Below are 288358 nucleotides of genomic sequence, written 5' to 3' on the forward strand. Positions count from 1 at the left end.
GCTTTAGGCCTGGTCCTGATTATTAAGATACAGACTTTAATGAAAGAACTACTTGAAATTTTGGTTTTTTAAAAGCTTTTTTTAAAGTTTTGGTGACAACCAACATGATCTTGAATTTATATTTATACACAGCTTCTTCGAAACAGACTTGTGGGGCAATATGATTGCAGTGTATTCTGGTTTGCAAACCAACATGTTTGATTGTCATATAACATTAGTACTTAAAGATCATTTGACCTTTAAGCATCTGATCCAATGCTTTTTTTTTTTTTTTCAAGATTTTATTTATTCATTTGGGACAGAGAGCTACAGAGAGAGAGAGAGAGAGAGAGAGAGAGAAAGTACGAGTGGAAGGAGCTGCAGAGGGATAGGAAGAAGCGGACTCTCCACTGAGCTGGGAGCCAGATTGGGAGCTCGATCCCAGGACATCGAGATCATGACCTGAACCAAAGTCAGACGCCACCATCTGAGCCACCCAGGTGCTCCTGATCCAATGTTTTCACTCTAGAGACAAGGACATGGAAATCCCTAGAAGCTAAGAAATACCCTAAAAAAGCTCTTCTGGTCAACAACAAAGGCCCAGGGCAGTATGATGTGATGGAAGGAGCCCTTGATAAGGGATAAAGAGAGCTAGGCTCAGACAGTGCCTGACCCTTGCACTAACTACTTTAAATTAAACTCTTACCCTCTTTGGATCAATTCCTTCAAGCATAAACCAATGAATCTGACTTAGAACTGTCTAGTAATATAGCTACTAGCTGCACGTGTGACTGGTGGGCCCTTGAAACAGGGCTAGTCTAAATTAAGATGTTCTGTAAGTGTAAAATACCTACACAGTTTCAAAGACTTAGTACTACAAAAACAATGTGAAATATCTCATTACGTAGTGATTTTTATATTAATGACCTATTGAAATGATAACATTTTGAGTATATTGAATTAAATAAAGCACATTACTAAATTTTTTTATCTCTTTTCCTTGTTTGTTTTTTTAAAAAAGATTTTCTTTATTTAGGGGGCCTGGATGGCTCAGTGGGTTAAGCCTATGCCTTTGGCTCAGGTCATGATCTCAGGGTCCTGGGATCAAGTCCTGCATCTGGCTCTCTGTTCAGCAGGGAGCCTGCTTCTCCCCTGCCCCGCCCCCCCCCCCCCCCCCCAGCCTGCCTCTCGGCCTAGTTGTGATCTCTCTCCGTCAAATAAATAAATAAAATCTTCTAAAATTTTATTTATTTATTTATTTGTCAGAGAGGGAGGGAGAGCAAGAGAGAGGATGTACAAGCTGAGGAGAGGCAGGTAGCGGGAGAAGGACACCCTCTGCTGAGCAGGGATTCCCAAAGTGGGACTCCATCCCAGGACCCATCCTCTGCCTTCAGTCTAAACGGGGAGCCAGGAGCATGAAAACATAAGCCATCACGATATAGTGTGTGAATAACACCATAATTAAGGGGGAGGGAGAAGGCTTTGCAGGGGAGCAGCCATTGAGTTAGAGGCCTGAAGAATGAGCCAGGAAGTTTCCAGACGTAAACCATATACGTTTATCTTTAGAAACGTGATAAGACACGTGTGTGTGGGAATGTGGGAGAACTGTGATAGTGACAGTGAGAAGTGAGGTCGAAGGAGGAAAGGGGCCAGATAATGAAATGCCTTACACGTTACACTGAGAGCACACGCAGATGAGATGACAGGACATACTCATGAATAAAAGTGGGGAATCCTGAGGGGGGAACAAGCCACCTGGGGGGCTGGCCCTGAGGGTAGCACCTGCTGTGGGGGGTAACCAGGTTGGCAGGTGTGGAGAAGCCCCAGAGACGGACAGAAGCAGCTGCTGAAGCAATGAGTGGGCAAACTCCAGGTAAGTAGAGCTGCGTGTTTTGCATTAGTGGGGGAAAAAACCTAGCCAAAGTACCACCAATAGGGTCAGACAGCCTTAGCAGGTACTGTTGGCAGGCCTAAGGCAGACCCCCACAGAAGAAGACAAGACATAAAGGAAAGGGAGGGAGTAGATGAAAGAAGAGGGAATAAGGTGAGCGCTGAGGTTTCTATAGATTGCTCTACATATTCTATACATTGCTAATTACCTTAGGAGCCCCTCAGAAAGGGGCGCCTGTGTGGCTCAGTGGGTTAAGCATTGGATTCTTGGTTTCAGCTCAGATCCTGATCTCAGGGTTGTGAGATCCAGTCCCATGGTGGGCTCTGCTCAGATCGGGGAGTGGGCTTGAGATTGTCTGCTTCTCCCTCTTGTTTCCCCTTCCCCACCCCCTACCCCCTCCAACGCTTTCTCTTTCTTAAAAAAAAGAAAAGAAAAGAAAAGAAAAAGAAGACCCTCAGAGAGGCTGAGTTGGGGCTGAAAGGCTAAGCCCAAAGGTTCTTGGTCCCAGCTACACACTAGAATTTTTTGTGCAATTGGATTTTTTTTTTTTTTTTTTTTTACATGAAGGAAGTCCTGGCCCCACCCCTCCAGAGACTCCGATTTAATTGGAATCAGGAGCCCATGTGTTAGCAACTTAAAAAGATGACTCCGGTGCTCACCTCCGGGAATGAGGTGAGCACTGAGGTTTCTCACAGCCAGGGTTGAGAACTGCTGGTTTGGCTGACAGGAAGCTGGTGTGATGCCCTGTGATTATTTGTCTGGTACAAAGATACTCAAGAGAAGGCAGGCCGATAGATAGAGATAGAGAGTCTAAACCCGTGCTCATATTTGGGAAAACAATGGCAACTACCCATTCTACTAACCCATAAATATTTACAGTTGGTTAGTCCTATTATGTACTGTATACGAAATGTAGCTGTGTGCAGGAAATCTCTGCATCTGTTGAAGATAACTAAAGTCAGATGGCTTCACCAGAGGTGTTTGATCCCAGATTTTCTAGGGTACTCTGTTTCTGTGGGGGGACATGTCTCCTGATCCCCAAATTGCCAGTCACTTGCAAGTGGAACATTGGTGTAAAGCAATCAATTAAAACAGCTACAGAAAACCAGCAAACCCTAAGCTCTGATTTAGGATTTTTTTTTTCTTGGCAGAACATAGAGTGACACAAAAATATTTCATCAAGGGTATATGAGTTTAAAAGCAATTAAAAATAGTATTTCAGCTTTTTGCAGTGGAAGGATTATCAATAGACATCTCTTTGCCTTTTTTTTTTTTTTTTAAGATTTCATTTATTTGTTTGACAGAGAGACACAGCAAGAGAGGGAACGCAAGTAGGGGGAGTGGGAGAGGGAGAAACAGGCTTCCTGCTGAGTAGGGATTCCCAAAGCGAGGCTCTATCCCAAGACCCTGGGACCATGACCTGAGTAAAAAGCAGTTACTTAAGGGCTGAGCCACCCGGGTGCCCTATCTCTTTGCTTTTTAAGTCAAGAATAGGAAATAGGGGTGCTTGGGTGGCTCAGTGGGTTAAACCTCTGCCTTCGGCTCAGGTCATGGTCTTAGGGTCCTGGGATAGAGTCCCACACCTGGCTCTCTGCTCAGCAGGGAGCCTGCTTCCCCTCTCTCTGTCTCTGTCTGCCTCTCTGCTTACTTGTGATCTGTCAAATAAATAAATAAAATCTTTTTTTAAAAAAAGAATAGGAAATAGGAAATTATTTCAAGAGACTAAGCCAGCTTGGCTGACTGCCTTATTTAATATTGCAATCCCTGCTCCCTATCTGTCTGCCTTAATTTTCCCCCACAGCTCTTCACCTTTTTTCCTACTGCAGAACTGTTTCCACTAGAATGTAAACTACTTGGAGGCAGGGATTGTTTGCTTTATTCAGCTGTCTTCCCAGGACCCGGCCCTAGCAGGGGTTCAATAATTGTTGAAAAATTGAATGAATTCCTTAAAAACACTTGTTACTTTAACATGTTGCCAAGATGTTTGAGAACAAATGAGGGGATGTCTGATATCATTTTAAGAGTGAGTTTCTTTAAGAAGCAGGTTTTTTAAAAAATGGAATTCTACCAAAGCTGTTTGAGACGAGTCAATAGTATATAGATTGCAAGAGTAGGTGCAAAGACTGGGAGAGATTGGATGAAATTAGTCAGCAGTTGTAGAATTGCCTGTTGACGCAGAGTATCGCTTTAAGGTTTTCATTGGGGTCTAGGTCAGTCTTTCTCTCTTTTGCTATGAGGCAAAAGGTGAGGTATGAAAGAAGGGGACTTAAAGTAGCTGCTTTCTTTCTCTAGGTTATAAGTAGTTATAGATAACCAGAGTAGAATGAAAAGTTGCTCTCAGGGCACCTGGGTGGCTGAATCTATTAAGCACCTGCCTTTGGCTCACATTACGATCATAGCGTCCTGGGATCAAGCCCCGCATCCCCACTCTCTGCTCAGCAGGGAGCCTTCTTCTTCCTCTCCCTCCACCATTCCCCCTGCTTATTCTTTACCTTGCAAATAAATAAATAAAATATATTTTAAAAAATTTTTCTCTGAAGGCCCTTAGTCTTCGATCAATGGAATGCCTGCAGATTTATGATTATAAGATTTACGGCAAATTAAATCGGCATGGACCCAAGTAAGCCTGAGCTAGTTTAACCAGGGGATTGTTGGGTAGGGTACTTCACTTTAGTTATAACACAGGCTAATGAGCAAGGTTCTTGATTGTAGAAGGCTATTAGATTTTCTTGCATTATTATACATTGTCATCACTTTTTTTTTTTAAAGGATTTTATTTATTTGAGAGAGAGAGAGAGAGAGTGAGTGAGTGGGAGGAGGCACAAAGGGAGAGGGAGAGAGAATCGCCGCCCACTACAGAGTTCAGTGAAGAGCTGGACATGGGGCTTAATCTCATGCCCTTGAGATCATGACCTGAGCCAAAACCAGGAATCTGATGCTTAACCCACTGAGCCACCCAGGCACCCAGGAATCTGATGCTTAACTGACTGAACCACTCAGGTGCCTTCATTGTGATCGTTTTCTAATAAAAATGACATCCATTGTCATTTCGCATTTCGCATAATGCATTATACATTACTGTAACTAGGTTTTACATGAAAAGTTGTCACTAAGTGGTGGTTACTCACTTCTGTGAGAAGCCTTCCAGCCCTGGCTCCTGGTTGAGCCATTACTTCCTGACTGTTGACAGCTAACTAAATTTTAGGCCTGCTACCACATGGTAAACTGGTCCTGGGGTACTCATCTCCAATCTCAGCCTAATGAAGTAGTGGCACTGATAATAAAACATTTGGGGGGGAGGGCGTGCCTGGCTGGCTCAGTCAGTAGAGCATGGGACTCTTAATCTCCGGGTTGTCAGTTCCAGCCTCACGTTCGGCGTAGAGATTACTTAAAAATAAAATCTTGAAACCAAACAAAAGAAACATTGACTTCAGTTCTATATCTTTGTTAGTTAAGGGAGACAAACAGATTCAGCGGCTATGAGAAGAGGAAGGAGAACAAGATGGAGAGGCAGGAGGAGAAGAAAGAGTAACAGCAAAGAATTCGAGATGGTGCTGTCCAGGGACAGTGAAAACAACACACTACATAGATTATTTTTTTATTTTTTAGAAATTTTAAAATATTTTGAAAAAATATTTATTTACTTGAAAGAGAGAGAGTGAGACAGAGAGCCTGAGAGGGGAGAGGGTCAGAGGGAGAAGCAGACCCCCCACTGGGCAGAGAGCCTGAAGAGGGACTCGATCCCAGGACTCCAGGATCATGACCTGAGCAGAAGGTAGTCGCTTAACCAACTGAGCCACCCAGGCGCCTGCCACATAGATTCTTGTGCACAAATATACATGCCTATGCATGTGCACACAGAGATCCCAGAAAGACAAGGAGAATCACACTGAAAGGCAGACTTTAATGGAGCTTAGGGCTTATTACTAAAGTCTTCTAAAGTATTTTCCCCCAACTGTGGATATATAGGGGTATTATAACATCCAGTACTTGCAACGTGAGGCAATACACATAAATCAAAAGTAAACATTTATCTTTCCTGTCTTGGGATATACTCTTTAGGCATTAAAAACCATTACAAACCCTAGATTTTCTTCAAGGTAAAATTTTTCCAAATTACTTCCGAGATTACACATGGCTTAGAAGATACAAGAATATGTTAAAATATCATAGTGGCTTTGAATGGACCAAAGAAGAAACAATTAGAAGAATGTTTTTTAAACCCTAAGGGAGGCATATAGGAAGTGAAAGAGAATCAAGCCTGTGATGGCAGCCATCTTTGTCTGTTTCTTTCACTGCTTTTATGCCAGATTCTAGAAGAATGCCTGGCATATACTATGTGTTCCTTAAATATCTGATGAATGAATGTGGATTGACAAGCTGTGTCAGTTAGAGTCCCTTTCTGTGGATCTGAAATTTGAGAGAAAAGAGGAAGTATTAAGGCCAAAAGTAAAAGGATGTTGGAAGTTTGAATTGTAACCCAAGTTCATGCATAAATTATCAGGAGACTGAAAACAAATGGGGCTGGGGAAGAAGGAATAGAAGGATGCAAAAATGTCATAAGAGACCATGAAGCTACTCTGTACCCCATGTGTACTCATATCCCATGAGGGCTTCAAGCCCCTAACTATCTCCCTCAGTGTCTTAAAAACAGCTCCCTCTCCCATCCCTTGAGATAGCTTGACTAATTCTCTCCTCCTTGTGATTAGAAAAGCTCCGACTTCAGCTATAATGTTGTATTTGATGCAGTAATGATAGCCCCAAACAAGGTTATTAGAACTACTTACACGATACTGAAAGAGGGATGCTAACCTGGTATACAGAAATGATGAAAACTTGTGAAAATAGCAGAATAAGATTTATAAAATGAAATCAGCCCGGTGGCTAAGCGTACTTGTGAAACATTCATGCAACAAACATTAAGTGTTCACCAGATGCCAGCATTGACCTAGGCCCTCCCCACCCACCCTTGGCAACAGCAGACCTGCACAACCCTCGTTAGGAATCAATGGTCTTAAAAAAAAAAAAAAAAAAAAAAAAGTGCAGCAAGCACAGTGAAAACCAGAAAGATCCAAACAAAACAGAAAGGGAGCATATGAGATGGAGACATTTTGAACTCAGACATGAAGAGTCAATAGAACCTTGCCAGCCAGAAATGAGAAGATTCTGCAGAAAAACTGTACTGGAGTTGCCAAGTGGGAGGAGGAAGACATTTTAAGCAGGAGGAAAAAATGTGCAAATGCACGGAGGCAGGAAAAAACATTCGCGGAATTATGATTCTGGGAAGTACAAGAAAAGACAGCAAAAGATGAAGTCGAACAGGTAGGCAGAGAGAGACAGTGAAGGAAATGAGATTTTATTCTGTACGTCACTAGAAGCCATAGAGAACACTGAGCTCTAGCAAGACATGACTCCATTTGCACATGGGAGATTTCATTCTGGCAGGGGAGTAGTTTGAAGGGAGCCCAAGGAGATTGGGGGTGGGGTGGTAGTTAGTGGGTGGTGAGGGGGTGAATGGAGTCCCTGGGAGAAGAGGTGGGAATACAGAGGAAGATCTGGATATGAGAGTTTTGGGGTAAAATCGTCAAGACTTAATAGTTGAGAAAGACAAGTTTGATAGGTCTGTTTAGACAAAAACATAAAAAAAAATAATAATAAAGATGAGAAACAATCATTAGCACTTGGAAATAACTTTGCAATCTCCAAAAAGGATGTATACATTCTTACTAAATCATCAGAACAGCAGTGTGGAAGAGCTACTGTTATTACCAAAACTCATTTTGTGGAAAAGAATAAGTCTTTGAAAGCTGAAGTGGCTCACGCAAGGTCACTTACACTTTAAAAGGCAGAGACAGAGCTAAAATTTACTTTCTCTGACTTCAAGGCCCTGCTTTCCCTCCTCCCGGAGCCGTTTCTATGAAAATTAGGTGAACAGATAAGAGAGCACAGGAATGCCTTTCTCAAGGTAGCTCTACTGTTGAAAAAGCAACAACAACAAGAACAAGACACCATGTTAAATGTCTGTCAAAGAATTTTTATAGAATGGAACTTCTTTTTCATTTACTCATTAAAATGCTCAAAGAACCAAAACCTTCAGGACTCAGGTTTGATTCTTTTCTTTTATATATTGATTTTGTGTTTGAATTCAGAAGCCGGAGGCTTCATTTTTCTTATTTTGCTCTCCTTGAAGAAAAATGACATTTTATAGTTTTGTGAGCAGGGTTATTTTTCCTGTCGTGATTTTGTACTCTATTTCAAAAATGGCACGTGGCAGATTTCACAGTGCCGGAGTAGCCAGCTTCTGATGATACTGCACGAATTTTACGTAACACTGTTCTTCTAAGGAGCACAATATTCTCTACTAACATTAAACTCACTAATCTTTGGGATGTCCTTGTCATTTCAAAAGGCATCAAAAATTTTATTCCTTCCTTATAAATAGAGAAACTCAGTCTTAAAGCAGTTAAGTGTCTTCATGAGTTTTCCAAAGTAGATCGATGCCATTCTCTTTTATTTTCAACCCTGTAGACACATCAGGCTCCAGCCTGAAAAAAAAAATGTGTTTATTTTTGGATTCATGTTCACACTCACATGACCTGTTGCGATACATTCAATCGGTTACTATGGGTGAGGGTACTGTGTAAGTTATTTTGTTCAATTCTTAGGAATTCTCCAGGCTTTAACCTCCTTAGGTAATGATTAATGACATTAATTTAGTAGATGAGAAATGAATTTTTTTTCCAAACTTGAGGGAAGAAAACAGAACTTTTTTTTTCTCACTTTGTATCTAAAGTGAGTTGCTTTCACAGAAAATAGGTGCAAAAATTATAAGGGTACAACTCAAGAACATGATTAGTAAAACCAAGTATCAATTCTTGTCAGTGAGGAAAATAGCTTTTTACTTAAGTATGTGTTTTCAAAAATTTTAGTAACTTCACAAAATGGCTCCTTTAATTTTCACACATTTTAATTATAAGCCCTAAAATATATTAAGCAGGGAAGTTGTTGAGAGGCCCTAACAACCATTAAAAGCTGGCTTTCTCCATTGAGAATGATATTTGCGGTGGGTTTTTCATAGATGGCTTTGATGATATTGAGGTATGTGCCCTCTATCCCTACACTTTGAAGAGTTTTGATCAGGAAGGGATGTTGTACTTTGTCAAATGCTTTTTCAGCATCTATTGAGAGTATCATATGGTTCTTGTTCTTTCTTTTATTGATGTGTTGTATCACATTGACTGATTTGCGGATGTTGAACCAACCTTGCAGCCCTGGAATAAATCCCACTTGGTCGTGGTGAATAATCTTTTTAATGTACTGTTGAATCCTATTGGCTAGTATTTTGTTGAGTATTTTCGCATCTGTGTTCATCAAGGATATCGGTCTATAGCTCTCAATGGAGAAAAACTGAAAGCTTTTCCGCTAAGGTCAGGAACACGGCAGGGATGTCCATTATCACCACTGCTATTCAACATCGTACTAGAGGTCCTAGCCTCAGCAATCAGACAACAAAAGGAAATTAAAGGCATCCAAATCGGCAAAGAAGAAGTCAAATTATCACTCTTCGCAGATGATATGATACTATATGTGGAAAACCCAAAAGACTCCACTCCAAAACTGCTAGAACTTATACAGGAATTCAGTAAAGTGTCAGGATATAAAATCAATGCACAGAAATCAGTTGCATTTCTCTACACCAACAGCAAGACAGAAGAAAGAGATATTAAGGAGTCAATCCCATTTACAATTGCATCCAAAACCATAAGATACCTAGGAATAAACCTAACCAAAGAGACACAGAATCTATACTCAGAAAACTATAAAGTACTCATGAAAGAAATTGAGGAAGACACAAAGAAATGGAAAAATGTTCCATGCTCCTGGATTGGAAGAATAAATATTGTCAAAATGTCTATGCTACCTAAAGCAATCTACACATTTAATGCAATTCCTATCAAAGTACCATCCATCTTTTTCAAAGAAATGGAACAAATAATTCTAAAATTTATATGGAACCAGAAAAGACCTCGAATAGCCAAAGGGATATTGAAAAAGAAAGCCAACGTTGGTGGCATCACAATTCCGGACTTCAAGCTCTATTACAAAGCTGTCACCATCAAGACAGCATGGTACTGGCACAAAAACAGACACATAGATCAATGGAACAGAATAGAGAGCCCAGAAATAGACCCTCAACTCTATGGTCAACTAATCTTCGACAAAGCAGGAAAGAATGTCCAATGGAAAAAAGACAGCCTTTTCAATAAATGGTGCTGGGAAAATTGGACAGCCACATGCAGAAAAATGAAATTGGACCATTTCCTTACACCACACACAAAAATAGACTCAAAATGGATGAAGGACCTCAATGTACGAAAGGAATCCATCAAAATCCTTGAGGAGAACACGGGCAGCAACCTCTTCGACCTCTGCCGCAGCAACATCTTCCTAGGAACAACACAAAAGGCAAGGGAAGCAAGGGAAAAAATGAACTACTGGGATTTCATCAAGATCAAAAGCTTTTGCACAGCAAAGGAAACAGTTAATAAAATCAAAAGACAACTGACAGAATGGGAGAAGATATTTGCAAACGACATATCAGATAAAGGACTAGTGTCCAGAATCTATAAAGAACTTAGCAAACTCAACACCCAAAGAACAAATAATCCAATCAAGAAATGGGCAGAAGACATGAACAGACATTTCTGCAAAGAAGACATCCAGATGGCGAACAGACACATGAAAAAGTGCTCCATATCACTCGGCATCAGGGAAATACAAATCAAAACCACAATGAGATATCACCTCACACCAGTCAGAATGGCTAAAATCAACAAGTCAGGAAATGACAGATGCTGGCGAGGATGCGGAGAAAGGGGAACCCTCCTACACTGTTGGTGGGAATGCAAGCTGGTGCAGCCACTCTGGAAAACAGCATGGAGGTTCCTCAAAATGTTGAAAATAGAACTGCCCTATGACCCAGCAATTGCACTATTGGGTATTTACCCTAAAGATACAAATGTAGTGATCCAAAGGGACACATGCACCCGAATGTTTATAGCAGCAATGTCCACAATAGCCAAACTATGGAAAGAACCTAGATGTCCATCAACAGATGAATGGATCAAGAAGATGTGGTATATATACACAATGGAATACTATGCAGCCATCAAAAGAAATGAAATCTTGCCATTTGCAACAACATGGATGGAACTAGAGCGTATCATGCTTAGCGAAATAAGTCAAGCAGAGAAAGACAACTATCATATGATCTCCCTGATATGAGGAAGTGGTGATGCAACATGGAGGCTTAAGTGGGTAGAAGAATAAATGAAACAAGATGGGATTGGGAGGGAGACAAACCATAAGTGACTCTTAATCTCACAAAACAAACTGAGGGTTGCTGGGGGGAGGGGGTTTGGGAGAAGGGGGTGGGATTATGGACATTGGGGAGGGTATGTGATTTGGTGAGTGCTGTGAAGTGTGTAAACCTGGTGATTCACAGACCTGTACCCCTGGGGATAAAAATATATGTTTATAAAAAATAAAAAAATAAAAATAAAAATAAAAAAAAGGGTTAAAAAAAAAAAAAAAAAAGCTGGCTTTTCCAGTTGCAAGGCCAGAAGGAACCACTAGGGGGCGAACAAAGCTGTGATTTCCGAAAGTATTTGGAAATCACTGAATCAAGAGTTTTGGAGCTGGAAGCGACCCAAAGGTCATTAAATCCAAAATTCATATTAAATGGACATGAAAACTGAGTCCCAGAGAAATTATCTGGCTTTTCCAAGATCACGCAGACATCTATAAATAGAGTAGAAGTCAAGATTTCTTGCTCCTGTCCAACTCATATTTTTCCTAGAAGTATCCAGATTTTGGTTCTTCTTTCTGTATCACTCTGCAAACATTTACCATCACTTTATGAACCACTTCATTGAATCTTCCATCCTCTTAGCTCTTGTTTCCTACCTGGAAAAACCTGGAGACTTGTATTAGGTTTCTTGGAACATTTTTTTTCAATTTATTTTAAAAATTAACATAATGTATTATTTGTTTCAGGGGTACAGGTCTGTGATTCATCAGTCTTACACAATTCATAGCACTCACCATAGCACATACCCTCCTCTATGTCCATCAACCAGCCACCCCATTCCTTCCACCTCCTTCCCCTCCAGCAACTCTCAGTTAGTTTCCCAAGATTAAAAGTCTCTTATGTTTTGTCTCCCTCTCTGGTTTTGTCTTGTTTCATTTTTCCCTCCCTTCCCCTATGATCTCTGGCTTGTTTCTCAAATTCCTCATATCAGTGAGAACATATGATAATTGTCTTTCTCTGATTCACTTATTTTGCTTAGCATAATAGCCTCTAGTTCGGTTTCTTAGAACTTCTTCCTGTGAGACTGATGATATTAAGTAATGTTTTGAATCCAGAACTAGTGAACAAAGCATGAGCTCTCCTGTTGTATCATTATTCAGCAAGAAAATCATCATCAACATCAAATATACGTTCTGTGAAATTGTGGCTTGGCATTACTTTGATTTCTTTTTTTTTTTTTTTTTAAGATTTATTTATTGATTTGACAGGCAGAGACCACAAGCAGGCAGAGAGGCAGACAGAGAGAGGTGGAGGAAGGCTCCCCGCTGAGCAGAGAGCCCAATACAGGGCTCGATCCCAGGACTCTGGGATCATGACCTGAATTAAAGGCAGAGGCTTTAACCCATTGAGCCACCCAGGCACCCCATTACTTTGATTTCTTAATTTAACTATTTTGATAAATACTAAAGCTCTCTACTTCTAGACTTATATCCTAGGGAAATTTCTGCACATGTATACCAGGAAATGTAAATAAAAATATTCACAGTAGTATTGTTCATGAAGAGACAATAAAAGGGAAACAGCCCAAATACCAATTAGTGGTAAAATGGATAACAAAATTGTAGTCTATTCATACAGTGGAATACTACAGAGTAGCAAAACTAAGTGAATTACAACTTCATATATCAATGAGTGATAAATCTCAAAAACACTTTGAACAGGAAAGCAAATCACACAAGCCTAAACACGTATACTGTTTCCATAAATTGCAAGAGCAGGCAAAGTTAAACCATACGTGACTTAGGGACTGATAGGACAATTAACAGAAGCAAGGGATGGTTAACAAAGTATTACCATGCGAATACCTACAGGGTGGACTGGGAGGGGGACATCATCGGGGAGAGGTACAAAGGAAACTTCTAGGGTACTGGTAATGTTCTATTTCTTAAGATGAATGGTAGGTGCACAGTTATATTTTACTATTATTCTTTCAAAGCATATACAAATATATACATACTCTTGTGGAGGTGTGATATATTTCACAATAAAAAAGTTTAAGCAATAAAAAGATAATATTTTCTTTTGTAAAATTTTATTCAAATTCAATTAATTAACATATAGTGTATTGCTAGTTTCAGAGGTAGAGGTTAGTGATTCATCAGTTGCATAGAACACTCAGTGCTCATTCCATCATGGGCCCTCCTTAATGTCCATCACCCAGTTACCCCAGCCCTCACCTATCTCCCCTCCAGCAGCCCTCAGTTTGTTTCCTAGAGTTAGGAACCTCTTACGGAAAAAGCTAATATTTTCTGAATTAACTTGGAAATTCTAAATTGCAGTTACAAAGGCACATCTCAAAAACTGTTTTCTTTTTCATTTAGAATTAAAGCTTGGTTTTAACTTATATCTCAGAACATATTGAGAATTAAACATAGTACAAAATATTGCAATAAGGACCATGTTTTAAGAAATGCACTTATACTAAGCATGGGTATGCTAAATATGGCTAGGTCTGATGTTGTTGGATATAGCTATATTTATGTTGGGCCAACACATTCGAAAAACCAAACATCCTCTTTTCATTGATGTTTCCAAAAATATGACATATCTGGTGAGCCTTACATTGAAAACCAAACTTGGTAATTTTTCCCTTTTGTTTTAGAGGTGATATTACAAAAGCTGAAGTTGCCAAAGAGAACAGCAGATATGTTCTATTATCTGCTTTAATGTATCTTCTGCTATTTGAGTAACTGAAATGTGTTTTTGTTGAAATAAACATGGTCTTGCACAGCTATATTTGTATTTTAGAAATGTTACAAGGAAATTATTCCCTATTACCATGCGTAGATTACTGTAGTATATGAATACCTAATTGTATTGTTAAGTTCTGCAAAAGCAAAGACTCTTGGCTGATGAACAGAGCAATTCTTTGTTCAATTCTTAGGAGAAGAGGTGAGACCTTCCATGGGAAATCAGACTGAGAGGGCAGTGGAGATGTGGGGTGATAAACAAGGGAGCTAGATCTTTCTTCCTCTTGATCTAGAATCTGAATATTCTAGATGTCAGTCAGGATCTCTATGGCTTATATGATACACATGCACAAAGTGAGAAAAGTCACCAACTCCCTAAGTCTTTCCCAAGACTTTCTACTTTCAGTGATTATAAAATTATAATGTACTGACTATGTAACAAGGCACTGAGCTGCCATTTGCCAGAAAATTAGTTTGATGAAAATTATATGATGTCTACAATGTGGATGGTACCTCCTCAGATGTGATATCTTTGTGCAGTGCCCAACATGTGTAACTGTATTAGTTCTATGACTGGGATTGTACACCTACATGGTGGGTACTCATCTATGGCATGTACCATGATGAAGGAGATTGGAAGCTAGAAGGAGTGCAAGCAAAATTTCTTTTTCCTAAGACCTCACATGGAATAGGGAGATATCTGTGAGAAAGCAGACTTTGCCTTGGATATACTTCGAGACACTTTGCCTTGGATATATACTTTGATTTCCTTCTTTCTTTCTTTTTAAATTTTCTCCTACATTTTAGATTCCCCCCCGCCCCAGTCCAGTTTGGTCTCAGCAAAGAGCAGCAATTCCCTCTCAGCTAATGAGAATTCCCTCAGCTGGTGAGCAGCAATTCCCTCTCAATTCCCTCTCAGCTAGTGGCAAGGCAATCCACCGGGAATGGAACTTTGGTGGGGGAGTCTGGGTCCAACTGTCTCTCCTCACCGGGAAATTCGCCATGGTTCCAGATTTGGAATTTCTGGATTTTATTCCCTCACAGCTAATCCTTACATTTCCTTCCAGCTGTTCCCTGGAATTTTATGTTGCGAGGAACCATGGATTGTGAGTTTTGAAAAGGCAAACACAAGGGCAGAATTCAGATACTTCAGATTTTAGTAGAGGCTGATAATAGTAATACTTATTAAGCACCAAGTATGAGCTATGCTAAAATGTTTTACATTCTTGTGTATTTTAATCTTTGCAACTAGCATATGAAATAGTCTACTAAGAGAGGAAATTAAAGGTTTAGGAAGTTTAAGTCACTTTTCCCAAAATATACAGGAAGTATCTGGTAGAGGCTAACTTAAATATAGGTCTGTCTGTATGACTGTAAAAGCCAAATTTACCATTATACAATCTAGAGTAGTCCTTAAAGGTCTAATACTTTAATAAGAAGTGGGCTGAGGCCAGGGTCACCTGGCTGGCTCAGTCAGTAGAGCGTGTGACTCTGGATTTCAGGGTCGTGCGTTCAAGCCCCACTGGGCATGGAACCTACTTAAAAAAATAAAGAAAAAAAATGGACTGAGACAGAGACAGATTTTACATGAGGCTAATGAAACTTTAGCTTTCTTTTTTTCTTTTCTCTTTTTTTCTTAGAGAGGGGTGGGAAGCAGAGGGAGAGACAGAATCTAAAAGCAGGCTCCATGCCCAACAGAGAGCCCAGTGCAGGACTCTGTCTCACAGCCCTAACTAAGATCATGACCTGAGCTGAAACCAAAGTCTGACACTTAACTTGCTGAGACACCAGGCACCCAGAAATTGTAGCTTCAGGCCCCTACATTTGCATGGGTCCCTTCCAAGTCCCATGGAAAGGCCTTGGGAATGCGCCTTATACGGTCTTCTGATTTTGTAAAACGTGAAAGCATAAACTTTGTATTCATTTTCTTAAAGTAGGCTCCCCAAATTGGGTAAGCTTATGGCCTCGCAAAACCCGATCAATCCCTGGCTGTCCCAGTCTCAAAGGTCAGTTGTTCCACATTCAAGGGCTTTCGCAGAAAAGTCCTGGCCATTTGGAACTTACGTTCCTACCCCCTGAACACTTGCCTGATCATCTGTGTAACTCACTAGAACACAACTCCTTAAAGGCAGACAACATAGTTCTTTAACCTGTATTAACCTGACACTGAACACATGAAGTTCTTAGTAAATATTTGTTAAATGAATGAATGAATGAACATAAGATTCATAAGGAATAAAAATCCATTTCCTTCCCATAGCACTAAGGACTAAAAATCCACAGAGAGTTAGGTTTTGTGTAGAGCAGTAAGATTCTGGAGCTGTTTTCATTTAGCAGACCTATAGGTTCAGATGTGAACTTAAGAGGGTCCGTTTCTAAAGATTTTTTTTTTTTTTTTGACAGACAGAGATCACAAGTAGGCAGAGAGGCAGGCAGAGAGAGAGAGAGGAGGAAGCAGGCTCCCGGCTCAACAGAGCCTGATATGGGGCTCGATCCCAGGACCCTGGGATCATGACTTGAGCCAAAGGGAGAGGCTTTAACCCACTAAGCCACCCAGGTGCCAAGAGGGTCTGTTTCTGACAGCAGGACTGGAGGGAGGGAGGGGAGCAGAAGAGGTTCTGGGGGAACCTGGGTTCATACTTGGATATATAACGTCAAAGAGATTGGGTTGATCCCCAATGTTACTTAGGCATTCTGGCTGCCCTACCATGGATTTGGGGTTTTACACTGATATAAGGTTAAACTACGTTCTCCATGGGGTCATCTTATACCTGTCTCCTGTGAGGTGGGATAGTAGGGGGATGTTTTGTGTAGGGGAGAGCTTGGTGTGGAAGCATTAGTACCTGTCCCTCATCTGAAATCATCTAAGTGGGAAGAGGCATGGCGAAGGGAACTATGGTGGTGGGGTGACTAGAGTTGGTATGATGGTTGGTCTTATGTGTCAACTGACGGGGCCACAGGATACTCAGACATCTGGTCACATAGTATTCTGGGTGTGTCTATGAGGGTGTTTCTGGGTGAGATTAACATTTCTTTTTGTTTGTTTATTTGTTTGTTTATATAATCTCTATACCTAACGAGGGGCTCAAACTCAGAACCCCAAAATCAAGAGTCACAGGCTCCAGCAACTGAGCCAGATAGGCACCCCTGAGATGAACAGTTCTCATTGGAGACTGAGTAAAGCAGATTGCCCTCTCTAAAGTGGGTGGGCCCTGATCAATCAGCAGAGGGCCTGAAATGCGCAAAAGGGCTGAGCTCCCCACAGTTAAGGGGGGATATTCTCCTGCCTGACTGCCTTTGCAGCTGGAAAGTTGGTTTTTTACTGCTTTCAGACTCTGAATTGAAACACTATATTGAAGCATTGATTCTTCCCGGATCTCCAGCCTACTGACTTTCAGAACAGAACTACCCATCAGCTCTCCTTGGACTCTGGCTTGTTGGCTGCCAATCTTGGGATTTATCAGCCTCTATAATCACGTGAGCCAATTCCTCATAATGGATTTCTTTGTGTATCTACATCGGTCTGTCTCGCTATCTCTGTATCCTGTAAGTTCTGTTCCTCTGGAGACCTCTGGTTAATACAGCTGGAAGTTAAGTGTCTGAGGGGACAAACATACAGGTTTCCTATGGTCTGCATGTGGATTACAGAAACAGGAGCTTGATTTTGGTCATCTTATTAAAGAGACTCCACCGAAACAGTGAAGAAGGTTTACAGAAGCATGTAAAGCTTCAAGCTGAGATGTAATACCTACAGTGGGAAGTGGTGGAGAAACCAATAGCCTGAAATTCTGTTTCAAAAGGAAATTGGAGTTTGGAGGTCCTTAGTAGTGAGAACTCAAACAGTCCACTGCACCAGCAGGGGAACACTACTCTTGTCCTCTAATCCACCTCCTCCACTGATAGAACCATAGAATAGACAGAGAAAGTGGTTAGAAAGTGGAGAAGGAGATAGATATAGAAAGAAAGACAACCCCTCCATCACTCCCCACTCACACAGACTCACCCTTGCCTTTCCCATGTGGGACCTAGAAGCTGATTCAGGCCAGAGGATGAAGAAAGGGCAGGAGGTGGGGTCAGGAAGGGACACTGAATCAAATGGGAGTATAACATTTAATATTAGATAAACCTGAATTTTAACATCTGAATATGATCAAGAAAGCTAGGATCCCTGCAAAAGGCCTCATCCAAGGAATGGAGGAGAATAACTTGACAGAGGGGCTTTGAAAGAGCAGTGGAGAAAGAGTAAAGCTGTTTTATCTTGCTCTTGACTGAGTCTGGCTTATTCAATTAACCGGTTTTATGCAGTTAGCCAAATAAAATAAAATAAAATAAAATAAATAAAATAAAATAAAGTAAAATAAAATATTGGTGTGCCAATTTGTAAAAATTCCCATGACCACCGTTACTATTTTATTCCAAAAAGTTTAATGGAGACTTAACTAAGAGTGCCCTTGCTTTAAGCCCCAGGAGATATGCTTTCTCTTCTTCTTTCCTCCAATGACTCTGCCAAAGGCCAGCAAACTCATTTCCTGAATCAATTGGATGATTCAAAATCTCTCATCTCCAAAGTAGAGCCTTAACATCCTTTAAGCAGAAATTGAATATTGTAGCTTTGTACGTATCATTGTAATAAGGTAAGCATCAAAGTGGCACCAAGACTTAATGAGCCAACAAGGTCTGCGATTAATTCAGGAAGGTAGGAGTCTGTTGAAGAGGAGGGGGTGGTTCCTGCCAGGAATCTAAATGCTTTTTGTCAAGGAAAGATCTATCCTCCTGAGATTCAGATCATGAGAGTTGCAGGGCTTTAGCTCTCAAACACTGCCCCTATTTCCAGGAAACAATACATTTGCCTGAAGTATTCATAACAATCTCTCCCTATTTAGCAACTCGCTGCTTTTTGCCAGGCAGCAAAGTTCTCTGCTAAAATGTTGTCAGATCATCAACCCACAAGCTATAAACCACCTACCCACTAGCTCTGTTCTTCAACACTAATTTTCTTTTAATGCCTGTTTGTTTGTCCGGGAGGTAGGGGAAAAGAGAACTATTTTGATGATTTATAGCATCTGCTTGATCTCTGATTTGATTTGTTTAAATATGGAGTCTGGTATTCACAAGGCACTTGAAAAGTTTGCAAAGAAATGAATAGCTTTTCTTGAAATTGAACCAAAGGAATGATTAATCCCCTTGGTTTCTCCTTGTTTGCCTGAAAGTGGGGGATCAGAAAGCATCAAAATAGAAGGTACCATTGTGTCGGCCTTGACTCCAACACTCAAACAGAGCATAGAATCTCCTGGATTAGTAGTAATAGTTGTAGTTTTCTGAAGCAGCCTCTGCATTCTCAGGATTTTCTGCATGTGGCTACTTTTAAATGTCCACATCCTAAGTCTCTGTCCTTTAAATTTTAATTTTTGAAAAATATTTTGTTTATTTATTTGACAGAGAGGAAGAGCACAAGCCGGGGGAGTGGCAGGCAGAGGGAGAAGCAGACTCCCCACTGAGCAGGGAATCCAGAGGGGCTGGGGCTCCATCCCAGGACTCTGGGATCATGACCTGAGACAAAGGCACCACTCAACCTCCTGAGCCACCCAGGCGCCCCTATGTCTCTGTTCTTCAAAGGAAGATTTCTTTCTTCTGAATCCGTTCTTTTTTTTTTTTTTTTTTTTTTTTTAATTGTCTGAAGTATATGAAGGAATATATCTGAAGGAATAGTAATAGCTCACAGAATCTCTAAGAAACGGGACAACCAGGTATGCAAACAAGGAGGAATAGGAAAGGCCAATCTAATAGAACCACAGACAAAGCCACACTCTGGCATTGTCTGGGAAGGGTACTACTGCCCCTGCTGAGTGAGAAGCCCTGTAACTTTGCAGAGGTGACACTCCTGCCCCTCGACACTAGACACTGCCAATGGCTCCATGTCTCTGGCTGCCCCTGGACAGTGTGACATTAAGGATTTATTTTTTTTAAGATTTATTTGTTTATTTTTGGGGGGAGGCAAAGGGAGAGAGAGAATCTCAAGCAGACTCCCTGCTGAGCATGGAGCCTGATGCAGGACTTGACCTAGTGACCCTGAATTCATGACTTGAGCAGAAATCAAGAGTTGGATACCTAACCTACTGAGCCCTCCAGGTGTCCCAAGGATTTTTTTTTTTAAGATTTTATTTATTTTTTTTGAAATAGAGAGAGAACACAAGCAGGGTGTGGCAGGCAGAGGGAGAAGCAAGCTCCCTGCTGAGCAGGGAGCCCAATATGGGACTCAATCCCAGGACCCCAGGATCATTACTTGAGCTGAAGGCAGATGCCCAACCTACTGAGCCACCCAGGGGTCCCTAAAGTATAGTTGATATATAATGTTATATTATTTTCAGGTATACAGCATAGCGATTCAGCTCAGTTATGTAATGTTCACCACTATATGTGTAGTCACCATCTGTCATCATATGGTGTTATTATGATATTATTGACTGTATCTCCTAGGCTGTACTTTTCATCTCCACAACTTATTTATTTCATTTTTAAAAAAGATTTTATTTTTAAGCAATCTCTACACCCAGTGTGGGGCTCAAACTCATACCCTCCCGAGATCAACAATTGCATGTTCTACTGACTTAGCCAGCCAGGTACCCCTCCATGTCTTATTTATTTTATAACTGGAAGCTTACACCTCTTAATTCCCTTTACCTATTTCACCCATCCCCATCCCCTCTCCTCCGGCAACCCCCAGTTAGTTCTTACTTCCATTCCTACTTTCCAGATCTCAGGTCACTTCTCATGTGCTGATAAAATGCTAACGTCTTGCTGTTATTTATATAACAGCATATTTATATATTTATACTTATATAATATAAATAAATATATAATTTATATAATCGTGATGATTTTTTTTTTCCAAAATGGAAAGCCGAGAACCTCACTGTTATCCGTGATGATTGGGAACCTCACAAAAAGCTCAGTGGCACCTTTCCCCTGTGTATTAGAAGCAGAAAGCTGGCTATAGCATACAACTATCTCTTTGGGTCATGTGTTGTTCTGCAACATCATTATTTTTTATTGTCATTCTAGCCCAGGAATTTAAAAAATCCTTTCTTTCTGTTTGCTCTCACCTCAGCGGAGACAAGAGGTCAATAACCATTTTGACTTAAAAGGCAACTGTGTGGGTATTTATCCTAAAGATACAAATGTAGTGATCTGAAGGGGCACGTGCACCCGAATGTTTATAGTAGCAACGTCCACAATAGCCAAACTATGGAAAGAACCTAGATGTCCATCAACAGATGAATGGATCAAGAAGATGCAGCCATCAAAAGAAATGAAATCTTGCCATTTGGGATGACGTGGATGGAACTAGAAGGTATTATGCTTAGTGAAATAAGTCAATTGGAGAAAGACAACTATCATATGATCTCCCTGATATGAGGAAGTGGAGATGCAACATGGGAGGTTTGGGGGGTAGGAAGGGATGGAGACAAACCATAAGAGACTCTCAATCTCACAAAACAAACTGAGGTTTAGTGTGGGGAGGGGAGTAGGGAGAGGGTAGTTGGGTTATGGACATTGGGGAGGGTGTGTACTATGGTGAGTGCTGTGAAGTGTGTAAACTTGGCGATTCACAGACCTGTAGCCCTAAGGCTAATAATACATTATATGTTTATTAAAAAATAAGAAAATTTAAGAAAAAGGCAACAGTGCAGCTGTTGATGGGCATAGGCGGTGGGCAGAAAGATGGAAAAAATAGAAAATAATGGAATTAAGCGAGAGCAAGGGAAAGCAAAGGAAGCCGAGAGGAAGAGGAGAGCGAGAGAAGGAAGACAGACACGGGAGTATCACATAAGCCAGAGATGACCCGTGATCTAATATTAACAATAAAAAGCATATATATCATACAGGCCTTTTGTACTTTCTTACAACGTGGAAATCACCAGAATGTTTCTTTTTCTTTGTGGTGTTTGATACTTCTGGCCTTGGTCATTTAATTTTTGAAAGGCAAGATGATACATACTTTGGATTTTGAATAGAGACGAAACAATATGTAAATGTTTCATCATCAAAGGAAAGAGACGAAGAAAAACAAAAACAGAAACAACAGGATGAAATGTACAAATAATGACATAACCACCTTTATCTGTGAATTCTAAACTCTTCTTCCTCCGCGACTTCTTTTAGTCTGTCAGCTAATAATAACATCAGCGGATTTGAGTTTTTCCTGTTCTGCTTCCTCCATGAGAAGAGATGGCATTTGTTTTGCTTTCAGGGGAGGGGAGAGCTGTTTTCACAGAGACATAAGACACTGTGTTAAAGAGGGGACTATACCCTTCATGCTGAGATGTCGGCAGCATTTTTCAAGTTGGGGAGGGATGCAACGGACTTTTCATTTTGAAATATCAGTCTGGTATGGGAACGGACACGGGAAGGGTGAGGCTGTAAGCTAGAAATTATTTGTTTACTCAACAAATACACACTCAGTGCCCACTTTTATGTTAGGTGCCTGACCCCTTGGAGCTGACCACATAGTAGGGAGGCAGACCCTCACATAGGTATATAAATACATACTTGGGTAAAGATGATGAAGGGAAAGGAAGGATAGGCACTATGGGTGAAAGGAAATGCTTCTCCGATGTGATGCTTGGGCTTAGGATAAATAAAAGTAAGTCGGACAAAACTTACTTACAAAAGTAGGAGGGGAACAAGCGAGGATCTTACTCAGGAAGAGGAGACTTGAATGTGCTTATGCACCGAAGAGAAGGATGAGGTTGTGGGGGGAAGTTGAAGAGAGGGGCAAATGAGGGGACCACTTATAAAGCAAGAGTCTTTAGAGGATGTGCTCAGGGCTGGGGTATAGAAGAATTAGCCTTGGCTAGGAAGAAGGTTACCATTTGCTCTGAGATAGGATAGAAGGAGAGGGGATGGAAACATGCATGTATTGATAAGTTTATAGATGGAGGAGAGGATATGGTAGTTTTCCTGGCATGGTGTTGCCTTCTTCGTGCAGTAGGAAAAATGGGTGGTAAAGATCAGGAAAGGCTTACAGAGTAGAGGGTTTGGTGAAAGTGGGTTGGAATGGCTTCCTTAGAAAACCAGAGGGAGTCATGGCAGATGGAATTATCTTGTCCCAGAGGCTCCCTGTCATTCTTCTGTGGAATGCCCCCATAGTCTCTTTTTCTCCCTTTAATTGATATATTTTCCAAGGAACTCAGTAATGATGTACAGTAACCATGAGGACAAGCATTGGAGAATTCTCCCATTATACATGTAGGTCCTAAACCAAAAAATGATGTATTTATGGAGGTCTGCTTTCATCCCACTCTTCAAGGAGACCCAATAATGATACTGGCAGAAATTAGAAATCTGATAATACTGAGTGTGGATATCAATATGGGCAAAAAGGAATTCTTAGACACTGCTGGGAGGGGAGGGGTTCTGGTGGTGGTGGTGTACATTGTTACAACAACCAGGAAGAGCAAGGTTGTGCAGTCTTGTAAAACGGAAACTGCCATGCACTGTGTATGCCTAACAGCTAGATACAGACTTGGAAGATCGTTTCTCAGACTGCACATGGAGGGCCTGTAGTGGGTCTGGAAATCAAGTGGCTCTCAGCTAACAAGTTAAAACAGCAGAGACTAAAGATAGGTAATATCAGAGGCTATTAGTCATAGAAATGATAAGTACTGTTTCTCATGAAACCGATTTCAGCTACATATAGGCAACTGGTTACAAGGAGACATGGGCTATTCATGGTAAGACACTTCCCATCATGGGATGGGGTCAAAATATGTAGAAACACTGTTCTAGAGAGACACATGCATATACACGCAAGGAAACATGATTATAGCTATTTCCTGCAGCATTGATTATAATAGTGATTTATGACAAAGGAAATAATCTCCGCCAGTAGATGAATTAGAAGTGGTCTGCTTATACAATGCAAAATTGAACTAAGTCGAACTCTGTCAGTTTACCTAAATCTAAAAAGTGAAAAAAAAGCAACCTGAAGAATATGTAAGGATGACACCAATTATGAAAAAACTTAAAAACCCACAAGACAGCTAGCTGTATACATTGTTTTCACTATATTTATGTTTACATAAAAGAATAAAAAAGACTGGAAAGAAACACCATGGGCATGGAGACAAAGAAGATTCTAATTCAAATTTTTTTTATTGAAAATGTTTTTGAGAAAAATATTGATAAGGTAATAATCGTCATTTGGGGCAATGAGTACACCACCGTCTGTTATATTTTTCTTTGTACTCATTGTAGTTTTAAAGATACGTTTATACATTCTTTGATATTCCTCCCCTCAAGAGAGCTTCATTTCCCTCTCCTTGAGTTTGGGCTGGACTTGGTGACTTGCTTCTAATGGAAAATGGCAGAAGGCATGGAATGCCATCTTTAAGAAAAGGCCAGTAGCTAGGACAGAAGACTTGGCTTGTATCCTGGGTTCTCTCTCTCCCTCTCTTCATTCCTCCCAGCCCCCCCTCTCAGATTTCTCACGCTGGGGGACCAGCTGCTAAGTTACATGAACAGCCTCATGGAGAGGCCTGCATGGTCAGGAACTAAATCTGCTACCAGTGGTTGTATGAGTGAGCTCAGAAGTCGATTCTCAGCCCCTTCAGATAACTGCGGTCCCGGCCAACAACACAACCAAAAGCGTGCAAGAGACCCTTACCAGGAACCACCCACTTAAGCCATTCTCAGATTTCTGACCCTCAGAAATTGTGTGAGGTGATAAATGATTATTGTTCAAAGCCACTAAGTTGTGGGGTTATTTGTCACATCACAGTAGCTAACTAATATAAGTTCTCTGTATTTATATTTTTTCTCAAAAAAGGAAAAAGCTCCCCTAAATACCTTTATATGTAAACAAATCTTTGAAATAAAAGAGAACAGGAAGAAACTATTAGGAATTTCCTTCAAATATCAACCCAAAGCAGAGAAGTTGAGGGATATCAGAGTCACAGAATGAAGCTTAAGAGGATGAACTCTGGAACCAGATAGCCTAGGCTTAAAGCCCTGCCCATGTCCCTCACTAGCTCACTACCTCACTAAACCTCTCTGACCTTCGGTTTCCTTTTCTGTAAAATGGGAATAATAGTAGTTCCAGCCTCATAGGTTTCCTGTGAAGATAAAATGAATGTTTTCTGTATTTGTGAGTTTGTTTCTGGTTTTTGTCTTTTATGCTTTTTAGATGCCACATATAAATGAAGTCTTATGTTATTTGTCTTTCTCTGACTTATTTCATTTAGCATTATCTAGTGTTGTGACTAATGGTGACCGCACTTACGGTGAGCATTGCACAATTCTGAACCAGTTGTGTACCGAATTGTTGAATCACTCTGTTGTGCACCGGAAACTAATATAACATTGTGTGTCAACGAAGCTTAAATAAGAAAGATGGAATGAATCAACAAATATGAGGCAATTAGAAGTCCCTGACAAATACTATGTACTTTATACATGTAACTTACAATTTTATTCTTGTTTAAAGGAAAGGGACCTTAAAGATGATCTAAATCCAATCTCTTCATTTTGCAAGTGTGGAAAATGGAGGTTCTTGGTTCTGGGCTTAGAGCTATTTCTTCCTGGAAAGGTCATTTCCATGAGAATTTTTTTTTTCCTCCCTTTATGTCAGTTATACCTACTGAATGTCTCAGTTTGCAAGGCTCTTTGTTGGGCTTCTTTACATACAATACCCATCTAATCCTTAAAAGCATGCCGTATTTTTGTTACCTCCATTTTGCAAAAACACCCAAACTGAGAGCTTCTTGCTTGTTCACAGGCTGCTCAGTGGTAAAGTCAGAATTCAAACTCAGGTCTTCTGATAGTAAGATTAGTGGCACAAGTACTTTCTTAACAAGTTTAAGGCATTTCACAGTAGACTGTTTTGATTATAAAGGTCTTATAGACTTCTCTGCTTATGACCTCCTAGGACACTAGAGCAGATGTTTTCTTTGTACTCTTTTTGGAGGTTATTATGGGTGACTTTCATGTATTTCAAGGGATGATCTAATCTGGAATCTTGAATTCCTCTTTCCACAGAGCAAGACCTATTTCTACAGAATGCATTGGTTGTTCTCTTTCATTTCCATAATATTCTTCCACTTGATTCTCTATTCTATATTCAAAAGAGGAACATTTCAGCCTACTGTTAAAAATTGGCAGAGCATCTAATGAGATTTAACAGATTATGAAGAGGCTCAGGAAATTCTCCTATCCTATGAAAACGAAACTGAAACCTAATATTAATCAACCATGAAACTTTAGTTCTGTTATTTGATTTTCACAATAATCCTATGAAACAAACTGAGATTTTTGCTTATCTTACAGATGAACTACAATCTCAGGGAGCTGAAGTGACATACTCAGAGTAACATATTAGAAGTGGCAGTTCTGAGTGTCCTTTTCAAACCGTCTCTAACTTTACCCTGTAATTCCGTATCTGAGTCTTTAGCCAAAAGAAATACTCTCAACGTGTGCAAGAATATATGTGCAAGCATTCCTTATAGCATTATTCGTAGTAATAAAAATCTGAAGAAAACCTAATTATTCAGCCATAGGTCATTTAAAAAAATATGACATATCCATAATATGAGAGGGACACTTAGCAGTCATCTAAAACAATGAGGCGCACGCGCACACACACACACAGTGCCATGAGGGATAGACACAAAAATTGTTTAATTAAAAAAAGCAAGTTGCAGGGGTGGCTCAATTACATTGTTTACATTTTTATAATGGTTATACGTTACCTTATAGTTAAATGGTTTAGGTTGATTATTCACAGTTTTTTTTTTTTTTTTTAAAGTTACTCAGTCTCACAAATATTTATTGAATTTCTGTTATGTGTGTTCAGCACTGTGCCAGGGGTTAAAGACCTCACAAGGAAGCTCTCTTGAGGAAGTCTGCATCTGATTGGAGAGAAAAGCAGAACTTGGGAGATGACACAAGCCAGTTTTTATACTGAACTGCAGGGGAAATGAGCAATTAAGGGTGCCAGTCAGATACCTTTGGTGAAGAGTCACACAGATTTCATTTTCTGTTGGAGGTTTTATACAAGGGAAGTGGCCTCCTGTCCCAAATTTGCCTGCGATGGGGTTTTTGCAGCTTTGGGTATCACTAAAAATCCTGAATTTCTTAGTATTCCTCAGGCTTGTTAAACTGGATTAACTTGTCCTTCCTTTATTGATCTATTACTTATAGTTCTGAAAGAGAGAATTTGGTTGGCTTGCTGGTGTTACCTGGTATCATGAGAAATTGGGCTCCTGGACAGAAACTGGATGATACCAGCTCTGGCACCTGGTGTCCCTCATGTGTAACCCAGAGAAGGTCAATTCCAGCTTGGGCAGCAGTTCTCAGTCTATGCCAAGCCAAACACTTAGGGCCATGATATCTGAGTTCATTTTACTGACAAAGCATGCTCTTTGAGCCACTGAACTTACATTTAAAAGAGCTGATGGGTGCCACTTGTCTTCACAGCCAATATTTTCTGCATGGCAAATATTGTGGATTCTTCTGACAGCTGTTTAGTTTAAAAGGTAAAAGTGAGACAAGAACAGGGTGCCTGGGTGGCTCAGTTGGTTAAGCGTCTGCCTTTGGCTCAGGTGGTCCTGGGATCGAATTCCCCATGGGGCTCCCTGCTCAGCAGGGAGTCTGTGTCTCTCTGCCCTCCCCCACCCCCGCTCATTCTCCCTCTCTCCCCTCTCTTGCAATAAAATAAATAAAATCTAAAAAAAAGTGAGAATAGCAGAGGTAAAGGAAAAATACTTTTGAGTGTAGCCAAGTTAAAAAAAATTAAAGAGAAGTTGGCATCTATTTACTAGTTTTCTGGGGGTGGGGCTGCTCTGTAGACTCAAACAGGCTGTACCTGCATAGGAATGTTCACTGAGGGAGTGAAGGGCTGAAATTCAAGCTGAGCAGTGCCCACTGCGTGGCCCTGGTGTGTGACCGGGTTCTGTGGGAGGAGCAAGCCCTTTCCCAAACAGCATCAAAGCAGCTCCTGGACTAGCAAGAGCCCTATTTTGGGGATAACATCAGCTTGTAAACTACCAAACTGTAGAGTCAGAACGGAGGGCCATGCTAAAAGATATGGAGGGAAGGGACTTCAGAGGAAAACTAGAGTAGGTATTTCCAACTTTGAGCCTGGTCCATAGTTGATATTTAACAAATACTTGTTAAGTGAACGAATAGTGCTGGGGATGGAGTAGTGAGAAAAACAGACAAAATCTTCAAGGTTATATAATGAGTTGAAGTAAAATACAGAGGAAGTGGTACTATATGACACCATTCACATGGACAGCACAAGGAAATAAACTAAGATTGAGATGTGAAACTGGAAAGTGGAAAGAACCCAAGTGTCCGCTGACAGGAGAATGGCTACATTGCACTATATTCATCCAGTGGAATTCCTTATGGTGGTAAAATGTAATCAACTACAGCTACACACTAATTTGTAGTCAAAGATGCCATACATGAAGTTGCTCAGCCATCTTGACATCATGAGGGAAAGTCTTTGTTATCACTGAATCACTGAACCAGTGCTAGCAGCTGCCTCTGAAGTAAACTCCATTTAGTGTAGATCATTGATGATCAGGTTTTTTTGTTACTTGTTCATGTAAATATTTCTTTTTTTTTTTTTTTTTTAAAGATTTTATTTATTTATCAGAGAGACAGGGGGGGAGAGAGAGAGCACAGGCAGACAGAATGGCAGGCAGAGGCAGAGGGAGAAGCAGGCTCCCTGCTGAGCAAGGAGCCCGATGTGGGACTCGATCCCAGGACGCTGGGATCATGACCCGAGCCGAAGGCAGCTGCTTAACCAACTGAGCCACCCAGGCGTCCCTCATGTAAATATTTCTAATAAATAATAGTTAAATAAATGAGAGGGATTATTAAGGATGATAAGTCAGGGGGACTTTTCAGTTCATATTGTTGAAAATGTTTGCATTAAGAAGACGTTCATAAGTTACTTGCTTAATTTAAATTTAATGAATTTAAGTACAAGAAACCAAGAAGTAGTGATATATTGCAGGTTACACGGACCAGCTTTTCAATCTTCCTCAACTAAACTTTTGTAATATTTACATCACTTGCCTTCTATCATATATCCCCCCAGAATTACTGCTTCTTAGCACAGTCATACTGCAACTTCCTTTCTATAATGCATTCATCCTTCATTCTGGAGGGCTGTATCTTGGCATCTTCTGAAATCTTCAAATTACAAATTTCACGATAGTATTTATTTTTGATAAAACTTCTATTAGGAATCACTTTTAAATTAGGCTGTTTCTCTTTTTCTAACTAACCAACTAACATTAGCACCAAACGCTGGCTTTCTTGTAGACATCATTTCCAAAAAAAAAAAAAAGAATTTGGGGCACCTGTGTGGCTCAGTCAGTTGAGCAAGTGCTTCTTGATTTCAGATCAGGTCAGATTCTCAGGGTGGTAAAATCAAGCTGCACCTCTGCTTCTGCTCTGTGTGGAGCCTGCTGAAGATTCTCTCTCCCTCTCCCGCAGCCCCTCCCTCTGCTCACATGTGCGTGTGCTTTCTCTCTAAATAAATAAAATATTTAAAAAAAGAATTCATAAGTATTCCTATGTATATAAAGATAAGAAGTGAACAATAAATTCAAAATTTTAGGTGTTATTGTAAGCAATCAGGTAGTCTCATTCAGTAGCCAGAAATTCTGTAAAACTAGAATTTATGTATGTAAAATTCAAATTCTCTTACCACAAAAGAATGACAAATCATTCCAAGACCAAGGATCTACTGAACAATTGATTATACTCGTAACATAATCGGTTAAACAGGTTCTCCCTGAGGTTACATTCAGATTACTTTGACTAGATTTCTGATTTCCGTAAAACTTTCAAATCTCACACTAGTCAAAAACTGCTTATAATGTATGATTTTTATTATTAAAAATTATATTTTATTCTTATGCATAACATAAAGTACAAATAACAACCACAATAATAGTAAGTGAACACCCAGATTCTCCCTACCCAGTTTAAGAAACAGAACATTACCACTCTATATCCTACTTTCTGTCCCTCCACTATCTCATCCTTCTCCTTTTCTCCCTTTCCTCTTAGCTCTCTTCCACCCCGAGTTTTGTATTTATCATTTCTTTGCTTTCCTTTCCAGTTTTACCACATAGGAATGTGTTCTTAAATAACAGACTGTTTAGTTTTGCATGTTTTTGAACTTCATATGAATGGAAGCCTGTAGTTCTTTTGTTCTGAACCATGTTCTTTTTATTTTTCCTCAATAAACAGGTGCGTGAAGTTCATCTATGTTGACATATGTAGTTCCAACTTATTTTTGCATCTATATTGTGCTTCATTTCGTGAATGTGTATTCATTCAGTTTCTTACTACTTGAGTCACTGGTTTTCTGCTATTTGAAACAAAGCCAGTGTTAACACATCTCTTGGGTAAGAATTTCCTTGGGGTATATGTAGGTGCAGAATTGTTGGTTTGCAAGTTTTAGAAATACTTTATTTGAAACATCATAATGTTTTCTAAAGTGGTTTTAAACAACGTTTTATTATTATTATTATTGAAGTACAGTTGTCATATAGTATTATTTTAAGGAAAGTGGGTTTATTAATTTTTAAATATTTATTTATTTATTTAAGAGAGTGAGAGCACGAGGGAAGGACAGCACAAGTGGGATGGGGAAGGTTCCCTACTGAGCAGGGAACCTGATATGGGACTCAATCCCAGGACCCTGAGATCATGAACAGAGCCGAAGGCAGATGCTTAACCAACTGAGCCATCCAGGTACCTGAACAAAGTGGTTTTAAATACCAGACGTATTCAAGATTTCTCATTGTTTGATATCCTTATCAATAATAGTTGCTGTTGGCATACTTTAAAATTTTTGCCAGTGATACTAACTATAGATGGCTAAACATATCTTTTTATTTTTATCTTTATAGTTTTCATTTTTGAATTCAACTTTGAACCTCTATTTGAAGGTATCTTTCATCATCTCCCTGTATCACATACTTCTTAGTGATCATTTTAAATAATTTTACTTTTCGGATGCCAAGAAAAGAGCTGGACGATATTCAGATTGATTTGAAGACTAATATTGATTATTTATCCAAGTGGCACCATCTGGGTAGTGTACTGCCACGAAGTGATACATTCATAATGTCTTCTAGCTCCTTTTCCTCAATTCCATCCATCCATCCCCAAAACATCATGTTGTTGCCTGGGGACTGGGGCTCATGTGACTTCCATGCTACAATACCCAAAAGAAGCTGGCCTCTAAAGTTCACAAGTGTAATTTTTAATGCCCAGATGTATACCTCTGTTATCTGTTTAGAATTTGGAGCCACCTGCTGAATTCTATGACCATTAAAACTAAAATATAAAAATTCTATGCAAGGGGTGCCTGGATGGCCTGGGTAGCTCAGTGTGTTAAGAATCTGCATTTGGCTCAGGTCATAGGCATCCTATGCCAGGGTCCTGGAATCGTGTCCCTGCTCAGTGAGAAGCTTGCTTCTCCCTCTCCCTCTGTCCCTTCCCCTGATGGTGTGCACATGCTCTCTCTCTTACAAATAAATAAATAAAATTAAAAAAAAATAAGATAAAAATTCAATGCAGTATTTCTTATAGACCAACTTTATTAAATCATAATACTAATTACTAATTATAATCAAATACATAATACTGAAGTTCAGCTTAGAGTTGTTTCCTTATGGTGGCAACAAAGGTGATCAATGTACGTTGCAGGGTGAACCGGAGAATACTTCTTACTCAGTTGTCCTATGCCTATTCTCAGTTTCAACTAAAACCAAAGTTTCTGGTGACTTTTTTGGGGGGGCAGGTGATGGTGGGAGGAAAGGAGTCCAAGCTTTTAATAATGCTGAAGGCTATGCATGAGAATACTCAGGACAGGATGAAATGGGTAGATATCAAAACTGAAGTTTAGCCATTCTTCATAAATACCAAGAATTTAATCCTCACAACAAAGAAGTAGCTGCTGTAATATCCCTATGCAGGTAAAGAAACTGAGATGCAGAGATGTTAAAGTAAGTTGGCCAAGGATCTCATATGACTGGAAAGATGTAGCTAATCCAGAGACAAAAATACAGAGACAAATAGACTTTTTGTTTTTGAAGGATGCCAAGACTTTGAAGTTATCTTTCTTTCTTACTTTATTTTAACCACATTTCTATTTTCTGTAAACCAAAAGCCACACTCCAAAGTCTTATTCTTAGATTTCTCTCAGCTTGGACATCTAGCCGGATGATTGGAATTTCAGTCACTTTTTCCAAAGTACTTACTTGTAGGTGGCAGTGTTACTTTCAAACCCTACTTTGCATTTTTTTCTGGGGAAGATTAGAAAAAGCCATCTGGTTAACATTACCCAGAAAATGTTTTTCTCTGTGTGGAGCTTCCTAAGAAGAAATTATAAGAGAAGAGTGCTGTAGGAAGCTAGGCAGAATACAAATAGAAACATTTAGAAATTGAAGCACTACATTCTGATACTTATGAGAATTATCTTTCTCTACCATAAATTCACTATTCCTCCAGTCTTTTTCTTCACTTTTCCTTTTGAGGAAAGATTTTTTTTTTTTTTTGAATGAAACTCTTTCTTGATAACACTTTTCTAGTTCTGTTGAGGTTTAATCTTGTTCACATACTGCTTGTTTGATTTTGAACTTTGGGTTCCTTTACTACTGGCTGTCTCTTCTATAGGTTTTTATTACCACCATCTTCCCCCTTCCTAATAGGGACATTCTTGTTGTTACTCTTTAACTAGAAGAGAATCTGGCAAATAATAGGTGCCCAGTAAATATTTGTGGATTAACTGAATGACTGCTTACATGAAAGAACAAATGAATTAGTGAGTGAAGACCTTTCCAGGAAAGAAAGAAACAAGATCGAAGAGAGTAAAAGTAAACTCGAAATAAATCATTACTGATGAACTTCATAAAGAAGAGTTGATGATATTGACTTTATTCTTTCATATTTCCCTAGCATGTGTTAATCTTGAGAAGTCTACATACCCATATAATTTCAGGACTCCACCTAGAAAAATCAAATGCTATGCTAAAAATGACTTTTGGATTAATTTAAAAGATTAGTTGTTTGTTTGTTTGTTTTGTCTAATTGATTCATTTAATTGCAGTTATTCTATCCAGTTATTTGGAACCTTCCACTAATATGTTTTAAATCTGATCTGCATTCCCTAGTAAATGACTCTCTCATTCACAGAATTTATCTTTTACTTTGAATCTTTTTTTTTTAAAGATTTTATTTATTTATTTGAGAGAGAGACAGTGAGAGAGAACATGAGAGGCGAGAAGATCAGAGGGAGAAGCAGACTCCTCATGGAGCTAGGAGCCCGATGCTGGATTCGATCCCGGGACTCCGGGACCGTGACCTGAGCCGAAGGCAGTTGCCTAACCAACTGAGCCACCCAGGCGCCCTTACTTTGAATCTTTAAGAATATTATCTCATATTGTATCATACCTGTTTAAAAAAAATCATGATGACAAAAGTTGAGATATTGACTACCAGTTGTAATTCTTATTTTTGTCTTCATAAAATTAAACTTTTAAGAGGCAACATTCAGGCTCACTGTTTTTAGTTATATCAAATCCTATGAATTAAAATTTTTTATTTTCTTCTTAATACATTTTTGTATTATTTCTAAAACAATTTCTCTGACAAAACTTCATTACTTTTATAATCATAGAAAGCAATAGATTCCATTAACACTTCTGCCCTCCAAATCAGCCACTTATCACTCTGAGCAAATTGCTTCTCAAATTTATGGATTTTTTGGGTAGTAATTTCTGAAGGTGTGTGAACCTATGGCAGTAATTTCAACTTGAAATTCTAAGGGCTCTCTCCAAGAGAACGAATAGAGAACTACATTCACAGTGTATTCATGAAGAATTTGCAGTTGCCGTCTTGGATCGCACTGTCTGTTCTCAGGCAATATCCAAGTTGAAATTGTATGCCAATATACATAAAATGATTTAGAACATATGAATTTATTTCCTTTTCTATCTTTATTACATCCATTGTTTTCTTACATGTAAAACGGGAAAGAGGAATAATTGCTAAGTGTTGTTTTAGTTCTGATACTTTCTAACCATTCACTAAGATTGCTCTACAATAAATTCATTAAAGATAGAATTATGGAGGATTGTACCTTGAATTCCCAAGAACAGGTCATTTCAGTAGGCAGTTTATATTCTGAAATTGTAAACAGAAGAATGCACTTTGTATATGCACAAAGTAATGCACAAAGTATACCCATGACCTGTAAAGAATCACATTGGGTATCAGGAAGTTGGTAAGTTTGAAGAGTTTTAATACTATAATAATCATCTAACTCTATACTATACCTGTGGTTACAGTCACTCCTTCCTAATTAGAAAGACATCTCTGTATCTCTATGTAACATTACCTAATGAAGAGGAACTTTCTGGAATTTCGTTCAATATTTTATTTTTCTAATTTATAGAACCCTGTTTATAACATAGTCTCCATTAATAAAATTTTATCCAGTTACCGCATGACTTTCATACCCATTACCAGGGTAATTCAGGATGTCTCTTCTCTGTTTTTAGGAGAGGTAGTGGCCTTTGAATGGGTTATGAATTAAAAAGAAATTATATAGCAGGCATTTTCTTTTCAGATCCATTTTCAATTCTTCTGAAGGGAGCCAGTGTAACCTGGTGGTTAAGCAGTTAAAAGTAATGGCTTAGAAACAAACAAACCTGTTTTTATCCCAGCTGTACTTTCAACTTTTGCCTGACCTTGGACAAGTTACTTTATAACTTGAATCCTCGGTTCTGTCATTTGTAAAATAGAGATAATAATAGAACTCCTTTTGTAAAATTGTTTATGAGGAATAATTACATGCCCTACACAAAGCACTTTGCATTCCATTTAGTCAAGCAATACTTATTGAGCACTAAAAATGTGCCAGGCACTGCTCCAAGCTCCTAACTTAGGATTGTTCTTTTCTTCCCTCGAATTTTTATCTAAATTCTCTTCCATTAGGTCTCAGCTTAAATGGCACTTTCTCCCAGAAAATTTCTTTGCTAGTTCAGGTCCTCCAAGAAGCTAATGCCAGGGCAGGATTAGAGGAGATTCCTGCGGAAGATAAAGGGGAGGAAGCAAGAGTAAACAGGCAAAGACTCAGACTCCAATGCAAGTCTGACATCTCTTGAAGGAGAGGAAGAAAGAAGGAGACTTGGGTAGAAAAAAACTGCAGTACTGTCTAGGAAAATTTTGGCTAGGCCACTAGGGAGTTCCCATGCCAAAAGTGCCCATTAGAGAAGTCCCGTGTCCCGCAGGAATGGGCTGGCACTGGTACCTCTGTGCTCAGTCATTGGCTGGCTGAGGTTCGGGAGAGGTGGAGCCTCACTTGGAATGTGGTGGATCTAGAGAGGCTGCAGCTGGGGTTGTCAGTCAACTATGCTCCTCACACAGGAGATCTCAGTAGTGCATGTCCATAGCCCTCACACCTCCATAATAGGTAGGATCCCCCAGTCGTTTGCTGTTACAGAAACATGTATTTTCCTTTTCTCTGTTACCACCATAAAAATCAAATATTTGTTCTCTAAATTTGTGGAGGTTATTCTCTCTGGACTGTAAGTTACATGAGGGTAGGGACTGAGTCGCTCTTGTTTACTATTGCTTCCCCAAGATGCACCAGGTGAAATGGCAGATAATAGGTACAAAGTACAATAGTAACCATTATTTTTATCCCCTGGATTCTGCTTTGCCCATTACCACATCCGAATCAAAGCACTGCAGTCTCACACTGCAGTATAAACTGCACATCTCAGCTTGATGTTATTTCTCTGGAGCATCTTTATTTCATTTTGCCTTGGGAGAGGTTGCACCTTTACTTTTAACATATGTCAAAGTATAATCAAAAGTCGTGAAGCTTTGAAGATGGACTTTTGAATGTACTAAAGTATACTCATGCATAAGGAAAGTAGAGCTTCCGGCATCTAGTTGTAAAATTCTTTCCATTTCTTTAGTGGGTAGAATGTAAAGAATCTCTCTTCTGGGCTTAAAGAGCTATCTGTATAGATGGGTGATTGCCAGCTTTTCTCTACATGACTTATTTCCTCACCCCATCTCCTTTCTAGAAAGCAAAATTTTCTTCAGATATAGCTGAAAATGTTAGAAAGCTAAGAAGGGGGATGTAAGTTAATAATACAAAGATGAAGGAAGGTAGATGTTGTAGTAGACTCCATCTCATGGAAGAGTTCAAGATGCCCATCCTATGCAAATATAAAATTAACAATTACAAAACCACATCATCAAAATTTCCCAAGTCCCTTAGTCTTACACTTCTTCCCTGACTCCTTCCTCAAGCAGGGGGCTGAGTTGAGGAGGGGTCTGGGAGGAGGAGGCATAGGCTACTGGAGTGAAGCTGCCTATAGATTCAAAGCTTATCTTTGGCATTATTTGTGGGACATTGAACAAGTTGCTTGATTTTGCTGAGACTTAGTTTTTTCACCTGTACAGTGAAGATAATGAAAGTAGTAATCTTAGAAGATTATTATCTGATTATTATTATCAGAGTACAAGAGATAATTTTTGTTAAGTGCTTAGCAAGGTACCTGGCAGAGAGCAAGCTCACAATAAATCTCTACTATCAATTCTTACTAGGACTTCTGCCATACCCTGCTCCAGCCATTTTCAAAATGTGAGCAATATAGTTTTAGGAGCCATGAGGTCAAAATTATTTTCATAACAATAAGAAGTTATTTACCTTGTCATTGTTTTAAACTTCACTTTGATAGTTCAAAGGCAAATCACTGTAGACCACAAAATACTACTTCACACCCACTAAGATGGCTATAATAAAACAGACAGGCGATAACAAATGTTGGCAAGTATGTGGAAAAATTGGAATATTCATACACTGCTGATGGGGATGTAAATGGTGAAGTCACTTTGGAAAAGAGTTGGCAGTTCCTCAAAAAATTAAACACAGCGTTAACATAAGACCTAGCAGTTTCACTTCTAAGTATACACCTAAGATAATTGAAGACATATGTTTATTTATTTTTAAAGATTTTATTTAGTTATTTGATGGCGAAAGACACATCGGCAGAGGGAACACAACCAGGGGGAGTGAGAGAGGGAGAAGCAGGCTCCCTGCTCAATCCCTGGGGAGGTTGCGGGATTCAATCCCTGGGCCCCGGGATCATGACCTGAGCTGAAGGTAGACGTTTAACTAACTGAGCCACCCAGGTGCCCAAGACATATGTTTAAACAGAAACTTATCATGAATGTTTATAGTAACAGTATTCATGATAGCCAAAACCTCAAATGTCCATCATCTGATGAATGGATAAAGAAAATGTGGTATATCCACACAGTGGAATATTGGGCTGGATAATACTTTGAAAGGGTTGTCCTATGCACCAATTATTAGAATGGTTAACCACACCCCTCGGTTCTAGTCCTTAGATAGCTGTAGCAACCATCCCCAGTCCCGAGTTGTGAGGCAACTGGAATTGTCTTTTTCTGACTGACTTGTTTTGCTTAGTGTAACAGCCTCTAGTTCTGGAATATTACACAGCCATCAAAAAATGAAATCTTGGGATGCCTGTGTGCCTCAGTTGGTTAAGCAACTGCTTTCAGCTCAGGTCAAGATCCTGGAGTGCTAGAATCCTCTAGTTCTGGGGCAAAATCACCTTCAGTTGAACACCATTGGCACCATTGGCACCATTGGCACAAATCAGTAGTCCTTATATTCTTTACTGTTATTTTCTTGCTATTTAAAGAAACTTAAAATTTTACTTAAGAATGTTAATGAAGCAGTAAAAATGATAAATTCTAATAACTATTGACCCTTGAATTCACATATTTAAAAATATTCTGTTTAAAAAATAAGAAGTATTCATAGGTTACTTTTGCTACATACTAAAGAACTATAACTGTCTTGAGGAGAAGCACTTTGTGGGATTGAGTTGCAAGCTGAACTAACTTCTTTAAGTATTAGGGAACACCTTTTTAAAAAATTAACATATAATGTATTATTTGTATCAGGGGTACAGATCTGTGATTCATCAGTTTTACACAATTCACAGCACTCATTATAGCACATATCCTCCCCAATGTCCATCACCCAACCACCCCACCCCTCCCACCCTCTTCCACTCCAGCAACCCTCAGTTTGTTTCCTGAGATTAACAGTCTCTTTGGTTTGTCTCCCTCGCTGGTTTCATCTTGTTTCATTTTCCCCTCCCTTCCCCTATGATCCTCTGTCTTGTTTCTCAAATTCCTCATATCAGTGAGATCAGATGATAATTGTCTTTTTCTGACTGACTTGCTTTGCTTAGCATAATCGCCTCTAGTTCCATCCATGTCATTGAAAATGGCAAGATTTCATTTTTTTAAAAGATTTTATTTATTTATTTGAGAGAAAGAGAATGAGAGAGCATGAGAGGGGAAAGAGTCAGAGGGAGAAGCAGACTCCCCGCTGAGCTGGGAGCCCAATGTGGGACTCGATCCTAGCACTCCAGGATCTTCACCTGAGCTGAAGGCAGTTGCTTAACCAACTGAGGCACATACAGGCATCCCAAGGTTTCATTTTTTGATGGCTACATAATATTCCAGGGCGCGCACGTGTTTGTGTGTGTGTGTGTGTGTGTGTGTGTGTGTGTGTGTACACACCACCTCTTCTTTATCCATTCATCTGTTGATGGACATCTATTCTTTTCAAGGTTTGGCTATTGTGGACATTGCTGCTATAAACATTTGGGTGCACATGCCCCTTCGGATCACTACATTTGTATCTTTGGGTAAATACCCAGTAGTGCAGTTGCTGGGTCATAGGGTAACTCTATTTTCAACTTTTTGAGGAACCTCCGTGCTGTTTTCCAGAGTGGCTGTACGAGCTTGCATTCCCACCAACGGTGTAGGAGGGTTCCCCTTTCTCCACATCCTCACCAACATCTGTCATTTCCTGACTTGTTAATTTTAGCCATTCTGACTGGTGTGAGGTGGTTTCTCCTTGTGGTTTTGCTTTGTATTTCCCTGATGCTGAGTGATGTTGAACACTTTTTCTTGTGTCTGTTGACCAATTGGATGTCTTCTTTGCAGAAATGTCTCTTCATGTCTTCTGCCCATTTCTTGATTGGATTCTTTGTTTTTGGGGTGTTGAGTTTGATAAGTTCTTTATAGATTTTGGATCCTAGGCCTTTATCTGATATGTCATTTGCAAATATCTTCTCCCATTCTGTCAATTGTCTTTTGGTTTTGTTGACTGTTTCCTTTGTGTGCAAAAGCTTTTTATCTTGATGATGTCTTAGTAGTTCATTTTTCCCTTGTGTCCCTTGCCTTTGGTGATGTTTCTAGGAAGAAGTTGCTATGGCTGAGGTTGAAGAGGTTGCTGCCTGTGTTCTCCTAAGGGATTTTGATGGATTCTGTTTCACATTGAGGTCTTTCATCCATTTTGAGTCTATTTTTGTGTGTGCTGTAAGGAAATGGTCCAGTTTCACTCTTCTGTATGTGGCTGTCCAATGTTCCCAGCACCATTTGTTGAAGAAACTTTTTCCCACTGGACAGTCTTTCCTGCTTTGTTATGGAGTTGAGGGTCCATTTCTGTGCTCTCTATTCTGATGGAACACTATTTTTATTAAAATATCTCTTGACAGACAAACTGTTTATTTAGACTTGGGTATTTGACAAGTATTTTCTCAAAAATAAATGAAGTAGAACCATCAGTTCAGGGAAAACAAATGATAATATTGTTGTCATTGATATAATTGAGCTTTCAAGAAAGTAAATTGTAAAAGTTGCGTCATCACTATCATCTTGACAGCTTCCAAATACTTAGATTCTTTTGATGAGCTTGGAAGGGATATTAACAGATGTGATATTTTGATAGCATAGGATGAAGTATGCTCATATTTGGAAGATTTGTATAACTCAGTGAACAAGTATTTCCAATGACCACTGTGGGATGTTAAAATTGTGCATATTTTAAAAGATTCACTTAAAGTACAATATGTGCCAATAGATTTTTGTTTTAAAAAAAATTAATAGCTTATCTGAGGTTTAATTGACTCATGATAAGCCACGCATTTTTACACATGAATACACACATGAAACTATTACAACAATCAAGATAATTAACATGAGTATAGCTCCCAACAGTTTCCTCCTATTCCTTTGCAATCTCTCCCTTGGGCCCTTCTCAGCTCTTAGTCCCAACTTTCATTTTCCAGACTACCACTGACTTTTTTCTCCCTAAAGTTTAGTTTTCTTGTTCTAGAATTTCATATAAATGCAACCATATAGTATGTACTATTTTTTGCCCAATTTCTGTCACTGATTGTTAATTATTTTGAAATTAATCCATGTTTTGTAGTATCAATAGTTAATTTCTTTTTATCCTGAGTAATATTCCATTGTATGGATATATCATGAATTGTTTATTCATTTATTTGTTGACAGACATTTGTGTTGTTTCCAGGTTTTGCCTAGTATGAACACAATTGCTACCAACATTTGTATACATTTCTTTGGGAAAGCATATGCTTTCTTTCTTTCTTTTTTTTTTTTTTTAAGATTTTTATCTATACACTTGACAAAGAGAGGGAGAGAGAGCACAAGCAAGGGGAGCGGCAGACAGAGGGGGAGAAGCAGGCTCCCCACTGAGCAGGGAGCCCAGATGCGGGGCTCTATGATCCTGGGATCATGACCTGAGCTGAATACTGCACCAGCTGAGCCACCCTGGAGCCCCTATGGCTTACATTTCTTTTGGATAAATAAATAAATAAATAAATAAATAAATAAATAAATAGGAACATAATGTCTGGGTCACATGTAAATAATGTTTAACTGTTTAAGAAATGGCCAAAATGTTTTCCAAAGAGATTGTACCATTTCACATTCCCATCAGTGGTTATGAGAGTTCCTTTTTAAAAATTATTATTTTTTGAAGATTTTATTTGCCTGAGGAGAGAACGCACCTATGCACAAGCAGGGGGAGTGGCAGGCAGAGGAAGAAGCAGGATCCCTGCTGAGCAAGAAGCCTGATGAGGAAGTCGATCCCAGGACTCTGGGATCATGACCTAAACCAAAGGCAGATGCTTAACTGACTGAGCCATCCATGCATTCCATGGTTATGAGAATTCCAATCACTCCACATTCTCAACAACAGCTGGTATGGTTAGTCTTTTTAATTTTACCATTAAGTAGGTAGGTAGTGATATTTCATTGTGGTTTTAATTTGTATTTTCTCTAATGACCCATAATGTTGAGTATCTTTTCATGTGCTTATTTTCCATTCATATGACTTCTTTGGTGAAGTGTCTATTCAAACTTTATGCCCATTTGTCTACTGGGTTGCTTAATTTCTTCTTATTGAGGTATGAGTGTGTGTGTGTTTTGAGATATGAGAGAGAGAAAAAGTAATACATTTTGGGTATAAGTTCTTTATTAGATCTGTGATTTGCAAATACTTTCTTCAGTTTTTGGCTGTCTTTTCATTTTCTTAGTGACCTGAAAAGAAATACTTAATTTTGATTAAGTACAATTGATTACTTTTTGTCTTTTAGGGTAAATTTTGGTCTAGTTTAAGATCACAGATAGGTTTTTCTTTTCTTCTAGAAGTTTTATGTTTAGATCTATGACCCATTAATATTTTCACATATATTTTGTTCATTCATTCATTCATTTATGCCTTTGAATAACCAAATGTTTCAGCATTATTAGTGGAAAATCTTTCTTTTCTCCACTGAATTGTCTTTCTTTTTTGAAATAAACAACTTTGGCGCTTTAAAAAAAACTCTCTATTCAGCTTTGTCAATCTTTTATTCTCTCTTTACACCAATACTACACTACCTGGCTTAATGTGGCTTTATAGCAAATACTGAAATGAAGTAGTGTAGTGTTAAGTTCTCCAAGGCTCTTCTTCACTCTCAAAGTTGTTTCAGTTGTTCTAGGTCCTTTGCATCTCCATATAAATTTTAGAATCCTTTTGTCAATTACTAAAAAAAAACTCTGCTGGGATTTTGATTTGGATTGTGTTGAATCTATAGATTAATTAGGGGGAGAATTGACATTCTTGTAGTTTTGAGTCTTCTGAACCATGAACATGGCTTATTTTCTATTTGTGCCTTCTTTTTAAATTTTTATTTATTTATTTATTTTATTTGAGAAGATTCTATTTATTTATTTGACAGAAAGCAAGAGAGAGCACAGACGAGGGTGTTGGCAGAGGGAGAGGGAGAAGCAGGCTCCCCACTGAGCAGGGAGGCCAATGTGGGGCTCAATCCCAAGACACTAGAATCATGACCTGAGCTGAAGGCAGATGCTTAACAATCTGATCACCCAGGTGCCCCTGCGTCTTCTTTTTAAAAATGATTTATTTATTTATTTATTTATTTATTTTAGAAAGTGCTTGCACATTTGCCAGTGGGAGGAGGGGCAGAGGGAGAGACTTCTCAAGCAGACTCTCCTTAGAGCCCAAATCACTACCATCATCAAGACTACAGGATACACAAATCAATATACAGAAGTCAATTGTATTTGTCTTCCATTAAAAGATGCAGAGTCTGAAATTGAAATTTAAAATACCACTTAAAATAGCATCAAAAATATGAAATAGATCAGGTTAAGTTTGATAAAAGATATACAAATTGTACATTGAAAATATTAAATATGTTGAGATAAATTTAAGAAGACACAAATACGTGGGGAACCTGGATGACTCAGTTTAGTGTGTGACTCTTGGTTCTGACTGTCATGATCTCAGGGTCATAAGATCCAGTCTCCCCACCAACACCCCCCCCCCCCCCCCCCCCGTGGCTCCATGCTCATTGTGAAATTGGCTTGGGATTCTCTCCCTCTTCCTCTGGCCCTCACCCTGCTCCCATGCACGGGAGAGGGCACTCTGTCTCTCAAAGAATCTTTAAAAAAATATATATATATCTTGTCAACATTACAAAAAAGAAAGCTCAGTGGCTATACTGCCATCAGACAAAGTCCACTTTATTTTTTATTTTTTTCAAAGTACACTTTAAAGATATTTATTTATTTATTTGACAGAGAGACATCACAAGTAGGCAGAGAGGCAGGCAGAGAGAGAGAGGAGGAAGCAGGCTCCCTGCTGAGCAAAGAGCCCGATGCGGGACTCTATCCCAGCAAAAAATATTACCAGAGGAAAAGAGGTTTTATGAAGTGGATTATTTATAAAATGGATCATTTCATAATGATAAAATACTTTACATAGTGAATTTCACCCTGGACAAATTCATCTAAATAACAACAGTTATAAATGCAAAAAAAGTTTATGCAACTAATAGCAGAGTTCAAAATACATGAAGCAAAACTGATAGAACAAGCAGAATTAGAAGAAACCATAATTACAGTTAATTCAATACTCCTCTCTTAATACTTAATAGGATAAGAAGACAGAAAATCCTCCAGGATTTAGAAGATCTGAACAAAAATATCAGCAAACCTGACGTGAGTGACGTTTGTAGAACATTTCATTCAACAACTGTAGAATACACATTCATCTTAAATGCATATGAATATTTATCAAGACAGACCATATTCTGGGTCACAGAATAAGTCTCAATAAATTGAAAATGATTCAAATTATACAAAGTATATTATCTGGTTATAATGGAATTAAAGTGGAAATCAGCGACAGGAAGATGTCTGGAAAATTCAATTTTTGTAGACTACATAACACACTAATAACCCACGGGTCCAAAAAAAAATCTATGAGGAAATCTAAGAAAGTGTTTTGAAATGAAAAAAAAAAAAAAGAAAGAAAGAAAACATACTGAAATGTGTGAAAAGTGGTTAAAGCAATATTCCGAGGGACACATCCCACCAAATGCCTGTATTACAAAAGAAACATCTCTAATCAGTGATCTCGGTTTCTAAGTTAAAAAACTAGCAAATAATGAACAAAAAAACTTTAAAAAGTTAAGAAAAAAAGAAAGAAAGGAAATAAACTTAAGAGCAGAAATCCATGAAATAGGAAACAAAAACAAAGAAAACCTATGAAAACAAGAATGCTTTGGGACTTGAGATCCGTGAAGTTGATAAGCCTCTCACCAGAACCATCAGGAAAAAATAAAGATGACACAAACTACCAATTTCAGAAATGAGAAATTCTTCTGTAGGTACTAAAAGGAAACTAATGCTGTTAAAAGATTGACATTAACAAATCCCAACAACTTAGATACTTTCACAACCGTTAAAGCTCACTCCAGAACAAGAATGAAATATTTATTGAATTCGGGAATGCTATATATTATGAAAAGCGGAGGACTGAGTGCAGACTTCAGAGACAAGGCATTCTCAACTCCAAGCGATTTTCACTTCACTGGAAGGGTAAAAAACAAAGCCTATTACAGATTTGGTGCTGAGTGAGGGAAAGGGGTCAGGAAAAGCTTCTCGGGGGAGGAGTCATCCGGCTGAGACAAGAAGGAACAAGAAAACGTGCGTATCAGAGCAAGAGCTACTGGGCGTCAGCTCGGGTAGGTGGCCAGAAGGAGCCTTACACGACCGCGCCTCAGCCGAACTCCTAAAGTTCTGCGTCTCAGGGCTGTCCTCTCCCTTTCCCCACTCGCGCGCTCACTGTCTTTAAGTGTCCGCCTCCGGCCATACCCGGATTGCAGCAGTCGTGCGTCTGCGCACTCAAGCAAAGCGCTCGCTGGAAGCGGGGGCGGCTGCCGGAAGTGTGACCTCTAGTTCCCTGCTCGCGGTTCCCATCCGGGGTCGTGGCGGTCTTCCGGGTGTTCCTGACAGGGCTTTCTACGCCTTTTTTTTTCGGCGACTTTTTGGTCTTCCGCTTCTTGCTACCGCCCCGAACCTCCCACACGCTTGCTAGCCCTGTCTTTTCTTCTGTCGCTCCGCCCCGGCCGCCGCGCCTGGGGTTTAGGTTGCAATTTGGATCCGGAGCCAGGCCTAGCCCTTCCGCAGGCCACTACCTGCTTTTGGCTGGGGCGAAAGCTACTACCGTGCGCCGCCGGACCCTCGCTGCACGGGCCTTGGAGCTTCTGGGCGGGCAGTGCCTGTTGGCCCTGCTTAGCCTTCCCCAAGGACAGCTGTGAGTTAGTGGGTTTCGGAAAAGGACGCAACCGCGTAGGCCCAGGTCGGGGGGGCGGGGCTCGGGGAACTTTTCCTGAAACCGCACTTTTATGTTTGCGTGGGAAGTTCCGGTATTATTTCTTAGACGTCCCGGACATATGGGCGCCCCCCCAAGCTGTTGCACTTTTTGAAGAATCTTAGGACCGCTTTCTTTTTCCACTCGTTTCCCTTCCTCGCGCCCGGTTCTCAGTCTAGGACCATAAGAGGAAGACTGTCTTGGGACCTCTGCATGGTGTTTCAAAGGGTGGTGAAAAACTAAGGTAAATATCTGGATTAATATTTCAAAATTTAAGACTTTAATTAAATGGGCCTCAGTTCTTCATTTTGCAGGAAAGTGTACAGTTCTGAAGTCTATCAGATTGTTGCACTCTTCCCGTTAAGCCTCTGTGGTTAGACTCTTCATCTCTCTAGGCCAGAACACGATGGTGTTTGTGTCTCAATATCTGGATTATCCAAATAACCCTGTCTTGTTTTCTCTTAGTTCTTTGTTTAACATAGCAGTAGTTCTTTAGATAGCGGATACCAGTAGGGTGAGCAAAAAAGAAAGAAACTGAAACTGTAAAACTCAAGCTAAATCGAAACTTGTTAACAAATACGTGGTATGTGATTTTGTGAGGAAAGATTGTAACAGGGGCGCCTGGGTGGCTCAGTGGGTTAAGACCTCTGCCTTCGGCTCAGGTCATGATCCCAGGGTCCTGGGATCGAGCCCCACGTCGGGCTCTCTGCTTGGCAGGGAGCCTGCTTTTCTTCCTATCTCTCTGCCTGCCTTTCTGCCTACTTCTGATCTCTGTCTGTCAAATAAATAAATAAAATCTTAAAAAAAAATCATAACTGAACACTAAATCTATGTTTGTATTATCGGTAGCATACTATTTTTGTATATATTGCCTTGTATGGTTTATTAGTACAGATTTTTAACGTGGACAGCCAAAAGGCTCATAGTAGCTAGCCAGTGATGGTAATATGATTTTGTTGGTGTTAGCCCCAATTATGTCTGATCTGGAAATGCTCCATGATAAGGGCTTTATGTGAAACAGGCCATTTATCAATCATTTAGGAAACGTCCATTTCAAACTACATGACAACATTATTTTTTAACGCTTGGATGGAATCTAATTCTTAATGAAAAGGAATGTCCTTTTCAAAACCTTCAGGTAGTTTTGACAGTGGGTGAGCAGGATTTAGGAATTGGGCTTTTTGGTCTGTGAAGAAAAGAAGTGAGTTTAGGGTATCAAAGGTATTTGGCCAAAGTGGACAGATAACTTGATTTAGTTCCCACAGTCTGGTTTTTGGCTTTTATCCTAGGGAGATTCTGCTTTCTAGGAAATTCTGATGAAGGAATTATATAACCTAGAAAGTTCTCTAATTGATTGGAGGAGCGATCAAGTTTAGGACAGAAATTCCAGGTCGTGGGTTACAGGAGCAAATACCGTATCAGTAGGAATTACTCGGTAAGCTACTTTTAAACAGACTTGTCTCTCATGTATGATTATTTACAAATAAACCTGTGTAAATATCCCGTTGTGTCAACCTTAGTCAAGAAGCAACTTTAAGATTTTTTCCTTAAGACAAGAACCAATGCAGTGGTTTTAAAACACATCAAAAGTTTGTAGATTATCCTATTATAGTAATGTACGTATTGAGAAACTTAACTTTTAAGCTAAGAAAAATGGGATACCATCAATATCTGGATTTTATTTATTTATCATGGAATTTCCATACTTGCTACCACAGTTAATGTGGAAGAGTGTTTTATGTAGATCATCAAGTAGACTTAGTGAAGAAGCCTTTCATTCAGAATGTAAAGAAAAAGACTTAAAATTTTGTGGAGGTCTCCTTAATGCTACAGTGGTAATAGGTTTGCTGGATTTTATACTCTAAAAGTCTGTTCTGTTTAAAAGATGATCCCTTGTATTGTTTATGATAGATTATTATTTTTGGGTTATTTTAGATTATTCTTCATTAAAATCACAAGAAAAAATATTAGAAAGAGGAACTGAAATTCATAGACCTTTGTTTTACTTTCTCATGGTCATGCAGATGGGGCATTGAATGCCATTGGTTAATTCCCATAGGAATGTCCTACTGTGAGGGCTGGCCTAGTTATGAGCTAGACTTGAGGGCAAGATTCATAATGAGGAGAACCTGACAGGTATTTTGTTGTGGAGGGACTGTAAAAGTTTTGATGCTTATCTGGGAATTTGGGATAGGCTGAACAGGATATCTGCCCTAAGGTAAACTTTTGGCTAAGTAATCATTGTAAGCTCTTAAGCCTTGGATAATTTGGTCAGTCATTAGCTTTGTTGAGTGCTACTGGGCCACGAGACACCTTTTGACTGAATTCCCAATTTGGATCTTAACATATCATGGGATAGAAATAAGGTGAAGTCTGGGCTATCATGTCATTTGGGGTCTTCAAGTCTGAATGCATGTATATGGGACTTGATTCGGGTCTAGAGGAAAAACAAGCATATTATTCATAGATGTAAACAGAGTGTGTCAAATTTTAACTGTGAACTGATTTAAATAAATCTGAAAATGGAACATTTTAACTTTAGCTTTTCTGAATATAAATTCCTTCCCTTGTTTGAGCAGATCTATAGTATCTGTATTCCAATGAAATGAAATACCAAGAAAAATTCATTATTTGAATTTTGAACTAAATATAATGAATTTTACATATAATGAATTTGAATTAAATATAATAAGTTATATTTAATGTCATTTTCTCATGAATCTTAGGATAGGAATTATGTTTATGGGAGTTTGGGTCAGGGAAACAGAATAAAGAAAGCCAGAAAGGAAAGAGCATGATTCTGGGAAAATGATAGAGGAAGTCTTTAATTACTTGTCTTGAATCTTGCTTTCTGTGATTGAGTGTACTTTATTAATAAAGGATTGTCTGGAATCCTTCTTGATTCAAGATAATTTCCATTTCCTCTGAGCAGTGAAAATTAGTGAGTACAATTTAGCACTTAGGCTAGGATTGATTGTTTCTGAAAAATCTCCTCTAGTAAGAGGTACAGACCTGTTGAAGAGAGTTGATAAATTCTTGTTTTCTGGAAGTAACACCTTATCTCTTGTTCAAATTAGGGAGTTGGGTACTTGGGATGAGATCTGATGGTGGCCCAAGACTCTTGTTCACAATCCATTATGAAGCCTGGACTGGTGAATCTCATTATCTGTGTATCTGCCAGTATTGGGTATTTAAATTTCACAAAATTGAAAAAAAAGAAAAAAGACAAAATTTGTATGAGTGATTTATTAGTTTCTCTCTGGCTCTTTGTCTTTTACTCTCCTATTTTTCTCTTGCTCCAGCTTTTCCAGCCGTCTGGTCTCAATAGTCAAAGGCAGCTACATTTCTTTTAGCTACTTAAGTGTTATTTTCTTCTGTTCTTCTAAAAAAAGAAAAAGTGCTTAAAAAACTTCTATAGCTTGTTTTTAAATTTGACATCTGCTGAAAATGAGGGTTTAGCACCTTTGTGTACCCTCTCTTATCATTAAATTATAATGTATATGAACATGTAACTATATAACATACACATAATCCTTTAATATATAATAAATGATATATAATAAATTTATTACAGTTTTTGTCTAAGTCAGTATTTTTAATGTTTGTGTTATTGTGAGAACCAAATAGGTCATGATTGTATTTTCTTTTTTACATGATTTTTGTTTTTTTTTGTTGTTGTTTATTTAGTAATTTCTTTTCAACTTGCTACTCTTCTGTTTCTATGATTATTTCTTTTCTGTTAGCAGAACTCCTTTCTGTGGTCAGATCAGATAATCTGTCAGTAAAGTTTTAAGTTTTTTTCTTCTTGAAACCCTTTATCTTCTTGGCTCTAATTCAAACTGGTAGCTTCCCTTCACCATCATCCGAGGGAATTTGCTTTGTCTCTGCCCTAGAGCAGATCTCCCTTTTCCTAGATCCCAGGTTTTGTTTTGTTTTGTTTTGTTTTTTGATACCTTGCATGTCTGAACATGTTTTTGTTCGCCCTTGCCTTGTTATTATAGCTGGGTATGGAATTACTTCTTGAGAACATTTTCTTCAGAGGCTTGAAGGCACTGACTTCATTGTCTTATTGTTTCCTCTGTTGCTGTTAGGGAGTTTAAAGACATTTTGATTGTCAGCCCTTTTATAACATTTTTCTCTTTTGTAATATTTCGTAAGCTTCTTTTTCCTGATATTCTGAAATTCACCATACTTTGATGTGTATTTATTTTTTAATGTACTTTGTACTCATTAGGTCCTTTAATTCTCAGAATTGGTTTTCTTCAGCCCTGGACATTTTCTTGTTTTATTTATTTGATAATTTCCTTCTCTGTGTTTTCGCTTTTCTACAGGAACTTCTGTTATGTTTGACCATATAATTTGATTCTCTTATATTTTTCCTCTTACTGTCCTGCCTCCTTTCTACCCTCATCTGTTTTTCCTTTTTGTTCTAAGAGATTTCCTCAGTGTTATCTTTTAACTTTTTACTCAACAGTTCTGCTTTCAATTTTGTGATTTCCAAGAGATTTTTTTGATTTTTAAACAGTATAGTCTTTTTTTTGTTTCCCCTTAGGCAAAGAACTTTATTAACCTTGTTTCCAACTTTCTTCTCAGGCTTTTTCAGCTTAATTAGCTGCAGTGAATGAATTGTGTGTAAGCAAAAACTGAAAAGAGCTGCAGTATCTAAGGAGTTTGGGCATAAAAATATTAGAGATCTAGATTTTGTTAGATCCATGAACAGAATTTTAAAAAGCAGTCATACTTTAAAAGAGCAGCTCCCAGTAACTTCTTCAAGTTTTATCTTCTTCAGAAGTTGACTCAGTTCAGTTTGCTTTATTCTTGGAAGCTTCTTCTGAGTTCTCTGTAAGATCTGGAACTGCATCATCCTCCTCCTCTTCAGTAGCAAGTGGGGCTTTTCCATCCACAGATTATTTGGGCTGAGCTTCAGCCAGTCTTCTTGAACTGGTCAGAATCTCTGCACTGAGTTTGTTTAAGACCCTGGGTAGGATTTCTGTCAGCTGCTTTGTCTCAGCGTGGCCTTTAATGGTGAAAGTGTTTGCTGCTAGCGATTCCTGAACTTTGGAGTTGTTAAAGCGGATCAGTGTTCCTTGGTTTGTGAACATACTCACTTTTATACCAGAGATACTGTTTACCCCGAACTTTTTAAGTTGTAGCTGTTCTGTGAACCACCTTCTTCTTTCCGTGAGCAATTCCTTTCCCACTAATGCACACTAGTACTTGCAGTTTGGTGAGTTTCTTCTGGTTAGTGATAGCTTCTTTCATCTTGTTGGAGTGGGAATGGGACTGTGTGGGGGGAATAGGGTTGGTCCTGGGGTTCTTGGGTGGACCAGCTGAGATTCTTCTTCCTCTTTTTTTAAAGATTTATTTACTTACTGGAGAGAGAGAGAGAGAGAGAGAGAGAATGTATGAGCAGGGGATCCCTTGCTCCCCTCCCAGGTTCCCCTTGGGCAGAGGGAGAAGGAAGCAGACTCCATGCTGAGGACAGGAGGCCGATGCAGAGCTTGATCTCACAACCTGAGCTGAAATCAAGAGTTGGTTGCTCAACTGACTGAGCCACTCAGGTGTCCTGAAAACAGCATATTCTTGTTTTATGTATGGAGTGTTTTTATTTTATTATTTTATTTTATTTTTTGAGTTTTAACTTGTTCTTGGCATTGTTTTTGTTTATTCCTTGATCTTTTTATTTCTAATGGTGATCTGTGGATGTTTATTTTAAGTGAGAGTTACTGGAAATCTAATTGCAAGCTCTTTGTATATGGGTGGACGTCCAGTAGTAGGCTTCACTGTAGCTTCCTAGCAGGCTTAACTTTTCCTTGGAAAACTGTTACTATATTATAGGCTCTCTGGTTACTATAGTATATAGTTTTTTCTCAGTTACTCCATAGATGAGTTTTCTTGTTGCCTGTGTTGGGAGGTGGGCTGGGAATCCTATTTTCACTTTGTTGATTTTTCTTAGTATTTGCTTTCAGTTTGTTACCTATTCTTTGTAAGTTTCCAGCCTTTTGGGATGAGTCATTGCAAAGTATAAATATCTAGTCTCTTACCTGGTCACTGAATGATTCTGATTGCTTTGTACAGTAGGCCCCCTCTTCCCTATCCACAGTGGAGATAGTCCAAAACCCCTAGGGGATGCCTAAAACTGGGTACTGCTGACCCCTATATATACTATGGTTTTATCCTCTACACACATACTTATGATAAAGTATAATTTATAAACTCAGCACAATAACAACTAAGAAGAAAATGGAACAGTTTTAATAATCTACTGTGATAGAAGTTTTATGAATGTTGTCTCTCAAAATATCTTATACTGTATTCACCCTTTTTGTGATGATGCTATCGTTGATAAAATGCCTATGTGATGAGATGAAGTGAGGTGAATGATGTGTGTATTATGACATAGCGTTAGGCTGCTATTGACCTGAGTTTATGTCAAAGGAGGATCATTTGCTTTTGGGCTGCAGTTGACCACAGATAACTGAAACCACAGAAAATGAAGTCATGGATAAGCGGGGACTATTATATATAAATTTTTCCAATTGCTGTGGAACAAGCTCTCTCTTACTAGATGTCCTTTATAGAAGTTATTTAGACTTTGAAGGGAATCTCGGAATTTTAGAGTTATTAGGCAGTACAGATTCCTTCCCTTTTTTGAGGAGATCTCTAAGAAGATCTGTAAGATCTGTATCTTAGGAATTGGGTTATCTTATTATGGCTTATATCTTTGAATAAATTAGATTGGGTATAAATAAACACAAGAATTGTATGGCTTCATTAAATGTTTGTATTGGGTGTTTTTTTAAATTATCAGAGTAGGTGGTGATAAGTTTATTTCTGAAAGGTCTGTTGATATTAGGGGAAATTTTGAAGAAATTAGAAACTTGCATATATTTTACTATTATTTGAATAATAATTATCTTAATCTAGATTTAAAATTCATTAGCAAAAAAAAAAGTTAAAAAAATAAAATTCATTATTACCAAGTTTTTTGTTACATGTAGTGGGACATATTGATGTTTAAACTTTTGAAATAACTTTGCAAATGAAATTCATAACTTGGTAACTGATTGCTTTTAAATAGTAGATGTTAGTTAATAAAGAGTTCAATATTTTTAAGATATAATAATTTGTCTTTTAAAACTATTCTAGGTAGAAGAATACATGTTCACTTTTAGTGAACAAGAGCATGTTCCCAAACTCAATTTTGGGTCGCCCGCCTTTCACCCCAAACCATCAACAACATAACTTCTTTGCCCTCTCGCCAACTCTTTATTCACACCAGCAGCTTATAGATGCACAGTTTAACTTTCAGAATACAGAGTAAGTACAGTGATATTTTGGTCCATATCATTTATAAATTTTGTTTTCTACTTGACAGAAGCCCTTTTCATATGAAACATTTGAAGTTAAAATGTCATTGTCTTGTTTTCTTTTGGTCAGTGAAATATTTAGTTTTTATGAAATTGGTTCTTTGTTTTTAAGGTAAAAGTGTTTATTACTACTGTTTTTTATGTGTTTTTGGTAGCTTGTCAAGAGCTGTGTCTTTACAGCAGTTGACGTATGGAAATGTCAGTCCAATACAGACCTCAACATCTCCATTATTTCGAGGAAGGAAGTAAGTACTTCTTAATTTTAGAAGAAGAGTTGGGATTTCTCAGAACTGTAGATCAGTGTTTCTTATATTAAGATTGGATGGGTACTATGCCCTAAATTTTATTTTCTGGAACCTGTGTGATCAGTCCTATCAGAGAATTTTAAAACTTCTATTATATATTTAAGAAAATTTAGGGATGTTTTTGTTGATTTATTCCTGACACTGCAAATTTTAGATGGAATGAAGCTATATTTCTTCAGAATACTACTTTGAATTAAAATATTAACTAAATTAGGCAGTTTTCTGTATTAGTTTGCTGGGGCTACCATAACAAAGCACAACAACAGCAGAAATTTATTTTCTCACAATTCTGGAGGCCAGAGGTCTGAAAGATCAAGGTCCAGGCAGGTTTGGTTTCTATTGAGGCCTCACTCCTTGGTTTGTAGATGACTGCTTTCTCTGTGTCCTACATGGTCATTCCTCTGTGTTTTGTGTGTCCTAATTTCCTCTTCATCTGAGGACACGAGTCATACTGGATTAGGGCCCACTTGAATGACACCACTGTAATGTTTTTAAAGGCCAAATGTCCAAAACTACATTTTGAGGTACTGGGAATTAGGGCTAAACTGTAAGAATTTTGAGGGTACACAGCTCAGCCCATAATACCTTCTTTACAATAAAGTTTACTATTGATTTATCTCAATCTTACACAGGTAAGGTTCCATAATAACTATTGTTTTAGTAAAAATTTCTACATGACTTAAAGCTTTCTATAGAGAAATCAGAATCAGTTAATCTTAACCAATTAAAAGAAATGGATGTATCACAAAGTCATTGTAATAGAACTTTAGAGATGATTATTAAAATAAAATTTGGCAGTACTGGCAAGATACTACTGTTTAAAGCCTATGTAGTTATTCCATATCTTTATGTCCAATTTAAAATAACACTAGCTAAGAAATAATTGGTCACTAAATTGGCACTGTTGTTAGGACTTTACAAATAATTTAAGTTTCACAACACTCTATGAGGTATGTTACTTCTCTTCTTTTGAGAAAGATGAAGCATACAGAGGCTAAGCAACTAGTTATTCAGGTGGAAGCATACTGGGATTTGAACCCAGGTGGTCTGGCTCTAGATCCTCTGCTTAGAAGCACTGTGAGTTGTACATCAGAGTTGTTGTGGAAAGCTATATAATGATCCTAAAAGTATTGACTTTATTCAGATTTTAATATTTTTGAAGTTATCTGATAGCTAACTTGTGAATCACAAATGAAAGTTAATACCATTGGCTCATGGTTACACATATTTTAAAAACTAAAATTGGCATTCTCAGTAGAAGCTATCCAGTATATAGAGCTACATCACTTTTATGTTAAAATATCTTAAATATACTCTTATGTTGTTAGCACTGTATATTTTTACTAGAGTAGGAGTTCCACTTATTTCGTGGATCAAGGAGTGAGGAATTCGTGTAATCCTAAAGGAGTGTTATAATAAAAACCTTCAAGTGGCTACGGCCCATGGAATTTTAGAGCTTAAGGGAACCCAGACCATTTCCCGTTGCCTAAAGTGTTATCTGTATGAACAACTTAATGTATCAATGAAGTATTTTTTTAAACAAATAATTATTTTTTATTTCCTTTTGCTTTTTGATTTTGAAAATTTTATGCCTTCAGAAAAATTTGAAGAGTAGTACAATAAACCCCTGTATGGTATTTTCCTGGATTCATTAAAGTTGTGCTACATTTATTTATTTATTTATTGCCTCTTTTTCTCTCTACTCCTTCTTTTTTTCTGGACCATATGAAAAAGCTGTAGACATCACTTCATTCTACCCCAAAGCACATCAGTGTGTTCCTCCTAAGAACAAGGATATTCTCCTATATAACCAAAATGTGTTTTTCATGCCCAAGAAATTTAACATTAAGACTTTACTGTTATCTGAAATACAGTTAGTTTCCATATTTCTTTAGTTGTTCATTGTCTTCATAACTTTTTAATATGATCTTTCCAACTGATGAGCCAGAACACAGGTGGACTTAAAGATCTTTTAAATACACACAAACATAAACACACGAGATATTTTTTAAGATTTTATTTTTAAATAATCTCTACACCCATTATGGGGCTTGAACTCACAACCTAGAGATCAAGAGTTTCACACTTTCCTGACAGCCAGGTGCCTCTTTTTTTTTTTTTTTTTTTTTTTTAAAGATTTTATTTATTTATTTGACAGAGAGAAATCACAAGTAGATGGAGAGGCAGGCAGAGAGAGAGAGAGGGAAGCAGGCTCCCTGCTGAGCAGAGAGCCCGATGCGGGACTCGATCCCAGGACCCTGAGATCATGACCTGAGCCGAAGGCAGCGGCTTAACCCACTGAGCCACCCAGGCGCCCCAGCCAGGTGCCTCTTAAAGAGCATTTTAAAATATAGACACTCAGTTCACTTAATCTTACTCTCCCTTTGTTAGAATTTGGGTTTTTATTGTTAGTGATATGTGAAGAGAAGTTTTCCTACAAAGTTTTCACTTGTGAGGTAAAACATTGAGATAGTTCAAATGTAGGAGATTAATTTTTTTATATGCATTGTTACTATTCATTTTTCCTAAGGTATTTTTTAAGGGATCTTTTGTGCCTATAATAAATATTTAAAGATTCATAGAGAACTAATAATGTGGCCTTGCTGAAAAGAGTCGTTAATGGTGTTTGTTATTTATATATTTGTAATTGTTTTCTGTTTGTTATTAGACAGTTATAGCTTTAATCACTAAGGTATATTGCTTGTTTTCAGGAGATTAAGCGATGAAAAAAACCTTCCTCTTGACGGTAAACGGCAACGTTTCCATTCACCCCACCAAGAGCCAACTATAGTTAACCACATAGTGCCTTTATCAGGTGAAAGAAGATACTCAATGCCGCCATTGTTTCATACACACTATGTACCAGATATAGTCAGATGTGTTCCACCTTTTCGAGAAATACCATTTTTAGAACCTAGAGAAATCCCACTGCCCGAGGCCAAAGATAAGGTAATAATAATGTAGATTTTAGTTTTTTACCTTTTGGGAAGTTTATAATGCCATTAAAAACACCAGAAATACCTAATGTTTTGGATTAAGTTGAATATGCCTTTTTTGCTTTGTTTATTTAACACAGTTTTCTGTCTAAATTTGATTTTTTAAATTTTTTGTTAGCTGTTCTTTTATGGAAGTGCAGCTTTCATGTCAGGAAATCAGATTTTTTCTGATTCATAAAAGTCTGGATTAGGGCTCAGAACATTCAATTTCTTAGTTTAGAGTACTCTGTTTTTACTTATTTTTATTGTAGAAAAATACATTTTCATATGGTTATATAATAAAGTGTCAAAAAGAATTTTCTTTTGGGATATTTGTGTTAATGAGGTTTTTGAATGTCAAAAATCAGAGTTCAGAAGTCACTGAGAAATCAATACATTCAGAGTGATATGACAAAGAAAGATTTATCGGAAATATTATTTGTGAAGAGTATTTTAAATAAATGAAGCTATTTAATAATTATTTTAAAAATGACATTATCAGCACTGGGGAGCCATGTGTTATTTAAACACTAATATTAGAAGCAAATCCAGCCCCCCGACCAAAAAAAATCTACGTAATTTGTAAGAGTTTATAACATAAATGTCTGCATTCTCTTAGCTTGTCTATGGCTTATATTTGCTATTTTTGCATTTTCAAAGCTGCTCCATTTTTGAGAAATACGACATTTGTAGGCTGAGGAGAATGATCCTGAAAAGTATAGTGACTTTGTTTTACTCATCTTTGGGTTCCTAGCAACCAGCATAGGTCTGGAATATAGTAAGTGTGCAAAAAATGTTGGGTCAAAAAGGAATGCTTGCTTCATTCTTCATTTGTGCTGCTTTTTGTTCCTTTATCATTCTTTTTTTCTTTGAGAGAGAGCTGTCATGAAATTCGCTCTTCTTAGGTGTATGATTCAGTGATTTTTAGTATATTTGCAAATTTCTACAACCATCACCACTATCTAATTCTAGTATGTTTTCATCATCCCCAGAAGAAGTCTTGTACTTAGTAGCAATCCCTTCCCCATTCCTTACCTTCTCACCCTACCTGCCTGCCTCTGGCAACCACCAATTGATTTTTTTATTTCTGGATTTACTTATTCTGGACATTTCATGTAAATGGAATCATACATTATGTTGTCTTGCTTTTTTTTTTCACTTAGCATATTTTCAAGGTTCTGCATGTGGCACGTTTCAGTTCTTTGTCTCTTTTTATAGTTAAATAATACTCTATTGTATTGATATAGCCTATTTTGTTTATGCATTCATCAGTTGATCAACTTTGGGGCTGTTTTAGTCTTGGACTATTCTGAATAATGCCACTATGAAAATTTGTGTACAAGTTTTTGTGTGGACATATTTTCATTTCCCTTGGGTATACACCTAGAAGTGAAGTTGGGTTAATGTGGTAACTCTATGTTTAACTTTTTGAGGAACTGCCAAAGTGTTTTCTAAAGTGGCTACACCATTTTACTTTCTCACCAGCAGTGCATAAGTGTTCCAGTTTCTCTGCATCCTTGCCAGCATTCATTGTTGTCTTTTTGATTATAGCTATCCTGGTGGGTATGAAATGGTATCTCATTGGGATTTTGATTTCCATTTTGCTAATGACTAATGATGTTAGTCATCTTTTCATTTGCATATTGGCCATTTGTGTATATTCTTTGAGTAACTGTCTATTCAGATCTTTTGCCCATTTTTAATTGGGTTTTTTATATTTTATTGTTGAGTTGTAACGAGTCCTTTATATATTCTCAGTATTAGGCCTTTATCAGGTATATGATTTGCAGATATATTCTCCCATTCTGTTGTCTTTTTCCTTTCTTGTTGGTGTCCTTCAAAACACAAAAGCTTTTCATTTTAATGAAATCCAATTTATCTGTTTTTCTTTGGTTGCTGAGCATTTGGTGTTGTATATAAGAAACCATTGCCTGATCTAGTGTCACAAAGATTAATGTCTGTGTGTTATTCTAAGAGTTTTATAGTTTAGCTCTTAGATTTAGGTCTTCGGTCCATTTTGACTTAATTTTTATATGATATGAAGTAGGGGTCCAGCTTCATTCTTTTGCTTAGTCCATTTGTCCCAGCACTACTTATTAAAAAGGGTCTGTCATTCTTTTGTTATTATAAAGTAGGAAAGCAGTTAGGCAAAACCAGGAGGAGGGAGGAAGAGGCAAAATAAAATGGAAAAGACTACTTGAGAAGTTTTGGTACTGTTTCTCCCCCTACCCCCAGCCCCCCATTCTTTCTCCTTTCTTTGCTTTTTCATTTTAAAGAAACTCTTGTAATGCTATAATATGAAAGCCTGTGCTGTAAATCAAATCAGACCAATTCTTTGAGGGAATGTATAAGAATCTTTTACTATATGTGGGTTTTTAATGTATGTATGCAGGCTCATTTTTTATGGAATTTATAAGTATTGAAGCTTTCTGTATTTTTGCATGTATTTATATGTTTAATAGTTAACTGTTAGAACTAACTAAATAACTGCTAGTTCTGCATATAGACTAAATATATGTTGTTTTAGTAAATTTAATAACATATTAGTCAGTATATATCATCTAGTAAAGTATAGTTCCTTATCAGTTAACTTTTTCTTTGCTTGATAGCATAGGAAAAATTTCTCTTAAATCTTATGTTTTTGGAGTAAGTGTTTATTTCAGAAAGGTAAAGATACATTTCGTTGTTAAGCCAATTTCTTTGAGTGCTACTATCTACTTGCTTAGTTGTAGGAAAAAGAAGGCAAGCAATGGGTTCTGTGTTCATTCTTTAAGCGAACACTTGTAAAGAAAACTAACATTTATTGATGTCTTTTCTCTTCTAGGCATTCTACATATGTTATGTCATTTAGTCTTTTCAACAACCCTATGACATGGATATTATCCTAATTTTACTGAGGCTCAGAAAGCTAAATAACTTGCTCAAGGTCACAGCTAGTAAGTGACACAACCAAGATTTGACCCTTATCTCTGATAATACAAAGAGAAGGAACCTAAGGTGCTTAAAATCAGGGTTAGGGAGGTGACATTCTTAGAACTGACTGTAACACCAGGTAATCTGTTATGGTGATAGCTAATATTAATAAGTATCTTTTTTTGCCAGCAGTGTGCTCAATGATTTGTATTGTTTACCTCTGTTTACCTCTGCTACAGTGTGAAGTGGATGGGAGCTTCAGTGTGAGATAGAAATGGGGTAGTGATTTTGGGCCTTGAATGCACAGTAGAATGCCGTAGAAGTTTTTTGAGTAGAAGAATAACACAATCAGATTGGCATTTTGGAGAAGATAGTTCTTGTGGTATAGTGGAGTTGAGCTTGGAATAAGGAGGCCCTGGAAGATGGATGATTATTACCTTGAAGGCTATTAAATTCATTCAGATGAGATGTGCTGACGCTTTCAGTTATGGCATACGGTTGTGAGAAAGATGTGAGAGACCATGAATAAGGACAATTGGTAGAATGTGTGGAATCATTGAATATAGGGAAAAGAAAGCGGGACATTTGTGACTCCAGTGATTTGATTTTGGACTACTAACAGAGATAAGGAATAAGGATTTTGGGTATAAAATTAATTGAGGGACTAGTCAAGAACTATTTGGAATTGTGGTAAGCTTTGTAATTTTTGTGCTCTTGAGGAAGCTTGTATTCTGCATATTGCACACTAAGAATATAGGGCTATGGGAAAACAGAGCTGGAGTAGGCTACTCAAAACCTAAACAATTTTGTAACCAGAACACTATCAAGAGTAATAATTGGGGGCGCCTGGGTGGCTCAGTGGATTAAGCCACTGCCTTCGGCTCAGGTCATGATCTCAGTGTCCTGGGATCGAGTCCCGCATCGGGCTCTCTGCTCAGCAGGGAGCCTGCTTCCCCCTCTGTCTCTGCCTGCCTCTCTGCCTACTTGTGATCTCTCTCTCTGTCAAATAAAATAAATAAAATCTTTAAAAAAAGTCAATGTTTCCATCAAAATGTTGAGTCACATTTAAAAAAAAAAAAAAAAAAAAAAAAAAGAGTAATAATTGATACCTTGGGAAGTAACTTGGTCAGACCGGGTAGGCGGCTTAGTATGGCTGGATGCTGCTGCAGGGTATATTAAAAATGTGTGAAATAGAGTTGAGATATTGCCTTGTGATGGGCATTGAGACAAGGCAGTTAAAGGTGGAGCTCTGAGTCAGTGAGGCTGCTGTTAGTAGACACAGGAAATACATCAGCAGAGAGCTGTTTGAGGCTGACAGGATGCTTTATTGAGTGGGAACCGTCAATTTAGTGGGAACCCAAATAGGTGGGAACTTATTTTTAGTTGTGTTAGATCTGTAAGGATTCCTACCTGTGCAGCAGCCAAACTAAGGAATTCCTTTTTTTTCCTTCATGGTTATGATGTATAATTTCAGCTCCATGTACAAATTAACTCAACAAACATGTTGAATTGATACTGTTCACCTACTTACCAATTGTCTGTAAGCTAATTGGTATTGTAGAAAAATATGTTGTAGTTGAATTGGCAGTATATATTTCAGAAGCAAAGCGGGGACAGAGATGGGAATCCTGAAGTCACCTGTAATAAAAGTAACAATTGAAACACTTGGGAGTAGAGATTCTGTTTTTATTTATTATTCAGCAAATACTTGTGACTGCTGTTATCTATATGCTACAATGTTCTATCACAGTGTTGTGCTAAATATACATGATCACAGTCTCTTTACCATATACATACACTGTAGTGAAAGAATAGTCATTCAAGTATATTTGTAAGTGCAGTGAAGGAAAATTGCAATGCTGAGAGAATGTTTTTGAGGTCAGGGATGGTCATGTTTTGGCTGCTAACGTTTTAGCTGAGATCTGAAGGATGAGTAGGGGTTAATTAGTGAAAGTGTGGTGGGGTTGGAGAGAATGCTTCAGAGAGAAGGAACAGTATCTTCGAGGTTCCTCCTATAGAGGGGAACATGGAGTAAGCAAGGAACTGAAAGAAGGCCAAGGTGGCTGGAGTTTGGTTGATTAGGGGAAAGTGGCTGAAGTGTGGTAGGGGAAGTGGGAAGAGGGCCAAAAACTAATATGTTATTTTGGTGTTCAGCCCAAGAGCAGTGGTAAACTACAGAATTGCCTCTGGTTGAGAATAACTAGATTAGATAGAGAAGAGGGTACTGAGGATTACTTCTAAGTTTTAGGCTTCTATGTGGATTCATGGTAGGATCATTCACTGAGGTGGAGCAAAATGGAGGAGCAGCAGTATTTATGTGTGTTTGTGTTTAATAAGAATTGGAGGATAAGCAGGGGCCTCATGAAGTCTGGACATGTCTTTATTGTGCATTTGAAATATCAAATTAGATATTAGAGATGAAAGTTTTATATTATAGATCTGGAATTCACATCAAAGATACTGACCAGCAATGTATGTTTGGTCATCATTGGCATATAGATGGTAATTGAAGCCAGGAGGGTGGATATGATTGTTCAGGGAGAAAAAAGAGCCTGGATTCAAGACTAAAATAGTTTGTGGAAAGAATGGGAAAGCAGAAATGGAAATTAAAAGCATATATACAACTGTTTTTGGGAGGTTTTGCTGTAAAGGGGAGGGGCTAAAGATGTGAAATTAGAACAGAGATTTTTTTAAGTTTGAAGAAACTTCAACCACATATAAATGTTTATGGGAAAGATTTAGTGGAGAGAGAAGAGATTAACCACTCTGCAAACAGAAGAACAATCATAGTAAGATTCCTCAGAAGGTAGTAGGGGCATGGATCCTGCTTATAGGTAGAGTAATTGGCTTTAGGTAAGAGGAAAGCTTTTTGGAATTGGAGGATAGGAAGGGAAGACAGGTATAGATAATGAGGAAGTTTGTAGGTATGATACGGAGAAGTTAATGTGGAGTTCCCATAGTTGAGTGGCTTCCCCTGTTTTCTTTCGGAGTTATTGTGCAAGGTCATCTATTACGAGTGGGGAGAATGAAGTGGGATGTCCGAGGTTTGAGAATGGTGGAGGTTTGAAATAGCATTGGCTAAGTGCAGGAAATCAAGCTGTGACCAGAGAAATAGAATGGAGAACTTGAAACAGTACTTGCTATACGGTGTAGATGACTGACTGATCTAAGATTGGTAATAATAAATTTATTGTAATTAATATTATATCAGTCAACTGGTTCAGCCAACTCCAAGGAAAGATTTTGTTAGTAAAAGCTTTTTTGAAACTTTATATTCTTCCTTTTGAAACCTAAAGATTTAAGATTCATTTAAAATGAATACCCTCTGAGTTTACTTTTTTCTTCCATTTTAAAATCTTTTGTCTGTTTTTCAAGTTGCTGTTCTAACAAACAACTCTTTAAGTAAGATATCTGAATTACCTTTCTGAATTAACTTTTATTTCACTCTAGCTTTTAGGTGAATATATGGTTGCCTGGACAAAAAAGAGGCTGTAGAGGAATCAAGAGTTAATCAAGCTCCTGAATTCTATCTATTATAACTGTTCTTTGGAAATTCTGGTTAGTTTGAAGATACTATGTGAATTGAAATAATTGATTTTGAATTTTTAGTTGAGATGAGGTTAGGCTGAGGTATTCTTGGTATTGATTGTAAAATAAAAAGATGATTATGAATGAATTACTTAAGTTTCTTGTATAATGTTAAATTTTGGAAAGGAGAAAATTTTATGGATCCTCTTGGCACCCTTGGAGTAACAGCTTAGGGACAGTTACAGATCTCTTAGAGGTTCTATCTTTAAAAATTTTTTTAAAAATGTTTCATTATTTTACTTATTTAGAAACAAATTTAAAAAGGGGATAAAATGTTTGTAAAGTGCTAGCTCTCTGAATTTCAAATACAGTTGGCCCTTGAACATCACAGTGATGAGGGGATCCAGCCTCCTATTCAGTTGAAAATCTTTGTATAATTTTTGACACCCAAAAAACTTCTCTTAGCCTACTGTATGTATGTGTTTTAGGTACTGCATTCTTATCCAACTGAGTCACCCATAACCAGGCGCCCATATTAGGTACTGCATTCTTATATTAAAGTAAGCTGGACAACAAATGTTAAAATCATATGAAAGAAAATACACTTACAGTACTATACTGTATTCATTGAAAAAAGTCCAAGTGGACCTGTGCATTTCAAACCTGTGTTGTTCAAAGGTCAACTGTAGTTAAAATGTGTATGCCCACATCTACCTACCTCATTTTTTCCCAGCTTTTTTGAAGTGTGAATGACAAAAATTGTATATATTTAAGGTGTATACTATAATGTCTATAAATTGTGAAATGAATACCATAATCAAGCTAATGTCCTTCACCTCACTTAGTTACCATATTTTTTTGTGGTGAGAACAACTAAAATCTACTCTTTTAGCTAATTTCAGGTATATATAATACATTATTATTAGTTAAAGTCAACATATTATTATTATTTTTTTTTTATTTTTTATTTTTTATAAACATATATTTTTTATATACATATATTTTTATCCCCAGGTCTGTGAATCACCAGGTTTACACACTTCACAGCACTCACCAAATCACATACCCTCCCCAATGTCCATAATCCCACCCCCTTCTCCCCAACCCCCTCCCCCCGGCAACCCTCAGTTTGTTTTGTGAGATTAAGAGTCACTTATGGTTTGTCTCCCTCCCAATCCCATCTTGTTTCATTTATTCTTCTACCCACTTAAGCCTCCATGTTGCATCACCACTTCCTCATATCAGGGAGATCATATGATAGTTGTCTTTCTCTGCTTGACTTATTTCGCTAAGCATGATACGCTCTAGTTCCATCCATGTTGTCGCAAATGGCAAGATTTCATTTCTTTTGATGGCTGCATAGTATTCCATTGTGTATATATACCACATCTTCTTGATCCATTCATCTGTTGATGGACATCTAGGTTCTTTCCATAGTTTGGCTATTGTGGACATTGCTGCTATAAACATTCGGGTGCATGTGTCCCTTTGGATCACTACATTTGTATCTTTAGGGTAAATACCCAATAGTGCAATTGCTGGGTCATAGGGCAGTTCTATTTTCAACATTTTGAGGAACCTCCATGCTGTTTTCCAGAGTGGCTGCACCAGCTTGCATTCCCACCAACAGTGTAGGAGGGTTCCCCTTTCTCCGCATCCTCGCCAGCATCTGTCATTTCCTGACTTGTTGATTTTAGCCATTCTGACTGGTGTGAGGTGATATCTCATTGTGGTTTTGATTTGTATTTCCCTGATGCCAAGTGATATGGAGCACTTTTTCATGTGTCTGTTGGCCATCTGGATGTCTTCTTTGCAGAAATGTCTGTTCATGTCTTCTGCCCATTTCTTGATTGGATTATTTGTTCTTTGGGTGTTGAGTTTGCTAAGTTCTTTATAGATTCTGGACACTAGTCCTTTATCTGATATGTCGTTTACAAATATCTTCTCCCATTCTGTCAGTTGTTAAAGTCAACATATTATATATTGTATTTCTGGAACTATCTTAGAACTGCAAGTTTGTATGCTTTGACCAACATCACCCCATTTCCCCCTTACTTCCCAGCTCCTGATAATTACCATTCTACTCTCTACTTATTTATTTGACTTTTTAAGATTTAAGATAAGTGAGATCATGCAGTATTTCTATGTCTAGTTTATTTTATTTAGCTTAATGTCTTCCAGGTTTGTCCATGTTGCAAATGGCCGAATTTCCTTCTTTGTAGGGCCAAGTAATATTCCATTGTCTGTGTATATGTGTGGGTATGTATGTATATTGTATATGGGTATATGAATGTGTATGGGTGTTTATATGTATATATACCACATTTTCTTTATCCATTTATCCACTGACCTTTAGGATGTTTCCATATCTTGGCTACTATGTTTATTTTTTTATTTTTTAAAAAGATTTTATTTATTTATTTGCCAGAGAAAGAGCACAAGCAGATGGAGAGATAGGGAGAGGGAAAAGCAGGCTGTCCGCTTAGCAGGGAGCCCAATGTGGGACTTGATCCCAGGACCCCGGGATAATGACCCGAGCTGAAGGCAGACGCTTAACAGACTGAGCATCCCAGGTGTCCCTTGCTACTGTGTTTAATGCTGCAGTGAACATGGAAGTGCAGATACTGCTTTGAGATAGTGATCTTATTTCTTTTGAATATATACCCAGAAGTGGAATTGCTGGATCATATGGTAGTTCTATTTTTAATTTTTTGAGGAGCCTTCATATTACTGTTTTCCAATGTGATTGTAATATCACAGTGTGAATGTAAAATTTACATTTTCACCAACAGTGTAGAAGGGTTTCCTTTTCCTCCGTATTGTTGTCAATACTTGTTATCTTTAACTTTTTGATAATAGCATTTTAACAAGGGTATGATGATACCTCATTGTGGATTTTATTTGCATTTCCCTGATAATTAGTAATGTTAAACATCTTTTCAGGTGCTTGTTGGCATTTGTGATCTTCTTCAGAAGAATGTTTGTTCACGTCCTTCACACATTTTTAAATTGATTGCTGTTGAGTCATAGGAGTTTCTTAGATATTTTGGATTTTAACTCCTTATTGGATCTGTTGTTTGCGAATATATTCTCCAATTCTGTAGGTTCCTTTTTCAGTTTGTTGACTGTTTTTTAGCTGTGCAGAATTTTTTTACTTAGAGGTAGTCCCACTGGTTGATTTTAGCTTTTCTTGCCTGTGGTTTTAGTGTCAGGTCCAAAAAAATCATTGCAAGACCACGGTCAAGGAGCTTTTACCTTGTGCTTTCTAAAGAGTTCTACAGTTTCAGGTCTTACTTTTAAATATTTAAACCACCACTTTGGGTTGATTTTTTTGTATGATGTAAGATAAGGGTCCAGTTTCATTCTTCTACATGTAGATAACCCAGTTTGCCCAACATTGTTGAAGAATATCCTTTTTGTGTAGTCTCTCCATTGTGTAGTTTTGGCACCTTTGTCAAAGGTAAATTAACTGTGTATATATACGGGCTTATTTCTGGGCTCTGTAGTGGTTTGTATGTCTGTTTTTATGCCTGTACCGTACTATTTTGATTATCATAGTTTTGTAATAGAATTTGAAGTCAGGCGTGTGATGCTTCCTTTGTTGTTCTTGCTCAAGATTGCTGTAGCTTTTCTGGGTTATTTGTGATTCTATAGGACTTTTACCAATGCTGTTTCTGTGACAAATGCCATTGGCGTTCTCATAGGGATGCATTAAATCTGTAGATTGATTTGTACTTTTTAACAATTTTAACAATTTTAATTCTTCCAATCCAAGAATGTGGGATACCTTTCATTTTATTTGTTGTCCTGAATTTCTTTTTTTTGTCAATATTTTATAGTTTTCATTGTAGAGGTCTTTCACCTCCTTGTTTCACCTCCTTGTTTAAATTTATTCTTACGGCTCTATCTTTATAATGTATATGTCAGAAAAGTTTGAAAAGTACTAAGGTGTATTTTTCTGTAGAAAATCTAGGCCAGGACTCTGCAGAACAGGTCCTCAAGTGAAAGATTGTTTTGTTTTTCCATTCTCCTTTTATTTCTTGGTCAAGTTCTGTAATAATACATGCCTAAAAGCAATCAGACTTAAGGGAAAGAAATCAGTAATTCAAACGGCCTAATCAGTATGCCATTTTATAAATTAAGAAGACTCTGCTCTATACAAAAACATAATAATTTAACAAACTAATAAGGAGTGTGTTGTTTTTGGCATGGCATTTTCCTGATTCTGTTTTATTTTAGCTAATTTTAAGAGAAAGGGAATTTAGCATCAAAAATGAATTTAAACTTTTATTACATTTCTAGCTTTATTTTTCCAGAGTTATGTATATAACACAATCTTTGTTGCCTGAGGGGAGAGAGCAGGAGAGAGCCTGAGGAATTGCCAGTTTTTTTTGAAATGTTTATGAATTCATAACTAGTGTTTTTTGTACCATATTTAATTTTATTGGCTCTGGTCTTTGAAAGCTCACTACAGAGTTATGTTTGTTGTTTCAGGTAGCACTTACATTTAGTCAAAAACCTGTTACTGTTTTCATATAGTATGTAATCAGGTCTTGGTAATCCTAGGTGAAAGATTTTTTTCACTTTCTTTTACGTGGGTACACAGCTAGCACAGACAGATGTAGAAGCTGCTGGTGACATGTAAAAGTTATACCTTAAGCTTTATTTATTGACACATTTAAAAACTTTCCTGAATTTCAGTCTATACATGTCCTTAATGGCTCGTGTTGACCCAAGACAGAAACTTCATTGGTAATTTCTTTGAGCCTGACTTTGAAGACAGGTTACAATATTTTTTAGGAAAAATGAACGTTTATATTTGGAAGGAACACTTATTTTAGTATTTTATATGGAGGTGAGACTTTTGTACAGTTTTGAACAGATGCAACTTTTACTTATAGTGAGAAAGAGATACGTTCTGCAAGTACTTTTAAATTAAAGTAATAGACTTTGGGAGGTGGCCTAAACAGGTAGTATTGTAGACATTGAAACAACTATAAGAATAATCTATTTTATGAATACTTTGTTGGAGTAATTTTTTAAATCAACATGGGAAATATATACTTCTGAGTGAATCAAAAGCAATTAAAGAAAGTTCCTAAAGTGCTGTTACTCATAGTCACCTTTGTATTACATACATGATTTGAATATTTGATGACTGATACTTATTAGCCGAGGAGAATTCATATCATACATTCCGTCCCCCTCTGAATTAGAAGAACGTTGAGCCATCTTCTGAAATATTTCTCTAAACTTAAGTAGTAGAAGTCATATTTCAGCATGTATGTACATATATTTTGCGTTTTATTTCATTTGTACTCTATATTCTATATGGTGTCTGTTCTAGGATGCAGGAACACAATTTGATAATGTGAATCCCGAAGTAAATAGCTAGATAGTGAGGAGAATTCTTTTGTATAGAAACCTGTTAGTTCTCCATTATAGCAGTACTTGAAAGAGAAGAAATGTTTCCATGAATGTAAAAAAAGGGAAAGGAGTAAGTATATAGAATTTTATATTTTTCACATAATCATAAATTTTTTGTATAGGGATGTTTCTATATGGATATCATTTGGATGAAAGAACTTCCTAAATATGAGCACTATTATGAAGAAATTTCCTTTTGCTACCTAAGAAAAGTAGTCATATGTAGGATAGTATCTACTATTAGTTCTAGGATTGTATTGATCTGCCTAACTGATTCTCTAGATCATGGGATTGGCAAAACTTTTTCTATAAGGGCCAACTAGTAAATATTTTAGACATAATGGGGTATGTGGAGTTCTTCTGTTAAATATTCTTTTTTCTTTCTTTCTGAAACAATGCTTAAAAAATATAAAAATTATTTTGTTACTGCCTCTGCACAACAGTCCAGGGACAGTATTTGGCTTATAGGCTCTAGTTTGCTAGTTCTGCAAATGAATAAAACTCAGGTTCAAGTGTTATTTAAGATTTTATATTAACCACTTTACTGGCAACTTCTTTCAAATCTTTTATAAACTTGGATGCTTTTAAAAAGTTTATTTTTTTTTAAAGATTTTATTTATTTATTTGACAGAGATCACAGGTAGGCAGAGAGGCAGGCAGAGAGAGAGGAGGAAGCCGGCGCCCTGCTGAGCAGAGAGCCCGATGTGGGGCTCGATCCCAGGACTCTGATCATGACCCAAGCCCAAGGCAGAGGCTTTAACCCACTGAGCCACCCATGCGCCCCTTTTAAAAAGGTTTTTATGGAAAATATAGAATATAGTGACATAAATCTTCATATCACTGAGCTTTGAAAACTACCAACATAACTATGAATTTTGTTTCATCCATACCTGTCTCCCTCATTAGTGTGAAGGACATGAAAGGTATATTATATTCATGAATATTTCAGCATTTTTTGTTATCTTTTTAACCCACTGAGCCACCCAGGCACCCCATTTTTTGTTATCTTTTTAATCTATCCTTTTGCTTATGCTCTACTTTTCTTTCTTGTTTACTGTAACTGTTACGGTAAATAAGGCAAATTCTCCCAACTTTCTTCTTCCCTTTTTTTTTTTTTTTTTGCTATTCTTGGTCTTTTGCCTTTCAAATAAAATTTAAAATTACTTTCTCAACTTCTAGAAACAAACCTCCTGGGTATTTTAGTTTGTTTTGATGGCATTGACTCTAATTTCAGGAGCATTAACATCTTAACAATAGTTACCTGATCCATGAACATGGTATAGCTCTGCATTTATTTAGATTTTTAATTTCCCACATCAATACTTAGTAATAAGTATACAAGTTTTATATATCTTTTGTAAATATATTTCTAAATACTTACTGTTTTTTTGCTGCCTTTGATAAGTATTTAATATGTAGATTTCCAAATTTTTTTGTTAGTACTAGTATATATGCTTTATAGTCACTTATCTTTTTGGAAAATTAAAACATAAGAGAAAGAGCTCTGGCTTGATAATGCTATGTTTAAATTTCCAGTAGTTTTGTGGACAGGTCTTTATGGTGTGCTTTATTATCTGTAGGAGTGTTATTGTATTCTCAGTTTTCTTACAAAAACTTTGTGTGAAGGGTGCTTGGGTGGCTCAGATGGTTGGGCATCTGCCTTGAGTTCAGGTTATGATCTCCAGCTCCTGGGATTGAGCCTCATGTTGGGCTCCCAGCTTAGCAGGGAGTCTGCTGCTCGTTCTCAGCCTGCTTCTCCCCCTGGTCAAGCTCTCTCTCTGTCTCAAATGAATATATAAAATCTTTTAAAAATAAAGCAAGAGAAGAAAACAAACAAAAAAACAAAAACGCAAAACGACAAAAATGACAAAGAATGACCAGAGTCCTTTTTAGGCATTATTTTTTTCTATCCTCTCATTTTCACCTTTCTTTCTGAGATACCAAAATTTGCATTTAACAAATACGAATAAAAGTGAGGTGACTTTTCCTGTACTAGTTTTAAATTAGAATGCTTGGGCAGACTAGCTTTCCTAGATATTGGCTTTAGGAATCCTCTTGTCTAGTTATGTAGTATTCAGAAATACACTTTCTGAGACCTTTTTTCTCCTTTCTCTTAACTTTTATCTGGACTAGGATTTTTCAGCATTTTGGGTCAGATAAACTTTGCCATGAGGGATTGTCCTATTCATTGTAGGCTATTTAGTGGCATCCTGGCCTCTCACTTGTAGATTCCAGTGACCACCCTGTGGCACATGTCTTCCCTCCAGTTATAATAACTAAAAATGTTGCCAGATGTTGTCAGATACTCCTGGGAGTCAGAATCATTTTCATTCTGGACTGTGTTTTCTTTGCCCCTATGGCTCTCTACTGTTTAGTTTAGATTTCTCTTCCTGGTGGTTCCTGCTGGTGTGTTGCTCTAAGAAAGGAGCTTTCACTTTGTTTCGAGATTTCTGATCTTTCTGTGATCCTCTTGCATTTACCTGTGAACTCTTGGGTATAGTCTATGCAGCTCTCCCCCAGTTTTGGTTGCTGTTCTACTCTGAATTGGATTCCTCAATTTGAGGAGAGGGTCAGGAAGTAGTACTACCTATAGGCAGTTTGATTTCTGGATGGTCTGGCTTTGGGACTGTCCAAAATCTTTTTCCTTTTTTTCTTCTTAATGGGTCTTGCTGCTGTTTGGTCTTGCTATTGGTATTTGGTCCCAGTTGCTCATATTTTGGGGTTCATGAGTAATATGTAATCATTTGTATTTGTTAGCCCTGTTTTATTTTATTTTGGTTTGGTTTTATATGTTTGTTTTATTCTGGTTGCTCTATTTTTGGAGGGAGGGTTATTAAAAACTATTAAAATAATAATGTTAAGTATATTAATATTGTTGTCAAAGGAATATTAAGAAATGATGTCTCTTTCATTGCCTAATTGCCCAGACTGCCTCTGCCTTCTTAAAATGTGTATTCTAAACATGACAAAATGTTCTGTTTACTTATTTTTTGTCAGTCTATTTAAAAATTCATTTTTTTAATTAAAAAAACTGTTTCTAATGAAGTACAGTTGACATATAATAATATATTAGTTTTAGGTGTATAATATAGTGATTTGACAATTATGTATGTTCGGAAATGCTCATAACATTAAGTGTAATTATTCTGTCACAATGTAAAGTTATAAGTTACATTATTATTGATTATGTTCCCTATGTCCCACCTTCCAAATCTATAACATAGTTATTCTGTAACAAAATTTGTATCTCTTAATTGTTTACACCTATTTTGCCATTCCTCCACTCACTCCTTTTGACAACCACCACTTTGTTTATCATGTGTATGAGTCTGTTTCTTTGTTTTGTCTGTTTTAAGAAAACATTTTAAATGATGAGTGAGAGTTGTGCCTGGTCATGGGGAAGGCCTAGAGAGGGAGAGGTTGAAAATGCAAGAGAGATCAGGAAAAACTGATGGAAGTATTTGTGCCCTGGAAGGGACCAGGAGGCTTGGTACAAAAGTATTGGTAGAAGTATTAACTTTGAACAGGGAAAGAGAATAGTTTGTCTGACAGAAGGGGTAAAGAGATGAGATTCATTCAGATGTGTTAGTTTGCAAAAAGTTTGCAGTTAGCAAGCTGATGAATGTTATATCTGCTATTTTCAATTTTCTTAGTAAACTTTATTAAAGTTATTTGCTAAAGAGAATAAGGTAAGTATAGGGGACTTGAGGAAAGAAGTGAAGATTTTAGAATGATGATGATGAAAAATGAAACCATACCTCTAACCAGAGGTATGGAGGTCTCAATGATGCTAAGGACCAACCTTAGGCTAGGCTTTAAAATATTAAGTTGAAAGATACCAGTTTTGTGATTTAAAATTTTTTTTCAGTTTTATTTTCTGATGTAAGAGCTAAGGATTTTTCAGGACAGGTGTTAGACTGAGCATGACAAGGGAATAATGTTAAAGCATGATACAAGAGGGTGGTTCAAGGGATGGACTTTGTGATATAGACTGGACAGGGAAGCAAATTATACCATTCAGGTGCTAATGAGCTGGGGAAAAAAGGGAGGATTCAGAGGACTTCAGGTCTGTGTGGTTCTGGAGCAGGGGAGTAAAAGAGTAAGAATTGGATAAGAGATTGAAGCCAAGATAGTATATTGGAATTTAAAATATCAGTAGTCTGTTCTTTTTCATTGTAAAGGCCATGTTATGGCTGTGGGAGTTATGCTGATGAAAAATACTGAAGTAAGAGAAGTTCAGAAATGGTGGGAGTATGTTGAGATATCTAGCCCATTGTAGATGAGGAAATTAGCGTGATGAGGTTGAGAGTTGGGTTGTAGCGGAAAGTGTGAACCGGATAGGTAGATGAACAAGATCTCTATCTATAGATGGCAACAGGAAGACAGGGTTCAGGTCAGTACTCTAAAAATGGGGAAAAAGGGTGGTTTGCATGGGCAAGGACAATCAGGGGCTTTTCTTCTAAAAGTTTGTTAATATTTATTATTGGTGGTGTGAATATTGGGTTGGGCAAACTTCTTTTTTAAAGGGACAGATAGTAACTGTTTTAGACTTTGCCACTCATATGTTTCTGTTGCATACCTTTACTTGTTTTTTTTTATGACCTTTTAAAAATACAAAAACCATTCTTAGCTCATCTGCCTTCCCAAAACAGGCAGCAAGTGAAGATTATAGTTTGCTGTGCCATGGGTTATACTCATTAAGAATTTTCAGTGACCAACTGTACTTTTCTGTGATTTATCAATGATACTTTGGAAAAGTTAGGAACTATTTCAGTTTTTAAGTAACTATTGAGTGACAGTAGTTTGGAAGGTGTTAAGGAGATAATAAATACTAATTTTTAAAATACTGTTGGTAGTGTTGTTTTATACTTCTTAGTATGATAACTACTTTAAATTTCTGAACAAAATTTTTGCTTTTTTTGTGGTGGATTCAAGTTGAGTCAGCAGATACTGGAGTTATTTGAAGCATGTCAGCAGCAAGTAAGTGATTTAAAGAAGAAAGAACTTTGTCGAACACAGCTACAGAGAGAAATTCAGCTGTTATTTCCACGTATGTTTCCCTATTTTGCATGCCCTTTTTATATGCATTCCTACTTTAAATTTTAAATAATACCTTATAATTCCATTCTGTTTCTCTAGAAAGCAGACTTTTTTTGGTTGGGTCCTCTTTAAATGGATTTGGTACCCGGAGCAGTGATGGTGATTTATGCTTAGTTGTTAAAGAAGAACCAGTAAGTAATGAAACATTTATTGCAATTGTTCTTTTTTTTTTTCTTGTTCTATTTTTTTTTTTTTTTTAAGATTTTATGTATTTGTTTGACAGAGATCACAAGTAGGCAGAGAGGCAGGCAGAGAGAGAGAAGAGCGGAGGAAGCATGCTCCCTGCTGAGCAGAGGGCGCGATGCAGGGCTCGATCCCAGGACCCTGGGATCATGACCTGAGCCAAAGGCAGAGGCTTTAACCCACTGAGCCACCCAGGTGCCCCTGGAATCTATTTTTTAAAAAAAAGTCGTAGAAGGAAAAATTTTGTTTTGTTTTAATTAGTTCTTTGGATTCTCTGTTCATGGTAATTAAAGGAAAGCCAGGCAATGCTGCTTTTTCTTTTAAGGTGTGTGCATATACACAAATAAACATAACAGAGATTTAGCATTAATTTATTTTTAAGTTGTTGAAGCAAGGTGGCTTCACTGTGTTTGCTCCGCCTCTGTTTTGAAATGTCATTGGATTGGATATGTTGCCAGGATACAACAAGAAGAGTATGTGTCAGTATTGTTTTGATATATTTGCTTTACATTTGAATTATCAGTGATTCTATTTTTAATCTTTCTTTACCCTTTGAAAATGCTATAGGGTTTGGAGTTCTTGTTTTGGGAATACAAAAAGGGATTACACTGACTGACTTTTTAAAAAAAAGACTTGTGATTGAATATATTTTTCTGTGGTATTTGGGGTTTCTTTCTTTTTATTTTTGTTTAGCAACCAAATTTTGTTATTTAGTTTTATATTTGAATTTCCTATTAATCGATAACTCTTGTTTGTCCTTAGTACCACAGCAGTTGGTGTTCACTAAGCTAACTTGAAGCAATCTCTTTAATATGCTGAGGTTTCTTCTGAATTACTAAAGATTAATTTAACTATAGTTTTAATATGCCTTATTACATGCCACCTCTTTGAAAACAAGAAAAAATCTACTGAATCGTAGTATGTATCTTTATTATTTTTATTTCATTAACAAAATTGGCTTCTAGTTATTACAAATCAGAAAGAGATCTATTTATTCCAGGAAAGAAACTGACACGTTTCTAGGCTTTGAAATCATGTAAAGGAAAACTTTGGAAAAAAGCTTCAGAAATAATAAACATAGTGAAGAATCCTGGAGATTTATTTATTTATTTATTTATTTATTTGACACTCTCAGAGAGAAATCACAAGTAGGCATAGAGGCAGGCAGAGAGGGGTGGGGGGAAGCAGGCTCTCTGCTGAGCAGAGAGCTCGATGCGGGGCTCGATCCCAGGACCCCGAGATCATGACCTGAGCCGAAGGCAGAGGCTTAACCCACTGAGCCACCCAGGCGCTCGAATACTGGAGTTTTAATTAAATCTTTCTCTCAGAGTTAGACTCTACTCAGCACCATCTCACTAATACTCTTTTGTTCATATGTTTGAATCATGTTAGAACTTAGAGTGAGACACCATAGATTTGAACCTTATCCTTAAGAAGCTCACACTCTAGATAGGGAAATGTAACAAGTTATAGAAAGTTGAAATTCTGTTCTTTTTTTTATCTTTCTTTCTTTCCTTTTTTTTTTTTTTCCAGATTTGAGGATTTTATTTGAGAAAGAAAGAGAGAGAGGTATCAGGAGTAAGGGGCAGGGGTAAAGGGAGAAGGAGAAGCAAACTCTTTGTTGAGCATGGAGCCTGGTATGGGGCTTAGTCCCAGGAACCCAGGATCATGACCTGAGCTGAAGGCTGACACTTCACCAACTGAGGCACCCAGGTGCCCTCTCTTTTGCTAGGAGAAGACTGTTTTATGTACATTTATATTAAAGTTTAAAAAAATGACAAATAAGGCTGTTTTAATATTTTTAAAATTTTGCCTTAAGTTTATAATTGGGAATTGATATAGGAATGTTGATGGGAAAGACAGCATGTAAGTTGACATTTTCTATAATGTAATTAAATGTATATTAAAAAGAAAGGTCTACTCTGGTTTGTTTTTTTTTTTATGAGAAACATTTAGAAAATAAAACACTAAATTTAGAAAGATAATGAAAAAACACTTTATTTTTAACTTTTCAGTGTTTTTTTCAGGTAAATCAGAAGACTGAAGCACGGCACATACTCACCTTAGTCCATAAACACTTCTGTACTAGACTTTGTAAGTCTCATATGCCTCAAGTTCATATGTCATCTGACATAATTATTTAATATGTCTTTCACTTTATTTTCTGGTAAGAGTTGTTTATCTGGTCACGATAGGTATAATATGGATCCTTTTTTTCAAATGAATTCTTTTTAACTCTTGATTAGAAAGATAACAGTTCTTTATTGAGTTTACTTGTAAGATAATCCCACAGCATGCACTGGGAATTCAAGTATATATAAGCTTCAGTTCTTTTTCTATTCAACAGGGAAAGCCAAAACATGAATATGAATAGCTGTAGTGCAAAATACCTATGAAAAACCCAAAGAGTGATAGATAAAGTATTCATGTGGGGAAGTGAGAATTTCAACTGTTTTGCAGTGACGTGCAGTTTACGACGTCACATTTTAAAAATAGGATCACTGAGCATGAAGCCTATAAATGAATTACTCCAACAAAAAGAAAAATTATTGACATAGGCCATTTATTACAAGATTTTATTCTTGATGAAGTGAGCTAAGCGGATTTTAATCCACATGTTAAGCCATCTCAAATAATTTATTTTAAATTTCCATGGAATATTGTGGACAGTGGAAGTCATTGTACCTATGTGATGTCGGAAAGGGCTGTGTCCATTTATTCAACAGATACTACTATGTGTCAGGCTTTGACCTGGAAAATACAAAGTGACCAGTTATTGCCCTGGACAAGTTCTGTTTTTGGTGAAGAATCAAGTGATTTATTTTAGTGGACTGGTAAAATAAAGGAGTAATTCATACCTTAAATGGATTTTCCACAGCTATTATTAGAATAATCTAAAACATGTTAAAACATGTCTTATATCTAAATAATATAAATAATAATAATAAATATAAATCATATTATTTATGTATTTATTATATATTTATATAATATACTGTTTAAATATATCTGATAAAATATAAATATATTATATAATTTGTATATTTATATATAATTCATATTATTTACATATATTTTTATATTTAATATATAATTATTTATATATTAAATGATATTAATTAAATTAAAATTAAATTTTAAAATTAAATTAAATATAAATTAAATAATATGTATAATTTATATAATATAGAATATAAATGATATATAATATATAATTATATTAATGTATAATAATATAGTTTATGTTATAAATAAAAATATATAATATAAAATAAGTAATATAATCTAAATAATCTAAAATAATGTTAAAAACAGAAGGGACATTAGAAATCATCTAATTCATAGGTATTTTTGGTTGTTATTTTTTGTAGTTAAGGAGAATGATGATCAGTGGGTTTAGTAATTTGCCTGAGGAGCATAGTTGGTTTGTTGCTGTCAGAACCTGTACCTGGAACTTGGGACTTTTAACTCTTAATTTTATTTTTCATTGAACCTCATTGAATTCCTGCACACAAATTGTATTTGAAGCTTGACACATTTTATGATTTTGGTGGTAAAAGCATTGTAACAGTAAAGTTTTTCACTTTTAAGTCTGGTATTATGCTTTCTTTAATTATGGCATTAGGAAATTTTTCCTTTGGGAAAAGTTAGCTGTTTGTTTTTTTAAAAATAATTTTCTATAGTTTCTTAATTTCATATAGTAGATCTGTATTATTTAAAAAATTATGAAGTTTGATGGAATAAAAATATGAATACATGTGTTTTTCCACTTAGAGATTATACTTACTTAAATGTATCACTACTCCATGTATCATGTTGTAGGCCTTTCCCATTAAAGACTGTTTATAAATAGGATTTTTATGGCTGCCATAATATTTTGCCTTGTGCTGTACCAGAATTTATCACCTTGATGCTAGTCTAGATATTTTTCATGTTTATAGTGCTGTGATGAATTTCTTTATGAATATTATTAGATATTAGATGACATTTCTGAATTTAAATATAAATCCCTGTAAATAGTATTGGAAATTTCAGTCTTAGAAGAATGCTATAGTGTCCTTCCTTTGCTTTCTTATCAAAGACTTGTACATTGTTTTGGTTTAGTAAAATACCATTTTTTAAAAATGTGCATTGGAACACTATGAATTTGAAAAACATTTACAGGTACTCACATTATCTTTTATCCTTCAGCTGGCTACATTGAGAGACCTCAGCTGATTCGAGCAAAAGTGCCAATTGTGAAGTTCAGGGATAAAGTCAGGTAAATAATTACTGAATTTTTGTTTTTCAGTTGCTTTAAATCATTTTTAGATGTTCTTTTAATGTAAATAATTAAGAAATATATGCTACAGTGTAATAGCTTATTTTTATCAATTTTTAGAACTACTTGATTTGGTCTTTGAGATTTTTTTTTGGAATAGTCTGAGCAATTTTTTATGCTTAACTATACTTAGTTATTCTGCTTGACATTTCGAGTGTTTGAAACTATCTATTTAAAAAAATATATATTTAGTTATACATTTCACATTTATAAATGATCTCTTGCCTTTTGGAAATGTAGTCACTCTTCAGAATATATCTTAATTGATGAAATTTGTTGTGTATTTCAAAATTTGATGTGTATTTCTATCAAGGGGGTTGTTGTAAATGTAATTACATCTGTTGGTACATTCTACCAGCCTGGGTTCTGAAATTCTGATTGGATTTCTAATTGGCATTGAGATTGGAATCTTTTATATAAAATCTGAACATAAAATGTAAATAGGTGTTGACTATTTCATTGGTTAAACAAGATGTGTTGTTTTCTAAAGAATAGATGGAATTGTGAATATTAGGTTTTCTAGTCCAGTTTTGTAAAAGTAATACTGAAATTCTTTATGTAAATATAAGTGCAAATATACACATGCTTGAACCTCATTATTCATGGATTCTTTTACGAATTTGCCTACTTGATGAAATTTATTTTGTAACCCTCCAAATTAATACCTGGAGCACTATCATGGTTATTTGTAGACATGTTCTGAGTGGAGAAAATTCCGAGTCACTCAATGCACAGGTTCCTAACTGAGGTTAAAGAATGTGACTCTTTGCCTTCTTGTTTCACCTTTTGTATTGTTAAATAATTATTCTTTTCACAGTCCAGTTCAGTGCCATGTTTTTTACATTTTGATACTTTTTATGAGTGCCTTTGCTGTTTAAAATAGTCCCCTGGCATAGTGCTGAGTTACTGTCTATTGTTTATGTATATAAAGCTGTGATGTGCCTTATGGAGGAAGTACATGTATTAGATATGCTTTGTTCAGGCATGAGTTACAGTGGGTTTGGCTATGAGTTCATTGTCAGTGAACAAGTTGTCTTTAAATGGAAACACATAAAAAAGTTATGTTTTGATCAATTGATGAAAATGTTTTGACTGAAGACTTGTGGAAACCTAACCTCTTATTTCCCCTAGGAGCAGTGGTTTTGTATTCATTAATTCAGTGTTTACAGTGCTGTTGTAGAGCATACCTACTCAAATAGTTAGAATTGACTGAATATGTATTTTTAATTTAATTTAATTTTATTATTATTTTTTGAATATATATATTTTAAACAAATTCTTAGATTTGGCTCATACCTTCCCCTCCATTCATCCAAATATCCATCCAATGTATAAATATTTATTGAATTTTTGCCAAATAAATAATGGTAGACTTCTCTAAAGCACTTTATAGGGAGATAAACTAAACATAAATAAAACTATTAGCTTATTATAATTTTTAAAAAATATACGATTGTAGTAATCATATAAAAATTTTATTCCTTTCCTTTTTTTGTAGTTTAAAAAATTTTTTAATTAAAAACAAAATTTTTTTAAGTAGGCTCCATACCAATGTGGGGCTTGAACTCACAACCCTAACATCAAGATGTTAGGAGTTGAGATGGAGAGTCAGATGTTTAACTGACTGAATCAGCCAGGTGCCTTCCCCTTCTCTCTTTTATTTTAAGTTTTAAATTTTAATTCCAGTATTGTTGACATACAGCTGTATTAGTGATTCAACAATTCTGTGCATTTTTCAGTGCTGATCATAATAAATCTACTCTAATCCCCATCACCTATTTCACCCATTCCCCTACCCATCTACCCTCTGGTAACTATCTCTTTGTGCTCTATAGGTGAGACTCTTTTTCCTGGTTTGTCTTTCTCATTTGTTTTTCCTTTGTTCATTTTTTTTTTTTTATTCCACATGAGTGCAATTATATGGTATTTGTCTTTCTCTGATTGACTTAGTTCACTTGGTGTTATTATACTCTTGTAACTCCATCCATATTGTTGCAAATAAGATGTTTTTTTATGATTAATACTCCATTATGTATGTTTGTATATATATATATATATATATATATGTAGACACATATATGTGAGATCTATCTATGAATCTATGTAGATAGATAGGTATATCTCCAGTCATCTTTTGGTGAAAATTTTGTTTGCTTCCAAACTTGGCTATTATAAATTATGCTGTAAGTAGTATTGGGGTACATATATCCTTTCAAATTAGTGTTTTTGTATTCTTTGTATAAATGTCCAGTAATGTGATATGATGACTGGATTATGGGGTAGTCCTAGTTTTAATTTTTTGAGAAACTTCCATACTGTTTTCTACAGTGGCTGTTTTAGTTTGCATTCTCACCAACAGGACACAAGGGTTCTTTTTTCTCCACCTTCTTGCCAGCTTTTACTGTTTCTTATATGTTTTTGATTTTAGCCAGTCTGACAAGTGTGAGGTAATATCTGATTGTGATTTTGATTTGCATTTCCCTGATGATGAATGATGTTGAGCATCTTTTTACATGTCTGTTGGCCATCTGTATATCTTTGGAGAAATGTCTGTTCATGTCTTCTGCCCATTTTTTAAAAATTGGATTTTGTTTTTTGGGTATTGAGTTGTAGAAGTTGTTTGTAAATATCTTCCCCCATTTAGTAGGTTGTTTTAGTTTTGATGATTGTTTCCTTACTGCACAGAAGCTTTTTATTTTGATGTAGTTTATTTTTACCTTTATTTACCTTGTTTCAGAAGACACATGTAGAAAAATGTTGCTATGGCTGATGGGAGAGAAATTACTGCCTGTGCTCTCTTCTAGGATTTTTATGGTTCCAGGTCTCACATTTAGTGGCTAGAGTGAGCATCCTTTACTTGTTCTTAGGGGGAAAGCTCTCACTTTTTCCACTGTTGAGTATGATGTTAGTGTTGGGTTTTTCAGTATATGGCCTTTATTATGGTGAGGTATGTCCCCTTTAAACCTATTTTGTTGAGGGTTTTTAGTATATACAATTGGATGTTGTACTTTGTCATGTACTTTTGCTGCATCTATTGAAATGATGGTATGGTTTTTAGTCTTTCTCTAATGGATGTGATGTGTCACATTTATTGATTTGCAAATAGCACCACCTTTGCATCCCAGGAATATATTCCAATTGATTGTCATGAATGACTTTTTTAATGTATTGTTAAATTTGGCTGGGTAATATTTTGTTGAGGATTTTTACATCTGTATTATCAGAGATACTGGCCTGTAGTTCTCTATTTTTGTAGTGTTTTTATCTAGTTTTGGTATCAGGGTAATCGCAGGACTCATAGAATGAATTTGGAAGTTTTCCTTTTCTTCTCTTTTTTTGGAATAGCTTGAAAAGCTTACTTACTAACTGTTCTTTGAACATTTGATAGAATTCACCTGTAAAGACTTTTGGTCCTGGACTTTTATTTCTGTGGAGTTTTTTGATAACTAATTTAATTTCATTGCTGGTAATTGGCCTATTCAGATTTTCCATTTCCTTCTGATTCAGTTTTGGGAGGTTATAGGTTTCTGGGAATTTATCCATTTCTTTTAGATTGTCCAATTTGTTGTCACATAATTTTTCATAATATTCTCTTAAAATCCTTTGTATTTCTGCCGTGTTGGTTGTTATTTCTCCTTTTTCATTTGTGATTTTATTTGAGTGTGCTTTTTTTTTTTTTTTAAAGATTTCCTTTATTTATTTGTCAGAGAGAGAATACAAACAGGGGGAGTGGCAGGCAGAGGAAGAAGCAAGCTCCCAGCTGAGCAAGGAGCTAGATGCAGGACTCAGTCCTAGGACACTGGGATCATGACCTGAGCTGAAGGCAGATGCCCAACTCACTGAGCCACCCAGGCACCCTGCTCTTTTTTTTAATTTTTTATACTGTGGATTTTTTTTATTTTTGACGAGTCTGGCTGAAGGTTTGTCAAGTTTGTTGATCTTTTCAAAGAACCAACTCCTGGTTTTACTAATTTGTTCTATTGTTTTTTGTTTGAGTTTTTATTTAATTTATTTCTGCTCTAATCTTTATTGTTTCTTTCCTTCTTCTGGTTTGGGGTTTTGTTCTTTTTCTAGCTTGTTTAGGTGTAAGGTTAGGTTGTTTATTTGAGATTTTTATTACTTTTTGAGGTAGGCCTATGTTGCTATAAACTTCCCCTTTAGAACCACTTTTGATGCTTTACAGAGATTCTTGGTCATTGTGTTTTCATTTTCACTTGTCTCTGTGTATTTTTTGATTTCCTCTTTGGTTTTGTTTTGGTTGACCCATTCATTGTTTGGTAGCATGTTATTTAATCTCCATTTGTTTGTGCTTATTTATTTATTTGACAGATTTTTTTCTTGTGGTTGATTTTTGTTTTATAGCATTGTGGTCAGAAAAGATGCATGGAATGACTTAGGTCTTTTTTAATTTGTTGAGACTTGTTTTGTTGCCTAATATATGATCTGTTCTGGAAATTTCTGTGTGCACTTGAAAAGAATGTGTATTCTGCTGTTTTAGGGTGGAATGTTCTGAATATATCTGATAAATCCAGCTGGCCCAATATGTTGTTAAGAGCCACTGTTTCCTTGTTTATTTTCTGTTTGGATGCTCTGTCCATTGATGAAAATGGGGTTTTAAAGTCCCCCACTATTACTGTATTGCTGTTGATTATTTCCTTTATGTTTGTTATAAACTGCTTTAAGTATTTGGGTGGTCCTGTGTTGGTTGCATTTCTTTTTCTATTTAAAATTATTAAACAGGCTTTTTCCATTTTTAAGTATTTTTTATAAACACCATTTTATAGTCTCTATACAGACCATTTTAAAGATTTTATTTATTTATTTGACAGAGAGAGAGAGAGCACAAGTAGGCAAAGAGGCAGGCAGAGTGGGGGTAGGGAGGTGGGGGGGCGAGGGGAGGAAGCAGGCTCCCTGCAGAGCAGAGAGCTAGATGCTGGGCTTGATCCCAGGATCCTGAGATCATGACCTGAGCCAAAGGCAGAGGCTTAACCCACTGAGCCACTCAGGCACCCCATATACAGACCATTTTTTAAAAAAAGTCTACTTTTAACACTCAAAGATAAGTGATACTAACATTTTGGTATAAAACTTTTAGTCCCTCTTCTATGCATATGAATGCATAAGAGTTTTTAAAATTAAAATTGAGATTATCCTTTTTTATTTAATCATATGTCATGGATATTTGTTTATACCATTGATTATTTTCTGGCTTCATTTTAATGGCTTTACAGTAGTATTTCATTGAGTGAATAGGTTGTGATTAACTTACTTATTCCCCTGTTAGAATAAACATTTTGTACATAAACTTTTTGCCATATATATAGGATTACTTTAGTATTTCCAGAAGTAGAATTTGAAGCAAGTACTGTGGATATTTTTAAAGCTCTGAATTCCTATTTTTGGAAAAGTTTTTAATTGCAAACTGGTTTCGTTCTGGTTTTTTCCTCTGTATTGAGTTATATAGAGGAATTGCAGACTGGTTTCAATATTAGCCTTGCACAGACACAATTAGAGAATGTATCTTCATTGTTGCCGTAAGTTTCCCGAAGACAAATATATATGATATCTGAAGTAGTAATACTACTATGCATGTTTAGTTGAAAGATTATAGGGTTTCATTTCCCAAAACAAGAAAACCTGAATTGGTAAATTTCAGATTTTGTAATTAAAAGTTTGTAGAAAGGAATTTTGTTAAGTTTTTATTTTAAGCAGTCTTTCTATAGAAAAATTCAGTGTGCAGAAGAACTTGGACCTCATAATGTAATTTTCATTAATCTTTCCTTTTATTTTGGGTTTAGGCTTTCTTTTTAGATCCCATCATTAATGCCCTATTTTCTAAATTGCAAATTGCATGGTATCTTTGCTTTCAAAGAATTAACCCTTCTGTTATGTGTTTCACTGTTCTTTCCAGATTATCAGTAGCTAAATTTGGTATGATATTATAAATTATATCTTATTTATGTCTTACCCTATAATGTATAGCCTTCTATGTTTTTCATCTGTACTTTATGATTTTATTTCTATTGTTTTAAAGCAGTGTTGCTTTAATTCCAAATTAGTTGAGGGTATATAACTCAGTAGGATAATTTGGCCAGAAATGTTTTTTGGTCACATAATTTTGTTTATCTATAAAGGACTGCGAAATTTTGAAATTTGTTTTATTAAGGATAATTGGAGCCTGAGTAGTACATTATGGATCTTGCAACTGTAATCCTGTTTTATATTTTTAATATACACTTACTCATATGTACTGAGTATGTATTTTTTCTTATTCCTTTAGTGCCTCATTTTAAAGTATTTGGCCTTTGGGCTCATGCTGTTTTTGCATGATAGGATAGATGAATATTAATTTAGTTACAAGGGAGTTAGTTGGTTTAAAAACATTTGAGCTAATGTTTAAAAACACTTGAGCTAAGGTGTTTTTCTCTCTTCATAGTTGTGTGGAATTCGACTTGAATGTAAACAATATTGTTGGAATAAGAAACACATTCCTTCTCAGAACTTATGCATACCGTAAGTTTTTTATGTCCAAATAATTACCAGCTTCTCTATCCTTCATTCTTTATTCCTTTTTTTTATTTTTAATTTTTTAATTTTTAAATTAACGTATAATGTAGTATTAGCCCCAGGGGTATAGGTCTGTGAATCGCCAGGTTTACACACCTCACAGCACTCACCATAGCACATACCTTCCCCAATGCCCATAACCCTACCACCCTCTCCCTACTCCCCCTCCCCCCAGCAACCCTCAGTTTGTTTTGTGAGATTAAAGTCTTTTATGGTTTGTCTCCCTCCCGATCCCATCTTGTTTCATTTATTCTTTTCCTACTCCCCTAACCCCCTACTCTTTATTCCTTTTTAAAGATGTTTGTAATAAATACTGACATCTGTTTAATTATATTTATGTATAGTGTCTTTTATTATATTTATAAAAATTGCTACACTAAATTATATACTACTAAAGTTACAGGTCAATAAAATAAATTTTAATGATAATCTTTAAAAAGTGATTAAGATACCTTTTAAAAAAGCAAGACAGGTTTATGGTGAGCAAAGTGTTTAATAAATAGGGAGGCAATGTTCTTTTTGTTGTAGTTTGGAAATGATAGAAGCTTTCAAAGAAACCATAATATTTTCTTACCATTTTTAAGTTTTAATTTTACTTTCAGTTGAAAATCGAGTTCGTCCGTTAGTACTGGTGATTAAGAAGTGGGCGAGTCACCATGAAATAAATGATGCCAGTCGTGGTACTTTAAGCAGCTATAGTCTTGTATTGATGGTTTTGCACTATTTACAAAGTAAGTATTTTCGTCTTTTTTCCCAATTTTTAAAATGAAAATTGAATTTCATTGAATTTCATTATGATGTCTTCTCTGTTGGCTCTGTCTTCAAACAGCATTGTTTTAAAAAGTTCTTTCTAAAGCCCAGAAAACCATGTTTCCGAATTCGTTGCTTTGAATAGATGTTTTAGAAATATTATTCCTGGGGGTGCCTGGATGGCTCAGTCAGTTAAGTGTCCTATTCTTGGTCTTGGCTCAGGTCATGATGTCAGGGTTGTGAGATCAAGCCTCATGTCAAGCTGAAATACTTTTTGGAAAGTACTTATGGCTCAAGCTTAAGGATTTCGCTCTCCCTTTCTCTCTGCCCAACCCTTCCTCCCCCCACAAAAAAGGGAAGAAATGTTATTCCCTGGAAAACATTATAAAGGAAGTTTTACTGTGTTTTTTATTTTTTTTGACAGTTTTTCAGTATTTTATATTCAAAGAACTTCTACTGTGTTGTGGACCCATTATGTTGAGGCATGTTCATGTTCAGAAGGTCTATAAAAATAAGCTCAAGCACCATTCATCATGTTTTTTTATTTTTCACTTGAGACAGGATTTTCTTTTTGGTCAAAGAAGTTTTATTCATTGTGAGGTGGCATGGAAATTGGTTAAAAGACTTGATGTTACTGTAACAGAAGACCCTTTATCAGGATGTTTAGGGTCTGATCTAATGATATTTCCATAGTTTAGGAAGCAGTGTTGTAATATTTATGTTTTACCCTTTGACTCAGTGTTATTCAGTGATTGCATTTCTAGGAATTAATCCCAAGGTAATATCAGAGATACGTGTATGGATTTATATATCAGGCTGATTTTGATCGTGTTTATTGAGATAACAGAAGATTCAAAATAATCTTAAGTTTTTAGAAATGGATGCGTTATGATGGAATTAATTATAATGTTAGCCTAAAGTGATCCTTTTAGGATATTTAATGATATAAGAAAATACCCATGATATACCCTTATATGCAACATGATACCAATTTTATTTTAAAAATAGTATCTGTATTAGAGTTTGTATATATACATATATATAAATATTGAGAAGTTATGTGCCAAAAATTTATCAGAGTTGTTTAGGTTTAGTCAAGTGTACTTTTTAAGTTGTAACTGAAACTAAAAAATGAATAGACCCCTAGTTATGATTTAAAAATTAGATATGACTACAGCATTTAACATGTATGAACATCTATAATATGTGTCCTTTCCTTCTATTTTTATGGGTTACATTAGAAATTTTAGTTTAATTGCCTTCTTTAGAAAGATATACTTTTAGGGATGCCTGGGTGGCTCAGTCTGTTAGTTGTTGGACTCTTGATTTCAGCTCAGGTCCGTGATCTCAAGGTGGTGGGATTGAGCACTGAGTCAGGCTCTATGCTTGGCAGGGAATCTGCTTGAGATTTTTTCCCTCTCCCCTTTTCTCCTTTTCAAATAAATAAATCTTGGGGGAATAAAAAAGAAAAATATACTTTAATCACAGATTCCCCAAGGTGGTTTGGCAAGAGAGTTGAAAGTTCTGGTGTTAATATTTCACCAGTGTTAAGAAATCATGCTAAAATTTTGCTAATGTATTTTAAGCATATTTTATTTTTGACAAAGTCCCGTTTACTGAGATGATTTTTAACTAATGGCTTTCTCATGAACCGTTTCTGGATCTTTGTTAAAGAACCTTACCTATGCAGAGCTAAAGTATAACTCAGTTATTTGGCAAATTTAAGCTGCTCCTTACTAGAAAAAATTAGATTGACATAAGTAGGTGCATTTATCTATCTATCTATCTATCTATCTATTTATTTATTTTTGGGTCATACAGGAGTCTTCAGGATGTCTTGGGCAGTTCCAGTCATGCCATGGTTAAGTAGTGTTTATAATTTTGGCCAAATTACTCTACCTTTCTGATCTTAATATTCTTATCTATAACAGGAATAGCTGGATTAGATGGACCTTTAGGTTTTATTTAACTTCATACATACTTTTAATGTCTTTTTTGCCATGAATAGAGCAAAGGGAACAGTCTTCTGAATGTAGAAAGGTTGAAAAATTTCAACAGTCAGTAAGAGACTATGTATGCTTGAAAGGTGATTGATGAAAGTATGAGGGGTAAAAATCTGATGAGAAGAGCTTTTAATGGCAGTCTAAGATTAGTAATTAATAAAAAGGCAGAAGTATCAACTGGTTAGAAATAATGATACAAATGACTATTCATAGAATATTTACCATTTCCTAGGTACAGAACTATCTCAGGCATTTTAAATTGTGTCAGAATTGTTGCTTAGTGTTGTCGAAGATACGCTTTTTTTTTTTTAATTTTTGATGAATCAGAATGGAATGTTTATATATATATATATAAATCTGTGGGGGCTTGACTAGAAAACCCTCATCTGAAATGGAAGCAAAAATAAAATCTTAGCAGAATAGTTATTCTGAAAGTGTTATCAATTGATCAGATACTGCAATACTAAGTTTTATTTTATATAAAGCTTTCGAGAGAGAAATTTAAAAGATTGCAGTCCAGAATTTTGAAGTAAAAATAGATGTTATAGCCAGATTCTTTCTGAATGTGTTTTGCTTTGAGTAAAATAAACATTGAAAAATTACTCTGAAGGCTTTGAGATTACTATGAGGATAGTGTTAATAAATAACTGCCATAGTACATCACTTGCTCTTAATGTGTTGGCCTTGAAAAAACAAAAGAGCCAATTTTTTTTTTACTGACACAATGAGTTTATTCAAGAATAACAGAGGAATTGAAAGTTCATTACAATCAAAATGGTGACCCAACCATTGGCAAGTCCAGAGAATGGAGGCCAGGGACTTGCCTTTATAGAGGAAGGGGAAGAAGATGGATGGGGCTGTTTCTCATTGGCTGGGCTGCTGCTGGGCAAGGAAAAAATCTTTCTTCATTCTGCTGGGGTGTGTGAAGTAAACTTCTTTTTATTAGGGAATACAGGGTATACTGTATTCCCTTTCAGGACTTCCTCACTCCACTGTAAATGAGGTTTCTTCTATTTCTTTTCACAAGTGACTAGTGTTCTTAAATCTCTAAGGTTGTCAGACATGGGATTTATGAGTGATACCCCTGCTTACCAGAATTTCCAAATTGCTTAGTTCTTTTACTTACTTTTTATATTATTTGTTTATTTATTTTGAGACAGAGAGAGGGAAGGCACATCTGAGAGAAAGTGAGAGTGGGAGAGGAGTAGAGAGCTTGGGAGAGAGAATCTTAAGTAATCTCCACACTCAGTGTGGAGCCCCATGTGGTGCTTGATCCCATGACCTTGAGATTATGACTGAGCCGCAATCAAAAAGAGGTGCTTAACTGACTGAGCCACCCAGGTGCCCCTCAAAATGCTTATTTCTAAAGGCTCTTTGTCTAATAACAGACCCTAACCCAGGGGTTAGTACCTGTTTTTCTATTCTAGCATTCTAGTTACGATTCTAGAATGAGGTAAGGTTTTTTCTAATTCTCTATAACCTTCTTATCATTTTTTAAATTATAATTTTATTTTACTAGGAGTATTCAGTGAGAAAGGAATTCAGGTTTTTAATTAAGTAAACTAATTCTAGTAAGAGTTTCTAGTTTGACTTCTGTATTATAGCAAAAATTATTAGAAAGTCATTAAAATGTTACATGAATATAAAGACTTTTAGAATTAAAGTAACTGGGGCTTGAGTTTATTTGTAGGATCTTCTAGAATTTTGAGCACTTGAATGCCTCTGGGAATAAAATATTTTTACTTCCTAAGAGTGGTTCTGGTAAGTAATAAGTTTTCCCCTTCAGTTGCACACTGTGAACATTCCAGAATATCATGGAATTTTATTTTAATTTCCACTTCGGAATGAAGCATGATACAGAAGAAACATTTAAATACTATGCAATAGGAATTTATACATTTATAATCATAGCTGGAGGTTATGTAAGTTGGTAATAATGGTTGATTATATGTATATTAATGTATTCAGAAGTCATTTGAAAAGGTTTTTGCTAAATTGCAAATTAAAGGTAATGATAGTCACTGAATTTACTTACTACAATGTATTTCTAATTCTTCAAATACATAGCTTTTATAGTATTATATTTTGTCTTTAATCTTAAAGAAATCTTGAAAATACATTACTTGTGTCTTACCTTACTCAAGACATTGTATTTTATAGTTTTTTAAATTGTGAATATTAAGCACTTTACCTTTCATGTTCTTCCCTTTATACTATAATGTTGTGAAATTACAGTTAATGCATTTCATGAAGTTGGATTTCAGTTAAGCTATTGGAGAATGAAGAATGACAATTGAAAAGAAAATCACATATGCAATAATGAGTCTCTTATATGAAATTTTTATTTTTTATGGCAAATTGGTATAAATATCCTGATATATATTTCTAAACTTTGCTGAGGCCTTCTTTTTAAAAATTTGTGAAGTTGAAGAATTTTTTTCCAGCTTTTTGCCCCCAGCAAATCTATCTCCTGAAACTATTAAATTTTGATATTATTATTTATGAGAATTAAAAATAAAGGGACAGTTATGATATAGCTGTTGTTCTTTTATGATACAGTATCATTGGACTGTATTTAAAAATTTTCTTTTTGGTAGCTACATCCATTTTAACAATGTTCATTCAATATCTGTAGAACAATCAATCAATCCTTGTCTTGCTTATTTCATGTGTGTGTCTGATGTTGGACCAAATGATGTGTGTTCATTGATGGCCTGTTTTTCTAAAACCATGTAAGGAACATTGGTTTACATAGAAATATACATAATTTATTAATAAACCTTAAGTTATCAACTTAGGTATATTTGGAAGTGAAATTTTTAGGGATCAGAATTCACAAAATATATGGAAACTATTGAATTTAAGCAGAAACCCTTAAACCTGGGGTATAGCTGACAAATTATTGCTTTGTAAAATGAATTATGTGAATCACGGAAGCTTTAAACTTTTTTTTTTTATAGCCCTACCTGAACCCATCCTTCCATCCATCCAAAAAATTTACCCAGTAAGTGTTTCTTATAAATTATTACAATACATATTATGGCAAGTATATGTGGAACTATTATATGTAGCATTAATGTGACTATAAAAGGTGTAATAGTTACCTTCTAAGTATATGATAACATTTTCTTTATAGGCTGAGGAGTTGGCCACTAGCACATTAAAAATATTTCATAAACTTTTTTGAAAGACTGATATTTTATTTGGTTATTGGCAGATAGTCTGGTCATTTATGTAAATGGTAGAATTTTTCACGTGATGTTCATGATTATCACTAATAGCAATTAAATATACTCAGTTGGGAAGGCTCAGTTAGGCTTTAGTTAGGCTTATTCTAGTTTTCTTTATGGTATTTTCAAATATAGTTTTATAGCATTTCTTTAGTTACTAACTCAGAAGTTTTTAGGCCAATGTATGTATACTTTGAAAGCAGGAGGAAAAACCAAGAATTTGAACAATTGAATAATCGTTTTATCTTTCATTTGATTTTACCAATACACCAAGAGAAGTAATATCAGTTTACTATTTCTGTGCACAATATTAAGACTCCTGAAGTTAATTGGAAACATTAAAGAAGTAAAGGGTGCTTACTAGAAAAATTCTGGTATGTACTCAGTTTGAGTTTAGAAAAACCTAGGTTAGTATACATATTCACAATCTTTTATACTGTAGTTTCTTTTCCAGTTTTTTGTGTTCTTTTTTTCCAGAATTCTGTTCCCTTGTTTTATAGTCCTACTGTTTCTGTTTTCCTCCATAGTGATCCTTATTCCTGGTTTTATTTGGAATGATATTTAAGCTGTTTAGAATGTTTAACCTTCTGAAACTGTGTAATTTTTACCTGTTTTGTAAACTTATAAAAAGAACTGTTTTCTAAACTTACTAGTCAAATTGGAAAATGTAATTTCTAGCTTGAGTGATAAGTTTTCAAAAGATATACTTATTCTGCCTGTATCGTATAAAATATAAATCTACTTGATGTGGAATCTAAATTAAATATAACTTAATCTTTGATAATTGAGAAGAACTGATGTGTTTGTTTTTGAACATAGGTTCTCACTGTAATGCATACATTCAAGGTGTGCTGGATAATAAAGGTGTACTGTAATAGAGTTTTGCTGTAGTGGGGGCTTCTTAGTTTGTAGTGAGTTATCTGGTAAAGACAATATCTATAAGAATCTTTTGGAATCTGGATATCTTATCTTCCTCATTTTGAAAATTAATTTCTGCTCTTATGAACTGCTATAATGAATTTCAGTTATTTCTAAGGATCAGCATTTATGCTTTCATAAACACGAAAATGAAAGCATCAATAAGTGTAGAAATAAAAGTAACTTGAACTTTTGGCCTTATCCTTGAATGTTTTTCTCCTTTCAATAAAGTATTAATTCTTTAGCATATACTGAAAGGTCAAAGATGATAACTGGGTGTTTACAATTTCATTTTTTTGTCTCAACTTTTTGGTTAAGACCTAGGTTTCAGTATAGAAAGAACTGTATATTTTTTTTAGCATACAAAACAGCTAATAGTTAAACTTACCTTTAAAGAGTCTATTATTGTGTATGGAATAGACGTTTCTACAGATCCCACTTAAAACCCTCGCTGCATGAACTCTTCTTAGTAATATAAAATACTAAGGAAATCTCAATTTAATGTACTATGTTGGAGAACAGAACAGATATATTGCTTTTATTATAGGATATCCAGGTTCTTACTGGTATGTTCTAGTTTGAAGAGCCTCATTTTTTTTCACTTTTGTTTCATGTTTTTCATTATCTAGCTTTCCCCCATGTTGGAGTCCTGACTTCTCTTCACATACACCATCTCTTACCCTATACTCTCTACCCCTGTTTTGCTAATAATCATATTTCTGTACCTATAACAGGGAAATAGATTTAGTCCAGCCCCAAGGCCTTAAAAAATATTAATAGCAAGACTTGCTAGATTTAAGAATGTCTTAATTTGCTTTCAGGTGTGGTCACGTTGTCATAAATATTTAAAGTACATTATCTTTACTATAAGGTTGATGCTTACATGGGTAAGGACTTAATATCCACTCTAAAAGGATTTTAAATTGTATCTGAAACCTGTAGGTGATTGATCAGTAGAGGACTTTTCTCAGCAGTCCATCTAATAGAACAGACAAATCAGCTTATTTCTTACTATTAATAACTGTCACTTATTTAGTATCTATTTTATGTTAGCACTGTATGAATTTTATATACCTTATCCTTAATCCTAGTATTATCTAGTATAGTATTATTCTTGATTCACAGGTGAAGAAACTAAGTCTTAGGAAGGTTACATTATTAATTCAAGCTTTATAGTCACAAATTATGGATCCAGAAACTGTTATTTTTTTCTCTCATTCTGTGCTGCCTAAGACAAAATTATACTGTTTACTAATATATCATTTCATCTAATATTTGTTGCTTATTATATTTTGTTTGTATGTATCTGATTGTTCCTGTACAGATTTACCTTTCTTTAAGAACATGTTAGAATTTTAGCTTATATAAATTTGAGAATGACTTAAAACTTTATAGTGACCAAAAAAAAACTTTGTTATTTTACAAGGGAACAAGGTTCTTTTAAATTTTGAGCTTCTCTAATATAGTTAAATAGAATTAAGAAATAAGATAAAAACTTTGAATAGAATAACATTTATTCAGTGTATTATGCTTTTTAAAGTTATTTTCATATTTTCTCAAATTTATGGTAATATATTTTAAAAATGGGTATGGTGTTTGAGTTCAGTTAGAATACTAAATTAGGAAAGAAAAGAATGAAAGACTATACCCATATCTTTGTCTTTAAAAGCTTTATCATAATGTAGCATTATTATTACTACTTAATTCTTTTGACTTAAAAAAGCAACATGAGTGATAGAATATTAACTATTGAGTTAAAACAATGAAGTTGAGAGTGTTTAAATGTATATACTTAGGTTAAGCTTATAAAGGGATCTTTATTTTATTTTTTTAAAGATTTTATTTATTTATTTGACAGAGAGAGATCACAGCAGGCAGAGAGGCAGGCAGAGAGAGGAAGAGAAGCAGGCCCCCTGCTGAGCAGAGAGCCTCATGCGGGACTGGATCCCAGGGCCCTGAGATCATGACCCGAGCTGAAGGCAGCGGCCTAACCCACTGAGCCACCCAGGCGCCCAGGATCTTTATTTTAATGTGAGCATATTATGAGACTTACCTAGATTCATGCTAGGTGGCGATTATTGAGATAGCTTATATTTGTTTGTTTCCCTAACAGTATCTTCATATTCCAGAAAGCCATCTTTATGGTTGTGAGATTAGGAATTCTGAGAATGTAGAGTTACTCTGTGCAGCTATGTATTGAAAGTATATTAAATTTTACATATATACATATGTATATACATAGAGATACAGCAACTCTTTAGTTTTAAAATGCATATAACATGTTGAAGGATTTTAGTTATGTAAAACAAGGCTATAAATGAATATCTTTGAAAAGACAAATGTAAAAATTTTGGTGAAGTCGGTTTTAATGATAAAAAACATCTTTTAAAGTTGATATTACTTGGGGCACCTGGGTGGCTCACTGGGTTAAAGACTCTGCCTTCGGCTCAGGTCTTGATCTCAGGGTCCTGGGATTGAGCTCTATGTCTGGCTCTCTGCTCAGCAGGGAGCCTGCTTCCTCCTCTTTCTCTGCCTGCCTCTCTGCCTGCTTGTGATCTCTGTCAAATAAATAAATAAATTCCTTTTAAAAAAATAAAGTTGAGGGCGCCTGGGTGGCTCAGTTGGTTGGACGACTGCCTTTAGCTCAGGTCATGATCCTGGAGTCCCGGGATCGAGTCCCGCATCGGGCTCCCAGCTCCATGGCAGTCTGCTTCTCCCTCTGACCTCCTCGCTCATGTTCTCTCTCACTGTCTCTCTCTCAAATAAATAAATAAAATCTTTAAAAAAAAAATAAAGTTGATATTACTTAAATGTTAAAAGTTATAAGGAAGTTAATTTTGAAATAATACATTATTTCAGGAGGTAACCATACTGCATTATTATGTGAATGGTACAGTTATAATAATGATGCCTGGCATATACTAAATAATTAATATATAGGTAATATTCTTGCTGCTATGCTTTACATACAGTATATCATTTAATCCTTATTACAGTTCTATGAGTAGTTATTTTTTTATAGATGAAGAAGCCGAACATTAGGAAAGCTAAGTAACTTGACTAAGTTCATATAGCAGATAGGTTTCAAAGCTAGATCTGACTCCTAAGCCCATGCTCGTAACCACTTCATTATAGTACTTCTACTTTATGTTGATTTCAAAACTTTAGAAGCTTCCAAAAAAAGCTATCAAAAACTTTAAAAGCAAGTATAATTTAAAGAATTTAATGATCAGTCTTTAACATGTTATTACCAGATTAGTGGTAGTCTGCATACAGTTAAATCTTGGTAGAACTTCAATATATCATTTAGCCCTTTCTCTGTTCAGTCAGAGCTCTGCTTTAGTACTCCATATCAGGTATCTTTTTCTTTGAGACTTTCCTCAACACATTTATATCCAGGGCTTAATAATTCATATTGTTAGAATAGCGTGGAACTTTGCTTGGAGTTTAGGAAATAGTCATCCTTCATTTAAGGTGTGTATCTTTTTTTAAAAAAGAGTATTTATTTAGAGAGTTTGTACGTGTGTGCAAACAAAGGAGAAGGGGCAGACAGAGAGGGAGAGAATCACAAATAGACTCTGAGCTGAGTGTGGAGCTCAATGCAGGGAGTTGGCTTCCTTTCTCTCTCTATCCCTCTGCCTCTCATCCCACTTGCCCACTCCCTCTCTCTAAAATAAGGGGCACTTGGGTGGCTCTGTTTTAAGCGTCTGCCATCAGCTCAGGTCATGGTCCCAGGGTCCTGGGATCGAGCCCCACATTGGGCTTCCTGCTCAGTGGGAAACCTGTTTCTCCCTCTCCCACTCCACCTGCTTGTGTTCCCTCTCTTGCTGTGGCTCTCTTTGTCAAATAAATACATAAAACCTTAAAAAAAATCTTTAAAAAATTAGGTTGTAATTTCTTTGTCGTTTGGATTGGTCTTTATATGTTTTCTAATACGTTAGCTTAAGTTTTGCCCAGCCATATCCTATCCAAAGTAATGTATATTATTCTTAAATACATATGCAATAGGGGAACTGCCTTTTAAAAAATTTTTTTGATGAAATTTTTCTTAAAGCAGAAAATCTTTCTGAGATTAATGATTACCAAAAATGGGGATTTCTGATGGTTAGGTGGAATTTCTTTTAACTTGTAGCATCTTTTGGGGCCCCCCCCTTTTTTTTTCTTTTTTAAGTTTGGCTTTCTCCTTCAGTTTTCCTCTGGTATATATGACATGGCCCTTTCTGTATATGACCATGTAAAAGAATAGTGGCACTAAGAGGAGACTGGTCAAATTGTTGGTTCAGAGTCATTCACCATTTTAGTAGAGTAGGTCTCACAACTCTAAAATATTAATATACAATTGCTCATCTTTTTTCTTTAAATAATTTAACAAAATAAATTTTTTTAAAAGAGGTTTAAACAGTTTTAAGAAAATGACTCCTTTATTTTAGCATCAGTTAATAAAGTGAATACTTACTGTGGTATGTCATAGAAGTCAAAATTAGTAAGAAGCTTTCAGAGCAGAAGTTATTAAATAGTGACCCACTTCTCTTTTCCTTGTTATTTGAACTTAGGTTATACCTTTTTGTTTGATTAGCCAGAAAATAATATTGAAATTTTACATTTTAAAATGCTTTCCAACAAAGGGTGGTAGAAGCAGTACATTTGCTCTTCCTTCTGCTTCCACTCTTTATTATAAATTGAGACTTCTTTCCTAACTCCCTCTAGTCTTAGAGACAATTTAGATTTCTACTTAAGTCTCATTTTATAATACTAAATCTGCTAGAAGTGTAAGGGAAAGTCCGAAGTTTAGGAGTGTCAAATTTATGAACTGTGGTTGTCTTCTGAAAGAAAGGCAGTAACTTCTTGGTAGTTAAAAATTATGGATAGAATTGTAGATAATAGGACAGGGAGGGAATTTTTTATTTTCTTGCTCTTTTGTTTTTCCTGCTGATTTTTGAGGATTGCCTTTAACTAGATGCACTACCCTATTTCTCTGTTACAGTTTAGTTATTTGGGGAGCCTCTGTTTTTAAAAGTTGGATTACTAATTGAATTGATATCTGTATACCCAAGGTTGATTTATTAAGTATTTGGGAACCTTAAGCTATCACCCCTTAACCAGTTGCTTTAAAAAAAAAAAATTTGTTATTACTCTGGTGGTGAATGGTAATGTAGAAAGCTATCTTAGGGGCAACTGTGCAAATTACCTTAAAAAGAGTGTTTTCTAACATTTGGATATGTATTATTTGAGAATCTCTGTAGTCCATTTAGTATGTTTTAGAGCCAGAACGTACTGCTGGTAGAGGAAGGATTTATCTAAATGAATAGAGGAAGGATTTATCTAAATGAATATTTATGTAAATGAAAATGAATGGCATAGGTTAGGCAAAAAGAAAAAGTACCCATTAGTATTCTTTCTAAGTCTTGTTTAGGTGTGGATTACAACCAAACAGTACCTTTCCTTATGAATATTGTGGCAAAAGTTTGCTGAATATTGCTTGCTGCTCAGATTCCTTCTTTCTTCTTTTCCCTGCCCTCTGTCTTTTCAAGTTCAGTTCCTGTTGAATGTCTATCATCTCTTCCCATTAAGATACAAAATACAAAAATAAAATAAAACAAAATTTTAAAAATCTTAAAATTGGTGTAAGTGCTATTCACATATTAGTCACTTTTATGGCCTCTAGGAGAAATTTTAAGTGCCAGTTAGAAAATGCTTGTATCTTGCTCTTGATATTGCCTGCTGTTCCTTGTAGAGGCACTCAAGAAGGAGGAACATGTATAAAGAAATGTGTTATTTGATGAAATCTTGGTATGTACAGTGAAGGTTTGTTTATGAGTTTAAAAAATCTTTTGCTACTATAGGCTCTTGGTTAAATGAGTGATAGACCTCAGCCAAGGTTTAGAATGTCTTAGTTTTGTAGGTACTTTCTGGCATACTGCAAATCCCGGTGAAATCTTTAGTGGAAGAAAATCTTCAAATTTCCAAACTGCCAACATAAAGATTTCTTTTCTCTTCTTCAGAGAGCATTAAGTCAGGATTTGAAAGTTTTTAGTGTATGTTTAAATGGCTTTATATTTCCCCCCCTTTTCTTTTTGACAGGAATCTTTTAGTCCAGCTATACAGCTGCACCTTGTACATCAAGCTCCATGTAATGTTCCTCCTTACCTCTCAAAGAATGAATCAAATCTTGGGGACCTCTTACTGGGCTTTCTTAAATATTATGCTACAGAATTTGAGTAAGTGAAACATCAGATTGTGTTTTATTCATTTACATATGTGAATGCTACACTTTTGGTTAGAAACTATACTTGTTCATTTCAGTGCTACAAACTTGTCTAGAAATGTATAATTTATAAAATTAAAAATCTAATGATTAATTATTAGAAACTAAATAGATTTTTATATTCCTATCTAATGAAAAATGATAGTTCAGTAAGCCCAGTTTTAGTTGATTTCAGTAGTGATCCTGTCTTATGTTTAGCTCCCTCTTTTCATAGTAGGGCCTAAATAAATCTTTGTGTTGACCCTGGATCGGTGTTGGATAGTTTGAAGCACCTGCTTTTAGGAAGTTATAGTAAAAAACACAGCTAAGACAAACTTGGAAACACATCTATTTGATATCTGAATAGTTGTTAGTACATAAAAATCAAGGAATACTCTTTCCTTTTATTTTCCTTTCTTCTGAGTTATGTAAACTGGAAGGCTAAGTGTATAATTAGACTGGACTTAACTGAACGTTCCTAAGGGAGTTCTAGAAGTCCAGATAGAGTGGCTTTAGGAATTGCAGCTCTTCTGATCAATTTAGAAAAGCTTGAAGGGGAGGGGGGGAAGAGAAAGGACTTAGGAATTTTACAGAGTTAGAGGAGGAGGGTACAATAACCACAGGGTACCATTTTGAAAAGATTTGGAGGGGGGAATAATAATAACTTTTGTTATACATTGTAATTACTAGCTGGGAAAAACTGTTCCCAACAGATTATATGTATTTTCTCATTTACATAATAGCCATATGATACGATGTTATATCATGCCCATTTTACCAGTGAAGCATATATGGCGAGAGGTAAAGAGGTGCCCTAAGATCACACAGCTAGTCAGGGGGAGGATTTCTGATAGTTTTGACTGTAAAATTCATACTCATAACTATGGTACTTTACTGTAGGATTGGTATTGCCTTATTTGCTATGATGCAATAACTCTAAAGAAACTTGACTCATAAGAGACGATTTGAAACATACGGCATGAAGGAAGTAATGTTGCTTAAATTCTTCAATGCAAATCTTTCACCAGATTGTTTTGTTTACAGTTGTGTCTCCATTATCTAACCCAGTGCTATAGAGTGGGTACTGGAAAAATTCATGCTATAAATAAATAATTTTGAAGCAGAGGGTAAGATTATAGACATGTTGCAAAGATCCTTAAGATGACTTAAAAATTACTGAATCAGGTTAAGAAAAAAAGTAGGAAAAGTGCTGGTGGAAAATAGTTCAGTAAGAATGAAGTTATAATAATCATCGTTAAAGATGCTTAGGACCAGAGTTTAGATGCTTAGGACCAGAGTTTATATCCAGGCAACAAGGATAAAAAGGAAGGAGCCTTCATTTATAAGGTGAAAAGATTTCATGGAACAGAAGACTATAAAGGTTATTCTAGAGTCAAGATTTGTATGATGCTGCAGTAACAATAGCTGATGTTTCATGAATATTTACTTAGGGACCTACAGTATGCTAGTGATTCCTATGTATTATCTCATTTAATCCTCATAGTAACCCCTTGTGAGGCTTAGGCAATTGGTGTACTTGAAACTTACCCATGGCAGTACAGCTCGATAGTGAGAGAACTGAGGTTCAGTCTCAGGTCTAACTCCAAAACTACATTCTTTTTTTTTTTTTTAAGATTTTATTTATTTATTTGACAGAGGGAGATCACAAGTAGATGGAGAGGCAGGCAGAGAGAGAGAGAGAGAGAGGGAGGGGGAAGCAGGCTCCCTGCTGAACAGAGAACCCGATGCGGGACTCGATCCCAGGACTCTGAGATCATGACCTGAGTTGAAGGTAGATGCTTAACCCACTGAGCCACCCAGGTGCCCTCAAAGCTACATTCTTAATTGTTAGAATATATCTGCATTGTCTTTTCTATTGTAAATTAGGGAAGTTTGCAAATAGGGAAAAGGATTCATAGAAAAAGGTATATTTCTACCATGTATAGGTTAGGAATAGAGCATCTAGTTACCAGTGCCTTGAAAGTCAGCTGCTTTGTTAGACTGAAACAAAATGACAAGATGGACAGGTTTGTGTATTAGTTTAGTATTAGCAGAAACTAGCTAGTTGTGCCAGTGATACTGGCTAGGATGCTGAGACTTAAAAAGATGTTTTGAACTTTTGGATGCATTTGTTATCACAATGATAGATGATTTAGGAGACACCTTTTCTTTGATTATACAGTACATTTGTGAAGTGTACTGTTGTTTAATACCAGATTTTTTTCAGAAATTTGACTATAGGGAGCACTGCCAAGAATGTAGTCATGGCAGTGAACTCGGTGCTGTGCAAAGGAATTCTGGCAGCTGTTAGAAATGTTTGTAAGATTTTCTTCTGAACCTTGAGACATTCATTTTAAAAAATTCTCTTTACTCAAAGACAGAACCAAGTGCCTGTTAAAGGGATGCTTGAGTATATGGTATAAGTGTTGCAGAAATTTTGTATGGCCATTTAAAAATTACTAGGATTTTCTTACCTACTTCACTCACAGCTTTCTCCTAACTCTTGCTGCTGAAAATTCTTAAAATGAAGCCAGGCTTCTAGAACTGCCTGGAAGCAGGGAACTGATAAATAAAAAAAAGATCAGGTTGCTCACAGAAACTAGGAAAAAATAACATCAGAATGTAATAATTTTGTATTTTAACAAAACAAAATAAAATTTGAGTTTTAAATATCTTACAGACACCTAGGTACTACAGATTCTAGGAACCTTAAAAGGTTTCCTGTTTTGTAATCCTGTATATTCCCTGGATTCCTAATCACATGCCATTACTGCAGATCTTATCTCTTATGTTAAAAATGGATGCCTACATACTTAAATACATTTTTTAAGAAGGAAGTTACAAAGGCTCAATTTTTTTGACTATCTCCTTTCTTACTCTGATTTTTTTCCCTCTCATTTAATCAGTAAATCATTGAATGCCTACTATATATATCAAGCTTTTTTTTTCTCTGTACCAGGAATATGGCAATTAACAAAATAGGCAAAAGTCTCTGTCTTCATGGGGCTTACCTTGTAGTATGTATTGTAGCATGGAGAGATAGACAATAAACAAATTGTTTAGTATATACATGAGGTTAGGGATAAGAAGGAAGCAATTTATAGTCTAAAAAGGAAGGATCATTGAGATAGGAGGAAAGCCAATAGAATATGTTGTCTTGGAATCGGAAGGGAAAAAATGTTTCAAGGGGGAAGAAATGATTAGCTCTGTCACATTTTTTGATGGATCAAGTACAAGATGAAAACAAAAAGATGACCTTTGCAATGTCGTTCCATGTGGACGCCACTGGGCCCTGGTCAAGGGCAATTTCTGTGGAAAAACTGGGATAAATAGCATCATTGTTGTGGCTCAAGAGTGAACAGGGACAAATTAAATACAGATAGGGTAGTGTATAGACACTAGTAATATGTAGAGTTTATATACTTGTAAAAGGGAGCAGAAAAAATGGAGTAAAGATTGGAGAGTTAAGTGGGGTTGAGTTTTTGTTTTGAGAAAGGAGAAATAACCTATCTTGATGGCAAAATTGATGATACCAGAAAAAGTAAATTGTTGAATAGTGTGCTTCTTTGAATTAAGAAGGGTTGGAATCTAGAGCACAAGTGGAATGGAGAACAGATGATGTATTAATAATAATAAGAAAAAGCAGAGTATATGGATTCAAAGGAATGCCAATGAATTGATGTGGTGGGAGCTAGTGGAAACTTTTGGTTGCCTTAGGTTTTTTTAGTGAAACAGAGCATGGCCATCACCTGGGGATGATTGTGAGGGAGGAAATTTGAAAAGTGAGGCAAAGTATGAATTGTCCTGTAGGAGAGTAAAGGAGTGAGTTAACTATGGAAATACAGTATGTTTGGTGGGTGTAGCATTTAGGGTCCTTTTGAGCTAAGTCATCATGAATTTAAAGTGAATTTAAAGTTAACATGAATTTAAAGGTCAGTATGGTTGCTTATTTTTCTCCAGCCACGTTGAGCTGCAGGGGAAAGGACTGAAGTAAACCAGGATTTAATTATGGTTGTATCTCAGCCAACTAAGTTGAAGCATAAGAGAGTTGTGGGTGGGGGGTGGGTATGCAAGCAAGTGATTTTAATAACTGACCATGGACTGAACATATTAAATTCAGTTTTGAAAATGTGTACATAGGGATGCATGTAGGACATCCAGCGGCAGTTTCCAATTGTGAGTTGCAACAGTTGTTGTAGAGCTTAGTAGCAAGGTCAGAGCTGGAGAAAAGGATTTGGGAAAGAAAGAGATTGTTAAAGCCTAGGAGGGGTACTATAGCATTAGAAGAGGATTGAGAGAGGCAAGGCCCTGATGGACACCAGCATTTAAGGGGTTAGGTAGAAGAAAGGATCAGGCAGAAGAATAAAACAAAACTCTGGGATTAGAGCAGAATTTTCTGTTTGCTTATGAATTTTGAAAGCCCTGACAACATTTTCTTTTTGTTTGCTTCCCAGCCCTTAATAAAGCAAAACTGTATATATTTGTTCACTTAATTTGGCTACTCTTATTTAATATATGTAGTCACATATATTTCAGATTTTTCAGACCCATAATTTTTACTTTCTTTACAGGACTTCAATTTCTGTTTGTTATGTTCTAGTGTAAGTAAGCATAGTATTTTGAAATAAATACGTAGTCACAAAAAGAATGGCTAGAAGAGAGTTAATAGATCAGTAGCAATCCATTATTATTACTGAAGAAAAGAAGCAAATACCTTACCAACGTAGGGTTGGTAAACCCAGTTTTACATTCAAAAGAGTGTCATATATTATCAAATCTGTTTTAGATTAAATTAAACCCTGTATCTGCTCTTCTTTTCTGATACATTTCTCTTCTATAGACTGTATCTTATTTTACATTTTAGTTATTGAGTAATAATAACAGATTTTTACATGGCAAACAAATTATGGTAGAAAAATATGGTATGAATAAAAGGCTTGATTTGGGGCCTGTCTGTTTTAAAGAAAGAAATATATGGGGAAAATGTTTTTAAATTGCCATTTAGAAATTCTACATTTAAATTCACCTCGAAGAGTAAAAGTAGTATATATCAGTTATGTATATCAGGTTTTATGATTTCAGATACTAAGTAATTTAGAAATATTTAAAAGTGCTTTGAAAATGCAATAGATTGAATCAGCCCAAATAATAGTGATTTTAAAAATACATATTTTTTTCTCTGTAAAGTACTTCAGGTGATAGAGTCACTTAAGTAATTACATTATTTGGGTTGATTATAGGTTGAAGCTTAAATGATACCTGTTCAGGGATGATAAAGTGAATATTGGTATGTTACATGTTTCTGTGACCCAGTTTAGATCCAAGTATTGACATGTAATAAAAATTCAGGATTGGATTTCACATAGGTATGGTGGTGAGGAGAGTTCTTTGATTTAAGAGACTAAAAATTATAATTTAACAACAGGATTCTAAGCTTGTCTGAGGAAAAACCGGTCTATCCCTTTTTAACATAATCTTTCCAATTTTAATTTTATTGCAGATTTCAACTGTCCTATAAGTTCAGTGAGAAATAAGTGGTCTCAAGAAAAAAGTTAATTTTATTAGTGATACATCTCTTAAGTGGTATAAAGTAGTACAAAGCATAATTCTGCTATGATCATGTTTGGTTTGGGCATGTGGTTTTAAAACTCTCCCCTTGACATTGTTACTTTATTTTATTTTATTGTTAGTAGTTATTACTTTATTTAAGTAACCTCTGTACCCACTGTGGGGCCTGAACTCATGACCCCAATGTCAAGAGTTGCTTGTTCCTTTTTGACTGAGCCAGCCTGGTACCCTTACATTGTTATTTTTAAAAAATTTTGGAAACACACCTGCACCTACAGAGCAGTGTACTTCTTTTCTCTTTGGAGTTTATACTAATGGAGCTGCTCTACATGAGATAGCTAAAACATGTTACTGTAATTAAAAACTGTTTCTCCTTGATAACCCGCTTAATTTTTAAAAAGCATAAATTCTGATACGATTCTTAAAGAACTTAAGGTTGTCTTTGCAAAGTATTTCTAAGTTGTATTCCTCATAAGAAAAAATAGAAAATCATACTTTGAGGATCCTTTTCAATTATCAAATTTCACAAGATGCAGTGTGGGTTTTTTTTTTTTTTGCATATTTAAGATAGAGATTAATCAGTTTTTCAGAAAGAAATGCCATATTGGACCCTCAATTCTTCGGGATTCTGGGTTTTTTTTTGGGGGGGGGGGTTCTTTCATCTGATTATAGAGGAAGGGTAAGATAAGTGTTGGAGTTGGAAGGTCCCAAACCTTGGCCTTTCTATTCTTACTGCAATGGGGACAAAGGTAAATATGGCTGAAACAAACAAACAAAAAGGCCTTAACTATTTCCCAGACTCATTTGTCTCTTGCATACAAGCTGAATGGTCATATGTTTTATAGTGTTCCCTGAGAAAAAGATAATTGTACTTGTGCATAGCTATTATAATTGTAAAGAAAGTTTTAAAAAACAGAATGTAAGGTTAGTGCATACTAAAGACTGAACAGTTTACCTTCAGGCATGCTGAGAAAAAAATTGTTTACTTGAATATAACTTTACGGTTAATAGCTACATCTGATATAAAACAATAACAGTATGTTTTCATAGAGTATTAATTTTTCCTAAAACAGCATCTACTGGCTTCGCTTGGGTAATTGTAAAATTTTCTCCCAAACCATACGTGGACATGCAGTGAACAATTATTTAATGATACCAGAAAACAACGCAAGATTCCATCTCTCTTAACAAATAAAAAATCCTTACTGCGGTGCTAACAGTGAAAATAGTTTTTACATTTTTTGCTTATTTGTATTACTTCATTTATTCAATAAATATGTATTGAATGCCTACTTTATACTGAGCAGTTATTTGAACAGTGAAAAATACATAAATCAGCATCTTGGAACTCCCATTCTGCTTTGGGCAAGATAAATAATAAACAGTAACATACTAAATAAGCACATTGTTAGCATGTAAGTGCTGTAAAGAAAAAAGAAGGGGAATAAGGATTGTGGTGCTGAGGGTCAAGGCAAATTTCAGTATTCTGTGAGAAAATTAGAGTGGAACTTAGTAACATACAGTAAATACAATAAATAAATACAGTAAAAGGGAAAATTAAGAAAATAGTTAACACAATTATGTTTTCTTCTTGTAGCTGGAACAGTCAAATGATTTCAGTTCGTGAAGCCAAAGCCATTCCCAGGCCTGATGGTATTGAATGGAGAAATAAATATATCTGTGTAGAAGGTAGATTTTCCGCAGCTACTCATTTACTATCTTGTTACCACCGTGGTACTAAGAGAATTACTTGAACAAGTTCAGTTCGTATTTCAGTTAAAATTAATACATTTATATTCTGACTTACAAGTCTTTTAGTTACAAAATTTTTTTTTCTTCTGACTTTTTACTTAAAATTCCAGTTATAGTGTGTAGAAGTTAGTGTTTCAACACTTTTCATACAATACCTGATGCTCATTACAAGTGCCCTCCTTAATCCCCATCACCTATTTCACCCGTTCCTCTCTATCCACCTTCCCCTCTGGTAACCATCAGTTTGTTCTCTAGTTAGCAGTCTGTTCCTTGGTTGGTCTCTCCCCCCACCCCCGAATGTTGGTTTGTTTCTTAAATTCTACATACGAATAAAATCATATGGTATTTGTCTCTTTCTGATTAGCTCCATTCACATTGTTGCAGATGGCAAGATTTCATTCTTTTTGATGGCTGAGTATTTTCATTTAATTTTTAAAAGTAATTCTTTAGCTGTAAAAATAATCAATATGAATTTAGGCATTTAATCTTCTAGTTCATAATATTTGGGCAGTCTTTATGCATCCCTCCTGCTTGTAGTTGTTTGAAGCTTAATTTCATGACTTGAAGGTGGAAAAAAAATATCTTCATGTGATGGTTCTTACATTAAGATAAAGTGAGTTCTGGGGCGCCTGGGTGGCTTAGTAGGTTAAAGCATCTGCCTTCAGCTAAGGTCATGATCCCAGGATCCTGGTATCAAGCCCCACATCAGACTGTCTGCTCAGCAGGGAGCCTGCTTCCTCCTCTCTCTCTGCCTACTTGTCATCTTTGTCTGTCAAATAAATAAAATCTTGAAAAAATAAAAAAAGATAAATTGAGTTCTTAGGAGCACCTGGGTGGCTCAGCTTGGTAAGTGTCTGCCTTCGGCTCAAGTCATGATCTCAGGGTCCTGGGATGGAGCCCAACATAGGGCTCCCTGCTTGGTGGGGAGCCGGCTTCTCTCTCTGTCTCCTGCTCTCCTTGCTTGTGCTCATACTTGCTTGCTCTTTTTGACAAATAAATCAAATTTATAAAAAAAAAAAAAAGATAAAATGAGTTCTTTTAGGGGCGCCTGGGTGGCGCAGTGGGTTAAAGCCTCTTGCCTTCAACTCAGGTCATGATCCCAGGGTCCTGGGATCCAGCCCCGCATCGGGCTCTCTGCTCAGTGGGGAGCCTGCTTCCCTCTCTCTGCCTGCCTCTCTGCCTACTTGTGATCTCTCTCTCTCTGTCAAATAAGTAAATAAAATCTTAAAAAAAAAAAACGAGTTTTTTTAAAATTAAAATGTTGATATTTAATGCAAGTTAGATTTTTATGAATAGAAATTTATTTTACTTTAAAAATTAAATGCCCTGAAGATAATCTGTTTTCTAAAATTAATTTACATGTAGTTGAATATTTCTTTGAGTTGGTGCAAAATTGACTTCAATAAGTAAAATTATTCTTACAGATGCTAAATTGAAGACTTTTGTAAACCTTAAGGTAAAAAAGAATAAAGTGTTAAGTTCAGGGTTTGTAGGAAAACATCAAATTAAGAATATTTTAATCTTGGATTATATGCAACATCTTAAGAGTTTGTGAATATGAAATTAAATTTCCTGCTTTGGTGATTGGTTTGTTAAATTGCACAGTGGGTGTATATTATTTTAGTTACTTGCATTCTTTTGAATATTAAATACTTGTAAAGTGCTGTGTGTGATGTGATCCAGTAGCTTGGCATATGGCATTATGCTATTAAAAAACACAGGCATACCTTGGATATATTGTGAGTACTAATTTATTACTCACGTAATAAAGTGAGTCAAATGAATTTTTTTTTTGTTTCCTGGTGCATATAAAAGTTATGTTTACCCTATGTTGTAGTCTATTAAGTACACAATAGCTTTATACCTAAAATAATGTACATATCTTAATAAGGCTGTTGCTAAAAAATGCTACCCATTATCTAAATTTTCAACAAGTTGTATGGCTGATGGAGGTTCTTGCCTCAGTATTGATGGCTGCTGACTGATCAGGTTGATGGTTGCTGAAGGTTGAGTTGGCTGTGGCAGTTTCTTAAAATGAGGCAACAGTGAAGTTTGTTGCATCAATTGACTCTTCCTTTCACAAATGATTTCTCTGTAGCATGTGAGAGCATTTTACCCACAGTAGAACTTCTTTCACAATTGGAGTCAGTCCTCTTCAAACCCTGCCCCTGCTTTATCAACTAAGTTTATGTAGTATTCTTTTTTTTTAAGATTTTATTTATTTATTTGACAGAGAAAGAGAGAACACAAATAGGCAGAGAGGCAGGCAGAGGTGGGGAGGAGAGAAGCAGGCTTCCTGCTGAGTGGAAAGCCCAGTGCTGGGCTTGATCCAGAACCCTGAGATCATGACCTGAGCCAAAGGCAGAGGCTTAACCCATTGAGCCACCCAGGTGACCCAGTTTATGTAATATCCTTAATCCTTTGAATCCTTTGTTTTCTTTTCAGTATTGTCACCAAGAGCAGATTCTGTCTCAAGAAACCACTTTTTTTCCTCATCTCTAAGAAGCAGGTCCTGTCCACTCAAGTTTTATCATGTGATGATAGAAACTCAGCCACATCTTCAAACTCCCCTTCTAATTCTAGTTGTCTTTCTGTTTCTACCACATTTGTAGTTACTTCCTCCACTGGTGTCTTGAACCCCTCAGAGTCATCCATTAGGGATAGAATAAGCTTCTTCCAAACTACTGCTAATGCTGATATTTTGACCTCTTCCCATGAGTCACAGATGTTCTTGATGGCATTTAGAATGGTACGTCCTTTCTAGAAGGTTTTCAGTGGCCTTTACCCAGATCCATAGAGAAATCATGATCTGTGGCAGTTACAGCTTTACAACATATATTTCTTAAGTAATGAGACTTGAGGGGTGCCTGGGTGGCTCAGTGGGTTGAGCCTCTGCCTTTGGCTCAGGTTGTGATCTCAGGGTCCTGGGGTCAAGCCCCACATCGGGCTCTCTGCTCGGCAGGGGGCCTGCTTTCCCCTTCCCCTCTGGCTGCCTCTCTGCCTACTTGTGATCTCTCTCTGTCAGATAAATAAATAAAATCTTAAAAAAAAAGTAATGAGACTTGAAAATTACTCCTTTATCCATGGGGTGCAGAATGTAGAATGGATATTGTGTTAACAGGCATGAAAACAACAATCTCATTGTACATCTCCATCAGAGCTCTTGGATGACCAAGTACCTTGTCAAGGAGCGGTCATATTTTGAAAGGAATTTTTTTTCTGAATAGTAGGTTTTTTTTTTTTTTTAAAGATATTATTTATTTACTTGAGAGAGAGAATGAAAGAGAGCATGAGAAGAGAGAAGGTCAGAGGCAGAAGCAGACTCTTCCCTGAGCAGGGAGCCGGATGCGGGATTGATCCTGGGACTCTGGGATGATGACCTGAGCCAAAGGCAGTTGCTTAACTAACTGAGCCACTCAGGCGCCCCTGAATAGTAGGTCTTAAAATAATATGTTGTAAACAAACAGATGTGCTGTCATCAGGCTTTGTCGTTCCACTGATAGCACACAAGCATAATAGCTAAAGCAAAATTCTTAGGGTCCCTAAGGTGATTTTCAGAATGGTAAATGAACATTGACTTCAACTTAAAGTCATCAGCCGCATTAGTCCCTAATAAAAGAGTTCTCTTATCCTTTGAAACTTTGAAGCCAGGCATTGACTTCTCTCTAGTTATACAAATCTTAAACAGTATCTTCTAATATAAAGCTGTTTCATTTACATGGAAAGTTTGTTGTGTAATGTGGCCATCTTTGGGAATTATCTTAGCTAGATCTTCTGAATAAATTTCTGCAGCTTCTACATCAGCACTTGCTGCTTTACCTTGCACGTTTATGTTATAGAGACGGCTTCTCTCCTTAAGCCTCATAAGCTGGCCTCTGCTAGCTTCAGATTTCTCTTCTACAGCTTCCTTACCTCTCTCAGCCTTCAGAGAATTGAAGAGAGTTAGGGCCTTGCTCTAAATTAGGTTTTAGCTTAAGGGAGTGTTGTGGCTACTTGGTCTTCTATCCAGACCACTGAAACTTTCTCCATATTAGCAGTAAGACTGTTTCACTTTCATATTCATGTATTCACTGGAGTAGCTCTTTTCATTTTTTCATTTCCGTGAGGAACTTTTTCTTTGCATGCATAACTTAGCTAACTTGTCCAAGAGGCCTAGCTTTTGACCTGTCTTGGTGTTCAACATGTCTTCTTCACCAAGCTTAATCGTTTCTAGCTTCTGATTTAAAGTGAGAGATGTGCATCTCTTCCTTTCACTTCCCTTGGATACTTTGAGGGCATCATGGGATTATTAATTGGCCCAATTTCAATACTGATGTGTCTCAGAGAAAATAGGGAGGCCGGAGCAGAGGGAGCCAGATGGGGCAGTGGTCACTGGCTGGAGCAGTCAGAACACACACAGCATTTCCTAGCCCATGAACAATTATAATAATGAACAATTGATATTGTATAATAATGAACAATTATAATTAATGAACAATTATAATAATAAACAATTATAATAACAGCCTCAGAGATGGCTGATCACAAATCACTGTAACCGATAAAATAAGGATGAAAAGTTTGAAATATTATGAGAATTATCAAAATGTGATAGAGACAAAGAAGTGAGCAAATACTGTTGGAAAAATGGCACTGCTAGACTTGTGCAACATAGGGTTGCGATAGACCTTCAATTTGTTTAAAAAAAAAAAAAAAAGCCCACAGTATCTGTGAAGTGCAATAAAGTGCAGTAAAACAAAGTATCATATACTGTGACAATAAACTCCTTTAAAAATAGCCTTCTTAAGCAATCAAATACACACAGACACACACACACACACACACACACACACACACACACACACACGGTATTTTATGGGCCTGCTTAAATTACTTGACAAATCTGGAGTTAACCGCTTCATCAGATTTCCTATTCTTCCACACTTTTTCCAGGCCTTTCCCCTCCATTACATTTCATTTCCTTTCTCTCTAGTCATATTCTCTTTCATCTTTAGAGCACACATAGGTCATCCTTAAAAAATACTCTTGATTCTACTGGCTCTTGTACTTTTTTTTTCTCTTTTACAGTGCCAGAATTCTTTTTTTAATTTATTTTTATTTTTTAAGAAGGCTCCACACCGAACGTAGGGCTTGAATGCACGACCCTGAGATAAAGACCTGGCTGAGGTCAAGAATCAGATGCTTAACAGACAGAGCCACCCAGGTGCCCCCTGTGCCAAAATTCTTAAACTCGAGTCATTTTAACCTACTTTCGGCATGATTTCAGCCATCTTATCTCATTTTAATGTCTTTAGTTATCTTCCTTTTCTCACTAGCATCCTCAGTTTACCTGTCTTCTCATATAGATAGTTTCCTAATGTCTACATATGGGCTCTTCTCTCTTAACTTGTGGGTGAAGAGTTAGTGGGTTGGGGATGAAGATGTGGAAGGTAATGTTGAAGACACACACACATATAAATTTTTCCTTTGTTCTCTTTCTGTCTTCTGTGCTTGCTATCCTGTTTCTCTCTCTCCTTTTTCTGCCAAATTTCTCTTGCATGTTTTTGTACTAACTGTATCCTTTTCTAAACCACCTACTTACACCATAACTGCATTGTTTTCTATCCTCATGAATATTAAACCTGTACTTTCAGAGGTACCCCTTTCTCCTGCAGTACAAATCTGTGGTCTTTTTTTTTCCCTTTTATTTTATTTCTTTTCAGTGTTCCAGCATTCATTGTTTAGGCATGACACCCAAGGGCTCCACGCAATACATGCCCTCCATAATACCAATACCCACCACCAGGCTTACCCAACTCCCCCACCCCCTACCCTCCAAGACCCTCAGTTTGTTTCTCAAGGTTCCCAGTCTCTCATGGTTTGACTCCCCCAGATATCCCCCAACACTTCTCTGCTCCATCTCCCAGTGTCCTTCGTATTATTCCTTATGCTCCACAAGTAAGTGAAACCATATGATTATTGATTTTCTCTGATTGACTTACTTCACTCAGCATAATCTCCTCCAGTCCTGTCCATGTTGATAGAAACGTTGGGTATTCATCTTTGCCGATGGAGGCATAATACTCCGTTGTATATATGCACCATATCTTCTAAATTACTTTTCTATATTATTTGACATGACCACCTTTTTTGTGTACAGTGTCTAATTCTTTCTGATAATTCTTTATTCTTTATTTTCCTTAGCTTAAGGATAGGTCCTTGATCCCCTCTGATTCTTCAGAAATCTTACTCACTTTTGTGATTTAGACCTAACATATATATGCTGATGACTTTGTTTTTAGTTATCCTCTCACTTGAATTCCATCTACCTTATTAGATAGTTCATAATAAAATTATTTTTATATGCATATCATATATCTATTAAGAGATCAGGCTTCACAATATGCAGTTGCTATTAAAAACTATCAAATATTGGCAGTTTCATATAGTTCTACCTAATATAAAGACCTGATTTTAGTAATTTCTTGTTTATATGTACATTTAATATTGCAGAACCTTTTGATGGAACAAATACAGCCAGAGCTGTGCATGAAAAGCAGAAATTTGACATGATCAAGGATCAGTTTTTGAAGGTAAATTATGCTTCAGATTAACTCTAGAAACATTAGTGAATAGTATGGTTTGAAAATGAAAAAAATATTTATAATAGGACAGAGTAGCCTTGGTTTCTGTGTTAAGAAATCATTAGTGTGGCACAATAGGGAATTTATTACTTGATAGATAGGTATGCTTTTCCTTCAGAGAAATCTGTTTTCGTTCACATGGCTTTCGCTTTGATGGAAGTAAGCATTTCCTTAGTGAGCCAGTTAAGCTCCCAGAATGAGTGAGTGAAATCTGTTGGACTAATTTCTCTCCTTAAAATTTCAGGGAACTTAGTGTAGCTTTAGAAAAGAGCTGATGTTCCATGATTTTTCTTCTGCATACCCCACTGTAACAGTGAATTTGAGCATCTTTTTATCTTTGCTTATATTTTGAGAAAGTAAAAAAAAAAAAAAAAATCAATGTATGTATTTGTATACACACATTTTGTGTATATACACTTCAGCCATATGTATATAAACTGTTGTTTATTGCTTAGCTCTTTAGTCCATAGTGTGAATTGATTCCTCAGCAGTTTTGTTAGGTGTGGTTTCTGTCTTCAAGGAGTTCCACAGTACAGTGTAGAAACACATCGATGGAAATATACACTATGAGACATATAGGAAAGAATGCTTCATGAGGAAAAAGATCAGCGAACTATGAAGGTCATTTCAGAGGAATACTTTCTCATTAGACATACAAGTGGACTTTATTTTGGTGATAATTAAAAATGCAAGTGTATCATATTATAAGCTGTCCTTCCGTATTAGGCCCTCTTGGTTTGTCAGCCAGATTAGAAAATTTAAAATTAATGGAATTCTGCAGGGCAAAACAAATATCCAAGAGGGAATATTTTTGTCTATCATAACAAATTGAGAACTCAAAAATAGCACTGCTGTATTGTTGATGTGTAAGCTTTCATTATGATGGGTGAGCTTTCATTTAGGGTTGCTTAGCTATAAAACCAATACTTTCAGTCAGTTGAACAACTGAAGTGTGAATAAACTATGAAGATACGCAGTCAGCAAGTAGTGAGCCAGAGTTTTAGCCTGTGAATAAGAATTTCAGTTTTTTCTATTTTTCTTTTCCAAGTTACATTTACTCTTCTTTTTCAAAAGTATAAAGTGGTTTATTAGAGATTTACTCTTTCCATAATACTATTTTTGATTAGAAAAGCTTACTAGGTGCAAACTAGTCAACCAAATAATTAATTTTCTCACACCTTCTCAGACCCAGAGGTTTTGTCTAGATTACCTTGTTGTTATAGATGAAATAGTTTAAATCTGTGAATAAATGTTAAAATTGTCAGTTATATCTTTTTGTACCACCTCTCTGTCCATTTCTTCTTCAATGAATTGGAATCACACAGGTATAGCGTTTTAAAATGACATTTTCTTTTCTGATGACAGAAATAAACTTGGAAGATAAAAACACGAAGAAAAAAATTACCCCAATTTTACCCCCAAATTACCCCAATTTTACCACAGAACCACTGTTAACATTCTCTTTTCAGTCTTTTGTTCCACTTATATTTTATGTTTTAAGAATGAGGAAAAAGATCAGCGAACTATGAAGGTCATTTCAGAGGAATACTTTCTCATTAGACATACAAGTGGACTTTATTTTGGTGATAATTAAAAATGCAAGTGTATCATATTATAAGCTGTCCTTCCGTATTAGGCCCTCTTGGTTAACCACTGTTAACATTCTCTTTTCAGTCTTTTGTTCCACTTATATTTTATGTTTTAAGAATGATTTTTCTTTCTCTCAGTCTTGGCACAGATTGAAAAACAAGAGAGATTTGAACAGTATACTACCTTTAAGAGCTCCAGTCCTGAAAAGATAACTGGCCTCTATTTCTTAATAAAATCTTCTGAGAAATAAAGAACAATGGTAACATCATAATGCATTTTGTTTACCTCCATCATGGTTTCTTTTTAATTGTTCTTGTTTTCATGTTTTATTTTTAAGAGGACATACTTATATAAAGATTGCATATTTTATTATGACATTTCCTAATAAAACCCTTTGATTTAAAGATGTATTTTTGAAAATGTTTACATTGATTAGTAATATTATGGCATGACTTTTCAGGAGATCAGATAAAATATTTTTTTGGGGAATTATCTGAACAAATAAAAGTCTTTTGATAAAACTTCAATTAACATACCACATGCTAATACTGAAGAGATGTGTGGAATTTTGGAAAGGGACTGATTAATACATATTTAACCTATAACATACAATAGATAGTTTGTTGCCTGTCTGTTCTAGTAAAGTGAAGATTCAAGCCAGTTATTCAGTTACTTGAAGCAAAATGAAATCTCTTATTTCACTGAAATCATTGCAGAGGGGTGAAATACTGGACAATTGCCTTAAGTCTTCACTTGACTCACCAGGATAGACTGAGGCTTCGGGTGTGTCTGTATTAGCATTTCATTAGTACCTCACGTATTTTTGATGTACTCTTTACTTTAAAGTAAAGTAATAAGAGCACTAACTCTGTATTGTTCAGCAGTTAGTAAATTGTTTTAAAGAATTAGTTCATTGTAGACATCTTGAAAAGATTATAAGTCCCCTGTGCTTTATGATAGTTTAGTGCATTGTGCACTTTTACTTTATTTCATGTTTTCTTGCCTTTTATTTTCCCTGTGACATGAAGCAACAGAAACTGAAAGATCAAAGTTGAGATTATATCCTATTGACAGTATCAGACTTTTTCTGTATACAATTATAGGATTGTAATCTAAACTGGAATTTTTAGGCAGTAAGCCACTATGAAATGTTTTAGGTAAGACATAAAATTATTATAAATAAAAGCTTAATGTTTGTAAAGATGACTTTTTTAGTATTTTTTTCCCATATGAAGAAGTAGTGGTGGCTGGTAAAAGAAAAGCTACAGTGTTTATTAAGGTTTTTTTGGTTGATGTAAATATTTGTAAATTGGTCAGTGCCTGTACATTTAAATATGAAAAATAATCTTGAAAACAATTTTAACTTTTTCAGAAAGACTATGTACAACTTCTTTTACACCTGCTGTAGTACAATTTGTACCTCTAATGTATTTAGGTTTTTTGCAGACCAATTCAAATGCTAAGACTTTTGCTTTTCTTTGACTTGTAAAGGTGCATATTTTCATTTTCTTCTTTAAGTTTAAATTTTTGTACGATGTCATATGGAATAAAGTTTATATATAGAAATTGTTTTCATGGTTTTTTTTTTTTCTGTGCTAGTCTTTACTTTTGTGATGAGATTGAGGTTGTAGTTACCATCTAGAACTAAGTGAATCTGACTTTTATGCTTGTTGATATAGATTATACAGATAATCTTGGATTTGAGTTCATTCTTGGTTAAGCCAGCTAGCTGCATCAGTACCCTATTTCTCTGGCATTATTAGGAATGAAGCTTTCCACATAGGTGAATTTTTTAGATTACTCATGTTTAACATTTTTGAAGCAGTTGAGCTTTACATTACACATCAGTTCCTTTTGGGGGGAAATTTTCCTAAAATATACACTGTGCAACTTTATCAGAATTATTGAGTATAATTAATATTCTAGTGATGACTCGATATCATCATTAAAAGCAATAAAAAACACTCCTCATACTCTGGTAATACTGTGTAGCTCTCAGGGATATGTAAGCATGTAGGGTATTCTGCCTCTACAGTATTGGGACTTTTCCTAAGAAAGCCCTAACATTCATTTACAGTGGTATGGACTCTTATTGTCACTGTTTTTTCAGTGCTTAGTGGCATGCTTCCCCCCATCATCTTACTGCTGCTATTTTTTAGCTGTCTTGCTATAACACATAAAGAAGTTAATGTTAATAAATTTATACCCATTTCTAAATCAATAGACTGGAGCCTAAGATTATGTACCTTGTGGTAGACAAATATGTCAGATAAGTGGGCTATTAATATATGAGGAAATTTTTTAGACGCTTAAATTATTTTCAGTTTGAATTACTTATTTGTGCGGTGAATAATACATTTACTGTTTGTACTGATGTGGCCATTTCTATATATTTGCATGCATTGTTAAGAAGGTAGTGTTTAAAAAGTTAAAAATATGTAATCTGTACTACAGTTCTAAATTTTGGATTGGCTTGAACTAGGATCTTTGCAAATAAATCTCAACTTAAATTAGTGTTTCCAAGAAATTTTGAGTTAAATGGAAGGAATATACAGCAGCTTCCTGTAGTTTTGATTAGTGTTTAACAGGTTCCCACAACGATTGAATTCTTTTTGTCCTAGGTGAGCAGTCATTTGGGATTACTAGTGGGATAAGCCTAGCTCATGTTAAGATAACTTGTTGAGCCTGGTTTAATGAACTGGAAGACTGGACTCCTCTGTCTTCCCTTCTCATACACACCAGCCAATACTTTTGTACTGTATCTGAACTATCTGCAGTTCTTTGCTCACAGACTTAACGTACACATGCAAGCTAGTGTAACTGGTGAACTTATGTTCATCATATTTAGTAATTGTGAATAGGATTTACTATAATTAAAAATAAATGTTAGCTATTCTAGCCATGAAATCATTCTCATATAAATATATCTCTACCTGTTCTATGTACTGAGCAGGTCTGGTCCTGTTTTCTTGAGGCAACATTGTCTACTCTCTGCCAAGCACGTTGCTTGCTTCTGGGCTTGTAAGAGATGGGGATGGTGTGGAAAAAGATGAGTAACAAATTTATATAGTGTACTGAGGCAAAAAAACACAAACATGATTTGAATATAGGATAATGGAACCCAAAAGGGGTATTGAACCTAACCTGGGCTTTTTCAGAGAAAGGTGTGATCTTTGGATCAATGGAGAGTCACCAGGTAAATTAAGGTTGGAAAAACCTTTCAGGCAGAAGGAACTGTGTAAATAAAGGCACAATGGTGTGACTTGATAAATGTTGGGAATCCTGACTTCTAAAGAAGAAACCAGACTAATGTGGGCTGTTGTTACCCAGTGTTCATCTTTCTGAGGAGCTTGGGCTTTAGTCCTTGAGCATAGGGAAGCCATTGAGGGCTTTTAAGCACTGGGCAGGCTCTGATCCAACCCAAGGTCTGGGGCCTTTGAGTCAAGTTTCAGACAGAACTTAGACTTTGGCCAAAGTGAGGAAAATTATTTCTCTTGAAGGTTTTTGGGGGAGATTAAAAAAAAAAAAATGCCGTGGCTGCATAGTCTACAGTCCACTAAAGAAGAGAATATACAATTAATTGATTTGCAGACACAAAAGGAGACCAAAATAAGGAACAAAGGTTGAAAACTGCGCTTTGAAAATGGCAGACCTTGATTTGTTTCCCGTTGGACCACTTACACTAGGCAAGAGACCTTGAGCCAGTTGGCTTGTCAAGCTCTTCTGAGCCTCAGTTTTCTGATCTCGAAAACCAGGGTTGCAGTTAAACGTACCACAGCAGAATTGTGAGGGGGTCATGAAAGGGAGACCGTTAGCAGAGTGCCTGCACTAACAAGCGCTCTGCTCAGTAAGGAGTAGTTACTTGTTTGGGATGAAGGGGCCATCAAGTAGCTGGGCACCAAATACACAACCTAGCAAAGCCACATTGGAGGGAAGAGAGGCGGGGTCTGGGTGCCTTTCCTCCTTTCAGCTCCCTGGTGCCGCTGGAGCCTGCCGCCGCTTCTTGGTGAACAAGAGTTGCCCCAAGGGCCGCCGGGGATTAGCCTCAACTAGGGCGGGGAGGGCCGCGTGGGGGAAGTTGGCAGACGCGGGGGAAGAGGAGAACTCGCTGAGCCCGGGCCCCATAAGCTCGGTGGCGAAACTTTGACGCCTTCTATTTAAAGTCTCGGGGCTAGCCCGCCCCCGGGGACGGGAACCCGAGCCGCCCGCTGGGGCAGGGCAGGGCCGGGCCGGGGCTAGAGACGCAGTCAGAGGGAGAACACCAGGCGCGCGCGGGCGGCTCCGGCTCCAGCTCCAGCTCCGGCTCCGGCTCCGGCCCGGCAGAGGCACGATGGCGAGCACCGACAGCACCTACGCCGCGGAGAGCCCCCTCGGCTCCGACGGGGACGAGGAGGCCCCCCGAAGGCTGGAGAGCGACGAGGAGTCGGAGAGCGAAGAGGACGAGACGGCCGCGGAGTCGGAGGAGGAGCCGGACGCCAGGTAGCGTGCGCCACTCTCCTCAGGCCACGGCCCGAGCGCTCGACCTGCCGCCGGCCAGGAAAAGCGGCCTCTAGGGCAAGTGCTTCGCAGGGAGACGCCGCACGCCTTTTTCTTTTTTCAGCGCTAGCGAGCATTTCCTCCCGGCTAAGCACTTTCTCTCAAGCGGTGTTGCCTTGGTAAGAAACTTGAAGGTGAAGGTGCTTGCTGTCAGCTGGAGTGACAGGCCCGCCTGCAGCAGCAAAGTTCATTACCGCCCCCTTCCTCCTCTTCCCCCCTCCCCCCTCCGCCCAGCAACTTGTGACTTGGTGCTCTTGTTTATCACTGGGGATTTACTTAGGGTCCTGCCTAACTGCAAAAATGTGCTGAACCGCTTACACTGGGCCCAAGGTCTAGGAACAATCTTAAAAGTCTGAGCGGGAAGAGAAGGGGATATGAGGTGGGGGTGGAGAGGGAGAAGGCTGCTCTAGAGCCTTCAGATGACTGACTGGAGGTCTCTGGCAACCTGGACTGGGTCGCTTGTAAGAGGCCTTTAATTTGGTACAGAGGCTCGTAAATTACTTGGAGAAAAACACGAGTTTCAATAACCCCTCTTCTTAAAATCCTGCTTTTTTTTTGCTCCAAATATCAATGTTTCAATGAATGGGATTACAATTAGGCAATACTGTATAAAAATACGAGTCTCCTACCTCTTCCATCTCCCAGCCTTCATATAGGCCCTAAAATGAGAATAGTAGGACTCATCTCCTATTTGGATTTGTTTCTACTTTCCCACGTTCTCTTTGGGGTACATCTATTAATATCAGTAGAATGGCTTTGTAGGTGACAGAAGAATGTGCAACATTTCAGAATGCCCCTCTTACTCAAAAGTTCTGTGCAACCAAAGCCCGCAGAGCTGAAGTTGAAATAGCCCAAAGAGTACCTACCACTGATCAAGAGGAAGGTCAGTCAGTTTAGAACTCTGGAATGTTGGTCCCGTATCTTTATATATATATATTTAATTTTATTTATTTATTTGACAGGCAGAGATCACAAGTAGGCAGAGAGGCAGACAGAGAGAGAGGGAAGCAGGCTCCCCGCTGAGCAGAGAACCTGATGCGGGACTCGATTCCAGGATCCTGAGATCATGACCTGAGCCAAAGGCAGAGGCTCAACCCACTGAGCCACCCAGGCGCCCTTGTTGGTCCCATATTTACCTCATAACTGCCAAGTGGGAAGCAGGCACATACCTGCCCTAAAGGATTTTATGGAAGAAGTTAAGAGAGCAAATGGGGAGCATGAGTCTCTCTGCTACATAAATGAGAGCGGCGGAGGGAGGAAGATCGTGTATACCGCGGAAGCTCAGAGGAGAGTATGTAGATCTATGAGCGCTTCGGCCGTGGGCATGACCGGGCTTTAGGGAGTAGTCAGGAGATGCGGAAAGGAAAAGGGGAAGAGAAGATACCTGTGGGAAATGGAACAGGAAGTCATGACCTGTGATTCCTGGACAATACAGAGAAGGGAAATCTGTCAGTCCCAGCCTTTATAACCTTTCCCACTTAATGGTGTTCAGTATCCTTGTATCCTTGCCCAACCAAAATTTACCACCTAGAGAATTTGAAAACTCATTTACTCTAAAATGGGAGCAGCTGACAGTGATTCAAAGCACCAGGCTGAGGTTGCATTGCCCTTTGACAAAGGTCAGGATCTTCAGGTGAAAAATAGGATTTATCTGCAGTAAATTTCAGCTTGCTCTGACTACAGATGGTAAGGTGGATATCAGGGCAAGAGTCAGAATTAGTTGAGTGAGGGCAACCAGAGAGAATAGGGTTGGGAGTGGAGGTATTGTTAATTTTTTAAATTTTTTGGATTTGACGACATGGGTAACAAGAAATCAGTAAATTTGGGAGCAAGATTTAGGAATACAGACTGAAGTTATGGAAGGGTTACTGACAGCTGATTGAAAAGTTGGTTTTGGAAGGACTCAGATCAGGGAGACAGTAGCAAAGAGAAAGAAAGATGTATAGGGATTGAACCATGGTGAGGGCCAGAGGAAAGGAGATGGGAACCATAGCTAGAGATAAAGAGATGTCAGTGGGCAGGATGTCTCAGGGAATTTTTCCTACCTTGAAATGTTGTCAGAAATCAAACTATTTTGTTGTGTGTAAGTTTACAAATATGGCCTAAAGTTCTTTTTTTTCCCCCCTGAGGCTAGAGGTGTGAACTTAGAATATTCTCTAAAGGATGGGAGGTAAGAATGCTGTTCCATCATTCTTAACCCCTTCCTCTTGGCTATTCCACCAAAGTTGTACAGTTTTAAGAGAGTCCACTCATTCTGTGCCAGTCTTAGTGCTAAATGTTCACGGATGTTTTCTCATTTAAACCCTCCCAGCAACATTATTCGATGACTGTCCTTTTATAGATGAGGAAACTGAGGCTTTATATAATTTACTGATGGTATGAGACATATACTGATGGTGTAAGAACCTGAAGGTTAGGGGTGCCTGGGTGGCTTAGTTGGTTAAGCGTCTGCCTTTGGCTCAGGTCATGATCCCAGAGTTCTGGGATCGAGCCCCGCATCTAGCTCCTTCCTTAGTGGGAAGCCTGCTTCTCTGTCTCCCTCTGCCTGCTGCTCCCCCTGCTTGTGCTCACTCTCTCTGTGTCAAATAAATTAAAAAAAAAAAAAAAAAAAAAAAAAAAAGAACCTGGAGGTGAACTTGGGTTTGCTTCCTCCAGGCCACTGCTGGACTTTCATTACCTCCCTTCCTTTGCAGGAGAGAGACCCTTACTGTAGGTGAACCTAGAATAGTCTCAACTAGCTTCTACCTTGAAAAATTGGTAGACCTCATCTCTTTGAATAATAGTGGGAGATTTCCCCCATCTTGGATGGAAAAGTTGGTTGCATTTTCTTGAGGTTGGAACCATTCTCAGAAGTTAAATTACAAACTGTCTTTTTTTTTTTTTTTAACTAAGAGGCAGTTAATAGTAAATAAATAGAAATAGCCTAATAGTAACAGAATGATTGATTACTGTGTCAACTTTATGTGATATTACTAAGCCATTATTAAAATGCTGTTTATGAAGATTTCTAACAACGTGGGAAGTATGTATATTGAATATGAAAGAAGTCTTCATTTTATAATTTAGAATGATCTCACTATAAAATACGAATTAGAAAAAGGCCTAAAATGTTAGTAAAGTTTCATAAAAGGTTAATAAAGGTTAACATAATAAAGAACATAATAAAGGTTATGGTAAGTTTTATTAACCTTAAGTTTAAAAAAGGTTAATAGTAGCTGTCTCTGAGTGATGGGATAATGGTTGACTAAAATTTTTTTAAAAATCTGTATTTTTTGACTTTTCTATAATGAACAGGTAGTGCATTTTATTACCAGAAAAATGAACTTAAAAATTCAGAAGGCACAATGTAATCTTCTTGTAAACCTTTCTTTACACTTTCAGGAATGGTAGATGAAATTATCTGTAGTGACCTTTCTAAATCAAGGAAAAAAATTCTCTTTAATTATAACACCCTTACACATGCCATTGCTTGCATTGAATCAGGGAACTACCCTCCTGATGTATTATTTAGTGATACGAGTATGATATATCGCATGAAGAAGCCCGAGTGAACCTATCAGCCATTCTATCATGGGCAAATTCCCTTTTTTCTCAGAGCCTCAATTTTCTCATCTGTAAAACGGTAGTAATAATTCCTAATTTATAAGGTTGTCATAGGATTAAATGAACTGTGTGAATATGTGTAAGAGTACTTGCTTTTAGTAAGTTCCCGATGAGTTTTAGTTTCTTACCTCTCTTCAGATGAACCATTACTGGCAGCCAAGCTTTATCTTCTGCCCACCTTCATCAGTGAGGGGAGAGTAAAAGTCTCACATTTTAACATGAGTCATGATCCTGTTTCACTTTGGCTTTTCTATTTTCATTCATTTACTGAACATTCACAGAATGCCTACTAATTGCCATGGGCCATGCAAGGTTACTAAGGAAACAAAAATTACTAAGAATCCATTACTGTTACAGTTCACATTCTCATTGGAGAAACAGAAAAACACAATTATATCATTAACTGTTATAGGAGATTTAAGGGAAAAAGTTCTGTGGGAAGTACCTGAAAGTAGGGATCAAGTCTTGGGATCCATTGTCCCTGGAAGGATTGGAGAAGGCTTCCTCAGGGGTCTTTGGAGCAGGCTATCCAATCATAATGAGGTGCCTAGAAAGCTAATAGTTTGTGAATATTAGAGAAGGATTTTTGCGTTGCTAAATCTTTATACAAAAGCTAGATGTAGAGAGCAACTCTATAGAACCCACAGGATTTTTGAGCTGGGAGAAGCTTTAGAAGCATCCTTTCCTAGCCAGTCCTTTTGCATTTTCTGAAACTGAATGTCAGGGGACATTTGTTCAAAGTCACACAGGTTTTTAGTGGTAGAACTAGGACTAGATCCAGAGGCCTCAGCTCCAATCTGATGTTCATTAGTTTATTCATTCAACAAATATTTATTGAATAAAGTGCCCGACACTTTGCAGGCACAAAGGATATGGCAGTGAACAAAATGAACAAAGTTTCTTCCTACCTGCGAGTGACTTTCCAGTTCAGGGAAACAAACAAACAAATAAATATCTCCTATGCCAAGAGGCAATAAATAATAGGAGGACACATACAGCAGGATAAGGGTTATGCTGTTTTGGATACATTGGTGAAGAAGGCCTCTCTGAGAAGGTCACACATGAGCAGAAAAGGAAGGAACGAGTGTTCTAAGAAAAGGGAAGAGCGGTTCCAAGGGCACTGAGGCAGGAACACGTGGGGCTTGTTTGAGGACACGAGGAGGTCAGGTTGCTGGAGCAGAGTAAATAAGGGGGAGAGTGGTGGGAGGGGAACCCAAGAGGGAGTTGGGTTGCAGATCAGGTAGGGCTTTCTAGACCCTGGTAAGGACTTCACATTTCATTCTGAGTAGAATAGGAAGCTGTATTCAGTTTACCATATCACTCAAGCTTTAAAACAAACAAGAAAAACATGGTGATCGCAGTATTTCATTCAACAGTAAGGGCCTATATGTGCATGTATTCATTAGTAATTACTGGACGCAGACTGTGTGCCAAACACTGTGGTCTCCTATAATGGAGGGAGCTATGTAAATTGGCACTCATTATTTTTACATTTTTCTGACTGGAGACCAGTGAAGCCTGACCCTTTTAGTCTTTCTGACCAATCCCTTAGGAATTTTTCAGTATTTTTGCTTGCAATCATTTTCTGTTGTTCAGTTTTAATTTCTCTATTTAAGCACAGAGGATTTTTGCCATAGCACTACCCAAAACTTAAAATCATCTTGAATTGCAGTTTTACCAGTGCCTGTAGAAATAGGTCTGTCTGAGCTGATAGGAGTCAAATTATTAGTGACATTTACATTTACCTAATCATCATAAGAAACAAAACTTTTGGAAGGTGAAGGGAGCTTGTAAGGGGTTTTTGTTATTAGTAGGGAGCACTCTGTTTCCATATGTCTATTTATAGGCTGTCTCCCACTGCTGTGCTTATCCAGGTGTTTTGACAAGTGTGTTATTTGAGCCAGCCCTCTTTTGAGGTCAGTGGAAAGAGCTGAGGTGGGAGGGGTGACTGCTCAGGATGCCAGAGACTGAGGGAGGAGAGAGTATAAAACAGGCCCTTGGAGCCAGAAACTGAAGAGCTATTTAAATATTGGCTGCATGGGTATTACATGCCCTTGGTTAGACTTTGACTCAGTGTAGGGAATGCAGCAAGAGTTGGATTTTTTTTTTTTTTTAAACAACAAACCCACTAATGTGTGGAACATAGGGATTATGACTATAGAATTTTGCAAATATGGAAGAAATGTGTCTTCTATTTCCTGGATAGTCGGAACCCAGGCTTAATGAAAACCTTGACTCAATTCAGACAATATAACCAAATTCCCCTTCCTACCAAGAAAATGTAGAGAACCAGGCATAAGAGACTGGATGTGGAGTAATCTTTGGCTTAGGTCAGCATTATCCAATGAAAATATAATGTGAGCCACATGTGCAATTTAAAATTTTCTAATAGCCACACTAAAAGACGTAAAAACAAAGAGAGAGAAATTAATTTTAATAACTTAATTTAACCTCGTATCTGAAGTATTATCATTTCAACCTGTAATCAGTCTAAAAATTATTAATGGGCTGCTTTATATGTATTTATGCCGTCTTTGAAATTTGAAGTGTATTTCACTTTTCAGTGCATCTTGATTCCTCCCTCACAGCTCCATTTCAAATACTCAGTAGCCACATGGGTCTACTGGGACCATATGAGACAATGCATGCCTGATGATACCTAGACGTTCATTAGCTTCACTGGAATCCATAGGCCTTTTCCTGAAGATGTATATGCCAGGCCCTGTGCTAGGCACCAGGAGCATGAAGGTGATTGGGTGGCAAGGTTGCTTCTCTCAAGGAGCTCAGTCTGGCACGGGGAAGCAGTTGACTCCAACATAATGTCATACGCATTACACTAAGGATATTAACAAAGGAATAGAGAAAAGACATATATTCTTCTTCTTCTTCTTCTTCTTCTTCTTTTTTTTTTTTTTTTAAGGTTTTATTTATTCATTTGAGAGCAACCGAGCACAAGCCAGGGGAAGGGCAGAAGGAGAGGGAGAAGCCGACTCTGCTGAGCAGGGAGTCCGATGTGGGCTGCAGTCCCAGGACCCCAGGGATCATGACCTCGGCCAAAGGCAGACACTTAACTGACTGAACCACCCAGGCACCCAAGACATACATTCTTCTTAAAATTAGATTAGAAAAGTTTTGCGGAGGTAATACAGCAGCTGGGCAGAAAGATATTTCAGACACAATATGTTTAGGTATTCCTTTAGCTCCTTGTTCCAGCTCTTGTGCTGCTAATTGCAGTTCCGTCTAAGCTTTCTTCTCTTCTAGAAGCCCTCAGGATTTCGAGGCTTGAGAATGTTGAATGAATAAGTGAATGGCAAGAATAACAACAAATGAATAAGCAAGTGAATTGTCAAATCATCCCGATTCCTGTGAGAAGCAAATTTAGTTGGGAGGTTGAACCCCTTAGACCAGGGAGAATTTTGGTGTCATTCATTTAGGGGAACTGACAATGTCCAGTGACTCTGGAAACACAGTAGCTTGGAGGGGACAGTGTGATAAGTACAGAGGGATTGTTCAATTAGGATGTCTGCGGTCATCATTCCCACCTTCTGTGACTTGTTGGAACACTTCCCCTAGACTGATCCTTGAGCCAGATCATAGATGGAAGGATAAGAATAGGCTTTGCTTTTTGTCCAGGGAAAAGTCCTCTATTAGGGCAACTGGAGTGTATTCAGTTCCAAAATTCCATATCCTAATCTGATAAAGTCCAAGATATGTGGGAAGATTAATTGATGCTACTGTTGTCTACCAAACTGAATGCTCCAGACCTTCTTATGGAGCCGTTAATATGTTTTCTTAGTTTGGTGATGCTTCTCTTTAAAAAAAAATTCAGGGGCACTGGGGTGGCTCAGTGGGTTAAAGCCTCTGCCTTTGGCTCAGGTCATGATCTCAGGGTCCTGGGATCGAGCCCCGCATTGGGAATCTCTGCTCAGCAGGGAGTCTGCTTCCTCCTCTCTCTGCCTGCCTCTCTGCCTACTTGTGATCTCTGTCTGTCAAATAAATAATAAAATCTTTAAAAAAAATTCACATGATGCTAAACAAATTTATGTTTACCACAAATTTCATCTAAATGGCTGATTTCAGTAGGGCACTTAAAATTGTCGATTTGTAAATAAGATTAATTTCTTCCTGTTATGACTTTTTAAAATTAACATTTGTTAAATGGAGCATAGGGGGCCAGATGGTGAGCCATTGTTCTTCAAAAGGCCACAAGAGAAATCACAGTAGAGAAGTTTATTACTCCAAGACCTGGAGGAAGTACATGGCGTAGCTCAAGGGGCCACACAGGGAGGTCAAGGCGGAGGGCAGAGAGGAGGTCAAGACCTGGGACATAGGCCTTTATTAGGGTCCATGAGTGGAAGATTTTGGGGCTTCCTGGGTTAAGACTGGATCAGTTAATTCAAACTAAAATGAGTGTGGTTTCAGTAAGCTTCATGAGGTTCTTATCTGAGGGGCACGCAGCGGAGAGGCATTGAGGGGGGGACATTGTTGATCACAAGAACTGTTGGGGAAGTCATATCAGGAACTTCCTGGGTCATGTGACTCTTCAGACAGTTACCCAGGGCATGTGCCAGCATGAGGGAGGCTGCTGTCTCTTCAAGGCTCTTGCAGGTCACTTAGCCAAACAAAATGGATGCTGAGACAGCAATACCTGGGAGTGACTTAGCCAAGCTCATGACACCTTCAATTTCAGAAATGTACCTACTATAAGAAAAGGGGCACATTCTGCAAATATTTATTAAGAAACTACACAAAGTGAGTGAACCAAACAGAATCCCTAACCTTTAGAGTTCAGTTTCTGGAGAGGGCAGACAGTAAACATAATCTCATGTGCAATTAGTCGAAGTGAACACACTGGTAAAATGAACTGGGCCTGGAGAACTGAGGTGAGGGTCTACTAGGACCCTGGCCCATCAAGTCTCAGAGCCTTAAGCTTCCCTCCTCATTTCCCTTTGAGTTTTGTGTCAGTCTCTGGGTCCATCTGGCTAGCCCTTCTCTCTCTGCCTGCAGAAGAAGGTTTCACTGTTCTGGGTCCAAGTCTGGCAGGAAAGCCTGGCTGCTGATGGCACTTCCCTGGAAGGGGCCTTAGCATCATTTCCCTGAGTTACGTTGCTGGTGAGCGAGCAGAGACCCAGAAAAGAGAAGGGAAACCAGTATTTACTCAAGGAATTAGCGAGTCTATTCCTTGCACTGTCACTTGTTATTTTGAGTTATTTTCATAGTAACTGTATGATGTAAGCATTGTTTCCATCTCTGTTTTATGGGAAGAGAAAATGGAGGCTTAGCAGTACTGAGTAATTTATCTAATGTCAGGCAGCTGGAAAAATGTGCTAGGATTCTAGCCCTAGTCTAATGGCAGAGTTAGTGCTAGAATGGTCATGAGTTCAGGGCCCACCTCAGGATTTTATATATGTGTACACAGTATACACAATCTGGTCTTTATTAGCCAATTTCTTACTTTTTCACTTGAGTGTAAAATTACTTTAAAAAAATTTGAATTTCAGTTTGCTTCTAATTTCAAAAGCAAAGCATAAAAGATCCAGAAAATCTACCTAGTAGCAAATTCTGAGCAGCATCTTAGCATATTAAATTTCCTAGGGTGTAATGGGGAGAGAAGATCTTATGTTTAAAAATAGACATTAGGCAATCTCGTGTGATTGAATTTTCATAAGGTCAAACAGTAACACCAAAATAACTGCTCTACTTGTTCTGTGGGATCATATGATAAATGTTCAATAGGTATTTACTCTTTAAAATTCAGATCCTTTGTTTAAAAGAATTTTTGGATTTAGCATGGTACACTTCAAAGTTTGCTTTTCTAGTGTGTGTTTGTTTTCAGGAGACAATGAGGAGAAGAATGAGACTGCTGTGGTCTTTGTCTCCTCTTAGAGTTTTTTGGATCTCCAAGAAGGGCTTCAGGAAATTCCCTCTTCATCCAGCACCATTTGGGGCATAAACCAGGTTATAATGGAAAAACACATAATAGGATTGAAAAGACCTGGATTATCATCCTGGTTCTGTACTTGCTGTGTGACTTGGTGTAAGACATTTAATCTCTCTGTGTTGAGTGTGGCATAGACCTGTGTTGCATAGACCTCAAGGCCCTGCCTGACCTGCTTACCTCTCGCAGCTCCTCTCACACTCTTCTGTGATGTTCACAACCCCCACTGGCTTTTTTCAGAACCTCCAGTGTGCTCAGCCTATTCCTGCATGCTTGTCTTTGACTTGCTCTTTTCTCTCTCTCTGGTGCTTCTTCCCCAGACCTGCTCTCTAGGTGTCAGTACCGATGATGAGAGACTTTCCTCAGCCATTCTGCCCATCAGGCCCTCTTCTTAACTTTCACTATTACACTATTCACGATTTCAGATTGCTCTTCATAGCACCATCACTATCTGAAACGGTGGGTTTTGTTTGTTTGTTTGTTTATTCATTGTTTATTGCCACCACTAGAGGGAAGCTCCATGAGGGCAGGGACCTTGCTTTGCTTCTCTGCTGCGTCTCCAGCAGCTAGGACACAGGGTCTGGTGCACAGTAGGTGCTTAAGAAATGGTTGTCAAATGGATAAGTGGTTGGAGCTCACCATGAAACATTTCATCCCAGGGTCTCAGGTTTCCTTCTCTCAGATCAACGTTGCTTATACCATCACCGTCTCAAATCATTTTGTTCCTGGTGCCAAGACAAGGGCGCAGAGAATGAGAACTTACAAGAGGTCTTTGGATTTGGCAAAAGGCCAGCCACATAGAGAGAAATTAAGGACAGAAGTGCTCACACCTTTGAGAGGGTTGAAAGTTTAAACCTGTCAGCATCTGGTTTAGATTGGATTCCCTTTTGAACAAACCCCTCCAATACTGGACCTAAGACACTCTCCTGGGATTAGGGGGCATCAGAAAGAGGAAAGTGGGTGCTTAGGAGTGAGAGGGCACCAACGGCCCTTTAGAGCTACAGTTGCGGTCCTGCTGAGAGGAATGAGGGAAGACTATTACCTAGGACACTGCAGAACAACTTTCTTGATGCCCTCGGCCTCAGATCACTTATAACTCTGGGACAGAGGAATAATCTTATTTCCCTGAGAATCCAGGATGCAAAAGGAGGAGTGGGAAGAAAGCATACACAAAGTTGGCAGTGTTGATATATGAACTGAAACTGCCCAATAACAAAATGTGTAGTTAAATCGGCTGATAGAATTAGGACTCCAACTCCATTTATATACTTGGCTGGAAGAAAATCCCTGGATACCAACCCAGGTTGACGGGCAATGCAGGTCACACAGCCTTTGTGGACCAAGGCGGAGAGAGGACTGCCAGCAGCAGAAAACTGGGGCCCTACCATCTGAATAACTTTCAACAATCAATGGCCTACTTAATCTTAGAGTAGAATGGCAAGAAATGGCAACCATTTCTTAGAGTTTTCTTTCCATTTCTCTTTGCTCCAGTTCTTACCTGATACTCAAACTGCCAGAGTTTCCACTTGTCCTAAGTTCCCCTGGACTGAGTTTGCAGAGCTTAAGAGTTGAGAATCACAAATTTAGAAAGCCAGTCTTCCAAACAGTTTTCCATTTGCCAGTAAGGTTTTATGTGAGTTCTTTTCTCTAGGTGAGGAGAGCTGCCTTGGGTTCTAGTCTGCATCTGTCAGGTTTTAAGTTGTAATAGAGGCTAACTGTGACCTATTTAAGCACAAAATGATTGTATTCACAGAATACTGGTAGTTTAGAGACTCATGAGAAGTGTGGAAAAGAGGAATTAGATAGCCAGGAACAACCATTAAAACCATGCCTCAAAACTGGTCTGGTGAACTATAGAACTCAATCATAAAAAGATAAATATCCCAAATTTAAAATGGGCAAAGTATCTGAACAGGCAGTTCTCCAAAGAAGATAGACAGATGTCCAATGAGCACATGAAAAAATGTTCAGTATCATTAGCCATCATGGAAATGCAAATCAAAACCACAGGATACCACTTCACAGCTACTAAGGTAACTCTAACCAAAAAGACAGTAATAGGTACTGATGAAGATAACAGGAAAATCAGACCCTCATACACCACAGGTGGGAATGTAAAATGGTTACAACTGCTTTGGAAAACAATCTGGTAGTTCCTTTAACAGCTAAACATTGAATTACCATGTGACCCAGCAATCTATTCCTAGGTACATACCCAAGAGAAATGAACAGATCTGTCTGCATAAAGCTTGTTCACAAGTGTTCATAGCAGCATATTCATAATAACCAAAAAGTGGAAATGACTGAAATGTCCATCAACTAATGAATGGATAAAGAGAATATAATACATTCATACATGGGACATTATTTGGCCATAAAAAGAAATAAAGTACTGATTTATGCTACATCATGGATGAACCTTGAAAACAATACGTTTAGAGAAAGAAGACAGACATAAAGGACTACATATTGCCCATTTCCACATTTACGCAAGGTCCAGAAGAAGCAAATCTGTAGAGAGGGAAAAAGTTGGTTAGTGGTTGCCTAGAGGTGCACAGGAGATGGTGAGAGGATTGGAGGAGGATGCTTAAGGAGTGTGGAATGTATTTTTTTGATGATAAGAATGTTCTATAATTAATGGTGATGATTTGTTGCTCAACTCTGTGAATATACTAAAAACCAATGAATTGTACACTTTAAAAAATTTTTTTAAAAGATTTTACTTATTTGACACAGAGAAATCACAAGTAGGCAGAGAGGCAGGCAGAGAGAGAGAGGATGAAGCAGGCTCCCTGCGGAGCAGAGAGCTCGACAAGAGGCTCGATCCTAGGACCCTGGGATCATGACCTGAGCCGAAGGCAGAGGCTTTAACCAACTGAGCCACCCAGGTGCCCCTGAACTGTACACTTTAAATGGGTAATTTGTATGGCATGTGAATTTTATCTCAATAAACCTGTGTTTTAGAAAAAGTTCTTGGGTAAGGTAATGGTTGCCATCACTCCCGGGCACTAGATATCACCATCTGTACTGTTGCCACACCCATACCAGCAAGTCGGAATTACAACGGCAGCCTATGCTACCCCAGAGAGAATGAGGATCTCTTCCATGTCGTTTCTTCATCAGTGGCTCTCAAGGCAGTCTGGAATGGATGTGAAGAGCATTACGGGGAGAATATCTGGCATGGCCCCCTCCAGGACCCGCAAGGTGAAGGGTTTGCCAAATGGGAGGAGAGGTCAGATGTCTACTGGAACAGCATGAGGCCCTGGACAAGGCTTTCTTCAGGTTTTGCTACCTGATCCTCAGAACTTTTAATACTTAGTGTGGTAGATTTTGCTTTTTCTATGGATGTGTAACACTTTTTAAAACAATGGAACAAACCAGCTGGTTATTATTTCCATAAAGACTTTAACTGGAGATGCAACACAGAGCAATGAACAAATATAACCATAGAACATTGAGTTAACTTTTCCCCATGAAATATCACCTTAATTTAACTATCACTGTTTATTCTAGCTTTGATTTTCCATTTTATGATAAAAACAAATCTTTAACTTAGGCCTCAACATGAGCTGTCATGTACATCTTGATATCTCTGCTTTGAGGTTTCCAGGCTCTATGGAAATCTCCTATCTGTTTGCATTATTAGAAAGTTAATTGCCTTTTAATTATTTAAGTCCTATATGCCTAGGTCAATCCTCCTTTGGAGATTTATGCTCCAGCTCACAAGGGGGGCTACTTCGACCCTGGTCAGGGGGTGAAATGAGACTCAAGTAGTATCATATGGTCTTTTCTGCTAACTTGGAAATGGAGACAAACTTTCTATTTAGCTAGTTTTAGAAACAAAAGGTTTGGGGGGACAGGTCTCATTTTTTTTGGAGATCTACTCCATTTTATTTTGATCTTTACAGTAGTATTTTGTGGGTACACTGAGTGGCTTAGTCATTTGAGCATCTGTTTTCAGCTCAGGTCATAATCTTTGGGTCCTGTGATCAAGCCCCACATCGGGCTCCCTGCTCAGTGGGAAACCTACTTCTCCCTCTCCCTTTGCCTCTGTGATCTTTTATGCTCTCATTCTCAAATAAATAAATAGGTAAATAAATAAAGTCTTTTAAAAAATAATATTTTGGATAGAATACTGGTTTTTCTGTTTTTAAAAAAATTGTTAGCTAATTTTTTTTTTTGGTCGAAAAAATTCTAAATTTACTTCTGCAACCTGTCCAAGAAGAACATTAGCTAAAATTGCTGAGCATAACTTCGTGTCTGGGTTAGTACCCAGAAAAAAAAAAAAAAAAAAAAAGTGCTCTTTAAAGCTAACTAAAGGCTATCTGTCAAGGCAGGGAGTCTGAAATATAGAAGATGGGTGGAGAGGAGATCCTATAGAGACGGGAAGGGTAGAACTGTGAATGTGGGATTACTCAAGTGAGCTTCTAAAACTGTAAAACAATCCACCCAAAATAGAGCACATATAAGGAATGCCTCTGCTCCAGAATTCTGCGAGCATACCTTATTTTTTACGCAGGGGTAAGAGAGTGAAAGCCATTTGACTCTATTTGTCACTGGGGGAAGGCCTCCGTCCTTCATCAAGGCAGTTCATGCCATCTGCCAGAGGTGAGGTTGTAATGTTCTTCCTGCCCCTTTCTCTTTGTTTTTTGAAATACAGAGGTTGAGAGAGGGAGAAGCAATAAAATACCTTTCCAGAAAGCTAGGATTCTGTTTTTGTTTTTGGTTTATTTCTTAATCTCCCTGGGAAATAATTGAACTCCAAGCAGTTGTGTAGACTCTGGGACTGAAGGTGCAGGTTGGGGGCAGCCCTATTGAGCCATGGGCGGGAGAAACTGAGGAAGCTATCTATGCTAAAGACAGTCTCTGTCTAGAGACAGAGAAACAAGATGCCTCGTGATTTTCTTCCGTCCTCTTCCCTCTGAGGCCTGGAGACATCTGCCCTTGGATTCCATGAGAAATCTCTATTTCCTTAAGTGCCCCTTCGCCCCAACTTGAGTTAGCTTGAGGGCATTTGTTCTTAACACCAAGAGTGCTTTAATCTCTCTTTAGTATTTCTTTCTTTTTAAAGATTTTATTTATTCATTTGAGAGAGAGAGAGACAGAGCACAAGCAAGGGGAGAAGGCAGAGGGAGAGGGAGAAGCGGACTCCCCACTGAACGGGGAGCCCTGTGTGGAGCTCGATTCCAGGACCCTGAGATCATGACCTGAGCCTAAGGCAGACACTTCACCATTTGAGCCACCTAGGGGCCCCTCTCCTTAACATTTCTATCAGATACTTTTTCTCCTGGAGTTCTTGGCTATACATGTGCCATTCCTCAGGGCTAGCCAAAAGAACTTCCTTAAGGTGGAGTCATGCCCCACATTTCCCGAAATACTTTTCTCTTCCAATAAGGAATCTTTTGGACGTCAACAGTTACAATATTGAACCCAAACTGCCATTCCACTTCATCACCATAACTGATTGCCAGCAAATATTTCAAAGCCTGTTTTAGATCAGGAAGAACTCATCCTTCTCATTCCCGTGCCTCCCTATTGCAAATATTTTAAACTCTGTGGAACATAGCATTATGGACCTGAAGAGAGCTTTATGGTGACCTAACATGGACTTTAGCAGATACCATCCAGGCGCTGGTAGCTAAAAGTTCACGATCAATCTCAGTTTGATTTCAAGAATCAGAGTCCCAGACTTCTTTGGATCTCTCCCGGAGTTGTTAAAGCCTTAGGACTCGAGGTTCTCCAGGATGTAATGGTGAGAGTGGCAGGACCTCTTAGAACCACAGAGTCTGAAAGACATGGGTGTGTGTGGGAACAAATGAAACTATGAGTGCACCAGGGTGTCATGTGCCCCTGGAAGAGAGGAGAGTGAGAATGGGTGTCCGTTCCCCTCCCCTCCTCTCAGTAGGATCATCAGGACCTCTTGACCTGAGCAGGTTCATGGGCTCCTGCTGCTGGCCAGCAGTGCTGCTCCCCATTGATGGCTTCTTCTCCACACCTTTATTGGGGTGTACTGCCAGATGCACAAGTTAACTCTCTTTGTTTGGTGTTTCGTTTTACTTTTCTTTTTTTTTTTTAATTTTAAGATTTAAAAAAAAAAACTTTTATTTATTTGACAGACAGAGATCACAAATAGGTAGAGAGGCAGGCAGAGAGAGAGAGAGGAGGAAGCAGGCTCCCGGCCGAGCAGAGAGCCCGATGTGGGACTCGATCCCAGAACCCTGAGATCATGACCTGAGCTGAAGGCAGAGGCTTAACCCACTGAGCCACCCAGGCGCCCTCATTTTACTTTTGAGTTAAAGTTGGGAGTGAATGTCAGTCTGCTCTGTACCGAGCTCACTACTGTCTTTCTCTCATTTCCTCAGTTGGGTGGCCAGGAAATGTCAAAATTTTGTTAGAAATGTATTTGAATACATCTCAGGGTCACATTAAAATACCCTGTCCTAAATCCCCACTACAGTAATTGTGAGCTTTGAACCCCAATAGGGTCAAAAATGATGTTCCCGCCACCCCTGGGATGTACAGTTAGGAAGTTCTCTCAGTGCAGTTTGGTGAATGGCTTTTCTCTGAATTCAGGTTTCAACATGATTGTGGCATCTGGCAGTAAAAAGGATTTCATTCTTTCTCTTGTTTAGAGACTGTGTGTAATTTGTCTTTGGAATACACAGCATATACTCATAGATGTTGACTGAGAGAATGAGTAAGGATTGAGCAATACAGGGAAGAATAACCAGAAAACTCACATTTGTTTAGTTACACTTTCCTGATGTAATCATTGTTAGAGAGATACCTTCTCTCTTAATGACCATGTTCTGAGTAAATCAAAGTGGATCTATAGATCCTCAAAGTCTGGGCTTTACAAGGTGAAGTTAACATTGGAAAGGAGAAGGCAAAGAACAAACCTATGGAACATTGGCTATTTGCCAAGTATTGTACGAAGCATTTTACATGTGTCATTGCAGCACAGCTGCCATAGAAAGTACATCCTAGTCTCCCTGTTAACTGAGGATGACCTTCAAGCTCAGGAAAGGAAGGGGAAATAATATGCCCAAGTTCACACAACTAGGTTGTGGTGAAGCCAGGATTTAAATGTAGATCTCTCTGAGGTAAAAAATGTTATTTCCACCATTACTCCATCTGTCTGTATCCCATGGGCTCAGTGCTGTGGTAGATGCTAAGGTAACAAGACATGGTTTCTGTTGAAGAAACTTGTTGTCAAGTAGAAGACCCACGGTAAATAATAATTGTAATAATGCAAAATAACAATGAATAAACATTGTGGTAGAGTTATCAGAGAAGTGAGAATTCCAGTAGATCTCAAGTACTGTGTTTCATCTGAGAGAGTGAGCTCACTAACAACTAGCTCAGTCACATTGTGATTTTCTAAAAACAACTTTCAAGACAGGCTCAAACGGTACCCAGGGTTGATAAAAGTGTGGGTAAGGATGGAAGGCTCTTGTACAGGCTACTGATAGGAATGCAAACTGATAATAAACCTTTCTGGAGGGGAAATTGGCAACATGCATAAAAATCCTGAAAAATGGGCGCCTGGGAGTCTCAGTCCTTAAGCGTCTGCCTTTGGCTCAGGTCATGATCCCAGGGTTGTGGGATCAAGCCCCACATCGGGCTTGCTCACCTGGGAGCCTGCTTCTCCCTCCACCCTGCACTGCTTACGCACTGCTTACTTCTCTCTTATCTCTCTGTCAAATAAATGAATAAAGTCTTATTTTAAAAAATCCTGAAAAAATTAAGTTTGACCCTCAAATTCCCAGGGTTTTATTCTAAGAAAATAAATGTGCAGAAAGAGGTATATATGAGGGTGTTTGTCATAACATTTTTTTAAATAATAGTAAAAACTTAGAAATAGTGTAAATATTGACAGTAGGGTATGGGGTAAAGTGTTCTAGATGGTGATAGAATGCAGTGTTAAATATTAAATATGAAGTGATAGACCAGTAATAGCTCTCAAAGTTTGATCTCCTCTCAGGGTGTCCTCAAGATTAAAACTATTTCCATTGTAATACTAGCAGGTCTGCAGTCTGCATTTGCCACTTTCACTCTTTCATTAAAGTATAGAGTAGGAGAAGTCCATTGGATTTTTTTTTTTTTTTTTAAGATTTCACATTGCAACTAATCTTTAAAACACTACCACTTGTCAAGTTTAGTGTGGTATAAAGAAAAACACCCACAGTAATCTGAAAGTCACTCCTCCCTTTTTCAAGTACCTATGAGAGGCTAGATTTTCTTCATATACTTTTTGTTTGTTTGTTTTTTAGTAGGCTCCACACCCAGCATGAGCTTGGATTCACGACCCTGAGATTAAGGATCACATCCCCCTTCTTCATATTTTGCTGTTAAGAGAACGTATCTCCATTTTGAATGCAGAAGCAGATAAGAGAATTCAGCTGCCTTCTGTTAAGCCAAACATTTAAATTATATGTAAAACTCTAAAATAATGTTACTTTTCTCACTAACTGTTTTTGTTTGTTTGTCTTGGAAAATAGAATTAGGTTTTGTGAAATATATTATGGATGTTGACATGTAAGCATTACTTTATTTTAAAATGAATTAGCAAAACTTTAAAATTTTTGTTTTAATTGCTAATACTATAAAAATCAAAAGTACAATCCACAAAAACAAAAGCTTTTTGAAGTCCTCAATAATTTTTAAGAGGATAAAGCAGTTTTGAGACCAAAAACATTGAGAATAGCTATTGGAACAGAATAATAGCATGGGAGAATGTTTAGAATATATTTTTAAAAATTTAAAAAGCACATTACAACATACCATTTGTGAAAAAAAAATTTTTTTTAAAAAGGACGTCTTTGGGTAGAACAAGAATGAAAGAAATCCACCAGTATATTGAAAGTAGTCATCTTTGAGTGTTGGGATTATTGATCATTTTAATTTTTTTTGTTCTTTTCTGTTTTCTCACATTTCTCACAGTGAAATTTATGAGTGACAATTAGGAAAAATTCTTATTTTTAAAACAACATTAAAATCTTGACTCTTGATTTCAGCTCAGGTCATGATCTCAGCTTCCTGGGACTGAGCCTCATGTCTCAGCAGGGAGTCTGCTCCCCCTCATACTGCCCCTCCCCCTACTTTTTCCTTCTTTCAGATAAGTAAATAAATCTTTAATTTTTTTTTTTACTTTTCACCTGAATTCAAATGAGGAATAGGGAGAAAAGTGTTGCCTTTACTATGCTTTTTAAAACATTGTGCTAGATCTCATAAATACAATTTTTTAAAATTTTCTTGATTTTTTGGTTTTCTTTGTGGGTGATGAATAAGAGAATGTTATGGGAAATTCATCTTAATCTTTAGAACTGCTAAAGATGTCTAAGTGCTTTAAATTCTTTAAAAAATGATTCAGGGGATACAGAGTTTTACCTTAAATCTATTTATCCCAACATGGTCCCCCATAAAAACAAATTAAACTATTGAATCTATTTTTGCTGGCTTCCACTTTTGAGATTTTACAGTCAGAAATGAAAAGACTAGAGCAAGCTACTGGCAAGTTATTCCTAGTGTATTAATTTTATTTAATCTCTGTCTCTTTCTCTCTTTGGAATTTAAGAGACTTCCTTTCATGATGTTGCTTTTAATATCTGCATTATTATATAGGTAAAATGTTTTTTTTTTCTAGCAGTGGTGTTTGGACCTGATGATGGGATCATCAGCTAGGTAAAGGTGATCTCATTGTGTGGCCAGTGGTATCTCTGTGAGGTTCCTCCAAACAGGCCCAGGAGAGCCACCCTCTATCCCCCAGCCTCTCTGCTGGTACATGGAAGGTCTCTCTGGAAACTTCAGGGCCAGACGTTTCTCACCCATACTTGTTCAGCTCAGAAGCATCTGCTGGAGTGAGGTCTTGGTGTATAATATTATTTTTTTTCCTTTAAAAAAATGACAGGAAAGAAAAATGTTGCCATATACTACATTAGGCGCAGGGACCTTTCATTTCATAGGAGAGAATGGGAGCTAACAGAGGAGCTGGGTTTTATCTTTCAATGTCTTATTGTTATTTTCAAGACCAAAACCTAAGCGCTTTTTTTTCTTTGTTAGAAACCTAAGAAAAATTATTAGAGGGTCACTAAGGAAATGAGGAAAACCGATAAAAGTTTTCCTACTTTGTGGAACAATTAGTCCTCATCCTCTATGCTTTTATGGAGTTATAATTGTAGTATAAAAAAAAGTCAGTGGAACAGCAGGGGAGAAGTCTATCCTGACTCACTGACTTATTTTAAAAAGATCCTAGCCTGACACATTCTTTTCAGATGAAGTGCTCTGTCTCTTGGTAACCACCCCTCAACCTTCACAAGAATGTGACAGCAGTGGCTGGTGGGGCACAGTTTCTGTTCTGTGCTAATACTCAGTAGCTCTTGAAGAATTCCAGTGCTAAAGAGCTAAGCCTGTGTTTAAGTCCTCACTGGGAATCCCAGAACGCAAATGTTCTTATCCTCCATGGTTTTTCATTTACATGCCCAGCCAAGGTTAATGTTGCATGGGTCTATCTATACCAGTGGTTCTCAACTAGTATAATTCTTGGGTCTATCTATACCAGTGGTTCTCAACTAGTATAATTCTTGGGTCTATCTATACCAATGGTTCTCAACTAGTATAATTCTGAAGACATATTTGGTTTGGAGGCCAAATACTGCTAGCTTCTGGTGGAATGAGGCCAGGGATCCTACTAAACATTCTTAGCACACGGGACAGCCTCTCCCTACGATGACAAAGAATTAACATATCCCCAAATGTCAGTAGTGCCCCTGCTGAGGAACTCCCAAGGCCACAAATAATGGATTTGCCCATGTTTTGGTCTGAAATAGTCACTAAGCTATGAAACAGTGCTGTCATACCATAGTTCATTTATTTTGGTTCTCTAGACTTGGCACCTTTCTGTCCTTAGTTTTTTATAATAGTGGAGAATTTGGTGGATGAATTTTTATCCACCAAAGATTTAGACACTTGTCTTGTAGATTTAGGCACTAAATCTTGTAGATTTAGACACTTGTCTATAGTTTACTTAATTGAATCATGGTCCCCAACTCTTGGGCAGACCCCAAATAGATAAATATCTCCTAAGTAAGTAAGTACGTATGTATATATGTATGTATGCATTTATTGTTATTATTATTGTTTGTAAGAGAGTGTGAGTGTGTGTGTGAGCTGGGAGTGGGGAGCACAGTGAGAGGGAGAGAGAAAATCTTAAGCAGGCTTCATGCCTAGCATGGTGCCTATGCAGGGGTCAATACCACGACCCCAAGATTACTGCACGGGCTGAAATCAAGAGTCAGAGGCTCAACGAGCTGAGCCACCCAGTCACCTCTTCCCAAGTATTCATAAGTTGATTGCACACCTCAAAACTCAAACTACTCTTTTTAACTCTGGAGAGATACATGGCTCCTATAATTCCAGAGTCCTGATTGGTCCTACAACACCTTTCCCACTACTGGGTAGACATTTCCGACTTGAAGTAGATGGATAAGCTTATGATTATGGTCCACATATAATATTTTGGTTCAAGAGGGATGGGAGTCAGAAAGAAGAAAGATAGTCACTATTTTGAAACCTGGCACTTGCAAATGAATCATTTCTTCATCTACTCCTGGTTGAAAGTTCAGGCGCTTAGTGACCCAAGTTATCTCAAGCATATGTGTACCACATCATTAACTAGTTATCAGGACGGTCTAAAGCCCTGAGTGATGGGTATTTTGCAATCTACTTGGAGGCTGTAGCGGCACTTGAAAGCATCTAAATAATTCTAACATATATACCACTGGATCTTTCAATTTTCAAAATTAGACTTTTGTACACCCAGACAGACCCTATGGTTTCACAGTTCCCTCCTTTTCTATTTGTTCCCTTTACTTGAATTCTCCACAACCATCCCTAAACTGGTCTTCCTAGGAAACTCATTTTTATTTTACAAAACCTGGTATCAGCCGTATATTCTATGATAATATTCCAGACCCCTCCCCTTACATGTATTTACACAGCCTGCCCCAATCTACTCCAAAGTTAAAAAATTTCCTTCTCGTATATCTGTGTCTGATGGCTTTTGCACATTCTGTTATCACATGTGTCAACTGTATTTTAATGCTCTCTGCTGATATATCAATATACTAGGGTTAATGTTCCTAGAAGACAGGCACTGTATTATTCCTCTTAGTATTCTCATTACTTTCTGTATTATGAGTACTTGTTAGAATTTGAAAATAGAGTTCCTAGTATTTATTTTGCCAGGCTCATTTTTGTTTTGTTTTTTAATTACAAGATATTATCGATTAACTGGGTTCGCTCTGATTATGGGACTGAAATAGTAGTTGTGGTAGTTAAGGGAGGCTTATCAATGTTAGGTTAATATTTTACAAGAATGTTTTCATTTACTTGTATCACCAAATATTTCATATATATATATATATATATATATATATATATGAAAAAATACGTATCTCCAAATCTCCGTGAATTATCATAATAAAAGTTTCTCTTGAGCTTGTGTAAAAGTCCCATGCAGGTTTTTCTGGCTGGGCAGCTCTCCTCCAAGTAGTGACTCAGGGACTGAAGCATCTTACCTCTTGTGGCTTTGCCTTTTTCATTATGTGGCATTTAATGTTGCTGTCCTTCAAACTGTGCATGGGAAAAAGTAGAGAGGGTCACAAAAAGTAGAGAGGGAGATTTTAATGATCCCGACCTAGGAATGGCATATGTTACTAGTGTTCACTTTCCATTGGCTAGAACTCTGTCACTTGGCTGCCATCTGGCCATACTTAAAGGAGGCCAGGAAGCATAGACTATTTGTAAGCTCACAAAGAAGAGAAACAGGCTTGGCGATAAGCTAGCCATCTCTGATAGCGAGCAAAGAAACAACTTTCTATATACAAAATAGAAAATAGAATCTGTTAGAACTTTGAAAAGCTCACAGAACAAATGGTAGACTGAGGAACTGGGCAAGAACTAGTGGAGTGCTAGGTGGGGTCCAGAGAACAAGAAAGTCTGATTATCTGTCTTGGGGGCTGTGGATTTTCAACCATCCAATGACGCTTCTTAAACTTCTGGGGGCTCCTGCGTGGCTCAGTGGGTTAAAGCCTCTGCCTTTGGCCCAGGTCATGATCCTAGGATCCTGGGATCGAGCCCTGCATCGGGATCCGTGGAGCAGAGAGCCTTCCTCTTCTCTCTCTGCCTGCCTCTCTGCCTACTTGTACCTCTGTCTGTCAAATAAATAAATTAAATCTAAAAAAAAAAAAAAAGATTCAAATTCCTGGTTGGAATCGGGCAGGGTGGTAGATGGGCCAGCAAGCTTAGTCTGACTAGCTACGTATTTCTGAGTTATTAGAAGATGGCAGGGCTGATAGTCCAATGGCTTAGTGTCCCATTCAGAGTGAAATCCACTCTATGGCCTTCATGCCCAGGTGAACCAGGTCTCAGTTACCCTTCTGGCCTCACCTCTTGTTTTTCTCTTTACATGCAAGAAATCACTGCAGGACCATCCTGAGTTGGCATGGCCCGAGGTTAAAGTAGCCTAAGCCATTGAAGAATACCAACTTTCATCTTTTTTGTACAATCTGACTCAGACTGTCAATGCATATTGACATTGACCGTTCATGAACATTTTTGCCAAGGATATATTATTTATCACTGACCATTGGGTAGTGCATTTTTAATACTGGTCTATGTTGCTTATGATGCGTCATGTCAACCATTTTATTTCTGGAGTTGTGAAAACCAGTGCAAATAAAACTGTGCTCCAATCTGTGTGCTTGTAAAAGAAATCCACATGTGAATAGGGCATTGCTGAAAGCTGACCGGCAGATTTCTCTTAGTCTTATTAGTCTACTTACCAGTTTATGGTGGATGCTCACAAGCACGTAGGTTAGCTATCATATCTGTTCTTGCTGTCAAGTGATGTCCTTTAGGCTTTGCCAACTTCTGTGCTTGTGGTCATTTGTGTATATTGGGCTCTGACAAGTAGATTATTACATAACACCCTCTTCCGCCTGCCTAAATTCAGAGACACCTGATAAATAAATCAAAGTAATGGCACATAGAGATCAAAATGTCAACTTTATTACTAATAAGTTGATGACATCAAAGAATGTGGCTTAGGTATAGGATTACAATGTGTTTTCTAATACCAAGTCCCAGAAATAAACAGACTTATATACCCAGTCATGAATTCTGAGGATGTACTCTCCATAGGAGGGCCTGTTCTATATACTGAACAGTACAAGGAACAGAATAAAAATAGGAAACAGTCATAGAGGGAAGCTAAGCCAGGAAAGAGTGTTATACTAATAGGTGTCATTTCACATGGAAAGAAATACCTAGAATGAGCAATTCGTGTTTCAGTTAATAATTTAAAGAAATTATTTTCATGTATTTTATGAGATTTTACAGATTTTAAAAAACCTCCTTTTTTTGTTGTTTTTTTAAAAAAGATTTTATTTATTTATTTGACAGACAGAGATCACAAGTAGACAGAGAGGCAGGCAGAGAGAGAGAGAGAGGGGAAGCAGGCTTCCCACCAAGCAGAGAGCCTAATGCGGGGCTCAATCCCAGGACCCTGAGATCATGACTGAGCTGAAGGTAGAGGCTTAATGACTGAACCACCCAGGCGCCCCTAAAAAAAACTCCTTTTAAAAATCTGAAAAGATGTGAATCTTTATATTGCACAATTTATTCATTCTCCCTTGTATAGATGAGCAGAAAAAATGTTCCCATACAACTGAATGTTCTCAAACTGGGTTGGGAGAATGTTGATTGTGTCTGCCAACACTCTCGTAGAGATGAGGGCTTGGCAAGCACTTAATTTACTTTACTCTGGAGCTGCCTCCAGGAGCAGGCCAAATACATTCTTAGATTTCAGAAGAATAAAATGAGGAAAAATTAATTTACTGTTCTACCATAAATCTATAGCTGAGACCAAATTGGTTAATTTGAAGCGAACTATAAAGATCTTTTAGAAAATTTGTGACAAATGGTTATCTTGCTGAGAAAAAAAATTGTGCCTAACACAGTGTCTCCTACATAATTGGAGCTTGGTAAATACTTGTTGAATGAGTGAATCTGGATTTTGGGCTTCAATGTGAAATCAGTTTAAAGTCAATAATGATTAAAGAAATTGTATAGTTTTGAAATTCATCTGAAACAAATTCTATGGGTATAAATGGAAATTAGTAATATACAGAAAAAGTAATATAAACACTTTTAACTACTTTCCTCTAAAACCCAATGGGCTAGAGTAACCAAAGATCCCCATTTTCTCCTTAAAACAGGCTGATGCCCAAGATAAGCTAACCATACCTTGTAGCAATCCACTCTCTAATAAACTCATCATTTTTCAAATTATTAGGTTCAGTTAGCCAATTATAGTACATCATTAATTTTTGATGTGGTGTTCAATGATTCATTAGTTGCATATAATACCCTGTGCTCATCACAACATGTGCCCTCCTTAATACCCATCACCCAGTTACCCCATCCCCTTTGAGTAACATTTTTACTAATATCAGTTGTGACTATTCCAGATTTTACTTATTTACTTACTTATTTTATTTTATTCTATTCTACTCTATTCATTCATTTATAAGTAGGTTCTATGCCCACTGTGGAGCCCAGTAAGGGGCTGGAACTCATGACCCTGAGTTGTACTTGTTATTACATTATTTAATTAAATATTACTGAAGCTGATGAACTGAATGCAAAAGTAGAAGAGCTGTTTTTCTGAAAATAAAGGTGAATATTTTGGGAAAACTTCACAAGAGGAGTGCTCATAAAATCTAAAAGACATGATTCCTCATAGGTGGCATATAGTTCATAAGTAGTTTATAGCCTTGTAGAGCAGCTAAGATATATGTAAAAATAACTAATGTAGAAAAGTAAATGTCATAGAAAATTACACGAAGATTCTAGAAGTTCAGAGGAGGAAAATGACTTTTGGCTCAGAGAATCATTGACAGGTACATAGAGAAGTTGATATCTGAGCTGGTTTCTGAAAAGTGTAAAGTTAGCATGTACAGAGATGATTCATTCCAAGTAAGAAGAGGGATGTAAGCAAAGCCATGAGGCATAAGGCTGATGTTTGGTGGGAACACAGGGTTCATGAAGAAAAATAGAAGATAAAAGTAGAAAGATAAATGGGTTTCAAGAAGTAGAGGTCCCTAACCCCACACTTACGAAATGTCTGGTCATTGTGAAAATAAGATACTTATTCTTTTCATGCACAATAAACTTGAGTGGTCTTTAGTATACTTACAAAACAAGAGGACTTTATATTAGGGTATGATAAACCTCTATAATAATGTTTTCATTTATGGATTCATGTATTTTTTTCCCTTAACTGCCTAATAGCTTACAAGCTCCTCTTAACCTAAGCTATTTTATATTACTTTTGTTGAGCAATGCATATGATTAATTTTCTGCTTAGGATATGGGTCTTCAATTAATTTTTGGTGAAAATGTTCATTGTATAATTAGTGATTATGTTTTTAAGAAATTTTATTTCTTTTTTTAAGGCCCACATAAAATACTAACAATTTGTATTATAAGATTATAAGCTTGTTTCATATTTTATAGTTTAAAAACGTGTTTTTCAAAGTTTGCAATATATGCAAGATCAGATTTACTCTATTATTGTCTTGCAGCAGTTGAAACTTAATGCACTTTAATTAGATATAGTAGGAAAAAATTTCTATCCATTACCTTTTTTCATTTGATACAATTTTAGTGCACTGTGATTGCTTGAGAGTGGAATAAGTCATCACGTAAATCTAAGGTATTGCTCATAATGATATTCCCATGAGGAATGTCACTTTAACTGTTGGTCTGAAGAAGGGACTGTTCATTCCAAGGGTATTAATCTTGAGCGATAGAAACAAAAAATAGTAATTATATTAGCCTTCAGATACAAAGTTTGAGGACCTGTTTCATTTCTTTAGATATATAGTTCTTTTCCCTTTAAGTAAAAATGAGAGTACCAATTAAAACAAAGATGATTCTGGGATAAGGGAAATCATTATTTTGGTAGCTCTACTTTGATGGCTAGCCATTTTCCTCTTTAAAAAATTTTTACTTTGGATATGTATGTATTTCCTTTCTTTGGTTTTCTCCCTCATAAAATGAAAAATATTATAAAACCAAAAGGCTCTTTCCATTCATGACCAATAATTTAATTTTCAGTAAGTAACTAGTCTGTGTTTCAGCAAAAGTGAAATGGAAAGAGACAGGGTGTATCTAAGGAAGCTGATCACTGCTAAATTGCAAACACAGGAATTTTTTTGATATAGTCATATCCCAGGACCTTATCATTCATTTTGGAACTAAAGAAGTTAGATTTTTCCAGCACATTTAATAAAATTATCTCCTGAGAACTGATTTATACTAATACAATGCACACACCAAAAATAAATTTAGAAAATATGTCAACTTAACAGTGAGATATAAAAATATCAGCAAGGATACCAAAACACCATTCAGGAGTTATCATATCTCTTCTTCACTATACGAAGGGGTATGTATGTCACACAGTGAAAATATAAATTAGGGTTTATTGGGGGAAATTTAGAAATGGAGAAGTAGCAGAGCACATGAATTCTTCAAACTCTTATGCCACAAAGAGTCTTACTTATTCAGGGCATACTTGGATTGCTATAGAAATAGTAGGGCTCTTGGAGGAGGGTGATGCTTATGTAATGCTGAACTTATTTATAGGGAGAGGGGGATATGAAAATAAAAGACAAGACAGAACTGTGTCAGAGGACTGGAAACAGAAGAATGGAAATACTAGTACTGAAAAATACAATAACAATGACACATTTGATGGTTGTAGTAGTAGTTTAGACACACCTGAAGACAGAATAAATGTACTGAATGATAGATTGAAAGAAATATGAAAATGAAGCATAGATAAGACACAATGAAAAATTTTAATTTATGAAAAACTGGAATCTCAGAAAAAGAGAAGAGGGACAAGGGACAAAAGCAAGATTTGAACATAATATGGAGAATTTTTCAAAGATGATGAAAGACATCAATGTACAGATTTAAGAAGCCATACAAGCTCCAAGCAGGATAAGATTCCTAAGCACATGATAGTAAAACTTCTGAAAACTAAAGATGACAGATTCTAAAAATAGCTGGGTGGTGGTGGGGAGAAATAATCCAGAATATCTTCAGAAAAGCAACATTACTAAGGGTTGATTTAACAATGAAACAATGAAAGAAGATAGTGGAATGATATTTTTAAAGTGCTGAAAGAAAATATCTTCCATTCTAGAATTTTATACCCTGAAAAAAATATTCTTCAACAATAGAAGTGTAAAAGACTTTAAAAAAGAAAGAGTAGAGAGATTTTATCACCACCAGATTCACCCTAAAGAATATACTAAATGGAATCCTTCAGGGAGGAGGAAAGTGATACCAGATGGAATGTTGGAAATGCAGGAAGGAATGAAACACAATAAAAAGATTCAGTATGTAGGTAAATATAAATGAACACTAACAGTTTAAAATAGTAATAAATTTATATCCATGGGATTTAAAAATATTTATAGAATTAAAATATAATTACAGTAGCATATAAATTGAAATTAAGGTGGTTTAGGGTCTTTGTGTTATCTTGGAAAAATTAAAAATACCAATTTGTATTAGACATTAATGGGTCAAGGATCCATATTGTAATCTCTAGCATAATCATTAAAAAAAATAGTAAAATGTAACTGCCAACCTAATAGTAGAAAATGGAATAATAATAAATAGTCAATCAGAAATAAGGCAAGAAAGAAGAGAAAAAGGAACGTTAATCAAAACAAAGTTGGTATAGTTTAATTAATAGCAAAGTACTACTTTATTAGTATCAAAGCATATATAGGCAAAAATCATTATTTGCAGATAGAAGTGACATTTCATTATGATTAAAAATTAATAAAATAAAAAATATATAACTATTCTACATTTGCTGTACCTAATCACATGGCTTTAAATATGTAAATCAGGTATTAACAGACTAAAAAGAGAGACAAATTCATACTTATAATAGATATTTGAACAGGTCTTTCTCAGTTGCTGACAGAAAAAAGCAGATAAAACATTTTAGTAAAGATAAACAAAAATTTGAATAAGATAACTAATAAGTCAAACTTAGTTAGCATATATAGAATGCTGCTGAGAGACTGCAGGACACATATGTTTTACAAGAACACATAAATATTAAAAACAAACAGCTCCCCCAAATTTGGCCAAATAGCCATAAAACAAATCTCAACAAATTTCGAAGTATAACAATATAAATAATTCTTTGGTCCCTATGCAATTAAACTAGAAAGCACCAACAAAAAAATAACTAGGAAATTACCTTGTGTTTTGAAGTTGAGAAAGACATTTTTAAATAATCTCTGGGTCAGATAAGAAATCACAGTGGAAATTCAAAAATATTTTGAAGTAGATAATAATGAAAATATTATATATACAAACTTTTATATGATACATCAAAATATTTTTTGAAATTAATTTCTTAAATTAATACATTAGAAAAGAGGAAGGTGGAAATTAATGATGTAAGAATCTACCTCAAGAAGGTAGAAAAGTAATTATAAGTTAAAGTCAAAGAAAACTGGAGACAGGAAATAATGAAAAGTGGACATTTATGAGATAGGAAACATCAATAAGACAAAATTTTACTTGAAAAGATTACCAAATGATAACCTCTGGCTGTTATTAAGAAAAGATACAAATAATCGATATCAATAATGAAAAAAAATAGATAGCATTTTAGGTCTTACAAAATTTAAAAGATCCTGAAAGGATATTATGAATAATCTTAATCCAGTTACTTTTTTTTTTTTTAGAGGGAGAGTGAGAGGCAAGGGGCATAGGGAGAGGGACAGAAGGAATCTTAAGCAGGATCCACACCAGAAGCTAATGTGGGGCTTGATCTCACAACCCTGAGATTGTGACCTGAACCAAAATGAAGAGTAAGACACAACTGACTGAACAACAGAGGTGCCTCAATCTAATGACTCTTTAATACTTAGGTTAAATAGGAAAATTTTTACAAAATACAACATACCAAATTGCACACAAAAATAACAGAAATTTCAGATAGACACATAACTATTAAATAAATTAAATTACTATTTAAAAATGTTACCCCAAAGACTCCAGGCCCTGATGACTTCAAAAATAAAGTCTACCAAATGCTTAAGGGAGAAATAATACCATCTTCCATAAATTATTCCAGAGAATAGGGAAAGAGAACATTTCCCAATTTAATTTTTGAGGTCACAGTGATGAAACCTGATAAGCATATTGTAAGAAAATAAATTACAGGCCAATTTTTCATGAATACAGGAGCAAAATTCCTAAATAAAGTATTAGTAAATAAATTCCAACATTATATAGAAAGTTTAACACATCAAAACCACTTGCAGTTTTTTCAGAAATTCAAGGTTGGTTTGATATCTGGAAATCAATCACTGTAATTGATATTAACAGAATAAAAGATATGGCCATCACCATAGTTGTATAAAAAATGCTTAATAAAATTTAACATTCATTTATTATTTTAAAAACTTTCTAAGCAAATAGGAATAGAAGGAAACTTCCTTAATCAGATAAAGGTTATCCTCAAAAGAAGGCAGAGTCTTTGGCACTCAGCTCTGGTATCAATCTATTTTTTCCTGATCTAACTCAGACCTGCTAAACCTTTTCCTTGCTCAACTCTGAAAGGGGCTAGAAAGTGAGCTACATACTCAGGTCATCAGATGTGTCTGTCTTCTACATGGGAAGCCAAGTAATAATGAGAAGTTTGCTCTGTGAGAATCAGAGGAGAATGAATGACATGATGTTCATAGCCAATATCCATTAATTATGAGAAGCTGATGTATACATCTTCATATAGATGAGAACACTTGTGTTTCTGAATAAGAAATATATTTCTGAACTCTGTGCAGACCATTTCTCTTCTATTAAGGGAAATTATTTTTTTAGACTGAATGTAATGTGAATACTTGGGCTGTGGTTTTACACATGCTAATATAGTCATTCTCTGATTCCTGTTGGCTCTGTCATTCTTCTATTCCTTTGCTTCTCTCTAAAAATCCAGACATCCCAAAATACTTTGGGTTTTTCAGTGAGCCAGGCTGATTTATTCATATGTACATTTTGCATATTCTGTGACATTTTCCTGGAATAACCTCTCCATCCTCACACCACCTCCACGCCTCATCCATTTGGCAAACTCTTATTTATTCTTCAAAATCCAACTCAAGTATCTTTCCTCTGTGAGGTTTCTCTTCTTTACATTGTCACCGTATCTTGCTTGTCTTCTAGAATAGTACTAATCATACTGTGTTAAAGAGTTTAGTTTTGTCTCCTTATTAGATTTTTAATTTCTCGAGAGAAGGTTCTATGTCTTTATATTGTGTTCCTAGTATTTAAGCCCCCCAAAAGTTCATTAAATGAAGGAATGAATGAGTGAATGAATAAACAAACAATTGAATGAATCTACCTTAGTAGCACTCTGTTTCCTATGATCACCATTTGAGTATTCTGCTAAGTACTCATGAACTCATTCTAGCTAGTAATGAAAACTTCTCTGGTTGAGTACATTAAATTTACAAGCAATAATTAACTCTAAATTGAATTTATAATTGCTTTTATAATACTACTACAATCATGGGCATTCAAAATGCTGAATTCCCAGATGCATGTCACAACCTTAATTTTTAATTTCATCCTGCTCTTAAATAAACAAAAGGGAGAAAGAGTAGAAAGAATTGAAAATTCTGAGGAATAACTTTAATTAAGTATGTAAATAGCTTGAAAAAACATTGTAAAATAAGATTCAATCCAGAACCAAGATAGAGTATTAATTTCTAATTAAGTTCAGTGGTTTAATACCAAAGCAAATAAGCGAGAGCAGAGTTGCCAAGGAAGTAGAAGAACTAGTTCTTCCTACTACTTGCCAGCCCTTTGCACTCATTGCATATATAGGAAGTGACATTACTTATAGTTCCCTGGGGGTAAATGGATGAGGCTGCTTGCTGTTAAAGACCAGATGGGCAGGGGTTCTGGCTGCCCTAGTCTTTCCCTGGCTGTGGTGAGAGTTAAGTCAGGATCTCGTGGCTCATAAACTCTTTGCCGGAGACTGTTGGGGAAACACTGGGGTTTAAGAAAGGGGAGTAGAATGTAACTATAAGGATTTATGGTCTTGGTGCTTAGCCTAGGCTAACTAGGAAGTGTTTGAAGTAAGCAAGAAAGGCATATACTACTTAAATTTCATAGTTAAGATTGTTTAGGCTGGTGATTTTCAACTCTGCTTTAGACTGGAGTCACTTGGAAGCTTTTAAAACATAAAAACACAGCAATACGGAGACCCTACCCTAGTATAGTTAAATCAGAGTCTCTGTGGGGAGGGGTAAGGGATAGAATCAGTATTTTTAAAAAGTTTCCTACCGGTGATTCTAAAATATGTCCAGAGTTAAGAACCACTGACATAAGCAGTGATTGATGATTAAAAATTATTAGTAAGGGACCTAAATTCTGTGTATGTTTTCAAAAAGTTAATAATTAATATATATGTACTTATATATTAATACTTATAAAAATCCATACTTAATTCAACACTTATGCTTCATGGGCTTTTAGGGTAGGATGTTCTTTGTTTTTGTTTTTATTGTTGTAGAAAAATATACACCAGTCGGTAGTTTGTGTTCATTGTAAATTGCAGCCATATTCTTAGAAGGTTACAGCCCTTGGAGTTTTAATCTTCAACTTAATGCTTATGAGATAATGGCAAACATGATTACCAAATTGATCAGGAATAGTAACACTGGAGGTTTTTAAACTAAGCCTTGAAGAAGAGATAGAATTTAGATACACAGAAAAGGTGGAGTGAGATGGGAGTGAGAATCGTAAATGGAGGAACAGCGTGAACTCCCAGGAGGAAGAGGTATAAGAAAATTTCAGAGAAAAGTACTGCAGTGTCTGAGACAGGGGCTCAATGGCAATTGAAATGGCAGCTAAAGCCATCAGTCTCTCGAGGGCAAATGCAGTCCACCTATAGCAGTTGAAAATGGCTATGCCCAGGCTCTGTTGGTCTCTAATGCAATGATGTGTGGAAGTTTGATTGTAGATAGTGTTTAATGAACACTAACTATATGCCAGACACTTTTCCTGAGCGCTTCATGTGTATTAACTAATTTAATCCTCATAGCAATGTGGAGAGCTAGGTACTGTTATGTTCCCCGGCTTACAGATGAGGAAATGTGCAGCCTGTAGGTTGTTTTGGGGATGTCTCTATATTTTCTCCATATGTCTCTATGGCTCTGATCCAGAGTCCACACGATGTATTTACTGGGCAATGAATTACATAGTTAAAACAGAAATGTCCAAGGTAGGAATAGAGTAAAAGTGGGTACTTGGAAATAAGGTCAACTAGGGATCAGAAAGTTTGAACTTTTTTCTATAGGTATGAGGGAATTACTGATATTTTTTAAGCAAGGAATGGGATGGTGGAAAATTTTAGTTAAGTAGGTCTGGAAAGAGGAGTAAGGTAGGTTAAGGATAAGGGAGGGTGGGAGGTAAACATTAGGAAGATAATGAAATAAACTAGAGATGACATGATAAAAAGCTAGGTCAGGGTGGTGGTAGTAGTAACAGAGATGGCACAGATGCCAAGTGCCCATTATGAAGGTCCTGGTGACCACAGGGGTAGCCTGAGTGACTGGGTAAGCCATGGGAGGTCAGGGGGACAATCCTGATTAAGGGTAGGTGGTAAACCAAATCATTCCAGCCTGGGATGTGTTATTCTACTTCATATACTAACTTCAAGTTTTAAATTTTATTTTGCATACTTACCTATTTTTGATATGGATGACAATATTTATCTGTATACTCTAATTTCGCACTAGCCCATTACTTAGTAAAAATAGGATATTGACTTTTTATTATGTGTAATTAATATAGTGTTATTTTTATTATTAATATATGTACTATTATTAATAATATTACTTTCTTTAGATTATCAGACCAGGATGAAGAGGGCAAGACCAAGCAGAAGTGTATCATATCTGACCCCTCCTTTTCCATGGTGACAGTTCAACGGGAAGATAGTGGAATAACCTGGGAGACCAATTCAAGCAGGTCTTCCACTCCTTGGGCCTCGGAAGAGAGTCAGACTTCTGGTGTGTGTAGTCTGGAGGGGTCAACTATGAATTCTCCTCCAGGGAATGTTTCCTTTATTGTGGATGAAGTTAAAAAGGCCCGGAAAAGAATGCCCAAGTCAAAGCGTGGCTCACCATCACTGCGTCGGAAAGGCAACAAAAAAAGAAATTCTCTTGAATCTCAAGATGTTCCAGCAAACACAAAAGATAATCCTTTGATTTCAGAAAGCCAGGTACTAAGCACCCAGAAAGAGAAGTCCTTTGCTGGCATATACGATAAAACGAGAAAAAAGAAGACCACCTCAAATACACCTCCTATTACCGGGGCAATATACAAAGAACACAAGCCCTTAGTGTTAAGGCCAGTCTATATAGGAACAGTACAATATAAAATTAAGATGTTTAATTCGGTTAAAGAAGAATTAATTCCGCTACAATTTTATGGAACATTGCCAAAGGGTTATGTAATTAAAGAAATACATTATAGGAAGGGGAAAGAAGCATCCATTAGTCTAGAGCCAGATATGAGCAATCGTGATTCTAATATAGTTTCTCAAACAGGGAGATTAGTAGGCCAAAGCATAGAAGATGATAAAGTAAAACAGCTTGCTTCACCCTGGAAAGCTGCGTTCTCTAAAGGATCAGAGTCCTTGATCTCTTCATTCCGTCATGAAGATGAAAAGAAAATTTATGTTGATTCTCCACAAAAGGCCACATCTGGCACCAACCACATAGCTTCCTCTTTTGCAAGTAATGACACAGCAGAACAGGAAATACAGCTCAGTCCTCCTGAGTCAGTGCCACAACAGCCAGGTGATGAAGCAAAACTCTGTGAAATGGAGCCGTCCTCTCTCACACCTGATACATCTACACCTGGGTTTTTGGAAACAGCAAAGGAAGAATTTGAGCCTGATTCACAAGAAATTGTGACTTCAGAGCATGAATCTTCAGTCTTACCACCTTTAGTGGATGAGGTAAAGAAGGAAGATGTGTATTCTGTTGACCATTCCATTTCACTGGAGGCAGAAAAGGATTCTCTGGAAATAGGTGCACCAGGTCTGGCAGCATCCATCGAGGAAGATTTTGGCCCAGAGATGGAAGAGCTGGACCTGACTTCACCAGAAAGGGCAGAACCAGTCTCTGAACAACAAAACCCTCCTCATCTTGACATCAAAGGAATGGAAGAAGAAAATGTACCTGAGCCAACCATTTCTCTTTCTGAATCTCTAGTGTTAGATGAACCAAAGAAAGAAGTTGAAACTTCTCTGCCGAGAGCTGCTACACCTGAACCCAAAGATTCTAATTTAGCGGAAGAAGAGGTCATAGAACTTGAATACCCAGAGAGTCCATCTATTTCCAAGAAGCCCTTCTCGCCGTATTTGGCCCCTGAAGTGGAGCAGAAAGAAGAGATCCTTTTACCATCACTGAAAACATCCACCAGGAGTGACCATGTCACTTCATCTGAAGAAGAAAGAGAGGAAAATGAATCTGTTTCTACTGATTCTGCTTTTGTATCAGAGTATTCAGTCCCACAGGATTTGAACCATGAACTAGAGAAGCAAGAAGTTGAGCTAGTTTCTCAATCCACTATAAAAGGTATATCTGAACATCCAATTTTTTCAGAAGAAGAGAATGAGGAATTTGAGCCTTTGGCCTCTGCATCCGAGCGCTCTCTCTCACCATCCACAACTGAGCAGACTTCTGAATGCCAGTCCCCTCTCTTTTCTGCAGCTTTGTCAGAAAGCATAGGCCTGTCCGGAGAAGAGGCTTCAGAAAGTGGATGTTACACACCAGATTCCATATCTGCTTCTGAGTATTTAACTCCATCACAGGCAACAAAAGAGTCACCGATGAAAACAGTTGACCATAAATCCCCATTAAAATCAAAAGGTGTTTCTGAACACGTGATTCCATCAGAGGAGAAAGAAGACACTGGACCATATTCCTTAGATGTGGCTTCTGCATCTGAGCGCTCTTTCTCACCATCCGCAGCTGAGCAGACTTCTGAATGCCAGGCCCCATTGTTTTCAACTGCTATGTTGGAACAGGCAGTCATGTCAGAAGAAGAGGATCAAGGAAGTGAGCGTTTCGCAGCAGATTCAACCCTGACTTCCCAAAATGCAGTTCCACCAAATGCAACACAGGAACCTCCAAAGAAAATAATTGATGATGTGTCCTTATTAAAATCAAAAGATGTTTCTGAGCATATGACTTTCTCAGAAGAAAAGAAGGAAAGCACTGGATTGTATTCCCCAAATGTGGCCTCTGTTTCTGAACATTCTCTCCCACCATCCACAGCTGAGCAGACTTCTGAATGCCAAGGCCCACTGTTTCCAACCCCTACACTAGAACAAGCAGTGATGTCAGAAGAAAAGGATCTAAGAAGTGAGCGTTTCGCAGCAGATTCAACCCTGACTTCCCAAAATGCAGTCCCAACAAATGTAACACAGGAATCCCCAAAGAAAATAATTGATGATGTGTCTCCATTAAAATCAAAAGGTATTTCTGAGCACATGATTTTGTCAGAAGAAAAGGAAGACACTGGATTGTATTCCCCAAATGTGGCCTCTGTCTCTGAACACTCTCTCCCACCATCCACAGCTGAGCAGACTTCTGGATGCCAGGCCCCATCATTTGCAGCCACCGCATCTGAGCATGTGGTCCTATCAGAGGAGACAGTAGAAATAGAGCGGTACACACCCTCCTCCACCTCGACTTCTGAATTTTCAGTACCACCACATGCAACACTGGAATCACAGGAGGAAGAAATTGTCCACAGATCCCCTTTAAATCTAAAAGGTGCCTCCTCACCTGTGAATTTCTCAGAAGAAGAGCAAGACATTGGACCTTTTTCTCCAGACTCAGCATTTGTGTCAGAATTCTCATTTTCACCCTATGCAACTCAGGAAGCAGAGAAAAGAGAACTTGAATGTGATTCTCCAATATGTTTAACATCACCATCTGAGCATACTATTTTGTCAGATGAAGACACTGAGGAAGTTGAACTTTTTTCTCCAGACTCAGCATCACAAGTTTCAATCCCACCATATAGAATCCCAGAAACAAAGAAAAATGAATTTGAGCATGATTCACTGGTAACTAAAATATCAGCTTCTGGATATTCTTGCCCTTCAGAAGCAGATAAAGAAGACCTCATGCCAACTGCTGCCACACCCACACCTGAGCACCTTGGTTCATCACAGAAGCAACAAGCCAAAACTTCTCCTTCAATGTCTGCTTCTAAAGATTTGATTTCACCATCTTCAACAAATAAAAGAGAGATCACAGAAGTTGAGCCAGATGCTCAAACAATCTCAACATCTATATCTGAATATCTCATTTTGACACAGCAGCAGAGAACTCAAGCATTTTCAGAACCTGAGTCTGAAGACTTGATTTCACCATATTCAACCAGTGAAACAGAGAAGGGAGAAATCCAGACTAGTTCATCAGTAGCTGCAACACCTGTTTTTTCACCTGCACAATCATTTATGGCAAAGGAAGATGCCAAACCTGTTTTGCATTCATCTCAATATTCAGCTTCACCTGATTCAGTCCATGAATTTCAGAAAGAACAAGAAGCCAAAGCATCACTCACTCCAAAAGCTGCAAATGAACAGATGGCTTTGTTAAAAGTTAAAAGTAAGGAAGAAACTGTGCCTGATTCTCAAGAAGCTACAGCACATGTATTACGGGATCAAGAAATGGAGCTTCAGCCTCCAAATGTTCTAGGGTCTGGGATGAAATATTCAGTTCTGCCTGACTTGGTAGATGAGCCAAAGAAGGATGTGAAACCCAATTTAGCTCCAACTGTGACATCTGAACTAGAACAGAGAATGTTGTCAGAGAAGGAGCCTGAAGTAATAAAACCATATTCACCTCTAAAGGACACATCTTTATCTGGACCTGAGATCTTATCAGCAGTAAAAATGCAAGTGAAACACGACTCTGAAATAGCTGGTACACCTAGAGTGTTGCATTCAGTTCCATCAGGAGTGCAAGAGGAAGCTAAACATGGACCACCTGCCCCAGAATTTTCAAAAGAAATAAAGAAAGAAATCGCACCCAGTTGTTCAATAACCACAACATCTATAACTAAGCATGATTCAAGCTTACCCAAGTCAGGTAAAGAAGAAACTCCAACAGGTTTATCTTTCACCACCCCTATAGAACACCCAGTCTTAACAAAAGTAGAAAAGAATGAGTTAGGAAGTGGCTTTCCATCACTGGTGACATGTATAGATGACCATTCACTTCTTAAAGAAGAAAAGATAGCAAGGAAAACTAGTTTTCCCACTGAAACTGCTGCATCTGAACATCCAGCTTGGTCAGAAGAGGAGAAAGAAATTAAATTTGATTCGCCTGCAAGAATATCCTCTTTATCAGAGCATTCTTTGTCCAAGGTAGAAACTGAAGAAATTAAACCTGGGTTGCCAATAACCAAAGCCTCATTGTCTCAGCATTCAGATGTATCTAAGGAAGAGAGGGTGGAAAATGAACAAGATCGTTCCTTTTTTACAGTCCTTGACTCTGAACAACTGGTTTTATCACAGAAAAAGACTTCTGTGTCTGCCTCAGAGGAATCAGGGCCTGAACGTGTCCTTTTGCTCAACCAAGGTGGTGAGGTGAAGAAGAAAGAAACTGAACTTCCTTCCTCACCAAGCGTGTCATCTGCACCCAAACATATAGTTCCAAAAGACAAAAATAAGGAAATTGGAAGTTCTTCTCCTGAGTTGGAAAATTTAGTGTCAGCAGACTTAACTCTGACCCCCAGAGGTAAGAACAGAGAGATAGGAGAGCCATCTTCTACAGCTCAGGAAGATTTCCTGTCAGAAAGACAAGATCTTGCTCTGGCAGAGCTTTCATTGAAACTTGAAAAGAAAGACAAACCACACCAAGTATCAGAATTACCAAGCACTGCGTCAGAATTCACTCGTAGTTTAGGCGAGCAAGATGGATCCATAGATGCAAAACAAACAAAATCTCCCATAACCAAAACAGGAGATTCTGTCTCTGAAATTTCAGAGGTTTCATCATGCCTAAGGGAGGAACCTCAGATTCAAGAAATTAAATCTTTCTCTCCCAAGGTAGTCAGCTTAAGGTCAAAAGAAACATTGATGCATCTAGTTGAAGGAGACAGCCTCGAAGAACCTCAGCCACATACCTTTTCTTTAAAAGGATTATCAGAGAAGTTGAACCATTCGGCTGACATTAAGATAGGAGGAAAACAAGAAATAAGCCCATTACTATCAACAGGAAATTTGAAGACACAAGTGATAGGAGACATTGAAAGGAAACTAAGTGAAGAAACAGATCAACCAGATTCATTCCGTGTGCCCCAGAGTGTAACAGAACCATCAAAGATGGTTTCTTCTGACCTTGTGGAACAAGAGAAGCCCGAAAAAACACTTCATTCAGATCAAGCTGTTAAGTTACCTGATGTAAGTGGGTCTTTTGCAGATAAACAAGGTCTAGGTGTTAAACAATTTTCATTTCTGAAAGAGAGTTTGCCTTTGGAAGAATCAAAATCATTTATCACAACTGAGCTTGCAGACATTAAAGAAACACAAATGCAAGAGGCTCTTTTTGTTCCCAAGAATGAAAGCTGGATGTTGGAAAAGCCAGAAAGGGATCTGGCAAGTCAGCAGGAAGAAGGAATACTGGAATCTGTGGAGCTGGGTTCCTCCGGCAGTAATGATTTGAAGACAGGGCATCTCAAGGCCGCTCTGCTGGATAAAGACCATACATGTGAAACCAGAAAGCAGCTTCTGCCACATTCTGCAGAAGAATCTCCTTTATCATTAGGAAAGCCAGTATGTACTCTCAGTACCTCCAGTGGTGACATAGAGACCTTATCAACTAAAACTTACTCTTCTGAAGAAACAAAGCTGGCTCCCAAACCAAAATCTTTAGTTCCAACTAGAAATGTAGAGATAAATGAAGCAGAGGAGAAGCAGATTCTCCCTTCTGTGGGGAGTGAAAGTTTGATACTGGAGAAAGCAACCCCAGACTCTTCAAGACCTTGCAAAGAAGGCAGCCAGGAAGAAATCAAACCACTTTCTGAAAGAATCCATCAGAAACCAGTGTCTGATCCATCAGTGGGAGAGATCAAATCAGAAACTATTCCCTCTCCCACCAAAGCAGCCCAGTTCCTGGCAGAAGATGCAGAACCTGCGTTGGGCAAAGAAAAAGAAGCACACAGGAGTATATCTCCTTTACCTCGAGAGAAGCCATTAGAAGAAGCAAAAGTCCTTCAGTCAAAGGTCGTAGATGATGTTAATAAGAGAGGGAAGCCAGCATCTGAGGTGAAAATATCCACACCAATAGAACCCCTCTCCTCAATGCAAGAAAATGAAGAATCTCAACTTGCAGAGCCACTTGAGGTGACACAAAAGTTGCCTAAGCAACAGAAGGTGGTTGAGCCAGGCCTTTCTGAGGAGAAAGGGAAGAAAGGAATATTATCTTTCACATCATGGATGTCCAGTTTGTTTTTTGGATCAAGCACTCCAGAGAAGAAAGTTGCTGAAAAAGATTTAGAAGCTCAACCAAGTCCATCTGTAGAAAAATCATCACCTGTGACAGGGTCTGAAAGAACAGCTTCAGCTGACTCTAATGCAACCGAGAAAGCAGCTGATCGTCTGTTACCTGAGGCAAAACTTAAAACTGCTGAAAAATCCAGAGGTACTTCAGTTAAATCTGGTGAAGGCCAAGAGTTTGAAGAAGAAAAACCCACATCTTTATCAAATGTAGAAATTTTACAACAGCCAAAATCCAACTCTGAGGTGTCTAGTGAAGATTATAGGAAAAAAGAAATTCTAGACTATTCAGAGGAAATGGACCTAAACTCAGTAGTTGCTTCTGCTGATGGTGAGAAACATCTTGAAATTCAATCTTATCCTCCCATGGGTGAGAAATCCATTGTGGAAGAAGTGCAAAATGCTGTTCCTCTTCATATCACTGATAGTAAAAGAGCCCAGAAGCCAGAAATTTCTGATCCATCTAAATGGAATGTTTCTACTCTTAAGAAGGAGCCAAGAAGTGATCAAAGAGAAAAATTACTCTTTTCATTTGATGCAGTAGATAAGGTGCCACAACAGCCAAAATCAGCTTCATCTGGCTTCACAAGTAAAAATATCACAGAGGAATCAGAGAAGCCAGAGACAATAATTTTGCCAGTAGAAGAATCTAAATGCAGTCTAATTGATCTGAGTGAAGACAGACTGAAGAAAGAAATGCTAAAACCTACTTCCTTGAAAACTTCTGAAGAGGAAACAAAACTCAGGCCTGTTAGCCCAACTGAGGAGAAAGGTGACTTGATAACCAGATCATATTCTGTGGCAGAAAAGAAGGTGCTGGCTGAAAAGCAAGAAACTGTGGCCCCATTAGAATTTAGAGATAATGAACTAGGGAAGGCACAAACTATTAAATTGGAAGAATCAAAAGCAGTAGCTGTGTTGCAGCAAGTCTCCCAAAATGAAGAGCACACAGAAAGATATACAATAATGAAGCAGGAGAAAGAAGAAAAACCAAACCAGTCACAGGTATTTCCAGACGGAAAGCAGCAGCAAGAAATACAGCCTTATTCTGTGAATGTAGTCAGATCTAAGCCTGAAGAATCAGATATCTCCTTAAGTCCTCCTTTGGATGAAACTCAGCCATTTTCATTAGTTAAAACTGTATCAGTTACTGAAAAATCAGAAACTATGCTCTTGGAGGGTCGCCCAGAAATCAGGGAACCAAGGGCAGTAGGAGTTCAACCACATCCAAGAGAAGAAAGTAAAGTTTTGGTGGAGAAAATCAAGATGTTCCTTCCAGCGGATCTCCCTTATCATGATGAAAAAGATAACTATTCTTCACCTAGGGAAGGAAATCTGATAGTGGAAAAGTCAAGCAGGGATATGGCAAGTCACAATGAAGAAAAGGGACACGTCACAGTGGCAGAGCCATCAAAAGGTGGTTCAATAGATGCCACAAAAGAAAGTACGAAACAAGGATCTCCATCTAAAGAATCTGAAAGGATTTTAGATCATCATTTTGATGAAACAAAGAGCTTAGAAACCCCACCATATTTGTTGTCATCCGTGAAATCACAAACACTTGTTTCAGGAACATCTCCAGAAATTAATGCAGTGAAGAAACAAGAAATACCATGGTCAGAATTGACTCCAGATAGGCATACAGTCCAAACTATTCAAACATCTAAAGATCTAACATCTGAAATGTCTAAGCAATCGGTTCTTGCTTCAAAGCACCATATGGAGGTTGTGGAAGATACCCATGTAAGTGAACCACACTCTTCAGCAAGCAGCAACTATGCTCAGTTTATAAAGAATGCGTCAGCAATCAATGCTGGTAGAATGGTTCCTCATAGAGAAATATCCAAGGAGCCTGAAGACACATATGTAAAAGGGGAAGACTTCACAGTGACTAGTAAGCCAGCTGGACTTTCAGAAGATCAAAAGAGTGCCTTCAATATTATTTCTGAAGGCTGTGAGATATTGAATATTCATGCTTCTGCATTTATTTCTTCAGTTGATCAGGAAGAAAGTGAACAAATGCAAGATAAGTTGGAATATTTGGAAGAGAAGGCTTCATTTAGAACTATATCCCTTCATGACAGTAGTGAGGCTGTTCCTTGCCATAAAACATTAAAGAGTGAGTTAGAAGATTCCGATCAGGTTATATCACTGCAAGAAAATAAACGAAAGGAATCTCTTAACACAAAACGGGAGGTACCCACAGATTCAGAAACTGATGATTTCACCTTTAATCAGCCCACAGCTCCCAGTGATGAAGATTATTTTGAAAAATATACATTGATTGATTATAACATCTCCCCAGATCCAGAAAAACAAAAAGCCCCATGGAAATTAAATGTTGAAGTGGAACTCCCAAAGGAAGTTACACAAGATACTGTCTCTTTCCCAGAAAGATCAGAGGAAGGTGCCCTGGAACATGAATATGACTTGGTGAAGTTAGACGAAAGCTTCTATGGGATGGAGAAGGATTACAGCAAATCATCTCACCCAGAGACCCAGAAGCCTTTGGGTATTCAGCAATCAGCTGACAGAGATGCTTCAAAGAACATAAATAGAGATGTGGACTTAAAGTCACCTGGGATGCCTTTATTTGGTGCAGAAGAAGGAGTTTTGTCACCAACCCAGATCTTTCCTACCACCACTAAAGCCATTAATCCTGAACTTCTGGAGGAGCCACCTGCACTTGCATTTTTATACAAGGATCTGTATGAAGAAGCAGTTGGAGAGAAAAAGAAGGAAGGGGAGACAGCTTCTGAAGGTGACAGTGTGAATTCTGAGGCATCATTTCCAAGCAGGAATTCTGACACTGATGATGGAACAGGAATATATTTTGAGAAGTACATACTCAAAGATGACATTCTCCATGGCACATCTGTATCTCAAAAGGACCAAGGCCAAGGCCTGGAAGAAAAAGGAGTTGGTAAGGATGATTCATACAAACTGATAGCTGCAGAAGGGGAAATTTGGGGGAGGTTTGGAACCGTTTTGGGGGAGAAGAGTCTGGAAGAGGAACAGAAAGCTACTTACAGGGAAGAAGAATCAGTTTGCCATGTGGAGACCCTTGACATTGAAGCTATGCAGGGGAAAGCTCCCATCACTGAGGAAGTCACTGTGGTTACCCAGAAGGTAAGCTATGCGGTTCCATTTGAAGACACCCATCATGTCCTGGAGAGAGCAGATGAAACGAACAGTCAGAATAATGAAGCAGCAAGTGCAAGTCCAGAAGTCAATCTGAACGTCCCAGTACAAGTGTCCTTCCCAGAGGAAGAATTTGCATCTGGTGTAACTTGTGTTCAAGAAACACTGCAAGAAGAATCTAAAATAATGGTCCCATCTGAGCCAAGTGAAGACAGACTCCGCAGTAGCCCCGTTCAGGATGAGTATGAATTTGCTGAATCCCTGAATTATGAAATGGTTGCTCAGGACACTTTATCAGAGGAACTGTATTCAGAATCCACACCAGAAGACGTGTTATCTCAAGGAAAGGAATCCTTTGAACATGTCAGTGAAAATGAATTTGTGAGTGAGGTGGAACAAAGTATGTCTGTTGAACAGAAAGAGTTGGGTGGAGAGAAAGCAGAACAGGAACAATTATTGTCAGAGTCAGCAACTGAGAAGGAACAAAAGGAACCGAAAAAGTCCCAGATCGACACATACTGTTACACTTGCAGAAACCCAATTTCTGCTGTTGATCAGATGTTTGGCATGCACAAAGACCATGAGGTTGCAACGCTAGATACAGCTATAAATGCTGTAAAGGTAAAAAATATTTTAAAGCATATAAGTACATAATAATAATATGTTTAATTTCTTTTCATATTTTCTCAATTTAAGAAATGACCGATATTTGATATATTCATATTTAGGGATAATAGTCTGAAAGAAAGATAAGAATTCTTCCCTAGGCATTTAGTTAACATCAATTTGACAAATGTTTATTGGGTATACACTATGTACCAGGCATTTTCCTAGGTTCTGGCAATAACAGTGTTCTGGCAATAACAGTGTAAATAACACAGGGTCACAAACTTTGAGGTGTTTGAACTTCTGACAGTAGCCCTTAACATTATCCAAAAAAGCCAAATAATTTTATTTTTATTTTTTAAAGATTTATTGATTTATTTGAGAGAGAAAGAGTGAACGAGCGAGTGAGCGAGAGAGAGAGCAAGAGCACAAGCAGTTGGGGGACAGAGGGAGAGGGAGAAGCTGAGCAGGGAGCCCGATGTGGTGCTTGGTTCCAGGACCCTGGTATCATGAGCTGAGCTAAAGGCAGGTGCTTAACCGACTGAGCCGCTGAAGCACCCAAGCCAAATAATATTACATTGAAAAATATGCTTTTTTTGAGCATAGAACACAATTTATTTTCTATTATCTACCACTATCATTCTTTAAAAATACACATTTACATTACATTGAGCAATTTCATTGCAGGTTTTATAAAATATTCAATACAGCCATTTTAAATTTTGGTTTTTTCCATATTTCCTTTGGGTATGAAATTGATATTAAAAATGATCTTCTTTCTATGTCTATAGACTCCCAATGTTAAAATGTTAAAAGTTAGTCACAACACAAATCGTTTTGCATGTTATTATAAATACTCTACTTCCCCAGGGATACTACTAGAAGTCAAGCATTTGGTCTTTGAGATTCTTATGTTCTTTCAGTAGCCTCCTAACTCGAATTCCCACCTTTCTCACTTTAAGCCATTCTCTAACACATTAGCCAGAATGATCTTCAAATGCAAGTATTCACAAGAATTGAGTACTTATTATGTGCCAGGCACTGTTTTATGTTCTTTATATAGAAGATACATTTTACTCCTCATAACAAGCCTGTCTTCATCACCAATTTGCAGATAATGAAACGGGCACAGATAGATTAAGTGATTTGCGCAGAGTCATGGAAGACAGACTAAGATTGGTACCCAGGTCTATCTGATGCCAGAGCTCATGCTCTTAACTGTATATCCATACTGCTTGGCCCAGTGCCTTGTTAATGGTACAGCTTGCAATATGATTATTCAGTTAGGTCACTGTTAAATAATGGTTAAGCTCATTTTGATTTTAAAAAAATGACAGAATCTTGGCATTTTTTTCCCCCAGAAAATTAAATCTTCTAAATCCTGTAACATTTGTTTTGTTTCTCCAGGATGAAATTTTTTTGAAAATTTACCTGGTAATGTTTGGGGGTAGAGGATGGAGCATTTTTTTTTTTTTTTAAATGAACTCTCAGGCTTTTGGATGCTTTAACACTGGTGAAATGTGCCCTATTCTGTGATGACAGCTGTTGTGTTAACTGACAAGTACTGGGCGCTGTCAGCAGAAAGAAGACTCAATTTTTTTCAGCTTTCTTAATTATGTTTTATTCATCTCTGAGTTTAAGAAGTTAAAAAAACAATTCTGTCTAAATATTATCAATGTAAAACAAATTTCAAAAGCAAGGAGATATGTCTCCTGATTTAAAACTATTTTCAAGTTTTTTCCCCCTGATCTTCTCTAAGCAGTATAACCAAAAGAAGAAAGAAAAAAGTGGAAAACTAAAGCCAAAGAGAGCTGCTTCATTTCGTTAAATCAACTATGAAGATTAAGAGTTGGTTGGCAACTCTTAAAAATTAGAGATCAATTTAAAGAGTTATAACTTGAGAATTCTCTAGCATCTTGTGAGGAGGCCATTTGTGATTATTCAGGAATTGGTGGCTGCATTCAGGATCATCCAGGTTTTTACTTCTCCTCCTCTGCCATTCCCACTGTGGTGGCTTATTTTTTGTCATTGATTTTCTTCCTTCACTCTCTCCTTCTTTCTCAGCATTTATTGACCTCCCATTCCATGTGCTAATCATTGGGAATGAAAACAAAAAGAAAGGAAGATGAACTTGCGGCTCCCCCCAAATCAATACAGCATTGTGGGAGCACAGTGTTCTGCAAAAGGAACCTTTTGGGAGTGTGCAAAATGGTGGAGTAGGACTGAGAGGGATAACTGTCAGTAAGAGAGAGTTTTTTCATCAATCAAGGGTATGGAGGACATTCTAGAGATAGGGAATGCCACATGAAAAAGCACATAGATGAGAAAGAGTTCAAGGAAAGATGGGGCTTGGGAAAAACAGGCAAGGGCTATAGAGCAGGCCCCAGATCCTGAAGGGGCTTCCCTCATTCTGTGGATGGTGAAGATTCTGAAGGGGCTTCCCTCATTCTGTGGATGGTGAACGAGGCAGCTGAAGCTCTGTTATTTTTGTTGTTTTTTGTTATGTTTAGTGGGATGGATTACAGCTGGGTTTATAACTATGGCTAAGATAGCTAACATCTTCCCCCACCCTCCATACATTTTCTAGTTGGCTATCACTCCTTGAGTGTTTTTAACCCTTTGAGGGTTACTAGAACCTTTAGGTCTCTTTGTAGACAGTTTTTATCATTTAATATGCTAAACTTCTGGCCTGGTGACATTCTGATCCCCTTCTTGGGGTGGGGATCCAGACATATCTGAAGCTATTGGTACAACTGTGAGGAGAATATTTGGATATGCTGGACCAGCAAAAAGTCTGCAGTCTTAGATGACAATACGTAAAAATCAAGGCTTACTAAAGAGAAAGAATTCAAATCCATAGTTTACTAAAGCAGGTACGCTTTGAACTTACCCACTCAACACGAAGTCCTTCCTCTTTCATGAGAAAATAAACTTTGTCTTGATCTCACTCTCAAACCTCCTAATTGTTTATCAGATAGAATTATCTATAGTCTGTTTAGATGAAGCAGCAAAGAAAATTTAAAGACTGATTTGTTAGTAGACACGATACAGTAAATCTCTGCTAAGCATACTAAATTTATAAGGAAATTAGAGCTCCCTGTTTGAAATTCTTTTCCCAAATGTCATATACTAAGCATATCTTAATTTTTTTCTTCAGGTCCAATTAGCAGAATTTCTTGACAATTTACAAGAAAAGTCCTTGAGGATTGAAGCCTTTGTTAGTGAGATAGAATCTTTTTTTAATACCATCGAGGTAAGTTACCATATCCATTTTACTTCGACCTGGTTTGTTCGTGTCATTACAAGGAAATGATTCTGAGACGGAAGAATCTGAATTAGGGATTGTGTGTGCATATGTGGTTTGCTTCTGTTGGTTTTGTTCCATTAAAAATGAAGGTCTTTAAAATCTTCCATCTGTGTGTAATCAGTGAAACTACTTCCTTTCTAAAGATAAACGATTTGCCCTTGAAAAGATATATCCATCTATTGGGTGTTAACTATGATAGGACAAATGCTTGGCATGCTTTATCCAATTTAATCCTTATAATAACCATACAAGACAGGTGTCATTAATATTGTTCCTATTTTATAGATAAGACACTGAGAGTTAAGTGTATTACCCAAGGTCATAATAAGTTGACAGTAAGTTGAGAGCCAAAATCTGAATCGATCTGAGTTCTTATTTGCTCCTGTCCTTTACCAACTTGCTCTGCAGAAATGCTCAAAGCCACTGCCCAGTGTCCCATGCCCAGGACAAATGGGTGTCTCTTGTAGTAACATTGCCTATGATGAGTGCATGCCCTCCTAGCTGCCGGCCCTTGCTCCCTCCGCAGTGAAGGGAGGTGGGGCGCCATGCTCCATCCATATGTAGAGATGGCCCAGGCATCCTCACTCGTCACCCAGGAGTGGCGGATGGGTCCCCTGCAGAAGGCTGCTGCATAGTTTCCCTATCACTAGGGCAACTCCTCGTCCTAGTTTGCTTGAGGGGGAGTCTGCTCAACTCCTGTTGTAGATCAGCTAATACCTGCTAATTATTTCTAGTATCCTCCAACAAATATCTGTTTGAGTGAGAATGACTAGGCATCTGGATTTGTCCAGGTGGGCAATAAAGTTTCTCTTAACTGTGGTGGAAATCACCCCCTTGCTGGAGAGCCCTTGTGGATGCACCTTGCTGTCCAGTATCCAGCTGCTACCTCCCTCATTCGAGAATTTTCATGGAGTGGCGAAAATCGCAGTAATGAATGGGGACCTTCATTCACTGTGATGCCCATTTTCAGTTTAAGCCTGCACGAGTGCAAGGGAGCGAGTCTTCCACACAAATCTCTCTCTCTCTCTCTCTCTTTTTTTTGTTGTTTTGTTAACTAAATCCTTCCTGATGATACTCTTAGATGGTGAAGTTTACTGCAAAGTGAACTATGGCAAAGAGGGTTGGTAGATTGGAAACTTAGACTGTGCCCATCATCTGTGATTCTTTTATCAGGAGACCAGAGGTCAATTATTTGAAAGGCTGATATTTCATTTAAGAGAAAAGAAAAGAAAAAAGACGTGAAAACAAGACTTCTTGTTTCATTCAGAAATTTTTTTTTCCTTTTATTTATATTTTAGGAAAACTGTAGTAAAAACGAGAAAAAGCTAGAGGAACAGAATGAGGAGATGATGAAGAAGGTTTTAGCACAGTATGATGAGAAGACCCAGAGCTTTGAGGAAGTGAAGAAAAGGAAGATGGAGTTCCTGCATGACCAGATGGTCCGCTTTCTGCAGAGCATGGACACGGCCAAGGACACCTTGGAGAGCATTGTGAGGGAAGCAGAGGAGCTTGATGAGACCGTTTTCCTGACTGTAAGCACCAGTTAAAACAGGACCAGACACCCTGCATCTGTTTTCCTCACCTAAGTCTATACTTTGGAATTCACCTTTCAATATTTCCCAAGATTTCTCCATAGGGTTTATATAATTCTGATACTTAAAAATGATTAGGGCATGCCTGATGCCTATGGAAAAGGCCAAGAAAATCCTTAAAGTCTTTTTTTTTTTTTTAGAAGATTTTATTTATTTGTCAGAGATGGAGAGAACACAAGCTGGGGGAGCAGGTAGGGGGAGAAGCCGACTCCCTGCTGAGCAGGGAGCCTGATGCGGGGACTTGATCCCAGGATCCCGGGATCATGACCTGAGACGAAGGCAGCTACTTAACCGACTGAGCCATCCAGGCATCCCAAATCCTTAAAGTCTTGCCACCCAGTTAAGGGACACATGGGAGTTAGGTTAGGTATGATCCATTCACTGTCACGTGGATTGGTCACCTTCTCAGGGGGAAGGAAAGCAGCCTGAAAACCTTACTTGGGCTTTGCTTTCGCTCTGGGTACCAGCCTAATCTCCAGTGTCTGGTGTCCTCATGCTGGCCTCTGGGTTCATCCTTTCCACCCCTACTCCCTAATCTGAAGTGCCATCTCAGAAGGACCATTCCCTCCAGGCTTCATCAGGTGGCTGTGGGTAACATTCCAGTACACCTGCAGCATGCCAAAGGATGACATAATGTGATGCCTCTCTCAGGTAACACATCGATATTTTTACAAGGATCTTCCTAGGGACCAGATTCCCTAATTCAAACATATCTTATGGACCAAGAGTCCCTTGGGTGATCCTCAAATGGCACCAACAGAGGCAGCTCTTTGTTCTCTTTCTTCTCTAGAACATTCAGGAAGATACTGGTTCTGCATGGAACCTGATTTAAAGAGGGGTAGTGTAGGCCAGTCTTGCATCTAATTGTCCCACTGGCAGAAAGCACCATCTTATGATGAGTGGGGACCTCCCTTTCAAAGCTCCCCAGTCCTCCCAGCTCTCTAATAAAGTCTGGAGATAGAATAAGGCGAAATGGAATAATATTAGGCTTCTGATTTGGGGATCCTTCCAGCCAGGACAAATCTGAGTGAGGTGGACATGGCAACCTCAAGAGAGAATGAAAATCATTCAGTCGCTTTGTACTTAAGGCAAAGGTTGGTCTTTGGAAATTGGGCAGCTCTTGTGAAGTCTAACATTAATGAGGTTCTTTGCGTTCCCTAAGAAACTTGCTTTTGTTTAATAAGAATATTTTCTTCCTAGGACAAATTGTAAAAAAGAAAGCATTTTTTTTTTTTTTTTCTGCTTAGAAAAGTAATATGTATCCAGTTTAGAAAATTTAGAAAATACAGAAAAGCACAGAGAAGGTGTCACCCGGAGATAATTACTGATTACATTTTAGGTATATACCCCACATTGAACAAATGTAAGTCCTTTTTCTTGCTTTGGAGAATTCTATTCTGGAAGCCAAGCCACTTGCTAATGAGTAGAGAAGAGCAGCATAAGAATTTATTGCTGGCTTTGCTTATCATAGAGAGCAGAGCAGAACTGGAAACTAAAGCCCCCTCCATTCTTGCCCAATCCCCGTGCCCCTTCTGAGCATTGATTTCCTTGCTGCTGGGGCTGTAGCCATCCAGAAAGAAACAGCCTCCAGGAAGCTAAAAAGTTATGCATTTAGAACATGCATAATCTTAATGCTCTTGGTTGGTTTTTCTTTTTGTTGTTAATTAGTCTCTCTCTCTCTCCCTCTCTCTCCTCTTATTCCCTCATAAGTCGTTTGAGGAAATCAATGAAAGGTATATAAAACATGGCACAATGTAGTGGTGACTGAGAATAGCATGGTTGTATGCTTTATTTTTAATATTTTGATGCTTTCTAGAAAATGAGCTGCCAATTAAAAAATACATAATTTTACTGAGCTACTGAATTTTCACTTTTAGACACTGTGCTTTTAAAAGCTAAACGACAGCTTTGAAAGAAAATTGCATGTGCTTTAGTTAAATAACAATTATCATAATGTAGATTTTTAACTGCTTCCTTTAGATGTGTTCTGTATTTTCAGCCTAATCTGGACCATCTTAACTGTCATTGCATACAGAACATTGTGTAGATGCTTAGACTTATTGGCTAAATATGAGCATTTGAAAGAATCATTCATTTTTGCTTTGAGTAATTTTATGACTTATGTAATCTTAATGGAATGTTCTCTCATTTTCTCTTCAAAAGATAGGCATGCATTTATCTTTTTGCTCAGCTAATCTAAGTGAATCTTCCTCTTTTGATTATGTTTTGTCTTTGTTGCTGTTGTTAACACTCAATCCTAGGGAAATTTGTCATTATCTTAAAAGGCAAAACACTCAACAAGAAACTAGGAAATATTGTCTATAAAAACACATACCATTAGATCTATATTTATCTTCTGGAGCATCTGATTTTGAACTACTCATACTGATCTGATACGTTTTCCGTTTTGCCTCAGAGCAAGACTTGAGGTCCTTCTTACTAGTTGAGCTTAATGTTCTTATCATTTTTACCCCTTTCATGTAAATTTTTAAAACTGTAAATGGTAAAGTTATAAAATTGTGAGCTTACTTCACAATGCTACATTGCGAGAGTGCATAAAGCAAAATAAAAAATTTGTATTTGTGATACACTAAAATACAGAAACCTGACTTTTTTAGGTAATGAAAACTGCACAGATAAATCCTGTTTACCTTTAAAGACAATCTGTTAAACAGAATATTGTTGATAAGTCTTAAGAAAATAACTTGTATATTAATATTGGCATTAATCAATAAAGGTTTTATTACAGCAGCTCTCTCATAAATCAGATTACCCAGGGAGCTTTAAAAAGTGCTGACACCTGAGTCTTACCTCTTGAGATTCTGGTTTAATTGGTCTGGGAGATGGCCTGGACATTCTTTAAACTTCCGAGGTGATTTTAATGGGCACACAGAGTTGAGAACCTTTGGTTTCTAAGGGTCTGTCCTCTGGCCCAGTGGTTCCTCAGACTGGCTATCTTTGAAATACTGGGGCAGTTTGTTAAGCCCAAGTCCCTGGAGCCTCACCTCAGATCCCAGGTGGGACTCCAAGGTGGGATGAGGGCTCTCCATGTTTGCCGGTTCTCACACAGGAGACTAAGGCTCTTGAGGCAGGCCCGGAAGCTCAGACCCAGGCTTTGCCCCCAGTTTTTTAAATTTATTTCTTTATTTTTAAAAAATTATGCATTTCTCTAAGTATTAATGATTTCTATTTTCATTTAAAAAAATATGGATTCATAGTGCCATTTCAAATATACTGGACAGTGTAGATAGATGCATTATTTGCTTCTTTGTACTTCATCTACTCATGGAACGTACTGATTGGCAGGAAAATTTGGTGAACAAAAAATTGCACATGCTTGTCCCTTAAGAAATGCTGCAGTACATTTTTTTTCTCCACCTTAGAGTATTAACTTGCTAATATGAATGGGCATTCGTTTAATTCTAAATACCATTTCTTTGGTTTCATGCTTGAACTTGTTCATCCGTGTGTCATTTTACTTCATTATTATTTCATTGTCCATTTGACAATGAATTAATCTCTGCTAAAGCTGCATGAGACCTCAAGGAGAGTACCCTTGGGATAACCATTATTTTCTGTGAAGAAAAAAGACAACAAAATTTGGGATTTGAGATTTAATGAAAGCCCTGTTAGACAAGGGTACACACACACACACACACACACACACGGTGAAGCTTGATTGTTTCAACAAAAAGAAGGCTTTTGTGCCCTTTTAGAAGACAACTTCTACCACACAGTCTCAATGGTATTGATGTTCCTTTCCATGAGAAGTGCTTATTATCTAGTTGTTGTTGTTGTTGTTTTTTAACCTTGTTTCTTTTTTTCCCCCTTCATATGGTATCTCTAAAGGCAGTGCTTGTCTATTTAATGATTTTTTCAACACTGAAAATGCTTAAATTAAGGAATGCTGTCAAGCATATTTAGACTCAATATTTGCATATTTTGAAAAACACATTTGCTTAGAAAATGCTGGTCTGTTGAGAAGGTCCATTTTTTCTCTCTCTCCAGTTTGCTTTTTTGTGTTATAATAATGAAAAAGGAGAATACCAATCATTATAGGACCTGCTTTTAAAAAGATGTTCACTTGCCCTTTCATATACTGATGTTGAAATTGAACAGGTCAATGTGTACAGGAAAACTCAAACATTTTATTGGTGGTATCTACAACCAGAACTTTTGTGTTTCAGAAAGTCTCCCATCTAGTCAGTGATATGTGTTGACTGGGCTTAGTATATGTACTAGTCAGCATTGTTCATTAATTTGGAATCTGTCATCTCCAGCCTATGAGCCCCCAAAGCCTTCATTTAAGCCCTTGGTGTTTTCCCTCAACCAGAGCTCCCAACCCACCTCATTATGCCTCTGATCTGCATATTTGCTTTGATCCTTTCTCACACTCCTGCCTGCATATTCTTACTTCTGTGGCTCTCTTTGCCTTACAAGATAAAATGGAAGCTCTTGGTGAATATGAAAGCTTTTCACAAAACTCCTTTCCATTTGTTCTTTGTCTCCATTACCCGGTTCTCAAGGCACTGATGGGCCCCTTGGGCCCTCAGCTGTGCCACACCCTCTCACAGCTCTGTGCCTTTATTCAAACCATTCTTCCATTTGCAATACCCTTCCTTCCTTTCCTGCCTCAGGAACTCCTACTCATTGTTTAAGACAAAGCCCCAATGCCACCTCTCTTGGAAGCCACTAAGGGACCCATCTCTCCCAAATCAGATGATAGTAAATTTTATTATTCCTAACACTAGTAAGTATCGTGGACACTATATTACTATATGTAAATATTTCATTTACATTTTATAATCTCTCCTCGCACTGATGAAAACATTTTACCACACCTGAGATCCCGATATTCTCACCCAAGTGAAATCATCCTCTCTTCATTAAATATTCATTAAATGCCTGCTGTGTGCCAAGTAACACAGTACAATACAGTGGTGAACAAAACAAAGTCCTCTCCTGCCTGAGACTATATTCTGGTGAAGTAGAAAGACAAAAACAAATAGGTTGTGATAAGTTTGAGGAAGTAAAATTTAACAGAAGTAAAGGTATTAGGGACACATAGTGTTGTATGAGTAGTATACTCAGGGCTGGCCTCTCTGAGGAGCTGATATTTGGACAGAGATCTAGGTTAAGTGAGGAAGGAACCATACAATATTTAGGAGAAGAAAGTTCCAGCAGACAGTGCAAAGGCTTGGAGGTGGATCTGTGCCGTCCAAACCAAAAAGTCCAGGCTAATGAAGCTGATGGATTTCCTCAAAGCTTCCTTAATTGCTGGAATAATTCTTTTCCTCTGTGAGCCAGGTGCCCAGAGGAGAGCTCCTAACAAAATTTTAGGCCCCTCGTGCTAAAGTGAAATGCTTCTGCAATCTCTCCTTCCCTTTTTCCTCTTCGAAGTCAACCTGTTTGTTTTGTTTTGTTTTGTTTTAAAATCCAGTTTGTACCTGGATACAAATGCTAAGAGTTAGCATCCCTCCTAAAAGGGTCATGAGTATATAAAAGCTGTTGATTTATAAACTGTGGTTTGTTTAGTCTTTCAACAATTTGGAGACTTCATCCTCCTTCACTGCTGTATCCCCAGTACCCAGAGCAGTGCCTTGCACATAGTAGGTGAACATAGTTTTTGAAAGATTAAGTAACGAGGAGTGTAGTTGGGAGGGTTGAGAAAAGCAAAGACATCAAAGAGTGTGTGAATTTCCAGACGGGCTCACAACTTTTACATCCTTCAGGAAATAAAAAAAAAAGTCATTAAAATATAGTAAATTTCAGGACTAACTTTACAGATGCAAAATTGAGACTGTGTAGTTTGATGGTGTCTATTCAGATCTCAGAGTAGAGACATGGAATTTCTAATATTAACCCATTACATGAAAGAATCCTAAGAATAAATAGATTTTAGACCTATCTTTCTAGACTTCAAAACACTTTCACTCCTGTTTGGCTACAGTGCCTCACAAAACCCACCACCACCACCACTAACGAGAACCACCTCATTTTAAGCAAATATTTCTAGCTTTCCTTCTGTACGTTAATTTCTTGACTTACATAAAAATGTTTTCCCCCCCAATAGGTTGCTTTCTGCAATGGAGAGCACTGCTTCTTTAGAGAAAATGCCTGCTGCGTTTTCACTTTTTGAACATTATGATGACAGCTCAGCAAGAAGTGACCAGATGTTAAAACAAGTGGCTGGTAGGAATTTTAATATATTAATTACCTCGATGAAATTTGGTAGTGTTTCCTTGTTCATTTTGTATACGTTTTTAAATTAAGGTATAGTTGACAATGTTATGTTAGTTTCAGACATATGACATAATAATTAAAAAAATCTGTACAATAAAGGTACCCTGCTCACCAGGGTAAGTGTAGTTACCATCGTCACCATACAACGTTATTACAGTTTTAATGGCTCTATTCCCTATGCTGTACTTCTCATTAGGGTGACTTACTGATTTTATAACTGGAAGTCTGTACCTCTTAATCCCCTTCACCTATTTCACCCATTCCGCAAGTCCCCTCCCCTCTGGCAACCACCAGTTTGTTCTCTGTATTTATGATTCTGTTTGTTTTTCTTTGCTTGTTCGTTTGTTCTGTTTCTTAGATTCCACACATAAGTGAAATTGTATGGTATTTGTCTTTTTCTAACTTATTTCACTTAGCATATTACCTCCCAATTCCATCCATGCCCTTGCAGATGGAAAGATTTTGTTCTTTTTTATGGCTGGGTACCCAGTGGTGGAATTCCTGGATTGTATGGTATTTCCGGTTTTCATTTTTTGAGGAAACTCCATGCTGTTTTCCACAGTGGCTGCACCGGCTTACATTCCCACCAACAGAGCCCATCAATATCCAAAATCTCTATATTCTTGCCAATATATTTTTTGTTTTGTTTTGTTTTCTCCCTTTTTCATACTAGCCATCCTGACAGGTGTAAGGTGATATCTCGTTCTGGTTTTGATTTGCATCAGTGATGCTGAGCATCTTTTCATATGTCTGTTGGCCATCTGGATGTCTTCTTTGTAAAAAACTATTCATGTCCTCTGCTCATTTTTCAGCTGAATGATTTGGGGGGTTTGGTGTTGATTTCTGTAAGTTCTTTATAAATTTTGGATATTAACCCCTTAGATATATTATTTGCAAATATCTTCTCCCATTCTGTAGATTGCCTTTCTATTTGGTTGCTTGTTTCCTTCATGAGACAAAGTCTTTTTATTTGGGTATAATCCCAATAGTTTATTTTTGCTTTTATTTCCCTTGTAAAGTTTTTATATGTAAGGAGATATAACTGGGGGGAAAAAAAACCCTTCTTAGTTGTAAAAATTAAAAGCCAGATTCCAAATCAAAGCCCAAGACGAGCATACCATTTCAGTTATAATCTGCATTTCCATCTGAAGCTCTGCAACTGTCCTGGGATACCGAGGAGTTAGGAGGAAGCAGCAATGGAACCAAAGGGTCTCATCTTTTTTTGTTTTCTCCTTGTAAAATAACATTTCCCTCTCTGTCTTCTAGAGATTATTTGCTTCACACCAGCAGTCAGTTATAGAAGGAAAAATAAATCAAATATTTTCATATGTCTTGAACAGATTTTTCCTTATGAGTGGTTTTTCCTTCTCCAGCTGAGCTCCGCCCGCCCCCCCCCCCCCAACCACCGCCTTTTTCTCATACTAAACAGATTAGCTTAGAGAACTAACAGCTCAGCATCACACTCTGTGGCCAGGAGCCTCCTACTCAGCTGTCAGAAGCATCCTGCCGACTCTTCAAAATATTTTTTAATGTGCTATTTTAACAAACAAGACAATGAAGCTTATTTAGATTTCTCAAAGCTGCTATGTTTCAGTGAAGTTATCAAGTTTCACTTACTGTAAAATGTACTCTGCTATCTTCCTTTAAAAATGCTATTTCCAAACCACCTGAGAGAAAACTGCTATTTTTACATTGACAATTAATTTTCACTCCTGTAAGAAGAATTCTAGTTTGGTGAAAGGCTTTTCAGGGGTCACCCACAACCTTAGAGAAAGTGAGAAATTCAGTCATTTATCCTAAGAGATTTTTCTCTATAAAAGTGTCAAAACCAAAAGGTGTCTTTTATAACATCTTTAAGAGGCATTTAAATTGAGAGGTGATTGGAAACTAAGAAATTCTGATGAACAGAGTAGGTTGTTTGCTTTTAAGGGATTCGTTATATGCTGTTGTTCATTTAGAAGGATATGCTTTTGAATATCTGACAGGCAAAATGAGAGGACATTCCATATATTTGAGAGACCACAGGGTTAAATTGTCACCAAGTGTTAATGATTCATTCAGAAATAGGGCGCCTGGGACTCCTGGGAGTTCCAAGCTGTTTATAGAGAGACTGATTTCTGTGAGGCAAACGCCACACATGGTATGGCTGCTTCATGGAATTGGAGCCCAGGGCTCTGACTTGCTGTTAAATAGTTTTTGTTCATTTTTGACCAGTAAACCCTCTCAGATAGAAAATCCTCCCCAGGTACATGAAAAGTTAATCTGACCACTGCCAACACTAATCAGAAATTCTAAGGAAAGGCTGTGACTTTTCTACTGAGACATGGAACAGCCCCTAGCAACTATTCCACACTCGCGTGATTATTATTACTCATCTATTTTTACTCGTTAATTTTACTCATTTACTATTATTATTACTCATGTTATTATTCCCATTTGATAGGTGAGGAAACAGAGGGAACAGAAAATTGTCTCATATATTGCCCTAGATACACAGCTACTTGAGGGTGCGGGGTCAGGGGGTAGGGAGCAATTCGACTTCAGGGTCTCTGCACTTAAACCCCTGCCCCACCACAGATGGGCAGAGTGCATTGCTGCGAAAGGATGGATAACCAGAGATTAGTAACATCCAAGGCTTCCTTGACTTTGGCTCCTATGGACTTGGTTTTGATTTTTTTTTTTTTTTGAAATTGTGGTAAAATACACGTTAACATAAAACTTACATCTTAACCACTTTGAGGTGTACAATTCAGTAGTATTAAGTGCATTCACATTCTTAGATAACCGTCACCAGTATTTGTCTCCCAAATTCTTTTCATCCTGTGAAACTGAAACTCTGTACCTGTTGAACAATGTCCCCCCAACCCCTGGCTCCCCAGCCTCTAGCGACCACCATTCTACTTCCTGTCTCTCTGAATTTAACTACTCTCAGTCCCTCCTGAGTGGAGTCATACGGTATTTGTTTTTGTGTCATGTCCTCAAGGTTCATCCATGTTGTGGCACATGTCACAACTGCCTTCCTTTTCTCCCCCCGCCCCCTTCAAGACTGAATAATGTCTTATTGTATGTCTATACTGCATTTTGCTGATCTGTTCACCCATTGATGTTTTTTGCTTCTATGCTTTGGCTATTGTGAATCATGCTGCTCTTCTGGGAACACAGCTAGATGGAGTGGGGATCTATCTGGCCACACAAGTCCTGAAGTCCAAGTTGATCTGATGCTTAACTGAGTGTGACAGCTCTTTATGGGCACACTCCTTCAGGTAGAGGGGATCCGTGGTATGATTTCTCTGCCCAATTTCTTAGCCTCCCAGAGAGAAGCCTTAAAATCCCATTTTGTATTTTTTTTTTTTTTTTTGGCATTACTCCTTTGCAAGTTTATTCCTATAGAACTGTAAACAGAGTTGCTAACATATGAAATCTGACTCCCTGATATTCCGCCACACAGGAACTGCAAATCTAAGCATTATCGTTGGATTGCATCTATGGAATATTCTTAATCTCTTTTTAATTTTAGAATGCTTTGTAAAGTGAAAGTGTTTCCTGTTTTTGAAAAGATGTTTTAACTGTAATAATTTGGGGGGAAAGGAGCACATGAGGTACAAAAATCACTCCTAGCCCACATGTTTTGCTTAATTCCCGACAACCACTTCCTTCTTAAAATTTGGTGATTGCGGCTGGGCGGGGGGAGTCCATATCACTTTTTAAGTTTGCTGAGTTACCTGAGAGAGAGAGAGAGAGAGAGATTTGGCAACTTGTTGCTGTTTTTAAAAGCAGATATAGCTCAATGTAAAATTCACAGGAAAAAAGAAAGGGAGAGTTTCATCATTCATGCCTCAGGGAGTTCGGCACTGTTTCAAAGATTGACAATAGTTGAAGTATTCTGCCTGGCTCTTCAGTATCTGGGCAGCATGAAAATTCACTGAACTGCATTTATCTGGATGGAATCCTTTAGAATGTGACACTGATTTCCTGCAGGGAAGACACAGGAAAGTCAAAGTGTGGGTCTCTGAACCATTATCATTCCTTGGGGAGGTGCTCTGATAGGCAGGCTTCTGAGATTATCAAGCAGCCTGCTCAGCATGTCTTACCTTGGTAGTTTCTCTGTGATTTACCAGATGATAGATCCACAGTTCATCTCCCATCTTCACAGACGTCCCTCCCCTTTTCTGTGTTCTTGCCAAGGCCGATTCGCCTTTTGAAACTTTAGCACTGGTTATGTGTCAGACAATCTGCTAAGCACTAAATGTACATATGCTACTTACAACAAATGTGTTAGGAAATGGTATTATTATTGTTGTTTTCCCATTTCAAAGATGGGGAAACCAAGGCTAAGCTAACACAGCTATTAAGTGGGGGACCTATTTTTTTGTTTGTTTGTTTTTTTAGTATTAGAAATGATTTATTATATTTCCATATACTAACAGAAGAACTAGAAAATAATTAAAAACAATACCATTGAAATAGCGTCAAAAACCATAAAATATTTAGGAATGCATTTAATAAAAAGAAGTGGAGGATCTCTACACTGAAATCTATAATACATTCCTGAGAAAAATTATAGACATAAGTAAATGGATAGGTAATACTATGGGATAGGGCCCAGGAATTGTCAAAATATCCCCAGGTTTGAAACTGGGTCCTGGTTAAAGAACAGGATAGAATGGGTTTTTAATTTCCCACATAGTATTTTTTTAAATTTTTAAATTTTGTAATAAACATATAATGTATTTTTAGCCCCAGCAGTACAGATCTGTAAATTGCCAGGTTTACATACTTCACAGCACTCACCACAGCACATACCCTCCCCAATGTCCATAACCCCACCACCCTCTCCTGACCCCCCTCCCCCCAGCAACCCTCAGTTTGTTTTGTGAGATTAAGAGTTTCTGATGGTTTGTCTCCCTTCCAATCCCATCTTGTTTCATTTATTCTTTTCCTACCCCCCAAATCCCCCACGTTGCATCTCCACTTCCTCATATCAGGGAGATCATATGATGGTTATCTTTTTCCAATTGACTTATTTCATTAAGCATAATACCCTCTAGTTCCATACACGTTGTCGCGAATGGCAAGATTTCATTTCTTTAGATAGCTGCATAGTATTCCATTGTATATATATATACCACATCTTCTTTATCCATTCATCTGTTGATGGACATCTAGGTTCCTTCCATAGTTTGGCTATTGTGGACATTGCTGCTATAAACATTCAGCTTCACATGCCCCTTCAGATCACTACGTTTGTATCTTTAGGGTAAATACCCAATAGTGCAATTGCTGGGTCATAGGGTAGCTCTATTTTCAACTTGTTGAGGAACCTCCATGCTGTTTTCCAGAGTGGTTGCACCAGCTTGCATTCCCACCACGGTGTAGGAGGGTTCCCCTTTCTCCACAGGGGATCTGGCATTCAACCTCAGGCTGGTGTCTCTGCTTTGAAGCCCATGAACTTGACCACCCTCTTAACCTACTCCTCACTTTTCATAACTCTGTATTTCCTCAGCTCTTATCTCTTTTTTGAATCTTTCCAATTTGCCTCCTTTTGTTCCATTCTTTAGACTCATTTCTTATTTTTTCTTTTCTTTTTTTTTTTTTTATCTTCTTGTTGAACTAACCTTTGTTTTCTTGTCCTTTGGTGTTGACTTTTCATAAAGTAATCTCATAAAATTTGGCCTAAAGTATTTCAGTAAGTTTATCTCTCAGGAAATGTTGAATGGAAAAAATAATCATGAAAACAAATGTAAAAGCATGGCATCTTTTCAACTATAGGAATAACCTTTTCCTCTAATTTGTAAATTTAACATTCAGTCCTTCATTGAAAATATTCAATGCTTTTGTATCTTAAAAATGTGGGAAGAGAGTTGCGTAGGAGCTTGATTTATGGCATTGTACATACTATTAATGTTTAATATGCATAATGTAAACTTTAAAAATATCTTTGAAAACACTTGAGGATACTGTCCAAATTTAAAATTCAGAAAAATAGAGTTCTGTCAGACATCTAAACTTTACCTTTGCATGAGTTAATAGGGTACTTTTTCTCCTATGTAGTCTTTATATATTTTTTTTTAAAAAAAAAGATTCTTTGGTAGAGTCATGTTAGAAAGAGAAAATGGGATAGTAATTTCACAAAGGGTATTTTGATATTTTATTCACACCAGTCTTTTTTCAGCTTTGATGATGCAGCAACTGGTTCCAAAAGGGCTTTATTTGTCTCTGTTCTGAATATAGACTCTATTTATGTAGAAGGAAACAACAGTGGTTATGTAGCAAAGCAACTCAAGTTTTCATTTTGAAGGAAAATCAAATCATTTGATGCATCCTCTCACCTGTGTAAGTTTATTATTCTGAATATCGAACTACAGAAGCCTACAGTACCAAGTGATCACAGTTTGGCGGTCTATGTTTATTTCTCGGTGTCAATAAGCATGCCTATACAAATGCATCAAAACCACACTCTAATGGCACAGTGGTTGCATCCAGAGAATATGCTTGGGTGGGTGTTGTTGAGAACAAGGGAGCCCTTCCATTTTTACTCCATGTATTTCTGTATTGTTTGATGTTTTCTCAACATACATAAGTTACTTCTGCAAAATGAAAATGAATCAATGAGTAAAAACAGCGTTGGTGGTAATAAATCTTGCTTTTATTCCAGTTCCCCAGCCTCCTAGATTAGAACCTCAGGAACCCAATTCTGCCACCAGCACCACAATTGCCGTTTATTGGAGCATGAACAAGGAAGATGTCATTGACTCATTCCAGGTGTACTGCATGGAGGAGCCCCAGGATGACCAAGAAGTAAACGGTAGGATTGCTAACACAGATACAGATACAGGTGTCCATTTCTGCATCTTCATAGGAAGGATTTAAAGGTACCTGTATTGCAACTCATTCCACAAAGCACTTACAGCCACATATACAAACCACAACAAGAAACCAACGACCATATAAGCAAACATAAAACAGCTAAGCAAAAACTGGAAATCCGAATTAAGGAAAAGAAAATGCAGAAACACCATAAAGGTCAACATGGATATTGTAATTAAGTTTCAGATTTGGCTTTGAGCTCTCAGGATAGCAGGAGCAACTAAGAGAGTCTCATTTGCAGAAAGGTGGTAACATAACAGCCCTTCAGGGAGAACAAGTCTCAATCAGTACTTGAGTTTAAAACAAAGTATAATATGTATCAATTTGCAGAGGAGAAATGAGCTGTATACAGGACAGAAATGAGTTGGATACAGAGGACTGAGCTGCAATAAAAGATTATTACGTCCAAAATAATTTTAACGCAAATGCAGTATTGATGTCATGGTTGACGGCTTCTCAGATCCACTTTGATAAAAGCTGCAAACAAACCATAAAGGTTTGTTTAGGGTTCACAGATCTCAAGGTGTGGGCTGTGAGTAGTCTCCTTGCATCTCCAGTTAGTATGCAGATAGAAGTGAAAGTGATTAGCAGGGTGAAGATATGACACATATGTAGTTGAGCTTCTGTAAATATCTCTCTGTTCAGTAGGACTTCTAATAAGACCTAGAAGCCAAACACTTTGAGTTTGTACTTCTTGATCAATCAGAGCTGGCACACTGGCATTTTCTATTTCTTGTTGAAGATGGACCCACATGTTTTGGAACGCCGATGAGCAGGTGACAGGATGGACATGCCATTATGAAACTCAGGAGCCCAACTTGTCATGAGGAAAAAATTATAATATAGTTCGCTGCTACCAAGATTTAAGTCTTTTGAGATGTCAGGTGATACTTAAATAAGGAAAAAGTTAAAAAAAAAAAAAAAGAAAAAGAAAAAAAGCAACCATAGGCATAAAGTTGGCTAAGTTTGCCTATTAAGGACTGCTTATATTCCTGGCAATATGACCGTGTATCTGTCACAGCAGAGCAAGGTGAGTGTCATTATCCCCATTTGCAAATAAGAAAACTGATGGGAGGTTAAGCAGTTTGCCCAAGGCCACACAACTTCTACGTGACAGGGGTAGTAGGATTCAAGCATGAACCTTTGAGACTCCAAAGCTTATGTTTTGGTTTGCTTGTTTCTGTGTTTGTTTTGTGATAGCACACTTCTTCCTCCTCCATATCCAGCTGTCATGTCCTGGAGCTTTGTGGCTCTCCAAGACTCCTCTTAACACCAACTTATTGCCTTATTGCCTGGAGTGCTTTTTTTTTTTTTTAAGTGCATCAACTCCTCCCCACCCCTAGCCTCCAAACACTTATTTGTCCTAGGTCTCATTCATTCTACGCCTTGACATCTTGCTGTGTGTGGGGTCTCCCCCAACATAGGTCATGTGCGTCGTTCAAAGAAGTGCTGAGGCAGCAGGACTCTGCTGAAGACTGCAACCACAGTTTCTAGGATGTGGGGGAAATGTTTTTCAGTGTACAAGTCCTTATGAGATTCTCTAAACCAAACTTTCCATCCAGAAAGTATAGCTCAGTGGGCTGGAAAGTTGCAATTAAAGAAACCGAGTTGAAGTGCTCCTAAATTTCCTTTAAAAGAAAATGATCTGGGCTTCTTAACTGGAAGAGTTTTGAAGATGTGACTTTCAAGAGAGATAAGGGAAGAAAACCAAAATGATTGAAGGCTAATTTTAAAAATAAAATAATTCTCTGTAAAGGAGAAAAAGTTTCAGTATGAATGATCAGATCAGTCCCAAAGGGCAGGTCACCTACACATACTGGTGTCAAGTAGGAAGGCCCCTAAAATAGTGAAAATAAAATAATGTAAGAAATTTTAGGAAATGTCTTGATCAAACAAGTTACTTTTTAGAATAGTTCATGACTTATCAAAGTTATTCAAGTATTTCTGTAAATCATGGAACTCTCTAGATGAAAAGATTCTGGAATTTGTGAGAAGGAACCAGGATTTGAAACTTTGAAAATCATACTGAGCACTAAAATTGTTTACTAATTTGGAAAGGTGTTTTATAACATCATAAATTTAGAAAAAAAATGGAGTTATCCATATTTTATTACATACTCTCCTGAAATATTGGCATTGCTTCTTAAGAATGTTTCAGAATGTACTATAGAGATTTAAACTAACATAAACTATGCAATTTTAGTGTTTACTATTGAAATAAGTTATTTTAATTGTGGCAGATGAAGCTTAGAATGTTACTAATACACTATTATTTTCTGGTAAGTGTTCACAAGTAATAATACATCACTCTAAATATCTCTTTTTACCATGCCGTTGCTTTCTTATGAATTCCAAAGTGAGCTATCACAAAAGTTATCTTAAGTTTATTAGTTTGAATTTTCCACTGAAAAGAACTGAGCACTTCTTTCAATAGCTATAATTTTCAATTTATTTTGGAAGACACCCAAGACTTTCTAATTGTGTTTTATGCTAGACTTGGTAGAAGAATACAGGTTGACAGTGAAAGAAAGCTACTGCATTTTTGAAGATCTGGAACCTGACCGATGTTATCAAGTGTGGGTCATGGCCGTGAACTTCACTGGATGTAGCCTGCCCAGCGAAAGGGCAATTTTTAGAACAGGTAAAGAGATGTTAAGGGGATGTTGGGAGACAATATTCAATTCTTCACACACTACTGAGATCTAATAAGCATTTATTAAGCACCTATTGTATGCTGGATATTGTACAGTGCTGAGTATACAGTGATGAATAAAACTGGGTTCCTACATTCTAGAAGATTGCAGTCAAGTGGGAGAAATAAAAAACAAAACAAAACAGAAGATCATTAAAAAATTGTGGTAAGGACCATGATCTAGTTATTTATAAGTTGTTATGAGAACACTCCATAGGGATACCTGAGGCAGGGGCAGGATCTGGAATGGCTCCTTAGTGTTGAAGCCTGAATAGAATCCCTTAAAGGATCAAGGATCCTTTAAAGGATTAAAGGATTAAAGGTTAAAAGAGTGTATGCCTTTTGAAGAAGATATGTAAGCAGAGATATCAAGGTAAGAAACAGTATAGAGGGTGCAGGGCACTACAAGAAGTTTGGTATTATTTCTTTGACTTAAAAACAAGGAGAGGAAAGACATGAGGTAAGAAAGGCTAGTGTTTGGGGGCCATGTTTGTCAAGATAAGAAGCTTGGGCTTCATCATAAGGGTGCTAGGAGCCCCAAAAGAGTTTTCAGCAATGATATTCAACTGGGAATGCATTTCCACGACGGGGCAGTTTCACAGGGGGGCTGAAGTAGGTGCGGCATAAGCCAAGTTTGCCTTGCCTTGAAGATCACTGTAACTACCTCAGAGGAAGAAATGACACTCCCACCATTTTATCCTTTCTTCTTGCTGTCTGAAGCAAGTATTTATTGAGTACCAATGGAAGACAAGATCATGGCTAACTTTTCTGTGAAGGGAGGTAGATGAGAATCTTCTTTTTTTATTTGCTTATATATGTATAAAGAAACTGGTGGGATTTATGGGAAGCTAATATTAGAGGCTCTCTGGGGCTGGGTGAAAACTGCAATTTGGAAGGTAGAGGTGGGAGGGAGACTTTTCATTACATAAATTTTCATATCTTTTGGGCTTTTAACCAAGAATGTACTTTTTAATCAAAAATTAAAATAAAATCATGCCCAAGCCTTCTACCCAGGGTATCAGAGAAGCGAAGCTGATGTTGATTGTTCCATAATTGATTTGGTTCCCTCTCTTGCAGCACCCTCCACCCCTGTAATCCGTGCCGAGGACTGTACAGTGTGTTGGAACATGGCCACCATCCGATGGCGGCCTGCCAACCCAGAGGCCACTGAGACCTATACTCTGGAGTATTGTAGACAGCACTCTCCAGAGGGTGAGGGACTCAGGTAAGGATCTTCTCCTCAGGAGACCTCACCTCTCCATGGGGAGAGCCCAGGGTGCCTGGAACTCAGCTGAAGCTCCTAACCTGACTCTGAGCTTCGGCTCATGGAGGGAGAAAAGCATCCTAAAATCTTGCTAAGCTAATTAAACTATTGACTTGATTTGCAACTCCATCACTATTCATCAATGAACTCCAAGTTTGTAATAAAACACATGCTACAATGCAGAATAAAGACTCCCTTGTAAGAAAAATGTATGCAAATTTTAATAAGATGGAACATTCTTTGAGGTATATTTAACTTGAGTCGTTAGACAGGATTTATGCATATTTCATGCACTTTTTAGTAGTTATATCAGAATAGATACATCTAACTCAGGAAACTAATAGTGAGCTTGTATATAATGTAAATCTGTGTCTCCTTGATGTATTGGTAATATAAAGGAGCTAATTATATAAATATTGTTATAGAGACATACCTGCCTCTCTAAGAGCATGAAGGTTCTAAAGAGATTTTGCCAGGAAAAAAGAAATGGGAAGCTCTTTCACTAAACTTATAAAGCTTTAAATTTATCATTCAAGGGCTGTGCATCCTGGGGACATTTGGTAAATGTTAATTTATTTACTGAGATGATGATTTCTTGGCCTATAATCCATAGCAATAGAGCAACTTCATCTTCCAGGGCGCATATTCAGATCATTATTAATAATGCTCATTTAAAAAAAAAAAAAGATTTTATTTATTTATTTGACAGAGATCACAAGTAGGCAGAGGGGCAGGCAGAAAGAGAGAGGAAGGGAAGCAGGCTTCCAGCTGAGCAGAGAGCCCAATGCGGGGCTCCATCCCAGGACCCTGAGACCATAACCCAAGCCGAAGGCATAGGCTTTAACCCACTGAGCCACCCAGGCACCCCTATAATGCTCATGTTTTAATAGTGGCATTTTAGGTTTTTTTTTTTAAGTGAAGTTTACTGAAAAAAACTATTTTGGTAGGAGATAAAACTTAGAAATAATGGTATGGAATTAGACAGCTCTTTAATAAAGTGTATTATTTAAGCCCTTGATTATCTACATGATCAGTCAACAACTATTTATTTAATTATATGAGATTTCATATGACTGAGCAATAATTATAGCTTCTTTCAAGTAGGTGAAGACAGGCTTCATAAAATAATGATCAAAGATGAATTAATGTCGAGCATATGGGTGGGATGTAGGCATTTCAGCAGAAGTGAGAATGTAGTAAATGTACAAAAAACCAACACCTCTGTTAATGTGCCAAATGCTGGATGACAGGCTTCAGTAATTAGCAAACAGAGGAGAGGTAAACTCTGACCAAGATGGGATGGGAGAAAAGGAGAGAGAAGGAGGAGAAAAGGAGGGAGAGAGGGAGATAGAGACAGAAGAGATTATAACTGACTTTTATTAAGCATTTACTATGTGCAAGTCACTGTCTTCAATGCTTTATGCCCATTGCCTTATTTAATTCTTATAGGAAGTCTGAGAGAAAGCAGACACTTTGGGAGGGTACTCAGCTAGTGAGTAACAATCAGGATTCAAACCCCATTTTGTCAGAGTTCAAAGTCCAGGCTGCTAATTCCTCTTTAATGTCACAAAGTGGAGTCTTGGGCCTTCTCCCCAAAGCTCTTGGTGTCCTTGAGAACCCTGCCCAAGTCCCTGGGAATCTCTCCCTTTGCTCTTCACCAGCAGTGAGGAAAACCCAGTTCTTTCTGAGGCAAAAACAGACTGTTAAGGAGTGCTCTGAAATGACTCATCCTTGTCATGGTATCGTCCCCAGCTGGCATTTGCATAAATAATATCAGCACAGTGGATTCTTAAATCAGCAGAGATCTAGAAACCCTGAAACCCAGTAGCCATCTCACTAAAGGAACTATGATGTCACCTCATAAACATGGCTACAAGGGGAAGGGAAAGGGGGAGCTGGAGGGGGAAATGTCCTTCACGGAGGGTCTTCAACGTTTCAGGAACTGGGCAAAATCTCATCCAGCCCTCTCACCAATCCTAAGAGGTAGGTGAGGTGATGATCTCCATTAAATGAGATTCAAGGAGGTTCAGTAAATTGGCGAAAGTATTAAGTGATGGAATGCGCATTTGAAGTCAGGATTCAAACTCAGATCTGTCTTATTCTCTCCATTAGTCCTAAACCTTGAGTTACTACATAGACTGAGTTAGTACACGGAGTTAGCATAAGTCAGCAGCCTGACGTTGAGTTATTATGAATCCATAGTTTCTTTTGTCACAGGGAAATCATAGATTTAAAGAGAGAATGCAGTACCATTATTTAAAACTTCTTTGATCAGTGATTTTCTTTTTCCTGATCACCTCGGGACCCTCAAAATAAAACAAAAAACATAATGTTCATTTTGTATCAACACTGATAATACATTCCAAACAAATCCTTCTATTGAAGCCCAAGAAAACAATGACAGTTCCATTTGTAGGGAAAAAAATGGCCACCCGCTAATTTTATGAAGACAAAAGTTGAGCTAATTAGAGCAGGAGGCTTGTCATTAGTTTATTCTGTCTGAGACTTTGCCAGTGGATTCATTTTAATTTTTCCGGTTAAAGGAGAGCATCTGAGAGGTTGGATAAGCAGAAGCTCCTGGAAGTTAAAGAACAATACAAGGACCCTCTGTTACTGAATGGATGTAGTGCAGCAAGTTTAAGGTGAAGGGAAATTCCACTTGCAGGGCCTTGTTGACAGTTCGGAACTGTGTTGGAGATGGAGCTGTTTTCCAGTTAGGTGCTAAAAGACTCCTCAGTGCCAGGAGGTGGAATGGTATGTCTAATCCACAACCCAGGGATGACTCTCCAGCCTCTGGAGCCCTACTGAGTCTGACAGAAAAATTAATTTCTTGAAGCAAGCATGAATTTGTGGGCCACAAATTGCTGCCCTGTTCCTTTGCTAAGTCGATTGCTGAGGTACCGTATTAGAGCCATCCCCCATCAATACAAAAGGCTCAATGTCTTATACCCCAGGTTAGCATCAAGGGACTGGAATAATTCATCCTTAATCTCAGAGGCCCAGAACTGCAAAACTCATTTGTATGTCTTTTGGTTCTCCAATTTAAGACTTCCAGAAGGAAGGAAAAGTCTGCTCTTGGGGAGTGGCCATGTGCCTTAGTCTTTCAACTATCTGGCTCTTAAAATCAACTTGAAAGCATTCCTTATGGGATCAGAGGGTTCAGAACTCTATAAATTATTAACTATCATCCATATTGCTCTATCTCTAGCATAACAACTCTACACAGCTAGTCAGATAGTAGAACTGATAAAGAAATTTAGAATTTTATCACCTCTAGTCAACAAATGCAAACAATCCCTACTGTTGGAGTCTATTAGAACCACATTCTTCACCTCGATTTTTTGCACAGCAGTGCATAATTAGAGTTATTTTGTGTCCTGGAAAGAACAGCAAGCCAAGAGTTGTCTGATCCCACTCACTTGTTGGCTCTATGAAGGGATCATTATGAAAATTTGCAGCCTCCGTGTCTGACAGTATCTGGTATATTGTAGCTACTCAATAAATATGTGTTACCTAAAAGGGTTAATATCATTGGTTCTGGGTTCTATCCAAAAACCCTATACTAAACCAGATTCAAAAATTGATCCAGAGGTCACTGCTGGGGACTAAGGGGAGATCAAAGATTACTTCTTATGATGGAGCTAGGTTGGCTGGGTGAGGACGGGGACCTTATCTGTGTGGATATTCAATAAAGGTCTGTTTAATGAATGAATGAGAGGGTGAATCAGGGGCATAGACAAACTTCTTTTGGCTTTGCCACTCTCACGTCATCTGACTGGTTAGAATCTCTGGCCTAATTGATTTAGGAGAGCTGAGGACTAACTGAGTTCATATCTCTCACCCCCAATCCCTGAAAAGACAGACAGCCTTATGGGCTCTGGTCTGGAGTAGGAAGAGAAGTTGAAAGGAAATGAAAAGAACAGAGAAAGGGATGAGTAATAGGAACAGACACACACACACACACACACACACACACACACACACAGGGCATTGATTACCCTTTAGACTGGGGAATCTGATTTTGGCTGCCAGAACAGAAACACATTCATCCTTAGACCTGCATTTGTTCTCCCTGTACGATGGCCTCTAAATATTCTGATTTAAGATCAAAGGTGCTGGTTGAACTCTTATGGTGAGTGTTTATATGGAATGAGCCTACTGAGCCCCAAATTCCATGACGTGGTATCTGAAATAACCAAGCAATTGCCTCCATCCCATAATCCTCACAGAATACACATTTGCATATTTTTGTGTGTGGGCACTGTGGCTGGGTCCCAGCAGTCGGCCCCTGTTGGGATTGGGGGTGGGCGGGAGTGACAATCCCTGGCTTGTGTGTGGGGGCTGAGGGAGCTCCTACTCACCCTTTCCTGTTTTTCTTTGAATGCTCTCCTCAGGTTGGGTGGGCTCAAAACACTTTCAAAAATTTTCCACCGCTCGGCTGTTTCCTCAGCTGTTCTGTCTCTCCTGTGTGGAGAGAAGTCAGCAGAACTGTGGGTGGAGGAGGGAAAACTGAGAGAAATATAGTACAGGGATTAGCTGTGTGGGCTGTGCAGAGAGAAGCTGTGTACTGAATGACAAATCTGTGAGACTCAATACACCACAAAAGTAGTCGGTAGTGAACTTCCTGCTCCCTTCCCTGGCTGAGGCTATAGGGGTGTGGAGACTTTCTCTGGGTCCCCTTCCCTAGAAGCATCACGAGGGTTGGCTGGGCTCTGGGTGCTGGGCCTGTAAGCTCACATTCTTCCTGCTTCTGGCTTTCAGGGCCACACGTGGTAGGGCAGGAACAGAAATGTCTGTCACAGTTGGGTTTTCCAGCTGGGGACACCTGCTGCTCTGTCTGTGTAATAAGGACAAATAAGGGCGAGTTTTCTAATGAACTTAGTTACCTGAGCAGGAGATGAAGAATCCCAGCATTTCTTTCTTTTTAAAAAAAACTTCGTACTAAGTTTTCAGCTGGATTGGTGATGACCAAAGATCGGCAGCAAATGATTTGACCTTCACAACCTGTGGACGGAGGAGGCAGTTATTCCTGCCCCATGCTTGCTTCTCGGGGTGACAGGAGATCACTGACATGAATGGGTCCAAATTCATAAGGATTTAAGGACTAATAGCCAGTCTTTTTGTGGTATTGTTTTCCTGACCCAGGTGATAACCCTCAGCAGGAAACCCTTGGGAGAGCGAGCTGTAGGATGATTTCCAACCCCCCAACCCAGTATTCTTGACATTCAGCTTTTCCTAAATGAAATCTTTCTTCCCAAATGCATCTGACTTAACTGTAATCATTTAGAATCCTATACACCTTCTGGTTGTATAGTAAAACTTCGGTCAATGAAAACCCAGGCTGTTCCTTCACTTCTAGCTTATGTTCTGTCAATTTCCACCAGTATTCAAGTTGTTCACATTAAAAGACCCAGACATAATAGAACCACTAGAAACAATCCTGGAGAACAAGAGATCATTCAGGGGAGAGGAGACTGTATCGGAAAGTACAGGTTAAAAACCGTAGCTCAATGGAACAGAAAATTTAAATCTGAACTTCCTGGTAGCTAAGGTGAAAACAGGAGAGAGGGGGAGACAGCAAGAGGGAGAAAGAAAGAGATTACATAACTCATCTTTTTATAAAAAGGAAGCATAACATTTCACTAGGAGACAATTATATTTCTTGACATTCAGCTCTAAGATGAATTTTTCATGTAGATCTTTATATAAGGGCTATTGAACAAGATAATAGTGATTGTCTTTTAAGAGCAGTTTTACAAAAGATGCAAAAACATTCCTGATGTAATCATTTATAAACTGGATCTGAAAGCATGAAGTTAAATCACCATTCTGGGCAGGCAGTTCTATGGGGATCTCAAGTAATTGTCCACATATGTGGCCTTGGAATGGTAAAGGGGAGCTTCGAGAATCCAGAGGAATGGATGTTACTAGGCTCCTGGGATTCTCTGCCTGAAATAGAAATGGTACCATTCAGGCTCTGGAGGGGAACTACAGAGAAAACAAAAATCCAGGATCATTCTTCTGGAATCCTTTGGCTCACTTGGATTTTGTGAGAAATCTAATTACAGGAAAGTCTAAGTCCCGTGGTTGGCAGCATTCACCCTTGTGTTTCTATCCTATTATGAACTAATAGTGATGTTTAGTTAACCCTGAATCTTATAATATCCTCATTTACCAGAAGAAATATAGTCCTGTTCAAAAATTATTTACATAATTTTAAGAACAAAAATCAGTATATAAAGAATCTTCTTTTTCTTAACCCTGATTTAACCATAATGTTTCATCTTAAAAAGTTCCATGTTTACAGGTAGTTAAGCCTTTTTAAAATGGCTTCCCTCGGCAAGAGTTAGTTTTTGCATTTAGTGTTGCTTATGTTCTGGGAGATTTTCCTTCTTTTTCCTATTCCCCCTCCCCCCTCTCCTCACCCCGCTTATCATGAGTAAGTTTCCCAAACCCAGCTGATCATAAAAATCACCTGGGCTGCTCTTCTAAGCTTAGATTCTCAGGGCCCCTTAAGAGGTTCCAATTTGAAGGTCTCATGTGTCCACATGGGTTTGGGAAATGCTACTTTACTGGTCCAGCAGTGTACCCTGTTCACAGTTCACATTAAAGGTTGTTGACTGCCTGGCTCAATGTGGGTGCGACCAATCGGAATGCTAGCAAGAACCCACTGTGTTTTTTAACAAACAATTCCTATTGAACTATCTGTTGTGCATTGCAGTGACAGCACCATCCGTAGGCTGCTTCCAGCAGTAATGGCACTGGATTCCTCCATATTGTTTGTACACACACCGCCCCCCCCGCCTCCTCTGGGGAGAAAACATACTTAAATCTAGGTGTTAGACATGGCAGTGCGGAGGCTGTCACTCCTCAGGGTTACCAGCCCCTCAAATGACCTGAAGCTCATGTGCACTCCTTGCTTTCATTCCACACAAATTATCGAATTATCAAGTTAGGAGAGAAGCCACTCTACAAAATTCAAATTAATGTGTGTTCCTCAAACACATCCAGTGAACTCCTGAGCTTATAATACAGCTCTAAAAGTAAATTATTTAATTGATTTGGGTAATATGTACATATAGTATAAATTCAGAGATACAAAAGGGATACAGAGGAAGTGAAGTCTCCTTTCTATTTATCTGTCACCTACTCAGTTTTTCTCCCTAGAGGCAATTACTCTTTTTTTTTTTTTAAGATTTTATTTATTTGACAGAGATCACAAGTAGGCAGAGAGGCAGGCAGAGAGAGAGAGAGGAGGAAGCAGGCTCCCCGCCGAGCAGAGAGCCTGATGTGGGGCTCAATCCCAGGACCGCGAGATCATGACCCGAGCCAAAGGCAGAGGCTTCAACCCACTGAGCCACCCAGACACCCCAGAGGCAATTACTCTTACCTGATTCATATTTATCCTTTTAGGTAGTCTGTGCTTATACAAACATCTGTATTTTTTTCAACAAATGATAACTTCCTATAGATATTTCTGCCACCTTGCTTTTCTTGTTTAAAATATTTCTTGGTGAGAATCCTATACCAGTGCATATAGAATGGCCTCCATTTTAAAAACAATTCTATTATATTCTGTTTTAAAAATATAATTTGATTTATTTGACCAATTGGAAGGTACTTAAGTTGTTTCCATTTTCTTGCTGTCACAAACAATGCCTCAGAAAAAAACCCCTTGTATATCATTTCACACATGTACCAGGATATATGTAAGATAAAGTCCTAGAAATAGGGGTGCCTGGGTGGCTCAGTGGGTTAAAGCCTCTGCCTTTGGCTCAGGTCATGATCCCAGGGTGCTGGGATCAAGCCCCGTACCAGGCTCTTGACTCAGCAGGGAGCCTGCTTCCTCCTCTCTCTCTGCCTACTTGTGATCTCTGTCAAATAAATAAATAAGATCTTTTAAAAAAAGGTCCTAGAAATAAATATATTAAGGTATGTACATTTTGGATTTTGATAGCTATTACCAGACTGTTTCTATAGAGGCTATACTTGTTACATATAGGCTAGCAGCTTACAAGGGTGCTTCCCTACCTACACAGGGTATGATAAAACTTTTGATCTTTGCACTTGATAGGTAGAAGGTGGAATCTTATTATAATTTCAGTGTGTATTCCTGTTATTAGGTTGAACATCATTTCATGTTTCAGAACCCCGTACTTTCTTTTCTGTGAACTGCTCATTTCCTATACCCACTTTTTTCCTGTTGGGCTGTAGGGTTTTAACTTATTGATTTGTAGAACCTCTTTGTTTTTTAAAGAACATTAGTCCTCATCTACAACATGAGTTGCAAATTTGTTTTGAAAATTTTTTGCCATGGATATTTTTTATTGATGTATAGTTGACATACAATATTATATTAAGTTCAGGTATATAATACAGTGATTCAACATTTATGTTGAATAAATGTTCACCTTATGAAGTGATCACAATAAATCTAGCTATCATCTGTAAGCATGCAAAATTATTACATACTATTAGCCACATTCCCTATAGTGTTCACTGTATCCTCATGTCTTAGTTATTTTATAATCAGAAGTTTGTACCTTTTCATCTCCCTCCCCTAGCTCCCATCCCATCGCAACCTGGTAACCATGCGATTGTTCTCTGTATTTATGAGTCTGTTTCTGTTTTGCTTTGTGTGCTCACTTTTTTTTTAAGATTCCATATATAAGTGAAATTGTATGGTATCTTTCTCTGTTTGTCATATTTCACTTAACATTATACCATCTAGCTCTATCCATGTTGTCATAAATGACAAGATCTTATTCCTTTTTATGACTGAATACTATTCCAGTGTGAGCTATATCTGTATCTAGGTCTAAATCTATACAGAGATATATGTCACATCTTTTGTAATCCATTGATGGACACTTAGGTTGTTTCTATATCCTGGCTATTGTAAACAATGCTGCAGTGAACATGAGGATACAGATATCTTTTCAAGTTAGTGTTTTTGTTTTTCTTTGGATAAATACCCAGAAATGAAATTGCTGGATGGTATGGTAGCTCTGTTTTTACCTTTTTAAGGAAATTCCGTACTGTTTTCCATAGTGATTGCACCATTTTGCATTCCCACCAATAGTGTAAGGGGGTTCCCCTTTCTTCACATCCTCACCAACACTTGTTATTTCTTATCTTTTTGATACTAACTATTCTAACAGGTATGAGTGATAGCTCACTATGGTTTTGATTGGCATCCCTATGCTGATAAGTGATGCTGCATGAGCCATGGATAGTTTTAAATGTTAATTTAGTAGAATTTATCAATCTCTTTTTAAAATGTCTTTAATTTTTGTCTCGTATTTAAAAATTGTCTCCCTCTTATGTTTTCTGTAGTATCCAATGATTTCATATTTTTATTAACACATAATGTATTATTTGCCACAGGGGCACAGGTCTGTGAATCATCAGGCTTACACACTTCACAGCACTCACCAGAGCACATACCCTCCCCAGTGTCCATCACCCACCCTCTCCATACCACCCCTCCCCCCAGGAATCCTCACTTTGTTTTATGAGATTAAGAGTCTCGGATTGTTTGTCTCCTTCCCAATCCCATCTTGTTTCATGAGCCAATGATTTCATTTTTAGAAACTAGATCTTTTATCATCTGAAATTTATTTTAGTAGAAAGTGTGAAATTAGTAATCTAACTTTATTTTTTTTTAGTATGGCTATCCAGCTGTCCACTAAGAAAACCTATAATTTCCCCTTCTGATTTGGAATACTTCCATTATTATACACTCAAAACACTGTGTTTGGCTCTATTCCTGACCTTTAGAATGTGTAATCTGTTCTACTGCCCCATCTACTTATGTCCCAGTTCCATGCAGTTCTTATTATCATAGCTTTATAATTTAGAATTCTTGGTAGATTAGGTTGCCCCTGCATGAATTTTTTTTAAAAATTTTATTAATTTATTTGAGAGAGAGAGAGAGCAAGAGAGAGCACAAGTAGGGAGAGGCAGAGGAAGAGGTAGAAAGAATCTGAAGCAGACTCCACACTAACCGCAGAGCTTGAGGCAGGGCTCTATCCCAAGACTGCGAGACCATGACCTGAACTGAAACCAAGAGCAGGATGCTTAACTGACCGAGCCACCCAGGAACCCCTATGACTTTTTTTTTTTTTTTTCTTTTAACCACTTGTCTCTAACTCCAACTTAAGGGAATGATTTTAGTATTTTCCCATTAAGCATTAGGTCCTGATGGTTTTTTAGTTCATAAAGACCCTTTTCAAGTCCCACGGGAAATGATTCTTGCCCCACTGTGCATGGTGAATTGTGTCAAACTTTTCAATTGTGCCTTGCAAAAACAAAAGAATGAAAGGTCTCGAGCTATGAAGGCCTTCATAATATTGGGCAGACATTGCCTTCTGGTGGCCTTCACTCATTAGCCTTTTGAAACAACAGAAGAGGGAAACGGTCTCATTTATGATTTCAGATTTCTGAGGAGACAGTGGGTCTCCTTGAAATAGTTTTTCTCTACTTTATAGCATTGGAGTTAAACAAGTGTCTTATGTTCTACCAATGGAGAGACAAGCAGGGTGAGTCTTTCAAAGGCCTGTTGGGCACAGAGCACTAGGATTGTGCTTTGTGGGATGCTTATGCTTCACCAGCAATCAGCTAATTGTTGATGAGTCAGGGTTTCTAGATGCTTCCTGGCCTTGGTGTTCCTGGAAACTCTACATATAGTGCCATCCCTTTCCACTGTACTGTGGACTTGTAGGGAGAATTCCACACCTAAGACCCAAAGTGACTCCATTCGAGTCACATTTCTTACTCTCTTTTGAATTTTATTCTTGGCATAAGCCTTCTAACAGAGTCACATCAGTCTATTACTGATGAGGCTAACATCCCTTCTTACCTAAACACCACGAACCTGCTGTGATTCCATCTGTGGTGTCATCACTTCCCTCAACTTGGATATTCTTTGAATATCAGTCCTACTGAAAACTATACTTTGAATAAGGCATGTGGATTGAGTTGCAGTTATGACATTTTTGGTTTTGAAATTAAAATTTTTTGTGGAAGGGTACCACTCTTCAGATTTCAAATTCCAAAATTTTGAAGTTTTCATTTGGCTAAAAAGTAGGGAGAGCTAGTATGAGGACTTTTATGATGTTAAAGTGAGGTCAGACAGAGAAAGACATGGAAATAAACCATTTGTATGTGAGCTTTTGTTCCTGGTGCTAGAGCATAAGATGGCAACTTGTCAATAATAGTATTGGACATTTCATGTTACTTTGGTTCTCCTGCCTGGTGCTTTTGTTTCCCAGATTCAGTGAGGGCATTGTGTGTATCTGTCAAGTCTGCATGACCTGTTCACATACTGAAAGCAGGATCTGATCCCATATTCTGACTTCAATACCCTGTAAACCTTTATTCTTTCAACGAGTGATAAGACATAGGATGCAGTTGACTATATATATGGAATTCTTTCCTTGACAAACTTACTAAAACTGACAAGCAAATTCTCACCCCCAAATCAGTACTTTTGGTATTTAACAAAACAAAGACAGCATGTTATATCCCTTCCCTGGAGTTGAAATTTCCTCACCTAGTCTTGCCTCTTCCCCCCACCCGCCTGGAGCTTCCGGGTTATATGGCCTGAGCACGTGATAAGTGATTGATAGACATTTGTTTAATGGCTAAATGAAGTAAATTCAGTTCAGGCGCAAGTATGCTTATGGACACAATAATTTTACTGCTTCTTATAATGAATGTACTGTTAGACCCTCTCTTCAGTCATCAATTCAAATAAGATAAGCAATACATTCACCCCAGGATAATATTCTAGATATCAGTCAGGAATTACATTCTCAATCACAGGACATGGTTTTTCATTAACTAACTGAAGCATAATTAGTTGTCACTGAACATGTGGCTCAATGATTCTGGCGTGGCTAAACATAGTACTGCAGAGGGCCTGGTTCAGGTGGTAGGTTCTGAAATAACAACCAATAACATTTGAGGAGTTTCCAGCCGCCTCCTCCACACAGGACATTAAATGGCACATGCGCAAATAGACCCTGTCTGCTCCCCGCCCCTACCCACTTATTTCTGAGGAACAACCTGGGTGTTTTTTCACTTTTAGACTTGGTGGGGGCGGGCACCTTGACTTTTCTGCTTTTAAAAACCTTTCAATTAGTTTGCTTTCTCAATCAATGATGCTTTTCCTCCTTTTTCTGATTCTCCGTAGTGTTCTCTAAGGCAGTGTATTGAGAAACCAAATAGTCAACAGAAGTAGAAGTGACCTGAAGAAAATCTTTGATTCTGACGCTTTTGTAGTACATCTGTTAATGACAAAGCAACATTTGTTAATAACAAAGCAGAATGAAGACAAACAAGCAAAGAAATGGATTGAGAAAAACCCTACCCTCCTGAGAATGAACAGGAAGGATGTTGTACTGTTGTCCTCACTGACCATTATCCAATGCACAGCTCCGGGGAACAGGGCCCAGGCACTAGTGATCTGGGTAGGAATTCTTTCATTAGTAAGGAGCCTACCTCGTAACTGTATCCAAAGACTCTCCAAATGGAGGCTGAAAAAAATGAGCAGTTGTGTAACTTATCTGTACAGATGCTCTAGGCCATAATATCCTGCAGATTAAAGAGACTAGAAAAGAGGCACAAGACTACTTAAGTTCCCCCCGGCAAGTTCAAGGAGCTCCATGTTCAAATGCTTCAAGTTTTTGTGTTTAAATGGTTTGGCTGTGACACACTGCCGCCAATTAGACACTACTACCAGCCGTTTTATTTTAATATACATGGGAGATTTAGATATAGCAACTTTGGAAATTTTACTTGGCAATTAGAACTGTCTTTTCTTGCTAGGATTAAGTGTATTTTAAAAGATACAGTCTTCTTTAGGGATCTTTTGTTTCTGTTAACTTTAGTGGCTTTGGTATGATGGCCATGTCCAAAATCATCACTCACCTTAAGTTTTCTGCTCTTCCTGATCTGCTAATTAGATAATTAGCATCCTTTATATTACTGATTGATTTAACATCATCTTAATCCGGAAGTGCTTCTTAGGCAAAAATTGATAAAGAAAATAATATATTCTTAGAGACTCATTAACCACAAAATTAGCCTGTCTTCTGAATTTAAAAAAAGGTTTAGTTCATTTCAAAGAGCATTCTAGAAGGCATATATTGGACAAAAGTTGACAAAGGTAGAAGTGATTTGACAAAGTAGTCTTAGTGGACCATGACCATTTTAGAGAATCTGACTTGCTAACTCAGTGGTCGCCAAAAGGAAAAATAAGTTATTTCTTATTAATAAAAAAAGTTCATTCATGACAGGATTGAAATATGAGGAGTTGTTTAGCCTGTGACCTAATATTTAAAATTATTTCTCTTTGGTGTTTAGATCATTCTCTGGAATTAAAGGACTCCAGCTGAAAGTTAACCTCCAACCCAATGACAATTACTTTTTCTACGTGAGAGCCATCAATGCATTTGGGGCAAGCGAGCAGAGTGAAGCCGCTCTCATTTCCACCAGAGGTACTTTCTCCTTCACCTGCACACAACTGCTTCCAAGCCTTTCTGTTCCTTCCCTTCTACCAGCTAGAGAAGACACTCGAGAAGGCCACTTCTTAAAGCCTCAAACGCCTCGACCTCTTGGCAGTCCTAGGTTTTTTGCATGAGGATCCAAGATGGATCAAAGACCAAGATGTTTCTTTTTCTGATTTAAGAGGTTTTTATCTTTGGCTACCCATTAGCAATCAGGCAGGGTACTTAAAAAATACTGATGCCCAGGCCCCACTCCTGGAGTCCCTGATCTAACTGATCAGGAGATGGTCTCTGACATGTTCTTAATCCCCCCAGAGGACTCTTGTTTGGCTTACAATATGCTATAATTAGTGGGTATGTTTTGAGTGTATGTTGGCAACAGTGGAATGGGGATATTCTTCTTTTATTACACGGTAGACTCCATGAACAAGCTTCCAGTATTATTCTTCTGTTTCTTTTTGGTGCTTAGCCCATGGTTTGTGCCAATTAATGTTTGTTGAATAAAAGAATGAATAACTTAAGGAAGTGATAAAGCTGTTCAGTGACATTTTGGAGAAAATAGCCAAACGATGCCAATAAAAAAACTGCTTGGCTGTTCTCAATTATTGTGAAAAGAAGAGAGAAATGGAAAGGTGATCATTGTCTTATCTTATCCTCGACCCAAAGATGGCAGAAGATTGAGGATGGTACATTAATTGATTTGCTTAACCAGCCAAACCTTGTGCCCATGCCTTGTCCGTGAGGTGCTCAGGGGCAGCCTGATGTCTATGAGAGAAGAAATGAGGGCTGCTTGTCCAGAAATATTCCCCCCGGTCCCAATATGGTGCCTGCACCTTTCGTTGTTAGAACTGCTCCTGTAGCTTACACCAGCGCACGTCCAACTGGAAGGTGCATGTGGATCTCCGGAAGAGCTTGTTCAAGGGCAGATCTGGTTCAGTAAGTCTGGGACAGGGCCAGAGACGCTGCATGTGTAGGCTAGTCTCTGGGTGATGTAGATGTTGTTGGTCCAAATGAACCAGCATAGCAGAGGGCAGACCTGCAGCCCCAGCTAGAGGTAAGGAGCCACTGGCATTCAGGCATGCCTTAGCATGGATGAGATTTGCAGCCAGTGGGTCTGAAAACCCTGAGTGGGGCCTTTTGGCATCAGGGGAGAGGGAGAGTAAGGTCTAAAATGCAGTGCCATGACCCAGGGACAGCACTTACTGTTGTGATAACGTTATAATCTTATTTTTCTTCACTGTGACAGGAACCCGATTTCTTCTGTTGAGAGAAACAGCTCATCCTGCTCTCCAGATTTCCTCAGATGGGACAGTGATCAGCTTCACCGAGAGGAGACGATTGACAGAGTAAGTAGGAGGAGGAAGCCTCTTGCTTCTCAACGGGAAAGTCTACCGACATGCGTCCCTCTGCTGTGGCCTCCCCTGGGTATATCCTCAATTTAACGGTCATGCCTCGGAGTATGGTGTCAAATATCAACACGAGCACACCCGTAGGGTTTGGTTTTGGTTTGCCACTAGGGAAAATAAGACAGTAGTTCCTAAGCTGGAGCCCGTGTCAATATTTGTATTGCAAACACAGGCACAGATGGTTTAGTTTAAAACATAGGCTCTTTTCAGGTACCATCTCTGGTTTAAATAAAAACAAAAACAAAAAACAAAAACAAAAAATGGTCCAGGCTAATTCTTCTTTTATTTTGAATAGGAAACCAGGTTTTGTATCCAGCCATTTGAAAAGGGTTAGCAGAGAATGACATTCTGTTGAGTTTCTGCCATCTTTGGCCACACAAGACTTTCAGATTTTCAGACTTTCTTATCCCTCCCCACCTGATTGCTCCCACAGAAAAAGAGCATTATTTCTGCCATCTTTGGCCACACAAGACTTTCAGATTTTCAGACTTTCTTATTCCTCCCCACCTGATAGCTCCCACAGAAAAAGAGCATTAAAAAGCTAAAAGGTGAGGGCACCCTGGGGAGATGGATCTGCACTTTTTGCCAGCAGTCTCTCATGGTCACTTGGAGGGTCAGAACGGTCACAGGGGAGAAAGTCGGTGAGAGGCTTTGGAAAAGTGTAACCGATGTGAGCCCCAGCCAGCCGTGGGTGCTGAGGTGCTCCAGTGTGGCTGCCCACGAGCCCCACCCCCCCCTGTTTCGGCTGAGTTGCACAGTTCTCCTCTCAGGTGGCTCCTAACCTATAGGAGTAGCCTGGCTCAGGGACCACCTGCTCCTAGAAGTCTTCTCTGGGCCTTGGTGCCCTTTGATCTTTTCCATGAAAAGGTCTGAGCATATGTGGAGTCATTTCTCAGCCACTCTGTCTTGAACATTCCTCCAGCGGCAGCCCTGTCTTCTGTGTCTTTGAATCCCCCCGAATCTAGCATGGGGCCTTCAAAATGGTCGGTGCCAAAAAATAGACAAATAAGTGAGTTCTGGGGGGGAAGGGGATGATTTAAGAAACCGATCGGCCTTTCCTGTCTTCCTCTGATTTTTCAAAAAATCAAAAAGAAAAGAAATAGACTGTAAGTTGATAAGAGTACATAGATAGTAACTGATGACAACTGTAATGTATCTCATAGAATTTTTATCGATTAGTAACCCATAAAGTAGCTCATAAATATCAGGCAACAGTCTGTGCTCAGGGAGCAAGGGGCTGTCAGTTTCCATCTCCTTGGACAGAGGTTATTGGGTAAAGACATGAGAAAGTGAAATACATTCCTTTGCAATAATCATTTTCTCATCTGTTAAAAAGGAGAGGGTGCTGACTATTAACATAGGTTAGATTAAAAGCGCTTTCTTGCTGTCTCAGCCATTTCAAAGCAGAATGGAGCCATTCATGCAAACAAGGTCACCCATCTGCAGTCCAGAATGCTTGGGTTCATTTCACAGTTCCTATTCTAAAAATATCTAAGGTGAGACAGAAGGAGACCTTTCACCAAACTCTCAGGTGCACCTGCATCTGAAGAGGCCACAGTTCTCAAGACTGTTGACTACAGCTTCTACCATGCGCTCATCACACCTGCTCAGTTCTGTGCTCTGCTGTGGCCTCCCCGGAGGTCTTGCTGCCCCTCCTTCGGTCTCTGTGTCCAGTAAGGTCGGCAAACATGGGAACTCGCTGTTAAAGAAGATTTTGGAGACTTTTCCTGCTCCTCCTCCTCCCCAATATCTTCAAGTTTTAGAAAAAACTTTGCAAGTTATGTTCTCTTGGAACTCCCCACCTGCCTCCCTCATATTTCCTCACTCTCCTGGAAAGCAGAGATGGTGCCATTTCTTTTTCTCCCACAATCATTCTGGTTATTTCCTGCTTCTTAGCTCCCTCAAGAGATGCAGTGGACTAGACATGCATGTTGTACATGGCAATGGAAGTATGTCAAATGTGTGTTGAGATTTTGTGGCATTCTGTGGTGGTCGAGTCAAAGTTGGGGGCACAAGAAGAAACAGATGTCTTTAGTCAAGTTCCAGCAGTTTCCAAGGATAGAGTCCTGCCTAAAATGTGTGTGACCTAATAAATGTTGGTGTTTATGAGATAAAAGCTGGTGATTCCTGTGCATCTACTTCGTCCACAGAATCCCATCTGTGCTGGGTGAGGAGCTGCCTGCTTGTGGCCAGCATTACTGGGAAACCACGGTCACAGACTGCCCAGCTTACCGACTTGGCATCTGCTCCCACTCAGCGGTACAGGCTGGGACCCTGGGACACGGCGAGACTTCGTGGTACATGCACTGTTCTGGGCCACAGAGGTAAGCCGGAGCACCGCCCTCCCTTGTTGGTGAGAGGGTCACAAGTTGATATGTAGGCAGAGGTCTCTGAGGCACCCAACATCTAGAATGCTACTTTCCTGCCCAGGTCTTAGCCAATCGAGAAAGAAAACAAAAGCATCAAATATACCAAGACTAAACTGTCACTGTGATTACTGAGGAAGCCAATTTTAGTGAATATGGTTTGTACCTGAGGGAAAGGAGGTTTCTTTTCTTTCCTTCTTTTTTTTTTTTTTTTTAAAGATTTATTTATTTGTTTGAGACAGCAGTTGTGTGCCGGCATGCGTGCACACTCTTGAGCAATGGCTGAGACAGAGGAAGAGGGAGAGAGAGAATCCTGAGTAGACTCCAAACAGTGTGGAGCCTGATGCGGGGATCAGTCCCATGACCCCGAGATCATGACCCGAGCCCAAACCAAGAGAAGGATGCTTCATCGACTGAGCCACTCAGGCAACGTGGGAAAGGAGGATTCTTATACTGAGCCTTATTAATGGACTTGTGCCCACCTGGACCCCAGGCCCGGCGAGCTTCGGCACCCTGCAGGGCAGAGATGGTCCCTGGAGAAACAAAGAAGGATAGGTGTTCCAGCAGGAAGCTCATACTCCAGAGATAGGGCAAAGGAAGGAAATTCCAGGCCATGCATGGCCAGGTTTTCCTTCTAAAGTCACCTCAGGGAGGAGGGAAGGGCCATGGGTAATACAAAAGAGCTCCCTCCACAAAGGAGTCAACAGGAGGGAGAAAAGCAGTCAGTGGGTCCCCAATACCTTCCCCTCACTGGTGTATATCAGGAATTGGCAAACTATACCCACAGGCCAAATATGACCACCACCTGTTTTATAAAATTTTATTAATAATTTTATTGGAATCCAGTCATCTCATTTGTTCACGTATTGTCTGTGGCTGCTTTTGCACCTCAGCGGTGGAGTCTAGTTGTAGCAGAGACCAAATGACCCTCAAAGCCTAAAATATTTATTATCTGCCCCTTTACAGGAAAAGGTTGTTAACTGTTTAGTTGGTTAATGTGAAGAAAGCATAGTCTGTGTTAGTCTCTAATAAGGCAAGCTTGGATGATCAGAATATGCTCACATTATTAGAAACACGTCCTTGACTAGCCTCCAACGGGCTACTCACTGGAAGTTCAGTGAAGCCTTTGAACCTGCCCGATAGGCCTTGTGTATCTTGTCAGGGGGCGGTGATGCCTGGCTGCTACCTTTTTGTGTTGTGAGGATCACATAAAGTCAGGTACAGGGAAGAGTCTTGAAATGGTAAAGTATCATAAAAATGTGAGGCCTTATCTAAATGTAATACTTTAAAAAGGAAGCCTTCGGTGCTTATAAGTTTCCAGAAAAGGGCCTGCAGATTGGATTTTGCATATCTCTGGCTGCACATTTCTCCCTGCATCCTCCTGGACACAATTTGATTTTCTGACATGGTTCATAAGGACACTATCTCCCAGAGCTATTCAAAGTCACATTTCATAAAGCTGGAGCAATTATGATAATTGATGTTCATTGCTGTGCAATGCTTAAGGACCTAGCCCCTGCCCAGAGTTGAAAATCTCTCAACCCCAGAATTTATAATGAATAGATTTAGAGCTGGAACTAGATAGAGATTCCATAAAAAGTTCCCTAGACACTTGAACCTTTAAAACCCCCAAACCAAAGACTAGCCTCCAGTAACAAATTCCCGGACTCTAGAAAACAGAATTATATCTTGTCAACAGGCTCAACAAGCTTGGTCTTTCAAGCTTAGATTTGGGGCCCTGTGGATTTGGGGAGGAAGCGTGTGCTTACCTGTGTGCTCACAGCACAGAGACATCAGGCCTCAAGTGCTTTCACTTCATGTTTCAAATAGAACACCCCTGGCTTCAGGCACTGTGAGATCCCCTGTGGCAACCCCCTACCTCTGTGTTTCACTTTTCTGGCTTTGTAATTTTAAACCAAACTTGATTACTCTTAACTCTGCACAGAATCCAAGCTTTAGGATGTCACTATTGGAAAGGAGAAATGGAGAGTCTAGGGACACAGAATCCATGGGAGTTCTTCCAGTCCACTCCTAAACTTTCTCCCCTCAGTCACAGCCTTCTCACTGCTACTACCAGGTCTACCCCAGCCACCATGCCTGTACCTCCAGGGAGAGGTCTGCACCCATCCCACACTGTCCATTTTGTCACAACTGGCAGATTTTTCTAGAACATCATTTTCATTACATCTCTTGCTTTTTTGCTTCAAAATCTACAAACATCTACAGCGATGCCGTACTCAGGTGGAGCCATGGTAAAGAGAGGGTCTAAGACTAAGGTGACCAGGAAGAGGGATGAAGAGCCCTGAAAGGAGTAGACACCAGGGCCAAATGGGGTCTGTACTTAGTCTGGGCCGGTAGTGAGATTCACAGGGGGTGGGATCACCTGGGCCTGGGAACCCCCGGACAGCAGTTCCAGGGTCACACAAGTGTCTAGTCAGGCTTCTAGATAATCTTTGTTTGAAAAGACTCTGGCAGTCCTAGGAAGGGGTGGGGAGATGCTGGACAGGGAGTCTGGCCCCTGACAGACAGGCTTGGTTTCAGACCAGAGAGCAGGTTGGAGAAGGAACTGATATGCTGACTAGGAAATGGAGGCAGATGTAGAGTGGGACAGATTCCAGGCCCTGCAGAACTAGTGGAGCCCAGATTTGGAGAAATGTCTCTCCCCCCTCAGCCTCTATGGTGGGGATTAGTTCAAGGAATGACAGAAGCTAAGCCTGTGAAGACCAGGAGTCTTCTAAGCAGGACTGGGGAAATGGCTTCTTTGAGCATTCCAAACCCCCTAGACCAGTGTTGTGCAATCAGACATTCTGTGAAGATAGAAAAATGGTGTCACAAGTGGCTATTGAATACTTGAAATGTGGCGAGTAGGACTGAAGCACGGGGCACTGAATTTTATTTATGTTTAATTTGAATGTTAGTGGCCCCCTCCTCAGAGTCACTCCATGTCCTCTCCAAACCTTCTCTGAACTCCGAGACCGTGACACTCTCGCCTTGCTTGTTCTGGAGCCTCGTCATTGCTCCTGCTGCCCTTGCTGGTTGTTGGATCTTCCTCTCCCTCTTTCCCACCTATCCAGTTTGGACCTGGAGTATGAGCCAATATTACTGAGTAGGAGCCCCTCTGCTCCCAGAGCCTTCCATAAGCGCCCAGCCTACACTGCTGCTCCCAGTGCTGTCAGGCCTCTCATTAGCACAGTACTGAAAAGCTCCTCTGTCACTGAGTGAGCCTTGCTTACTTTCCATCCCTGCGAACTGCAGCCCTATCACACGAGCTCTTATTCTGCAGGACAGCTGCCAACTTGCCATTCCCTAAACACATGTATACTCCAGCTTCTGGGCCTTGAAGCCTGACATCATAGGCCTTAAAGGTCCTTGGCTCTTTCAGCCACATCAGAGGCCCTCACTTGCCCAGAGTCTTAAGGCCCCACCAGCCCCAGGGCTGCTGAGACTCCGCCCCTCAACTTGCCCATCCTCTTCTCCCCTTATCTCCTCCGTGTTTCATTTCTCCCCTCCCCAGCTTTCAGGGCCTCTGTTTCTCAGATTGGCAGGAGGAAACACCAAACTTGCATTACTTTCTGCACAGAGCAATTTAGTTTCTTCTGTTCAGCGATTTCCCCTTCCCAGCCTGGTCTCACACCTTTCCTTCCACAACCACACAGGTCCATGAAATGTGTTTGTGAACACTTTTCCAGTCTGCGCCCTGAGGCGAAGCCTCAGCTTGAGCCCATGTTTAAGTGAGCAACAGTGTTTTCATCCCTGGTCAGGAGGGCCTGGCTTCCCCAAGGGCAAGGACAGCGCTTTGTGGTCCTTCATACTCCCCAGAGGGCCTCGGAAAGTGCTGGACTCACAGATACACCAAATGAATACTTGTTTAGTTCAATTTATTTAAACTGAAGAGAGAAATGACAGGCAACCCCCACCCCCGCCCCCTGTCCCCTGCCCCGGGCTGCAAGGCTGCAGAGAACATTGAGAAGATGAAAAGGAAGTCGGATCAGGGTTGGGGGAGCCTCTACAAAGGATGAAGTTGGGCAAAAAGAACGAAATTTTTTTCTTAAACTTCATAAAGGCCCTTATGTAAGTTACTTATAAATTTTTAAGCTGTAAAATTAATACATTTTATGGAAGGCGAGCCTGCAGTACTTTTTAAAATACACGGCAGCCTCAGAGGAGTTTTATTCAAAAGAATGACACGCCATGAATGCGGTAGTTAAAACATGTGGGCAGCTGGGAAAGAATTAGAATGTTGAGAAAAATCACAAGGGAGGCATATGCTGGTTATTCTGGGACCGCCTCCTAATGTAGAAGGAGCAAAATTATTAAAAATGCTGGTCTGTTGGGATGAGCTCTGCATTTTAGCATCTAGGAGGGATCTGGTTAAAGGATCTGGGACAATGTTATGGCAGCTCATCATGGTGAAGTGAAATTCATCACTGAAAGATTGGTTATCTCCAAGTGACTTTCTTTTCCATGGCCCAGTGTTTAATTCCTCGCTCTATTTCATTTCAGATACACGTTCTTCTACAGTGGCATCGTGAGCGATGTCCATGTGACCGAGCGTCCCGCCAGGGTGGGCATTCTGCTGGACTACAACAACCAGAGGCTTCTCTTCATTAATGCTGAAAGTGGACAGTTGCTCTTCATCATTAGGCACAGGTTCAATGAGGGCGTTCACCCCGCCTTTGCCCTGGAGAAACCCGGAAAATGTACTTTGCACCTGGGGATTGAGCCCCCAGATTCCACAAGGCACAAGTGATCATGGGCTTTCAGAGTTTGCCAAGGCAATCAATCACATTTTGGGGGTCTGTGGGTTCTTGCCCTTGGGTGCTATGTATTATTCAAAATGTCTCCCACACACTCGCACTAATGATTGCTGCACGCATAGCGCTCAGCACGTGAACAAAACCACCAGGAAACCTTGACTTTCTAGGTAGCGTGTGAGTAAAGAGGACGGAGAAAACAGCCTCCGCCATTTGCTTCCTGGATGTTTGAGTGCTTCCCTAAATTGAACGGATTTATACCTGACTTGGGAACCAAAGCGGAGAAGTGGTCTTCCATCTGTTGTAGTGGCAAAAGACATCCTCGGATGGTCAGGTCTGGACAAGCGAAGGTTGTGGTAGTCCTACATTTCTGACAAGAATCAAAGGCTTTTACCCTGAAATAGAGGTCACCTCACTCCACTACAGGACGATGTTTTCTAATCACTAGAGAAGGCATTTTAACTGTTCTAAGTTGATAACAAACTCTTTTGTATTAATATGTACTGTAGAACACAGGTCTTTTTCTCCCCTGAAATTTTAAATGTAGACAAGTGCTAGGTGTTAGAAATGTCCATTTTGTTAAATAAATGCTTACAGTCTGTAAAATAAAACACGTTATATGAACTTATTATATGTAGCTTCTGAGCCTGGTGTCTCTGGACTGGGGCACACTGTAGAGTGAATGACCCTTCTACTTGAGTGGCCTGAACTCCAACTAATTTTCACAGAAGATTTTTATATGCATCTTTTAAAAAATCCAAACACTTTTATCCCATAGTTACAGTCAACTATAGGAAGCTGGGAATCTCTTTTTGCCAAAAGGAAATGGTTGGTCATTTTTAGATACTACACTGAAATCTCTCGAAATCTTCCTAAAATATGCGTGCAAAGTTGATAATCTAGAAGGCATTTTGAGATGATTGCTCTTGTTTTCTAGATTATAAATACTTTGATCTTATTTATAGATTTTTTTGGCATTATGAATTCATTTATTTCTTTTCATGAATTGAGAAATATTATCTTACTTTTGAGATCCATTCTGAGATTGAGAGTCTCTTATGGGTTGTCTCCCTTTCTGGTTTCTTCCCATTTCATTTTTTCCTCTCTTCCCCCACGATTCTCTGCCTTGTTGTCCAAATTCCACATATCAGCTAGATCATATAATAATTATCTTTCTCTGACTAACTTGTTTTGCCTAGCACAATACCCTCTAGTTACATCCCCATCGTTGCAAATGGCAAGATTTCATTTTTTGATGGCTGCCTAATATTCTGTTGTATATATATGCCACCTCTTTATCCATTCACCTGCTAATGCACATCTAGATTCTTTCCACAGTTTGGCTCTTGTGGGCATTGCTGTTATAAACATTTGGGTGCATGTGCCTTTTCAGGTCACTGCGTTTGTATCTTTAGGGTAAATACCCAGTAGTGCAATTTCTGGGTCATAGGGTAGCTCTATTTTCAACTTTTTGAGGAACCTCCGTGCTGTTTTCCAGAGTGGTTGCGCCAGCTTGCATTCCCACCAACGGTGTAGAGGGTTCCCCCTTTCTCCACATCCTCACCAACATCTGTCGTTTCCTGACTTGTTAATTTTAACCATTCTGACTGGTGTGAGGTGGTATCTCACTGTGGTTTTGATTTGTATTTCCCTGATGCCAGGTGATGTGGAACATTTTTTCATGGGTCTGTTTGGCCATTTGTACATCTTCTTTTCAGAAATGTCTGCTCATGTCTACAGTCCATTTCTTGATTAGATTATTTGTTCTCTGGGTGTTGAGTTTGGTAAATTCTTTATAGATTTTGGATACTAGCCCTTTATCTGATATGTCATTTGCAAATATCTTCTCCTATTCCATCAGTTGTCATTTGGTTTTGTTGACTCTCCTTTGCTGTGCAAAAGCTTTTAATTTGGTGATTGAGATCTGTTCTAACATCTATTGATTAATAGCTGGAAAATCCAAACCAGGTCTGTAGCTGCTTTGGTAGAGTCCTTTCAGAGTCATGACAATGCTGCTTTAAAATGAGAGGAGCTCCTGGGAAGGTAGATACTTAGTGAAATAGGGGAAACAATTTACTTTGTCGAGAATGTTGTCTTCACTTTTGTCAAATCTTAAAAGTGTTGCCATCAGGTTCTGAGTTGTCAGCAACCCATGGTCATTATTACTTTCTCAGTGAGAATGTCATGTAATTAAAAACAGGAAGAGTAGTAGCAACGACATGAATTTTAGAATTTGTCTCAGTTTGGGTTTCTTCAAAAGTAGACCTGGAGATAGAGATTTAGTGTTGGTTGTTTATACAGGAAGTAATTCCAAGAAGCACACTGGAGGAAGTGGGGAAAGTAAGACAAGAAGGGGGAAGAACCAATGAAGGACATATTTTATGAGTGGGTTAACTATGGGCAACTGGGGCTCACTAGTACAGGAGGCTCTCCAGAAGCCATTCAGAATGTGCCAAAGGCTGACATTTAACCACTCTGTCCAAACCCTGTTGGTTGAGGGTTGTCCCAGGGCACATTAAATTCCCATCCCCCACTTTTCCAGGTTGTGTTCCTTGCAAATGCCTAAGGTCATCAGAAGGTCTTCAGACAAAGGAAATAAGAAAGAAAGACATCCGATCCAGAGATGTCAGTGGACAGTTGCCCAATGTACCTGCTGGTGCACTCAAGTGAGCTGGGGGTAAGTTGGGGGTAAATGGGACAGGGCACCAGCAGCCTCTGCCATCAAGTTGGAAGCCACCCTGGTATTAAGGGGAAAGTCACAATAATGGGAAGAGCTAAGTTTGAATTAGAACTAAGTTAGACTTAGTACTAAGTTTGAAAGGATCTGGATTCAGCTTCTAGGTGTTAACTTTGGGCAACTCAGATTTTTTAGCTGTAGCTTTCTCTTGAGACAATTGCAAACATCAGATTAAGTAGGCATGTGAAATGTCACAGCACTCTTTAGTGTACAAAACATCCAGACAAGGGACTCCAGAGATCCTCTCAGGCTGGTGCATTGAGTGGTCCTCCTATCTCGGCGTCCTTGGCAAGTTCATGGTGGAAAATAGGACTTTGGGGTCAGGAGAGCCATGTTTCAGCTGCCTTTATCCGTTGACTGATAGATTTCTTCACTGGTTTCTAGGGAATGATTCCCGTGGAGACAAGCAAAATGAAGTTAATGCTTTTTCCTTACATCCTCAAGCAATTCTTTCCTCCTGAGGTCCATTTTTCCTTCTTCTTGTCTTTCCTTCTCACATAACACAAACCCTCAGAGGGAGGAAAGGAAGTCAGCAAATTTTGTCAAAATTGCTTCTCTGGAAATCTGTCACCGGTGCTTATTAGTTTAACAAAACGTATAGCACGTACATGATCTCTTCATCTTCATCAGAATCTTGCGCAGTAAAAACCATTGCCATCTTAGAGATGAGGAAACCAGGCTCAGAGCAGGTAAGTAACTAGTTCACACTCCCAGCCAGCAGGTGGCAGAGTGTGGATTTAGCTACAGCCCAAATCCTCAGCCAGGAGAATAAAATGAAGTTTCATTTTTGTATCACAGATTAGTTTTTCCATATATTTGTGATGTGTGAAAATTACACGTGGGTGTATATACATACATACTCTCTCCCCTACACATGTACATAAACATATGCATGCATACATTCATACACACCAATTTTCTTTCCTCATGAACTGACTTCCTTCTCAAACATCTGTGTTGTCGTTGATACTATTTTGGGTTTACCTTTGATTCTTTCTTCAGGACCAGTGACCTTAATTGGGATTCAAAAAAGTCAATAACTTTTGGTTTGTGAAGAAAAGACTTTAGTACATGAAACCGCAGTGCTTTCTCTGAGAGGTATAGGGTCAAAATAAAGGAGTTTGTGGGGAAAAAAAGAAGAAATGAAGATTAATACTGTGGTCCTTCTTTGTTTTCATACCCCACCTGGGAGCCCTGGACAGGTAGGTTCTCTGTCAGAGGTAGAAGGATTTTTCTATGGAAGCAAACCAGAATGTGTTCCTGCTGTTTTTCTGGAGACATTTCCCTAAAATCCAACAGAGTTGAAGTGTCATACTTCACATCCACTTACAAAGTTGTGTGCTTTGAGCACCAAACACTAATACTCTCCCATCAGGAGCATCCCTCAGGCCCCAGAGTGGCCTGTATTGGAAGTCATTCCTCATCTTTATCGTGTTAATTACCCACCAATTATCTCAAGTGTTCAATTGCAGAAAGAACTCACAGGACTCCAACAGGTGCTAAATATCACCAGAGAACTTCATCACTGGCCAAGGATCTAGTACAAATACGATTGCCCAGAGGAAGGTTAGGCATTGAAGGGGTCCTGGTATCTCAAGTGCAGCCTTGTCTGAGCTCCCACTGTAGGGTTGCAAAGTATGTACTGCGTCTCTGGGCCTCAAACCACCACCAGCGTGCAAGGGAGGCATTGTGATACCAGAACCCTGGGTTTTGTTTCTGGTGCTATTGGGGTAGTGCTCTGGTCACACACGCATTTTCTAGCTATGCAACCAGCCCTAACCTTTGCAACTCACCTCCCTGACTCCTGTGGGCTCCACTCAAATCATGCAAATCGTAAATCCAATGATGATTTCTAAATGATACTGACAGACTGATAATTCTGCACCAAAACAACTGGTAGGTCCATGGGTACACAATGTCCCTTATTTTTACTAAATAGATTCCATGACAGTGTCAAGGGTCCGTAGCTCTGTGGATATGCATGTGATCAATTAAGACTAGCAGAAATGAGCCCATGCTAGGCATTTACTGTCCTGTGTTCTGAGCTTAGCTGTTGGAGAGTATTCAAGAGCAACAATAATAAGGGCTGAGAGCCTCTACCCCCAAGGCACTGCCATCCCCTGTGTCCCTGATACAGTGACTGCTAGAGAGTGACCCCAGGGACATCTCTGAGCTGAATGAAGCTGACACTGATTTTCAGCCCCTTTCCCAATGCAGGAGGGAGCACATTTTCTGGGCTGTTTTCCAAGGAGGAGCTCAACACCTCTCATTTAGTAATTCATTTGATGCAAAGATTTCTGTGATTAAAGTCTGAGAAGTGGGTAACCATGAGATTCAAGTCTGAATTCTGTGATGCAGCATGACCCAAAAGTCCCTAAACCCTCCACTCTTTCTGTGTGCCTTTTCCTTTGCTATCCAACACTGATCTCATATGGACTGTGAGAAATTCTGTTTCCTGTCCCAGATTTCCAAGAATTTCTGTCAATGATTGCATTCTCCTGGTTGATGTCTCTGACCTTCTGAATTCTCCTCCATGACCTCTAGTGGCCTCCCCACTACTCCTTCATGCTTCCCTAGTCCCGTTTGGTCATCACCATCCCAAAGCATTGACACAGTGCCCCATCAATTCCCGAAGGCTGTGCTAACACAGTCTGACAGTGGTAATGCTTAACACAGCTTTTGCTCAGGAGTTGGGGTGAGTGGGGGAAATTTCTTCATAGATCATGAAACAAAATACAGCTGAATCTGTAGCATCCAACAGTGCTAGGAGCCCCTTCTGCTCTCTTCTCTAGCTCGGTCTTCCAGTCATATTGAACAGATTAACCTCCCTATTCTGCTATATTCTTTAAGTTTCTAGGTTCTTCTCAAAATCACCCCCCCCAGGTCAGCTAGCAAAACTACAAAATTTCAAAATGCGAAAATCTCTTACCAATATAAACATCTTTCAGAATAGAATGAAAGCCAAATTTTTGCCCTCCTACCTCAGCCACTTCTATCCTGCCCATATTCTAGGCTTCTCTTTGCAGAACTAAAAGGTCTATTAAAGCAATTCTCTAAATCAAAAAACACTCCTTTCCCAAAGATGAATTTGGCCATTACCCCTTAGAGGGGTTATAGAATCCCTTTAGTATCTTTCCTTCAGTGGATTTCTATACAACTAGATAATGACTTAAAGTCCTTTCTCAGCCTAACTGAAGCTCCCAGAATTGTGCTGGACTGCCCCAACGCAGTGGAAGACGTTCCTGCATGCCAGGCACACCAGGAAGAATTGACACTCTTCTAGAGTCAACATGTTTTTTGAGGATTTTTTTAACTTCAGAGGCAGTGGGCAAAATAATGAGAACAGAGGAAAATGGGGAAGGAGAAGCATAATTCATTCATTCATTCAGTGGACACATATTTATTGAATACTTATTATGGCCTGAGCACCACTTGAGGCCCTAGGGAAATAACGGTCATCCAATCAGATTAAGTTCCTGTTTTTGAGAATCTTACATTCTAGTGGAGGAATATACAATAAACAGATACATAGTATGTCAGTGAGGAATGAGAACTGGGAGAAAAAAAAAATCAGAGAGAACAAAGAGTAATAGGGGTAGGGACTGCTATATATTTTAGGTCTGATGAGACTGTCTGTGATAAGGTGATACTTGAGTAAAGACTTAAGGGAAATGAGGGGCCAAGGGTATTCCACTGGAGGAATAACAAGTGTAAAGGTCCTGAGGCAGCAGCATGGGGTTGTTAGAGGGGCAGTAAGGCCAGGATGTCTGGAGTGGAATAAGCAAGGGGGAGAGAATGCTATGAATGAGTCAAGAGAGGAGCCAGGGACCAGTCCATAATGGCCCTAAAAGCCACGTAAGGACTTCTGGTTTTATTCTGGGTGAGTTTACAAGAAAGAACGGGTATGGAGAGTAGACACAATGGCAATCTCAAAGAACGGGCTTTTCATGTGCTTGGATATTATGTTTTTCAACATTAAACAGAATGAAGGCCCCCTGAGCTGGCGTTTGCCAGCTCTCAGTTCCTGCAGCGAAGGGCTTGGTGTATGTGGGAGAGAAAAAAAGGTGCTTTTTGTCTCCTTCTTAGCTCTGTCCAGGAAACCTATGGCCCTGTGCATTTTCTCTTCAGGGGAGCAGACCCCCACTGACTGGACTGTTAAATTGCCATGGCCAGCCAGGGGTCCCAGCATTTGGGTTTGCTGCTCTAAATACTTTCATCCTGCATCAGCTCTGGGCTTCCCTGAGAAATCCTTGTTGTGTGGGGGTAATTCAGTCCAAACGCTTACATTAATATTAAGGGAAAAAAAAGTTGCCTTAAGACAATTTCCCAGGCTATATTTTTTTTCTTCATTTGGCAAATACTCAATTCGATTTTTAGGCCCTCTTCCTCCTGCTTTTGATCCAAAAAATGTCATGCCTGGTAGGATGACTATGCAGATGATAGAACATTATCTATCACATAAAGATCTTATTAACTTAATAGAGGGAAAGGACACTTGGAAATTCTTATGTGACATCTCACTGTCTCCCCATGGATTGACTGCATGTGGGAAGAAGAGCACCTCCATTCAAGGATTTGTTGCCATTGATGAGAAAGAGTGGTTGGGAATACACATCCAGGAATCATGGAGATCTGGCCCCAGACGTGACTCTGCTCCCTCATAGCAAATTGGGCAAATTGTTCAGCTTCTTTCAAGCCCTCATTGTAAGACATTGTAAGACAGAATAACCTCATCATGAGGTTGCTCACACAGTCATTCAAGGACTAAGGTGCCAGGCACTGCTGTAGGTCTCAGGGATTGGGCAATGATCAAAACGAGCATGGCCACCCTCTGCAAGTTGACATTCTAGTGAGAGGAACGACACAGAGTAAAGGAGATAAATAAGCTAACTGCGTGGTATCAGAAAGTGATAAGTAGACAAGCCGTAAGAAACTCTTAACCATATGAAACAAACTGAGGTTTGCTGGAGGGGGAGGTAGGTGGAGGATGAGGTAACTGGGTGATGGACATTAAGGAGGACATGTGATGTGATGAGCACTGGGTGTTCTATAAGAATGATGACTCACTGACCTCTACCTCTGAAACCAATAATACATTGTATGTTAGTTCATTGAATTTAAATTAAAAAATAAATTAATTTAAAAGGTGTAAATGCTGTAAAGGAAAACGAAGGCAGGGAAGCGTTGTTGTGACATGTAAGCGACAGGATCTATGTAAAGCTCTTAAAATGCCTGGCATATAACCACAGCAAGAACTTGAGCTGTTACTAATCCCGCTGTAATGTGGGGACTCTTCCAGTGAAAGAGGTAACCGTACACTCAGAACAGCACCACATCCTCCCACAGCGTGGCATGTAGTCATTCCATCTGTGACCATTGTATCTCCAATGAAAGTTCAAAATGTTTACTCATTGTGAACACCCAGGTAAAGTATTCAGAACTAAAGTTCAATTATCCTTAATGTCACCCCTCAGAAGCAATTTAACACTGGGTAGGTATCCTCCAAAGCTCTTCTCTTTTTCTTTGGACACACACACACACATTTTTAAAATGCAAATAAAATCATTGTTACATAACGCTTTCATTTGTGTCGTGAACATCTTCTGACATCAACAGACATATTCACATCACCACTCTAATGCCCAATTGCAGTCCATTGGAAGGATAAATCTTTTTTTCTTTAAATAACATATAATGTTACACTGAAAAAATTAAATTAAATACCATATAGTGTATTATTTGTTTCAGGGGTATAGGCCTGTGACTCATCAGTGTAACACAGTTCACAGCACTCACCACAGCACATACCCTCCCCAATGTCCATCACCCAAACACCCCATCCCTCCCACTCCTCTCCCCTCCAGCAGCCCTCAGTTTGTTTCCTGAGTTAAAGAATCTTTTACGGTTTGTCCCCTCTCTGGTTTGATCTTGTTTCACTTTTCTCTCCTTTCCCCTTGTTTCTCAAATTCCTCATATTAGTGAGATCATACAATAATTTTCTTTCTCCAATTGGCTTATTGTGCTTAGCATAATACCCTCTAGTTCTATCCACATCATCACAAATGGCAAGATTTTGGTTTTTATGGCTGCATAGTACTCCATTTTATGTATATACCACATCTTTATCCATTCATCTGTTGATGGACATCTAGGTTCTTTCCACAGTTTGGCTATTGTGGACATTGCTGCTATAAACACTGGGGTGCAGACACTCCTTTGGATCACTACGTTTGTATCTTTAGGGTAAATACCCAGTGGTGCAATTGCTGGGTCGTAGGGTAGGTCTATTTTTAACTTTTGAGGAACCTCCATACTGTTTGGAAAGATGAATCTTAAGCTAGTTTGTCATCCATAGATACTCATTTGGAAGTTAACTTCCAAATTTTCCTCTCTATAAAACCGCTTTGGTTTTAAAGGCACCAACTTCACTAATGGGCCTCGAGTTTTCCATGGAGGTATCATGGGAAAGAATGCATCATGTCTGTATTCACTATGAAATCTAATCACCTCTATAAACCCAGCTGGGAATACTGAATAGAAACCCCTTCATGGGGCAATCTTGGTGCCCAGTTTATTTTAGAGTCGATTCAATATAATCACATTTAACTATGTTCCATTTAGTTGTACTTTTTAACATCTGCCATGTCAGGACACCATGCTGATTCCTGCTGGAAACCAAGAAGAGTAAGATGCAGGAGGCCGAGATAGGAACACAGGTGTTGTGGTCAGCACATAGGCCAGAACAGTCCTGGGACCCCAGGGTATGGAGAGAACATATCTCTTTGCTCTGATCAAGTAATAATAAATGTCAGCTGTATGTCACTAGTGTTGTGCACAAGCAAGTCTCCTGAGACAGACTCACCCCTGTGTGAGTTTTATCTCCTGCGCCCTTTTGAGTGTACTCAGTAGAAGGAAGTTTTAAATGAAATTTTAGGCAGAGGAACTTGGGAGGACTCAGGTGGGCTTTCTTAGAAGAAACATACAAACCAAGATCCACTGAGTAAAAGTTGGGCAGATTGAGGGGAATGGGGTCTGGGGCAGGAGGAGGAAAAAGAAGTGTATTGCAGGTACAGCGTAGAGGTGAGGAGATGAGAAATAGCCTGATCCCTCAGAGGGATTCAAAGATCAGTATAGTTGTGTGGGAAGGAAGGGGAGAGCCGTGCAGGGCTTTTGTAGTGGGAGGGATCTTCTCTGAATACCCCAGGTTTTAGCTGAAGGCCTCATACAAAGTGGGCAGTAAGTAAATATCACTGAGAATAAAGTCTGAAAATCATATGAGTTTTTTTCCCCCTTAAGAGAACTTCCCTTCTCATAATTCAGAACAACAATTTATCAACTTCCCACTTCTCTTCATTGGAAAAGTTGAGGGCTATCTCCAAATGGGTCTTGGATTGTAAGGCAGAGGGAGAAAAACATTTGCATCCTGGGAGCAGATTCCTCTGATGGAGTTTGTTGGTAAGTTTCCTCAGGTACTGATGACTGAAGGCGAGTGAAGAACTGAAGCCCCAGGGTCAAGAATTATCATGCAGACAGGGTGAATATACTTGACACTTTCAAAGCACAGCCATTTCAAGGTGGTTCTCTTAAGAAAAGCTGGTGATCAATAGTATCTTTCAGGAAATCAACTCCTGAAATTATCATTTGTGCTGCTTTTTACTTTTGTCTTCTTTCAGTGAATTAAACCATAACCAAGCTTCTTTCTTGATTTGCATTTCTCCTTAATTATTCTGAGCTAAGTTCTACCCTGCAGAGCTCCAGAAAATGGATAAAATATGCATCTGAGTGTTGAACAGCAGCGGCAGACACCTACACACCAAACCCTGGCTGTGTGGGATGCTGCCATTTTCCCCAAGTCATTTCAGGTCAGAAACACCTCTGCTCCCAAAGAATAGCTTTTAGGGGCCCCCACACAAGGTCTTTGTATGCACCGTATAATATGGCAATCAAGGAGCAATATATTGTTCTGCCTCCTCCCAAGAATAAGTGCGGGGCTACTTTTCTGCCCCTATGGGCATAACAGGGATTCTGCAATTATTCAGCCTCACAGGAAACCCTGTGAATTACCTTTAGAGGGCCTGAAGTCAAAATCAGAACATGATTTTACTTTATTCGCATCCAATTTGGCAAGCTTTCTTTTGAAAAAAACATTAATATATATGATTATGGAACTTTTGGAAACTGTAGAAAATTATGATGACAGAAAAAAAGTATCTGCATTCAAGCAGACTTGGACTCCCATGGTATGTTCTCTGGCTTCAGGCCTCTTGCCTTCTGCCTTTCCCTGATGCAAATATAATGCATAGAAGTGCCACAGGAAACTTGCAACCTTGAGGATAAAATTCACGCACTAAACATCCGGGAGCCTGGATTCTTTCTCAATGCCACGGATGAGAAACCATTCTGGCTCTCTACTGCTTACCTCTGAACCTTTTGTTGCTTGAGTTAAATAAACCTCAATCCTTTTAAATCATTAAAATAGCTTTCTTTTGAGGCATCACGCGCATTCAGAAAAGTGCATCACAAGTTTATAGCATGATGAATTTTTTTCAAAGTTGACATATGTATAGACAGGTCATATGTGTATATCAAGAAAAAGAACATTATCATAAGCGACTCCCTGTTACTCCCACTTCTTCAAGGAACCTGTATCTGAAAGGAACCACAGATTAGTTTTTCCTGGTTTGGAAATGTATGCAAATGGAATCACACAGTATGTGTTGTCTCTGTTTCTGGCTTCTTCTGCTTAACATTATATTTGTGAGATTTATCCATACGCAACTTCAGTAGACACTGCCAAAGTGTTTCTGAAGTATAAAGTTACTTCTGGAGTAAAAAGTTCTGATTCATACTGCAGCCAGCATTCCATGAGGAGTTCCAGTTGCTTCAAAGTCTTGCCGTCACTTGGTATTGTCTATTTCAGTTTCGCCATTCTGATGGGCACATACTCATACCACATTGTGGTTTACGTTTGCATTTCCCTGATGGTTTTAGAAGTTGAACACCTTCATATATATTTATTGGCCATTTGGGTATCTTTTCTTTTTTTTAACTTTCTGTTCCAATCTTCTGCTCATTTTTCTACTGTATTGTCTCTTTTTTTCTTTTTGTAGGATTTCAAAAATATATATTCAGAATATATATTCTGAATATGAGGTTTTATATTCATATATTCTGAATATAAAACCTCATATTCAGAATATATATTCTGAATATGAGGTTTTTGTTGGATATATATTTTGCAAGCATCCTTTCTCCACTCTGTCACTTAATTTTTCAACCTTTTAATGATATTTTTTGATAAACAGAAGTTCATTTTAGCAGAATTCTTTTTTTTTTTTTTCTTTATGGTTAGTTTTTATGTTCAATTTAAGGAAGCTTTGCCTACTCTATGGTCATGGAGATAATTTAATGTTTCTTTTTAAAAGTTTTATTGTTTTATTTTAACTTTCATAGTTAGGTTTTATATATATCTGTGTTCAGATCTACATACATAGAATTGATATATATGAAACATATATAATTAGTTTATTGTGTATAGTATGAGGTAGAGTTCAAAATGTTGGCTTTTTCTCATAAAAAAAATGGATTCAGCCCCAATTATTAAAGATCACCCCAGGGCACATGGGTGGTGCAGTTGGTTGAGCCTCTGACTTTTGGTTCTGGCTCAAGGTCCTGGTGTCGAGATCTCAGGATCATGATATGTAACCCCTAGATGGGCTCTGCACTTAGTGTGAAGTCTGCTTCAGATTCTCTCTCCCTCTCCTTTTTCCCCTCCCCACCATGTGCTCTCTCTTGCTCTCTCTCAATCTCCCTCTAAAATAAATAAATAAATCTTTTTTTAAAAATCACCCCTTCCCTAATGAATTGCAGTGTGACCTTTGATACAATGCTTAAGCCATCTCATATTGGCTTTTGTTGTTACTAGCAGCCAGAGAATCACATGTGGTATGTGTATATGTGTATAACTGTGTATACCTGTGAACTTTCATTCATATCCTTAGTTATTAAAATTATAGTTTTTAATGTGTGTTAAATGGTCCCTGTTATTGATGTACCATCTACTACTTAACCAATACTCTGAAGCTGGACATTTGTTTCCAACTTTTGGTTATTATAAATGATTCTAAAATGAATGTCTTTGATCATAAATATTTGCACATATATTTCTTTATTTTCTTTAAGTGAGCTCCTAGAAATAGAACTATGGGTTAAAATGTACAAATTTTTCAAGGCTTTAAACACAGCCTGAAGAAACATGCAGAGAGTGGGCTTTTAAAGCACCATGATTCTGCAGTTCAGAAGCTAATAATAACACTGTTAAAATATATTTATTTAACTTTTTTTTCTAATAAACTTCATTGATTTTTAAAAACTATTTACTTTCCTAATGACAGCAGAACTCAGGAGATTGAAACTTGACATGAATGTGAGATTGGCTATCTGGGGATACATTTAAAAATTTCAATAAAAAAGCCTGCCTATTTATTTCTTGGACTTGAAACCAGAAAAGCAAGCAATGGGGGCAGGTACTTCTTATATTCAACACATTACTCCTGGTTTCTCTTTTAGCCCATGAATTCCTTTTTTCTTTGATTTTGCTACTGCCATTTGTTCTTTTGTAAGCTATAGAGGATACAAGAATAAAATGAAAATAATATGCTCTAAAAGAATGTCGAACTTGCTTGGTGGGGGGTGGGGGTGGGGGAAATGGTAGTAGGAAACAGCTCCTAAATACTGTACCCCCCCCAATTCTTCATGTTTTGTTTTCATAGCCAATGAAGGAGAAGAGAGAGAAAGGGAGAAGCAGAGCTGGGGAGGTGGAATTTTCACTCTAAAGGGTTAATTTAAAGATTTAACTCAGAAAGGCTGCAGAGTACTTGGAGCTGCCTCTCCCAAGCCAGAGTAGACTGAGCTAGAGGTACCACCTGGGCTCCGTGACAGCAGAGTTTCAGGGAACAGACCCTTCAGAGGTACAGCTGGGGGTCCTCAGTTGCTATGGTTCTGAAGAATAAATCTCATCTTCGTAAAGGTAAGCAAATTTAAGACTATACCCCATAAAGTGCAGAAAAATGGTCTTTGTGAGTGGATCTGAAATATTGCAAAGGGCTAGCTGGCATCCCTGCCACAGTGGCGGCCTTTGGCTCACAGATTCCTGTCGGCCCCTACCTCTCACACTGGCCCTGGGGAACATCGGCTTGGGCCAAAGAAAGGACCCCTGTATGGTTTGTGCTGGATTTAGAACCACAGGGCTTGGGCAGTAATTATAAGCATCTAGGAGGAACGGGTTCTCTCAGGAGAAGGAGGAAGGATATAGGGCAGCCAGAGAGGTCCTGCGCGAGCACGGCCGTTGGTGTACCATTCCTCATGGCTCCTCCCCTGTGCTGAGCATCTAGGAAGGCACCTGGGCCTGGAGGGCTTGGAGCCCCAGGAGAACCAGAGGAGAAGGATCCTTTGGGGAGGAGCCCCCCAGGGGAACGTCATGAGTCCTGGCAGTCCAGTCAAACTGCGACCAGATTTCAGCAATCTTTGAATAAACATTTCCATTTTCATGTTTTTGAACTTACTCTTGTTGCTGCTGCTCTTTTTTGTTTACTTTCTTTCCAATGTTCCTGTTGAAAATCTCTGATTATTGTCATAGCTGAAAAAATTTGGAGGAAAAAAATGCCTCAGACTGTTGTGAGTTGAATTACATCTCATGAAAAGATATGGAGAAGTCCCAAGTCTGGTACGTATGAACATGACCTTATTTGGGAATAGAGCCTTTGCAGATGTTATCACCTGGGATAGGATGGGTCTTAAATCCAATGAGGAGGTGTCCTCATAAAGAGAGAGAGAGAGAGAGATCTGGAGACCCAGACAGACTCACAGGGACAAAGCATATGTGAAGAGGCAAGCAGAGGTTGGGTCAGTGCATCATAAGTCAAGAAATGACAAGGATTGCCTGCAGCCTCAGAAGAGACAAGGAGAACACTACCCTAGGAGGAAGCATAACCTTGGTGACACCTTGATTTTGGATGTCTGCCTCCAGAACTGTGAGAGAATAAATTTCTGTTGTTTTTAGTCACCCAGGGACTCTGCTCTAGCCACTTCAGGGCATTCACACACAGGCTGTGGAACTCAGAGGTCCACTGGTGTGGTGAGTGTCCCAGCTGGAGACCCGAGCAGCTATGTGAATGGAGCAAAGATAGAGCTACACTTAGCTGCAGAATGGCCACGTATGGGGATTCAGAGGTGCAAAGGCCTTGCAAGTTATATTATATAGATCTAGCTAGACCTGGATTTTTTTTTTTAATGTGTGAGAAAAAAACCCATATAACATGAATTTTACCATTTTTAAGGGTACAGTTTAATAATGTTAAGTATCTTCCCATCATCATGGAACCTGAACAGGTTTTTAGGATTGGAAGATACTATACCTTTTAAGTGTGGTTTGTCACTAAAGTGTTTGTCATACAATTATTCTATTCTTCACTCCCTAATGACTGAGCACAAGTCTGAGGCTTAGTGATGATTCTCTTTCTTTAGGGAACAAAGTTTACAGAGTCTAGCTGGTTAATACAAAGTTTTGGATTTTGAAATGATAATGAGGTCATCTTTTAGCAACTAAGCTTAAAGCTAACGTCATGCTTCATTTGATAGTGTATGTTAAATTGGCTTTGGTCAATCCATGCTAGGTTTAAAACACAAGAGAGAAAGTGTGAGATATTCTCATTCCATTATGATAAATGTGGCTACTCAAGGCTATTGCTGTGATGTAGGATTCAATCAATCTGGCACAGCACCCTCTGCTCTCCAGAATGAGAAGAAAGCTGACAACTGGAGGAAGAAAGGCTTTGTGGAGGAAGTGTCATTAGAGCTGACATTCAGGAACTGGTCCAGCACTATTGTGGGCACTCTTGGGTAAGTTATTACAGAAAGTGCAGAGATCACTGGGTCAGTGATCACTGGGAGGTGTAAAGCACATGTGGGCATCCCTGAGGAAGCCAGTAGGGAAGCTATCCATACCAGGAGTCTTTCTGCCTTTTCTGAGGTTAATCCCAGTCTGTGTATAGAGCTTCATAAACCAAGACAGGTGTGTGTGGGGTAATGGGGGATTTCCTCTCAGTTCTCTGGCTTTACTCTGGGGCATACCATCTCAGGTTGGAGAAGCAACACCTACCAACTTCTTGAGCCAGGTGAGCCAATTACATGGAGTTCTAGATACTGAGGCTCCTCAGACAGGAACCTGCTGGAGGTAAGGACCACGGACAGAGCATCCTCTCTTCTACCTTCCCCTCTGATGGGAGGTTGTTGTAGATGGTGCTCCTCTTGTGGCTGTGGCTGTGGCTGTGGCGAGTGCGATAGTGATTTATCTGTCTAGGTTGTGTAGGTTGTCCCAGGGAGGGGCCAAGACTTAGTTAGTTGAAGCCTCTTCTCATTACACAGAAAACACCCACCCTATTGGCTCAGCTCTACTGCTTTTGATATCAGGGAGGCAGACAAGGGCTGACTGCTTCCATTTAAAGTAGAGTGAAGAAAAGTCCCCATTTATTTAGTCAGGATAGTGCTTCAATAACAAAACCCTGGACAGCTCCATAGATCCAAAATTTATTTCTTGCTTTCGCTTTATGTCCATTGTGGGTTGGCTGTGGTTCTGTCCCATCTTACCCCTTTTCTGGGTTCCAGACTGATGAACCAGTTGGCTCTAACTACAACATTGCTCTTTATCTCTTGATAAGGACCTGCTCCATGAACCACCCATTAGCCCTTAAAACTTCTGCTTGGAAGTGATCCAAGGCTCTTCCGCTGCAATTCCATTGGCCAAAGTCAGTCATATGGTCAAGTTTGCTGTCAGTAAGTACGTCATCCTCCCACTGGGAGTAGCATGGAATATTTGTGGAAAATAATACAATATTCCACACTCAGTCACCAAGGAAGTTATTCCTCAATTTCATTGTAAAATTGCCTTAACTGATCCATACTGGTGGACTTTTTATTTGCCAACTTATAAAACAGTGGGAGAATCTGAGTGGTAAGCATCAATGTCCAGATGACTGGTGATGGTCCTTCAGGTCGCATGAGCTGCTGAGCAATAACAGATTTAAAGTGTAGTATGTGATTTAAGTTGGAGAAATGGAGTGGAAGGCAAGATTGGGGGAGAGAGAGGAGCTTGAGTGTGGTGGGCCTTAGGCACTAAGGGTTTAGAATTATTCTTTAGGCAATGAAATTTCATGGAAGACTTTAGAGTGTTGGGATGCATGCTTTTCCTGCTAAGATCCCTGAGGCATTATAAAGGATGAATTGAACCCTGGGTACCAGCTAGAAACTGTCACTAAGAGAGTAATGATTAAGTCCTGCTTTTAGAACTCCTTTGGGAAAAAAGGAGATGTGGGTGGTTAAAGTCCAGAATTTGATTTCAGTTTCAGACAGACGTAAGTTCAAGATCTGCCTTTGAAATATCACAGCCACATGATTCTAGGGACTTTCCTCTGCTTCTCTAAACCTTGGTTTCCTCCACGTAAGATGGAGATGATAATAGTATCACCTTCCATGGTTTACTGTGGGAACTAAATGAACATAGGTAAAGTGGTTTAACATAGGTAAAGTGGTTAGCAAATCCCAATACACCTGGAAAGCCCTTACCTGTGGGGAAGCATAGACATTGGAGATTTAGAATCAATAGGATTTGGTGACTGTATGTGAAAAGTGAAGATGTGGGAGGATTTGAAGAGAGTACCAAGGTTCCCCGGCTGGAGAATGGTTAATACCATTGGTTAATGGTTAATACCACTCATGTAGTCAGGGCCTGGTAATAGCTGGGGGAGAAACACAATCTGAGATCTCAGGGAGACATCCATGGAGAAGAGTCCCAGAAGGTGCTTAGAAATCTGAGCTAGGAGCGGGAACCAGGGCTTGTACAAGGAGTCATTTGCCAATTGTGTAGACAGATGACTCCTGGAGTCTTCCCGCAGAAAATTTTTAGCTGTATACATTCGAGCACACTGTGTACCCCTAAGAGCTGAGGAAAAAGATTCTTCTCCAAGATGAATATCCTGGACACTCACACTCCAGGATATTACCTGGAGTACCTGAAGAGCTTCTTTTGAATCACAGATTTTCTGATTCAGTAGGTCAAGGGTGTTCAGCGGGGACTAGAAACTCGGTCTCCTCCCTTCCTCCCAATGCTCTGCTCTTGTGCTGCCTCTGCCTTAACCGAGTCTTAGAGAAGACCTGGAAAATGCTGATCCCGCAAACAGGAGTGATTGCATTAACACCATTGATCCTCGTGTCTTGAACAAGATTTAGGGATCTGGCCTTTTGAGGATACACAGCAGATTGCTGGGGGATCAGCAGCAATTCAACATGACAAGTGTGGCATATGTTTTGATTTGTAACATCCTTGGGTTGTAATTCATAGAATAAGCCTTTAGCCTATGAACCTTATGCAAGAGATATCATCTGCCCTGATGAACTAAAAATCCACAGAACTACGATAAATGCCTCTTGCATGCAAATCTTTGTCTTACTCAATATTTCGTCTTCGGCAGCAGGCACTGTCACAGAGGGTCTCTTCTTTCAGGCGTTAGTGGGCTGAGGGGTTGGGATGGAAGAAGTGAGATTCCTAAGCTCCCCTTAATATTAAAGAATGCACTAATTCACGTCCCTGAAGTATTTACAGTTTTTGCCCAGATGTAAAGCATTCTCTTAGTTTACTAACAACTGTAAAATGCAGTAATCCTTTCATTTTCCAAAGGATCATCTAGTAGAAACTTCTAAAATTCCCCTTCATTTTTTTTTGCAGTATAATTGACAAACAATAAACTACACATACTCAAAGTGTACAGTGTCATGAGTTTTGACATATATTCATATGCATAAAATCATCACCCCACTTCATATAGTGACCACATTCATTACCCTAAAAGTTTCCTTGTTCCCCTTTGTAATCCAATCCCACTCCCTGCATGACCCTATCCTCAAGTAATCACTGATCTGCCTTCTATCACTACAGGTTGAGTTGCATTTTCTAGAATTTTATATAAGTGAAATCATACAGTATATGCTTTTTGGGGAGGGGTCTGGTTCTTTCACTCAGCCTAAGCATTTTAGGAATCATCCACGATCTTGTATATATCAATGGTTCATTCCTGTTTCTTTCTGAGTAGTATTTCTTTGCATGGATATGTTCTATTTGTTTATCTGTTGATGGGAATTTAGGTTGTTTCTAGTTTGGGACTATTACAAATACAGCTGCTATGAACATTCACATACAAATTTATGTACACACAGATGCTTTCATTTCTCTTGGGCAAATACCTAGGAGTGAAATATTTGGATCGTGTGATAGATGTATGTTTAAAGTTTTAAAGGATCTGCCAAAATTTCTAAAGTGGTTGAACTGCTTAAGATTCCTACCAGGGGTGTATGAGAGTTCCGATTTTTCCACTTTCTTACCCATATTTAGCTTGGTTAGTCTTTTTCATTTTAGCCGTTCTAGTGGATATATAGAGGTATCTCAATGTGGTTTTAATTTGCATTTCCTTGACGATTAATGATATTGATTATTTTTTATGTGTTATTTGCTATGAAAGTTTTTTGAAGTGTCCATTTTTAAGTTGAATTGACTTTTCATTATTGAGTTGTAACAGGTTTTTAAAATATATTCCAAATACAAGTGTTTTGTCTGACATATGTTTTTCAATCTGTAGCTTGGCCTTTTCATTTTGTAACAGTATCTTTTGAAAAGCAAACATTTTATTTTGATGAAGTCCAGTTTATTGTTTTTCTTATTTCATAGTTTCTCTTTGTGTTTCATTTAATCACCCAAAGTTACTAAGATTTTTATGCTTTCTTCCAGAAATTTTATAGTTATTAGTTCTTGTTTTTAAATCATGGTTCATTCTGAGTTAACTTATGTATATGGTGTGAGGTAAGGGTCAAGATTCATTTTTTTACATAGAGTTGTCCAACTGTTTTGGTACTATTTGTTAAAACAGTTATCCTTTCCCCATTGAGATGCCTTGGCATTTTTGTTAAAAATCAATGAATTATATATGTGTGACTTCTCTATTCTGTTCCATTGATCCAGGTCTGCCTTTATGCCAATACTACACAATCCTAATTATTTTCACTTTATGGTATTTCTATCTTATTTAGTTACTTTATAATGTTTCAGAGTTAGTTTCTCTAAATTTTTTTGACATAAAACTGACTAAAATCTTTTAGAGTTGTACAAACTCTAATCAAATCCCCATATAGCCTATGTCTCTCTAAGCTGAGAAGTCTTGATTTTTCTCTGTCTTTTTCAATATCCAGAAACTCAATAACAATTATTTTGGTGAGGTTTTTTTTTTGTTTTTTTTTTTTTTTTAATCTCATTGCTTCCATTCCTAATGTGCTTTCTTTGTGCCCCGCCTGTTCCCTACATATGGCACATGAGTAGGTACTGTAAAGAGTAGCTGTTCTTCCCCCCACTGTTATTAGCAGTATTGCTGCCATTGTTGTCATCATTACTGTACACACACTTTGGTTTCCAACATCCTTTCTACATATACAAAACCATTCATTCTAGTTTGGGGCCCAATAATTGAACCAGGTTAATTTCTTTAATAAACCTATCTGACTTCTATGTTGCCTACCGGCTAGTCTAGTGGAAGCACTGAGGTATCTCATTGTGGTTTTAATTTGTATTTTCCTATGATTAATGATGTTGTACACTTGCTGGAACATAAAAAAAAATGTGGATATTATTAATTTATAAGTATAACTTAAGTATAACTTAAATTAAATTTACTTACTTTATTAAAAAAATAAATAATTTAAGTATAACTTAAATTCTGTCTCCCTAAATATATAAATGAGTACTTTTTTACACTGATCCTTTTTTGCAAGATCTTGACCATTCACCTGTCTTTGAGAGATTGTTCTATGGTGTGCCCTGATCAGATTATGATTTAATAGCTGATAAGCCTTCTGAAAACTGGAAGTTTTGTCAGTATTTCTTAGTCTACATTTAATTATTAAAATTTTAAATATGAGTTGTCTTACAATGATTCCCTAGAAAGCCCACTGTGGTTTCTTTCTTCTCCATTGAGAGGTGAATTTTCTTCTTTTTAAAGATTTTAATTTATTTAGTTGAGGGGAGAGAGAGAGAAATGAGAGAGAGAGAACATGAGAGGAGAAAAGTCAGTGGGAGAAGGAGACTCCTTGGTGAGCAGGGAGCCCAAAGCAGGACTCGATCTGGGACTCCAGGAATGTGACCCGAGCTGAAGGCAGCTGCTCAACCAACTGAGCCACCCAGGCACCCCTAGAGATGAATTTTCTTATGGCTATCTTTTGTTTTCTCTCTTAGGCCAGTGTTCTATGCATGGAAAAATCTTCCAATCCCAACCCAATCCCTAAAAATACAGTTTTTAGGAGTGGTGTGTGTGTGTGTGTGTGTGTGTGTGTGTGAGAGAGAGAGAGAGAGAGAGAGATTATGTCAAAAGTTTGACAAAAATGCAGATTATAAACTCAGCAACATCAGGCTTACATTCCTGCTTCTCTTGCTTGGTGAAACCAGTCAGATTTCTGTTCAAGTTTCAGCAAATTCCACTCTAAGTGATGATATGACTTTAAGTAGGGGGAACTCCTCTCGGCTCTCTTACAGCATTCTGGAGGAAAAGGAAGGGAGGATGGCAGGCAAAGTGGTTAAATGTTAAATCAAAAGCTGAAAAGTCATTGAATGCAAAATAATTCAAACTCCAAATGAGAAGAGAGTTCAGGAGGGACTTCTCACAATGAGGGGAAAAAAATGTCAAACCAGCAGTAATTGAGGGAAAAGTCAAATGGAGGACGGAAGTCTCTTTTCTCACAAGAAAGGGCTACTCTGTCTTTGTTCCCTCCTCCAGTTTTCCTTTTTTAAATTTGGGATAAGGAAGGTGACAAATTCTAGAGAACATAGGTGGAGGGAGAGCAGAGGAAATTGCTGGCTGAGCAGGAACTGCAGGGGCGGAGGGGGAGGGGCCCCACTTTGTGCTTAAAAGGATCTGAGAAGGGGGTGAAAAGCTGCCAGCAGCCAGAATATGAATTAAGGAAGGTGACCTTACAGAAATAGAAAAAATGACCTCTCTCTGAAATCTAGAGGAAAAAGATGAGGATGTTAACTAGTTAGGAGGAAAAAATCATCACATATTGGAGTATGAAAAGACCTTAGAGGTCATGGAAACCAACTCTTGCATTTTACAGTTAGGCCAACTGTTGAGAAGAATGAGCCATCAGACTAAACTGGTCCACCACAATATAGTATATTTGCATTTGAACTCATAAAAAAATAATGTCTTCCTGTATCAAAGAATTCATGTACTCTTAGAAGATACACTCTTTTTCTCTTGTGGCTTTGATCATTCTTAGCACCACCATAGCCCTTTTGAGAAACACCAGATTAATTGACTTGCTTAGTTTATGTCGTGGGATTATTTTAAACTTTGTTTTTAAGTATTTGGAAAGAAGTATCATCATCATATTTGGGGCTTAATCAATAGTTCTGTACGTTTTAGTTCTTCTAATAAATAGGAATTATGCCACTGGAACAGGGTTGCCATATGGAGTTCAGTGCTATATACCTGGTGGCTAAGGGGGTTGGGGCCAAGGAAGACAATGGTCTTCATTCCCACCACCTCATACATTTCCTGGGCCTTGTTTTGGCTACAAGAACAGCTTTTCACAGGTCTTCCTGCCTCTTCTCTTGCCCCCTTCCAAACCATCTTCTGCTTCAGCCCTGAGAAAGACTTTCCTAAAATACACGTCCAAGTGGTATCATATACTTGATAAATACTTTTGGTAGCAACTCAATGGCTGGAGGTTAGATTCTAAACTCCTTAACATCCAGGTCCTTCCTGCCCTTTCCCCCTCATTTATGTCCTCTCCCCTCCTAACACTGCACATTCAAGATTTAGAGATCCTGTGTTACTCATCAGACCAGCTTCAGATGGCTGTTTCCTTGCTAGCAATTCTCTTCTGCCTAGGACGTCCTTCTCCCTCTCTTCCTTTACCTATTATCTGTCTTCTCATCCCTCAAGTCTCAAAGCAATACTTTCCCTGCACTCTCCATTAACTGCCTCTAATGGTGTCTCACTCCTTCCTGGACACACACGTATCATAACACCTTTGACATCTTACGACACTTATTTGTATACACAAGAGAAGTGGTTTTCAAACTCGTAAGCATGTAGTGCACATGAAAACCCTCCAAGGAGTTTCTTTAAAAAGCAGAAATTTCTTGGCCTCACCCTTAGAGATTCTGTTTCTGATTCTGATTCAGTAGGTCTAGATTCAGAGGGGTTCATGGACATCTCTGAGCCTCAGGAGAGCCTACTCTAAATCAGGTAAGTCTTCACCGGCTTGTAGCGCCATTTTTCCAAGGGCAGAAGACAGTGCTGCCGTGTTCCACCTGCTACTCCCTGATCACTGACTCACAAGAGTATCAGCTTGCAAGATCCCAACACTCCCTTCTTCCCCTCCCACTCTCTTGGGGGTAAAATATGCAAAACTCATTTATATTCCCGCAAGTAGGTGAGAATCACATTCTGGGCCATCACCATTCAATAATGGACGCTTTGTGCAAAGTAGTGACAGGTGAGAGGAATGATTTCATTTTTCACTTTGACAATTGGGTGAAGCAGATTCCTGGCAGTTCTGCAAAGGTTTTATGCCCACATAGTTACCCAAGGGATCTGCTTAGCAACCAAGCGATGCTGCAAAGGGAAGAAAAGCAGATTCTTCTTTCAGTGGCATCTTGTAACTGAGATGCTGCTACAACAGGGGAGAGAAGAGGACAGCTCTGACCTAGGGTTCTCCCTTGTTCTATGCTCTCCAGAAAGGCCTGGCCTGAGTGCCCTGGTCCCTTTCTCCTCCCCAGAGCCCACACACAGATCACTGTGAGAGGAGCCTTATCCCCAGGGGGCTTGGCTATGCTTGGCTAGATTTCTTCTTTGTGCAACTATTTTTTCTGACTATAAAATTTAACCTATCTTGGAGGCTTGTTTTGAGAGGATCCAATATAGCACCCCTCTTTCATGCCTGGGTTTTGAACTGAGAAGTAAAGCAAAAAAAAAAAAAAAAAAGTAAGCGTTTGGCAAATCAAAAAGGACTAGTTCATGGAAAGAGCTGATATTGGAGGATGGGGTTTGTATCTGCAGAGAAGTGGGTTTTTAATGCTAAACCCTAGAACTGAACTAACCTCACGAGTGACAGCCCTCCCCTCTCCTGCCCAGGAGCTAAGGCAATCCAGGAAATGTGCTCTGGACCAGAAGGTGGGCTCCCTAGAGGAAGAGGAAAAGCAGGGGCTGGCAAGTCCAGTGTCTCTTCTAAACCCATCAATCTGGTGGCTCCTTTGGCCTCCTTGGGCAGAGGGGCAAGAAGAAAACCACAGTGGTAATCACCTTCACATGGCAGGAAACATCAGACACAGGTCCAGGCGTTCCCCCAACCCAATTACATACATTTACGGCTGAAGACTGGGAAAACACAGAAAAATACCTAAAGAGTGAAATGCAAATTGTCAGTGATCCCAGAGATAGGCTATGTATTTTTTTTTTTTATTCCAAGGCACATATTTCTCAACTTCTAATGTTTCTTAAATTGGGATGTGTCTTAAAATTGATATGTATTTAATGTGATTTTATTATTTTTTCATGAAAGGTTGTTGTTAAGCCTCTGGTTCCTCTTTCAGTAGCTAGTATCTTAAGAAATAAGAAAATGTGGTGAATTTCAATTGTTTCAGAAAATAAGGATTCTTTTAGAGCATTTTTCCATATCAATAGGTAGTAAAAACCTGATGCACAATGACTGCAAAATATTCCATCATCTGAAGGAATGAGATTGCATTTAACTCGTCTCTAGCCCTTGGCATTTAAGTTCTGTTTTGCTGTTTGTTTTGGTTTTTAGCTTTATAGATAATACGGTGATAAACTTCCTTGTACTCCAAATATGATTTTTTCCTCCTTAAGAACTGACCCTTTTAAAAAATGCTGGTTTCATGTGACCATGTTGTTCCTCAGATAAGTAATCCAATGGAACGTCCCTAATAGCATCTGAGGGTACCCATCTTGGCACAGGCCCAGCACTGAATTGCAAGGTACAGTACCTTCTGAATTTGAGGATTGTCTGTCCTTAATGCCTCTCCTGCCTCTCTTAGTCTACCCTCCCACCCTCCCTTCCAGTCCAGTCCAGTCCAGTCCAGCCTAGTCCATTCCCCTGGGAGAGCAAGAACAAGCACAGAGGACAAGACTCAATGTCGCCAGAAACCTTTGCTGCCAAACCCAACATAGGACCCTGATTGGCTAGGCTCACTGATGAAGGGGAGGGACACCCCTAAATGGCCTAGAGCCACAGGAGGCAAGGGAATGTCCCACAGCTCCTTTCCCCTCTGTCTACACTCAACTCCCAGTGGCAAGATGGCAGAGCAGTGCCCAGGAAGCTGCCTGGCTGAGCCTTTGTCCTGATGCCTAGAGCATCCTTGTTGAGGTTCCTCCTTGTACCTCCTTTTCTTCTCTCTCTACCCCAGTGCTTAGGATTGAAGGAAACTTGAGCTTCCTATGGAGGCTAGGAAGCATCCCTGATGGGGAAACATCTCATGCTTCACCTTGGTAGCCATGTAGCATCCCCAGAGGCATCAAGGGAAAGCTTTGGCCTGGGTTCAATGCCATGCGACACGTTTTAATCAGCATCTGCCGCGTGAAAGGCAGTATTAAGTGCTGTAGGAAAGACAAGATTTTATTTCTGTTGAGAGCTTTTTATGGCACCAGTTCCATGGCTCTCCACCCCACTCCAATCCATCTGCTTGCTCCTTGGGTATAGGCAGGGGACTTTTCTGGAAGGGAACAGCATGTGCTCATTCCTCAGAACCACAGACAGAAGCAGATTGGTCTATGGCAAGTGCAAACCTGGCATGTTTGTTGGAAAAAAAGTTCTCGGTTCCCCAGAGAATAATATACCAAAACAAAGTGGATTCTCTGGACATTCCTCAGCGGGATGATGTCTACTCAGGTTAAGTAGAGAATTCTAGGGCCTAGATACTCCCCAGTCATGCTGTGTTCTTTGCCTGTTACTCCACCGAGGTACAGATTTCACTCATTTTGTACTTAAAATTAAATGGGGGCTTTGGGTGAAGCTTTTAGGTAGAATTTGGCTGGGCTTTTCCTGGTAAGATGACTCACCAGATCTGCTGCTCCAAGCACCTCCAAGCTACAACAGTTTATATTTAAATGGTTTCTAGAATTAAGGAGCCTTCTACAATTGGTGAGCCAGGTAAGCTGCACTATGGTAGAGCTCACTGTTAACAGAGCCAAAGGAGCCTTCTCAAGGGGCACTACAAGGGATGGTGGGTGTGGACGGACAGAAGAGCAATTTGAACAGCTAGTCTCTCATTCAGGAAAGGTATAAGAAGATACCTTTTCCCAAAGCAGATGGGAGGGCACAGTGCTGGATTATGTAATAGTGGGGCACACCGATCTTGGGGAAGACCGTGTCCTTGGGCATTCCTCCATTGAAACTTGAAGGAGATCTGGAGGCAAGATGGGTAGTGTTGGCACTTCATCAGGCCAGCTGGGCTCTGAGGTTTGATCTAGAACTCCCGGGCGCTCTGATCTAGGACGGTATCCTGTTCCCCTGGCAGAGCAGAGAAGAAGGGGGACGCTTGGAGAAATTTCGATGCACAGATCTCAGCCAGATCCCCAAATCCTTGGAGCACAGGAGGACAAAAGTAGAGGCCCACAGGGTCATTTTTCCTGAAGCTCCATCTGTGCAATGAGATTTACTGCCTAGGGGCAGGATGGGGATTATTAACTCTTGGCTCCATCCAGCCCGTTGAGGTGAGGGTCTTTTTCAAATGGCCCTTCACTGGGTTGTGTCTCACCAAGAGAATAAGGAGGAGCCTGTGGTGTCAGCAGGAAGGAAGGGGACCTCCAACCTGTCTGGGGAGTGGGGAGAACTCTCTGCTATGAACACTCCTGGGGCTACAGCTTCTGCTGACCATTTGAAAAACAAATCATGGAAAACAAAAAACACATAAGTAGAATAGAAAGGTAATAAAAAAGATTTAATTTCAATAATAAAAGAAGATGAGAAGATTAAGGTGGGCTGAAAAACCAGACATCTTAAACATGAAAAGGCATTTCAAAATAAGTTTAATTATTAGCAATAACAACAACAACAACAACAACAAGCAACTTTGTTTAAAATGTCAATAAAAATAAAGGGGGAAAATAACTAAAGAAAATTGAGTTTAAAATAAAATTTAAGAAATTTTTGTATCTGGGAAGTTTGGGAGAAAAATTACAATTCCAGTAAGAGAATATTAAGAGTTTTTTTGGTTTTTGGTTTTGGGTTTTTTTTTTAAAGAAACTACAACTAGATGAGATTTAAAATCAGAGAAATGGCTAATCTCCAGGAAGAGATTAAAAACATAAAAGACGAAACTATTCATGATCAAAATAAAACCCAAAAGCCATGAGGTGAGAAGCTAAAAACCTGTTAGTAAATGAAGCTAACACTGACATAGGATTTGTAAACACTGTCAAAAGGGAAAAATGTGTAGGATAGAGTGAAAATGGAGAGTTCTTGTGTTTGGAGTCAGGTGTGACACAAAGGAGATGGGGAGGAAACAGAGCAGAAGATAAGTTTCTGGGGGCACAGGTTCTGGGGGCTGCTCCTGCTTCCCCCCAGGCATTGCCCTCAACCTCAAGGGGAACCATTTATTTTTTGGAAGGTGAAAAGACAGGTGGCAGAAAGTCAGGAGCTCGCTCCTCTCACCCCCTTGCCCTAGACAGCGCCCCCTACTGACTCCTCGCTTGGTCTGACCCTGACTGTATTTCTCCTTGCTCTTGAGTTCACTGTATGTATGAGAGGTCCTGAGGAAAGGAAATTTCCAGAGACACTGAGACCCTGGGGCAGAAGAAATAACCCTCAATCCTGCCGTAGCACCCTCTACCCCATTTTCACAGGAAAAGGAGAAGACATGAAAAGGGGTAAAGAGAAAAATCAAATATAGATTGAGGGTAAAATGTCTAGAACTGTAAATCGTTCACTAATACCTCCTTTTGGTGTCTTCTGCATCAGAACATAAATACCAGTGGCAGGAAGTTTATCTTCTGCAGAGTTGCTAAAACTACCCCATATGTAATTATATATTCATACTGTATTGGCTCAAAATGGTGCAGAATAAAGTGTAACCTAAAGAGAAGCCAAAAATAGTTACTTGGTTTCCTTTGCCAAATTTCCTTGAAAAATGTAACTGCGTGAGAGTTTAAAATTAGGTAATCAGCTAACAAGTATTTGTTGAGTCTCCTGTGTTTGGAGGCCTGTTAGCCTCCCTGGAAGCAATGAGGACAACCTTCCGGGCCCCTCTGTCCATCGGAAGGGCACAGGGTCCAGACCAGGCTAGTTTTCATTGCTCTCACCTGCTTTTCCTCAGTCTGATAGGAAAAAAAAAAAAAGAAAAGAAAAGATTATTTGGGGCATGCTTGCTCTTCTAGGGTCTTTCCTGGTCCACTACTAAAGACACCAGGTGTTTTCTTCTCTTCAAAAATCTGTTATTCTTGTAAGTCGGCATTTTACCAATGCTGTGCCCTTTTGCTTCCTTAACTGACCTTCTGCCTCACATGTTGCTGCGGGCCTGACCACACTGTCCAAGCAGCAGCAGGTCGAATCCTCTGGGAAGAACTTAGATCACATTTACAAGCTAATTTCATGAGTCTGCTTCCTCTGAGCCTCACCGCCCGTCAGTAACAGAGACATCACATGAATACTCACGGAATACATGCACCTCGCAGGCCTCCGTACATACTTTAGGGAGTGGCTGCGGTGGCTCATGCAATCCCCCTTGTCTCCTTACGCTCTTTCTCCCTGCTGCCCCTTCTTTGCTGTCTGCTTGTACATCCACTGGGGCTGTGTGTCATCATCACCCCGGGGCCCCATGTCAGCGGCAAATGGGAATCAGGGAGAGGTCTACAGCCGTCCTCCCAAGCCATCCAAAAGACTTAAAGAGAAGGTGGGAGAAGGAGTAGCAACTTTTTATGTGCTCATGCCCAGAGAGTAGACCCCAACCGTGCTGCTCACGTCCGCCATGCATCAATGCCAAGAGCTGTAGAGTTGTTGTTCATCCCCAGGAAGCCTTGCCTGCCAGACTCCTGGTGTTTTTCACAGAGAACGGTAGAGAACACCTACTTCCTGCACGAGGGATCCTGCTTCTTACCTGCCCTCAGAAGCCATGCTGGACCCTTTCCTGAGATGATCCCTGAAGCCCCCTTCTCCCTAGAAGAACTTGGACACAGAACCATAGAGTTGACTCCAAGGCTAAAATGTGAAAGAGATGCCGTGTTCTCCTCCAAGAGGGATGTGACCTCTCTTCCTTCTTGATAAAAATGCCTCTCATGCAGGTCAGCTCCTAGAAGGCTCTCCCACCACCAAGTCAGACAGGCTGGGTAATGCTGGGTCCCATTTCAGTCTCCAAATGCTCAAAGTATAAAAGTAACCAGTGATCATCTGCAAGGCTTTTGTCCACCCTGGACCTTCATTTCTTCTTCTGTAAAACATGACTTGCCTTTTCTGTGTCAGTCAGGAGCATCTAATGATGTCACTGATGACTGAGCTCTTTAAAAAGCCCTTTAACAGTACTGAGTGGGAGAAAACCAGGAGTCGATCGCTTTGTTTTCTTTAAGCCCAGAAGGGCAGACTTGTGGGAAAGGTTGGTTTTCTTTCAATCCAGCTGGCCTCATTTAGTCTTTTTAAATAACAGACTATATGAATTATTTCTATATTTAACTTGTGTTTTGCCAAGAGACTTTAACATGTCATGGATACTGGGGTTGGGAGTATGATGGTGGGTTGAACAGGTAGGCAAGCATTGAGGGGGAAAGAGAAGAAAATAAGAGGCTTCTCTCCCAAGATACAGTACCTATATGGAATATACTGGATATGCAAGTTAATTAGCTCCCTGGTTTGCCAAGCAAAGCCACAACAGCGACTAAGGGTGAGACTGGCAGAGCCAAGAACGAGAACCAACATTTCTCCTGTGCCTGCAGCCAGGGCAGACATTTCCAGTGGAACATAGCATCTTCTCTATCTGGGTGGAAGGTTGGCCTCACATTCCTTTTTGTGGAATGCTTTAAAATTTTTTCTTTTTAATTTTTAATTTTTTTTTTTAATGCTAGAAACCTTGATGAGTATAGTTAGACCAGGATAGCCCACAGAATGACAACAGTAGCTTGAAGCTACAATCATTAAAAAAAAAAAAACCACCCAAGGGGCCATATGTTGAAGGAAACTGCTTCATGAGCTGCTCGGGTAGTTGTTGATGGGACGTGGGAGGACCATGGACCCAAAGGAGACCAAGAGAGGAAGGAGGGAGTCAAAGCTTGCTGCTGTAGGATCCTAGCACTGCTCACCTTTCTTGCACCTTCCCCCAACACATACACAATGAATCTCCTAAACTGGGTCATATACTGAACTATTTAACTCTAAGATTTAAATTAATTTAAATGAAATGTACTTAAAAATTCAGTTCCTCGGTTGCGCCGGCCACATTTCAACAACTCAGTAGCCGCATGTGGGCTTCTCCAATGGGCAGTGCGGATAGAGGACATCTCCATCATCCCAGACAGGTCTAGAGGGAAACTGAAGCAGACCCCAGTGTGTATCTTACTAGTACCACTGCTCAATAGCCCGACATCCCAGAGCTCATCCTCTGCGGGTGGGAGGTGGGCACACACAGTATTAACAGAAACTCCGTGCTGACCCCCTCCCTTGCCTTTACCTGTATAGAAAGAGGGACTCAGGCTGGGGGAAAGAAGGAGAGGAAATACATCATTTCAAGGATTGAAATTATTTTTCTTCCACATGAAAGTTACAAAAAGAACAGATGGCACTTTTTGAGAAATGAAAATCTGGGATTGAGGAGAAGGAAAGAGCCAAGTATGAGTCCCAGGGCTGCTGTTGATTTTTCCTGACCACCCCAGCCAACTCAATACCATCGTTGTTGTTTGTGTAAAATACACAAATGCTCTTGGTTTTGAGGCTGAAGTTGCAAAGAGAATTCTTACTTTTACATTCAATGGAACAGAAGATGCTTGCTTTTACCCAAATTTCTTATGATTCTATGATTTCCCAGCCTGCCTGCCTGCTGGCTGCTTTGTGTACGAGGCAGAACAGATAAGCTTTGACCTTGGAGCTGCTCTGTGGGATTTTCTGCAGATGGTTCTCAATAATAAGGTGTTTGCTCATTTGTTTCTAGGTTCTTTTATTTCAAAATAAAAGTGCAGCCAAATTGACCCATGGGGAGAGAACAGATTAGGCAGAAAATAGCATCTCCTTAGATTTCTGACTCTAATGTACTCTGATTCCACCCGTAAAATTGTCCCACCAGGATGCTGGCAGGAACAGAACCAGGAGAGGCCTTACTTCTGGATGGGCACATGTGAGGGCTGAGGAAGTCCACCGAGGTTGAGAGGCCAGGTGAGGACCTCAGGTTTGGAGTAAGAGGCCAGGATCAAGAGTGCAGGAGGCTGGGGAGGTGGGGTGGTGAGGCTCAGAGCCAGACACGGGTCACTTCCCCACCAGCCTCAAGCCCACAAGGCTTATCTGCATGGGGGTCCTGGCCCTGACTGAGGCAGAAAAGAGATGGAATCCTGGCATGCTAGAGCTGAAGGGACTTTGGGGATCCTTTTGTGGACTCTCCCCAGAAAGCCTGAAGATAAGAAGCACCTTGTGTCCTTGTTAAGCACAGAGCCCTGGACTTGAATCACCCCAACTGCATCTTGGTCACCTAGGTACCTGATAAGCACCTCAGGTGACTGATCTCAGAAAGTCTGGGAAGCACTCATCTATCCGGTGGTTCTCCAGCTGGACCCCACAGAACCCAGAGATGTCTCCACGCTTCCTTAGCACTACCAAAGAATGCCGTGGGAATGAAGGGAAGGACTGAGTTTATGAAACTTGAGGCCTCCTACCCTTCTACAGTCGATAATGATGAGTAATAGGAACAAGAGTTTAGGAAACCCTCTGTCCTAAGAGCTATGGGTGTCTTCTCTCCTCAGCCCTTCTAATCTGTCTAGGAAGCAGGCATTCATGCACCTGTGAGAAAGAACTGTGGCTGGGCCAGTAAGCAGCTGTTTCAAGGGCACACCACTAGTAAGAGCCAGAGCCGAATATGAATAATACAACCCTGTCCCATCACGTTATTCCACACTGAAGAAGCTCCACTTGCATTGGGTTTCTGCCTTAGTGGGCATCTTTTAGTATTTAGATTATAAAATGAATTCCACTGCTAATAAAGATGTGAATATAGCTAGACATAGCCAGACCGACCCCCACCTCTTATACAAGAAGCAGCAAAGGCCCAGAGAGGCGATCTTGTGGTCCCAAGGACACCAAATAAGGACACAAAGTTGGGGAGTTCTGGCCCGAACAAGGCTAGTAGCTTCCCCAAGAGGCCGGCTCTGAGCTTGGCTCCGCACCCAGCCAGCCATGTGCGCTGGGCCAGCCCGGTCTGCGACCTTTCCTGATTTCCTAAGGCTGGTGGACACCATCTGCTGAAAAAGAGTTACCGCCCCTGCTGAGGGCTGGATCGGGTACTGAGGACATTTCGCCAAAGGGGAAAACAAAGGTCACGGTTTATGGTGAGTAAATTTCTCATCTTGTTACATGGAACCGTGACTCCTTTGTTAGGCAGCCTCGAGTGTCTACGACTGTGACTGAATCTGATGCTCTTTTCTTCCTGTTGTAATTAATGTCAATGTGGCGTGGGGCTTCCTGAAAGGGTGAAATACTTTCTAGAGGAGGCTATATTTCAGGTGCTTCCTTCTTCCCTGGGACCGGTTCATCAATCACTTAGAGATGTTTTGCAACCAAAGAGCGGTGGCATCCACCCGGGGCCCTGAGCCAGAGCCAGAGCCAGGCGGTCAGGAAAGGGCTTGGGGGACAGCCAGCCCCTGTCTTCCAAAACCCACCATCTGGGAAGTGCGTGTGCTGCCTTAGCTCCCAGTGGGAACCGGATGCGTGGCTGGGTGCCCACCAGCCTTGCTCTCATGGTATTCGGGAGTCTGTCCCCCTACAGTCCCTGTGAGGGAGGCAAGGAAGGTTTGGAAGCTGCACACTCTTTGCTTGGGAAGTCCCGCTGAGCCTGTAGATTGATTGATTTGATGGAGTCTCCAAGACCCTGGTTGTTTCCAGGACTGCTGTCAAAACTACCTTTTCATGGTGAAAAATCAATTATCCTCACTTGACTGAAATGGCTTTACAAAATGTACATTTGAGAGAGGACTAGATTATGTAGCCTAATTCTTGAATGACATGCTTCTTGACACAGGCTCTGTCTTGGAGGGGCTTCGATGAGATGCGTCTTGATTCCTTTTATGACCTCCTTGCCCATCCCCCTACCCTGTTTCTAAAGAAAGCTCCTGCACCAGGTGGCCTTTGAGCGTCTCCTTACCTAGCAGATGGGTCACAGACAACTTCTGCTTGCATTTCTCTCCAAGTAGTAATGTCCCTGATGTATCTTAGCAGAAAGTCCCATGCTAAGCTGATCTGACCAAGGACACCTGACATTTGCAGCAAGAGGCAGTGCTGTAGTGGCTTACGTTGGTAGGAAAGTCTGGGAGGACAGATGGAGAGAGAAAATGTGGGTGCAATAACAGGGTAAGTTTGGAAGAGAGCAGTTGTGGGGAGACAGACTTTTACCTTTACCCTCTTAGGGTTCTTTGGGGCCAGACCTGAGGCTTCAACTGACACAGATCAGCGGGAGAAAAATATGCACACGGATTTAATGCAAGTTTTATATGACCCAGGAGCCTTCTTCCCAAGGAACGAAGAACCAAAGAAATGGTGAAACTGACTTGCTTTCAGATTCGGTCGAACCAAGAGAGGCAGTTGTGGAACTACAGAGAGAGACTTGAGGAAGATAAGAATTATTTTTAACAAGGTCTGTTTGTGTAGAATTCTCTCCATCCCAGCTTATCTGTGATGACAAGAATGTTACTTTCCTTCTGGTACAGGAATGATAGCCTTCTATGAGAATCGCATCTCCTGCTTCTGAGGCAAATTTGAAAGAAGGCTAGACTTGTTTCTTATATTTGCTGTTGTTCAAGAGAACAACAAGAGAGTCCACATGGCAGAGGGGAATAGTTGGGGTAGCCTGTTCTGAACCCCTTCACAGAGCAGTATGGAGGGAGATGGCTTGGGGGGTATTTCAAAGCATTAGGCTTGTAATTAGCCTGGGTTTGAATCCTGGCTCAGCACGTCCCAGCTATGCCTCTGTGAGCAAGTTCTTGATCCTCTTCTTGGTGGCTTCATATAAAAACATCACTTTCTTCATGGAGTTGCTAGAAGTAAATGAGTTCATGGATTTGGAACATTAAGCACCCTGCCTGGCACATAACAGGTGCTCAATAAATATTAGCTATTATTATTGACCCTTTTTTGGGAAGTAATAGTGGATCCCCTGGCTTAGCATGGGGACCTAGCCCATGAAGTTTTGGTTTGTACTTGACTGCAGTGTCTCAGCTGCTTGGGCTGCCCTGCTTTCCCCGGGGACGGTGGCCATTGGAGTGGACTCCTCAAACTTGCTGTGAAATGCTGCATTGAACTTCCTAAAAGCAAGGAGGCTGCAAGGCAGGTGACTTAGTCAGAGGTTAAATGCTGCTCAGTTTCCTTCTCGCTTTATTCTGCCATTCCAGAAGGGATTTTTCCAATCATTCAAGAGAGAAAAGACCAGTGACAGTCAGCTCTGCCTTGTAAAGAGAAGACCTGCCAATAACTTTAAAAGACCGGCCTCATCAGCCTGCACACTCCTCCCTACCCTCCCTTGTCTCCCAAGGAAGAACATGTGGGTCTCCTTTTCAAGCTCCCCAAGAGAAAAATGAACGACTCTCAGACAAATACACAAATGGCAAGAATAATGAAATCTGGCAGTGTGTGAAACAGAGCTGTGGCCTATGACTGTCCGTCCATCTCCAGGGGTCTATCAGTCCTGGCCTGGGCCGAGGCCTTGAGCAGAGAGAAACAGCGAACCCTCCCAGCACTGGGCGGTGAGGTGCAGTGAACCGTGTTTAGGAACGGCGGGGTGACGTCCCCAGCTAGAGCCTCAAGGGCCATCCTCTGGGTTGAGGCAGCTGTCTAATAAAAGACCGTTTTCGTAATCAGTGTTCAGTGAAAACCTACCATTTTCATTTATAGAAACAGTGAAGCCACCTGCTATTTAAAGGCCTCCTCCTCCTCTTCTTCCTCATTCCCAGGGCTGAATCTTCCAGCTCCCTCCCTCAGCCAGCTGCGTCTTGTCAAAGTTCCAACCTCCTCCTTCAGAGACGTCAGTCTCTCTGACCGTCCACCCCATGTGCCTTGCTTTTTATACTCCGTCTGGAGTATGGGATTATGGCCTCACCCTCAAAATAGCTTCAACGAGAGCGGTCAGCTGAGGAGGGACTAGGTGTACCCTATCGAGGGAAGAGTAGCTAGACGTGACTCTCCTTCAGAGCCCAGACTCCCGGCTTCTCTCCCCACCCGCGTTCCCACACAGCTCGGGCTGAGTCAAGGGCTGACAACTGAGAGGGCGGAGAAGAGGGAGGAGGAGAAGAAAATGCTGCTGCCGAGACAGGAGCGCAAAATCCAGAGTAAAAGGAAGGGGCTCGGAGCAAACAGAAGGAAGAAAGCACAACAAAGAGCCAGATGCAGCAACACCTCAATGAGCCAGCCGGCGGTGGGGGGAATATGGGCGTTTCAGTTACTGGAAGTTTCTGGTTAACAGTGAATGGGACCAAAATCCTTTGTCTTAACCCATAATTCAGAAAAGCTTTTGACATAGTGTTCGTTCACTTCCTTAAGGCCATTACAGACGGGGGCCATGGGGTCTTAGGGCAGCTAAAGGATGGCAGTCAGGACATGAACAGCCAGTATACGGTGGACAGCCTGTGGAGGAAAGGGTCCCAGCCTGGGTAAAATATATATGGAACCCCTCTGTTCACCCTGAATAGTAAATCTCTGATAAAACTTGCTTTCTCACTTGGTTTATCTTAATCACAAATTGCCGAGAAGTTTTGTTAAATCGTAACGGCATAGCACACTTCCATTTATTCTTCAAATCTCAACTTGAGTATCACCGCCTCTGTGAAGCCTTCCCGATGACTCCCGCTCTCCCCTCAGGCCCCCTGCCCATCATTCCCCTCTTTGCTCAGCACACTGTGTTTAAATGCTTTGTAAGCACGGGAGGCCGTGGGCTAGTGATGAAGGGAGGGTTTCCTCTGTGACCTTCCTTGTAAAGAAGCTGCACTCCCGGTCTTTGCCTTATGGTAGAAATAAACTCCAACTATCTGTGAAGTCTCAGAAGTGTTAAAAAAAAAAAAAAAAAAAAAAAAAAAGGTCCTGCTTTACTGTTCTACCCCCCAGCTCACGGCCAGGAACAAGGGAGGGAAAGAGAGGGGAAAAGGAGAGGAGAAATTCTATAAACAGAAAAGAGGGGAGAGAGAGAGAAACCATTTACATTCTTGGTGATTTCATCTTAATTCTGAGACCTCTTTCTTGCCTGTTTCCCTCTGATCTGTAAAACAGAGTGCCTCCTACAAGGTTTCTGCGCTCAGAAACAGCTCAAGAGGAGGCTAGTTCTTCTTCCACTAACGAAGCCATTCTCTAAGCATGCCATGGGGGGTTAGAGTCGGGTGGGAGGGTAGGGAAGACAGTCAGCAGTTAGCAAGAGCCAAACAAACACAGTGGCAGGTCTGTGGCCACTGAATCTGAGGCTAGGCCGGAGGCCAACCAAGACTAAGATAGTCAACGTCACTCAACATTTGTTGTGTCTCTATTCTGTGCACCATGATAAAAGTCCCCAAGTCAGTCCTTGTTGGTTCACAACCCGTAGTTCAGAGTGGAAAATGAGGAGTAGGGCAAAAAGAAGGCAGGGCTCTGGCCTAGGATGCAGCCACCTGGACGTTGGTCCCTAGATGACTTACCCTGAGGGCCATGGAAGGAGCAGGCAGGGCTGATATCTGGGGGATTAGCTCCATCTGCCCTGAGCTCAGCAGAAACCTGGCACCCCTTTCTGCCCTGGTATCCTTTTCGTACGTGCTTATCCCCCAGCCAGCGCTGGCAGCCTCGTGTTTGCCTGGTCATGGTGTCAAGTTTAATTTTAAGCCATGGGCCCACCGATCTTTTCAATCCACCTCTGACAAGGCCTGCATACTGCGTAAAAACCAACCAACCAATGGTCCTCCAGCCCTGTGGGTTTTACAGACAAAAAGATGTGGTGACGTCCTATGAAAGAGGTTGGAACAGTGTCCTCTGGTGTCCCCAAGGTAGACGACAGCGTGTATGCCAACCTGACAGATGAACGGCTCATTATGTTGATGAGAGCTGTACCACATGATGAAACAGGAAGCACCCTGGACGTGTCTTCAGCATGTCCCCTGCTTTCCTGCACCCCTGGGGGGTTTTGACTTCTGTAATCCTTAGTATCTGGCCCAGAACCTGACCAAATATAGGTGCTCAACAGGTGCTCCCTGAATGAACATAACTCCATTTTCAGAATTCAGTGATACCTGGACCAAGTCTGACCCATCATCTCTTTGTTCCTTTATGGGGATGAGCTCATTGAATGTCCCCCGAGTCCCCAGTAGCTCACCTGTCACTCAGCAGCCAGCGCCTTAGCAGCAAGGCAGGCTGCTCCTCAGGTGGACAGGCAGAGTGCACAGGCTTCTGCCCTCTTTCTTGCCCTCTTTCCTCCTTACCTCCCGCTTTCCCTTCTGGCAGGGTGTCTCGGTTTGCCCAAATCTGAGGCCTTTCTCCGGCAAAACCCAGCTAAGTTCCAACAGACCTGGGCAAGTCAGTCATGTCATTCTCCTTTTCCCTTCCAGAAACATGTAATGAATCATGTCTTGGGTGTGGCCCTGAATTAGACCCTGAGGACTATCAAGTCCCTTACTAATCTCAGAGTCTAACGGGATATAGACACAGTGGGCAAGAAATGACAGAGTACCAAGGAGAGGCAGAGTAGCTGGAGGGTGAAAGAGAGAGAATATGGTGAAATTAGGGAAAGCTTCCTTTGGGACATGACATCAAAGAGCAGCAGAAAATCTGATTGGTCAGATGTACCCAGTCCTGGTTGGGGAGCCTGAGACAAGTATTTCTTAAGAAGTTGGGAGTGTCTGTGCCCCATGTGCTATAGTGTTCTTGCAGAATTGGAGGAAATGAACAGGGGCTGACAGTGTCAGGCATGGTGCAGCACTGTTATCCTGGGAAAGCACAGGCCCAGCTATGTTAGGATATGTTGACTGGTTTACTCAGGGCAGTGGAGCTAATTACAGTAGAGCCAAATTCCCCTTGCTCCAGAGTGAGAATGTTATTGTGTTTCTACCCTCTTATCGACGCGTCATCCTTCCCTTTTGAACCCTACCTCCCTCTTCTCCTTATCCAAAACATAAATATAAGTCAGGATCGTGGCCAGGTGATCATTTCCTTTCCTTTCTTATAGAACCTCAAGCCTTGGTTTCTGCCACATCTAGAACACAGAGCTTGATGAGAGTGGAGTCAGAGGTTATAATGCATTTTGGCCTGGGATTTCAGAGTCTGAATTCCATGGTCTCACTGGGCAGCTCTGGAGCAAGCTCTGGGCTTCCAATGCCTCCTTAACACTGATCTTCAGAGACTGGGGAAAGGACCTGAGATATTTGGTGGGAGTCTAGTCACAGCCTGCTTTTGGTTGGTCTTCTTGTGCTCCTCTTTAAATTGGATACCTTCTGGTCTCTCTTGATTTTTTTTTTTTTTTTTTTTTTTGGCTTTAGTGACTCGCTGCCTTGGGAATCTTTGCTGGCCACAGTGATTGCTGAGACCAGGACATAACAGATGCCTCTGAACTGGAGCCTTTTACTCTTCCTTCAGGTTTGCATTGGACTGGGCTCGCCACCACGTGGACAGACGCCCACAGCACACATAGTAGCGTTCTTGGTATTTCAGCTCTGTGTTAGTGTCACTATCCGTGGAAAGTGGCTGGAGTGCTCAGTGGTGAATTCACCCATTTTCATATGATGACAAGTACAATGATGACATTGATGATGAAGATGAGGAAGAAGATGCTAGCTGTAATAATGTGATTTGAGTGTTGGAACAAGCGTCATGAATGAACTCGTTTGATTACTGAATGCTTCGTAATGGGGATGTCCAATGGTTTCATAACAATTGTTGTCTTGGATTGACTGGCAGCAGCTGTTTCAACTGAATGGCATCAGATTCTGGGGTCTGATCTGGGGTCATCTGCAGATAAAGTGATGACCAATTAGTGATGTTAGATGTAAACAAAAGAGGGAGTAGGGAGCCAGAATTTCAGATACTCAGCATCCATGCTGCGTAACTGGTTTGTTAGCATTTCTTCTCATTGCACGGGAGCTGAGACGCCTTGGCTGTTCCGTTTTGTACTGGTTATTTATAAGCATACCATAATGTGTTGGGCCCCCTCTACTGCTCTCCCACTGTGTGCCAGGCATCCTAGGTGTTCATTGACTGCCTTATCTCTAATGCTTCAAGAGGGCTAGAAAAGTGGCCTTTCTACTATAAACCTTGTGTCACAGCACCCACCCGTCCCCCTACTTCCTTTGGGGGCAGATCAGCTTTTCAGTGACAGGCCTGATGTCATGATGATTTCAAGTGATTTGGCCCAAAGACAACACCTACTCTCAGAACAATATCCATGAAAACTTAACACAGTAACTTGAGTGAGTCACATTTTCCCTGTGGATGTGATTTGCAGATGTCGGGATGGAACTTAACCAGGCTGCCTTCTGAAATGGAACTTCCAGAAAGCAGCAGACAGACTGTGGAAGAGCCTTCCCAGAAAAAGAAAAGCAAGAGCTCTGATCACACAAATGCAAGCAAGGTTTCCTATAGACCAGCAAGAGCTCTGATCACACAAATGCAAGCAAGGTTTCCAAAGAAAATGAGATGAGAGTTTAGAGGATGGGCATGGAAAATTTCCTTACAGAAAGATTCAAACTCACTGTATACCCGTGAAAAGGAACTTTTTTTTTTAAATCAAAATATGTTCACAAATACTGGCTTATTTGATTCTCATAATAACCATGAATGTGGGCTGTGGATATGGGCCATGAAAACATTCTCCATTTTGTGGTTGGGAGAAGGGAGAGAGAATGTCAGTGGTTTGCCTTTTAGGACACAGGAGTAGCAAATGACTGAAGCAGGACATGGGTCTTCTGGTCGGCCCTAGACAGTGTTCTCTCTGCCTCATTCTGCCTTTACAAATTGGCGGTAGGCCGCCTAAGTAGCAATCTCTTTTCTCTCACGCAGAAATCTTTAAAAAAATTCTTTAAAAAATCTTCAAAAAAAAAAATAAGGACAAGGATCAAAAATAGTCTCAAATGAAAAAGAAAAAATATTGGCATTATATTTTATAATACACTCAAAGATTTTCTTAAGGATAGAGACACGGAAGGGCAGAGGAAAGTAGAGACGCAAAGAAGTGGGAAAAGACACACTCACGGTGCCGCACAACCTCCGTGGAGTAACAGCTCTGTGTATCGCTTTTTCGAACACAAAAGGGTGGTTATGTTTTCACAATGATACACAGAAATACGGGCAATACTTCTTCTGGGAACTGGTGACGTTGACGATGAAATCTGGGCCAGGAATGAGAGTTCTCTTAGCGGTGGCTGAAAATGAGGGCGATAATTTCCCCTGATGTCATGTTTCACTTCCAGAACGAAGTGATGGCCCAGCTTCAGCTCTGTCTTTAGAATAATGAGCAGTGATGACTGAAAAGCACACAGAATGAGTAAGAGAAAGCAGGGCCAGGGAAAACCAGAGCGGGGGCTTCTTCATGGCCTATTAGAAACACCTGGGCATCTGTAAAACTGTGCTGCCTGCACGCACCTCCATCCCCAAACCCATGGGACTGCTGGGGATGGGCCCCCCGTGGCCGACCAGGACTTAGAGCCACCAGCTGTGTCCAATGAGCGGCCCCAGTAGAGAACCCTGGTTCAAGAGCTCTGCCCCGAAAGGCTGACTTTGGAAAGGAAAAGACACCAGAATAACTGAAATGGGAATGGGGGAGGGCCATGCAAAAGCTTTTCCCAGAAGAGAGATGGAGAACAAAAGATAGAGATGACCCAGGAGGTCAGAACGCAGGACGCCAGTGGTGGGGGCCGCTGAAGACACGCTCGCTCTCATTGAACTGCCAAGGGCAAACACATCAGGGAAAACCTAGGGACGTCGCTGGAAAGTTTAGTATAAGAACATCTTCCCCCTTTTGCCTTAATTAACCTTTATTCCAATGCAACACTTGGAGGGATGGGAGAAGGGTGCTAAATCCTCCGATTCATTTGGTTCTGGGCCTCACACAGAAGCAGTGTGGGAGGAATTCTCACCGGAGGGAACACTCGCTCCTATGTACAACTCCTAAGGCTGCCCTCCTCCAAAGATGCGGAACGTTCCGACCGTGGACAAAGCAGCTCCACAGAACAGCCGTGTCACCTCCCCAGTGGAGGTGACAGGTTAGGCCAGAAGGAGGTTGGCAGTGGTGTGTCAGTGAGGGGCTCTGAGATAACACGTGAGGAGAATGGGGGGGGGGAGCCCCCCTTTCAGATTCCTTGTGAGATGGAGTCGGATGAGGACTTCTTTTGTAAATGAGCTGAATGCAGTGATGAGACTTCATTTTTCCGTCAGTACTGGCGTCAGTATCATTTGCTCTGGAAACCCCGTCCCAGGAATCCTTAGTGTCCTTACTGTCCCCATTCTCGGTTAGAGTGGAAGCTCCCCGAGAGGCTACTTCTAATCCAGGTTGGGAGTCTTGGAAGTGTACACTTGAGCACCTACCCAGCAGGTAGTAGAAACGGAGTAAAGGTTGATGGATAGACCAATTAGAGTATGGCTGGTATTGAGAGGAAACACCATGGGCTAAATGAAACTCGTGCTCCAGAAACGCAGGTGCCCTGTTCTGTGGCTAAGGGGCACAGGGGATGCCCTTTGGGGGACACAGCTTCAAAGAATTTCTACTCTCCTTTCAACCTCATTCAGAATGGGAGTAGGGAAGAGGAGAATGGACTAGAGGTGTCTTGGATGTGACATTTTGGATCGTGACACTTGGAGACTGTGACAGGAATGCTGAGGGTAGAAAGCAGTGAAATGGTCTGTTGTCACCCCTTAGGGTGACAAGGTGTTGAGGGACCACAGGACCAGGTATCACCACTTCCCAGGAAACACAGCTTGTGATTAAGGGGATTTTAAGATCCCAAAGTCCTTTCTGGAAGGTCTGAGCTGCTCTGAAATAGGAAATCCAAATGGGCTTGAAAGCTGGTTTTTTCTTTTGGTGAGAAAGCTCTTGTTTCCTCCAAAGCAGTAGGTCCTGAGTAAGCTCTTGGAACCCTTTTGAGGCCTTGGAAAACTTGCCATCTTCTGAACAAAAGCATCTTGTATATACCCTTAGGAAATAATTACGTCGAAGTTTATGGTCAGTCTTGCTGTTTTGCCTGCAGCACATAAAAAGTTTCCAGTGTGCATCTCCCGTGCTCTGATGTTGTGGATTAATCACATTTGGAGGTAGAGCCTGGAGCCTGGCCCGGTCTGAACTTTCAGTGAGAAAAGGCAGCTATATTGGTCAGGGCAATTACAAAGATAGGTCAGGTTATTAGAGGCTTTGGCCATGAGTACTGGTGATTGGGTTTGAGCCTGTTGGACAAATGGATTAGTGTTGGCTGAATGGGGTCCCTTGGACAAAGGGCAAAAAAAAAAAAAAAAAAAAAAAGACTAATCAAGACTAAGCCACATCTCCCAGCCAGTCAGCCATTGTCAGTGCATAAGAATGTTCTGGGACACTAAGGCCTGGCTGGCGTCTGCTAGATGGGACTCTGCACCTGCACCATCAGGAATACAGTCAAAAGATGGAAGCTGAGGAGGAAAAAATCTAGGTCAACTTCTGTTGCTTCCCAAAGATTCCAGTTTTGTGACTTGAAATGTCCTTCCCATTGGTCCATTGGACCCCAAGTTTATGAATGTTGATGTTTTCAAGCAAGGAAAGTGGCTGCCAGGGAATACAAATGGTTAGTCCAAGACTTGGACTGTATTTGCATTGACCTTGGCTTCTGACTTCTCATCTCCTAGGCCTGGCTGATTAGACCTTGCCTTTTGTCAAATCTCAGTGAAGAAATCTTCCAGATGAGGGCCAAGGCTGCAGTCTGTTGACTCTCTTGCCATGGTCTCCTCCTCCTTGTGTCTTCTGGAAAACAAGAGTTGGTCTGAGGTTTCCTGGGTGTTTCTTTGATGGAAACGTTGGGAACCCTTGAGAATCAGTCAGTATACATCCCTTTTGGCTGGGGAAATCAGGGAGGGCAAATTGATCACTGTGGGCAAGAAGGGGTAGCATTTAGGCCAGAGTTTCTCAAGGCTGATTGCACCTTAGACTTTCAAGGGGCTGAGGGGTGAGGGGGATGGCGGGGTTAAAAATTATCAATGCCTAGGTTCAACCCAGATATTTCTCATTCAGTTGTGTGGGAGGACACTCAGGCATCAGTAGTATTCCTAATGTTCCTCATGTGATAGTAATGTGTGGCCAGCATTGAGAACCCGATTTCAGTGTTTTTAAATTTTTTTTTATTTTTTATTAACATATAATGTATTATTAGCCCCAGAGGGACAGGTCTGTGAATTGCCAGGTTTACACAGCACTCACCATAGAACATACCTTCCCCAATGCCGATTTCAGGTTCTTAGCTGAAAGGAAATTTGTAGGTGGGTGTATGTATCCTGTCTTTCTGATTAGATTATAAGCTTCTAGAGAGTGAGGACAGCATTCCATGTTTTGGCATCTTCTCCCTCAGAGTTTAATAGTGTGCAGTACACACTAAGTTCTCAATAGGTATTTCAAAGATTTTATTTATTTATTTGACAGAGAGAGAGAGAGAGAGATCACAAGTAGGTTCCCTGCTGAGCAGAGAGCCCAATGTGGGGCTCGATCCCAGGACCCTGAGATCATGACCTGAGCCTAAGGCAGCGGCTTAACCCACTGAGCCATCCAGGTGCCCCACAATAGGTGTTTCAGTATGAATTCCTGGATGCATAGACAGACATCATTCCATGAGAAACCTTAACCTCTTGGGGCACTGGCTACTATTTTCAACACGCTGCAATGCAGAGGCCCTTTTCAGGAAGTCTGGGCCAGCTGGACCTGCCATTATTACATTCAGCACCATACTAACTGCTTAAGAAATGTCTAGACAGAAAAACCTTCCAGACAATGAAAAGTAGAAGGTGGCTAGGGTGTTCTTTCTTTTTCTCTCGGGGAGCTGGGGGTCAAATATCTAATTAGGCATCTCTGTTTCCCTTATCTCAAAGAGATTGTTTCTGTAACTTGCTGGAAACTATTATTTCATCATCAAATTCTCCTTAGAAAAGTTAGACAATCGTGTCTCTTGTCTAAGTACATCTGGAAGGAGTCTTTACACTTATTCCCTGATATACTATTATGATTCAAGTGCCTGTAGAACTCAGCACTTCATTCTTTTAAAGACGGAAACTGAGAAAATCATGAGAAAAATGGAGAGGCAAGCAAGAAGTCAAGAGAGGGAGGGCCTGGAGTTTAGAATGAGCACTCCCCTCATAGCAGCCACTTTTGCTACCTAACACTACTGTCTATGGGTTCTTTTTTAAAAATTGACCTAAAAATCACAGAAGAGCATTTTAGATGTTCAAATGTAGCAAACACAACAAGAAAGGATTATGGATCGATTAAGGGACTAGATAGAGCTTCACAATGAAATGTTTTATATATCGTGAAGAGTAGATTTCTTGTTTTCCTTTCCTTTCCCTTTGCTCCTTTCTCTCCTTTCCACCCTCCCTTCCTTCCCATAAACACTAATTGAGCCTCTTCACATTCACCTCAAAGAGATCATGAGTTAATAGGGAAGATAGGAAGTGCAACCACAGCTCTGATGAAGGGTGGAACGTGAGACAGGCCCAAGAGGAGGAGCTTGGGAAAGAAGGCGCCATGTTCCCCACAAACATGTTCTCATTCAAAAGTGAATCCCAAAATGAACTTTGGTTCTCAGAGTCTGAAAGGACATCCACGGCTATCTCCTTCAGGGTCCCTCATGGGATCTTTAACCTACTACGGGTGTTTGTAGAACTGTACTTAAATATTTGCTGTCTTCCATCGCCAAACATCGCTGGCATCCTTAAGACAAGCAGTAAAGTTAGCCATTATCAATCACAACTCTTTTGATTTTAACAGAAAATTGACAACCTGATGGCAGCAAAAAAGGAGAGTCAGTAGCTCATGTAACTGTAATGTCCGCGGGATAAGTCTGACGTCAGGCAAGCCTGGATATAGGACTCCAGGGGGAGTCTTCTGCTCTTTCCTCAGCTCTGCTTCTGTCAGATGTGGTTTCATTCTTAGGCAGACAAGATGGTCACTAAGCACCCCAAAGCTCCTATCGGCTTAGCAACACAGGAAGAAGAAAGCATCTTTTCTACTACCAGGCTTGGGAATCTCCCATTAGCTCAGCATGAGTAAGGGCTAATTCCTGAACTAAGAAGGAATAATTAAGGATAACTCCAGGGTTTCAGACTAGGGAAAACTGGAAAATGTTAATACCTTGATGAACATTAAGGTAGTCAGAGCACTGGATTTGGAGAAAGAAATAGGAAAGGAAGAATTTGGTTTTGGATAAGTCAAAGGTATTGGTGCGATTCTAATGAAGAATGGCAGGTGGTTAGAAAAGTTGCAGTGAGGCTGGATGGGAGAAGACATTTGTAAATGTTATATCCAATAAGGGGTTAATATCCCAAATATGTAAAGAACTTACACAACTCAATACCAAAAAGCTCACAAATAATATAATTAAAAATGGGCAAAATACCTGAATAGACATTTTTTCTAAAGAAGACATGGCCAAAAGACACATAAAAAGATGCCCAACGTCACTCACCACCAGGGAAATAAAAATCAAATCCACAATGAGATATCACCTTGCACCTGTCAGAATGACTTAAAAAATACAGGAGACAACCCCTGTTGGTAAGAATGTGGGGAAAAAGGGAACCCTCGTGCACTTTTGGTGGGAGTGCAAACTGGTGCATCCACTGTGGAAAACAGTATGGAGGTTCCTCAAAAAGTTGAAAATAGAGGGATGCCTGGGTGGCTCAGTTGGTTAAGCATCTGCCTTTGGCCCAGTTTAGGATCTAGCTATATATCTATATCTATATCTAATCTATCTATCTATATCTATATATAATGAAATATTACTCTGCCATAAAAAAGAATGAAATCTTGCCACTTGCAACAAGATGGATGTATCTAGAGGGCAAAATGCTAAATGAAATAAGCCAGACAGCAGACAGAGAAAGACAAATACCATATGATTTCCCTCATATGTGGAACTTAAGAAACAAAACAAATAAACAACAACAACAACAACAACAACAACAACAAAACAAAAAAGCCCAAACTCTTAAATACATAGAACAAATTGGTGATTACAGAGGGGAGGTTGGTGGGAGAATGGATGAAATAGGTGCTAGGGATTAAGAGTGCATTTAACATCATGAGCCCCAAATAATGTGTAGAATTGTTGAGTCATTACACCGTACACCTGAAACTCATGTAACACTATGTTGATTGTATTTGAAGTAAAAGATTAAAAATTAAAAAATTTAAAAAGACAAAGAAAAATAAGGGGGGAGTTTTGTGGAGGAGTTGAAATTGGAGGTGAGAATTTGGGTCAGTCTATAGAAATGAGAATAAGAGCTACAGAATTGTTTGTATTCAATAAGGAAAAGTATGTAAAAGTGAGGGGGTTGAGGTTCTGGAGAGGTGGCTTGTGAACTATAAAGCATCCTGCAAGTGGAAATTTTTATTAGTATCACCAGTATTACATGTATGAGAAAGGAGGAAAACAAGAAGCCAGAAAAGGAGAAAGACATTCTAGAAGGGGGCCTGAGATGCTATAGGTCATAATAACCATAATTAATCAGGATTATCTTTTTTTTAACAAGTCATAAAAAACTTGGTTCAAAATTTTGACTCACATAACAGGTAAGTGCAGGATAGTCTAGCCTTAGATGCATTCAAGGGCTCAAAGATTTTAGAACCTAAATAAATAAAATCTTTAAAAAAAAAAAGATTTTAGAACCTATTCTTACTCTTTTTACCTTCTTCTGCTTCCCTATGTTGGCTCAGGAAGATTATATTTGCAGTGACCAAAAAAAAAAAATAAATAAATAAAAATTAAAAAATTGCCAGTAGTTCTAGTCTATCTTTTCCAGAGCAGTTCCCCAGACAATCCCAGTAAAGGACTCTGAACTCATCTGCCTGACTCTGGTTATCGTTGCTGCCATTATATGCCCCTTTCTAAGCTAATGTCTGGAGCCAAATTTTGTTAGGCTATGATGTTTAGATTTAAATCAACACCCACTTCTGGAGATGTGAATGGAGGCATCCAAACCACAAGGGCTGAGAATAAGGGAGGGATGGCTCCCTAGAGAAAAACTGAGGGGCTGTTCCCAGAAAAAGGTGGAATGGATTCAAAGAAGCACAACTATCCACTACAGGAACCAGGAGAAACATGTCAAGAAGGGTGGTGGTCAACGGTGTCAAATGACCCGGAGCTTGAAGAATATGGAAAGTGAATGGACAAATGCACTTTAGACATGTGAGTGACTCATTTATTTCTTTAAAAAATCAGAAACATGGGAGGAAGACAGATTTTAGTGGGTGAAGGAGTGAGTGGGAGTAGAAACAGTGTAAAGGCAGGGATTTGATATTTTAAAGAAGTCTCTGAAGGAAGCAGGGAGGCTAGCTCTAACCCAATTCCCACGATTCCTGAGCGAGGCACGATGCTAGGCACTAGGAGGGCTGAGATGAGTAGTTACTAGTCTGTGTCCTCAAGAGGCTCAAAGCTTGGAAGGGCAGAGAGAATTGTCAGTAAATAAAATATGCAAAGAAGGAATATGTAATGTTAAGGTTGCAGGGTGGAGAGGTGCACCCTTTGGAGCCTGACAGATCAGAGTTATCCCACAAGGGAGAATGATGTAATCTAGCCGAGAGAAAGGGGGAAGGCGTTTCGTGAAAGGTGGTTCCTGAACTGGGTTTTGTCGGATGAGTGGGAGTTTGCTTTAGGAAGCAAAATGGGGAACAGGGTGCCAGGCAAAGGCAAATGTTCCCTAAGAGCTCAAGGAGGTGCATATTGTGGAAGAGAGAAGTATGGGGGGGGGGGCAGGTGCAGAAGGGCTGGCCTGACCTATGGAGGGATGTGGGCTTTATCCAGTAATGTTGGGCAGGGGGCAGTGAAATGTTCTCAGTCAGGGCAACACCCATCAGATTAACCTGTTAGGAGAATCTTTTCTGGCGTCTGTCTGGAGAGGGAGCCGCATGGAGATGGACAGGCCACTTCAGAGGATGGGTTTTTTGGTGGCGGGAAAGAGTGACAAAGTCCAATACAAAGACAGAGACATCATCAAGAGCAGGGAGAACTCACAAAACTGCGTGCTTATTGGATCCGGAGGAGTGGGAAAGAGCAAAGCTTTAGAAACAGGTGAGGGAGCTGGGGAAGGAGGATGTGAACCCTGGAGAGGGAGACGCCAGCGGTGCGGGCGGGGATGAATGACGGGAGGAGAGCAGTCCCCAGAGAGGCAGGGAAGGTGGGTGGTCTCCAGCCACGGTGGAGGCGCGACAGGCTGCGCAGTGAGTCGGGGAGCCCAGTGGAGAAGATGGATAGGAACCCAGAGCATCACCGAGGAGGGCAGCAGAACAGCTGGAGGTCCTTGATTTCCGCAGTTCAGAAAGCAGTGAGATCAACCTGTTGGGAGCGAGTGGGCTTCCAAGCTCCCCGTGGGAAACCTGGAGATAGTAACAGAACCAATCAATCACCGAGTCATGCCAACTCCTCCCCCACCAGGGCCCAACCTCTCCACTTCCTGCCGCTTGCCTCCTCTAGGTCTTCATCAACCACCAGCGGCGCGCGGGGTGGGAGTGCTTGTCACACCTAAGCACCCCAGGAGCCTCTTCAAACTCTCACCACCCCAGCAGCTGACTCGGGAGCTCGGGAGTGAGACCCGGGCACGCGCGTTTTCAGAACACTTCATACAGGAGGTTCTGAAATGCATCATACCCCACACAGTTGAGAATCCCTGAGGTACGTAGGACTGAGTCCTGAAATTTGGTATGGTGTGGGAGAAGATGGCATGGAATCGTTTGCAAAAAAACTGGGTGGGTGTCAAGTGACTCAGGAAAGGAGGACAAGGAGAGCAGGTGGCTGCGCCAGCAGATTTGGGAAAGCGCGGGGGCTCCCCTTACGTTCAGCGGCTGTGCCTCTCCCAACCCCACAAGAGTGCCAGTGACCACCCAAGACAATCAGAAAACCTACAAGAGCTCAGAACAACGGAAGATAACCACATTTTTCTGAAAGATCATGGTCACTCTTCTAAAGACAAGGAATGCGAATAGGGAGGAAAAAAAACATTCTTGATAATGGAAAGGCAGTTGGGGAATCCTCAAAAGTTTCAGCAGTTTGTGTGCAGCGCTGCCCTCTGCTGGTTACATTCGGACCTGCAGCCATATGGCAACAGCAGCCTTGACTTCCGGAGTGCACCCCGGAGAGGACAGGTGAGTGGAACATCATTAAGACCACACATATGACTCTTCAGGTAAAAGCTGAGCCTGGAAATTTAGACTCAGATCTCCCAGTTAGCTAACTACGCTTAAAAAGAAGCCCCACACAAACTTTCCAGGAAAAGCTTCTGTGGCCCTGAAAAAGTTTCTTTGGAAAAATATTTTGATGTGGACTTAATGACCATAGTCACCTAGAAAGAAGCTACCGGGGTAGAAACTTCTCCAGGAATGAATTAATGAACGTTGAAAGTTGAAAAAGCATTAGTAATTCTGTGCTTTTAATAATAATGGCCAACATTGATTGAACATCATTGGCAGCTGTAGGCAGCACAGCAATTACTTTCCACAACAACCCAATGAGGCAAGAGCCATTACCATCTATACTTTACTGGGGAGGTAACTGAGGTATAAAGAGTACAGGTGCCACAGCCAAGGACACAAAACCTGGGCTGAGCAAGGAATTAAACCTAGAACCATGATATAGTCAACTTCTTTATCACATATACAACAAAGTGCATCATTGCTCAAACATCAGTGATCTTAATTTTGAACTTGTGTAGTAATGGTCACAATCAGGTGCTTGTTGTGAATGGATGTGTTTCTTCCTCCAGGTGCTGATTCAGGGAGTCAGACCTCATCTGGCTTGCGACTCCCTATTAACTGGGTCTGGTCATTTGAAAATGACATCAAGGCAGGTGGGAGAAAAGAATGACTAGAAAGCACCACTTCTTAAAAGCCGTGGCTCATATTCCAATGGCAAGAGCTAGACCACTGCCCATACAGTGCCCGAGGGTGCAAAGAAATGTGTGGTCTCTGGCTAATCAGCCACTTTCCAGCACCAGCTCTCCACCATGGGCAGGGGAGATTTGTATGGTCAACTGGCCGCCTCTGACCTCCCTCTAGTATGATGGCGTGGTTCACTGGCTCAGGTCACCGGTAACTTTTCAATGAGGCTGAAGGAAACTGATCACTACCCCAGGTGAATACCTCAGTGAGATCCTGAGACTGGGGTCTTTAGCAATAAGTCATTGGTGAGGGACATTTCCCCTTCCCTGTGAGATAGGTTAACTACCTTTATTTCCCAGATAAGAAAACCAAGGCTAAGGCGTCAGTGAGAATTGCCCAAATTCTCACAGCTGGGGCTCAGGGTTTTCTCATCACCAGATTGGGGGAGCTCGACCAAAATATCTTCTGATGAGGTGAAAGGAGTAGGCAGAGCAGGAGCAGGTGATGCTGCCTATGGCCTGAGCCGATATTGCTCATTAAACAGGTGACTCTGTCCAATGTCTGTTAAGAATTCTAAAATTGGGGGCACCTGGGTGACTCAGTGGGTTAAGCCTCTGCCTTTGGCTCAGGTCAGGATCTCAGCGTGCTGGGATCAAGTCCCACATCAGGCTCTCTGCTCAGCAGGGAGTCTGCTCCCCTGCAGCCCCCCGCCTGCCTCTCTGCCTACTTGTGATCTCTCTCTGTCAAATAAATAAATAAAAATCTTTAAAAAAAAAAAAAAAAGAAAAAAGAATTCTAAAATTGGAGGAGGATGGCAGTGAGCTGGAAGGCAACAAAGGAGGGAGTGGTAAAGAGGCTGTTGGAGAGACAACAAGTTTCTCAGGATTTGTCCTTGATTTCTATCTTTACCAAATGCCGGAGAACAAATCAACCGTGGATACATTTCCCAGTTTACCAATTTACACTGCAGATTCTGTTTATCTTTGGTGGTTCTCTTGTGTTCTTAATCGTTACAGAGTTTCCCCTCAGAGTTTATGAGGGGTCTTCCCTTCCCCCTGTCTACCCCGCAGCTCCTTTTAGTCTTACCAGAGTCTCCGCTAACAACCTGGTAATAAGGAGGGGCTATCACTAAGTTAATTCTCACTGAACTTTCTTTCTGTGCTGGTCTAAACGTTCACATTTTTGTTGTGAAAACAAACATTAAAGTAATATGTAAACATATAGAGACTCAGCAACTGAATAAAAAAAAATCTTAGTATTTTTCAAACCTCTGTTAGGGTTTTCTAGATTTTGTTTGGAGATTAGCGCTTGCTTTCAGTTATTTCACGTTTGCTAAGGCTTGTTTGTGACACGGAAGATGGTCTGTCTTGTGAATGTTTATTGTGCATGTGAAGAGAAGACGAATTCTGCTGTTCTGTATAAATACTGTTCAGGTCAAGTTTGTCAGTAGCGTTGTCCACATCTTCTGCGTCCTTGCTGATTTTTCTGTCCATGTGTTCTATTGGTCAGAGAGCGAAGAATGTTGAAATCTCCAACCGTAATTGCGGATTTGTCTTATTTCTCCTTTCAGTTTTTGCTTCATGTGTTTTGAACCTCTGTTTTTGGGTATCTACACATCTAAGATTGTGCTATCTTCTTGGTGAATTGAGCCCTTCATAATTATGAAGTGTCCCTCTTTATTTCTGAAATATTCCTTACTCTAAAGTCTACTTTGTTTGCTAATAATATAGCCACTTCAGTGTGTATTTGACGAATTTATATTTGAATTATTTGTGTTCCTTTTCAATTTATCTGTTGGCTTTTTTGGCCAGACACCACACATACACCACACACACACACAATTTTACCAGTACTCTAATAATTAAAATATATGCCCAAACTTTCACAGCCTACTTAAAGATAATATTTTACCACTTAAAGTAAAATGTAGAACCCTTAGGACCATATTGGTCTTCCCTTAACCGACTTTATGTTATAGTTGTCAAATGTAGTACCTCTACATACATAGAAATGTGAGCCATGCATTCTTGGAATTTTTGCTTTCAGTAGCCAGACCTGTGAGTAACAGAATGGGAGAGAAATAGGTGTTTTGTTTTGTTTTTTAAGATTTATTTATTTAAGAGAATGCTTGCATGTGTGCTCATGCAGCAGGTAAGAAGTAGCAGAGGAGAGGGAGAGAAAGAATCCTCCTGCAGACTCCCCACTGGGTGCAGAGCCCAACTTGGAGCTCCATCCCAGGACCCTGAGCTCATGACCTGAGCCAAAATCAAGAGCCAGCCCTTAACAGACTGAGCCACCCAGGCGCCCCGGAGAAGCAGTTTTTATTAATCCCGACATTTACCCAATATGCTACTCCTTTTCATTCCTTAAGTTCCCAGTTTTTCCTTTGATTTCCTCTCCTTTCAGCTTTAAGAACTTCCTCTAGCATTTGTTTTAGAGCATGTCTGCTACTGATGAACTTCTGGTTTTCCTTTATGACTACAGACCCGGTGGGGCCATTATGAGCGCCTACCTTTGGGTGGAAAGCATCAGAGTAAAAAGGGAGGATCCTGGAAACTCATGCCCTTGTATGTTGCTTTTTCAAATTTTGACACTCCTTCTCAATCTGCCAGCTTTTTTTTTTTTTTTTTTTTTTTTTTACTTTTCAGAGTCCCCGGGTAGTTGGCTTTTGTAATCTGTCCAGTATTTATTTTAGTTATAATTGGTGCAATACTTTGGAGGGGCTTATTAATCTGTCTTGGCTCAAGTCTGTGTTTAGTTGAATTTTCTCATCTTTTCCTAGCTTCTTAATATGAAAGCTTAGATCATTGATTTGAGAATTTTCTTATTCTTTTTTTTTTTTTTTCCAAAGGTTTTATTTATTTATCTGACAGAGAGAGTGCCCACAAGCAGGGGTAAGGGCAGGCAGAGGGAGAAGCAGGCTCCCTGCTGAGCAAGGAGTCAGATGAGGGACTGTATCCCAGGGCCCTGGGGTCATGACCTGCACCAAAGACAGACTCTTAACCCTCTGAACCACCCACGGGTCCTGAGACTTTTTTCTAATGTAAGCATTTAAAGGTATATATTTCCCTTTAAACACTGCTTTGGTTGTATCCTACACATTTTAGTATGTTTGATCTTGATGATCTTTTAGTTCAAAGTATTTTCTCTTTTTCCTTTGGATTTCTACTTGACCCATGGGCTGATTAGAAGTAGATTGTTTAATTTCTAAATATTTAGGGGCCCTTCATGTATCTTTTATGCTACTTATTTCTGATTTAATTCTGAAGTGTTCACAGAACATAATTAAGTATAATTTCAATTAAATGCATTGAGATTTGTTTTGTTGGCCCAGTGCCATTGTCCATGAATGGAATATTTATGTGCATTTGAGAAGAAGGTACTATTCTATGTTGGGGTGTGATGTTTTATAAATGTTAGGCCATTTATGGTGTGTGGTTCAGATACCCCATATTTCTCCTGATTTTCTATTTTGTCCATTACTGGAAAAAATGTTGAAATTCTGTAATTCTTTCATTTTTGTTCATTTTTGCTTTATATAGTATTTGAAGGTCTGTTTTTGGATGTGTATATACATGTAGGATTATGTCTTCTTGAGGAATTGACAACTTTATTATTACAAAACACCTCTTTTATCTTTGACAATAATCATTGCCTTGATACTGATTTCATCTACAGCCAGTAGATACAGCCAGTCCAGTTTTCATCTTTATTTTTCTACTGTATATTTTCCTGTATCAGCCTTTAACTTCACATTTTTGTTTTTAAAGTGGACTTTCTTGTCAATAATATTACTTGTTGGGTTTGTCTAGTTTGGTAAACTTTGCCTTTTGAGTATTTGACTATTTTATTTAATTTAAATATATTATTTTACTCTTGGTTTTCTACTTGTGTCAGTTGGTCTCTATTCCTTCATCTCATCTTTTCCTACCCTCTTCGGGATTTACTGGAGATTTTTTTATATTCCATTGTATTCTCCTCTATTGGCTTATTGACTATTGCTCTTTTACTGCTTGGAAGTTCTCAATATCCATCTTTAGCTTATTACAACCTATCTTCAAATGTTTTACAGCTTTGTGCCTCTACGTTTCTACTTCTCCCTTCTATCCTCTGCATTATCATTGTCCTACATTTTACTTCTATGTTCTGAATCCCACAATAGACTGTTATTAATTTTTCTTTAAACAATCAAATGTGTTACTAAAGAAGTTTAAAAATGAGAAATAACTATGGTATATTTAGCCACTTTGTATTAAACATTTATCACTTTTAGTTTTCTTTATTTTGTACAGATCCAGATTTCTATCTGGTATTACTTCTTTCAGATTGAAAAATAACTTCTTTAATTTCCTTTAGTGTGGGTCTGATGGCAATAAATTTACCTAGTTTTTGTTTCCCTGAAATAAAACATTTTTATTTTTGTCTTTACTTTTGCAGAATATTTTTACTGGATATGAATTCTAGATTAATAGGTTTCTTTTCCTTCTTTCACCTCTTCAAAAATGTTATTTCATTTTCTTTTGTCTTCTGTTACTTCTATTGAGAAATCAGTAGAATTTTCTTTTCTTTGTTCCCCTATGTGTAATATGTTCGTTTTGTTCAGGCTGCCTCTAAGATTTTTATGTTTGTTACTCATTTCCAGCAATTTTATTATGATGTATTTTTGTGTGGTTTGTCTTTATCTTGCTTGGGTTTTGCTGAACTTCTAGGATCTGTGGGTGTAAAGTTTTCTCAAGTTTGGAAAAATTTTGGCCATTTTAACAGATTTTTTTTCTGAAAAATAAGAATAGGTTAACTTAAGAGAGCATCTTTTTTGTGGCTATTACATCTTCCTATGCATGAATAGGGTTTGTCTTTACAATTTTTCAAGTCCTCTTTGGTATCTCTGAGTAGCATCTTAAAGTTGTCTTTATATAGAACTTAAATATTTATTATATTTTTTCCTAGATATTCATCCTTTTGTTGTAGTGGCTATTATAAATGAGGTCTTTTTGTTATTTTATGTTCTAAGTGGGTATTGCTTTTAAATAGGAAGACCGCTGATTTCTCTGTATTAATCTTGTCCCAACCACCTCACTGTATTCCATTATTGCTTCCTATTCATTTGCTTCTATTTTCCAGATATATTTAATATCAGAAAGTGCTGCTTTCTTGCATTTGTATATTCTTTTTTTATATGTCTTTGTATTGCTTTGTGTCTTTTCTTTTTCCTCATTTTTTGAGTATTTCGAACATATTTATTTAAAACCCTTTTCATATTGTCCTGTTATCTATACTTTATGGGATGTAAAATTTCCCCTATTTCATCTGTTGTCTGTATTTCAAGATAGTTCTTTTCTTCATGAAAGCAGACATACCTACCATGAGCTCATCTTCAGTAAGGAGCATTTCCTATAGAGCCCGATAAGCCTGCATTATACATGCATTTGTGTAACTTGGTTCACTGTCCCTTGGCAGAGTTCATTCTTGGATACTTTCTGTCTTTATTTTTTGACTGTAACTTCCTCTAGTTATGGTTTGGAGAAATTTTGACTAACACCCGCACATGGTACAATTTTGGAAATTTGATTTCTAGAGGTCTACTTTTTTACCACCCACAACGACAGGCAGATGGTCAACTTCCTGCTGCAGCCTTAGACCAGTGGGCTGAGTTTTCTAGTCCTTATTTCATGGAAGGAACAGCCTTATCTGGCTTTTAGCTTTATTCAAAGAGGTCAGTTTCTGTTTCTAACCACCAGCCAGCCTGACGCCTAATTGTCTCTTGTGTGGGTCTTAAAACTCATCTTCTATGCCAACACCTATTTCTGGTATGCCCATAGATCATTTGCTCTTAGCACCTGCTCAACTTTTTAGGCTTGAGTTTCTACTTTTCTGGGACCTGGGAATTTTCCTTGCTTAGTTGTGAGTTTCACTAGGAAAGAATGATGATAATAATGTTGCTGCTGTTGTCATTATATTTTATCCAGAATTTTAATTGGCTTGGAGCATAGTGAGAAACTTTACATCAGTTCAATCTGTGTTGTCGACCGGGATTTCTTCATGGTCCTTTAAGTAATTCTGACACATGTCCTTTCCTGCCACAAAGAGGAAATACTTACCCTCAGAGAATCTGGGGCTCCTGGAAGGAAAAGGTTCCAGTTGGTCCTATTCACTTGTGCAGTTAGCAATTTTCCCCACAATCTCCATAAGAGTATGTAAGAGTGGTATATAAGAGTAGTCTTATACACAGATGTTTATTGAACATCTATTTTGTGGCAGGAACTGAGATCATTATTTGGCATATAGATCTTAATAAAGTGAGGTCGCTTCCTTATGAGGCATCACTCTGGCTCAGGAGGTACTTTGAATGCATTGTGGGAAATAGAGCTAAGGGCAGTACATTTGCAGGAAAATGTTGCTTAAAGGTTTTGTGGATGAGTACAAAACACAGATAAGCATGCATCTGTTTTGTTTTTTTTTTTTCTTTCTTTTATGTCCTGGGAATAACAACCAAACAGTGGGGAAGTAGGCAATCGGAGGTGGGCGAGAGAATGGGAGTCCTGCTGGGGGTCAGGACACTTGGCTACTGGTACTTGTCCCTTACTAAACAGCCAGCTGCCCTTCAGAAGCCGCCCACCCGAGGTCCTGACTCAGCAGGTCTGGAATGGGTCCCAAGTATTCACATATTTAGAAATTTCTGTGATTTAATGTACGATTAAGACTGAACATTGACCCAATTATATAACCTCCGGTGAGTCATTTTAACCCTTATTTTCTCTGTGCCCCCAACAATGAAGTGAAGCAAGTAATTTCCAGTTAACATGTACTTGTTGCCCAAGAAGACTGTTTATGACAGCCATCATGGTTTTTGATAATAATACTATTACGTAATCCCACTGATTTTAGTAGCTTAGATAGTATTTTTCCCGAGAAAAGTGCCAATAACCTCAAATGACAAGCAGACTAGTTTTTCTATCACCCGGTGTTTTAATTTGGCTTCCAAAAAATTAAGAACTGGTGCTTGCTGTAATAGCTTTGCCAGTCCTATAACCTGCCCTTACACACTGTGTTACAAAGGAAGGAGCCCGAGTCTTCGGATTTGTGGAATCTGCCTTCTTGCCTCTCAGTCCCGCCTCTGGGTGTGTGTGTGTGTGGGCAGGCACAGGAGTGTGAATGGTAATTGCTAGTGAACCCAGTTGGAGGACTACAGGGAGGTGCTCAGAGGCCAAGGTTCCAAATGTTTCTCATTAATTATCTTCAAAACAACCCCTCATCCTAAAAAAGCACCAATTAGGGAGCAACACATGGCTTTGGAAGCCATGGTGGTAAATTTTCTGATGTACTGGTTTTCATTTTGGGGATTAATGTAGCTCAACAGGAAAAATGTGGACTCTGGAGACAGCCAGGCTGGGTTCCGATTCTGGCTCTACCCCTTACCAGTTTGATGACATCAGGTGAGTTCCTCCATCACTGGAGCCTCTGTGGCCTCACGGGAACTGTGGAGAGGATGATGATAATGGTACCTACCTCACAAAGCTGTTGTACAGATTAAATCAGTTAACCCATGAGCAACAGTTAGAACTGTACCAGGCATATGTAAACATTTGAGAAATCTTAGTTTTAATCCTTTGCTCCAAGACAGAAATGTCATCTGTAGGGAAAATGGCAAAGTTGAGTCACACATCAGTCTTGTGGGGAAAACATCTGGGGGACAGGCTGACCTTGACTGAAGCCTTTTCACGGGACGCTGGGTCAGACAGTGGAGGGCTCGTTCTCTCTCTCACGCACAACACTGCTTCCCTGTCAGCCTCTCCCTCACTCCGTTTAGCTCTTTCCCCACCTTCTTCCCAAGCCTGACCTCCACTTCATCAGCCTCACCATGAAGCATTTCTCCACCTAGAGATCATCCTCAGGGCTGTGGCCACAGGTCAAGTCTGATGAGTCTCAGGCCCCTTGCCCCAGCTTCACCTACCCAGAACAACAGGGTCTTGGGTCCCACTCTTCTTCTGCTTCTTAGAAGCTGGGGGTACTTGCCTGGGAGTGAGCCTCCCAGATCCCATGCAGGAAAGAGCCATTCTGGCCAGGAAGAGCCGACTCATGTTTGCCATTCCTCTAGCAGAGTCTCTCCTCACACAAACATTCTGCTCAGGGCAGCTTTCAGAAACCAGACATGCCAGGCTGGCTTCACCTTTTATTAACTGGGACTGAAGAGTCAAGTCAATTTTGGTTTTAATTAAGAGAACACGAAGGTTGGGGCATACGGTGCGGAAGTAAGAAACAGGAGCAGAAGGAAGAGATAAAAGCCGTGCTTTGTCCTCCCTGGAACACGTGATGTTTTGAGAAGATGGAGTTGTTATTGAGCCTTCCTCATTATCTCTAAGGAGAGAGAGAACAAAACCAGCTCACTGAGGGCAAACCCACTAATCCGTCCCCTTTAATGAATTCTTCTTAGCAACTGGTTTCCAGGCAGTCAAGAAACAGAGTGAGAGAGTGGAAAGGGCACTTTTCGTTTCAACGAATTTTGTGGACCTCTGAAAACACAAGCTTCTCTCCACTCCCCCAGCCCTCCTTCCGTGAGCACGTTTCCACACGTGGAGTCACGTGCACCAGGGCAAGTGCTGGAGGGATCTCTCACTGGTGAGAAACTCGTTGGGCCACTGGAGGAGTTGCCCAGTGGTAAAGTGCCCCTACCTGGGGGGGACTCCAAACAGCAGAAGTGTATCACCTCTGAGTTCTGGAGGTTAGAAAGCCAAAGTCGAGTATCAGCAGGGCAGCAACTCCTCTGAAGGCATTGGGGGAAGGATATGTCCCAGACCTCTCTACTGGCCTCTGCGGCTCTTTGCTTGTGGCATCACGACACCAGCCTTCCCAGGGCGTGCTCTCTGTGTGCGTGTCTATGTCCAAATTTCCCCTTGTTAGAAGAATAGCAGCCATATTGGATTAGGGGCCCACCCTACTCCAGCATGACCTCATCTTAATGAATTACATCTGCCACAACCCTGTTTCCAGACAGTCACGTTCTGGGGTATCAGAGGTTAGCATTTCAACAGACGTGTTTTGAGGGGACACAGTTCAACTCGTCACAGACACAGCTCTGTCCTGCACACTTGAGTCCTAGGGCTCTGCTTGGCACAGCACATTCTGTAGCCCAACACTCCAGGGCTCGGTGGCCATACATTTGCTACAACAGCTCTAGGGCTGGTTCTCTGTGTCCAGGGAATGAGGCCAGACGCATGGGTAGAGCTGAGCAGGCACAGCCCTTAAAGGCCATGTGAGAGCCCAGGGCTTTACTCCCATGAGCAGTCGGGGCTACCGGATGTTTATTAACATAAGGATGACTAAACTCGAGAAAGACTCTAATAACTGTCAGGTTGGGAAAAGAAGTCGGGGCAGAGCAAGGCTCTCTCAGTTTTCCAGGCAAGAGACAGAGCCGGGCTAAACCTCACTGGTGGCAGTGGGACAGCAGGAAGATGGCTTGTAGAATGGGCTGCAATTTCCTCATGCAGGGTGCAGAGAGCTGAGAAACTTAAAGTGTGTGTTGTTGTAGTAAGGGCATGGCCATTTGGGTTTCTGGAGATGGGCACTTTAATTGGCTTTGGAACCGATTCTCCTGTTTTCGAGGAAATTACCAGGATCAAATCTTTATTCACACCAAAGTAAAGCAGGTTGTTCTTGGAACAAGCAGTAAAGACATCATGAGTGTGGCAGTTGTAGAGTGAGACGCTAAGTGGTAAGTAATTAGAGATTTTCCTGAAGTAAGGCTTTAGACTAAATTATTTGTATCCCTCATGTATTTGTTTCCCATTTGCTGCTATTAAAAACCATCACAAACTTAGTGGCTGAACACACCACAAATTTATTACCTTATTGTATCCCATCTCAGGGTCAGGAGTCTGACATGGTTCTCATAGGGCTGAAATCAAAGGGTTGGCAGGGCTGTGTTCCTTTCCGGAGGCTGGAAGGTTCTTTTCTCTATGTCTAAGGCTCCCACATTCCTTGGCACCTGGTCCCTTCCATCTTCAAAGCCAGCACTACGGTTAATCCTGGGTAAGCTCCCTCTCTCAAGGTCAGCTGAAGAGCAGGCTTAATTCCCCCTGAAAACTGAATTCTTCTTTGCCAGGGAACCTAAGGTATTCACGGGCTCTGGGATTAAGGTGTGTATGTATCTTGGGGTGGCTTGGGGTAGGTGTACATTATTCTGCCTACCACACTCCCATGGTGATTAAATTAGCACAATGCAGCATTGCCAGGGTGAGTAGTGCACTTGTCTTATCTGAGCCCCCGGGGAACCTGAGAGGGGGTTTCTCTGGAAGGAAATGGAGTTACCCAGAGCCAGTTGTGCTGGGGGCTGCGTGAGAAGGCCTCAAGGCAGGAGCAGGGACAGTGCTCCCTGTTCTCTGGGGAGGGAGAGAGGGTGGTAGGGAGGCTCCACTCAGGGTTGGCCTGATCTATGCTAAATAATCCTGTTGAGATGGAGAGGTCCGATAGGAGGTAGACATGGCCTTGAGTTTGGGGTTTTAGGGCCTGTGAGCCCCAGGAATACAACAGTCTCCTTCTCTTATCCCCCAAACATTCAGGAAGCAGTGCCATCTGTCCTAGACCCGGGAGCTGGTTTGTGAGGAGTTAAGGATGGGTGGGGGTGGGGGAGGTCCCGCCTTCCCACTTGCAGCCAGTCCCTGTGAACAGCTGACCTCTGGGGCCTCCGAGTTCCGAGTTCCGGGAGGGAGCCTCAGGTGAAGGTGAAGCGGGAGGCTCAGACCGCAGCAGTGGGAGCTCCCGTGGCCAGGGAGGTGACACACACTTGCCCTGATGGCATTTCCAGGGATTCCCAGAAATGGAAGAGGGAGCCCCCAGACTCACTGGTTCCACCCTAGTCCTGGGCAGTTGTGGGTTTGTACATGAGAAGAGGTGAGACTTGAGATAGGGCTCCTGACCTGGACCTCTGGCTTTTGGGATTTAGAGGTGGAGAGACTGTAGGAGATGATGGAGGAGCAGAGTGGAATGTCTGTCCCCTGGAAGATGACTTGTGAGGAGGCCTGAGGAGGGAAGCGTACAGCCCTGTGCCTGGTGTGCCTGCAGCTGGGGCAGGGCCCACAGGCCCAGGATTAGGGTTGGAGCTGCTGTGGAAGCAGCACAAGCTGAGGGCATCACTGCTTCTGCTAACAGGTGAGGGGAGGGAGCCCCCTAAGAGCCTCTAGGCCTTTGAGGGGAGACATCCCCACCTCTCCTACTACCTGCTGGAAAGGTTAATTTTTCCTTTTTTGGTTTCATCTTCCAAAAGAAGAGTAGTTTCCCTGTAAGAGGTCAGGAACGATGCCTTTTTAATGAGGGGCTTTTGTGTGTGGGGTCTTCTCACCTCCCTGCTCACCACCTCGGGCCATCACCTCCCACTTATTGACTTTGTCCTTATTTAGAAGAAAGGTTTGCTTCAGACCATTGACTTAAGATCTCTTCTGTTTAGTCTTTTTTAAATTAAAGGGAAGAAAAAGTTGTCAAAGTTTTATCCTCAGACACCGAGTCCACAGTTGTCCACGGATTTACGTGTTATGTCATGTTGGTCCAAAATGTATCCCCTGAAAAAGACACAAGTGATCTTGTTTCCACAGAAGAGAGGCAAGTAATGGGCTGCCGATAATCAGCTTCTTGCTGCTTCTGGGAGTAGCAAGAACCTCAACCAGAAGCTTGATAGAAGTTCCAGAGGGCATTTGTCTCAGCCGCGTCCTTGTTCTTCTGTGTAGTCTAGTGCCTTTGTCTCTAACTCGTTCACTCAGTTATGTGCTCTGAGGGATCCAAAGAAACAAATCTATTGCCCGTCTCTACCCTTAAGGAGCTGATGAGAGACAAGGGAGTAGCCCTCGGGAGACAAGCAGCTAGACCTTGATGGTACATCATGAGGTACTTTGTGAGTAGGTCCCCACCGTAGTTATGACTGAGGGAGGGTGCCTGGGTGGTGCAGTCAGTTAAACATCAGCCCTTGGCTCAGGTCATGATCTCAGGGGCCTGGGATCTAGCCCCACATCAGGCTCCTTGCTCAGCGGTGAGTCTGCTTCTCCTTCTTCCTCTGCCCCTCCCCTTTGCTCGTGCTCTTTCTCGCTTGCTCTCTCAAATAAAGAAAATCTTTAGAATTAAAAAAAAAAAGACTGACATGAAATTCTGTCAGGGTTCAGAGTCAGTAGAAGGGATTGCTGATGGCTTGACTAATTGGAAAAAGACGTTTTGAAATCAGCCCTTAAAGGTTTGTCTCTGTGGAGAGAAAGAGCTAGGGCATTTCACATGGAGTGGGGAAATTGCATAAAGGATATGGTGTGTATGTGTGTGTGTGTGTGTATACGGGATATGGGACATGTGTATGTCCATCTGTGCACATAATTGTTACACATGTAAATGGTGTAAAATTCAAAAGGATAAAAATCTCTACAGTCTCCCTGTCTCCTAGTTCTCCCCGCTAGAGGCAGAACTTAAATTTTTAAATATTTAATAAATATGGAGGACCGCCCCCCCCACACACACATGCACATACATACACACATATCCATGGCTGGAGGGCGGAACCATCTTTTAAGGATGCAAGTCTCAAACATGCACGTTGACTTTGTTTTCTCTATAGTGTCATGTGGCCATTCTTTACAATCACCAAATCCTGACAAATGGTACTTCACACACTGTTCTGGGGGCCATGCTTCTGGAACAAGATGCAGAAAACATGAGAGACCAAATGTAATTATATAATGTTAGCCATCCCTAACCCACACAAATCCCAGGAGGACTTGGCTCCCATGGGGTGTGGGACTGGTCTAAAGGAGGTCCTAACGGACACACAGGCTTAACCTAAGGGGGGAAATGTTGGTCCCATTTTGACATCAGGGCAGATACAGGTCTACCCCTCTTTCAAGTGAGCATGCGAAGGGGGTGCACGGGTGACCCACAGAAGCAGCCCTCAAGGTCAGGCAGTGCCAGGGCTCAGAGACTGGGTAAGGAAACAGAACGTGCAGCCCCACTGCAGCTCTGTCCACGTGGGGTTCCTGACCAGAGGAGGACTCCCACATTGAAAGGTTATGTAGGAAGGATTCTGATTTTTTTTTCTTCCCCTGCTGTGAAAACAATTAAAAACAGGATGGATATAAAATGGTTTTATAACCTCCTCCACCTCTTGGCTTCCTTCCCTCTTGGGGATGGGCCAGCCCAGACTGGAGAGAGACAGGAGTCTCATGGTCTGAAAATTCTGTGGCCGTTTAAATAATGGTGACCTATTGCTCCAGCTCTCCTCAGGGGACCTGAGGTTGGAGGAGCAAACGTCTCCTGGCAAGTGGACAGATAAAGGAGGACCCTGTAGGTGAATGAGGGAGGGGGAGGGTGACCTTTCCAGGCCTGGGTCCATCCCCAGCCTCTGCTGCCCCCAGGGTCAGAGCTGGTCTAACCTGGGGAAGTACGGCCACTTGTTTTAGAAGACAATTTGTTTCTCGCAGAACAATTCCAGTTGGCTTGTTATGCTTACACATACTTGCTTTCTACAAACCAACATCAAGAATTTTCATTCTGTTTTTGAGTAACAAATAATCCTAACAGATAACTATTCGTGCATACAACTGTGTGCCAGGAACCTGATCAGGCCACTTTCCCAAAGTAATTCTGACAACAGCACTGGAGGTTCAGTAGTATTTTGCCCAATTTACAAAGAAGAAAAATGAGCCTCAGACATGTAGTAAGTGGCAAAACGAGGGTCCCAATCCAGGTCTGCTTTCTCATTCCCCACTGAGGTAAATAATAGTAATGGTTCTCAGTTATTGGACCTTTGCTGTGTGCCAGAGACATGACACACATGATCTGGAATCTTCCTAGCTGACCTTGAGGAGGCTGCAGATCTATTTGCAGATGAAGTGGTCGTTAAGGAAACAGCCCGAGGTCACAGGGCCAACTGGGGAAGTCACGGCTTGAAGCCAGCTCTCTGCGTTCTCCAGTTCGTTCCTCACACGCCAGGCAACTTCAGAGACCCAGGAAGGTGCTCGTGTCCCGAGGTGCTCCCAGGGGGTGCTCTGGAGGCAGAGAAGGGCCCCAGATGGTCACCCCTGGTGGGCGGAGGTCAAACGGGTCTGTGCACGGAGCAGGGGCGCAGCTGCCGCCAACACACATGGCTCTCAGCAGCGTGTAATGTTGCCTGGGACCGTGGCCAACTTGGCGGAGCCATTTTAGACATCTTGAGGGACACAGTTCTGAGCATCTTAAATGGATAGACAGACTTCTGTCAGGAAGTGTTGCTTCATACCAAAGAGCTGCCCCCATTTTTCCCAATAAAGAATATTAGTTGGAAATAAGTGATCATTTTAGAGTCTGGCAACCTCAGGGTCCTATTTTTACACCTGATGCAGAATCATGGGAATGGGCCTCTATGGCTTATACTTCCCTCCTTACTTATCAGACAGTTCAGAGCTCCTTTTAGGAACCCCTGTGCTATTTTCTAAGGCACAGCCTCCCCTCAGAACATCTTGGGGTGTCTCGGTGTCCCAATCAGCATCTTGTCTTCCCTTCACTCATCCCCATATGCTCTTCGCCCAGAAACATGTAGTCCGTAAACAATAGCAACACAACACAGTCCAGGTTTGGGGCTGGCATGAGAGCTAGCCAACACATTCCCATGTCTATTACGTATTTTGGGGCTCTTTTTAACCAAACGAAGAAAAGCAGTACAAACACGGGTTTTCAGGGAAGAGATGGAGGACTGGGAGTGACCCAAGCAGGACTGAGACCTGTGTCTCCACCGGATCCCTTTGTCTCCGACTCTCTTGCTCTGGACCATACTCCAACGTGCGGTGAGGGAAGTAGCTGCTGGGACTCAAGGATGTTGTTCGGACACAAAATGTTTTCTTCAAGGGATTTCTTCAGTTGTTCTGAAAGCCCAGCCTGAAAATTAAAAGTACTCCTTAAAGGTAAAGCTTCTGTCTAGAACAATCCATCTCAGAAGAAGCCTATTTTCTGAAACCAAGATGGTCCCACGCTTTGAGCTGTCCCCCTTTACCAGTGACTAGTCGTCCATTCACTCAGCAAATCCTTACTGAGTGTCTTCCAGGCGCCAGGACTGCCAAGTACCGTAGACTTGGTGGGTAACCATTGGGCAACAGCCCTAGCCCTCAGAGTGTGTTCAAGGAGTCAGACAATGAGCTGGAACTCACGGGTTATGACAGCAGGGAAGCCAGATCAATCTCAGGGTTTGGGATAGCTTCTCTGAGGATGTAATCTTCAAACTTGAAGAATGAGTAGAAACTGACCAGATAAGGATGAGGTGAGGAGGACTCCAGATGTGACAACCACAGGCATGGGCCTCACAAGCCTCTAGGTTCAGGGAATTTAATTGCCCAGGGCCCAGGTGTTGCTCTCTGAAATCCATCTCTGTGTGTTGAGGCCATGCTTCCCATAGGTACTCCTGGCCAGTGACTGAGCATAGCAGCCTGTTCCTGGGAGGCCAGAACTCCTCTGATGACAGCTTGGTTTAAGGATACCCCCTATCAGGGTGCCTGGGTGGCTCAGTGGGTTAAAGCCTCTGCCTTCAGCTCAGGTCATGATCCCAGGATCCTGGGATTGAGCCCGAATCGGGCTCTCTGCTCAGCAGGGAGCCTGCTTCCTCCTCTCTCTCTGCCTGCTTCTCTGCCTACTTGTGATCTCTGTCTCTCAAATAGATAAACTCTTTTTTTTAAAAAAAAATGCCCTTAGATTGCTGGGTGGTCTAAGCTGTGTCTATCCACCTTCCTTCCCTCGCTCCTTCACTCGGGGTCAGACCTGCCTCTGTGCTCTTTGTCTAGCCTCTCCATTCTCCATTCACCTGCCCTCCAGGGGAACAGGGGCCATTGCCCAGGGAAAGTTGGCTGGCTCAGGTGAGGTGAGTCAAAAAGAAAGGAGAAACAAAGATGAAATGGCCCAGGACAGAGCCACTCAAGTTCTTTTCTCTCAGCAGGAGGAGGAGAAGTCAAGCATGAGGTGCTGACCGTTGTTCACGACTAGATTTCTGTCCCTTTGGAAATTCCAGAATGACACTGGCTGAAGGAACCCTGTTTCAGAAGGAACCCTGTTTCTGAAGAATTCTGGGGAAGGACTAGAATTTTCTGAAAGCCATTTTTTACTCTACCTGTAAGGACTTTTCCCTTCCTGTAACATCTTTATCTTCACAGGAACAGAAGATACCACAGAGTGTCACCTTGGCAGAGCCCTTCCCAGGTCTCACTAGGGGAGAAGCCCAGGCAGGCCTTAGACGTGACCAGTCTAGTCCAGGGGCCAGGTGTGTCCTTATTGTGGAGAGAGACACTATAGGCTATCAGCACTTGGCACCATCCAACATCTAGATCCCTCTAACCAGCAGCTCGGGCACAGACGCTTCCTGGCTACATGGGGAGAATGTCCTGTTCCGGCTACCATGAGTCACTTAACAGAACTAGTTCTCCTCAAATATTAATAAATTGATTTTCTGGTTTTATTTTTAAAACAAAAGAATAACATTAGCATCGGGGGAGATCATGAGAGAGGGAAAGAATTACAAAAAAGCACCATGCAGCCTGTGGGTGTAAGGTGGAGGTAAGGAGGGTTCGGTTTTGGCTTTTAGGTGGGCATAGTTACCCCAGCAAGGATTTCAGTGGTGCCTTTCAAATTAATTCTTTATCGGTGTGATGCCTGGGGATTAGGTAGGAGTACCAAAATGCTATAATTATCAAAAGGAAAAAATGACCCTGCTGGTGATCATTTAAGGAGGTATTTTAGGACAAATAAAAGGAAATACATCTTTACACAGCCTGTAGCATGTAAGTGGAACTCATTACCCCCTAAGGTGTTCAAGATTAAAATCACAAAAAAATGGATCCAAGAAAAGGCCAGATAAATTCATGGATTTTAAATGTAATGGTTGTCAAGGTCAACCTATGAAGACCAAGTCATGTGCCTGCAGAAACATTCCCTCTAGAGGCACATAGGTTCTAGGAACATAAGCTCCAAAATGTTTCTGGAATGCAGAATGCTCTTTGTTAATGCTATGCCTTTGCCACACCGGAGCCTTGAAGGTCCCTTGCCACTCTCCTCTAAGGCCGTTGACCTACTATGAATTCTTCAAGACCTGGTTTCAATGGACCCTCTTTTAGGAAACGCCCCTCCAGGATTCCTTCAGGCAAGTCTAATCACTCCTTTCACCAGGGGAACACCTCCTGCAAAACACTATAATCGTTTGCCCAGCTGGCCAATGATATGTCTGATTCTTGTGGGCTGAGCATAGAACCTGGCCCATCCCGGCTAGGCAGGAAATGTGTTGAATGAATGAATGAATGAATGAATGAATGAGTAAATGAATGAATGAATAAATATTAAGCTAAAGAAACCAGTGGTTTGAACACTTACCGCCTTTGTGATATTCTTAATGACATTCTTAAAAGCTTTGCTTCTAATACCAGTTGGACAGTACTCTTCTCTCAGGACATATGCCTGTTTATCTCCACTAATATATCTGCTAGTCCCCAAAGAAGCCATCTGTGTGGTTGAAGGGGAGTAGCCAAGAGGCTCGTTGAGATTTTAGTGTCTTTAACCTAACTGTGTCTCTTAGACAAGTGAGCCAGTTCCCCAGAAATCTGGGCTAGAAGTATTGCCAATGCACATTCCAGTGACTTTGAGATGTTAGAAAAACAGACGTATCACCTTTCAGGCTGAAATCACTGGGAACTGCATTTTAAAGTTGGGTTTCCTTCCAGATCCTTAGGTTATGAATGACACAGAGTCTGTGGAAACTTTATGAGATCACTAAGAGGCTGAGGTCTTTAACTCTCAAGAATCAACCAAATACAACATTTGCATGTTTAAAAAAGACAAAACAGTAAACAAAGGTCTGGTGATCAAGTGCTGCCCCAGTCAAACCAACACAAAGGGCCTGCCCAGGCTCAAAGATGGAGATTGTGAAGAGGCAGGTTGTGGGCAGAGGGAGGAGAGCAGGAAACCTGGAAAATAAAGGAAAATCTAAAGAATAAAGAGAGGTCCTCCTCCATCAGTTAAACAGACCCAGAGAAAGACTCTTGGGAAGATTCCTACTACAAACCTGGAGTTCCAATCCCCATTTTAATCCCATCAAAAAGCCATTCGATTTTAACTTTTGCAAAACTTGTGTCAATTTAAAAATAAACATATACCTATTCTTAAAGGTAAATGCCAAGCGCTTTGAGGGACCACATACTGATGTCCATCCCACAGATAGTTGCTAAGCTACTATTAAGTTCAGGGCCATCTGTTGGTCTTAAGATGGAGCAGGAAGCAGGACTGAGGTTGTCCTGCCCCCTTTGAGTTTATCACCTGGCAAGAAGGACAGGCCAGGAAAATTGATAGCAGTAATGGCCGGCGAGGTTTCCTGGGGGGAGTTGAGGGAATTCTGCTTACATGTAATTAATTAGAGGACTTGCTCTATAACTGAGGTCTTGGAAGATCTCCCAGAGGTAGTGATTCTTAAACTATTGCTCAGAATTGAGGTTGTAAGGAGAAGAAAGTTCCAAGAAGAGAGGAGAATCCTGAGGAGCTGAAGCTTCTGGCATTGCTGAAGGGCTGCGAGAAGTGGGGAGGGGGGTGGCAGTACGGGCCTGTGCAAGAGTGAGGTGAAGGTATTTAACAACTAGACAGGAATGCAAGTTAGTCAGTAATGGCATTCACCCAGGAGCATCCCATTTCTTTCTCTCAATAGGCTAAATTATAGAACTTATTCAGCCTCTTGCTTGCTAAGAGATTAAAATAATAGTACAAATTGTTTATAGATGTGATCTTTTTTGTTTGTTTGTTTGCCAGACCTACCACTAGATAAATGATGTGCCAGAGTCATGATAAAACTTTTCCAAAGATTAAGTTGAGGGGCATTAAGTAAAGTGGAGACTCCGTAAGTGGATTAATTCACTTCGACGATATTTTTCAAGATGCTGAATTTTGTTTCATTTGCTGAATAGCAATTAGGTTAACAAAATTTCTTAGCTCATGTAATACTGTCATAGAATCTTATCTGTTCAATATTCCTGTATTGACTAACTCATGAAAATCGTATACTGGAATAACATGCTTCAATTTAACCTAATCCTCCAGGCTGGATGAGAGGCTCTAATTGGCAGTTACATACTGAGCGAAGACACTTGGGTGTTAGATAGCCCATCCGTCTTCAATTTTCTTGTCCACAAAATGGAGATTAGGATACTTACAATCCTCAACTGAACTAATATACATCTAGCATTAGCACTCATTTTTAGTAATAAAATTGATATTGTAAAGGCTCAAGGCAGGTGGGCATCAGGTGGGCTTTAACCAAGGGCTTCAATAAATGAAGAAGCAATTCAACAGGGATGAATTTCACACCGGTGTCCAAACCATTCCAATGAGAGCCCATCTATCTTAGGGGTGACCAACATTCCTGGGGAAACCCTACCTGGAACTTGACCACAACCTGTAGGGACCTTTTACCATCTACCCATTTGCTGTCCCACTTTTCACCCCATAATCTGGGAACCTAAGTCCAATGGGACTGAAGTTCCCACATGTGGCCAGGTGAGGGTGATTCTAAGGGAGCACTGGACTGTGGTAGTTTGCCACAGTCTCAGAGGACCCCGGGACCCCAGCATGTCTACCAGGGCCATTATCGGCCCCTGCCCCAGAGCCTGAGAACACCCTGGTTAAAGGACTTGATCAGCCCAAGAACTGGAACTTGAGAAGCATGCCAGTCTGGTGTGCTAAAGAATACAAGAATGATTTTCAAGCAACACCCACCTGGCCTTGACCGGGTAAGGGCTCATCAGTATACAGGCATAAGCCAACTGTGATAGAAGCCCATGGCAGTGCCTGGTGGTATGCTCTTTTGGGAAGACTGACATAAGCATCAACTGGTCAGACCAGATTCAGCATTAACTCTTCAATCCATAGATAGCAAAGAGATAGGAAAGATATTTCTAAACTACAGGAGAATTTCAATATTTAAACAACCAATATAACTAGCTGTATAGGTAAACATCAGTTGAGTATTGATCTTGGGACCTTGGAAACCGTATTAATGGCTTTGGACTCCATCCCAAAGATATGGAAGGCTACAGGGGTTTTAATAGATCTGATGCACGTTTTTGACCAAAGCTCACTGAATATGGTAAGGAGAACAGATTGGAGGAAAAGGAGACAAGAGACAAGAAAACCAGTTTAGATGCTCTTGCAGGAGTTCGGGTTGGAGATAATAGTAGAAATGGGTAGATATGAAAAATGTAATAGGTACTATTGCTGAGACTTGGTGATTAACTAGACATGGGAAGTAAGAAGAAGGACGAATCTAGAATGACTTCTAGGTTCCTTGCTTAGAAAATAAGACAGATTATGTCACCCCTTACTAAAATAGGGAAATCAAGAGACAGAGCAGCTTCGAGGAGAGGATATGACCAGGTTGGTTTTGAATATGTTCATCTTGAGGTGCCTATTATAAATTCACACAGAGATCCAGTAGGCAGTTGGATATATGGGTACCATGTGTAAAAGAAACATAGCTGGGGATGATGATCAGGGAATTTTTATATACTGAGTGCAGGAAATTGCCCTGAAAGAGAACGTAGAGTGAGAAAAAGATAGATGTGAGTTTTGAGTAAAAAAAAACATGTAAGGAATAGGTAGAGGACAAGGTTAGAGGGAAAAGCACATACTGGGCAATAACAGAAGGCACGAGAAAGGTGTGTTGAATATGTTTGATCCGCAGTTAGCATCCATTCCTACCGTCTTCCTATATGGCAAAAGACTACTTTTCTGAGATTCCCTTGCAACCAGAGGTCTGGGTGCAAATTAGGTTCTGGATGCAATTACATATACCATTCAAGATTTAGAGGGTGAAACTGAGGCAGAGGCTGATGCTTTTGGCTGATTCTCATTGAAGCTGTGGAGCTTTTCTGCAATAGCATCCTGCCTCTAGTTGCTAGCTTCATTGTTCTTCAGTTGTTAATGGTGGTAGTACCAGCTTCCTAACACCTACATTGTAGCCTTAATAATGTGTTCTAATTCCCTAACTTCCTAATTTTGGCAAAGGTACCATCTTTGCTGGCAGGCCAGTTATGATGTCATTCTTAGAGATTCAGCTACATCTCTAGCCTTTCCAACTTTAATAAACACCTAATTTCTATATTAAATCCCCTTCTGCTTAAAATATCTGCAGTGGTTTCTTTATTCTTTTTGAATTCTAAGTAATACGAGAAAAAGTATTTCAGAGAAGGATCCAACATGTGTGTTTTTCCCACACCATCAAGCACTTAATTCTGACACTATCTACCCAGACATAGTGTTAAATCCTATAGGTAAAAAGGGCTCAGTCCTACAATTTTAGATGCCAATGGCAAGTCCAGGCTGTCCCCTGGGCTTCTGACTGATGAGCTATATGTTGGAGATTTCTACAACTCCCTCCTCAGGCTTGAATAATTTATTAGAGAGGGGAACTGAACTCTGAGAAATATTTACTTACATTTACCAGTTAATTATAAAAGGATATTAGGGGGGCACCTGGGTGGCTTAGTCAGTTTAGTGTCTATTAATTTCAGTTAGGATCATGCTTGGAGCCTGGTTAAGATTCTCCCTCTCCCTCTCCCCCTCCCCACTCCTCTCCGTTTCTGTTTCTCTCTTACCCCCTCTCTTAAAAAAAAAAAGTAGGGGGAGAGATATTAGGGACAGTGAAACGGAAGAGATTCATAAGGCAAGGTATGGGAAAAGGGCAGGAGTTTCCATGCCTTCTCCAAGGGTACCATTCATTGACCTAATAATTCCATGTGTTCATGAACCTGGAGGCTCTCCCAGCCTCATCCTTTTGTGTTTTTAGAGTCTTCATTAAACAGGCACAATTGGTTAAATCACTAGCAATTGGTGATTGATTTAATCTTTAGCTCCTCTCCCCTGGTGGGAATTTGGGGAATGGGATTGAAAGTTCCAAACCATCTAGTCACTTGATGAGTTCCCCTGGCAGCAAGCCCGCATTCTCTGTGCTTTCCAAAAGTCACTTCGTTAACAGAAACTCAGGTGTGGTTCAAAGGGTTTATTACAGGTATCAGGACAACTCTTTCAGTCTTATCACTTAAGAAATTCTAAGGGTTTTAGGAGTGTTGTGCCAGAAATGGGGACAAAGTGAATAGTATTTCTAATGATAAATCGCAATGTCACAGGTCTTGATGGCACTTCATTTCTTCATAGGACTCTGGTGCCACTCTAAAGAGTTTCTGTTTCATCTGTGAGCAAAAGGAAACCCATAACTAATTTTAAACAGAAGAATTAGAAAAGCATATTTATGTACTTGGGAAACATCCTTCAATCCAGAGAGTGGTTGGAAACGTAGCAGGATGGACAGGGGTTGCCCATCAGGGCTTGTTGGTCAGTGCTCTGGGCAAGTTATGATGGGGCCTAAACTTGAGCAATGACAGTGAAGACGGAGAGAAAGAGGATAGCTATAAGGGAATTTTAAGAAATTTTACAAGATAATGTCTTAAATTTTGATTAACCTCAGTTAAAATGAAAGAATTGAGGTCACCATGGTCTTTTATGAGAAGTCCTAGAAAGAGGAGTGCTACAGGCTGAGTATTTGTGTTCCCCCCAAAATTCATGTGTTGAAACCTATCTCCAAGATGATGGGTTTGGAGATGTGACTTTGGGAAGTGAAGAGACCCTAGAAAACTCCTTTATCCCTTCTACCATGTGAGGACACAGCAAAGGAGGTCTATCTCTGAACCGGGCAGCCGGGCCTCACCAGACACTGGATCTGCCAGTGTCTTGATGTTGGATTTCCCCAAACTGTGAGAAATAAGGGGTTGTTGTTTGAGCCACCAACAACGTGGTATTTTGTTTGGGCAGCCAGAATGGACTAGGACAAGAAGAAATCATAGCGATAAGTACTTTAGGAAATTAAGTGTGGTGCTCTCTATTGCCCTTCTCAGCAAAATAAGGACGAAAAGTTTATAGCATATTCCATATTTACATTCTAGCAACAACAGGAGCAAGATGAAAAAAATAATCTAGGTGGGACAAAGGTCTCAAGTAAGATTCAAAGATACATGCTCCCCATCTTGACTCGTGATGCCATTTCCTGTCCATGGTTGAAATTTTCAGTGAAAAAGAGAAAGGGCTTTGCCAAGATAATACAATTATTGGAGCACCTGGATGGCTCAGTCAAGAGCTGAGATCAGTCAAGATCTCAGGGTTATGAGGGCATATGGGTGGCTCAGCTGGTTAAGCATCTGCCTTCAGCTCAGGTTATGAACCCAGAGGCCTGGGATTGAGTCCCATGGTGGGCTCCCTGCTCAGCGGAGAGTCTGCTTCTCCCTTTCTCTCTCCCTCTGCCTCTCCCTCTGGTTGTGCCCACACGTGCTCTCTCTCTCTCAAATAAATAAATAAAATCTTTTTAAAAAAAAGAAAGAAAAAGGTCTCCGGGTCATGAGATGAAGCCCCACTTCAGGTTCCAAACTCAGCAGTTAGTCTGCTTGAGATTTTCTCTCTCCCTCTGTCTCTTTTCGCCCTCCCCACTTGCATGCTGGTGCACACACATAACACACATACCCTCTCAAATGAATCTTAAAAAGAAATTATTTACAAAGCCTTTATTATGTTCTTGCAGAAATGTAACATTCGAAGGCTAGTGATAACTTCAGAGGATAGAAAATACATTCTTCTTTAGGGAGATTGTTTATTTAAGTCTTAAATGTGTTTGTTATGGGAAATTGAATTTACCTGCCTAAGTGGTAAGTGAACTCAGTAATTGTATTAAGTAATGCACCATTTGATGTACTATATTAGACAGAAGGCACCTGCGTTAGTCTAGTTTTCTCTCGGCAGATTGCTTACAATGAAAGCATACCCTTTGCCGATTTTGACCCAAACACATATATGACAAAGCTTGTTTTGCTATAAGTAGTAAAATAGTCAGGACTTGGTGATTAGTTTGAAAGACGTAAGGAAGAATCTTCTGGAATGATGCTCAGGCTGCTGACTTGGGTAAGTAAGTTGATAGAGAAGCTCTTCGGTGCTGCACGGAGCATGGGAGGAGGAGCAGTAAGTGTCCAAGGAAGACAGTGATTTTGACTCTGACATGTGGAATTTGAGGTGCCTGTAGGACATCTGAATAGAGCTGATTAACAACCAAGTGGAGGAATGTGTATGGAACTTAGGAAAGAGATCTAGAAATTTACATTTGGAGTAGTAAATAGTGTCTTTAAGTTATTTAGGAGAAACAAGCCATGGCATTGATGTTGAAAGACCAAAATGGCATGAAGGACCCTCCATCTTGTCCCATCAGAGTCCAGAGTATAATAGGTACCCAGTAGTTATTTGTTGAATGAACACATGGTTGAATTTCCCCGTTCCCCATAGCATGTTTCAAAATATGTGCCCATCACCTAATAACACTGAAAATGCAAAGGTTAGAAGTAACTTTTTTTAAATTAAAGGATTGCCCCCAAGTTCTGCTAGAGGTAGTACAGCACCCACCATCAGTCACACACTTCCCCAGTGACACAGTATTTGGGAAAAAGGAGGAGAATAAGCGTGGAGGAAAGTGGGAGCCACAAAGGTCAGGCTGCTTCCTTCACACCTTCTCCTGGGGTTGATCTGGCTTGGAAGGCCCAGTCCCTCCACCCAGGGCACTCTTAAGTATACCAAAAGTCCCTCTCATCCTTTCCATTACTTTGCTTTCAAATATGCTTCTGGGAACCCCTGGGAATATCAGTATACTGTGAAGTCCAGCCTACCTCCTCCACATTTTTTTTTTTTTTCATTTCCTCACAGCATCGATCTTTGTAACTTAGCAACTTGAAAAGCCAAGGAACAGCATGCCTCTTCCAACAGTATTTTTGAAACCTCTCAGGGGACTATCAAGATCCCAGAGTTTATAAGAGATGCCATATATTTGCAGGGTGGGGAGTGCGGACATGGGGGGTGGTGGGGAGAGGAGAGCTTTTGTTGCAGCTAGGAGATATTACCAAAGGCTTTTAGCTCAGCTAGAGTGAAAGGAATTACAAACCTGGGTGGGAAGACTACTCTGATTTTGGCCATTGCTTATTACATTTCAGCTTCTTCTCTCCTTAAGTCATTGTTGGCTTCAGTCTTGATGAACAGCGACTCAGAAAGCATAAACCTGTCCCTGGAATGCCTTTGTTTAGAAACAGAAATGGAATATTTCTGGTATAACCTTTCCCCTGTGTCTGCACAGTCCCAGGAGCAGCAATTCTGCAAGAGGGGACTTGAGAATGAGACCAATACCCATATCATGGAATCCTCCAAAAGGCTCTTCCCATGGGACACCTGGGTGGCTCAGTGGGTTAAGCCTCTGCCTTCTGCTCAGGTCATGATCTCAGGGTCCTGGGATCGAGTCCCTCATCAAGCTCCCTGCTCAGTGGGAGCCTGCTTCTCTCTCTCCCTCTGCCTGATGCTCCCCCTGTTTGTGCTCTTTCTCTGTCACATAAAAAAATCTTTTCTTTCTAGGTGCAAGTACATAATTAGCACAAACATACTTGGTAAGTATGGGAGTTGTGAATGATCAGGTTAATAGGTTCAAGTTGAAACCTCTTCTTCACCAGTTTCCTTTATGTAGCTTCCTTCCCCAGATAGCAAAATCTCAGTAAACATCTGTACGATGTACAGGGCATTCAGTTAGATTAAGATGGCTGACATGAAATACCAGCCAACCCATCCCCTAACTGCTTTGTTCTAAAAGCTCTAGGAAGAGCGTGCCTTTAACAACAACTAGGAGAAAGACTCTCCTTTCCTCTTCTCATCCTCCAAAATCCTGGTGAATTCATCACTTGAGTTAAAATTATCCTCTTGCAAAACAGACCTCAGAAACTTAAGCCATTCTAACTCCAGCTATTCTTTACCACCAAAATAACTCGACTTAAATGAGTGAGTGTTGGTGGTGAAAGTTGATCACTTCAAGAATGAACAAAGAGGGGGGCCTGGGTGGCTCAGCCTCTGCCTTCAGTTCAGGTCATGATCTCAGGGTCCTGGGATCGAGCCCCACACTGGGCTCTCCACTTAGTGGGGAGCCTGCTTCCTCCTCTTTCCCTGCCTGCTGTTCTGCCTACTTGTGATCTCTCTCTCTGTCAGATAAATAAAATCTTAAAAAAAAAAAAAAAAAAAAGAATGAACAAAGAAGCAGAGTCTAAATTCCCTGAGGCTTTAAATTCTTCTGAAGCTCTTCCCACAGACTATAAAGGCATGAAGGAATGTTAGGTACACCCTGTCTGAGGAACACCTATTGTTTTGGGAGCCAAGATTATTTGCTGATGTATAGCTGAGAAGTCTGATTTGGTTTTCCTGTTTTCATTTTGGACTCTGATGCTTGATTTTGCTTTGTGAGGCTCTCTGGGGACAGGTGCATTCCGTCTGCTGACATCCTGTTGGCTCTGAGGTGACACATTTTCATTAAGACAGCTCCTATTTAATGTTGTGTCTTCTGTTGTTTTGGTGTCTGCAACTTTCTCCTTTTCAGTTTTCTTTCCCTCCACTCGTCCCAATGGACCTGAATGGAGTACTTGACATTCTCCTGCTTTTAATCGTCCACCTGTATTCTATCAGTATGGAATATGGTAATTACTTGATTCATCTTCCAATTCACTGGACTATAAACAGAAGCCAGGGAAAGCCAACAACTCCATTTTCCATTGGAAAATACCCAGGGGTTGGTTAGCAAGAGAAGGGTTCACAGGAAGGAAATTAACAGGTTGATGAGAGGTCAGTGTGTGTGCTGGGGAGGATCAACCAGGAGGAAACCTACATGAAGCTGTGAAATCCATTCCATACCAAAACTTATTTTTATGTACAGACTCACACTCAGATTTCCCCATGAGATCTACTTCTTTAAGCACTCTTGTAAAAGATAGGTGTTTGTCTGAGTTAGGACACGTTGTTTCTGAAGTGAAAGGAGTGGAGTACACTAGAATCTATGTCATTGTCATCATCTTCACCGTTGTTGTATTAAAAAATTTTTTTAAAGGTGGCTGGTCTTTCTCCCTAGTTAGAGGGAGGTAGCCTCTAAATCCTTGGAATTTCCCCCAAGGATAGAAATGTCTTTTTTATTCATGGTGGCCCCTCAGACCATAACTGAGTTTGCACTAACAAGATAACTCAGGATGGAGGTTTTGAGCACAGGTGGCATATAATTTTTTTTCAGAAAGTTATAAAACTAAAAGTGGTTCACTTTTCACTAAAAAGTCAAAGTTTGTAAATTCCTTCTTATTATTCAGAAGCACATCAGGATGTAAGGAAACTTACAGATGTAGAACACAACTTTATACACATAAAGAAAATATGTGTAGGGTAAAAAACAGCAGGAGTTTTACAGAGCCTGCACTGAATATGCTAGAATTATACAAATCTACTAGGAAGAGGAAAAATTAAAATTACAGACCAACTTCATGAAAACTGTATTTAAATGAGATTGTTTTGTACTATGTAAAATGAATCAATATTCCCAGTATGCAAAAATTCCAATAAATCAAAAAGAAAAGAATAATAACCCTTAGAAAAAAATGGCAAAGTAAGGAATAGAGACAAACAAAATTTAAAAATAGGTATGGAATGTTTTTCCATTTCTTTGTGTCTTCATCAATTTCTTTCGTGAGTACTTCTTAGTTTTCTGGGTACAGATTCTTTGCCTCTTTGGTTAGGTTTATTCCTAGGTATCTTATGGTTTTGGTGCAATTGTAAATGGGATTGACTCCTTAATTTCTCTTTGTTCTGTCTTGCTGTTGGTGTATAGAAACACAACTGATTTCTGAGCATTGATTTTATGTCCTGACACTTTACTGAATTCCTGTACAACTCCTAGCAGATTTGGAGTGGAGTCTTTTGGGTTTTCCACATAAAATATTGTATCATATGCAAAGGGTGAGAGTTTGACTTCTTCTTTGCTGATTTGGATGCCTTTTATTTCTTTTTGTTGAGGATAGGACTTCTAGTACTATGTTGAATAGCAGTGGTGATAATGGACATCCCTGCCACATTCCTGGCCTTAGCGGAAAAGTTCTCAGTTTTTACCCATTAAGAATGATATTTGCTGTGGGTTTTTCATAGATGGCTTTGGCGGTATTGAGGTATGTACTCTCTATCCCTACACTCTGAAGAGTTTTGATGAAGAAAGGATGCTGTACTTTGTCAAATGCTTTTTCAGCATATATGGAGAATATCATATAGTTCTTGTTCTTTCTTTTATTAATGTGCTGTATCACAATGATTGATTTGTGGATGTTGAACCAACCTTGCAGCCCAGGAATAAATCCCACTTGGTCTTAGTAAATAATCCTTTTACTGTCCTGTTGGATCCTATTGGCTAGTATTTTGGTGAGAATTTTTGCATCTGTGTTCATCAAGGATATTGGTCTATAATTCTCCTTTTTGATGGGGTCTTTGTCTGGTTTTGGGATCAAGGTAATGGCCTCATAAAATGAGTTTGGAAGTTTTCCTTCCATTTCTATTTTTTGGAACAGTTTCAGGAGACTAGGTATTAATTCTTCTTTAAATGTTTGGTAGAATTACCCTGGGAAGCCGTCTGGCCCTGGGCTCTTGTTTGTTGGGAGATTTTTGATGACTTTTGCAATGTCCTTCTGGTTATAGGTCTGTTCAGGTTTTCTATTTCTTCCTGGTACCGTTTTGGTAGTTTATATATCTCTAGGAATGCATCCATTTCTTCCAGATTGTCAAATTGGTTGGCGTATAGTTGCTCATGATATATTCTTATAATTGTATTTCTTTGGTGTTGGTTGTGATCTCTCCTCTTTCATTCATGATTTTATTTATTTGGGTCCTTTCTCTTTTCTTTTGGGTAAGTCTGGCCAGGGGGTTATCAGTCTTATTAATTCTTTCAAAGAACCAACTCTTAGTTTCATTGATTTGTTCTATTGTTCTTTTGGTTTCTATTTCATTGATTTCCATTCCTTATTTCTCTTCTCCTGCTGGGTTTAGGCTTTCTTTGTAGTTCTTTCTCCAGCTCCTTTAGGTGTAGGGTTAGGTTGTGTACTTGAGACCTTTCTTGTTTCTTGAGGAAGGCTTGTATCACTATATACTTTCCTATCAGGATTGCCTTTGCTGTGTCCCAAAGATTTTGAACTGTTGTGTTTTCATTTCCATTTGTTACCATGAATTTTTTAAAATCTTCTTTAATTTCCTGGTTGACCCATTCATTCTTTAGTAGGATGTTCTTTAGCCTCCATGTATTTGAGTTCTTTCCAACTTTCCTTTTGTTATTGAGTTCTAGCTTCAGAGCATTGTGGTCTGAACATTTGCAGGGAATGACCCCAATCTTTTGGTACCAGTTGAGACCTGATTTGTGACCCAGGATGTGATCTATTTTGGAGAATGTTCCATGTGCCCTGGAGAAGAATGTGTATTCTGTTGCTTTGGGATGGAATGTCCTGAATATATCTATGATGTTCATCTGGTCCAGTGTATCATTTAAGGCCTTTATTTCCTTGTTAATATTTTGCTTAGATGATCTGTCCATTTCAGATCATTTCAGAGGGGGGTGTTAAAGTCCCCTACTATTATTGTATTATTGTCAATATGTTTCTTAAATTTTATTATTAATTGGTTTATATAATTGGCTGCTCCCATGTTAGGGGCATAGATACTTTAAATTGTTAGATCCCCTTGTTGGGTAGATGCTTTAAGTATGATATAGTGTTCTTCCTCATCTCTTATTATAGTCTTTGGCTTAAAATCTAATTTAACAGATACAAGGACTGCCACCCCAGCTTTCTTTTGATGTCCATTAGCATGGTAAATTGTTTTCCACCCCTCACTTTAAATCTGGAGGTGTCTTTGGGTCTAAAATGAGTTTCTTGTGGACCGCATATTGATGGTTTTTCATCCATTCTGATACCCTGTGTCTTTTGATTGGGGCATTTAGCCCATTTACATTCAGGGTAACTATTGAAAGATTGAAAGCCATTGTTTTGCCTGTAAGGTGACTGTTACTGTATATTGTCTCTGTTCCTTTCTGATCTATGACTTTTAAGCTCTCTCTTTGTTTAGAGGACCCCTTTTAGTATTTTCTGTAGGGCTGGTTTGGTGTTTGAAAATTCTTATTTTTGTTTGTCCTGGAAGCTTTTTATCTCTCCTTCTATTTTCAATGACACCCTAGCTATATATAGTATTCTTGGCTGCATATTTTTCTCATTTAGTGCTCTGAATATATCATGCTAGTTCTTTCTGGCCTGCCAGGTCTCTGTGAATAAGTTTGCTGCCAATCTAATATTTCTACCATCATTTGTTACAGACCTTTTGTCCCGAGTTGCATTCAGGATTTTCTCTTTGTCACTAAAGCTTTTAAGTTTAGATGACAGGGTGTCATCTATTTTTTATTGATTTTGAGTGGGGTTTTCTGTGCCTCCTGGATTTTTATGGTTGTTCCCTTTTCCATATTAGGGAAATTCTCTATTATAATTTGCTCCAATATAAGTTCTACCCCTCTGTCTCCTTCTTCTTCTGGAATTCCAATTATTTTAATATTGTTTTGTCTTATGGTGTCAGTTTTCTCTTGAATTCTCCCCTTGTGGTATAGTAGTTTATCTCTCTTTTGTTCAACTTATTTAATCTCTGTCATTTGGTCTTTTCTATCACTAATTCTCTCTTTTGCCTCATTTATCCTAGCAGTAAGAGCCTCTGTTTTTTATTGCACCTCATTAATAGCATCTTTGATTAGATTTTAGTTCTTTTATATTTTCTTTTATTTTTCCAGAAAGGGATTTCATTTCTCCAAAAAGGGATTCTCTAATATCTTCCATGTCTTTTTCGAGTCCAGCTAGCACCTTGATAATTATCATTCTCAACTCTAGTTCTGACTTATTAACCAATGTCCATATTGATTAGGTCCCTAGCCATCCATACGGTCTCTTGGTCTTTTTTTGTGGTGAGTTTTTCCATCTTGTCATTTTATCCAGATAAGAATATATGAATCATATAAGAATATATGAATGAGAGAGTAAAATACTAAAAGAGTGGCAAAGACCCCAGAAAAATACATGCTAACCAAATCAGAAGAGACCTAAAACTGAGGGGAGAAGAAAGGGGGAAAAATAAATAAATAAATAATATATATAGTATTATAATAACATATTATATGTATAGCATATATTATGTATAATATGTAATATATATAATATGTAATATATATACATATATATGTATATGTGTGTGTGTGTGTATTAGATTGGTGAATAGAACAGAGTCACCCACTTAATCACTTGATTTTGGGTATATTCTGGTCTCTTAGAAGAAAATATCTCCCAAAATTTTAAAGAAAGTAAAACTTACATATATACAAAAATAAGGATAAACATGATGAAGGGATGGAATATGACTGTAAAGATGAAAATTTAAAAAGATTCTAAAAAAATTGATAAGTTGGTTAGAAAAAGAAAAAAGAAGAGGAGAGAATGTGATCAGTTTGGAGCTAGATTTAGGGTATATTTTGATCTATTAGAAGAAATTGTATCCCATAATTTTAATGAAAAAAGCCTATATGTATGAAAAAAATAAGGTTAAATAAAGTGAAGGGATAAAATATAACTATAACAAAGAAAATTAAAAAAAAATTTTGAAGTTATTGATAAAATAGTTAAAAAACGTTAAAAGAAGAAAAGTTTTAAAAAATAGAAAAAGAAAAAATTAAATTAAAAAAATTTAACTTTGCAAGATTAAAGAATCATGGGAAAAAGCCATGAATTCTATGTGTTGCTTTCCCCTAGCTCTGGAGCTCTGCAGTTCTCATCCATCCATGAACTTGGTCTTGGATGGATGTTCTTGTTGATCTTCTTGGGGAGGGGTCTGTTGCTGTGATTCTCAAACGTTTTTGCCTGAGGCAAAATTGCACCACCCTTGCCAGGGGCCAGGCTAAGTAATCTGCTCAGACTCACTCTCAGAAGCTTTTGTTACCTGAATGCTTTCCATACAGTTTTGAAGGACAGGAATGAAGATGGCAGTCTCCCAATCTCAGGCCCAGAGGAGCCTAGAGCTCAGGGCCCCACTCCTCATTGCGCCCTCAGAGAGAAGCAGTCAATCCCTCCTGTCCTGTCTCCCTGGTCTCTGGCCGCGCTCCATGCTCACCTGGCCTGTGACCAAGCCTTTCTATCTCTGTTGCACAGCCCCAATTGGAGTCTCCAAACCCGGCAGACTCCTGCCACGTGCCCCTGTGCTGCTCCTCCCAGAGGAGGAAGGAGGGAGTCTCTCTGGATCTGCCACTTGTGGGGTCGCTGCTCAAAGAGCAGTGACCCGACTATGGTGTGGATCACAGTTTAAGGTAACTCTGAGCTGAGAGCTCACTCCTTGGGTCTGTCTCTGTAGCTGGCTTCCAGGCTCCAATACCTGGCAGCTCTGCCACACTCAGACACTCCTGATCTTTCTGTGACCCCACAGGTCCTGAGACCACACTGTCCCTGAGAGGGTTCCATTCCCACTTAGCCTCCGTAGAGACATCCCTCAGTGGAGAAGACTTCTAAAAGTTCTGATTTTGTGCTCCACTGCTCCACCACCCCCACAGTCTATTGTCCCATCTCTTCAGGTCCATTTCTCTGCATGTCCTACCTTCAAGAAAGTGGTCAATTTATTCCTAGAATTACTGCTCCTCTTCTCTTCTTTCTCCTGGTGAGTTTGTAGGTGTTCAGAATGGTTTGATAACTATCTAGCTGAACTCCTAGGACCTAATTCTGTTTCCTCTGTCATCTTGCTTTCCCCCCCAGACATATATGCATATACATATATGTGTGTATATACATATATGTATGTGTGTGTGTGTGTATATATATAGATATATATATATACACATACTGATAATACAACAATAGTAGGCAACTTTAACACCCTACTTTAAGTTTATTTATTTGAGAGAGGGAGCCAGGGTGTGGAGGGGCAGAGGAAGAAGGAGAAAGAGAAGAAAGAGAATCCTTGAGCATACTCCCCACTGAGCACTGAGCCCCATGCAGGGCTAGATTCCAGGACCCTGAGATCATGACATGAGTCAAAATCAAGAGTTGGGGTGCCTGGGTGGCTCAGTTGGTTAAGTGTCTGCCTTCAGCTCAGGTCATGATCCCAGCGTCCTGGATTGAGTCCCACACCAGGCTCTCTGCTCAGCGGGGAGTCTGCTTCTCCCTCTCTCTCTGCCCCTCTGCTCTGCTTGTGCTCTCTCTCACTCTATCTCAAATAAATAATATCTTTAGAGAAAAAAAAAATCAAGAGTTGGCCACCTGCTAGCCATCCTGGTACCCCAGACAAACTAGACTTTAAAACAAAGACTGTAACAGGAGATAAAGAAGGCATTATATAATGATAAAGTGGACAATCCAACAGGAAGCTTATAACAATTGTAAATATTTATGCACCC

At 39.3% G+C, this 288358-nt stretch overlaps 2 protein-coding genes across 9 annotated transcripts; both read left to right on the forward strand.

Annotated features, from left to right (window-relative positions):
* The first annotated feature begins 44633 nt into the window (after positions 1 to 44633).
* On the forward strand, positions 44634 to 113992 carry TENT2 (terminal nucleotidyltransferase 2). Of its 7 annotated transcripts, none has more exons than XM_059175324.1 (16): positions 44634 to 45002; positions 45234 to 45303; positions 52209 to 52379; positions 52585 to 52674; positions 55446 to 55683; positions 72513 to 72627; positions 72717 to 72808; positions 74876 to 74954; positions 77052 to 77121; positions 83618 to 83694; positions 84351 to 84479; positions 89462 to 89505; positions 96731 to 96867; positions 104059 to 104150; positions 110706 to 110785; positions 112564 to 113992. In XM_059175324.1, exons 3-16 carry the CDS (start codon positions 52246 to 52248, stop codon positions 112636 to 112638), a joined length of 1452 nt encoding a protein of 483 aa, XP_059031307.1. In that variant the 5' UTR covers positions 44634 to 45002; positions 45234 to 45303; positions 52209 to 52245; the 3' UTR covers positions 112639 to 113992. The 7 variants fall into 7 exon arrangements, with proteins under 7 accessions (XP_059031307.1, XP_059031313.1, XP_059031309.1 ...); XM_059175330.1 differs by having other exon boundaries at positions 74888 to 74954; XM_059175326.1 differs by having other exon boundaries at positions 45239 to 45303.
* A 2541-nt stretch (positions 113993 to 116533) lies between these two features.
* On the forward strand, positions 116534 to 205580 carry CMYA5 (cardiomyopathy associated 5). 2 transcript variants are annotated; one of them, XM_059175332.1, is made up of 13 exons: positions 116540 to 116905; positions 150525 to 160965; positions 164108 to 164203; positions 165556 to 165789; positions 167560 to 167582; positions 171923 to 172041; positions 178748 to 178897; positions 181454 to 181600; positions 182729 to 182876; positions 196284 to 196417; positions 197673 to 197772; positions 199983 to 200156; positions 204702 to 205580. In XM_059175332.1, the coding sequence occupies exons 1-13, from the start codon at positions 116757 to 116759 to the stop codon at positions 204946 to 204948; spliced, it is 12162 nt and encodes a 4053-aa protein (XP_059031315.1). In that variant the 5' UTR covers positions 116540 to 116756; the 3' UTR covers positions 204949 to 205580. The 2 variants fall into 2 exon arrangements, 1 of the variants encoding a protein (XP_059031315.1); XR_009354037.1 differs by lacking the exons at positions 167560 to 167582; positions 181454 to 181600; positions 182729 to 182876; ... (2 more) ...; positions 199983 to 200156; positions 204702 to 205580 and having other exon boundaries at positions 116534 to 116905; positions 178748 to 178888.
* The last annotated feature ends 82778 nt before the right edge of the window (positions 205581 to 288358 follow it).

This window comes from Mustela lutreola, chromosome 5, assembly GCF_030435805.1.
Source record: "Mustela lutreola isolate mMusLut2 chromosome 5, mMusLut2.pri, whole genome shotgun sequence".
NCBI classification, from domain to species: Eukaryota; Metazoa; Chordata; class Mammalia; order Carnivora; family Mustelidae; genus Mustela; species Mustela lutreola.

Coding starts and splice junctions, on each gene's coding strand:
- TENT2 (XM_059175325.1), top strand. CDS start 52,246: ATGTTCCCAAACTCAATTTTGGGTCGCCCGCCTTTCACCCCAAACCAT. Junction 84,480..89,461: donor GGTTTTGCACTATTTACAAA/GTAAGTATTTTC, acceptor TTTTTTTTATAG/CCCTACCTGAACCCATCCTT. Junction 110,786..112,563: donor TCAAGGATCAGTTTTTGAAG/GTAAATTATGCT, acceptor TCTTTCTCTCAG/TCTTGGCACAGATTGAAAAA.
- CMYA5 (XM_059175332.1), top strand. CDS start 116,757: ATGGCGAGCACCGACAGCACCTACGCCGCGGAGAGCCCCCTCGGCTCC. Junction 160,966..164,107: donor CAGCTATAAATGCTGTAAAG/GTAAAAAATATT, acceptor TTTTTTCTTCAG/GTCCAATTAGCAGAATTTCT. Junction 182,877..196,283: donor CCAGAGGGTGAGGGACTCAG/GTAAGGATCTTC, acceptor TTTGGTGTTTAG/ATCATTCTCTGGAATTAAAG.